At 41.0% G+C, this 271,740-nt stretch overlaps 2 protein-coding genes, 1 long non-coding RNA gene, 1 other non-coding gene and 1 pseudogene across 10 annotated transcripts; 1 reads left to right on the top strand and 4 right to left on the bottom strand.

Annotated features, from left to right (window-relative positions):
- The first annotated feature begins 5,519 nt into the window (after positions 1-5,519).
- On the top strand, positions 5,520-125,114 carry SERTAD2 (SERTA domain containing 2). Of its 5 annotated transcripts, none has more exons than XM_058428670.1 (2): positions 5,520-6,397; positions 119,846-125,114. In XM_058428670.1, the coding sequence occupies exon 2, from the start codon at positions 119,850-119,852 to the stop codon at positions 120,792-120,794; it is 945 nt and encodes a 314-aa protein (XP_058284653.1). In that variant the 5' UTR covers positions 5,520-6,397; positions 119,846-119,849; the 3' UTR covers positions 120,795-125,114. The 5 variants fall into 5 exon arrangements, with proteins under 5 accessions (XP_058284653.1, XP_058284655.1, XP_058284654.1 ...); XM_058428672.1 differs by lacking the exon at positions 5,520-6,397 and adding an exon at positions 20,837-20,855; XM_058428671.1 differs by lacking the exon at positions 5,520-6,397 and adding an exon at positions 89,670-89,783.
- LOC116483358 (small ribosomal subunit protein eS10-like) lies at positions 90,514-90,975 on the bottom strand (annotated as a pseudogene).
- A 15,126-nt stretch (positions 125,115-140,240) lies between the features above and the next one.
- Positions 140,241-149,433, bottom strand: LOC116483931 (uncharacterized). Its single transcript, XR_004252398.1, has 4 exons — positions 149,325-149,433; positions 143,613-143,931; positions 143,408-143,520; positions 140,241-141,459 (listed from the first exon to the last, which is right to left on the bottom strand). It is a non-coding gene; the product is annotated as an uncharacterized LOC116483931 (long non-coding RNA).
- Positions 149,434-163,733: 14,300 nt separating this feature from the next.
- AFTPH (aftiphilin) lies at positions 163,734-233,207 on the bottom strand. Of its 3 annotated transcripts, none has more exons than XM_032176761.2 (10): positions 233,016-233,207; positions 203,396-205,362; positions 188,775-188,926; positions 187,274-187,400; positions 186,813-186,869; positions 183,391-183,513; positions 177,084-177,144; positions 175,442-175,525; positions 171,466-171,589; positions 163,734-164,846 (listed from the first exon to the last, which is right to left on the bottom strand). In XM_032176761.2, exons 2-10 carry the CDS (start codon positions 205,328-205,330, stop codon positions 164,702-164,704), a joined length of 2,808 nt encoding a protein of 935 aa, XP_032032652.1. In that variant the 5' UTR covers positions 205,331-205,362; positions 233,016-233,207; the 3' UTR covers positions 163,734-164,701. The 3 variants fall into 3 exon arrangements, with proteins under 3 accessions (XP_032032652.1, XP_032032654.1, XP_032032653.1); XM_032176763.2 differs by having other exon boundaries at positions 175,442-175,615; XM_032176762.2 differs by lacking the exon at positions 175,442-175,525.
- LOC116484349 (U6 spliceosomal RNA) lies at positions 177,650-177,754 on the bottom strand. Its single transcript, XR_004252526.1, has one exon. It is a non-coding gene; the product is annotated as a U6 spliceosomal RNA (small nuclear RNA).
- Positions 233,208-271,740: the final 38,533 nt, after the last annotated feature.

A 271,740-nucleotide genomic window follows, 5' to 3' on the forward strand; every position in this document is an offset into this window, starting at 1 on the left:
CTGACCTCAGATGATCCACCTGCCTTAGCCTCCCAAAGTGTTGCCACCATGCAGGGCCATGAATTGATTTTCTATTTGGGAATCTTGCTATATCAGTTGGGATTAGATTTGGCTATAAGTAATGCAAACACACAAACACAAACTAAAATAAAAGTGTCGTGATGAGACAGAAGTTTATTCAAGAAATTCAAGAAGATTGGTGAGTAGATACCTCAGGGCTGGTACTGCTATAGCAGGTGTCTTCTGTCTTGTTGCTCTGCCATGTGTGGCTTCCCTATCCAAGGTCAGCTTATGATCTAAGATGACTGCTAACACTGCAGCCATTATGTCTGCATTCCAGATGACAGGAAAGAGGATGAAGGCACACTTTCTCCCTTTAAGGATGTATGCACTACTTCTGCTTACAACCCGTTGCCTGGGACATGACAATACTTAGCTGCAAGGGAGGCTGGCAAATGTTTTTATTCTGGTTGGCCCTGTGCCCTGCTAAAAAACCTAGTATTATGGAAGAAGGGGAGAACAACATCTCTGTCACCTTGCTGAACGCTTATTATTTCTAATAGCTTGCTGTTTCTATTGGATGTTTTATGTGGTTGATCATATTACTGCAAACAATCCAAATTTTGTTTCCTTCCTTCTAATTCTTCTATTTAATTTCCTCCTCCTTTAAAAAATATCATTCTGTTAGCCAGAACTTTCAGCGTCATATTAAATAGTAGAGGCAACATTATCTTGATCTCAAACTTATGTGGAATGTGTTTAAAGTTAATCCATTAAGTAATGTACTTGCTGTACATTTTGGTCCTTTGTAAGATTAAGTAAATTTCCTTCTATTCCTAATCTTATAAAAGTTTTTATCATTAATAGTGATATACTCTCTCAAATGCTTTTTCTTAGTCTTTTGAGATGGATTATATTGATAGACTTTCTGATGTTAAATCATACTTGAATTTCTGGAGTAAATTCTACCTAATTTATTATGTTTTCATGATAGAGGACTAGATAGGTGGCTAGTCGGATAAGTGCATTCTAAAGACAGGGAAATACATTTTAAGGTTTCTTCTAGCTCACTGTAATAAGCATGTTGGATTTAGTTTGCTAGTATTTTACCTATAATTTTTGCGTCTATATTCATAAGTGAAATGGGCCTATTCTTTTCTTGATCTGTTCTTTTTTCAGATTGAGAATCTAATTTGGCTGTGTAGGTTTTAAAAAATTTTTTTCCCTCTACTTTCTCTTGCTCACAATGGCCTTTTTCTTCATTTGTTTTGTAATTTGGCTTGTGAGCTCATGTTTGCCTAGGCTTTACATGTAGAAATTCTATGAGGTCTGGGTGGAATCCTTTATCCTTGATGGAGGATTTGCTTTTGCTTCCTGATCTATGTGGGTAGTATATGTTCAAACCTGTTTAAAAGGAGCTTGGCTCACGCCTGTAATCCCAGCGCTTTGGGAGGCCAAGGCGGGTGGATCACGAGGTCAGAAGATCAAGACCATCCTGGCTAACACAGTGAAACCCCGTCTGTACTAAAAATACAAAAAAAATTAGCCAGGCCTGGTGGCAGGCACCTGTAGTCCCAGCTACTCGGGGGGCTGAGGCAGGAGAATGGCCTGAACCCGGGAGATGGAACTTGCAGTGAGCCGAGATCTCATCACTGCACTCCTGCCTGAGCGACAGAGCAAGACTGATCAGCTACAATCATAAATATATAAATAACAATAAAAAGGAAATCTTTTATTATGACATACTGTTTGTTTTTCAGATTTTAAAAAAGACATCCAACTCATAATCACAACAGATTAGAAAGTAGAGATAAGCAAGAGGAAAACGAGATAGAAATGAACCAAATTCTGCTTATCGCTGACAAACACACTTAAAGCCTCCCTACACGTTTCCTCAGGTTCCTGTTTTAATGTTGCCTGTGTGTACTTTTGAGCCTCTCAAATAGATTGTAAGCCATTTGAGACACCAGAAATCTCATATAATACTTTATCTTTTAAATAACTATCACAGCCTTAGCACATCACTATTACACTACTAGTACATCACTACTACATCACTAGTATACTACCAGCACATCACTAGTACATCTCGCTGTTTGGAAGAAAAATGACAATAACACTATAGTTGTTGAAATTAATACATTGAAATTTGCATTTTGAAATGTTCCTACATAGAAAAAATTCTGTATCTGTGTATTTTGAGATCATAAACTAGTAAGCTTCTCACATATTACAATTCATATACAACATCAATTACAGTGATTTTTTTTCAGGCATATATGATTTTTATTTGACTTGCCCATACTTCTTAGTGCTGTAGTTATGAGGTATGCTCATGTCATTTATAGAAGACTATTGGCCAGCTTCATCCTCTTTTTTAGGGATCACTCCTTCCCTGCAAAGCCTGTGTGCAAGCAGTGTAGAAGGGGAAGTGAGCACAAAAATGAGAGGTAGAAAATATAGGCCAGGCGCTGTGGCTTATGCCTGTAATCCCAGCACTTTGGGAGGCCGAGGCGGGCGGATCACAAGGTCAGCAGTTCGAGACCAGCCTGACCAACATGGTGAGACTCCATCTCTACTAAAAATACAAAAATTAGCTGGGCGTGGTGGCACGTGCCTGTAATCCCAGCTACTCAGGAGACTGAGGCAGGAGAACCACTTGAACCTGGGAGGCAGAGGTTGCAGTGAGCCGAGATCGTGCCACTGCACTACAGCCTGGGTGACAGAGCGAGACTCCGTCTCAAAAAAAAAAAAAAAAAAAAGGAGAAAGGAAATAGAAATAGATACATATAAGAAAGGAAGAGGAGGAAAGGAAGAAATAAACAGGGGTTCTCAAATTTTCAAAACGAAGGAATAAACAAGGGTTCTCAAATCAAATATTTATTTTAGTATTTTAATATTTTAAAATGTTAATATTTATTCAAGTCACCTGGGATATTTGTTTAAAGAGCAGATGTCCAGGTAGAGCCTACAGAGATGATAATAGGTTTCAGCAGATCCAGGAATTTGGGTATGTCTTCCCTTTAAGAAACACTGGAATAAGGAGTGCACAAAATTAGACGGCACATGGTAGGGCCTGGAGGCATGCCAGTAACAACTGACACAGGGGCAGCTTCTGCCACAAGATGCTAACCCTAGGTATTTACAGATCCTCTGAAAGATACTAGTGAATGTCTACTCAACTACATACTACGTACTACATTCTAGTGTACAAAGAAGATTCAAAATCTTCAGGGTTATTCATATGTAAAATAATACTCTGATCAATTATAGTCACCTGAGTCATGAAATGACCTCACAGTGGAGGAAATAAGAAAGGGGCTTCCAAAATGTATCATTAGCACATTCTTTTTTTTTTTTTGAGATGGAGTCTCCCTCTGTTGCCCAGGCTTGAGTGCGGTGGCACGATCTTGGCTCACTGCAACCTCCGCCTCCTGGGTTCAAGCGATTCTCCTACCTCAGCCTCCCGGAGTAGCTGGGACTACAGGTGTGCGCCACCAGGCCCAGCTAATTTTTTTTCTTTTTGTATTTTTAGTAGAGACGAGGGTTCACCATGTTGGCCAGGCTGGTCTCGAACCCTTGATCTCAGGTGATCTGCCCGCCTCGGCCTCCCAAAGTGTTGGGATTACAGCCATGAGCCACTGGACCCAGCCAGCACATTCTTAAATGTAGTTCAATAACCCACTTTGGAAAAGAAGTGAATTTTTCCCACACAAGGGATCTAATTTGCTTCACTTACCACAGGGTGACCTGGCTAAGGGAACACTGTCCACTTTTTGCAAATCATGTCTTGGGATGAGGACACTGGCCTTCCTGCACTGTGGAATTCCAAAGGAGTTTCAACATACTGAGAGGCAACACATACACAAGCTGTGTGCTACAAGAAGTTTGTGGCACAGCTCATTTTTGTAAGTGGACTCAGGACTACTGAAAGAAATCATGGAGTAGGGCTAAAATCAGAAAGGGAAGAGAAAAGAAGTGTCAGGCTGTATGTCTTAACAGGCCCAGGGGAAGGATCTGTATCCTAAAATGACAATAATCAAGGAAGGTCCCAATATGACCAAAGTAAACCTTTGTGTTCACTTAGTATCTCTCTTCTGAATTCCAGAACACTGTAGGTTTCAATTTCATATATATATTTGAAATATATACATATATATATATATATATATACACACACACACGCACGTAAAGATTTCACTCACTTCAAGACTCCAAAGCTAAATTATTCCTAGGTCTCTCCAGATGACTCCTTTGTGGAAAGGGGATGTCGGGTATTCTAAGTGAATTTGAATAGAGATACAATGTCTAATTTGCCTTTCCTTAGTTTCTTCACAGAAGCAATTGTCTTTTAAGTCTCAAACAACGTGCAGAAATGCACCTGTGGGGAAGAAGGTGGGTTCTTGCCAGTATATTTGCTTTAGTGAACATCTCCATTCAGGTTTATTGGTGGTTACAGTTACAGTACTTTCAAGTACAAGGGTGTGGAAAGGGTTAAGGTCTGTAAAATGATTGCTGGACAGTAGCCAAGAAACAGAAAAGCCATAGCTCCTGGGAATCAGCAGGGAGGAGAAGATCTAGTAGTGGGTGCTGCGGAGCACGGCCGTCAGGGTTCAAGGTGAGCCAGTGGGAGGAAGAGCGGTGCGGGAGGGAGGGTTGGAGGAAGCTGAGGTATCGACACGCATTTACAGCTTCGCTCATACCAGGTTAAGAAGTGCCTTTTCCAGAAACTCAGTAAAGAAACAGGACTATTCAGGAGCTGTTTCGACCTGCCCACGCCCTACCCTGACTTTCCCAGAAAACAGGCAAGTAAGCAAGGGGCAAATGTCACGGCCAAGCCTCCCGCTTACGGCTTCCAGCCTCCTCAGATCCCAGCACACAGCCCCGCCAGACTTCCCCCAGAGCGGTATCCAAGAGTGGGCACTGTGTGATCTGATTCACTCCAAATCTGGCTGTCCCCCGGGAGTGGGGTTTGGCCGCAGGGGCTCCCCGGCAGCGCCAGGCAGAGGCTGAGCAGCAGCAGCCGCCTGCACGCAGAGTAAGGAGCCAGCCTCTGCCGCCGCCTCCTCCTGCCGGATCAGAGTAGGCGGCACAGCCAGTCCCTATCACTGTCACGCAGCCAGCAGCGGGCCCCCGCCCCCCCGCGCGGCCCCGGCCCTCACACTGTTATTTGCGTGACTGACCCGAGCCGCGCGGGAGGGGAGGGCGGGCCCGGAGAGGCGCTGGTGGAGAGGGGGAGGCCGGGCCCGCCCGCTCCTTCCCTTCTGGCCGGCTGCGGAAGCCCTCTCCTTCCCATTGGCCACACGCTCACGTCCATCACTCCCGCGAGGCGCTCGGATTGGCAGAAGGCGCACTTCTGGAGCGAGGAGTGCCGAGTGCCTCCGCGGGTCTCCGGCGCCTCCTCCTTCCCTCCACCCCACACTTGAACGTCCACCCACCTCTCCCCACCCCCCACTCCACTGCCCCCGCCCCGCTCGCGGCAGTGTCCTTAGAAGACTCATTGGGCCAGGGGTGCAGCCAGCCGCTTAATGAGCCGCGCCGCCATAGGCCGAGGCCCACGCCCGTCGCAACGACGGGCCTCGCCATTGGGTAGCTCCGCTCCGCCCCCTCAGCTCCTCACCCTCCCGTCGCCGCCTCCCAGCCCAGCTCTCCGTCGGCCCCCTTACCCCGCCCTTCCCCGCCGCATCTCCCCTGTCCAGCTGGGCGGGGATTGCTGTACGACTCTGTAAAGTCTGTGAGTCACTGCACAACCCATCAATCCAATTAAATGTCTTGAGCGAGCCGAGCAGGCGGTGCTGCCGCCCGCCGCCGCTCGCCCCGCCGCGGCCGCCCCTGCTCCTGCTTGCAGCGCCTCTCTGATCCATGGCTGGCTGTCTGTACTTGTTACGGTGTAACATCCTCCTCCTCCTTCTCCTCCTCCTCCTCCTCCTCCTCGGGAGCCGCTGCAACTTCCCCTCAGCCAGCCTTCTCCTCTGCCTGGGGACTGCAAAGGCATGGGATAGACCCAGAACCGCTTCCCTCTGTCTCCCCTCCAGCCCTCGCTCAATTTTCCCCCCTTTAAATTAAAGTCTGTTCCTCGCTCCTCGTCGTTTTAGAGATTTATTGGTCGGTCTATTATTTCCCCGATTTTATTTTCCCTCTCTGGGGCAGAGATCGTAGGGCCGGTGGGTTTATTTTAGGGAGGGGGCGCTCCATCACCCCACCCCTCCGTTTCTCCTTCTCCCTTTTCGGCCGTGACTTGATTTCCCCGCTCCTCTGCGCTCCCACCCCTCGAACTCACCGTCCTGTACTCGAGTGACGCACAGACACCCCCCGCCCACAGCCCAGACGTCCCCTCCCTCGCTGCCACCCCGACCCGTCTCGGAGCTGGACCGGGTGCCGACTTCTTCGCAGAAGGGTGAGTGCTGTGCTGGGTTGGGTGGGGAGGATCTGAAAAGATGTGGTGGCCGGTCCACTGTTGGGGAGGGCAGGGATCAGGTTGTGGGCTGCAGGTTCCCGGTCCGGCGTGGATTTAAGGTGGCGACTCCCTCCTTTCCTCCCTCCCTTGCTCCCGCTTCCCCCGCCCCTCAGCTCCTTATTCACCAGCCTTGCTGTATATCTAGGTATTGCCAGACTTCCACCATCGGGGCATTATAACGCTTATAAAACATTTGGTAATGGCATGCTTTCTGTCTTTAGGATGCTTAGAGGGCAGTAATAGCCACCAATCTGATCTAATAGATTCTATCACCTGCAAAAAGTGTAAAAGGGACGATGGGTACGTTTTCTTCCAATTCAAAGTTAAACTTTTATTCAATAAAGGCAAGGCAGAAAGGTATTTTTAATTTGAATGCGTGACGATAGAGCGGCGATAAAGCAGAGAAAGACAGATTGTCTAGTGGCATTGCTTAGTGTTTTTATTTGAAAATAGTTTTATGGGTTCCCTACTGAAAAAATATCAAGTCCGTATCAAAGGTTATGAAGTCTTTGAACCTGTTGGAGGAAAGCAAGGTAAGGTGGAAATCCAGCTTGACACTTCATCTTTAGTTCATCTCTGTTCCAGGGAGGCATTACAACACAGAGTTTTAAATTTCTCAGTCACTGGACACAATGGAGCATGTTAAGGATATGAGATAAATATGGATTATTTCTCTTTTGATATCCGTCTTTTGTGTACTTGATTGCTTGTGCAGCGATGTCATACTACAGAATTTTGTAAAATTTTAATTTGGTTTCTTGGTTGTCCATAGCTCAGAAGTACAAATACCTGTCCACATATGCTTTATGAGGATGTTGCCATATGCATCTTTCATATTTTGTTTGAAGTAAAAGTAAAAATTATGAGAAATAGTTGCTCAGAGTTGGCTTCTGAGGTTGCTTTTTAGAATTCAGCTGTTTTAAAATGGTATCACTCTTTTTGAGTCAAGTTCTGGGCTAGTTGTCCACAAGATTCAAATGAGGCCAAACCAAACATGTTTTGAAATATTAAAGTACAGGAAAGGCCTCTTAATAGTTCATTCTCTCCTTCTCTTTCAGAGTAACCAGAATAAGTTGTTACTAAATTTAATTTTAAAGAATAGACTGTTCCTGTACTGAAATCTGCCAAGTTGCTACAGAAAGATTTCTTTTTAAAGAGCAGAAATGTGTTTATGATCAGCCCAAAGTAGTAAAGATGAAAAGTGACTTAAATGTAAATGCTGTCTTAAAGAAATGCTTGTCATAAGCCCCAAAACCTTCCAGAGTGTTTCAGGAAGACTTCTACAAAGGCTTTTTGAGTTGTTTAGTAAATTTTATCATGTGACCTTTTTTATGAGTGTAAGACTGAATTATTGAAAGACTTCATATAGCACAAGGGAGCCATGCTGCCAGAGTTTGAATCTTATCACCATCCCTCACTGGCTGTGTGACCTTGGGGACGTTTCTAACCTGGCTTTTGTGGTTTTGTCCTGTAGATGGAAAGAATGACTTCTCAAGGGGTTGTTGTAAGGTTGCATGAGAGTACATGTCACAGAGCACTCCAGGTTAGCTACCCCATCATCACCAGCAGTCTTAGAGAGGTGTCTAGTGTAGTGGTTAAGAGTAAGACCTCACGCTGGTTCATGCCTGTAATCCCAGCACTTTGGGAGGCTGAGGTGGGAGGATGGCTTGAGCTCAGGAATTTGAGACCAACCTGGTCAAGATGGTGAGATCCGGTCTCTACAAAATAATTAAAAAAAAAAAGAGTGGGGCTTCCAGAACCAGATTCCGTAAGTTTAAACCCCAGCTTTTCCTCATTATTTTTGTGATTTTGACCAAGTTAGCCTCAGTTTCCTTATCTGTAAAATGGAAATAATAGCACCTACTTCATAGGGTTATTGTGATTGCACAGAATGAGTTAATATGCGAAGATCTTGAGTAGTCTTTGGTGCATTTTTGCAAGTTTAACTCTTATGTGCTTTGCATATCTTGAAATATGAATATGTTTTTTAGACAATTTTTTGTAAAGATAAAATTATTATCAATAAAATAATCAAAATTTTTATCAATATGCCTGTTTTATGGGATTTATACTTTTAATCTAGAGTTTGTATGACCCTTTAAGAAATAGAACTACTGGACCAGCCACAGTGGCTCATGCCTGTAATCCTAGCACTTAGGGAGGCTGAGGTGGACTTTGAGCCCAGGACTTTGAGACCAGCCTGGGCAACACAGCAAAACCCCATCTCTACAAAAAATACAAAAATCAGCTGAATGTGGTGGCACATGATTGTAGTCCCAGCTACTGAGCCCTGGAGGTGGAGGCTGCAGTGAGCCGTGATTACGCCACTGCATGCGCTCCAGCTTGGGCGACAGAGACCCTTTTTTTCTTTCTTTTTCTTTCTTTCTTTTTTTTTTTTTTTTTTGTTTGAGACAGAGTCTCACTCTGTCACCCAGGCTGGAGTGCAGTGGCGCAATCTTGGCTCACTGCAACCTCTGCCTCCTGGATTCAAGCAATTCTGCCTCAGCCTCCCGCGTAGCTGGGATTACAGGTGCACGGCACCATGCCCAGCTAATTTTTGTATTTTTAGTAGAGACACAGTTTCACCATGTTGGCCAGGCTGGTCTCGAACTCCTGACCTCAAGTGATCCACCCCTCTTGGCCTCCCAAAGTGCTGGGATTACAGGCATGAGCCACTGTGCTTGGTAAGACCCTGTTTCAAAAAAACAAAAGAAAAAGAAAAAAAGAAATTTAGCTATTGAATGAATTGAGTTGATCCCCTTTCATTTAAACTTGCATAATAGAATGTACATACCTCTATTGTAAGTGTAATACGTATCACATATTTGCTGTTATCTGTGGTTTTCCCTCCTGTTAAACAGAAAGCTCTTTGAGGGTAAGAATAGTATTTCATTTATAATTTAATCTCCAGTGCCCAGTACCTTGTATTTAAAGAAACTTAATTAATGCATGTGAAATTAATTAAATAATGCTACTCTCATGTTTATAGTAGTTGAGTGACATTATAAGTGATATTGGAGAGAATGCTATTATTTGTATTATTGAATTGAATTTTCACTTTCTCAATTATTTTTGCAAATAGAGAATAAATGAGAGGAATTACAGTATAATTTACTTTTCATTATGGAACTATTTTTTATTTTCAAGGTTAAACAGAAAATAGTGTGAAAAGTATGCCTGTCATATCCTCCTTTGATACCTGACATGTCCAGTTTTTAATCATAAAATCTTCTGACTCCCACACTTTCTGTCATTAAGTTGGATGTTGTTTATAATTAATATGAATTATATGAATTAGATTTGGAATGTCCCAAAAATGATGATATGATGTTATTATCTGTTACAGATTAATAATAATAATGTATCAGCCTAATCCTGTGAAATTTAAAATGGCATCATTTCCTTAGGGACCACATCCTTATTCTCTTTCCATTCAAGAGTGAAACTTTCTCTTGAGCGGTCTTAATAAATAATTAGCTATTGAAATAGCTGCACTAAATAGTGTGGCAGGAATCATAAAGGAAGCATATGTAATTAGTAAATAAAACACACTTTAAACTTTACCATATGCTTAATATGGTTACTCAATTGGGGAATATATTTTTCAAAATAAGCAAAGTTGATGGGGCCTACCACCTGCCTCATTTATAGAATCATTCTATTTTACTTGTCAATAAAATCCAGTCTAATTACTGAGCCCTCTGAAGTTATAAAAAGCCAGAATTATCTTTCATTAGAGATCCTTGGTAATAAAATCTGAATACTAATCTACTCAGAATTGTTACAGTGTTCCATCACATTGTTAAAACTTTTCAAACACATATGTGAAATATCTATTACAATGTGGGCAATTTTGTGTATATAAATCTTCGTTTAACCAAATCATCAGTTACCCAGTTTAGTTGGATATATTACATTTTCATTGGCTGAAACAATTAATTTAGAAAACTTGCCCTTTTTGTTTTGATACATTTAAAACAGCTAATCTACAGTGAAACTTTAAAAAATAATTTATAAGCACTTAGAAACTATGCTTGTTTGGTATGCAAGATCGAAAGTCTATTTTTCACTTGACACATTTTAGCGTGCCATTTATTCTGTAGGTCACACCTCTTTCTTTCTTTCAGCTTTTTTTTTGTGAGGACATTTGGGTATTTATTAGTATTTTACAGACATATACAATTTCCGCAGGTTTTTTTTTTAAAACAGTGTTTGTTGTGTACAATTATTTGGAAAGAGCAAGGAAGGATAGAAATAACCTTTGAGGCTTGCGATTTCTATCCTTGTCTTCTAACATTAGGAACATGGATAACTATCTATACACTTTGTCCGTAATCAAAAGGAGAAGAAAATAACGTATGCATTATCTTATGGCATAAACTCAAAATTAAGGCCCATGAAGTTCTATACTGAGTGATGCTACTGATTGGCATGTGACCTTGAGCATTACACTTAACCTTTACCACTCTCCATGATTGAAGGCAGTTACCCTCTGCTCACTCACAGAGGAAGTTGTAGGGGTCAGTTGTAAGTGCTTTTTAAAAGCATTTGAGAAGGACACAATGCAAGCAAATACAAAGTAAACATTAGCATTTATAAATGAATATTTGTTCATCATTATTTAAAAATTGTGACCTTTCAGATTTTTTACCTAATGGGCATTTTTCCTTTTAATTTTATATGTGAAGAGACTTTTTACTAGTATGTTCACACACACACACACAAAAAATATATATATATATGGTACCTTTTAAAGAAGCAATGAACTTTGGTTTAGCTGAATGGGGTTTTAAATGTTAACACTGAGATTTTGGTACATCCTGGGTTATAACAGATGTTGATATTTTTGAGAACAAACTTCAGGTATCTGAGAGTTAATACATTTTATTAAGTTAAAGTTTATAAAACTTATATTTGCATTGCAGGAAAACATGTTCAGACTTAGATTCCATTAGCAGTGTATTCAAATAGAAAAATTAATCATATTATTTACTTTTAAATTTCAAAAGGATTGCTTGGCTGTAGGACCCATCTTGTTTTATTATTTATTTATTTATTTATTTTTTGAGAAGAATGGAATCCCTGGAAAGGACCCTTCTTTATACTAAGTTTTTTTTTTACCTTGAATGCAGTGAAATATGCATTATTTCAAAATACAGTGGCTTGGAAGATTTAATTTATTTCAGCTAATTTTGTATTTAGGAAAGCTAGGGAAGGCTCATGTGGAAAGGCTGCATTTTAAGAAACTGTCCCTAACAATGAGTTAGGAATTATTAAAATTTAAAAGTCAATGTATATAATTAGCATTATATACATTCCTTTGAATTTCAGTTTTATGTCTCTGTGATTATTAGCAGAATTGTCACAACCTCATGATGTTACTCACTTTTTTTAAGCGAAAATGAAATTCTAGTGTACTCAGAATAACAACTATTAAAACAAATAAGGCATGTAAAGAAATATTTCTTTTAACTGACTTTAAAAGAGTGAATAGTGATCCTCAAATGTGAGGTTTCTAAGCAGAAAGCAACTTTAAAAAACATATTGTCCTTACTGTTCAGTAGCCAACTCATTGAAACTTAGCATGATCAGTTTTCTTTTTGAATTTAAAGTTCACATTGGTGTTTATAATGTGTTGTGTGTTGGTATGTATAACTCTTTGGTATTGAATATTTACCTTTAACATATTAAATAAAATGGTCAAACTAGTCTACCTTTTATTTAAATTTCATCTGTTTTTCACGCCCTTCTTTTTGTTCTTACATTGTATTTCAGTTTTCTTAATATTTCCACGTTTGTCTTTTCTTTTTATGCAGCATCTTCATTTTACTCTATCCTGTCTGCCTCCCAAGAATCATAGGAATTCTTTTTCCTTGATCATAGCAGGTTTTTTTCTGTTAGCTCCCTTTGCATTTGCCTCTATATAAGGTATGGAGTAGGAGTTTTTATTTATTTCAGTCTGCTTTATGAGACTGATGGAAAGACCTTCTCTATAGAACATTTGTTTTGCCTTGTTTCGGAAGATGAGCTCTCTAATCATCTTATCTACACAAACTTAAGGGACCATGTCATAAACCTAAGACCAAGTTTTAGCTTGTGTGAGGTGGTAACAAGGGAAAACTGTAACATGTTTATTATTTACTGATTTTCTATTAATCTATTTTATGTGGAGGAGCCCACAGATTTTTTTCTTTTCACATTATCTTGAACTGTTTCATCCAGGCTTTTTTTTTCATTGCACGTCTGGTGCCCTGGTGAGCTTTGGAGATGGTTTCTGCCATGATCATCGCCACCTGACCACGAGGAGGGTGGCTTGCCTGAGAACATCACATCAGCTGGGATGAGCAGCTCCTTTTGTTTTGTTTTGTTTAGTTTGTTTTGTTTTGTTGTTGGCTCCTTAAAGCCAGGCAGAACATCAGACCACGTCCGCTGTGACATTTTCCAAGGTTCACCATTGTGGAATGATTAATGGTCCCTGGTGAAGTAACAATCAGCTTCATTGTCTTCTGTGGCTTCAACTTAAATGAAATGTATCCCTTTGAGTTAACTTTAGTTTTGATTTTAAGGGCTCTTTTTATCCAGAAAATCAGAGTATAAAAAAATGTATTTTTAAACATAAAAGATTTACATAAAAATCCTGTAAGTAAGAGTTTTCGTAAGGACCAAACTTCATTGATCTGGAGAAAATATTTAATAGTTTCTCAAAATATCTGACATTATTTCGACATCAGTAGTAGAAAAGCTTTAAATTTGATTAAACAAAAATAAATCCTCCTTTTGATTTAAAAAGCAAAGTCTATTTTTACTTTTTAAACAATTTGAATACAAAATTAGATAAACTGAGTTTTGGAGTTGATTAAATAAGACATTTCCCAGAAATGGTACTTTATAAAATCTATGCCTCATGGAAGAAGTTTGATCTTTTTTATACATATACGTCCCATTTTGGGCTTCTATTCATTTACTGATTCAGTTAATTCAACAGATATTTATTGGGCACTTACTATGGGTCAGCTACTCTTATTAAACATGTATGATATAGCGGGGAAGAAGAGGGATGAATATGCCTGCCTTCATGGAAATTCCAAACTATTTTGGGGGTATTTACAGCTTGTTATCTACTATTTGGAGTAGTTATAATGAAATATTGTACAATAATGACCTGAAAAAAATAAGGATTCTTTTCATGGATTTTATGCCTGCTGACTTGGTATAAAAGGAATCCTAAATCTTAAAACAAAATTTCACTTAAATGGACAATTTTTATTTGAATTTGAGTTGAAATATTAAAAACAATAATGTCAGTAGTTTCCAACAGAAATCATGAATCATCCTCATTTCTGAACCCTGGAAAACCTTACAGTGGACAGAGTCTGAAATTTCTCCTAGGTTTTCTTTATACTTTTAAGTTGTTTTATCCTATTGCTTTGTTTTCTTTGTAATAGAGCCTGAGAAAAAGGGTAACACTGAAAATTGCACAATGGAAATGGAGTCATCTCTGCTATATTGCACAATTAGCAAGAAAATCTTAAGTTTTCTTTGTCTAGTATACATTAAGAACTAATTTTTTGTTTCTATGATTGTACTATGTAATTTCCTAAACAAACAAACAAATAAAACCCTTAGGGTTCATTTCCACCTCAGATATTAAAGTAGATATACCTAAGTATCTATGCAGTACAAGTAGCATTAATACAGTATACTATAACATAATGATTTTCATTAATTGTTTCATTTTTATTAATATTTAATACATGTCCCAAGTGCTTGGGGCTGTCAGAGACTAATAATAAGACATGGCATCTGCCTATAATGGTATTCACAGTCCAGTTAGAGACAAAAGAGCTCCATATGAAAATTAAATCATTTATATTAGGCAATATGTAATTTAGCTTAATGGGGAGTCTAGGGTGGACCACTACAGTAAGCCTAGTCTTGCATCAAGTGAACTTACCTTCTAGAAGAAGTTCTAAGTGGCCTTCCTGGGAATCCATCCTTCCTTTTAAGTTTGGGCAAAAATGGTTAGCAGGCTTTCTTTTTGTCCATGGACACCTAAGGGTAGAATAGTCTCTATGCTAGCTGTTGCAGTGGCTCAGCAAGAGAGGAGAGGAAAAGGGAATGGAGCACACATTCTACCCATTTATTACATTTACTAGCTATCACCTTGGGAAGCAAAAAGTGCGCCTCAGAATAGAATATATGGACACAGTATGGATATATTTTAGTTTCTTGAAAATAAAAATTATTCAAGACTGGGCACAGTAGCTCACACTTGTAATCCTAGTGCTTTGCTAGGCTGAGTTGAGAAGATTGCTTGAGGCCTGGGGTACGAGACCAGTCTGGCAACATAGCGAGACCCCTGTGTCTGCACAAAAAAGATTAGCTATAGGTGGTGGTGCACACCCGTTTTCCCAGCTATCTTCTTGGGGGGCTGAGGCAGAAGGATGGCTTGAGCCCAAGAGGTCAAGGCTGCAGTGAGCTATGATTGAGCCACTGCACTCAAGCCTGGGTGACAGAGTGAGACACTGTGTAAAAAAAAATTATTTCATAGCTTTGAGAAGCCTGATACATCAATATGGGCCCCATGGACAAGGGAAGTTCCTAAAAAAAAAAATGGAAGAATCACTGGAAGGGGAATAAAACGTGGGATGGAGGCTTTTGACAGTTACTGAAGACACTCTTCCTCGGTTTTCCCTAGAGTAGACCTGCCTACAAGATGGGTGTCCTCCAGACTTAACATAACAAATTTAGGAAGTTTGCACATATTGCTATGATTTATAGATATAATCTCTCTAAATTGTTTTGCTTTGGAATTAGCTGAAGTTCCTGATGTGTGTGTGTGTGTTTAAATTCTCAAATGAAATGTTATGTGACTGTGACTTTTGTTTTCATTTTCTTGGATATTTGAAAATAGTAAGAATCTCTGTTTTTATAGTACAGGTGTTTGTTCATTTGGAGCTAAATCTAAGATAGGATAGTACAATGTATGCTTGTCTCTTATATTTAAATTAGGGGAAAAAGGCTGGGTGCGGTGGCTTATGCCTGTAATCCCAGCACTTTGGGAGGCCGAGGCGTGTGGATCACCTGAGGTCAGGAGTTCGGGACCAGTCTGGCCAACATGGTGAAACCGCATCTCTACCAAAAATACAAAAATTAGCTGGGCGTGATGGTGCGTGCCTGTAATACCAGCTACTCAGGAGGCTGAGGCAGGAGAATTGCTTGAACCTGGGAGGCAGAGGTTGCAGTGAGCCAAGATCGTGCCACTAGACTCCAGCCTGGGAGACAGAGTGAAACGCCGTCTCAAAAAAATAAATAAATAAATAAATAAGCAGAAAAACAACCCAAAGTCTCAATGTTTATCTGTTAATAACAGTATTGGGATACTTATGTGGATGCTTCTTTTTTAAAAAAAAAAAAAAAGGATAATCTGTATGAAAAGTTTCTTTTCCTGTAAACTATTTCTCCTAGAACCATCACTCAATCTATATGATTCAAAAAGCCACCAAAGGTGTTAATTTTGTTAATTATCTAGAAAGTTGTGTTGGTTTTGAGGGTGTATACATATGTCACAGCTTATTAAATTGTATACTTTAAATATATGCACTTATTATATATCAATAAAACTTTTTAAAAAGCCAACCAGATTGTAAGGTATATTTTCAGGATAAAATACTTACTATCTTTGGGAGGCCGAGGCAGGCAGATCACCTGAGGTCAGGAATTCAAGACCAGGCTGGCCAACATGGTGAAACCCCGTCTCTACTAAAAATACAAAAAATTAGCCGGGCATGGTGGTGGGCATCCCACCTACTTGGGAGGTAGGTGGGTAATCCCAGCTACTTGGGAGGCTGAGGCAGGAGAATTGCTTGAACCCAGGAGGTGGAGGTTGCTTTACAGCCTGGGCCACTGTGAAATCTCTCAGAAAAAAATATATATATATATATATATTTTTTTTATATTATATATTATATAATATACAGTTATATATAATATATATTTTATATATTATATATACATTATATATTATATATATATGCACACATTTCTTATAATAGGTATTTTCTTTTTTTTGAAATGAAGTTTCGATCTTGTTGCCCAGACTGGAGTGCAGTGGCATGATCTTGGCTCACTGCAACCTCCACCTCCTGGGTTCAAGTGATTCTCCTGCCTCAGCCTCCCGAGTAGCTGGGTTTACAGACACCCGCCACCACTCCCGGCTAATTTTTTGTATTTTTAGTAGAGACGGGGTTTCACCATGTTGGCCAGGTGAGTCTCGAACTCCTGGCCTCAGCCTCCCAAAGTGCTGGGATTACAGGCGTGAGCCACCGTGCCCCACCAAGAATTATATTTTTAAAGTTTGTTATTTATGTTTTATTTCTTTATTTCATCCACCCTTTATTCACCTATATCTCATACCCCAGAAACATATTTCAAGTAAGAAAGACAAATAGAATTAAGGAGGCCTTTGTGCCTGTTGAAATTTAGATATAGGACCTTAGAGAGCTTTTTACCATATGTAAGACTCACTGGAGTATCTTTAAGTAATTTGCCCAAATTTGAATTTGGAGAATTGGAATCATGTATTCTTCAAGGAATCCTTTTCTTACAGTTTAACAGATTGTGACTTATCTTTGGCAAGGAGTAAAGAGCATGATTTTAGTGAGTCTTTTTCTTCCTCTTTTCTTTCTTTCTTTTTTTTTTTTTTTTGGAAGAGGTTAAATGGCTTAATGCTTTTTAAATATTCCTTTGTCTCCCCTGCATGTTATACATTAAATTTTGGCATGTTGGGCCATAGACTCTATGAATAGATTTGTTTAGGGAAGAACCAGGTTTGTTCCATTATTCTTGCCTCTATGGTCTTCAGCACAGTACAGATACCTTAATATAAGTTTGTTAACTGGTGGTTTAATGTTAATCAAACATTCCTTATGTTGCCCAGTATATATATCAGGTAAATTTCTGTATGTATAATATCAGGAATTTTTTTTTTTTTTTTTTGAGATAAGGTCTTGCTCTGTTGCCCAGTCTGGAATGCAGTGGTGTAGTCACTGCCTACTGCAGACTCAACCTCCCAGGCTCAAGCAATCCTCCCACCTCAGCCTCTCGAGTAGCTGGGACTACAAGATGTGCACCGTCACTCTTGGATAATTTTTATTTTATTTTATTTTATTTTTTGAGACGAAATTTCATTCTTGTTGCCGAGGCTGGAGTGTAATGGCACAACCTCAGCTCACTGCAACCTCCACCTCCCAGGTTCAAGCGATTCTCCTGCCTCAGCCTCCTGAGTAGCTGGGATTACAGGCACCCACCACCACACCCGGCTAATTTTTTTGTAATTTTAGTAGAGATAGGGTTTCACTGTGTTGGCCAGGCTGGTCTCGAACTCCTGACCTTCAGGTGATCCACCTGCCTCGGCCTCCCAAAGTGCTGGGATTACAGGCGTGAGCCACCACACCCAACCAATTTTTAATTTTTTCTTGTAGAGATGGAGTCTCACCAGGTTGTTTAAGCTTTTCTTGAACTCCTGGCCTCAAGCAATCCCCTTGCCTCAGCCTCCTAGAGTGCTGGGATTACAGGTGTGAGCCACAGTGCCGGGCTGAAGCTTCTTTATTGTTGGAATTAATGCTTATGTTAGATTTAGAACATTGGCAAATTTTCATGAATTAAAAAAATAGTCTAGAAAAATGATCAGAGTTGTGTTTCTGGGGTTGGGGCTATCGGGGCATTAATGAGTGATTTGAAAGCTCTAGCTCTTTTTACAACACTAGCAGGACACGTTGGAATCACCTATGTCCAGGCCACAGCCCAGAGGTGAGGCCCTGGGTTATTGTAATGTATAGCCACACCGTGCTGTGTAATGCTGTCTCTCATACCATATTCCTCCATACCCAAGCTTTCTATCGTAGAACTTTTCAGACACGTAGGAAACCTAACAGAATAATTTAACAAACACCCGTATTCTCTCTACCCAGATTCAGTAGTTATTAACCTTTTGCCGTATTGGCTTTATGAGTCTGTCCCTCTTTCTCTGTATGAGTACTTTTTTCCTGTACCATGTGAAAGTAAGTTTCAGACATCATGAGTCCTTACCATTAAATACTTCAGAATATATTTTCTGAGAATAAGGACATTTTCTACATAACCACAATGCCATTATCACCCCTAGGAAAATTGGTAATAACTTGGAATGCTTTTCAAAAATTCAGTTCATTAAAGACACATGAATTTATATCCTACTAAAAATTAAATGCATATAAAATGAGAAGTTTCACAGAATATGGAATTCTGGAAATTTTCTGGTAAAGATACGCATTTCTTCTCTGTGTTTGCAAGTGAGGCCACTACTTCAAACATTTTTACGAGGTAAACACATTTTCTATGTTTAGTGAGGTAAAATCTTTTCTAGCTCTCCCAACTCATGATCATAGCAATGAGAAGAAAGAAACATTTCTCACAGTTCATGCCACAATGTGGTTTAGTGGAAAAAGTTCAGTCTTGAGTCAGCAGGAACAGTGTTGGTTCAAATAGTTGCTCTGCCCCTTCACTGGAGGTGACCTTGCAGAAGTGAAGTTCTTTTATCATCTAAGATGCTTTTAGAAACTGCCCTCAAGCTCACTGGAATCGTCAGGAAATGTATTCTTTCACACAAAAAAATTCAGAGGCACAGCAGGCTTCAGGGTTGGTCAGTTCTGGAGCTCAGGTTCTGAGTGTCTTTCTGCCTTGCCAGGCTCCTTGTTGGCTCTGACTTTGTTTCACCTCCTTCCTCCAGCTGGTTTATAGCCATACATCACCATATTCAGAAGTCAGAAACCTCTCCACAGGGATGGACTGTCAGTTTTCTTGTCTGATTGGGCATCTCTGCCCACTTCTGGATCAGTAACTGTCTTCAGAGAGCATTCTGCCATGGATGGCTTGGACTAACCTATAACCCTACCCCTAAAGCCAGGATGGCATTCACTTAGGGAGAGGAAGGGAGGAATGGATATTGGGTATGTCTCTAAGACTTCATTTTCTTTGCTGTAAAATGGGAACAATGATATCTACCTCTATGCTTGTTACCAACATAAAATAAGTAAAGCAACAAACACAAAGCTGATATTTAATACATGTTCATTCCTATTCTTTCTTCTCTCCTTTCAATCTTATATAAAATCCTATCTTCCATTGATGCTGCCACCCTCCATACTGGTAAGCATTTGTAAGTGACCCTCCCTTGGCTGGTCTCCTACCTGACCTCTCACCTCACTATCTAGGGTATAGCATTTTATGTGAGCTTTGCAAATTGGTCAGACCTTCCATTAACCTATCTTGCCCATCTTAGTTTTTTCTTATATATTTCTTTTAAATTTTTTTCTATAATATATCCCTGGAAACATCTTACATAATTTCAACTTCACTTGATATTTTTCCAAAACCAAGGAAGGGAAATTGTTAACAATGTGTACAAGGCCAGGCATGCCAGCATGCACCTGTAGTCCCAGCTACTCTAGAGGCCGAGGCAGGAGGATCACTTGAACCCAGGAGTGTGACATCAACCTGGGCAACATAGCAAGACCCCGTATTTTAAAAATAACACTTAAAAAAACAGTGTGTTGTACATATTTATCAAATGTGAAAAATATCTCTTCAGCTTTACTGTCCATAAACACAGAGTTGAAATAGATTTCCCCCTTTATGAAAAGAAAACCATGATGACCCATGAAAAGGTAAGCAAAATAAAATGCTATTTGAAATATAGTAACTTGTTTGTCCAGGATAGACCAGGTCTTTGATATTTTAGGAAAATCTAGACTCACCACAGTAGTGTAGCTGCTCCAGTTTCACAGAATTTCCTTTAGAAAAAAAATCGTGTCTAATTCCAGCCTGTCCAAGATGGTAAAACCTCGTCTTTACTAAAAATACAAAAATTAGCCAGGCATGGCGGCGGGTGCCTGTAATCTCAGCTACTCGGGAGGCTGAGGCGGGAGAATCGCTTGAACCCGGGAGGCGGAGGTTGTGGTGAGCCGAGATCGCACCACTGCACACTTGCCTGGGTGATAGAGCGAGACTCTGTCTCAAAAAAAAAAAAAAAAAAAATTTGTGTCTAATTTACCAATAAATCTTTTTTGGATTCTTTGGTCTTGAACCCTCTCATAGAGTCATCTTCCAAAGACATGTTTTCCAATACTCTATGTGGGAACAATGGGGGGTCTTTGTTCAGGCATGCCCTTTTCAAAATAGAGACAGAAGGACTGTCATATTTTTCCCCCTATGGTATTTCTAAAGCACTTCTGAAACACCTGTGACTTCCTGCAAAATTGCCACAACCCAATTACATGGGATGGTCTTCTCTTTTGAATTTTCTTCCAAAATGACAGGATCACTCTTGAAGGAAAGTTATTGATCCCTGTTGATCCCTGTAAGTAGAACATTTAACTCTGCCGTCCTCCATGGCAAGAGAATGGAAGAAGGGTGAAAAGTCTGGTCTCTCTCTTGACTTGGAAGATGCTGAACCCTGGCCTGTTCCTTTCTGTTACTTTTTTTCAATGTCTTTAATTTTTAGATTTAGTGTTGAGGTAGCTATTGATCTGTTAGGCTCTGTGAATACTGAAAATACTCAGATTTTGGATGGTTCAATCCATAATTCAGAGCTTCTGCTGGCATGAATCTTTTCAGCCAGAGAGATGTTTTTTAAAGGAACTCTTTAAGTGTGTGTTGATGATTCTAACACATCTCAAATTAGGTTCTATAATTGTAATGCTGCACAATGATGGCAAAACTCTGAGATAAATTATAATTTTATTAAAGAAGCCAGAGAATGGGACATTGTGGCTGTAATTTTGGTTAAAAGTGCTGAGTTTTGAGAATATAAAACTTTGAAATTCATATTGCATTCCTTGAAGTGCTATTGGTTATTTTTAAGAAGGATGAAATATGATTATAACTTATGAAGCTTGGTTTCATTTGAGCACATTTTAAATGTTAGTGCCTTGCAGAAAAGTTTTGTGGACAAGACTCCCTTTGCTGTGTAACAAATGCTTTTACTGTTTAGCCAAGGTTTGTTACTAATGGCTCAGAGGCTGAAACGAAAAGTGAAATGTCTGTTGTTTCCCATCTAATAGCTTGATTTTATTTTTATTTCCACTACCCAGTGTTAAAAAAAAGAAAGCCAAGATCAAGATCCGAAAGCTCAAACAAGCTAACATTTAGTTTCCCAACTAGAATAAGACTGGCCTTGCCATGTTGTGAAAGTCTTGTATGGGAAACGTTTATTCATGGCTGTGCAGTTGACCATACTCATTGCTGGATCAGGGTGTATTCTTGTCTTCAGACAACCAAGCAGGTAAAAACCAATCGAGACTAAGCAGTTGGACTGACTCAATTTCTCTTTTTCCTCTCTGTTGAGAAATGTTTTAACTGTGTTTCTTGCCCCTACTTCTTGGTCTACCTGAGAGAATGGAACAAAAGTCTAATTCAGTGGATTGGAAAGCAACAAAGAGTCCAGAGTATATTATCTGCCACTTATTACTGAAGGCTTATACTCCAATGATAGAGCAATCACTAGCGCTTTGTCTTTGTGTTTGCTGCTTTCCTGATCCTGTCATTCCTGTGTACTCTCTTGGAGCTTCTCATGGGCAAGATCTACAACTTCAAGTTGTGCGTGATGGATTTTAAGAGCAAACTGCCATAGTTCCAGGTCATTTATTGTTTTCATTTTTCTCGAGGAATTCTTATTCTGACTGAAAACTGCAGGATGACCAGTGAAAAATTGTTGACCAGCTAAGGAAAATGTATTTACAATAATTTTTAAAAACTATTTGGAAAAGAAATTGTACTTGGAGAAAATTGTCTGTACTTTGGCTAAGTCCCTAGACATAAGCTTTATTGTGTACCAGGTCATGGATCCATCTTTCCTACCTTAGCATGAAATCCATGTGGTACAAAGACACTCTTGTCTTCTCAGCACTGTTGTGTTCCATTGCCACTAATTTCACGTTATCACTGGTGTAGTGATTACTGAATGGTAACTACACTAGATTGACATGGTTCATGAAGATTTGGTTTTATTTTTTGTAGTGCTTGTGTATCTTAAGAACAATATGATAAAAATGGAAACTTTTTCCATGCGAGCTAATTTAGGGTTATTAATGGAGTTATACGGGCATTTGACCACTCGTTTTTCTGTTTTGATCTTACATGATGATTGGACAGGGAGATGGACAAAGAAGCATTGCATTAAAGAGATCACTTTCATGTTGGAGGAGAGGTGCTTGTTACCACTACCTTTTGTTTGTCTGTGCAATCTACAAATCAGTTCATATGGCCTCTGACAACTGTTCTGGTGACCTAGGTTCACGTATTTTGGAGAAACTGTGACTTTTATTATTGAATAATGATGTGAATGAGGAGTTTTTTTTAAATGGATTTCCCATTTCCTAAAATAGAGGCCTTTTCTTTAAGATTCTTTTGCTTCACTTTATGTTAGTTATTTGTACACTTACTGACATTGTTGGTGTGAGAATTACTCTTTTAAATTGTTCTTCAGTTCAAGTTGTTGACATTCCAGCTAGCAGTATCCCTACCTCTCACCCTAGGAATACAAAATGAGATGCACTATGGAATACTTAAATCTTAACTTTTGAATGCTAGATGCAGGTATCAGTTTAAACTCATTACACCATTATATGATGAGGGAAAAAATAGGCATTTTTAATGACTAGGAAAAAGTTCTTGGCAAAGAAAAGTTCTGTTTTGTTTATTCAGTTACTGAAATGGAACTGAGTCTTTTTTTTTTTTTTTTTTTGAGATGGAGTTTCACTCTTGTTGCCCAGGCTGGAGTGCAATGGCACTATCTTGGATCACTGCAACCTCCATATCCTGGGCAGCCTCCCAAGTAGCTGGGATTACAGGCATGTACCACCACGCCTGGCTAATTTTATATTTTTAGTAGAGACGGGTTTTCTCCATGTTGGTCAGGCTGGTCTCAAACTCCCGACCTCAGGTGATCCGCCCGCTTTTTTTTAGGTGTGTCTTTGAAGCTAAAGTGATTCAGTGCTTACAGTCACCTATGAGCGTTCATGTAGTGAGTTCTTGGACCCCTTTGTGCTCCTGGAGAGGCAGTTTATGTAGCAAATGTGTAGTAAGCAAGTGTATTTTGACTTTTCTAACTATCACACCATTGAGCACATGATGCTTTGATGTACTGGAGTGCAGCATGCAGTTTTGCCATAGGGTGTCAAGTGGAAACGGGGGCCCTTGGTCAACCCAGTTATAAATGTCTATTCTTCACATGTCCTCATATTTTCTTTGTGTGCATTTATAATTGTTTTTAGTGATCCTGTCAATTTGACAAACAGAAAAGGTTACAAAAGTAAAGTCCAAATAGCCAGTTTTAAAATTTTAAGTAAAAGTTGGATAGGGGCAAATATTAAGAATAAGGTTCCCGTCAATTCAGTTTTTCTTACTATTTCTCTTACTGATTGCTTTGACTGACAAGTTGACTGCTTTACTTTATGTGAGGTTTTATTCTTTTAAAGATAGAATTCATGAACTTTGTACTGGCTCCAAATGTGTGAAGCTCTGCTCTAATCATTGCTTTGTTCAGTCGATAAAATTCCTGCTCATTTAAAGCATTCCTGAGACTATTAATGCTCCTGCCTGCCACCTTTTTGCTATCATTGTTTCACATCATCATTGATTCGTGTATTCAGGTGTCTTTCACCACTTAAAGGGGAATGAAGCTGATGACAGCCATTTTCAAGTATAATCCGAAACTACTTCTACATTTTTCTACAAAGGTGTTTGGCATCTGGGTTAGCACTTATGTTGGGGAGGAACCCTGGGATAGATAGCCCTTTAGGTTTCTTGACGTGTTTAGGATATGTGGCCAATATTACTTGCTGGCACCAACCCTGAAAAAGTTGAACTGGTGTCATACTTTTTATGCTCCTGTTAGGTCTAACTATAAAATGAAGGAAGTGCTCATGGCACTTCCCCCTTATTTAGTGAGTTCTCCTCCGCAGCTCTCGGAGGAGTTGGCCAGGGTCCGGCTGGATGCACAGTCCATGTTTCTGTTCTTTTCTAGTTCCTGTAATGTAATGTTGCATAAAACTTTCACTCGTTATCTTCTTCTTTTTTTCTTATGTCCTCCTAAAAATTGAAAAGTAGTATTTGCTATTATCATCACCATTTCTCAGACACTGAGAATAAGGCCCATCTTGGCTAAGTGTTTGACCTAGGATTATACGTAATGAACTGCAGAGCCAAAAACAGAACTTGGGATTCTTTCTGGGCTTCATTTTATTCCTGAGCCATAGTTTCTCCTTTTTTCAGCTATGCTTAAAACAGGACCAAAAAAACTAATTTCCAGGGACCAAGAATATTTCCCACATCTCTTCTTCAGTGTTCCAGTGTTAGGATTTACACGAGATTTATTGTCTGAGGTAAAGTTTCATTGCCAGTTATAAACACAATCCGCTCCCATATTATTCCTGATTTGACTGCTATCCCAGAAGGTGATGGATAGTTGAAGAAAGATTATAATGAATGCAGCCCCTATTTTCTTTTTTGCCCTTCTAAATTTGATTTAACAGGCTGCTTTCTGCCAGGAAATTTCATGAATGGGCAAATGTTAATAAGCCAGATTTTTTTCCCGTTTATACTAATAAACGTAACAAAATATCTCCCCAAAGTGGATTCAGTTAGACTATGTTAGTACTTGAGTGAGTACTTCCTGAACTTACAGGAGGAAGCAACTGCAACCACTCTGAAAATGAAATGGTTCCTATTAAACTTGGTTACTGCAGTCTGAATGTATTTCATGCTTTGAAATATTTTGTCCATAGTTCTTTTTGTTAGTGAATGTAGAGCTTGAGGAGAGTTCTGTAAAAACTAGAATCAACTGTTTTGCTTTCAAAATGCTTTTTAAAAATCAAACTGAGGATAAAGTTGCGGAATGACAGGTTTTCCCCACTTTCAGAGTAACAAAAGTGAAAGTTGCATTTTGATCAATTTTGCTTAGTCTTCTTAGTGAAATCATAAGATCCAAAGTACATGCTGTTGTGCACACACCAAGCAGTTAAGCAGTTTTGTTGTTTTAGTGCCGCTGAACGTGAACTGGTGCATGTCCACACATGCCACACATAAAGAGTCCATTCTTGCTCACGTGCAGCCCGAGAAGCCTGGCCATAGAGGTCTTGGGCTCAGTGGAAATTGGCAGCCTCTCTTCTCCTGTAAACAACAGCCTGACGTCACCCCATGCAGTGGTGATAGCAGACCCACTTCAGAGATTCCCAATTGACAGAACTGTGGAAGGGCTGGCTTTGATCATCTTCAGTCACGCTTGAGTGAACGCAATGCAGAGAAATTTGTTAATGTCAGAAATACTGGAGTAGCCCTTTAAAACTGTTTTTAAAGTACTTATCTGTGAATTTTCACATGTAATCCCAACAACAAATCAATGTGATCAGCAAGAGAATTGTGGCTGTTCCTATGTTAGAAATGTGCCAATTCAAGTCCAGAGAATAAAAAAGTTTGTAAGTGGTGGTGGAGTGACTGAAATTCAGGCCTTCTAAACCCTGCCTTGTCTCTCTTTCCACTATATTAAATAATTTCTGTAGAGTAGGAATTGTTAATTGTTCCATTCTGCTACTTCCTCTCCCATCTAAAATGTGTGGGGTGATGATTTATGAGTTTTCTTTTTTTTCCCCTGTCAAGACATCTGTGCATTAACATCAGATACACTCTTTCTGCATTTGGGAACTCCTAGACAATAGGGTAACCCACTCCTCTGCTTCTGAGAGAGCCTTTGAAAAATCTAACATAAGCCTACACTCACAGCTTAATTGGAAAGATTTATTAACAAGATGATCCTTTTGCTCATTTGGCTTCTGAAAGCTACATAAAATTGAGAGGATGAATGGTCGTAATTCTTTTGTGTTGTTAACTGGAAGAGACAAAACCAACATGAAAGGACTGCTGTATTAGTTAGAAATCAGAATTTTATTGGGGGAGGAGGAGAAAGTTGAATAGCTACTGGTGAAAATATAACTTACTTGTTATATAAAATAGTTGTCTTTTCTCATGTGCCCACTTCTGGTTTATTTTCAGGCAGTTACAAAAAGTAGAAAAAGAACTATTACCTTCCATGATTTATATAGTTGCGTATATGATTTGGGAATACTTCAGGTTGTAGGTAGCTCTTGGTTTTCTGTTTGTGACTGAGTTAGTTTTTCAGGGTGACATTAAGAATAGGCAGGAAGAGTGCTTAGATATGTGTGGATTATCCATAGTGAAGTATGTGGACCTTCTCTGCTGAATGCCCGGAACTTGGAGCAGCTCACTTGGGAGATGTATGTTTAGGGAATACAAATTTATGTTGATTTTAGTTTACCCTTGACTGAAAATGTATTAGCATCCTATACATTAAAGCAAATGTAGTTTTAAAAAATAAACGGCTTATTAAAATGTACTTTGGCAGATAGCAGGCACTCAAAAAAATGAGTTTTAAATAAAACTGTGATAATCAGAAGTTAATTATTTAGCAACCTCAGTAAGCTAGCATCTGTACAATAGTTGACTAAAATATACCCAAGAGAAAAAGTGCATTTGGGCTGGGCGTGGTGGCTCACGCCTGTAATCCTAGCACTTTGGGAGGCCGAAGTGGGAGGATCACCTGAGGTCAGGAGTTCGACACCAGCCTGGCCAACGTGGTGAAACCCCGCTTCTATTAAAAATACAAAAATTAGCTGGGCGTGATGGTGTGTGTCTGTAGTCCCAGCTACTCAGGAGGCTGAGGCAGGAGAATCACTTGAACCTGGGAGGCGGAGGTTGCAGTGAGCCAAGATTGCACCACTGCACTCCAGCCTAGGCGACTGAGCAAGATTTCATCTCAAAAAAAAATTTTTTTTGAGTGAAAGAAATGTATCTTACTGAATAAAGTAAAACAATCTAAAAGGGCTATTTATTTTGCATTTTATTGCATTAAATGGAAAAAATGTTTTGCCTTTAAAAGATGATACTAAAATTACAGCAGGCTGAAGGAACAAAGTATATAGAACATTCTTAAAGCCTCCATTTATGAAGAAACAAAGAAAACAAGTCATTGCCTTCTTACCATCTTTCTCTTTTTTCTGTGAGTGACAAAGAATAAGGAGCAACTAACAGCTGCCAGCCAAAGCCTCTCACTTCTGTTCTGCAGTTAAAGTCTCAAAGTCTGGGGCTGCTGTGAGCGTGGAGTGATGCGTGCAGGGAGCGGCCCATGCAATGCATTGTGCTGGCCTTGCTGGAGCTGCCCACGCAAGGAGCAGCCGTGCCATAAGCTACTCATGCAGGGAGTAGCCATGCAGGAGCTCAAGCAGAGGGCAGCCCGTACAGTGCTGTGGGCACCTTGTGGAATGCAGTGCAGAAATCAGCCAGTGCAGCATGCATGCCAGTCCGGGTCTTCCCCAACACTGCCCTTGGGGAAACCCACACCTATTCTTACAGGAATGGCAGTAGGGGGTCTGCCCAAACCAGCTTTAAGTTAAAAACAAAACAAAGCAAAACAATTCCTGAAGTGCCCCAGCTTATCATCTAACAGGCAGTGGAGTTTCTCAGCACTGCCTGAGGTTGTTTGTAATTGTAAACTAATAGTAGTAAGGGCAGAGGCCAGATGTTAGATAACCGAAGTCAGAGGTAGATCAGCTGGAGAGCCACGTTGGGCTTAGATTTTAACTCTTAAGTTGTCTTGCTGTCCACTCCACACATAGATATAATATGAGCAGAAAACAAAGAATTTCAATTTTAATTCTTCAGGAAAACATTAGCTTTTTATTTTAATACTTCAGAGTTTGTTGAAAAAACCATTTTGGCAGGTTGGTACAAGGAATAATACCATCTGTATTTGTATGGTGCCTTGCCGTTTGTAAGTGCTCTCATGAGCATTATCCTACGTAACACCCACAGCCACAACCACCTTGTGAGGTATTGTCTCCCATTTTACAAATGAGGAAACAGACTTCCGAGAGTTTACAGCTTGTCCAAGGGCATACAGCTAGTAGTCATTAGAGCCATCCTGCTCCAGTATTCCTTCCACCATGCAACCAGCACTTTGATAGCATCTAGCTTCCTGGTCTTCCCTATCTGTCACTCTCATATTTACACAGAAAATCACCATCTAAAAGTCTTCCTTAGTGGCCATTCCATGTTACTTACAATAAGAACATATATACCGTCAAAGGGTAGCTTCTTGATTGACTTTGAAGTCAATAATTGAATAAAAGAGGAGCCTTGTTATTTCTTACTTAGAACCATGCTGAATGAACCTTAGGGACCATTTGGTTCAAATATGTATATATATCTAAATCTAGAATAAAGCCCTTCGTAAGGAAAGTGAAACTCCAGTTAATTGCAAAGACTAGGGCCCACTTCCTCAAACTCAGACCATTGTGTTCTTTCTTTTAAAGTACACCTCCTTCAACAGAGGTACAGTTCTTGTCTCAAGAGCTAATTTGACTTGAGATTCTGGCAGATATTCCTGAGTATCTACTCTGTGAAAAGCCCTGTGTGGAACCAGTTCTGGAGGAGTTTTGGATCTAGTGGGAGAGACTTAATCCAGGAGAAAATGCACCTAGTGCTAAGTCTTCAGCCATTTAAAAGACTAAGAATGTCATAGATAATCCAAATTTGGTCTTGGTTGTCTGGAAACATTTATGAAGAAGCCCTTTCTTATATGTTCTTATATTACCTCCTATTTGTAGAAAAATAGCAACTGTGGCCACTTTGGAACTTTTGGAATAATGTCACCCATCCCTGAGAAGCTGAAGTATAAGATTAAAAGCAAATCAAACTGTGATTGTTAGCACCAAGTTTCTCTTTAGGTCTTGTCCCTAAAAGTTTTAACTTAGAAAATCACATATTACTCATATCTTATTATAAAAGCTCTGCTAATAACTTTGAACTCCTTAAAATACATTTTCAAAGAGCTGATGGTGAGCAAGCCACATGTTTCACGGCCTTCCCTGAGCACTGATCAGTCGAGAACCTGGAGAGCCTTTCTGAATGCACCCCTGATAATTTGGGCTGTCTCCAAGTCAAGCTGAATTGATAGGGAATGCAAAATTGATCAGAATAATTACAAGTGCCATTATATGAAAGAGATCACTTTGCCAATGAACACTCACAGAATGCCTTTATAGACCTAATTTGCACCAGAATTAAGTTTGTCTTTCTCAATAGTTGCTTCCCAAACTGAACAAACTGTGTAAGTGGGTCAGTTTTCACAGTACTCTGCTTGAAATATTCGGATATACACAAAGGCAGTTGGATTGTAAATTTCAAGGGCAAACTAGTCTCCAATAAAGCAGGTATGGGAGGAAGCTGTGTTACATTCTTAGAGGAATGAGTTTCTCTTTAACTTAAAAAAACGCATTCAGTATCCTGCTTGCTTTGCGTGGATCATACTCAGCTTCCATTTTTTGCCTTTTAGCCAACCTCTTTTCATTTACTCATGTTTATTCCTCTCAGTCAGCAGTATTTGGCTATAATCAGGTGATTTTGCCCTCAGTTAGTTCTCCAGGGCCTAAGAACTCAAAAGTATCGAATGGTTTTGGGTTAGGTTTTTTTTTTTTTTTTTTTGAGACGGAGTTTCACTCTTGTTGCCCAGGCTGGTGTGCAATGGTGTGATCTCGGCTCACTGCAACCTCCGCCTCCCGGGATCAAGCGATTCTCCTGCCTCAGCCTCCCGAGACACTGGGATTACAGGTACCCACCACCGTGCCCAGCTAATTTTTGTATTTTTAGTAGAGACGGAGTTTCACCGTGTTGGCCAGGCTGGTCTCGAACTCCTGACATCAGGTGATCTGCCCGCATTGGCCTCCCAAAGTGCTAGGATTACAGGTGTGAACCACGCGCCTGGCCAATTTTGGGTTAGTTTTTAAAAAATAAAGACACTCTATTGACAAAGCATTGTGCTGTACCTAACTACCATAATGTGTCTCACTGGCTTTAAATCAGGCCAGAGACAGAAGTAAAATATTATAAATAGTGCATACATGAACTTTGCCAAAGGAGGTTTGAGGATTCCACCTCCACTTACCATGTTTACCCCAAAATGTTCTTTATTTCATTATAGTAGTGAAGATGACAGTTGAATTTCAGCAATAATTTTTTTTTTTTTTTTTTTTTGACAGAGTCTTGCTCTGTCGTCAGGCTGGAGTGCAGTGGCACGATCTTGGCTCACTGCAACCTCCGCCTCCCAGTTTCAAGTGATTCTCCTGCCTCAGCCTCCTGAGTGTCTGGGACTACAGGCACGTGCCACCACGCCCAGCTAATTTTTATATTTTTAGTAGAGACGGAGTTTCACCATGTTGGCCAGGATGGTCTAGATCTCTTGATCTCGTGATCCGCCCACCTTGGCCTCCCAAAGTGCTAGGATTACAGGCGTGAGCCACTGCGCCTGGCCAGCAATAATCTTTTTATATTTGTAGCTTTTAATGAATTGTTCCAGTTTTCCCTTTTCCATGATAAATGGAGTGTGGTGAGGACAGGGAGGTTCATGAATTTTAGGACAATAATGTGTTCATTATTTATTGGGATTGAAATTTTCAGTTCATCACTTCAGCCCCCAAGTCTTTAGGACAAAAACAGGCGTTGCATATATATTTGATTGAAAGTGTCAGAAACCTATGAAAGTAACTTAGCGGAAAATGGGGACTTACTGGCTTACAGGATCTAAGAAAGAATTGGACCACCAAACTGTGGGAAGAGCAGTAGTGCAACTGGCCTCAGTAGGGCCAGAACTCTCTCCATCTTTCATCTCTGCCTCTTTCTGCATGTTTATTCCATTCCTTCTCAGAGCAGACATTTCTCCGTATGGCTGGAAACATGGCCACCAGCAATTTATCCTATAGCTTCTGTTACTGAAAAGTTCTGTGACTGCCAAGTTAAAAAATTGTAAGCGAGTAACTCATGAGGTGAGGGTCACATAGAAATATGGTGACATGTGTGTTTGCCTGTGTGACTATAAGTGGCCGGGTGGCTATTTCCCTGGATAACAGATAGTTGCTGGGCAGAAAATTACCCAGCATGTATGCTCAGTACAGTGTGCCCAACTAGTGCCTTTCAAATGTTTGGACAGAAACCTACAGTAAGAAATGTATTTTACATTGAGACACACATATAGACACAGGTTTGATTGAGGAAAGTTTTCTTGAAACAATACTCATCCTCACTGTGTACAAGGCATTCTGCTATTTTCTATATATTCAAAGGTAGTTCATTTTTAAAAAATTCTGACTGTAACTCATCTAAATGATCTCATGACTCAGTGGATAATGATCTGTAGTTTGAAAAATACTGCGCTAGACATTAAAAGTATCAAGTAAGTTCATGTGTCAGTAGATATTTGGGTATAGATATTTGTTGAGTCTTGAAGGAATAACTTACATTCTAGAAAGATACTAGGGACTCAAGTGTGACAAATATGTGACGTGAATGTCCTTTCCAGTTCCCATGGTGGAGATGGCAGCAGCTTTCCTACTGAGGAATATTCTGGAGTCTCTCCTCAGCCCTTTTTAAAGTCAAGCAAGTTAAAACAAGTGCCCTGTGCTATCAGCTTCCCTCCTCTTTGTTTTGGATTTACCTTTTGCTGAGAAATACTGAAATTCCGTGGACCTAGAAAAGGTCCCAAAGTGCTTTCAGTTCTCTCTTAAAACAAAACATCAACGCAGCTTTCTTGAAAGCTTTATTGTGGCAGCAGGAAGGGCAGCTTTCCTGATCATTGTGATACTATAAAAGGATGGATGATATCTTTACCTATCCAGGAATCAGTTGAAAAACTCTGGCGAGGCGCAGTGGCTCACACGTGTAATCCCAGCACTTTGGGAGGCCGAGGTGGGGAGATCACGAGGTCAGGAGATCGAGATCATCCCGGCTAACATGGTGAAACCCCATCTCTACTAAAAAATACAAAAAATTAGCCGGGCGTGGTGGCGGGCGCCTGTAGTCCCAGGTACTCGGAAGGCTGAGGCAGGAGAATGGCGTGAACCTGGGAGATGGAGCTTGCAGTGAGCTGAGATCGCGCCACTGCACTCCAGCCTGGGCGACAGAGCGAGACTCTGTCTCAAAAAAAAAAAAAATTGGGGGAGAACTCTGAGGTCTCCAGTTTTTAATTTTCTGTTGAAACATTTGAACCTATAACCTTCTATCTCTTAAAGATTCAGATGGAAACTTAGTAACAGTAGTACAGAATGACTTCTGAATGTGACATGAAAATGCAGAGAAGAGTGGCGGAGTTCCTTGCCATAGTTGGAAGCCCAAAGAGATCCTTAATAACTAACAAGTAAGTAGTAGCAGGGAGCTAACTATGAAATGCAAAGCAATACATTTCCTTGAAGTGATGCTCATCCTCACCATGTGCAAAGCATTCTGCTATTTTCTGTTGTATTCAAAGGTAGCTTTTATTTAAAAATGCTGATTGTAGCCCACCTAAATGATTCCATGACTCATTCTTCTAAAATAAAACTTTTAGAAAAATGTATTAGGAATATAGAGTTAGGGATAGAGAAAGATTTCATAAACAAGACACAAAAAATACTGACCATTAAGGAAAAGACTGATAAGTTTGACTTCTGTTGATGAGCTTCTATTCACTCAAAGATAGATTGGGAAAAGTATGTAGAACACAAGAGACAAACAACCCATATTCAGAATATATAAATAACTACTGGTGGGAGTATAGACTGGTACAACCGTGTTTACCAGTGTCTCATACAGCTGGAGATAAGATACCCTGTGATCCAGCAGTTTCACTCCTAGGTTTATACCCTACAGCAGCAGCAGTTCCTCATACCTTTGATCTCACTTGACACTTGATCTCCTCTACACTTTTAAAAATTATTGAGGACCTCAAAGAACTTTTGTTTATATGGATGATATCTGTTGATATCTACCATAGTACAAAATGGAGACATTTAAAAATATTATTCATTTAAAAACCTGCTGTGTGTTAATATAAATAATGATTTTTGAAAGAAAAATACCATTTTACCAAAACATAAAAAAATTAGTAGAAAGAGTGGCGTTGTTTTACAGTTTTGTAAATCAGTTTACTGTCTGGCTTAATAAAAGACAGCTGGATTCTCACATCTGCTTTTACATTCAAACAGTTGTGATGTGTTCTTTTGTTTGAAGCATATAAAGAAAATGTGGCCTCACACAGCTATGTAGTTTGGAAAAAGGAGGAGTATTTTCATAACCTTTTAAATAATTATAGATATTCCTTTTCAATACTTAATTAAAACTTTGACAAATGGTAGTTTGAAAGGTTGGTGGCAGTGTGAAATCTGAATCCATATCAGTGAACTTTTAATATTTATTACATTAAAATACTTGGTTTACCTTGCATGCTGAGTAGGTTTTTACTTATGTATGATTTTGTAATATCCTACATTGATTATTTAGAAACATTAGTTTACTGAGTTATGTAGATCTTTCCATTGTTGACACATTTCATTATACAATGTTAAAATATCACATTCTGTAACTTTACCACTGATCTCATTAGGAAAGTGTTTAGTAAAGCTATACTTTCAGGGATCATTTCTATAGTTTTTTACTAGAAAAGTGTTTAAGTATTAGGAAACTGTCAAGCTTGTAGTGGCAGACATGTTTTCCAAAATTAATTTTCACTTGAAAGCCTGAATTTTGTCACTGGCACCAACTGTCAATTGGTTTCCAGCTTTATTTTTTTATTTAACTTTTTAACTTTTTAGATACAGGGACTTGCTCTGTCACCCAGGCTGGAGTGCAGTGGTGTGATCGTAGCTCACTGTAAATCTCAAACTCCTGGGCTCAGCCATCCTTCTGTCTCAGCCTCCTGAGTAGCTGGGACTACAGGCACACGCCATCACATTGAGCTAATTAAAAAAAATTTTTTTTTGTAGAAACAGGGTCTCACTGTGTTGCCAGGCTGGTCTTGTGCTTCTGACCTCAAGCGATCCTTCTGTGTCAGCCTCCCAAAACGCTGGGATTACAAGTGTGAGACACCACATCCAGCCTGTCGGTTATTTTTCTTCAAGTGATAGGTTCACTTGTCTGCCAGATACTCACATTGGAATAACCATAGTTTGTCTGACTGTCATTCCTTCAGGTAGAAATGGTGTTCTGTGATAAAAGCAACTATGTCAGCTCAAAAGCAAACAACCGCCCCACTGCTTTTTTCCTCCAGGCAACCTTCCTACCTCGGTGTGCGGCGGAAGGGCTTTGTGTGTGCTCTCCCATTTTGTCACACGGAATATTAAAAAGACATATATTCACGGGTAGACATTTAATAAAAGTAATATTTCTTCTGCCTCACCAAGGACATTTTAAAGTGAAACTGGCATATTTTCTTTAGTATGTAGAGGAGAGGAATACAATGACTGCTAGTACTGCCTTTGTTCATGCCAAGGCACCAGCAGTTCTTCCAGCCCAGATGTCAACAGCGACAGAGGCAAAGAATATCTTAGAACTAGAATGAAAACAGTTTTAACTTTGTGGACTCTCTGAAAGGGTCTGGAGATTCCCAGGGGTCCTGCTCCCCTCCCCACAAGACCACACTTTGGAAGCCCTAGGGCATGCCCAGCTCTTGTACACTGGGAGTATATGCACTCCAACGGGATGGGAAGCAGGGGCCCTGGTCAAGGAGGGTGCGTGGCTGGGAGGGAGGGAGTTTTGCAGTACTGACCTGGGTAGGGGCATTTGTTCTAGACGATGTCAATCAGTCATTTATATTTGTATACTTTTCTAAAAGTCTGTTATACTTTTAAGGTTTTTTAAAAATTGATTTTCTCTCACAGCCTTGACTCTTAAGTTTTATAAACTGCATTGTTAGCCTCTGGTTTTGTGATACAGATGGTGTTGAGATGGAAAGAACCATTTCTGATACTTCCCTCTTTATGCTGTATGCAGGATTTATTTGTTGAACCTTTTCTGCTTTTTGGGCTGTGTTTCATTTGGTTATATTATAAGTGAGGTAGGAATTTAAGTACTCTCATGTGCAGTTTCCCCCTCATAGTTACTGACATGATTAAGGCAGTGAAAATTATGTAGAGTACTTTTTTTTTTTTTTTAAGACAGAGTCTTGCTCTGTTTGCCCAGGCTGGAGTGCAGCAGTACAATCTTGACTCACTGCAACCCCCACCTCCTGGGTTCAAGCAGTTCTCCTGCCTCAGCCTCCCTAGTAGCTGAGATTGCAGGTGCCCACCACCACTCCCAGCTAATTTTTGTATTTTAGTAGGGATGGGGTTTCACCATGTTTGCCAAACTCCTGACCTCAAGCAATCCACCTGCCTCGGCCTCTCAAAGTGTTGGGATTACAGGCGTGAGCCACCGCACCCGACTGGAGTACATTTTTAAAAAATCCACAGCTTTGTATTGTGCTTAGTTACTTGAGATTTAGCAACCTTACCATAGAAGCGATTCCCACTATCGTTATTTTCTGGAAGGGGAACAAAATGAAGAGTGACGAGTAAGAACGCAAAGTGTAGAATAAAACCATTTCTAACTTCCTTAATAACTTTGCTGTTACTAAATCATAACACTATGGTGGCTTTGTAAGTGAAATAAAATATAATAAGATTTTGGCCCTGCTGTATTAAATGGCTTATGGTCATGCCTTTAGAATTTTAGGAACACATTCGCTTCAGTTGTCTCATTTTCTCTCTTTAACACTGTGAATTAGGCATAATAGGTACTAATACTTCCATTTTATCGATAAGAAGATTGAGGCATAGAAAATATCAGTGACTTACATATAACGAATTCAGTAGCAAAGCCAGAACTAGTCTAGTTCATGACTCTTAGAATTTGCTTTTCCCACAAAGCTGGTTTAATTGTGAGCAATTCAGGATAGCCATCAAAATCAAGACCTTTTTGTCCCTGCCTCATGGCAGCAAGCCAAGCTCTCCTGCCTTCGGTCTGCCCTATATATGTGTTGGCATCATCTGCTGTGCTTCTTTACATTCTGAGACTTGAAATGAGAACATTTAGGAGACCACAAAGACTAAATTAAATTTCAGTTTTGTCTGTTAGAAATGGAGTCCGTCGAGGTGTGCATTCTCTGCTACTAATCATAGTTGTCAGCATGAACCCCGGTGCTATAAGAGAGAGGCGTGTTAATTCTCCATTTATCAGCTGTCAAGATGACTGGAAAGCGGTGTAGTTGGGCTGTGGATAAAAGCGATTAACTTTGAGATGTACCTGATCTCCCAACAGGAATATCTTCCTGTTCCTTGGCATTGGTTCACCCACTCAGAGTCTGTGTGGTATGCCAGAGTGTATGCAGTAAGAGGAAAGAATTATTCTAGCTTGGTTGCAACAGATTAGCAAAGATTGACCGGGCTCTGTTGTGTATGTGGGATGGCGTCCTCACAGAACTCACTCTGATTTAAATGGACATGTAAAATCCTCGCAAAAGCAGCTAAGAATATCTGGCAAAAGAGTGAGGTAATTAGAAAATAAATCGAGGCTCTTTATATAGTTTGTCCAGGCTAATCTTTTTTAAAAAATAAGATTTACTTTTGTTGATGTTGGTGTCTCTGAATAAATAAAAACGTTTTTGAACATTATAGGCCCTGTATTTCACAGTACAGGATCCAGATTCAGTAAATACTTTTCTCACTAAATCCTGGCAGGATATTATTTGTAAGGCATAAGGTCTTAATCCAAGTGTTTCACAAGTGAAATATAACAGAAATCTAATAAGTGAATCTGCTAATTGCATTTTTCCTGATGCATTTCAAATAGGGCAGTCTCTAATTATAAGCATCCCCTACATACAAATGGCTGCTGCTCTTGCCCCAGTTTTCCCCATCTAACCAGGCCCAGATGCTGCTGCCACAGAAGGCATTGTCAGTGCTTGTAGAGAATGAGAGAGTCAGAGCAGAGGAAGGAGGAAAAGTTATAGAAACAGTAACCAGGGGAGCAGACCCCAGGAACAGAGCCCATCTGGACCTATTCTGGTGCTTTCCTGCCCTCTTGTTTGCTGTTGGAGTTTTTCTTATTTATCCTTGTCAAGTGCCACTGAACACAGGAACAAGTTTAGGGTAACAAGCGTCTTCTTTAACATATGTCAAAAAGGTTAAGAGCATGAGCTTTGGAGTCTGACACTTCAGACTTGAAATTGGGCGTTACTACCTCCCAGTGGTGTGACCTTTGGGCAGGTTGGTTCACCTCACCTGTCAAGTCTATTTTGTCTTCTGTGAATGGGGATAATTGTACCTACCTCCCAGGGTTACTCTAAGGATTAAATGAAGATCTGTATACATACAATGTACATGACCCCATACTAAGCTCTTACTAGACAGTAGCTCTTAATGTATATGCAAACAACTGAAAGTTTTTAAATGATCTATATATCATAAATTATTTTTATGATTTATGTGCTTTATTTCAAATATCAACTTGAACTTTACTCCCTGGAGGCAGTGACACTTTGAGAGGAGTGGGACAGTTGGGAACTTTTGGCATGGAGATGTTAAGGAAAAAGGCAGGTCAGGATGGGGAAAGCAGGAGATTTAGAACATCATATGGACCTGGGAAATGGGGAGGAGAATTCTAAAAAGTGGGAGTGGGTGTATTCTTCCTGCAGTTGAACCACTTACTCATTGTTAGAACCCTAAATTCAGGCCTAGACTATTAATACTGTATCTTCCCTCTCTGTGCATTCAGTCACCTGAAGAGCTTAAAACAAATATTCATGCTTGGGCCCTGCCCTAGTCCCTCAACCTCAAATGTGAATCTCTAAGGGGTGAGACTCAGAAGCACCTCAGGTAACTGATACACAGACAGGGTGAGAAGCACTTGAACTATGTTTGAGTTAAGTATACTTGTGAAGGCTAGCCTGGAAACCTGCCCATTCTGTCTTCTTTTTTTTTTTTGAGGCAGAGTCTCGCTCTGTCACCCAGGCTGGAGTGCAGTGGCGTGATCTCGGTTCACTGCATGCTCTGTCTCCCAGGTTCACGCCATTCTCCTGCCTCAGCCTCCCGAGTAGCTGGGAATACAGGTGCCCGCCACCACTCCTGGCTAATTTTTTTGTATTTTTAGTAGGGACGGGGTTTCACCGTGTTAGCCAGGATGATCTCGATCTCCTGACCTCATGATCCACCCGCCTCAGCCCTCCAAAGTGCTGGGATTACAGGCATGAGCCACCGCGCCCGGCCCCATTCTATCTTCTAAACAAGTGGGAACTATACACAGATACACACAGACACACAGACACCCACACACACACACACACACAAATGTGCATATGCAGTTTTAACTTCACCAGAACAGACTTTCTTTGATTCAACAATCATAAGGAGTGCAGAATAAATGCTATTGTCAATGGAGGGGTAAAATTTATTCACAATTAAGTATAAAATTTCCGAGATATTATGAATGCCAAATAGAGGTGCAAATTAGGATGACAGTTCAGAGGAAGGACAAAGCATTTCAGTGCTCGCAGGGAAGGCTTTTTGAAGGAAATACCATTTGAACTGGATCCTAAAGGACAGCTAGGGTTTTGGACCGTAGGGGTGAAGCAGGGGAGAGATATTTCAGAGAGAGGGAATTGCAGGGAAAGACTTGGAAATGGCAAAGCCCAAGCCATATATACAGGAAGTAGTTCCTTGTACTGGGTGATTGAAGCAGAGAGAATGTTAAGGAAAGAAATTCTAACTAAAAGCGGGGACAATAGATGGACCAGATGGGAGAGACGTGAAGTTCATGCTAAGGAATATGGCAAGTTAACGTAGGTCTTGAGGAGGGTGTTGTGGACAGAGCTGTCTTTTAGGAAGCTGAATGACAGTAAACTGAGGGGAGAGGACTGGAAGCGGATATGTTCTCATGGACATATGTCTTTTCTGAAGAAAAGGGGCTGTGTGAAGGAGTGAGGGAACAGTGTGTGTTAAACAATGAACAATGGCGGTTGGGCTGACATGATGAGAATGGGAAACAGGAGGGGAGGCGGCTGGATCCGAGGGGGAGCTCATTCTTTTACTCCACCCGCTGTTGCATACTGTCTACATTTTATTCCACAAGATCTATGTTGGCCCATTTCAAACCACTGTTTGGGTTATTTCTAGAGATGCAAAGGCACAGAAAAAAAACCTAGAATATTTTTTGAAAACTACCTTTTTTTTTGGCTGAGAATTTTTTTCTGGAACTGAGTCTAGAATATTGGAAAAATTGTTTAAGAGAAGATGTTTCAATTGCAACCTTCTCATAACTGCTGATTCCTCCCAGATTACTTCTAAAAACCCAGCAACAGGAAAGACTTCCCTGGAAAACCATCCACAGCTCTTATTTCCCCGAATCTCATTCTCCCTTTGTCAGGCATTCTTTATCTATTTTATTTAACTGATACACAGCCAGGGTGAGAAGCACTTGAACTATGTTTGAGTTAAGTATACTTGTGAAGGCTGGCCTGGAAACCTGTCCATTCTGTCTTCTTTTTTTTTTTTTTTTTTTTGAGGCAGAGTCTCGCTCTGTCACCCAGGCTGGAGTGCAGTGGTGCGATCTCGGCTCACTGCATGCTCTGTCTCCCAGGTTCACGCCATTCTCCTGCCTCAGCCTCCTGAGTAGCTGTGAATACAGGTGCCCGCCACCACGCCTGGCTAATTTTTTTGTATTTTTAGTAGAGACGGGGTCTCACCGTGTTAGCCAGGATGGTCTTGATCTCCTGACCTCGTGAGGAGGTCTAGGATCTAATGGCCTAGATAAAATGAACTCTTCAGGAGAATATAGGTGCTTTTCCACTAATAAGCACAGAGAAATACTCTATTTAGAAATAGGAAGAGATTGATCGGAAGCCAATCCATGTGGCTGCAGGACTCTTATATCCAGAAAGTAAGGAAGGCATGCAGGTGTAGAAGCACCCTGGCTTAGCCCTGGACAGACTCAGAGTCTTGGAAAGGGACAGCGATTTGTGTTATTTCCAGTTAATATAAATGTTAAAAGTGAGAAGAATGGCTACTGTTAGTGCTGCCTTAGAAATGAGACTAATAAGGCAAAACTGTGCATGATAGAAGTCATAATCAGTGAGATTAGAGGGTAGGAAGGTGGCTTTCCCTTAAGAAGTTTCCTCTGCTTTAATGAAGGTGAAAAATTAATATAGATATGAAGACAATAGAAAAACATTAGACATTTTTAATTTGATAAAGGATAACCAATCACAGCCATTGAACTATTTTTATATTTGTCATTTGCCTTTTCCATGTATGTATGTTTTTATGCAGTTGTAAATAATATACATACAATGCTGTATCCCAGAATAAGCACTTAAAATATAACAGTGATACTTTTGTATGTCGATCTCATTTTTAGAATAAAAATTTAATATTATAAATATTTTATTGTATGTATTCATAATTTATCAAGCAGTTCTCTAATACTTGATTATTATTTCTTATTTTTAGGTACTAGAGAAACAATGCATTGTTTATCTTCTACATACGCCTTTTTGCTTTCCTTCCATTATTTCCCTAGAATAGATTGCTAGGAGCATATTTATTGAGTCAAGGTTATAATATCTTTATGGTGCTTGTCCCAGTTCCTTTCTGAAAATGAGTACTTTATCTGCTCAACACTCTAATGATAATAAACCTAGAAACTATGGAGGTTTCTTATTTTACCACAGTTTTGATTATAGTTTTTAAATCCCAAATTGATAAAAACTATTATTCCCTTAAATTTAGCATCACATAAATACATTTACATCATTTAAAAATAAATTCACTTCATGAATGTATAATTATCTAAATAAGCTGTATCTTTTATTTTTTTATAAAATAAAATATAATTATAAAAGCTATATCTTTTATATCTAAATAAGTTATATCTTAAATTTTATTTTATATATTTATTTTATTTTATATTTATTATATATATATATATATATTTGAAACAAGATCTCCTCCATCACTCAGGTTGGAGTACAGTGTTGTGATCATGGCTCACTGTAGTCTCCACCTCCCCAGCCCAAGCGATCCTCCCACCTCAGCTCCCCAAGTAGCTGGGACCACATTGTGCGTGCCACCATGCCAGGCTAATTTTGTTTATTTTTTGTAGAGATGTGGTCTCACTGTGTTGCCCAGGCTGGTCTTAAACTCCTGAGCTCAAGTGATCCTCCTGCCATGGCCTCCCATTTTATTATGTATTTTAAAACTCCACATATTATCTTAGATTCATTATTTCCAGAAAGCTTATATCACTAGTTTGTGAAACCTATAAATCGCTATACAATTCTAATTTTCTTTTCTTTATAATATTTTAGGTCAGTCAACCATATTTACATATCTAGTATGTCTCAGAATTTACTTTATAAAATTTAATGTTTGTACACACATGTATGTTTCTTTTGTTATTTTATTTTATTTTTTTTTAAGACAGAGTCTTACTCTGTCACCCAGGCTGGAGTACAGTGGCCCGATCTCGGCTCACTGCAACCTCTGCCTCCCAGGTTCAAGCGATTCTCATACCTCAGCCTCCCAAGTAGCTGGGATTACAAGTGTGTGCCACCACGCCTAGCTAATTTTTGTATTTTTACTAGAGACAGGGTTTAGACACATTGGCCAGGCTGGCCTTGAACTCCTGGCCTCAAGTTATCCACCTGCCTTGGCCTCCCAAAGTGCTGGGATTATAGGCGTGAGCCACTGTGCCCGGCTCTTTTGTTAATTTTTGAAAAGGAACAACCTGATTTTTACTTCAGCCAGTATATGTAGATCTGGAATACTGAAGTACATTTTTCTCCAAGCTGCAAATCTTTCTGTGTTTAGATGGGTCTTTCCCAAGGATTCATTTTTCTGTGTGTCTAATACATGGGTTTATTAAGGCTAAAAGAAACTTTGTGGCCTAGAATAGCTTTCTAACCAGTCGGTCTTTGCCACACTTTTCTTTCCCCTCTAGTCCATCCTATTCATTACTCCTAGATTAATTTTTCTAAAACACTGGTTATTGAAAAACCTCACTGAAAAACCTAATTGACTCCCCATTTCTAGATGAATTGAGCAGAAGCTTTTCACCTTGGCATTTAATACCTACAACACGACATATTTTTGCAGTCTCATGAGAACCACTGGCGAGGAGATAAAGTTGGTGGCCAAGGCCCCTGGCCCAGAGCCACCTGCTCAGAAACCTCTAGGTGTAGGACCCTCTGGAATCTCTTGTTTTTTAAAGCTCCACAGCTGAAGCACCACTAGCCAGGGGTGGCGAGCTCTGGCACTGGGAACGGGCAGATGTAGACTCCTATCTTGCCTTTACCACTTACTTACAACTCAGTGATTTCCAGCGTGGGTGCAGGCCTCTCGAAGCATAGGCTGCTGCTTTCTGTAAAATGGGGTCAAATGATATCTTGTGAGAAAAATTGCAATTATATGTACAATAATAATTGGTATAGAGTAAGCACTAGACAAATGTTAGGTGCTATTGTTTCACAGTAATAGTAGTAATAAAAGTCACAAGCTTTGTGTTCAGGCAGATGGGGGCTCAAATCACAACTCTGTTCCCCCTCTCTCTAGATCTTACCCAAAATTGCCTAATTCTCTGATTCTTAGTTTCCTCATCTATAAACAGGACGAATAATGCCTACCTTATCTGATATAAGATAGAAAACATTGGCTGGGCGTGGTGGCTGACGCCTGTAATCCCTGCACTTTGGGAGGCCAAGGCAGCAGATCGCTTGAGCTCAGGAGTTCAAGACTGGCCTGGGCAATATGGCAAAACCTTGTTTCTCTACAAAAAAAATACAAAAATTAGCCAGGCATGGTGGCACACGCCTGTGGTCCCAGCTACTTAGGAAGCTGAGGTGGGGGAATCACTTGAGCCCGGGAGGCAGGGATTGCAGTGAGCCGAGATCGCATCACTGCACTCCAGCAGACCCTGCCTCAAAAAAACAAAAAAGAAAGAAAGAAAATATTAGCACATCACTACATAGTAGGCACAAAATCATAGCAAGTGTAGTTTTGTTTGTTTGTTTGTTTGTTTTTTGAGACAGAGTTTTCACTCTTGTTGCCCAGGCTGGAGGGTAATGGCACAATCTTGGCTCACTGCAACCTCTGCCTCCCGGGTACAAGCAATTCTCCTGTATCAGCCTTCCAAGTAGCTCAGATTACAGGCATGTGCCACCATGCCCAGCTAATTTTTTTGTATTTAGTAGAGATGGGGGTTTCACCATGTTAGTCAGGCTGGTCTCGAACTCCTGACCTCAGGTGATCCACCCTCCTCGGCCTCACAAAGTGCTGGGATTACAGGCGTGAGCCACTGAGCCCAGCCGGCAAGTGTTTTAATATATGCCAGGGACTGTCCTAAGCTCTTCATGTTTTCACCAACCCTTCCCTTCAACCCTATGAGGTAATATTGCCATTATTTTACAGGTGAAGAATCTAAGACAGAGAAGTTAAGTGACTTGCTCGAGGTCACACAGCTGAAAAGCTTCAGACTCTAGAGCCCACTCTTACCTGCCATGCTGTGCTACTTCTCATTATTATAATGCATTATTATTGACTTACTTTCTTTCCCTACTTCCACCCCTATCAATACTAGCTCCCATAAGGCTGTGAGTAATTCTTTATATCCCCTATAGCACCTAGCAAGCACTTCATATGGAGAAGACACTGTTAACTCTGTAGACCTTATCATTTGAGAGAGATGCTGGATTCATTTCCCAAAAAGTATGCTCTTTTTAGGAGGTCGTTTCTGAGCTACTTGTCTTCTCTGACCTCTTCTTTATTCTCTCTGCATCATGAAAGTGTCAGTTACCTTCCCTTTTCATGCTGTTACACTTACTTTTGTGGATTTCACACTTAGTCCTTTAAAGACCGTTTTATTCTGGCTTTCTCCAAAGGAGAAATTTAGGTGTACATCTTCCTGTATTTTATTACTCATATTCTGAAAATTTGGAGATTTAATCAGAATTCCTATCTTCCTGAGTTGTCTGAAATTCTGCATTACAGTTGTGATTATTTTCCTTTGATATTACAATTTTGATTTATGTTTTTTATAACACTTGTATTTTTCCTTATTACCACATCAATATATATTCATTGTGGAAAACTATGTAAAAATGCAGAAAAGAATACATTAAAAAATAAAAACTGCTGCATTTTACTCCTTACTGATACCACTTTTAACATTTTGATAAATGTCCTTCTTGTTTTTTCAATGAACACACACACACCTTTCGTAAAATTAGGATCTAACTGTACATACTATATCTTAATTTTTTTATTGTGTGATTTACAAGTATTGTTCTTTGATTTATTTAACAAATAATGGAAATGAATGAAAAGGAGATTTTGTATACATTGCTGGCTACCAACAATAGGCATTTATTAGTAATGCGTTTCTTAGGACCTAGACAGCTTTTTGTCTGGGATCCATTAAAAAGCCTGTCTTAGCAGTAAGAGTGACTAAAAGAAAATTAGCTCAACAGGGAATTTTGAGGAGGTTCCTACTGTCGACGGCAGGCGCTGGCCTTCACTCTGCCATTTGAGTCCTGCTACTGAAAACAAAGCTGGCTTTGGGCTGTGCACTACTGTATGTGGTATTTGATTCTATATGCCTTGGTTTTCCACATACCTTGCCAAATTGGTTTCCTGACCATGACCTTGTAGTTCAGCATTTCCTCTTCCCTCCACCCGTTTCCTGCCTTTACGTTTGATCGTCAGAATCTTTTTTTTCACATGAATCCCATGGTAGTAATGTAGTAGTCATATCTAAAGTCAGGAGACCCCACCCTTGGTCTCCTGAAATTCTTCTGGAAAAGTATACTTTACATGTCTGTACTCCATAACTGTAATATGAAACCACCACAGAGTATAAAAATGTATTTTCTGTCTTTTTTTAAATTTTAATTTTTGAGACAGAGTACTGCTCTGTCTCCCAGGCCAGAGTGCAGTGGCGTGATGTTGGCCCACTGCAACCTCCATCTACCGGGTTCAAGCGAGTCTCCTGCCTCAGCCTCCTGGGTAGCTGGGATTACAGGCTCCCGCCACCATGCCTGGCTAAGTTTTATATTTTTACTATAGAAGCGGTTTTACCATGTTGGCCAGGCTGGTCTCGAACTCCTAACCTTAGGTGATCCTCCTGCCTCAACTTCCCAAAGTGCTGGGATTACAGGTGTGAGCCACTGTGCCCGGCCTCTATTTTTAATAGAAGATTTTAGAATAGAGAAACATTGTTTCTTCATTAATCCTGGCATGACATTGCCTTAAGGAGTATTTTCACCTGTTACCTGTATGCGTGTGACTCCTACATCTTGTCCAGCCCACACCTCTCGCCTCTGCTTCATTTCTCTATTTCTATATACTTTCATGACATCTTCAGCTAAATATAATATTGTCACTTTAAACCCAGTCTTTCTTAAATGGACTTCATTATTTTGCCTACAAACCTGCTTCAACTGTTGTCTTCTTCTTTCCTGTGGAACCCAATACTCTTTCAGTCTCCTGGAGTACTAATAAAACAGTAAGGTGGCCAGATACAAAGTAAGTATACAGAAGTCAACACCTCTCCGGTACATCACCAGTGATCAATTTAAAGAAATAAAACTCCAATCACCATAGCAATTAAAATTATAAAATACCCAAGAAAAAAATTAATAATTCTGTAAGCCACATATTGCAAAAAATATTTATTGAAGAATTAAATTCATGGAGAAACATATTCCTAGAAGAGAAAATGTTAGTTTTCCCTGAAGGGATCTGTAGATTCAGTGTAATTCCAACCAAAAGTCCCAGTGGAATTTTAATTTGATAAACTTAGTCTGAGGTTCCTCACAATTTGAATGAAGAAGATTGAGAGGAATAGTCCTACGAGGTATAAAAGTATATCTTAAATTTAAACATTATGGCATTAGCACAAGAAGAGACAAACAGATCATTGAAACGGAATAGAATCCAGGAAAAAAAAAAAGGACTTAGAACCAATTTTTTTTCTTCTTTTTTCTCTTTTTCTTCTTATAAACCCTGCTCTAGAAAGAACCAAATTTAACATATGATAAATACAGCATTTAAAATCAGAGGGAGGCCGGGCGCCGTGGCTCACGCTTATAATCCCAGCACTTTGGGAGGCCGAGGCAGGTGGGTTACCTGAGGTCAGGAGTTCGAGGCCAGCCTGACCAACATGGTGAAAACCCATCTCTACTAAAAATACAAAATTAGCTGGGTGTGGTGGCACATGCCTTAATCCCAGCTACTCAGGAGGTTGAGGCAGGAGAATTGCTTGAACCTGGGAGGTGGAGGTTGCAGCGAGCTGAGATCGTGCCATTGCAATCCAGCCTGGCAACAAGAGCAAAACTCTGTCTCAAAAAAAATAAAATAAAATAAAGTAAAATAAAACAAAACAAAATAATAAAATAAAATCAGAGCGAACAGGAGGGACAGTTGAGTAAATTGGAGAGGACAAAAAGAATATTGCAAAGGCCTTCAGGTGAGAGAGCATATGTGGTGCATCTCTTGGACCAAGAAATTCCTGGGACCTGAGAGCAGGAGTAGGGGCAGTGGAGAGAGAGGATGTTAAAGAGCAGGCAAGGCTAACACTGTATGTGTCCTTCTGAAGAGTTTGGACTTTTATTAAGTGTCTTATTCATCCCCAGCAGCTGAGCGACATGATCAGATTCACATTTGCAGAGGGATTGCGCTGGCTAGCTGGAGTTCTGTTCCAGTGGAATTCAAGCAAGAGAGCATCTCAGCCTGAACTGAACTGAAGCAGTTGGGGTGGAATGGGCAGACCTTGGTGCTTGCAATGTGGTGGGCTTGGAAAGAGGAGGAGAGAAGGATTGTGCCCCGGTTTCTGAGTTGGGAGACTGGATGGATGTTGATGATGCCTTTCGGTGAGAGAGAGAAATTGGACCAGGTTTCAGGAGAGGCATAGAGAAGAGAATGAGTTCTGTTTTGGACATGTTGAATTTAAAATACCCATAAGACATCTCCGAAGAGAAGTAGAGTTAGGCATTTGACATTGTAAATCTGAATGTCATCAAAGATCTGGCTGGAGATAAACTTATGAGGCATCAGGACATAGCTCACAGTTGACATCATGTGAGCAGATGAGAGTGTACAGGAAGAGCATATAAGCGAACAAGTGAGGACAGCATCGTGAGCAATACCTGAGGGAGAGGGGCCTCCAAAAGAGACTGAGAAGGGGAAAAAGTGGATGGAGACAGCTTGTTAGGAATGTTGACTGCAAAGAAAAGAAAGATGGTGGTACTTAGGAGAATATGTGGAGTTGAACAGTTTTCTGAGTTTCTTTTTTGAAAACGGGGAAGGACATCGACATGTTTAGATATTGATGGGAAGGATCCAGAAGAGAGAAGGGAAATAATTGATAGGTCCTGGTCTCCAGTGAGGGTGAAAACAAAAGCCCCAGATGGGTTGGGTGCAGAGAAAGTGCATGTGTAGGTGACTGCATTGGGTTAGGATCAAGTTAAGAGAGGCTAATGGCTTCTATTTTCTCTGTGAAGTAGGAGCAGAGTTTTCTGCTGCAAACAAAGCAGCAGAATGAGGAGAATGAGGAGTCTGAGGAAAATGCAGAAAGTTTGAAATAGCTACTGTGGAGAAGGGAGAGAGAGGCAATTAACACAGTACGATAATTTTGGACATATGGAATTTGAATTCCAGAGAAATAACATCTATGTGAGGTGAGGGTTTGGAGCTGAGGCTTGAGTTTAAGATTAGATATGGAGATTTGGGATTGTTAGAAAATTTAAATTAATGGTTGAATAGAAAATGAACAATTGGCAGGGCAAAGGGAATCAGAGAAAGAAACTTCAGATAAGGAGGAACAGTAGGAGAAAGCTGAAGGGGAACAGCAGGAGAAATAGAAATACCTGGCAAGTATGATATCATGGCAACCAAGATAAGGTCATTATCCTTGGCAAACTAACACAGGAACAGAAAACCAAATACTGCATGTTCTCACTTATAAGTGGCTGCTAAATAATGAGAAGATATGAACAGAAAGAGGAGAACAAGAGACACTGGGGCCTACTTAGGGGAGGATGTTGGGAGGAGAGAAAGGTTCAAGTAGAAGGGGTGAGTTAATGAGTGGGGCCACTTTTGTAGAGTAGTGATTCTTGACCTTGGCTCACATTGGAATCACTTGGGGATCTTTAAGCAAATACCCATGCCTCTGCCAATCCAAGACCAATTAAATTGGAATCTGTGGGTGGGGCCCTGGCATCACTATTTTTCTTTGTACTGCAAACTTCTTTTTAAAAAATATTTTAACTTTTATTTTAGGTTCAGGGGTACATGTGCAGGTTTGTAATATAGGTAAACTTGCGACTTGGGGGCTTAGTATACATGTTATTTCATCACTCCAGTACTAAGCATAGTACCCAATAGGTTTTTATTTTTTTCTGAACCTCTTTCTCCTCCAAACCTGCTCCCTCAAGTAGGCCCCAGTGTCTCTTGTTCTCCTATTTCTGTCCATGTCTTCTCATTATTTAGTTCCCACTTTTAAGTGAGAACATGCAGTATTTGGTTTTCTGTTCCTGTGTTCGTTTGCTAAGGATAATGACCTCCATGGAACTGGAGGCCATTTTTTTAATGACTGCATAGTATTTCTTTTTTATGGCTGCATTGTATTCTATCATGTATATATAGCACATTTTCTTTATCCAGTCTACTGTGCATGGGCATTTAGTTTGATTCCATTTCTTTGATATTGTGAATAGTGCTGCAATGAGCATATGCATGCATGAGTCTTTATGGTGAAATGATTTATATTCCTTTGGGTATATACCCACTAGTGGGATTGCTGGGTCAAATGATAGTTCTGTTTTTAGTTCTTTGAGGAATCACCACACTGCTTTCCACAATGACTGAACTAATTTACACTCCCACCAGCAGGGTATAAGCATTCCCCTTTCTCTGTAACCTCACCAACATCTGGTTTTTTGTTTGTTTTTACTTTTTTATAATAGCCATTCTGACTGGTGTGAGATGATATCTCATTGTGGTTTTGATTTGCATTTCTCTAATGACTAGTGATATTGAGCATTTTTTCATATGCTTGTTGGAACATGTATGTCTTTTGAAAAGTGTCTGTTCATGTTATTTGCCCACTTTTTAATGGGGTTTTTTTTTTTTTTGCTTGTACGTTTCCCTGAGTTCCTTGTAGATTCTGGGTATCAGACCTTTGTCAGATGTATCGTTTGCAAATATTATCTCCCATTCTGTAGGTTGCTTCTACTCTGTTGATAGTTTATTTTGCTATGCAGGAGTTCTTTAGTTTAATTAGTCCCATTTATTGACTTTTGCTTTCATTGCAATTGCTTTTGGCATTTTCATCATGAATTCTTTGCCAGTTCCTATGTCCAAAATGGTATTTCCCAGGTTATCTTGTAGGGCTTTTATAGTTTTAGGTTTTACAGATAGGTCTTTAATCCATCTTGAGTTGATTTTTTTGTACTACAAACTTGTAATTCATAGCCAGGGTTGAGAATCCCTGCCAGAAAGAGAGAGAGAGAGAGAGAGAGAGAGAGTCTGATGAAGACTAAGAAGTGATTGGATCTGGCAAGCAGGACATCAGTGGCTTTTGAGGGAGCAGTTTCAGTAAAGTGATGAGACTAGATTCCAATTTATAGCAGGAAGGGCTGGATAAGGATATAGGGTTTTGTGGTCAAAGTAAAGTACATGGAGAGAATTTATGCTGCATGGCCCCGATCTTATGAGGTATTATTGTTAACTGCTATGAGCTGGATCTTTTCGAGCTGTGGATCTTTCTGAGACTCATGGAGAGTGGGGAAGCACTGAAGAGATGCTATTAGGGATATAAGAAGAGTCTGCAAGGCCACAGTGATGGCCTGGAAGAGTATGAATTGCATTCTGTAATTATGTGGCCCCTATTACCGACTGTTAATGATGTAACACATACAGTGCCGATGCATGTAGTGGAGTTGCTTCTAAGGCCTGAGATAGATTTTGAAGTTAGCATGTAAGGCAAAAATGGCATTGGTCAAAATTGTTCTTATAAATCTCTTAGGAAGGTGCACAGTGGGGACTGCCTTTCCATCTCCACAGAAAGCCAGCTCTCCCTGGAAGCAGCAGAATATTCTTCACTTGAGCACCAGATGAAATAGTTGACTTGTACACAGCTAATGTTACATGAAAAAATGTGACTGTTTACACCAAAGCCATGCTCAGTTTAATTAAATACTCATTAAGAAGAAGTACTTGGGTCATTAATGAGGGATATTTAAGTGCGGAAATTAACTGAGGGTACAAAAGAATTAGTTCTCCGTCTCTCTGCTTGTGGGTATGTGATGAATAAAATGAGGAACTGTGTACACTAAGTTGTAATTTTCAGTTTTCTTTTTCTTTTTAAATATCCTATGATCAGTTGACAATCAGTTTTCATTTTTAATTGAGCACATATAATTGAATTTGAGTAAATTAATGCATGATGATGCAGCTCGCATCACTGCATTTTTTATTTCTCACTTGCCCAAAATTGAGAGAGTATAACACAGTCGTTAAGAGGATGGGCCCTGGCTCAGACCACCTGGGTTTAAATCATGTCAACATCACTCACAATATGTGTAACTTTGGTTATGTTACTTAATCTCGCTTTTCCTCCAATTTTTCATCTATCAAATCAGCATGAAAATAGTATCTACCTCTGTTTGTTGTGAGGACCAAGTAAGTTAATAAAGGTAAAACAATACTGTCAGAAATTATTATTGTTATAGTAATGGTGTATGCTGATGCGTAAGTGTGATTTGATGTTAGGCTACAACTTATATCACAAGGTCAGGCTTTTACTGGAGCTTAGGCTGTGGCCCAGTATATTATCTTGCCTTTCAAATCAAGGGCCAGATGAAAGAGCTGCTGACAAAGCTCAGATGTTTTACTGCAAAAAGTTGGGGGCGGGGAGGCTTATTTATGACTTTAAAAGAATTGAGCCTGCCAAAGGGGGTCTCTTTCAAAACTCAGAAACAAATACACCAATCAAGACACAAAATCATGGTCTTTGGACTAAGATAAATGGTAAATACATTGGGATGTAGTAGATTCTTAGTTAATTAAAGCTTTTTAGATTGTTTCTACCAAAACCTGTGGTGTTGTGTGTGTTAAACGCAGGCTCTTTTGGTGATGTGATATGATAAATTCATCAGATTTTAGGTCTCATGATTTTTTGCAAAGCGAGAGAGAGAGAGACATTTATTTCAAAAGAGCATCCCTATTGAAAAGGGACAATGAAATGAAGTCTAATGATGTGTTAATCATCATTAAAGTTAAAGGATGGTGGCCAGGTGCGGTGGCTCATGCCTATAATCCCAGCACTTTGGGAGGCCGAGGCGGGTGGATCACTTGAGGTCAGCAGTTCCAGACCAGCCTGGCCAACATGGTAAAACCCTGTCTCTACTAAAAATACAAAAATTAGCCAGGTGTGGTGGTGTGCACCTGTAGTCCCCACTGCTTGGGAGGCTGAGGCAGGAGAATCGTTTGAACCTGGGAGACGGAGGTTGCAGTGAGCTGAGATCACACGACCGCATTCCAGCCTGGGCAACAGAGTGGGATGTAGTCTAAAAAAAAAAAAAAAAAAAGGCTAAAAATGTAATGGTGAAGTGGGGGGAAAAAAAAGAAGCTTCATTTTGATAGTGTGTGGGGAAAGACAATACATCTAAGATTAGGTCAGTTTTGATACGAAGCTTTTCATGTTTGGATTTTGCAATAGTCCCATTCAAATTTCTAGTAATAACTGGCATAAACTTCCCATTACCACTTCTTTGAAGTATACCTGTCATGTTTGTAAAGATTTCTTTTTTTTTTCTTTTTTGAGACGGAATCTCGCTCTGTCACCCAGGCTGGAGTGCAGTGGCGTAATCTCGGCTCACTGCAAGCTCCGCCTCCCGGGTTCACGCCATTCTCCTGCCTCAGCCTCCCGAGTAGCTGGGACTACAGGCGCCCGCCACCACGCCCGGCTAATTTTTTGTATTTTTAGTAGAGACGGGGTTTCACCGTGGTCTGGATCTCCTGACCTCGTGATCCGCCCTCCTCGGCCTCCCAAAGTGCTGGGATTACAAGCGTGAGCCACCACTCCCGGCCTGTAAAGATTTCTTTTTCAGAATAAAGCTGGCAGCCACGATAAACATGTTCACATTTAGAAATTGTCTATTTGAAAAAAAAATTACCACAGTTTTGGTTCAGAAAATAATTAAATTAAGCTTCTTAGTGCTTTGAAACTATGGTACTGTGTAAACTTATGAATAACATTTAGTTACCACTGAGCTTAATAGTGCCTTGAAGAATTAAAGTTCATTATTCACTACTTTTTTAAAAAGTCAGAACCATAATGAAGACATTGAATAATAAATGTCTTCAAAGTTAAATTTAGTTTGGTTAGTTCTATGGCTATCCCGTAGCATTGGAGTACTAGAATAATTTATGCCTCATAATCATACAGTAGCTAATATTTACTGAGCTTTTTTTTTTTTTTTGCCAGAAACGATTCTAAGGGTTTTACATATATTAACTTATTTAATCATTACACCTCTGTGAAGCGGTCTTGTTGTTACCCCTTTTTTATAGATGAAGAAACTGAGGCATAGAGAGGTTAAGTCACTTGCCAAAGACTTCATAGCAAGTATACGGCAGCGCCAAGATTTGTATTCACATCAGCCACTGCCAGGGCCTTAACCACCAGGCTAGACTGCCTCTACTTGAATACATAAATTCTGAGTTAAAGTTTAACATCCTTGAATTCTCATATATCTTAATTTTTAAAGAAGTAGGGCAAATTTACAAAATTAACTTGGGTTTATTGTACTAGTTATGGTACCCTGTAGAGAGGTTTCTGTTTCAAAGGTAGAATTCTTGAGAATTTAAATACTTCAGAATATTATGGGCCATTGAAACAAGACTTTGAGATGTGCTGGTTGTACTATTCAGTGTAGTAGACTGACAGGTTGTGTTACATTACCTCTTCTTGTTATCAATCTTGCCTTTGATAATACATGCCAAGTATTTTACTTACTGCTTTTCAAATTGATTCTATATCTGAGGATTTGGGGAGAAGCAGTGGGTATGTTTGAGTTTGTAGCAAAGAAGAGATACTGGGTGATTTTGGACAAAATAATTCCCTTGCGTTTTGGATGTTTTTCAAGTAGTTTTTCTGACTGGTCAAAATTGACACAACAACCATCTGAACAAGTCTTTATGGCCTTCATTTGTTCCCTCATAGTTCCTCATATACCTTCGCTTTTTGTGCAAATTCAGAAGAGCATTAATTACAAGATACCATTATTTGAGCGGTAGCAAGTTCAGGGATGGGGAAGGTTCCGAAGAGCATCGTTCATTTATTCAGAAGATAAAACAAATTATTTCCTCAGGATGCTTCAGTTGGTTGCTGGTCTAGCCTAGGCCTTTCCCTTAGGTCTTATATCTCTAGAATGAAAAGAGAGGGGAGTTATTCCTATTAGGTCAATTTTATAAATTTTTAGGTTTACATTGCCATATGAAAAGATTAAAATTCTCTTATGTCTTAACTGACTCCAGAGTAAATTTAATTCCTTTGGAAATTATACTGATTTTATGTATGTGCATGTGTGTGGTTTGCATTATGATTTTGTGTGATTATAAAGATATGTTTGTGCAAGAGATTCAAACCATAAAGGCATAACCCCCCACCCAGAATCAACTGGCATCATTTTAATGAATGAGCTTCTAGACCCCAACCTCCCCAGGGTATATATATATATATGTAGAGATAGATAACTTTATATAAATAAAATCATACTATAGATGCTGTTTTGCTTTCTGTTACTTTCAGTCATGGGGATCTTTCCATGTCAATATAGACTGTCTTTTTAAATGGCAGCATAGTATTCCAATGTGAATGTATAATAATTTACTCAACAAACCAGTATTTCCAGGCATCTGTCTTGTTTTTCATTGTACTCTTGTAGGCATCGTGCTGCTGGGAACACCATTTAAACCTAACATCTTCTCACATTTTTTTCGTTTTTCTCCATAGGGTACATTTGTAGGCATGGGTTTGCTGAGTCTAGCAGAACGTACATTGCAATATTTTATGATGTTGCCAGTTTGTCCCCCAATGTCTCATTGTTATGTCGTCAGATGTATCTTTCTAGGCAGGCCTTCTGCACCCTAAAATTATAAAAGTGTTCGCTCATTGAGGGTTCTTGGTTGTAAAATCAGAAACTGATTGTGGTCTATTTAAAAGAACAAAAATGGTATCTGGTGCTCCTAGCATTGGCAGGAAGACTAGAAATAAGGTGTTAAGGGAGCTGGGTGCCCTGCATCACAGTAAGGCCACATAGCAGGGATGGGCTGGTAAGACCAACCTTCCCCATCCCTGAACTTGCTGCTGCTCAAATAATATCAGGAGTATGTTGTTTTCCCACTTTTCTTCATTGGTTTCCCCTGTAGTGTCTTCATTCTTACATGCATTGTTCCCATGTGGTGGTAAAGACAGCAAGAATCCATAGTCTTACCATTTTAGCATCCCAGAAAGAAAGAAGGCACTTCCCAATATTTTGTGTGGAAATCTTGGTGTGGAATCTCATTGGCCTGTCTTGGGATATGTATGCATCTGTGAACTAACCACTGTGGCAAAGGGGATGAAATGCACTGACTGGCCAGGCCTAGGCCATGTGCTCATCCCTGGTGCTGAGAATTAAATCATCCAGACTGAGAAAAAAGGGAGAGGTGGTTCTCAAGGAAAAGAAGGGTGCGGTTGTGAAAGAAGGGGAATAGATGCAACAAGAGAAATAAATATCCCCTGTGATTATGGTATATATTTTTAATATTTGACTGTATTCTTTTAGGAGAACAATTTACAATTTATCGTTTCAGAAAATTAAACTATCTTTTTATAAAATCTGTTCTTCATTGTACATGGGATTATTAAAATACCAGTAAGGATTTATTAAAATACCAATAAGGAAAGTAAGCTTCATTCTTTATTTTTCAATCAATTATCTTGAATTAAAGAAGGCTGTGGGACCGGGCCAGGTGACTCAAGCCTGTAATCCCAGCACTTTGGGAGGCCGAGGTGGGAGAATCACCTGAGATCAGGAGTTTGAGACTAGCCTGGCTAACATAGTGAAACCCCCTCTTTACTAAAAAAAATACAAAAATTAGCTGGGCATGGTGGCAGGTGCCTGTAATCCCAGCTACTCGAGAGGCTGAGGCAGGAGAATCACTTGAACCCGGGAAGCAGAGGTTGCAGTGGGCTGAGATCACGCCATTGCACTCCAGCCTGGGGGACGAGAGAGACTTCGTCAAAAAGAAAGAAGAAAGAGAGAAAGAGAGAGAGGGAGAGAGAGAAAGAGAAAGAAAGAAAAGAGAAAGAAAGAAGGAAAGAAAGAAAGGAAGGAAGGAAGGAGAAAAAGAAAGAAAGCTGTAAAGATGAGTAAAGATTTTCTTATTTTTCATTGTATACGTGGAATATGGATTCTTAAATATGCAGGATTCACACATGGTGAGGGTATACATTTTAGTAAAGGACTGTATATTAGTGAAATTTGATATAATATTCTAGACATGTCTAGAGGGATACATAACAGGCATACACTAGGAAAGCCAAAACTAAAACTAAAAAAAAAAAAAGAACCTCAATCACATGGCATAAAAAGTCATTGCTGTGTTTTACAAGACAGTCCTGTAGTCATTCAAAACTGTTTCCCCATTTGAGTCACTACTTGCTCAATATATTTTCTCCCATGAATGTCTGTAATATGTATTTTAGCAAACAGAAAAGTATCAAGAAACAATGTAGTGTAGTGAAGCAAACATGGGTTTTGAAGTTAGACAAACTTGGGTTTCAATCTGATGTTTGTTTGTTTGTTTTTTTGATATGAGATGAGATCTGTATTAGTCCATTCTCAATGCTGCTAATAAAGACATACCTGAGACTGGGTAATTTATAAAGGAAAGAGGCTTAATTGACTCACAGTTCAGCATGGCTGAGGAGGCCTCAGGAAACTTACAATTATGGTGGAAGGGGATGCAAACTCGTCCTTCTTCACATGGTGACAGCAAGGAGAAGTGCGAACAAAGTGGGAAAAACCCCTTATAAAACCATCAGATCTCGTGAGAACTCACTCGCTATCATGAGAACAGCATGGGGGGACTGCCCCCATCATCTAGTCACCTCCTACGAGGTCCCTCCCCCAGTGCATGGGGATTACAATTAGGATTACAATTCAAGATGAGATTTGTGTGGGGACCCAGAGTGAGACCTTATCTTACTGTGTTGCCTCTCTGGGCTCAAGCAATCCTGGTACCTCAGCCTCCTGAGTAGTTGGAATTTCAGGGGCACACCACTGTGCCTGGCTTCCAGTCTGATCTTAAAGGATATGAGCTTGCATATGTCTCCCCATCTGAAACCCACCTCATGAGTTTAGGGATCAAATGATGTTTTTACATAACAGTAATAACTATTATCATTATTATAATAATTTGGAGTTATTACTTGAGGGAAAAGTAACATTTTTAAAGAAAATCAGTTGTTCCAATCAGAGACAGTTGTATGTGTAAGAGAATTATGATACATTTCCAAATGTGTACTGGGATTTTTTTTTTAATATCTGCAGTTTTGGTATAGCTGTGGTAAGTAAGCTTTTGGGGTGAAAAGGTTGATTTACTAGAGATAGGCTGTGATGTGCCAGCTAGTATTACTCTACAGTGTTCAAGGATCTGTGAGAAGCAGTACTTCTGTACATTTTCAGGAGTAGAAAGGAGCAGTGGTGGCCCAAAGTGCCTGGCCGCTGCACAGTGGTCATGCCCCCTAAAAATTGAATGAGTCTGTAGAGTGAGCTCAATCTAGCCCAGGAGTGTTTGAACTCTGGGTCACACTTTAATTTGATTAACACTTTCACTTATTGATGGTCTTGATTTGTCTTGGCACTTTGCAATTGAATGATCTATACAAAGGCTTTCTCCTTTGGATGCAGCATATATTTGTCGTCTAACTACAGAGTTTAGCATCAAATAATTTTATGACAGACCACATTTGGCATGCCTAGTTATTCAGGGAATTTTCAAAGAACCATAGAGGGACTTTTTAGTCACACATCCTCTCTGTTCTTAGTCATCTATTCCTTTTATGGTAGTCATTAGCCAGTATCTCTCAACCTCTTCTACAATGTTTAACAGTTAGTGTACACTCTCTGTAGCGTTGGCTTTTTTTGAGCTCTGTGTACTTAATAATGAGAGAGTCAGCATATACTTGTGAAAACATAAAAAAAAGTTGGTATATTCTCCACATGCTTTCTTTTTATAGAACCACAGTTGTTAATACACACATTAACTACTTCAAAATCACTAACTAAAACATTTTCTCATCTGTATTTTGGGAGTATTATCTTTTCTCTCCTCCAGTTGTACCACTTAAGTATCATTGGTTACATTCAGAATTAAGGGACAAGAGAAATGAAAGACAGTGTGATTTAGAAGTTTTGCTTTAATGCTTAGGAAAACAGACGTTTTCATATTCTAGGTAATCAGAAGTACCTTCTACATTTAACTATTTGACCCTAATGGCCTGGTCAAATTCCAGTGTTGCACAATTGCATTCTACCTTCCCTAATACCTAGTGAATTTAATTGTTTGGCTACAAACTATTCGCCTTAACTTTTTAGAACCGTTTTGTAGGCTGTGCTCTTATAAAGATATATCAAAAGCCGCACTTGTCACCTTTTCTAAAAATGCAAGTCATTTTCACTCCCTCTCCTTCTAATCCTTCTGCTTTCTCCCCATATTTATAGACACATTTCCCAAAAAATATTCAATCTTCTTTTTCATGGATCTAAAAGACATTGGACATATGGCTTGAACACAACACTAGGGTAATAATTAATTAAGGTAAGAAAGCAAGGATTTTGGAAAGTGTGGGTTGATGAGTCAGATAATGGTAGGATTTTTCTCCTGATCTCTGATAAGGTATTACAAAGCCTCTCCTAATTTTCTTGCAGGCTCCTGACAGCATATCCTGAATTAAACTTGTTCTGTTTCCCCAGCTTACCCTCCTAAATTCTCTATCTCCTGTCACGGCATCTCTCTCCATCCCTTAATCATCTAAACTGGAATCCCAGCTCTCTATTTCACATCCCATATCCAATCCCCTCAGCCCTTAGGGGAGAGCGGGCAATAGATCCTGGCTGTGCCAGTCACCTGTGGGCTCCAGCAGCAAACAGGGGGATTCGTTTCCTGCAGTATGCTGTACAAATGTTTTATTTTTGTATGCCCTGATGTGAAAAAGTTTGGGAAGTATTCAGGATAGAATTTACACTCCTATGAAGGCTGTGTCAGAAATGACCCCAACTGACTTCTGGCTTCATCCTCTCCCTCTCTCAAGTACATTTTATGTTATAACCTCATCAAAAAAAAAGTCTCAGTATCCTAAATACACACACTTTGCCATTTTATTTCCCCATCCTTAATTACGTCATTTTGTGGTTGCTTCTCCCTGTTTCTGCATGGTGAAATTTTATTCCTCCTTTAAGCAGAACCCAAATGTTATCTCTTCCTTGGCCTTAGTAGGGAGAATTAATCGTGTTTTCTTTTGTGATTCCAGGGCTTATGCTTTTAACCATTATGCCATGGTGAGCCAGTAAATCTCTATTCCTCTGGAATTAGACTACCTGGGTTTAGATCCCAGCTATATAGCAGCTGAATGACTTTGGGTAATTGTGTAAACCTTCAAGTACTCAGTTTTGTTATTTGTAACCTGGATATAACAGTAGTCTCTAACTGTGTCACTAGGATTAAGTGACAGAGAAAGTTATTTAGTGCACAGTAAATGTTTTCTTACAATGATTGTCTGAATATTTATCAAATATTTGGAAAAAAAAAAACTTCTTGCTGTGTGCCCTGTACTGGGTTGTAAACTCCTTGAGGGAAGGGGCTGTATCTTATTCATTTTTGTCCAACATTTATGATAGTGCTTGGCACTATTATTAGTATTAGTATTAAGCATTCCATAGATCTTCCTCTCCACCAGGAAGTATCTCCTTCAAATACCCTTGCAACAACTCTATGAGGGAGATATTGTTTCGCCCATTTAACTAAGGCATAGAAAGGTTAAGTACCTTGTCTAAGGCCACAAGCTAGTAAGAATTTGGACCCCAGGCAGCCTGGAACAAATTCCAAGCTATTAATCACCACACTAGGCTACCTCCTAGTAGGTGCTTAGTAAATCTCCATTGGAACAAAAAGATGAATGAGATTCAGATAAACAGGCATGTGGGATGGAGTGCTAGGAAATGGTCCTATTGAAAAAGATGCGGGTAAGAAGTAAAGAAAAAATTATCAAGAGCTAGACTAAGTGAGTAAGAGGAAACACTGATAATAGTACTATAGTAACACCAGGGGGTAATCAGTATTAGTGTCCTTTGCAGGACAATAAAACTGTATTTTCTGAGTTGGAAAGCTTCTGGATTGCAAAAAGTAGCTTTATGCCTCAAATGAGCTCAGTTTATACCCCAATTAAAATATATTACAATGAGAATTTATTTTTCCACCATGATAGAGTTACTGGTACTGGTCCTCCCTCCTATTTCAAGTAACAAGAAAACTGGACACAATGTATGAAAGAACTGTTTCCAACACTGGACAACAGGCAGTGCAGACAGGGATCTCTGAGAGAGGGGAACAGAGTCAGTCTTGGCATCACCACAGGTTTCTGAGTGCAGGCACTGTGCATCCACCATGTAGCAGAGCTGAGGGAGGAGAGAGATTGGAGGTCAGTGAAGCTGAAAAGACTGGGACTTGTGAGGCAAAGTGCCAGAGAGGAGGGAGCTATGCAGAAAAAGAACTTCACACATCTGCATAGGATCCCTTGAGTTTGTTGCCAGATACTCAGCTATGCATGCCTACAGTTAAACTCCCCATGGCCAGATGTGTTGGTGGTTCCCAGATCACCCTCTGTTTGATGACTTTCTAGGAGGACCTACAGGGCTCAGGATGTACTCCTGGCTAAGATTTGCTACAGTGAAAGGCTACAAAGCAAAAAAACAACAAAGGGAAAAGATGCATGAGATGAAGTTTGGAGGAAGCCAGGCACAACAAGCTTCGAAGAGTCCTGTTCTGGTGGAGCCACACAGGATGCACCTAATTTCCTTAGCAATGAGTTGTGACAACACACGTGAAATGTTGTCTACCAGGGAAACTCATTAGAGACTCAGTGCCAGGATTTTTATTAGGAGTAGTCACATTCTGCCTGCCACATACCAAAATTCCAGACTTTCACAAAGAAATCAGGCGTTCAGCACAATCATATTGTTTACACGAATAATTTAGGCACTGTGAGCCACTCTTAACAGGGTGTTCAGAATGATCCTAAAATCCAAGTTCCTAGGTGTTAGCTAGGGGCCAACCTTGTAAGCAGGGCTTTCAAAAGGCTACATTTCCATCTGCTATGTTAACTTTGTAATACACTTTGGGCAGAGAACTGTAAGAGATCCCAGAGGACATTTGACAATTTCTGGAGACATTTGTGTTGTCATAACTGGGAGGTCCACGGACATACATTGGATAGAAGCCAGGAATGCTGCTAAACGCTATGCAATCCACAGAGCAGCCCCCACCCCCTCAACCAAAAATTACATGGCCCAAAATGTCAGTAGCGTCAAGGTGGAGAAACTCTGGTCTAGACCTACCCTAACAGAATTTAACAACAAGCCTGGAAGAGCTGAAGTTGATTTGCAAGTAACTTAAATGCTAGTCAAACAAAATCAGCGGTCGGGCATGGTGGCTCACATCTGTAATCCCATTACTTTGGGAGGCCAAGGTGGGTGGATCACCTGAGCTCAGGAGTTCAAGACCAGCTTGGCCAACATGGCGAAACCTCATCTCTACTAAAAAATACAAAAAATTAGCCAGGCGTGGTGGTGGGCGCTGTAATCCCAGCAACTTGGGAGGCTGAGCCAGGAGAATTGCTTGAACCCGGGAGGCAGAGGTTGAAGTGAGCCAAGATCACGCCACTGCACTCCAGCCTAGGCAATAGAGCAAGACTCTGTCTCAAAATAATAAATAAATAAATTAAATAAATAAATTATATACCAGGTGAAAATACCCTTCAAAAATGAAGACAAAGCAAAGACATTTTCAAATCAAAAGCTAGGAGAATACATGGCCAGCAGACCTGCACACCAAGAAATGTAATGGGAAAATGTTCAGGCTGAAGAAAAAGAGATCTCAGATGGAAATTTAGAAATACACAAAACAATAAAGAGCACTGGAGGTGGCAAATATATGGGTAAATACAGAAGACTTGTTTCCCCATTAAAATTTTATAAAAAATCCTTTTAAACAACAATTGACTGTTTAAAGCAAACATGAGAATGTTGTATTGTGGGCCTTATAACCTATGTAGAAGTAAATGTATGACACCAATATAGTACCAAGAATGGCTTTTACAACATATATTAAGTGATCTAATATTATTTGAAAGTACAGGTTGAAGATCCCTTATCCAAATTGCTTGGGACCAGAAATGTTTTAGATTTTGGATTTTGGAATGTTTGCAGTATACTTACTGATTGAGCATCCCTAATCTGAAATCCCAAATGCTCCAATGAACATTTTTTTTTTTTGAGCAACATGTCAGGGCTAAAAACTTTTCCAATTACAGAGTATTTTGGATTTCAGATTTTTGGGTTAGGGATGCTAATTCTGTTAAATTAAAAATGCATAGTGTAATGCCAGGCACAGTGGCTCACGCCTGTAATCCTAGCACTTTGGGAGGCTGAGGCGGGTGGATCACAAGGTCAGGAGTTCAAGGCCAACCTGGCCAACGTGGTGAAACCCTGTTTCTACTAAAAATACAAAAATTAGCTGAGCATGGTGGCTTTCACCTGTATTCCCAGCTACTCGAGAGGCTGAGGCAGGAGAATCGCTTGAACCCGGGAGGCGGAGTTTGCAGTGAGCCGAGATTGCTACCCTGTAGGCGAGCCTGGCAACAGAGCAAGACTTAGTTTCAATTTAAAAAAAAAAAAAGCATAGTGTAAATACTAATAAATAAATAAAGAGAAATAGCTAATGTGTAAATGGAAAAGATAAAATGAAATAGTAAAATACTCAAAAAAAGGGAGGAAAATGTAGTCAAGAACAGATGGTGGAGATAAGGAGTAGAATGAAGGTTACCAGAGGCAGGGAAAGGTATGAGGGTGTGTGTGGTGGGGGGAGTTGGGGATGGTTAATGGGTACAAAAATATAGTTAGGTAGAATGAATAAGATCTAGTATTTGATAGGACAACAGGTAACAATATATTATACATTTTAAAATAACTAAAAGAATATAATTGAAATGTTCATGACACAAAGAAATGATAAATGCTTGAGGTGATAGATACTCCATTTACCCTGATGTGATTATTACACATTGTATGCCTATATCAAAATATCTCATGTACTGCATATATATATATCCACCTACTATGTACCCATAAAAATTAAAAGTTAAAACAAAGAACAGATGGGACAAATAGAAGACAAGTACCAAGATGCTAGACTTGAGCAAATCCATATCAATAATTACATTAAGTATAAATGGTTTAAACAATCCATGTAAGAGACTCAGAGTGGGGAAAAAATTATTCAACTATATATGCTATCTATAAGCAGGGCCTAACTATATGCCATCTATAATTATATGTTATCTGCACTTAAAATATAAAGACACAGATAGGTTAAAAGTAAAAGGATAAGGAAAAATAAACCATGCAAACACTAATCAGAAGGAAGCTGTAGTAGCTATATCGATATCAAAGTAGATTCAGAACAAGAAATATTGGCTGGGCGTGGTGACTCACTCCTGTAATCCCAGCACTTTGGGAGGCCGAGGCGGGTGGATCACCTGAGGTCAGGAGTTTGAGACCAGCCTGGCCAACATGGTGAAACCCCATCTCTACTAAAAATACAAAAATTAGCCAGGTGTGGTGGCGGGTGCCTGTAATCCTAGTTACTCAGGAGGCTGAGGCACGAAAATCGCTTGAACCTGGGAGGCGGAGGTTGCAGTAAGCCGAGCTCGCACCACTGCACTCCAGCCTGGGTGACAGAATGAGACTTTGTCTTAAAACAAAACAAAACAAAACAAAACAAAAACCCAGAAATATTACCAGGGATAAAGAAGACATTTTATAATGATTATAGTGATTTTAAAATATTTCTTCCTATTGTTAGATATACTTTAAGAGGTAGAGCCTAATTCTTCTCCTCTTGAATGTTGATTGGACTTTGTGACTCATGAATAGAATATGGTAGAAGAGATAAAAGATATTGTGGCTTCCAACTTAGTTGCTCTCTACTTAGTCATTTGCTCTGAGAGAGGTCAGCTGCTATGGATGAAGAGAGGTTCACATAGTGAGCAACTAAGACCCCAACATAGTGAGCAACTAAGACCTCTAACCAAGAGCCATGTGTGTGAGCCATCTTGGGAGCATATCCAACAACCCCAGTCAAGCCTTCAGATAACTGCAGCCCCAGCCAACCTGTTAACGGCTACCTCATGGGAGACCCCACACCAGAACCACCCAACTAAGCTACCCCTGAATTTCTGAATTTCTGACCGGCAGAACCAGTGTTTGTTATTTTAATAAATGTTTATTATTTTAAGCTGCAAAGTTTTAGAATAATTTGTTACCCAGCTTTAGATATCCAATAGAATGATAAAAGGATTGACTCATCAAGAAGGTATTCAAATCATGAATCTGTATGCAGTTGATACCTTCAAAATATACTATATAAAACCTGAGAAAACTAAAACCAGAAATAGATCATTCTGTAATTAAGTTGGAAATTTCATCACTCCCAGCCCAGTAATTGATAGTACAAAAATAGACAAAAAATTGGAAAGGAATGGGAAGACTTGAAAAACACTATCAACCAACCTGATTGAATTGATTTTTACAGAATACACTACCCAGTAGTAGCAGAATATGTATTCTTTTCAAGTGCATATGGAGTGTTCACCAAAATAGACCATATTCTGGCCTATAGAAAAAGTCTCAGTAAATTTTAAAAGACAGAAATCATGGAGAGTATTTTCTGATCACAAGAGTCAAACTAGAAATCAGTAACAGAAATGTACCTGAGAAATTCTCCAAGTACGTAGAAATTAAACTTTGTGGTTTAAATATAACACATGGATGGTTTGAAGAAATCACAAAGGAAAATAGAAAATATTTTTAACTGAACGAAATCACAGCATGTCAAAAGTTGTGGGATGCAGTTAAAGCAGTACTTGAGGGAAATTTATAATTTTAAATGCTTATACTAGAAAAGAAAGAAGAGCCAAAATCAATTATTTAAGTTTTTACCTGGAGGAACTAGAAAAATAAGGGCAAATTAAATCCAAAGTGAGTAGAAGAAAGAAACTAATAAAGAGAAATCTATAAAATAGAAAAAGGGCAGCTAATACTCCCTCAAAAATCTATGAAACAAAAAAATTGGTTCTTTACAAGGAATAATAAAATTGATTAAATGAGCCTGATTCATTTTTGCATCCTTAAAATACAATACACTGTTGACATGACTTTTTGAAAGCCAAAATGCTGAATTCCTAATTGTTCTTTATTTGAGATACGTGGCCTTGTTCTGAGTATTCAGCCAAAATAAAACTTACTTAAGCAAGTGTCAGTTACAAGTTTAGTTATGATAAATTGTATTTATTTTTGTCCAAACATTTCAGAAAGTTTCCTCTGAAAGTTAGTTATGGAGAAATAGTATTTGGGAAAAAACCTTACAATCTATGTGTTCTCTATTTTGTCTTTAATTTTGAACAAAAATGGTATGTAAAGCAGGTGATGAAAAGTTTGATTTCAAGACCAAAAATATGTGTTCCAGAAAAATCCCGTTAAAGATGTTGAAAGACACATATTGGACATTCGTAGATTCCATTCACCAAGAAGTGTATTTTCATAATATACAACATTTATGGCAAGGTGTTATTCAGATACTATAGATTATTTTTAAAAATTTTCCAAAAGAAAGAAAACTGTACAAAGACCAAACTATCAACATGTCAATGATCATGTGCAATTTTAACAGTTTATCCCTTCAGTTACTAAACCCATTGATAAGTAATCTGTGCCACTATTTGTAGTTATTCACAGTGACAGAACCTTGTAATAAAGATGAAGTAAATACGTACGTATAAGGAGTAATTTTGTTCTTAATGAAAATGATTTCAACTATTTGGTTTTCTTCAATTTGTAAGATAATAAAACTACTTGATTGTTCAGCAAATACTGAGTACAAGCCCAAGGAAAATGTAAAATTAATTAAAATTCTCATAACCACTAGGATATTTAGTAAATTTATATTCTTTCTTGATGATTCACTATCTGATTATTTAGTTCATAGAGTATATGGATTTTGTTTGCTTATAAAATCTTAGAATCAAATAATATAGTCCAGCCCCTCATTCAGTTTCCTTTTACTTTTCATCTTTTGAACACTTCACTGATCACAAGCCTCCCAGATACGGGAAGAAATACTTAAAATTGACCCAGTCAGTTCTGCTATATTCTAATGGTGCTTTTTAAGAGATTTCTTCATGTTGTAGTGGATGAGAAGTGGGGTGGAGGATGGATATACAATGATAAAACAACTAAGTAACTAATCCTCAATTTTAGGATTATTGGTAGAATTGAATTTCAAATTCTAATTTTTAGCTTCATTTAACATCTTAGTTTGTAATATGCTTGTCCACCTGCTTCTCAAGAATAGTTTGTTTCTGTTTTTGATTATCTTCCTTCTAAAGTATGAATTTTCACCCCAGGCAAAAGATGACAGTTAATAGACTAATAGGGCAGACAAAAGGGAAAACTTTATAAAGATTCATTTTTTCTAAGGGAATTTTGATGGTTTGATTAGATAGGGAACAATGCTAGAAACAAAAGGAGACTTTTGACTGGCCCAGAGGAGAACCAGTCTTAAGGATAGAGGACTACCATTCTTTCTGCCTATTGTACAGTTTTCAGCTACCAGGAATTCTTGAAGTGCTGTGAATCCCAGGGATTAAGTAAAGACAGAGTAATCATTACACCCATTATTGTTGGGAATTGTTTGCACTCTTGTTTCTTTTATGCATGTCTTCCTTCCACATTTTTGGAGTTTGCTCTATTTGACAGCTGTGCTATTTGACAGTAGTATTTTTATAGTTCAACATAAGTGAGTGTAATATAGATGTAACTCTATTTTCTGTAATTTTCTCTTTTTTATTTATTTATTTTGTTTTTATTTATTTGGGGCTGTGTTTATGAAGTAAGAGGAAATAAAACACCAGACAAATTTGAATTCTAAGATTTATTGTTGCAGAGGGTAAGATCTAATGCCATCATAAATAGATATAAAATGAATTGTGACCATCTGCACTCACTCTGCCTTTCTTTTTGATTTGTTTTAACGAGTGTTTCCCTTTTCTGAATTCAACTTCTCAACTTATTCTTTCCCTCTTTCTTCTTATTCCTAGATGTCTCTTCCTGGGCTAAAGCAGTTCTTAATTATTTCTTCTCAGAACTAGATCTTCCCTATGTTTCGTTTTAAAAAAATATATGACCTGTCTAGAACCTCACTTTTCTTACACGGTTTATTTGGCAGATAACATTTTTTAAAATGAATATTGTGAAATCTGTAAATTTTCTAGTAAAATAATAACTTTCCATCATAGTGGGCACTAAATAAATATATGTTGACTTAATTAAAATGAGTTCTTGTACTTAGATTTAATGCAGAATTGAGAAATACCCAGATTATCAGAGTCCCCAGAAAGGGATCAATTAATCCCAGCAGACTAAAGCCAAAGGTCACCATGTTCCCAATGGTTTTGTAATTCTGTAGAGACTGGCAAAAGTGAACCCTTGGTTACTAGGTCACATTGCGTAAGAGGAGTGTGAACTCTATTCATTCAACAAAAATGTATCTAATACCTGGAATAATCTAGGCATTGTGTGGTGTTGGGATATGGTGGTAAATAAGGTAGAAGTTGTTCTGCCTTCATGAGGTTTGCATTCCAGGTTCCCTGAGAAATCTGTTCCTTAGCTAGAGGCAGCCATTTCTCATCTGCTGCCTGATTTCTCTTCTCTTTGTTTCTCAAACCAGGTCCAGGGGTTTTCTTTGTTAACATTCTGTTATACCATTACCTGGGTACTCCTATCACAATGTCTTATACTTACTTAGATGTCTGTTTTTCCAGATTGTAAGGGACTGTCTTTTTATTTATATTGCCCCAATACCTAACAGAATAATTGAACATGGTTGGTTTCAAGATATGTTTGTTTACCAAGTTAGTCAAACTAGAACAGTGCTTCACAGCTTTTTCTGTGTTATGACACATAAAAAATATTGAAGAGAGTGAGCCCTCCTGAGGCACTGGCTTGAGGGTTTCCATTGCTCTGGGCCCTCAGTGGCTGCCTTGCAGATGGAAAGATCAGCATCTCAGTGTACCTGCCCCCCATTCATGGTACTTTGCACACCATGCAGAAGCTCAGCACTGGAGAGTACCATGTGCTATTGGAGGTCTGTGGATCTGGAGGTTATAATTGGAGGAAATGGAGAAAGAGCAGTGGCCAAGAGCAGGTGTATGGCAATGGGGCTGGAGGGCAGAGTCATTTAAGAATAAAGGCTGAAAAGTAATCTAGGGACTTTAGCCAGTCGTGGAGGAGAATACGTTTTTTTTTTTTTTTCCCCCTTTTTTTTTGTTCTTTTTTTCTTTTTTTTCTGAGACAGAGTCTCGCTTGGTTGCCCAGGCTGGAGTGCAGTGGTGTGTTCTTGGCTCACTGCAGCCTCCCAGGCTCAAGCAACCCTCCCACCTCAACCTTCTTTTATTTTTTGTAGAAATGAGGTTTTGCCATCTTGCCCAGTTTGCTCTAGAAGTCCTGAGCTCAAAAGATCTGCCTGCCTCAGCCTCCCAAAGTACTGGGATTACAGATGTGAGCCACTGGACCCAGCTGAGAATAAGCTTTGAAAAAATTCCTGCAGGTTAGCTTTGGAAGATAGGCCTTAGTCTTTGAAAAGAGTGGTAATTTATGGAAAATTTCCTCCCTTCTACTTTCTTAATCATCCTGCCCTCTCAAAACACCATGTACAAAATGCAGCTGGTTTTACAACTCTGTGTATATACTAGAAGCCATTGAATTGTACACTTTAAATGGATGAGTTGTATGGTATGTGAATTCTAACTCACTAGATCTGTTATATTTTCCTCCACTGTATTTGAGTTTATAAAAAAATAAATCTGAAAGGAAACGAAAGAAAAAATGGTTTCTCTATGCAAGAGAGAGTCTACTTAGAGGGTTGAAATGACCAAGATGTGAATATTTAAATTATCAATACTTAAACATTTCCAAATCTGAATATTTAGAAATTTGCTTGTTTTTATTGATATCTCATGAGTTTTATAACATTTTATAAATCTCACAGATAGAATTTCATCCTGAGTTATAATCAAGATTCTATTTTATCTTGGTGGAAAAGAGTAAGAGATCTTTATGGCTATAATATAGATTATTACTTTGATATGAAATCATTAGCCTTAAAATATTTAAACAAATTAATTATTTGAGTACTTTCAAAGGCTGTTTTGCTAGTGTTCAAATTGTAGCTACAAACAGTTACTTTAATACTCCGAATGATGTATTCCCTTTATTTTCATATAAAGACTACCTACAAGATTGTAGTATGTGTAAAAGCAGCAAAATCATGAAATGAAATGCATGTATGCCTTTTAAAAATTACCTTTTTTTTGAGACAGAGTTTTGCTCTTGTTGCCCAGGCTGGAGTGCAATGGTGCGATCTCGGCTCACCGCAACCTCTGCCTCCCGAGTTCAAGCAATTCTCCTGCCTCAGCCTCCCAAGTAGCTGGGATTACAGGCATGCACCATCAAACCCGGCTAATTTTGTATTTTTAGTAGAGACAGGGTTTCTCCATGTTGGTCAGGCTGGTCTCGAACTCCTGACCTCAGGTGATCTGCCCACCTCAGCCTCCCAAAGTGCTGAGATTACAGGCGTGAGCCACTGCGCCCAGCCCTCAAAAATTACCTCTTATCATTGATATTTCTATTTCGTACATCTGTATCAGTTATCTATTTATTGCTACATAACAAATTACCTCAAATTTAGCAGCTTACAACAACAAGCATTTATTATCTCAGTTTTTCCATGAGTCAAAAATCCAGCTGCAGCGTAGTTGGGTGCCTCTGCCTCACAGTGTCTCAGTGTCAGGCAGGGTCACAGTCGCATATGAAGGCTCAAATAAGGAAAGATCTACTTCCAGGCTCACTCACATGGTTGGGGGAAGGATTCAGTTCCTTACAGGCTGTTGGAATGAGGACCTCAGTCCCTCATGGGCTGCTGGATGGTGTCCTTACACGGATTTCTGTCTAGAGTAGCTCACAGCATGGCAGCTGGCTTTCACCAGAGCGAGCAAGCAAGCAAGAGAGCAAGAAAGGATAAGGAAGATGGAAGCCACAGTCCTTTTGTAAACCTAATCTTGATAGTGACATCCCATGACCTTTACTGCCTCTGTTTGTTAGAAGTGAGTCGCTAGGCCAGCCTACTCTCAAGGAAAAGGGAATTTCCCAAGGGCGTGAATACCTGGAGGCAGGAATCACTGGAGGCCATCTTAGAGGCTGCCTACCACAACGTGTCTCTCAGAAGGTTCTATATAATATATATTTTAACTTAGAATTTATTTTTTACTAAGAATTTTGTGGTATCTCCTGAAAATATTAGTGATATTCAAAGATATAAAGAAAGATTAGGGAACAATGCACTAGCACTATGATCTTACAACTTTCTATCTTCACTTGCTTCACCATCCCTGGAGCATTGCCTTTGTCCAAGATGGCTGAACACCCATTAAATCAGCCATTGGAAAGGGAGGGGGGATGGGCACAACCCAAAAGTGACAGCTGTCACTTTAGCTCACTTCAGCTCAAATCTGTTTGCCAGAACTTAATCACGTGGCCACACCCAGCTACAAAAGAGGCTAGGAAATTTAGTCTTTGGTTGGGCAGTCATGGACTCAACTAAAAATTAATTATTGTGGAGGAAAGGGGAGAATATATATAGAAAGCTAGAAGTCTCTGCCCAAGGGTGTCAACAACATTAAAATGGATATCACACAGCCATGCATTAATACATTTTACCCAGAGGTGACTAAAATCATGTCCCCAACTCAGAGCCTCTTAGTCTTATTTAGATAGAATTCTTATTAGTTTGGTTATAGGGCTTCCTAAATCGTTACAGATTAAAAGGAAGTGTAGTGAGTGGCAGGCATCTTGACAGCTGCAAAAATTGAGAGCAGAATGCCCCAAAACAAATAAGGATGTACAAAAGGCTGAGGCAAAAGCTAAACTGGCAATTCAGAGGAATCTGATACGGGGGCAAATAGTCCTATGAACTTTAGTGGCCCCGAGGCATTGCCCATTTAACAACATTGCCACATAGTAAAATACTTAGGTTAAGTAATCAAGATCCAGAGTCTTCCACTGTGGTTAAAAGAAAAAACATTTTGACACTCTAAAAGAAGGTAAGCTTCATCAGTTTTCTGGAATTTTCATTTATGTATAATGTTCTATGAAAGTGATTCTGTCAAATAAAGGAGAGGCCCCTCTGCCTGCCATTCTTTTCACCTTCATCTAATTAACACCACATTGTTTGTGTAGGAAAATGCCTTCTGAATTCCATTTTTGGAGTCTAGGATTATATATGATCTCAGAGGGTTTGGCACTAGTATTTTTCCTTGTTTTTGAAGAAAGTACTTATTATATTCACCAATCCCCAAATATTTCAAATTGTAGACACAGAGCAGTTACTCTCCGTCCCCACCTCCCTATCCTATAGAGTATAGGACTTTCTGGCTGCACAGAAAGTATTATTGTAGGTATAGGATTGTCAAAAATTTCCCATGTTCTCATGTTTTTTAAGCCAACTGGCATACTAGGTAGTATTGCAATCCTGATACGTTATCCTTGAATGTTCTTTCCCATTTCTCTATCTGGCAAACCTTTATTTGCTTAAGACCAAGTCCCATTATAAAATAAGTTGTATTATACATGTAAAGCACTATCAATAAAAGGAAAAATTGACAAATTGGACAATCAAAGTTTAAAAGTTTGCTCTAGGAAAGACCATGTTAAGAGGATGAAAAGACAAACTACAGACTTGGGGAAAAAATATTTGCAAACCATGTATCTGACAACTAAGATATATAAAGAACACTGGAAAGTCAACTGTAAAAAAATCATAGAATCAAATTTAAAAATGGGTAAAAGGCATGAAGAAACATTTCACCAAAGAGGATATACAAGTGCAAAAAGATGTTCAACATTATTAGGGAAATGCATTTTAAAACCACAAGATATAAACACACCTCAGAATGGCTAAAATAAAAAATATTGAAAACACCAAGTACTGATGAGGATATGGAGAATCTAGTTCACAGGCACATTTGCTGGTGGGAATGTAAAATATTGCAGGCACTCTGGAAAACAGCTCGGCAGTTTCTTTAAAAACTATGCATGCCACTACCACACGACCCAGCAATTGCACACTTGGGCATTTATTCCAGAGAAATGAAAACTTAAATTCATACAAAAATCTATATACACAAGTGTTGGTAGCAACTTTATTTATAATAGCCCCAAACTGTAAACAACCCAGATGTCCTTCAGTGAGTAGGTGGTTAAACAAACTATGGTACTTTCAGCACTACTCAGCAACGAAAAGGAACGGGCTAATGATTCATTCTACAACCTGGACAAATTATGCTGAGTGAAAAAAAGCCAATCCCAAAAGTTTCAGACTGTATAATTCCATGTATGTAACATTTTTGAAATGACAAAAATCATAGAAATGGTGAACAGATTAGTGGTTTCCAGGAGGTAAGGAAGGTGGGGAGTGGGGAGTGCAAGGGAGGGAAGTGGATATGGCTATAAAAAGGCAACACAAGGGACTTGTGTGATGGCAGTGTTCTGTATCTTGTCTCTGTCAATGGCAACATCTTGTGCCATACTTTTGCAAGATAGCACCCTTGGGGGAAACTGGATAAAGGGGACATAGTATCTCTCAGGATTGTGTCTTCCAACTGCATATGAAAATACAGTTATCTCAAAAACAAAGTTTACTTAAAAAATTATGAGCTCCTTAAAACTCCATTGGACTGTGAACTCCTTGAGGGAAAGTATTTTATTTACCCAGCAACTGATACAGTGCTGACTTGTAGAAGATGTTTGAAAAGTGTCTGTGGGTTACCTTAGGTGAGAGAGGCTAACCATTTGAATGTAGCCATATTAAGCACCCATAACTGACAGTACATCTCCAAATGAAGGGCAACTCTCTGCTGACCCATTCATTTAAAAACTGTCTACTGAGCATCTGCTTTATGGTAGGCATTGTTCTGAGTGCTGGTGTCTTAATTTAGGCTGCTATAACAAATTAGCACAGACTGGATGGCTTAAACAGCAAATATTTCTTACGGTTCTGGAGGCTGGAAGTCTGGGATCAGGGTGCCAACATGGTTGGGCTCTTGGTGAAGGCCCCCTTCATGATTATATCTTTATGTGGCCTTTCCTTGGTTTGAGCACATACACAGAGAGGGAGAGATCCCCTGTCTCTTTCTTTTTCTCCAAGGGCACTAACCTCTATCATGGGGACCCCACTCTATGACCTCATCTAAACCTAATTACCTGCCAAAGGCCCCACCTCCAAATACCAGCACACTGGGGATTAAGGTTTCAACGATGAATTTGAGAAGGGGACGTAAACATTGAGACCATAGCAGCTAGAAATATAGTAGTGAACAAAATCAGGGGGGAATGCCCTGGCTTTCAGGGACCTTACAGTTTAACTGAGCAGAAGACAATGAATATAATACATAAATTATGCAATATGTTAGGAAGTAATAAGTGCTATGGAAAAAAATTTTAAAGCAGTGTTTACGGGTTAAGGATATAGAAAGGCATGCAAGAGTGGGTGGTTGCAATTTTAAACAGTTTGAAGAATATCATTTGAACAAAGGCTTGAAGAAAGTGAGAGAGAAAACCATATGGATATATGGGGGAAGAAAGTTCCAGGCAGAAGGAACAGCCATTGTAAAGGCTTTGAGGTAGAAATGTGTCTACCATGTTCAAAGACTAGTGAGCAGGTAAAGCCAGTGTTGGTGAAACAAGATGTATGAGGGAGAATAGTTTGGTGAGAGGTTAGAGGGACAGTGAGAATATAGAACATTGAGAGCCTTTTGGCTTCTCCTGTAAGTGGAATGATGGGGGCCATTGGAGGATTGGAGGAGTGGAGAGGTGGCATGATCTGACTTCCATTTGGAAAAGAATCACTCTATAGCTGGGCGTGGTCGTGGGCACCTGTAATCCCAGCTAATTGGGAGGCTGAGACAGGAGAATTGCTTGAATCTGGAAGGTGGAGGTTGCAGTGAGCCAAGATCACGCCATTGCACTCCAGCCGGGGCAAAAAGAATGAAACTCCCATCTCAAAAAAAAAAAAAAGAAAGAAAACAATCACTCTGACTGCTGTGTTGAGAACAGACAGTAGGGGAACAAAGGTGGAAGTAAGGAAGTGTACTTCAGAAACTATTTCAGTATTCAAGGTCCAAGAGGTGATGGTGATTAGGACTGGGGTAGTAGCACTAAAGTTGTGAGAATTTCCTGACAGATTAGATGTAAGAAATCAATGATGGGTCCAAGGCTTTGCAGCTGAGGACTTGGACAAATAGTGTTGCTATTAACTGAGTTGGAAAAAAAATGCAGGGGGATGGCTTTGGGGGGAATTTGAGGAGTGCATATTGATGAGACATCTATATGGAGATGTTGAATAGGCAGTTGGAGATTTGAGACTGGACTTCAGAGGAGAGGAATACAGGCAGGAGATACAAATTTGGAAGTTGACAATATTTATATGATATGTAAAGCCATAAAACTAGATGAGATCTCCAAGGGAAAAGCATATTGAAGATGCCCAAGGATTGAGCCCCAGGTACCCTTTAGAGTTTTAAAGGCCAAGGAGAGGGAGAAGAACTTACTAAGAGAGACTGAGAGGCGTGGCCAGTGAAAGAGGAAGAAAAATCAGGAGTGTAGGCTCCTGGAAGCCAAGTGAGCAGAGTGTTTCCTGGAGGAGGGAGTGGTCACCTGATCAACTGTGTAGGTCAGGTCAGGTAAGGTGTGAGAACTGATCATTGAATTTAGCAATGTAGAGACAACTGGGACCTCCACACATCAAGAGGGAAAGAATTTTAGCCATTAAATGAATGTATGGCTCATTACAAGAACATAATTATGTTTTAAAAGATTGGTTTTAAAAAGCTACTTTTCACTTCCTCAAAAAGATAAGCATAGAATTACAATATGATCCAGCAATTCCACTTCTAGGTATATACCCCAAAGAATTGAAAGCAGAAACTCAGATAATCATATACCAGTGTTCACAGCAGCATTATTCACAATAGCCAAAAGGTGGAAACAACCTAAATGTCCATCAACAGCGACTGGATAAACAACATGTGGTATGTACATACAATAGAATATTAGCCTTAAAAAAGAATGAAATTCTGATACTGGGTACACCATGTGTGAACCTGGAAAATAAGTGAAATAAATCATGCACAAAATAACAGAATTCTACTCACGTCAGGTACTAAAATAGTCAAATTCATGAAGACAACACAGAATAGCTGAGGAATAGAATAGCCTCCTTACCAGAGGCTGAGGGTAGGAGAGAATAGAGAATCATCGTTTAATAGGTATACCATTTCTTCTTGGGGCAATGAAAAAGTTCTGGAAATGGATAATGGTGATGGTTGTGCAATATTGTGAAGGAACTTAATTGTACACTTTAAAAAGGTTAGAATGGTAAATGTAAGTGCCACAATTAATTTTTGTTTTGTTTTGTTTTGTTTGTTTTTTGGAGACGGAGTCTCGCTCTGTCACCCAGGCTGGAGTGCAGCGGCGTGATCTCGGCTCACTGCAACTTCTGCCTTCTGGGTTCAGGCGACTCTCCTGCCTCAGCCTCCTGAGTAGCTGGGATTACAGGCGCACACCGCCACGCCCTGCTAATTTTTTTGTATTGTAGTAGAGACGGGGTTTCACAGTGCTGCCCAGGCTGGTCTCGAACTCCTGAGCTCAGGCAATCTGCCCGCCTCGCCCTCCCAAAGCATAGGACGCAGGTAAAACACTGTCTCAAGGGAAATTTATAACATGTACTAGAATTAAAATCAACAAGCAAGCAAAAGAAAAGCTATCTTTTACGTATTGCTGACCTGAAAACTAAGTTTGCTTTAGGCATCATCTATGACTTGGCTTTCCTTATAGATCCTTTTGTACATGTTTGTTATACTCATTTCTTAAAGGCTCAAGCTTTAGCCATCACAGTTAAAGAAAACGGTATCCCCTTATACAGGTCATCATCAGAAGGGCAGGAGAAAAGTCAGCTACTGCAGAGTGATACAACTACTTACAATTTTAATAAGAGTGTATCTTTTAAATAACATATTTTATTTATCTGTATACTCTCATTCAGGAAAACTGTTCTCTCTCTCATATAATGGTTTTGGAAAAGAATGTTCCCTGAATGCACATGTAAATAATTTCTTTGCTAAAACCAGCATTTCTGATAATTCCACAGAACCGATAGTGAGAAAACCTTGAATACTGGAAGGTTTTGTGGTATAGCATATTTAATAACCGTGACAACTCAAGAATTTTAAGCAGACTCGCCTCCTTGTCTGGGATCTGTCGGCAGCATTGTGTCTCTACTGGCAAGCCCCTCAATGTACTGTTTCAGCCAAAACTGTGCTAATGATGGTCTACGAAATTTTTACTTGGTATTTTAAAGTCTCAATATTCTCAGGATTTAGAAAATACTTTTCCCCATCCTTTCAAAAGCTGCCACTCTGAAATACATAGCAATTTTTTTTTAAAAAGTCTAAAATTGCTTTACAGCCTTGATAAAACAAAGACTGGTGTGTTGATGTGGCTGCTTTTGTATGATTTCCGAGGTGAATTTAGATGACTGGAAGATAGATGGGTGCCAGATGCAGTTTGACATAGATTCAGGCAGCTGCTCCTGGGCTAGGTTTCATTAGCTGGTAAGTGCTCCAGCAGAAGCAGCAGAGCGAGGCCCCAAATGCCAAAATGACAGTGAGAACAGTGGAACAATACAATATTCACCAAGTGATTTTAATCTCGAAGATTAAATGTCACCCAATCAGTTTCCAGGTCTTAAAAAACCAACTTGTATGAAACCATTAGAGGGCCCAAGTCTTTGTTCACCAGAAGAAACAAGTTTTACTGTTTTTGAAGGAGGAGGGTGGTTAGTTTTAAAACACCAAAAAAAAAAAAAAAGTTTTAAACCCATGTTGGTAATATACAATTAAAAATCTTGTCAACCCCCCAACACCCGTACCGCAGTAAAAGAACTTCATTCACTGTTGCAACTGGGCAGATAGGAAGATTCCTCAATAAAAGGAACCAATGTTTGTTTGTTTATCTATCTTTCTTAAAATGAAAGTCTTGGATGGGCTTCACAAGCCTCTTCTAGCTTAAACGCCCTCCCTCCCCCACCACGACCACACCCATTCTCCAAAGAAAGACAGAAGTCTTAACACAGAGAGAGCATACTTCTTTGTTTTTGAGACCTTATGGTCTGCATAGCTATTGGGGTGGGTAAATAAGTACCCAACCACATAATTGTGAACTTAAAAAAAAAAGTTCCTATAAAGGATTTTTGCTCTCACTACTTTTGGTGTCATAAGTAATTATGAAACTGATTCCAGAATTCTCCATACTTAATTTCAACTCACGTGTTTTCTCAACTGAGAAAGGGGACCTTTATTTAGTGTATTATTTACACTTACTAAACTTATCTTTGCTTTTCTGAAAAGAGTGTAATGATCTAACCCGTCAGTGATGCAACCATTTCATGGGAGGTAATTTTTTTTCACTAAAATTAACCCAAAATAAATAATTGATTGGACATGTACCTATTTGAAAACTGTAAATCTAACCAGTCTCTGCTTTTCTTCTTTAGTTTTAGGAAGCTAGTGCATCACAGTAGCTCTGAAGCATTACAGAGTATTTTTTCCCTCTAAATGTGTGTGTGCTCAGCTCTCTTAATAACAATGGGAGTTGTATATGTACTCAAAGAATAGTTTCCATTGCATTTTAGTATTTTTAGTCTTTTGCTTAGTAATAATGTCATAACGCTACCTTTTTTTTTGTCTACAGAATGATTAAAAATTTGGAAATAAGCTCTGGTGGAATAAGAAACACTCTATGTTCAAAAGCAAATTATAATGTTAACTAATGGCTATGTGATACCCTACCAAGTTTGAATATATTCTGGGCTTGAAGATATTGCATACATGCTCTCTGAAAGTTGAATTTCCTTGGGGCAGAGCTACCCATCTCTGAATTTACATTTGAATTACAGGGAATAACATCTTAGGTGCCATGGTTTGACTTCATCTAAATCTTTGAGAAATGTTCATACTAATCAAAGCTTCTCCTTCTCTTCTTTTTTCCCTCCCTTCCTTTATGGGTCTAGTACTGACAACTTGACCACGTTGACCTAAATATTAAGACCTTTTTTTTGTTTCACTGTACCCACTACTCACAAGGGCTATGCTAGCAAACCTCGTTGAGAGGTGAGTATTGCGTTAATGAAGAGTCATTAGGTTCACCACACTCAGTTTGGGTGAACCTAATTAGACTCAGATTGTATTTCTCTTGAAAAGCTTTTAAAAGCCTTTTTTCTTTTTTTGAGACAGAGTCTCGCTCTGTTGCCCAGGCTGGAGTACAGTGGCACATTTTCGGCTCACTGCAACCCCCGTCTCCCAGGTTCAAGTGATTCTCCTGTCTCAGCCTCCCGAGTAGCTGGGATTATAGGCGCCCGCCACCACACTCGGCTAAATTTTGTATTTTTAGTAGAAATGAGGTTTCACCATGTTGGCCAGGCCGGTCTCGAACTCCTGTCCTCAAGTGGTCCGTCCACCTCGGCCTCCCAAAGTGCTGGAATTACAGACGTGAGCCACCATGCCCAGCCCCTTTCTAGCCTTTCTTTATCCCTGAATTTACATAATTCCTCTGCTCCATTTTACTTCATTTCTACCAGGTATCTGGTCCTTCTTTATCTTCAAGAGATGTTGTGAGAAGACAGTGAAAAGGGAAAAGGTGGTGAAAAGAGCATTGGGTTCCAAGTCCAAAGTCCAGAAAGTTGCCTCCCTGCAGTGAGAGCCGGAGCCCTGTCTTCCTCACAGAGTGGCTGGGAGGGGTAAAGGAGCACATGGAGATCCTTGGAGAAAAGCGCTATATGCAGAAGTCCAAGATGCCATTGTGGTTATTACTATTAATTACCAACCAAATCCAAAGCCATTTCAATTGCTAATCATTTGATATTTTAATTCATTTTTTTCTACCTTAAAATTATAAATTTAAGCCACAGTCTCTTACCACTTATGGACTACTTACCACTCTATTAACTGTCAGTGTTGTATCTCTTCCCCCAGTTCTCCCATCCTGTTCTATTTTTTGTTGTTGTTGTTTTGTTTGTTTGTTTGTTCGTTTTTTGAGATGAGATCTTGCTATGCTGCCCAGGCTGCTCTCAAACTCTTGGGATCAAGTGATCCTCCCTCCTCAGCCTCCCAAATAGCTGGGATTACAGATGTGCACCACTGCACCCAGCTCATTACTGGCATTTTTTAATTTAGAAAAAAGAAGTGCTGTAACCCAGTTATAGCAGTGGAAGTAGGAAGAAGCATGCTGATTACTCCTGTTACTTGAGTTATAAAGCCATTGAAGAAAGTAGCTGGTCTTTCCTAGACTTTATTATGTTTTCCCATCAGAATATAACTAAAGCAAAGGGACAAGAGGAGGGAATCTCAGAAAATTAACAATCCAGAGCTTTGACACTCTTAGTAATTTGTGAGAGAGTCTTTTCTTAAGCTTAGCCTAAAGCCTGGCACAGTGGACATTCGGTAAATGTTAGATGAAGAAAAAACAGGGGTATTGGTTTTATATTAAATTGCAGTGACAAAGGTACATTTTGAATGCTAGTCAGATGATGAGGTTCATTCAATAAAAATATATTTCTCCTGTACTCCAGTCTGACCTAACGCCTTAAATGATTGGAGCTTCATCTGATCTCTCGTGTACAGTGTGCACCACAAAGCCTCTGAAAGATTTGTCCCAGTTGGCAGCAGTGACGAGGCCTGCTGGGGACAAACCAGGGAGCTCTCCATCTAGCACCAGTGACCACCAGCACAATATTGAATTTGATGAGCATTATGTGATTAAATAATTATTAACAAAAATAGCTACTGTTGTTTATCATTTCCAGAGGCTGCACTAACCTTTCTACATACATTATCTCATTTAATTCTCACAGGAATACCACACTGCAGGTTCTGGGTCTACCCCTTTTTACACATGAGGAAATTGAGGCTTCAGCAAGTTGCTGAAAGTCAACCAACCAACACATGGTCAAGCTAGAAGTTGAAATCCTGTCTATCCCAGGACTGTTTGACTCCACAGTCAGTGTTTGCAGGCATGTCAGAAAATGTTGCCCATAGTTTGCTAAGTTACATGTTAAGTAGTCTCAAAATACTCTTCAATGTTTTGCTTCTCTGGTTTCTCTGCAAAAGAACTAACAGGTTCTAATGGTATAAAATGGTATAAAAGTGGCCAAACTCATAATGAAGGCTTTTTTCTTTTTTTCTTTTTTTTTTTTTTTTTTTACCGTTAATGTAGAAAAGATGATTTCTGATGAAGGGTGCCTTTACTTCAATCTCATAGCACAGGCTCTCCCTCAGGTGGGAGGGTGAGTCAGAGGTGGATGACTATGCTTTGCTGGAGTTATTTGCGTGTGACAGGGACAGAAAGTGTGAATGCATGCAGCCTCACATCTGACGGGTACATCCTTAAGCTGCACAACTGTGGCAGCCTCAGATGAATCATGGCATTTTAGGATCCGCATGTGTCGTCAACATGCGTGGGTTGAATTAGCATGGAAGCATAGTAGTACTCTAGAAACACAAATAAAAGTAAAACACACTATTGAAATACCTGCAGTTTTTCACATAGAAACCAAATGCTTGTGAAATCAGTACATTTTGAGCTTTTTGTTTTTAGAGCTAATGCTTTTGTTTACTAGGTAAGACCATCTTAGCATTTTCTATTTAAGTGTTTAAAATTCAGTCATAAAATTTCACTCTAAGCTAAAGCTGTTTATAGTAACTTAGGCTGTATGTGGGTGTATTAAGAAGGAAAAATAGGATATATTTCTAAAAAGATATATTAAAGTTTTTCTGGTTCATGCTGCTTGATTGATGATAGATAGATGATTGATTGCTAGATAGATAGATAGATCACCATAAGTTTGTTTCCATCTGAGTTTGTTTTTAGAAATGTGCCTTGGCAAAGAATCTTCTTTAGACAGTTAAGTGATATTTACAGTAATATAAATTAGAAAATGAAAACCAGATCTTGAAGTAGAAGATATAGATTCCAGTCTGGGCTTTGCTGCTTGGTGGTTGTGGCATCTTGAGAAAGTTTTCTCTGAGCCTCGCTCAGTTCCTCAGTTGTAAAACAGAATAGTAGCTGGTGCTTGGGGTCTTGGGGATGGGGAACAAATAAGATGATGATGTCAACGTGCTTTATAATCTGTAAATGCTATACAGTTTTTTAAAGTACTGTAATTATCCAAGTTTAAAATTATCCACAGCCAGCAGATGGACTGATCTATCACCATTCTTCATCCATGAAGGTGATAATGTTTATTTTGGTTTCCCAAACACAGGTTTTTTTGTTGTTGTTGTTTTTTTACACATTTATTGAGCTTTTGTGATTTGTGAGGATTTCCTTCACATCAGCAGAATTTATATGTAGATTTATAATGCCTTTGTTTACACAGACTTGTTATTTATATTAGCATACCAACTCTCTGTACATGTGAATTTTATAGACACCTGAAGTTTATCTCTTTAAGTACCTAAACTTCTTTAACATAAGCTTGTTCAATAAAAATCTTCCTTTATATCATTTTTGTTGTTGATGTTATTATTATATTTTTTCCATAGACAGCATTGAGCAATGCTACATTTTCATCATGATTCAGGATCATTTAGATTGCTCAAATATTCTGTGAAATAGATTCCTTTAGGGTGGAGCTAGTAAGGGACATGGTGCTATTTACCCTTACTTTAAATGGTCCTAGATCAGTAAATTTTTTGAGTTACTGAATCAGTTTTGGTTTTTGTTTTTAATTAAAAGAGATGGGGTCTTGCTATGTTGCCCAGGGATGGTCTCGAACCCCTGGGCTCAAGCAGTCCACCCACCTGTGCCTCCGAAAGTGCTGGGATTACAGGCGTGAGCCACCATGCCCAGCCAAATCAATGTTTTTATAATCCCTCCCTTCTATTCTAGTTGTTAGCTGTCTTTTTCTTTTTTCTACTATCATGCACTTCCCTCTTTTAATTCTTTTTCCCTTCTAAGTTTCTAAATTTTCATTTACAATCTGTGGTTTGGGAAAAAGGCCAGATATATTTTAATCTTTAAGATTAAATAGGCACTTAGGTAATACATGTTAATGTATGAGGTTTGGTATATGTGCTTTGTTATGTCTTATTTTTGTTGAAGGATTTATTTTTGCTTATTTTATAAATTCCAAGTAACGAGTTCTCTCTGGATGAATTGTTTTACACACCAACATTTACAGCCTGCATCAATTTCACCAGTTATACTTTTTTTTTTTTTTTGAGACAGAGTCTCGCCCTGTCACCCAGGCTGGAGTGCAGTGGCATGATCTCAGCTCACTGCAACCTCCACCTCCCACATTCAAGTGATTCTCCTGCCTCAGCCTCCCAAGTAGCTGGGACTACAGGTGCATGCCACCACGCCCGACTAATTATTTGTATTTTTAGTAGAGATGGGGTTTCACCATGTTGGCCAGGCTGGCCTCGAACTCCTGACCTCAAGTGATCCACCGCCTTGGCCTCCTAAAGTGCTGGATTACAAGCATGAGCCACCACGCCTGGCCAATCACCAGTTATACTTATATAGCTCTTTATTAATTTCAAAGTACTTATGTATACTTTGCCTACCTTGATCTCCACAAAATCATGAGAGACGGGCAAGACATATTTCAATGTTTTACAGATAAGAAAGCTAAGGCATAGTTGGAGGTTATTCAGTAGATCTTAACTAGGGATTGCAGCTGAATCTCCCAGGGAAGTTTGTTCACGTGTTCATACCAGGGTATCCCAATTCCGTGGGTCTAGGGCAGAACTCAGGTATGTATATTTTGGAAAAAGATCCCAAATGATTCTAATGTGCATAGCTTTCTCAGACCTTTTTCTCTGTCCCCTCATCCCCCACCTCTGCTCCCACTGAGAACTGCTAGGTTAAAGTTTTTATCACCAGTAAGTGGTTTATTAAGATGCTTTCACCTGCAGGTTACAGAAAAGCCAACAAACAGTGGCTTAAATCTGATTTTCGGTGGTTCCACAATCAGCTGGTGTGGTGGTCAGAGTAATGCTCCCTGTATGTTACTTTATGTGGTAAAAGAGACTTTGCAAATGTAATTAAGTTTCTTGAAATGGGGAGATCATCATTATCTGGCTGAGCTCCGTGTAATTACAGGGGTCCTTATAAGAGTGGGGCAGGAGCATCAAATGCAGAAAAAGAAGGTGGGATGACAGAAGCAAGGGTTGGAATTACGTGCTCTGAAGATGCAGGAAGGGGTTATGAGCCAAGGAATGAATGCAAGGCAGCCCCTAGAAGCTGGAAAAGACAATGAAGGAGAGCCTCCCCTGAAGCCTCTGGAAGAACGCAGCCCTCTCAAAACCTTGATTTTTAGACCTCCAGAACTATATGAGAATAAATTCGTGTTATTTTCACCCACTAAGGTTATAATCTGTTACAGCAACAATAGGAAACCAGTACAACTGGGAGGTATAAAATGCAGATTCCTAAGCCCCTCCCACAGAGATAAAGTTTGAGTAGAGCCAGTGAGGTTTAGGGAGCTGTGTTTAAACTAGTCCTTAGGTGATTTAGTGGCCTGTGGTTTTTGGCCCGTTGGCCCGCATCTACAGAGTTACAAAATAACCACAAGGCCATTTACTGTTTCCCTCAGATGTCTAGAGCTGGGTGGTCCCAGCATGGCAGGGGTGGGGGTGGGGGTGTCATCAAGGACCCAGGCCCCACCTGGACCTCTGCTCTACTCCCCTCAATGTGTTGGGCTTTTACCCTATCCCTTTTTTTTGTTTTGGGTTTTCTGTTTCTTTTTTTTTTTTTTTTTTTTTTGAGACAAGTTCTCACTCTGTCACCTACTGTGTCCCCTTTTTTTGTTTGTTTTTGGGTTTTTTTTTTTTTTTTTTTGAGACAAGGTCTCACTCTGTCACCCAGGTTGGAGGGCAGTGGTGTGATGATAGCTTACTGCAGCCCCAACCGTCTGGGCTTCCCACCTCAACCTCCCGAGTAGCTGGGACTACAGGTGCACACCATCACATCTGGCTAATTTTTAAAAGTTATTTTTAGTAGAGATGAGGTCTCGCTATATTGCCCAGGCTGGTCTTGAACTCCTGGGCTCAAGTGATCCTCCTGCCCTTGGCCTCCCAAAGTGCTGGGATTATGGGCGTGAGCCACCGCACCCGGCCTTACCCTTATTCTTGTTATATCATGGTCACAGATGGCTACCAGAAAGAAGATACCTTCTCAGAACTTCCAGCAGACTTCCCCTTATACCTGACTAGCCAGAACTGCAGCACCTGTTCATCTCCAGCTGCACAGGAGGCTGGACAGCAAGAAACCTCACATAGTATCTCAAAACATTATGGCCGGGCGCGGTGGCTCACGCTTGTAATCCCAGCGCTTTGGGAGGCCGAGGCGGGCGGATCACGAGGTCAGGAGATCGAGACCACGGTGAACCCGGGAGGCGGAGCTTGCAGTGAGCCGAGATTGCGCCACTGCACTCCAGCCTGGGTGACAGAGCGAGACTCTGTCTCAAAAAAAAACAAAAAACAAAAAACAAACAAAAAAAAACCATTATTCTGTCTCCCTTCTCCTCCTGGGAAACACATGCACCCCTCCAACATCACTTACCTTTCATCTGGCTGTTGTCTCCCTCCTCCAACGTGGCTGTTTAGTGTCAGGTCCTTGTACCTTTTAAAATTATCTCAGGCTAGTGGCTCACTCCTGTAATCCCAGCACTTTGGGAGTCCCAAGGCAGGAAGATCGCTTACAACCAGGAGTTTGAGACCAGTCTGGGTAACAAAGCAAGATCCCTGTCTCTATAAAAAATTAAAATAATAAAATGGCTCCTGTCATTTTGGAAAGAAAGCACTTTATTTAATCTTTACAACTCCATGGGATGATTAATTTCCTTTTTTTTTTTTTTATTGATATAGATTCTCACTCTGTTGCCCAGGCTGGAGTGCTACCATCTCTGCCTCCCGGGTTCAAGTGATTCTCGTGCCTTAGCCTCCCAAGTAGCTGGGATTACAGGCACGTGCCCCCACGCCCGGCTAATTTTTTGTATTTTTAGTAGAGACGAGGTTTCACTGTGTTAGCTAGGATGGTCTCAATCTCCTGACCTCATGATCCGCCTGCCTTAGCTTCCCAAAGTGCTGGGATTACAGGTGTGAGCCACTGCACCCGGCCTCAAATGTCATTTTCTTATCAAGGTACATTCAACCACCTCTTTAAAATTGCAGCCCTGCCCCACACGTACACACTCAAGCACACATTACCCATCCTTTTTTTCCAGCTTTATTTTTCCCATAGCACTTAATCTCTAACATACCATATAATTTACGAATTTATTCCACTTTCTCCCACCATCCTGAATGTAAGATCCGGGAAAACAGGGATTTTGTGTTTTGTTTGCAGCCATATTCCAGCTCCTAAAACTAGCATATAGTTAGGCCGGGTGCAGTGGCTCATGGCTGTAATCCTAGCACTTTAGAAGACTGAGGAGGGCAGATCACCTGAGGTCAGGAGTTCGAGACTAGCTTGGCCAACATGGTGAAACTCCGTGCCTACTAAAAATACAAAAATTTGCCTGGCACGATGGTGCACGCCTATAATCCCAGCTACTCGGAAGGTTGAGGCAGGAGGATCGCTTGAACCCGGGAGGCAGAGGCTACAGTGAGCCAAGATCATGCCATTGCACTCCAGCCTGAATGACAAGAGTGAAACTCCGTCTCAAAAAAAAAAACAAAACAAAACACTAGGACATAGTAAGCATTCAATAAATTTTTGTTGGGCTGGATGTGATGGCTCACACCTGTAATCCTGACACTTTGGGAGGCCAAAGCAAGCAGATCGCTTGAGCCCAGGAGGTTGAGGCTTCAGTGAGCTTGATCATGCCACTGCACTCCAGCCTGAGAGTTAGAATAAGACCCTGTCTCAAATAAATAATAGATAGATAGATAGATAGATAGATAGATAGATAGATAGATAGATAGATAATTGTCGAATGAACACATTCTTTATGCATGATTCTGATTAGGTCTATGGGACAAATTTCTAGAAATGAAATGACCACATTACAGGATATAGAAATTTTAAAAGGTTCTTGATACACATCTCCAAAACCCTGTCTTTCCCAAGGTTAAATCAATTTATACTCACATCAGTAACTGTGAGACAACCTGTCCACTGTACCCTTACATTGTTATCAGCTTTAAAATAACTTTAGCTAGCTTAGTATGTAAAAATTACAGTTCTTTTAAATTTGTATTGCTTTTTCATGCATTGCTTCCCTTGATAATGATGAGTTTGGGTCCTTTGCTCATTTATAAAATTTTGTTTTAGTGTTTTCTAATTTAGTATTGATGGTTTTTTAATTGATTCATAAGACCTCTTTAGGTTGTAAAGTTACTAAGTCTTTGTTACCTGTGTTGCAGTTGTTTTTCCTAGTTTGTCATTTAAAGAAAATTTTTGCTTATGGTGCTTTTTGTTATATAGTTTTTGTTAATGTAGTCAGTTTTATCTTCATGGCTCTTTTGCTTTATGTTTGGAAAGGTCTTATCTACCTCTAAGATAAATTAGTCATCTGTAATTTCTTTTAGTTCTCTTGTATTTCTTAACGTTATTCTTTAATCCCTGTTGTTTTATCATATTGTATGAGGCAAGGACCTAATGTTAGTTTTTCCTCCCTAAATAATAAACCATTCATTGCACATGCCTCCCTTACCTCACTTATAAGAATGTGTCTTTAGTGTATACTAAATCTTTTTACTAAAGTCTGTTTCAAGTGTTTCAATTCAGATTCATTTATATTTTTCTTTTGCCAGAATCCAACTCTTAATTATTGTTTTTAAATATATTTTAATATCCTTTTTAAATTTTTATTTCATTTTTTCCTCATTTGTTGGTTTAAGTAAATGTTAGAATCATTCAGTAAAGTTCAAGAATAAATGGGGATCTAACTTCCTAAAGTGAAAATCACATCATACCATTCTCCCATGGAAGATCTCTTAATGACTTCAGAACATAAAGGCCACACTCAGTGTTGCCTCCAAGACCTTCCTAGACCTGCCCCAGCCAAACTCTCTAGTGTTATGTATTGCTATTCCCTGCCTGAAATTTACACTTCAGATCTGTACCCACATCACATGCTATTTCTCACCTCCCTATCTTTGCTCATCCTGTTCCATCTGCCTTTAATGACCTTGACTAATGACCTTGACTAATTCCTCTTTACCCTAAAATCCACTTACTGGCCTCATTCCACACTGGCCAGGCTCTGTGGCCACTCCTGCATGTCACTTACACCCACCACGTAACCCATTGCATCACAATGATGAGTTAATCTTCCACCTGAACTGGGTGGGAGCATCTCTTGTTCATTTTGTATTTCTAGGACCTACTATACTACCTGTCATACAGTAAGTCATGTGGATGGATTAGAGGAGAATATTCGAGACTGGAAATTGGGAGACAGATTGTTGCCATAATCAAAGTGAAAGATAACTAGAGTATTGACTAGGGCAGTGGTGGGAGAAATGGGACATATATGGAAAATAAGAGAGAAGATTGACAGGACTTTGTGTCTGGATGAAAGTGAGGGTAAGAGAGATGGAAGACGCTTTGAATCTGAGATTTCCAATGGAGACTCCAGGTGGATGTTGTACCTTAACCATATTTAGGCATTTGGGAAGTAGGGGGCAATTTAAGGAGAATATGATTAGGACAACTTTAGATGTGCTGTGAGTTGGAGATGCCTTTACTATATCCAGTGGAGATGTCTGATAGGCAACGGGACATGAATAGGTTAATTATATGCTTTTATCATTCAAACCAGGACCTTTTTGAAATTGACACAGGGTGCTATTAATAATTATGCCAGGATAACAAGCATAACAGGAATGACCCTTATAAACTGGGTTGCATAGTCTTCCTATATAAAAAGGTCACATCTGGAGCTCAGAGAGAAAGGTCTGGAATGTAGTTAATGATTTGTGAGTCATTAGCATGTAGGTGCTCTGAGAATGGGTGAGATTGCCTAGGGAGAGTTTCTAGGATAAGAAGAGAAAAGGGGCAAGACAAAACCATAGGGAATACTAATATTTACATAGTTAATTAGGTAACTGGGATTATTAACTGGGAAATTGTTTTTCAAAACACTTACATTCCTAAATTTTTCTGAGGATTCTAATCTCCTAATCAACCATTCCCATGTCTGCTCCCAACCCGGCCATGAACCATGGCCATCTCCATCCCGACCCCACCACAGTACTTTACCCCTCTCTGGCCCTCTCTGCAGCCAGAAGTTGTTATTGTTGTTTTTTAAGTTTAAAACTACAGGTTTATAGGGAGGGCAAAGGAAGAGGGACCAACAAAGGAAACTACAAGTGGCCAAGGAGACAAGAACCAGGAGACTACAGTTCAACTTGAAGGAAACCTTTCGAGGTGGCCAGTAATGTCAGATGCTACAGAAAGGCTAAGTAGTATGAGGAGCTGAGAAGTGTCCATTGGCCATGGCATTTAGGGGTCACTGTTGCCCGTTTGTGGGATGGTCAGTAGAATTGTCCTGCAGTAGTCAGAGGAAGCAGGAAGAAAAGCTGTAGATAGACAGAAGTAGCTACCAGCAGCATTCCTGCAGCATTAAACATGGGGAGATTGATTCCTGTTTTAAAAGTGAAGATAGAATACAGTGAATCTGTAATTTATTGATTGCAACAAGGAGCCAGTAGCAAGGGCAAGGCTGAATGTACAAGAGAGGGAAGAAATACCAATCTTCAGTCATGTTGAAGTCATGTTTTGCTCAGTCTCATTCCCTTGTCAGGAGCACCTGTGCTGTGTTATAGTTGAATGCCACCAGTCTGTTCTAATAGGTGTCACTTTGACTTTAAAGACTACCATCTAAATGTCTTTCTGTTTGGTTGGCATGGGATCTAGATTGTTCTTCCTCTTTTTCTAAAGACTCAAGATGGGAACCTTTGAAGAGAATATGAATTTGTCTTCTAGTTGCATTGATTTGCTGACCACTGGTAAAGTGCTAATAACCCATCAATCTAGATATATGGGTTAATGTGATGTATCCTTGTTGATAGATTTAGAAACATATACTGCACGTGAACCTACTCCTTTAGTACATATATATGTGTCTCTCCATGGTGTCATGTGTATTAGGTGGAAAAGTGAGTTTTTACACCAAAACTTTTTATCTTGAGAAGTTCCATTAAGAAGAAGATGTTAAAATACAAACTGTTGTTTTCTGATTTGCTATCTCATAGTAAGCAGTTAGTTGTAAGATTAACTTCCTCAGAGGAAAGAAGGCAAGGACACCAGCAAAAGGAAAAGAAATGTTTAATTGCTCTGCGAAGGCCCCAACATGCTCTGAAAAGTAAAGATTTCAGGCTTAATGTGCATGGAACAAAAGGCCGTTGTGAGCTGTGTACAAGAGTTGGTGAGAGTTTGTATTCTGCCCCTTTTTTCTGTGGGAGTTATTTCCTGTTGTTGACTAGAGTTCTTTATTTAGAACCACCTAGCTTCAGAATGCCTGCTAGCTTGCAGAAAAGTGTGTACTTAAAACATAGGCTTATTTCAAGACAATCTCTTTGAAAAAAAGTCACACTACACATGCACTGAAACATCATGTTCCCAAAGGTCAAGATCCCCAGTAAGAAGAGACATAAGAAGGAGCTGCAATGCGTTTGGTGTAGCACTTGGTGTTCACCTGAACACCCAGTGAAAGATATTTTATGGAGAAACTGTGTTTCTATTTTTTGCTTTAAAAAAAACAAAAAAACAAGATTTCACTTTTTAGTGCTGAGTTCTTTGTCATTTTAAGGAAGTAACAAGAAGCCTTCCATATTTTGTGAGGAAGATTTATCCTTGTTAGCATGATAGAAGTTCGCCTGGCAGGTAAGAAATACACCCAAAACAGGCTTTAAACCACTTATTCTCTTATACTTGAGCGATGAGCTGGGCTTCCTATTGAAGAACTTTAGGTTGATTTAGCATTATCATTGGATTTTACAGTCTAATATTGAGAGCGAGAAGGATAATATATCAGAACGAATGAGAAGAATAAATTGTTTATTACTGAAATAATGGGGAATAAATGAATGCTTGCAATACAAATATTGTCCAATATTAACAAGTGCTAGAAGTTGTAGGAAAAAAAATCTTACACGGTTCTACATCATGGGAACCATAAGGAAGAAAGAAGAGAAAATGTATTTCTTTAACTTACTATATTCTGAAACAATGAAATAATTAGAATACATTTATTTGCTTTTGATACTTTGATGCTTTTTAAAAAGACATCTCCTGTGTGTCTCTCCCTGATTCTATTACCCTCCTCCTGTTACCAGAGGTAACTACTTTCTTGAATTTTTAAATCTATTTTCTGTAATTGTATACATATATGTAAACTATATATACAGTGTTTTGCATGTTTAAAAATATGTTATATAAATGGTGTTGTATATATTTTATAACTTGCTTTATTTTAGTCAATATTTGTTTTTGAGATAAAGTTTTATATTTTGAGATCAACACACAATACATGGTACCTTTAGTTCTTTTTTTTTTTAAATTTTAAGTTTTTTTGGCTGTAAGTTTATTCAATGCAAAATAATCCTCTCCAATTTTACTGAGGTGGCTGACCATGTCCACGACCAAACCCGCCTCTAAACTGGAATTCGGTTGCTGACCCAGCCCCAGCCTCGGCTTTCTTGTTGGCATCAGGGGGCACAGCACTCCGCCTGTAGGTATCTCTGTCTGCTTCCCCTCTTGTGAGTCTTGCAGGTTGCTCACGCCCCAGACCTTTAGGCCGAGGCCTGCCAGCCTCTGGATGGCTGTGGCATAGGGTAGCAGGCACAATCTCTGGGGGCAGATGAAGGTACCAGTAGAAATGTCTCCAGGCAAACTGTTCCTTCATGCAGCCTCAGGACTTGAGAGACTGCATGGCCTTCATGACATGAAGGTTGGGCACATTCTTGTCTGCCAGCTCTGGGTGATTAGGCATGTGGACATCCTTCTTTGCCACCATGACTCTCTTCTTAAAAAGGAGTTCATAAACGGCAATCTGGTTCTTCTTAGGCATCAACATCTCCGTGGCTGTAGGGTCTGGGGCCAGGGCTAGAAAGACCTTTAGTTCTTTTTAACCACTGTAGTTTTCAAGGGTATCGTCTTGATCTTTCAGGTTACTTACGATATTTTGCTATTACAAGCAATACTGCCACGAAGATTCTTCTCCTATGTCTCCATGGGGGTAAAAACAAGAGTCTGTCTAGATTCTAGACTTAGCCCTTCTCATCCAGAATTCCTTGAGGGAATTAAGCCCCAATCTCTTAAGGTATCTTTGTAGGGTAATGAATTAACTTATGTAAGTCTGGAATCATTCAGATGTTGAGCTGGAGCTGGAGATTGATAGCCACTCCTAAGAATGAATGTGCTAATCTCTTCCTAATTCTTGAGTTCAGTTGGGAGGCTTGAAATCAGCCATGGTGTGGGTATTTATACCACAGAAATCAGCAAATGCTACAAATAAAAGCTTCCTTCCCTATCCCCCTAGCTGGTTGTTAAACATTTGCTAGCACATCACAGATTTTAACTTTATACCATCCTTGGGAGAACTGAGGAAACAGTCACTTGAATCCTTTTCTGTAGAGCTTATTTTTCTATATGAGAAAGACTGTATGTGGCAGGGTGTGTGCATCTCCAACTTTACTAGACAGTGCCTAATTAGGCTGGGCATGGTGGCTCAGGCTTATAATCCCAGCACTTTGGGAGGCTGAGGCAGAACGATTACTTGAGCCTAGGAGTTCAGGACCAGCCTGGGCAACATAGTGAGACCCCATCTCTACAAAAACCCATAAAAATTAGCTGGGCACGATGATGTGCACCTGTGGTCCCAGCTATTTGAGAGTCTCAGAGGATCGCTTGAGCCCGGGAGGACAAGACTGCAGTGACCCGTGCTGGCACCATTGCACTCCAGCCTGGGCAACAGAGCAAGACTGTCACAGAAACAACAAACAAACAAAGAAAATGCCTAATTATCTCCAAAGTGGTCATACCAAATTATATACCCACAAGTTTTATGAGAGTTCCTTTTTATCTGCCTTTTCGTCAGTATTTGATATTGGTATACATATAAAACTTTGATTTTTATCAATTTGATAGCTATGAAATATCTCTTTATAATTTGCATTTTTCTTTTTTTGTAGAAATGAGGATCTAGCTGTGTTGCCCAGGCTGGTCTTGAACTCCTGGCCTCAAGTGTCCTACCACCTCAGCCTCCCAAAGTGCTGGGATTAGCGGCATGTCCACTGACACAACCTGATTTGCATTTTTCTTTTTACTGATGAAGTTGACTGCCTATTCCTGTGTTCATTGGACATTTTAGTTTCCTCACCCATTTTTCTATTGGGTTTATATGTCTTTTAAAAGATTGATTCAGAGGAGTTCTTTGTTAATTCTGAATACTAATCTTTTGTTGATTCTATTTCTATGAATCACGTATATCATTTGACAATCTTTAGCTTGCCTTTAACTTGTTTGTAGTGTATTTTATGTAAGAAATGTTTAATTTTAGTGTAATCAAAGCTATTGATATTTTTCTTTATGGTTTGTTCATTGGGTGTTTTATTTCTTAAATAGAGTCCCTGCAGGAAACAGAATTCCACTGAAATGATTCAACTAAAGAGTCACTAGTGAAGGGACATTTTACAGAGATGTGACAAAAGTTGAGGCACAGAAGACAAATAACTGTAGGAAGCTGTTACTATCTTTAAGCCTAAAGGGGAAAGGGGAGGAAATGGTGTTGCTAGAACCTAGTGGGAGTTGGCATCCTTGGAGAAGGGGCCACCTGGCAGAAGCTGTAGTTGTGGAGGGATGTGTATTCACAGATGAGGGCCCAAAGCAGGAAGGAGGAGGGAAGAAGTACCCCAGCTTCTCTACCTTCTGACCCATTGATCTCCTTCTGGTACCTTCTTTGTCTGAATCCAGTTGGAAGCTAGTGAGCAAAGGAACTTGGGTGAGGTTGTCCCTAGATGTCAACATTTCAAGGCATGGAGCCAAGCAGAGGCAAGTGGAGAATGAATCTCAGATGAACTATAATCAGCACACTTTCCTTATCCTAAAGCCATAAACATATTTTCATATATTATATTCTCCCCCAAAAGTTAAAAATTTTGTTTTACCTATTTAGATTTTAGTCTACCTGAAATATATTTTTTTGTAAATATTAGGCACCTAATTTATTTTTCATACAGGTAATCAGGTGGCCCTGAGCTATTTATTTATAATTTTTTTGAGACAGTCTCGCTCTGTCACCCAGGCTGGAGTGCAGTGGTACCAACATAGCTCACTGCAGCCTTGACCTCCTGGACTCAAGCGATCCTCCTACCTCAGCCCCCTGAGAAGCTGGGACCACTATGCTCAGCTAAATGTTGGTTTTTTGTTTTGTTTTGTTTGTTTTGTTTCTTTTTGAGATGGAGTCTCGCTCTGTTGCCCGGGCTGGAGTGCAGTGGTGCAATCTTGGCACACTGCAACCTCTGGCTCCCAGGTTCAAGTGATTCTCCTGCCTCAGCCTCTTGTAATCCCAAATAGTTGGGATTACAGGAGCCCGCCAGCACGCCTGGCTAATTTTTTTTTGTATATTTAGTAGAGATTGGGTTTTGCTATGTTGGCCAGGCTGGTCTCGAACTCCTGACCCCATGATCTGCCCGCCTCGGCCTCCCAGAGTGCTGGGATTACAGGCTTGAGCCACCGTGCCCGGCCTGCTCAGCTAATTTTTAAAATTTTTGTAGAGACAGGGTCTCTTCATGTTGCCCAGGCAGGGTTCAAGCAATCCTTCTGCCTCAGCCTCCTGAAGTGCTGCGATTATAGGCGTGAGCCATCATGCCCAGCCCTGAGCTACTTATTGAATTCTTTCCTTACAGATCTGTAACTTCACTTCAGTCATGTATTACACTTCCATATATATGTGGTTCTGAACTCTCAATGGTTCTGTTCCATTGATCTATTTATCTGTACCTATGTCAACTCTACTCTGTTGTAATTACTAGAGCTTTATAATAAGCTCTGATAGGACATGTCCCCCATCTTGTTCCTTAAGCTTATTACAACTGTGTTTGGCTCTTTTCTATTTCAGACGAATTTTAGGATTCGTTTGCCAAGTTCCACTGAAGGAAAATATGGGATTTAAATTGCATGTAATTTGTTGATAAGTTTGGGGGAGAATCTGCATGTATATAGCATTAAGTATTCTTTTCCATTAAATGGTATGGCTCCCCATTAATTTTTATCTTTTCATCTGATGAACTTTTGGAAAGGTGTTTGTTTTCTCACTTTTCATTTTTGGCTGTAATGAGAAAATAGTAATCCTGGAATCTTTATTCTCATTGCTGTTAATTGTTATTAAAACTAAAAGCATGATGTCTCACAGTTTTAAAGGGGCAACAAATCAGAATGGATTGAAAATCAGTATCGGATTAATTAAAAATTTTTTCTACCTTTTTGTAATTTGGGCTTTAGTTTCTTAAAGGAAGCTAAACAGAAATTATGTTGAAATTATCAATATTAGTCCCACAAAAACGATTTTTCTGTAGCCCAGTACTGGATTGTGCTGTACTCTGTGTAAAGAGGCCAAATGAATAGCTCTGCACTCATAGTGAGGGAATCTGGCACTTTTTAAGTGAGATTTTTGACTTGTTGTGACTCTTTCAGATGTATGTTTTCTTTTAAATGAATCATCTTTAAATATATGCATTGTCTGAGCAAGTTCAGGATTGTAAAGTGTACATTTAATTGTAACAGAACAGAACAGCAGTGGGCGTCTGTGCTACAGATGATATTCTTAGGGTATTTGCTGCCATCCACTCTCCTTTCTAAATTTGGTGTTACAGATTCAACTTCTGTTTTTAAAAAGGGAAGTTGCAGATAGATCATTCACACTATTATTTTCTCCTTAAAGCCAGCTTCTCTGCCCATGTAAGGAGTTTCCTATAACCTAAACAAGACTTCTCCAAGAAAACCGCTTTGAAACAAATATTACTTAGCAAGATTAAATCTTTTGTTCAATATTTAAAGTATATTTTTGAAAAAACAATTGACTACTTACACAAGTGTACCTAATGTGGTGTTGGTGTCTGAGCTGCTTGCTTTATTTTCTTCCTACTTGACTTTACTCTGCATTTCTGAAATTTTAGATATGAAAACTTAAAAACTAAAAACAAAAACAAAAAGAAAGAAAACAAAAATTATACATTTTATTTTATTTTCATTCATTCTTTAATTTGTTTTGATTCAGCTCTGTTGCCTAGGCTGGAGTGCAGTGGTGCGATCTCAGCTCACTGCAACCTCTGCCTCCTGGACTCAAGCAATTCTCATGCCTCAGCTTCCCGAGTAGCTGGGAATACAGGCATGTGCCACCATGCCCAGCTAATTTTTTTGTATTTTTAGTAGAGACGGGGTTTTGCCATGTTTGCCAGGCTGGTCTCAAACTTCTGGCCTCAAGTGACCTGCCCACCTCAGCCTCCCAAGGTGCTGGGGTTACAGGCATGAACCACCATGCCTGGCTATAAGTTTTAAACTGTGTGTGTGTGTGTGTGTGTGTGTGTGTGTGTGTGTGTGTGTGTGTGTGTGTGTGTGTGTATACACACACACACACATATATTCCAATTTAAAGCAAAAGACTAGTATTAGACAGGTTGGATAATTTTGAAAACGTCTTGTTTATTCTGGCAACAGGTCTTTAAAAGACAATTCTACATTAGCGACTAAAAGGTAAAGCCTACACAGTCTTGGCAAGTGTTACCTCTCCCCTAGAAAACGAATAAAAATTCATGTGGCAAAGGGCTGATTCATTTTTAGTTGTATATTGTGTTTACACTTAAACTGTATCCTCTGTTCACGTTTATTTCCTAATGATGCCTCATAGCCTAAACTTGGAGGCACTTCCTGGGCACCTATTCACATTAAAGTCTTGATTTTTTTTTTAACTTCTCTAAGTAGAATTTTTATAGCTGAGACTTCAAAAAATGGTTTAAATATATTATTTACATTACAAAAATCACCATACTTCAAAGTCCTCTTTACTTATAAGGCTTAAAGTTACTCAATCCTGGATAGTTTCTACAATAGATATAAGAATATGTAAACCAAAAGATAGAATTTAGTCTAGCCAATCATATAAATTTGCTTGATTTTAAAACATAACATTTAGCATTAGAGTAATACTTTGGAAAAAAAAATTTTTCCTGTCATCACTTTGCCATTTTTTCCTCAGAATTAACAGATAAAATTCTTAACTACTGTCATATTTTTGTATTCCATGAACAAAAGGGTGTGAAGGTGACAGTGTTAATTGCTCATTTGAACCATTCAGGTAGCCATTGGAAAATTTGGATAGATAAGTCTTTTTTTTTTTTTTTTTTGAGACAGAGTTTAACTCTTGTTGCCCAGGCTGGAGTGCAGTGGCGCCATCTCAGCTCACTGCAACCTCTGCCTCCCGGGTTCCAGAGATTCTCCTGTCTCAGCCTCCTGAGTAGCAGGGATTACAGGCACCCGCCACTACACCTGGCTAATTGTTGCTATTTTTAGTAGACACGGTTTTGTTTTTTTTTTTAATTTATCTTCAAGTTGATGGCCTAAGCATATATTTTGGTTTTCTTCAACCCGTATCTGTCTTTTTTATTTAACCTAAAAATCAAATGCTGCTGTTTTAAAATGTTATTTGACTGATACTTTTCATTCTTAAAGTAAGTACGCAGAGAAGAATCATTAAAAAGTACAGAATGGTGAGATTCTGGCAATAATTTGGTGTTTATCTGCAAGGCTGTTCCCCATGTAATGATCCTGTTAAAATTAACTCTTAACAGTACATACTTCATGAGAGAAATTTTAGCAGGAAAGATTAACCTTTTGAGTTTAGGAAGCTGGTGTAAGTGCTTCAGCATTCCTCATTGGTCCACTTATTGAGTGATCCTTATTGAATGCCTACTATGTCAGGCAGTGCTGTAGAGGCTAGAGACAGGGTGGTAAACAAGAATGACTGTGTTATAAACCTTACTGGAAATGAGTGAGGGGCTAGAGGATATGATGAGTTTTATTTCTTTTTTGTTGTGGTAGTTGTGGATTGTTAATTATGTGGGATAAAATATGGTGCTAACAAGGCTAAGGATAGGCAGGGTTGGAGTTTTTTGTATAAAAAATAGAATTGTTATTCCATGACCTGTGTAGAGAGATGGAGCTAAGCAGCATCCAGTTCCTGGCCCAGCACTACCCTCCTGTTAGTCTCCGCATGTTGACTCTGTATTTCCTGGTTCTGCACCATTTGCTGTTTCTGAGGAGTGTATGCTCTTCTCAAGACACTCAGCACTCCTGGCTTCCACAGAATGCTTCAGTGAATGTTAGATCCTTTCTTTGACCCTGGAGTCAGCTTGATAAAGAGTTCCATTGGTAGGTCCTTCTCAGATCCTCTGTTTAGTCCTTTATGAGATGTGGGTAGTAGTACCTGCCCTGCCTATGGCACAGGGAAGGTATTATGAAGAGCAAACAAGTGGATCCATATGAAAGCAACTTGTGGCTGGGCACGGTGGTTCATGCCTGTAATCCCAGCACTTTGGGAGGCTGAGACGGGCGGATCACCTGAAGTCGGGAGTTCGAGACCAGCCTGACCAACATGGAGCAACCCCGACCCCGTCTCTACTAAAAATACAAAATTAACCAGGTGTGGTGGTGTATGCCTTTAATCCCAGCTACTTGGGAGGCTGAGGCAGGAGAATCACTTGAATCCGGGAGGCAGAGGTTGCAGTGAGCCGAGATTGTGCCATTGCACTCCAGCCTGGGCAACAAGAGCAAGACTCCGTCTCAAAAAAAAAAAAAAGAAAGCCCCTTGTAAATTGCCCTGCTGCTATACAAACTTAGGGGGCAGGGGTATTCCCAGTCTCACAGCTGGGTGACTTGAACCCCAAGGGGTAACAAATCTAGAAGAATATGGATAGAACTGCTCAAGTCCATCTTCTGGACTTAAAATAATTCAAAGAACATATTGAAGAGACCACATTATCATTATTTGTATTTCTAGTCCTTTCATTTAGAAATATGTGGACATGAACTCGGTTTTATATTCTTCCAGACAAGCTGAGCAGCTTCCAAAGCATTTTATCTCATTTTAGCCCTAAAACTCCTCCATGAGGATATTCACAGTGTAATCACTGTTTCATAGACTCTTAGCTCTAGGGAGGGGCTCTTGAAATCTTTGAGTCCAAGTTCCTTTTTTTGCCAGGTGTCGAAGCAGGCCCACTGCAGAGGGTCTGATTCGGCCTCCCTGCTCACTGTGGCTGACGAGCTAGCCCTGAAATCACCTGACTCAACAACCCTATGCTCTTTTGACCAGAACTGGTGCTGATCCTAAATCTGTGACCAGTCAATTAAGAAACTTAAAAGTCATAGATTTATCAAGGTTAAGAATTAATGTGTACAAGATCTTCAAACTCCTAGTCCAGGACTTTTCCTCTCACCAAGCTGGTTCCTAGGGGCAAGAAAGGTCTGTGCAATTTCTAACATTCATCGAAAGTTTCTGTGGAAGCTAGAAGTGCTCAGTGCCTTGAGAAGAGTGGGAACTTCTCAAGAATGATGGATGGCTTATAAACAGGAAGAAATACAGTCGATGCATAGAGGTGATGTGTGTTGTGTAGGGAGCTGGGGACGGGAGATGTTTCTGAGAAGTGACCACCAGTCTTAGTGGAGTAGTGTCCCTGCAGGAGGGAACCCTGGAGTTGTCAGAGTCACCAAGAAAGTTCTTTGCATTTTGATAGACTGCACAAGGCTTTTGAAGATTCAGTGGAAAATGGAATAGGAAGGAAGCTGATGCCTAACAGAAGCCATTTTCTCCAGTAGTAGAAGGGACTGATCCCAAGTGCTAGAAAAAAAGGAAATGGTTTTAAAAGCATTTTCTTTAAATATTGCCATGAAGATTGTGTTTCAGGTTCAGATTTACATATTGTCAGATTTTTAAAAGAGAAAAAGGTGTGTCTTTAACAGACAAGTGAAACCTCCCTCAGAAGGTAAGAAGCAGTCGTTGCAAAGCAGTTCAACGTAACAACATGGAAAGCTTTGCAAAGGGGCCTTCACTGGAGCTGTAGTTCTGCTTTTATGAATTGTGACTTCGGGGAGGAGCAGAAAAAAACCATGACAAAAGCAGGTGGAAGAAGAGATGGAGAAAAGTTTGCAGAAGTAGAGGAGTTCACTTGCTGCTTCGATAGAATTGTTTTAAATTGTTAGCGGCTGAAAAGGACTGAATCTGCCTGTGCCATCTTTGTGAGAGTATTTACTTTTCCAAATCATCGTATCCTCTATTGACTCCTTGATAATCAGTTAGGTGATGTGACTTCCAGAACTTTATTTTGAAGATTTATTCCAATATTCAGTTATCCGAATGATGAGTCCACAGTTAGGATGTCCGTATTTTCCATGAAAAGCTTATTTAGCCTAGCTGGCTGTATACAATTCATTTAATAACTGAAACATTTATCTTTTTTGCCATAAAACCAAGACCAATATTTGCAAAGTATATAGATGGATGATCATTACTGGTATTTCAGGTGGAACCTGAAAGATAAAAATTTAATAAAAGCAAAGGAAAAATGAAATTAAGTTCAAAACCTGTTGTAAAGTCTTTGTTTCTCAGTTTATATATCCAGTTTGCCCCTTGTGTTTTTGTGTGCTAATTTGTGCTAATTAAGTGCCAAAAGTGGCCTTCAGTTAGTGCACTAGTGTACTGGTCTGTAAGATGTGAGGGCACAGAAACGTTCAAAAGAGAAGCAGTGAAGTGTAAACTAGTACCCAGAACTACAAAATGATGCCGAGAAGTACTTCTCTGAAATTAAACTCAGGAGCATTTTTAAAATTTACCATCACAGTTCTATACTTATAAAAGGAATGTTTCTTTTCTCCCTAAACAGATATGTTCCTGGTAGTTAAATGTGGATGACTAGCCTAATTTCTTATAACTGTTCTAAAGTTATGTTATATGAAAGTGAGAGGCAGATCTTCTAAATTCTGGATGAGGCCCTCAGAGTAGGATTATTTTAAATGGGATTTTGTTTTGAGACAAGATCTTACCTACATTGGAATGCAGTGGTATGCTCATTGCTCACTGCAACCTTGAACTCCTGGGCTCAAACAATCCTCCCACCTCAGCCTCCTTAGTAGCTAGGACTATAGGCATGCATCACCATGCAGGGCTAATTTTTTCATTTTTTGTGGCGATGGGGGTGTGGCTATGTTGGCCAGAATGGTCTCAAACTCCTGGCCTCAAGTGATCCTTCTGTCTAGGCCTCCCAAATTGCTGGGATTACAGGTGTGAGCCACTGCACCCAGCCCTTAAATGGGCTTTTAAATCTCCCAAAGAGTGAGAACAAAATTCACATCTTCGCTAAGCACTTCTTATCCAACGACATGATTTGAAATAAATAATATTTCATTGAATAAATAATATTTCAAATCATGTCATTGCATACTGAAGGGAGCTGACTTCAAAAGTGCGGGAAGTGCCTTTCCTTATCCTCATAGACTTGAATTTCTAGGGCTGGGTAGAGATTGCTGTCCTGGCCTGTGTGTGACTCAGCCTTGGGGTAGGGGGTTGCATAAGGGGAGGGAGAGGGTTAACCAGCTGGTGTTAACCACATTGGCAGCTGTTGAAGCTGCCAGCTCACTTGAACTTCTTGGTCAAAGATGCCAGATTCTAAAAGTGGGGGAAGTGGGAGCTATTTGTAATGTGCGCATTGATGTTACAGCCTTCAGAGGTATAAAGAAATGGAAACCATTTCACTCCAAAAAACGCAGGTTGCTGGTCTCGTAAGAGCGCAAACCTTTGTTTGAGCAGGTACAGAATACAGACCTTATAGACTTCAGCAGAATCCTGTCTACCCTAGTGACACAAAATTGTCACTTTGACTTAAATCCTGTTATTTTATACAGAAACACTGCATTTGGTGTAATCTATTTGCTAGAAAATATCCAAGCGTCACAAAAGTTCTGCAAGTGTTAACTTCCTGCTTACTTTAATTCATGAATAACAGTTTAAATTCACGAATAGCAGTTTAAATTCACTTTAAATTCAACAGAGCTAATGCCTGTAGCCTCCTCTACAAAGATATCACAGGAAGAGATTATTGCAGCTTCTATTTCAATGGCTTTTCCTTAAAGTGAGCACTGAAAGTATAAGTGAGTGGGTGGTTAGGAAACTGTTAGTAGTTAATGTCCTCTCTAAACTGCAGAATTCTGGAAATGAAAATATCTTGGCTTCACAGCAAAATGTTTGAATGTTATGCCACTCAGGCGCAAACTGAGCAAGACCTGCAGAGGGCCGGTGAGCACAGCTTCCATAATATCTCATTTTGAACGCCATTATAATGAGACTTTGCAAAGATATCCACAAATGATTAGCTTTTGGCTTAGGTTATACTGTATAAGACTTCAATTATAATGAGGGTCCAGTAAAAACCTTTTCCATCGTCCTTAAATATAAAACAAGAAGCGTTGTCTCCTCTATCAGCATTTTAGCACAAGTTTAATTTCGATGAGATCATCAATTTGATTGATAACAAATCATTACAGAACAGTTTAAACAAGTCTAAATTTCTCTTGATGTTAACGACTTACAATCACCTTTATGTTAGGTCTTAAAGCTTTATTATCCTTAAATACAACTAGTATAGTGGACCATTAAACTCCAAAGTGATCTGAAATGATATTGATTGGGGTGGCAGCCAAAATTTTAAGGTGCCTGCCTGCATTGCTTTTTACATCTTGACACTGAATGCACGTGTAATTTTTAAAATAATCATTAATTTTCCAGTGGAACCATCTATCTGGCCTCTTTTCCCTAGTGCTCTGAAATTCTCACCATTTGGGCATACACACATTCTCTTCCAACTAGTATAAATTTCCCTGGTAAATTTAAGTAGTTCGAAGCATAAGCTTACTCCACGGGAGGGAAAGGCTATCAACGTGAAACTTGTGGGCAGAGGACTGCGCCTCCGACCTGGCTGCGTCTCCTAGCCTGGCTTCCCTCCTGCCGGGTCGCACCGCGGCCCGGCCGGCCCCGAAGGATGCAACTCGTTCGGTCCGGCTCCCAAAGTGCCGTGGACTTGGTGACCCACTTCTCGCGTCGGGCTGAGGCCACGCAGGCAAGGGACTTTTTCTGTCCCCGGCTCACGGCTGGAGCCCCCATCCTGCCGTTCGGGCCAGTGCGGGCCTCAGAGGAGTGTCCCGCAGCGGACCCCCGCCCAGGAACCCCCGCCCAGGAACCCCGCAGGCAGCGAGACGAGCGCCCGGGCCAGCTCTCTGCCCCTCGCCCCCCGCGGGGACCCTGCCCGCCCCGCTGACCGGCCCCACGTTGCCAAATAGCTCAAATGCTTGTCATATTTGCGGTCGCGCGACTCCGCGGGCTGTGCACGCGCTGCACTCGCCACCGCCTTTGTCACCAGCCGCTTCGTCATTCGCCTGAGCACTTCTAGAGTGTGTGGGGGGCGTTACTAGTGGCAGTGGTGGTCCTCGGGCCGGAGTGTCTCCTTCTGTCTCCCCTTTTCTTTCAGCTCGTCCTTAGGAGAAAATCAGGGGCGCGCCGGCCCGGGAGGGAGCTGGGGGCGGCGCTGCCACCCGGCGCTCACTGCGCTCCGCCGCCCCTTCCTGCTCCTCCGGCGGCCGCGGCCGGCCTCGGCCTTTATCGCGCCTCCCGGGACCGCCGGGGAGAGGCGGGCCGGGGCGGGGCCGGCGGGGGCGGGGTCGGGCGGCGAGGGGCGGGGCCTGCGGCGCCGGGGCCCGGAGCTCGCGGGAGGCTCGCGGGCCGCACGTCACTCCTGCACGGCGAGTGCTGGAGCACGAGCTGCTGCTCGCTCGGTCAGGGCGCCCCCTCCGCCCGGCTCCTGCTTCCTCCTCCGCTGCCTGCCGCCGCCGCCTCCACCATTGTATAATGCTCGGGGCGCGCAGGCAGAGGACGGCGGAGTCTTAGCCTCAGCCTCGCCTGCTGCCCGCTCCCCGGCGCCACCCTCGGGCCCCTGGAGCGGGGCACTCCGCATGGAGCGGGAGTAGCTGAGGAGTGGGCGGAAACCCCTCCTGATGCGTTAGTTCCCAGGTGGAGCTGCATGTGGTAAGTTCTCCTGGCGCCGGGCTGGAGGGGATCCGCGGGCGCGGGGGCTCCGGGTGGATGGGGGGCGGTGTTGGGACTCGGCCAGGGCTGGGAGAGCCCGGAGGGCGGAGGAGGGGCCGGGCGCCGCCGCGGGAGGGAGCCGGGGACGGAGCAGGTACGGGAGGAGCGCTCCCTCCCGCGGCCCCGGACCCGGCCCCGGCCCCGGCCCCGGCCCCGCGCTCTCGGACCCCCGGCGCCTGCGGGCTGAGCCGCTGGGGGCAGGGCCGGGGTCAGGAGGGGGTCGGGAGCTCGGAGAGCCGAGCGGCGGGCGGGGGCGCCTGGAGCTGTCGCCTCTAGAGCTGGGATGTGTGTGTGCGTTGTGGCGGTTGTGTTGTTGTGAACGTGCGAGACTTCTTTTAAGGCTCGGATTGCTGGCGCGAAGGCTGCTTCACTTTTGAGTTCTGTGGCCGGGTTTGCATCCAACTTGCTGTAGTGCGTTTTTGTGAATTTCCCGGTGTTTTTTTTAATGTTAAAAACGTCCCTCTCCACCCTCTTTTCGTCCATGCCCAAATGAATTGATTTGGGATCTGTATGTGTATTAAACTTAACGTCTCGTTGGTTTTTAAGTTAGAAATCTACAAGTCATCTTCGTGGTAACCGCCTATGACTGAAAGGGAGGGGGCTGAGGGGAGCCAGCTGTCCCAAGCCCTAGACTTTGTACCAGTAAGACAGGGGGTGTCGTCACAGGGCCACTGCATGGAGAGAAAATCGTGTTTTGTTTTGTTGTCTTGGCTGTAAGTTATCTTACCTTTAGCAGAAGTGGTAGTAATAGATTGAGATGGGAGTCGAGTTTTAGGTTTAGTTTCTAAGTTTCACGAAAAGATCAGGTATAGTTTGCATTGGAATAACTTTCTGCTTACAAGCTGAGTCGTTTCAGGAGGTAGAAAGTAAGTTTTCACAGAGACTGAATGGAGAGGACAGTCAGCAGAGTGAGACAGCCAGCCTCAGACCACAGCAGTTTTTATTTGAATCGAATTGGGCAGCCCCAATTGGTCTTAGGGGAGAGAGTACATGTTTTCAAGCTTTGTTCATGAAATACGCTTTTTGATTTCCCAATATATGTTAAGAAATATCTATAATGTGGGTAAAGAGCCTGGAAGTTGTAGTCACCAGTAGGATTCCTGAGGCCCTAAGTGTTCACAGTAGCTTTTTGTAATTGAAGACTAGTCCCTGACAAGAGTGAAGTGGGCTTTTGGCTTCGCTGCGCCCCTGAAGGACCGTCCACCTGAGAGCGTCTGGGCTGCTTGGCCGATGGGGGTTGGGGGTAGTTGCTCAGCTCAGCAGAAGGCATGTCTCACCCTGGCAGCTACCATCCCTCCCCCTTTTTATAGCAGTCTATTCTGATATGAGTGTGCTAGGGTGTGCTGTGAAGATGAAAATATCCATCCTAAGATCCCAACTTCTGGAGTGAACAAGAATAGTTTGTGGATCTCTGCTTTTCTGTTTATTTTTTCAGGTTTTTTTTTCTTTTTATTTAAAAGAGACAAATGTTTAAAAGTTTTCCTTTAGCTTCATTGACTTCTTAGAGGTGTATTGTATGTTAATATAAAATTGTTTATGTCGTTCATTAAGTTTGGAATTCTTTAACAATTTTTTTTTTTACTTATTTCACCCCCTAATTAAAATGTACATAGCCATGTTGTTCTCAGATGAGAAATCTTATTTTGGATTTGACATCCCCCAACCCCCTTTTTCCTTAACACCCGGCTCTTTTCCTTACTTCATTCAGACAGGTAGGGGAGAGGACTCACATTTTATAATGCCAACCAAGTGTATGTATGACAGGAGGTGTCCTAGGGAACGGTTTTATTGTCAGGCGAATGTCACAGCGTCTTAGGTAACAGCTGCTCAAGCTTGTTTCCCTTGAAGAACTAAGAGAAGGATATTAATTCAGATTTAGAAAATCTTTACGCTTCTATTTGCTGAATTGTCCCTCTTTAAAGCTTTTCTATTTAATTGAGAAGCTAAAATATGAATTTTGTCCAGTTGCTACACACTGAATTATTACTGATAACGAGCCTAGTAAAATAGCACATATTTTGATATTTTAAAACTCATTCAAATTTGTGTGGCGACTGATAGCTTATGGCATCTCCTATTTTAAACAGGGTTCCAATGGCAGAATAAGTTACAACACTACTTTAGAAAGGCATACACATGCATCACACACAAAAAACATTACAAAACGTATGAAGGCAGTTTGAAGATGTTCGAATGCAAATACATAAAAATTTCTATCAATAAAAGTAGCATGCTGCAAGTTATCAGTGTCCAATTATACTACAAGTTTACCCTCAGACAAAATATTTTACATTTTAGTAACTAAGAAAGGTGAAAACTGGAACAGAAACTTTGAGAGGTTTCTTTTGCTGTGGTTTCTTGTTAAAAAGCACAGAAAAAAGTATGAAGCTTTATTTTATATTTCACATATATCAACAGAATCAAGACCATTTTGTGAATATTACCTATGGAAAAAGCTATGTATAGATAGGAGTATTTGAGACCATGAACTTTAATTCACTCATAGAATTTTTAAAGCTTTTTGGCAACAGAAATTTTGTATTCACTGTCCTGGCATATCCTATAGAAGATAGCTCTAGTTGCAATAGTTACTTGGTGCGTGAGAGAGAGAGCAAGCGCAGGCGCTATCTCTGATTACTGAGTCCAAAGATCAGGTGTGTACTGAAGGCACCAGAAGGCAAGCTCCAGTCGACATGAAAATGGCCTCACAATAAGGGTGACACCAGCTCTCGTAGGTCTTTCTGTTAATTAATACTGACTAGCAAAACATGAAAATCTAAAAGTGCCATGACCACTTTATATGTATAACTCATATATTTTGTACCTATTGTTAATAATTATTCATTAAGCAATTGGTAGAAACCCACAAGCCAGGACTCCTGTTTAAGAAATATGCGGCTATTTCATTTAGTTTTAGTATGTTTGAAGGAAATGGCTACTAATCTAGAAAAAATGATTGTCTCAAATGGCCGGTGCAGTTGATATTAAAGGCAAACTTATGCCCTGGGTGCAGATGCTGGGAAACCCTCATGAACAGAACTGTCCCCTGGAGCGTCCGTCACTCATTGTGTGGAGCAGTGTCTTTCTCCATTAGCACTGTGTGGCAGTTCATTCTTCGCATGAATCTGTGAATGGCATATGTCAGCCCAATAAGACGACATTCCTATTCTGAGTAATAAATAGACTCCTTGTTTGTTTTTTTTTTCTCGGAGATCACGAGACAAACAAAACATGATTGGCTGTCTAAAAATTTTCTTTGAAATACAAATGAAAATGTCAAAGTAAAATCATCACAATATATTTTATAATATATGATTTCTAATAGGACAGAACAGATACTCCAGTTTCAACAAGCACTACATACAGACAGCGCAAACTCTCTTTTGAAAATTCTGCCCTCTTTGTGGTCTGAGGGATCCCAAAGCTGGAAAGACCCATTTGTCTTTTCTCAGAATCCTCTGTCCCTCTTCTGAACTTAATGCTAGGATTCTCTGAAGTAAACCCACAATTTGATTGATCTATTTTGGAAACCCAAGATCACCTAAGCTGTATTCTGCACCCATTGCGTTTTCAGCTCAGAATGGTGTTGTCATCTGTGCTCCTGGCCGGCCTCTTCTTACACTTGCACACTGTCTGGCCAGAGCTGGCCCTGCCTCCCCACAGGGACAGCAGATCAAGGGGTGAGTGTGTCCGGCCCACCTCCACCCTGAGTAGAGAGTGGACTGAGCTATGCGGAGGCGTGGGGTGGGGGCTGGAGGGAGAAGAGCAGAGGACAGATCTGGAGCTGACTGTGCAACTGCTATAGCAGGTCTGACTAGTTTGAGGTGCCCAAAGGCAGCTTTGTTTCTCTAGTAACTCCAGGTAGCAGCAAACTTCAGTTCTTAAAACTCATTCATGTCTGCCTTACTATCTTTTTTGTCACTTTACAAAAACCTGTAGCTTTGCAGAGTTACTAATTAATTCTAAGCTTTTTTCCTTTAAAAACCTTCCTAGGCAGTTAACTGAAAAGAAGCTAAGCATTTTCTAAGGATTTTCCCATAGAATAGTAAAGGGGAAGGGATTCTGGTTCTTACAGACATGATCTATGTCTATATATTCTGTATATCCATGTGCACACACACTGATGTTTAACAGTGGGCTGAGTGAACCTGTTGAAGAAAAGTAAAATGTACACTTGAATAGACCATGGTCAAAAACACTAAATGATTAAAAGTCCCTTGCTCCAGATCAGCCTTTGGCGCTTTGCTTGCCTCTGCTCCGGCCGGCTGCTTATCATTCCACGCCACGCACTGCAGCTCCTGGGGTTTGGAGCAGGCCTGCTGGTGTACCCCACCCTTGTGTTTAGAAGTATTGCCCAAGTTAAACTCAGAGAATCTGAAAGTCCCAAGGTCATCTCTACACCAGAACAGGTTTGCATAAAATCCTAGTCACGCTAATGAGATATCGAGCTAGCAGCTGCTTTAAACTGATCTTCCCTGTGTGGTTATCCCATTTTATAATAGGTGATACAGATTTGCTTTTCAGATTTCTTTCCTTCTTTGAGGGGACATCTCCCTGTCCATCTGTACTTCTCCTGTGTCTTCCATGCTATCAGAGAAAACCAATCTGCCTGAGGAATTTGGGTGCTGTGATCCAGAGTGGAAGAATTTTTGCTCTGCCTCTCTGCTTGTCAGGAACTTGGTGGTCTTTTCTGAACTTTTTAAGGCAAACTAATTTTTTAAAATAGTTTTACCATGTCCAGAAATATAAAATAAAATACATTTCACTGGCAGTGTTTCATAGCTCTCTGACAAGTAGTTGGTTTACACATTAAAAATTCGATTCTTCAGGTGGTTTCTGCCTCCTTCTAAAGCTCCAGAAGACAGGTAGGATGAATAGAGTGGCAGGCTGGGGCTGGCAGGCTGGGGAGGTTGAGGAAGGCTTTCCATGAAGACCACTGAAGGTAATTGAAGAATTATGAAGTATTTTCCTTAGAAAATAAATAGTTATTACATTTAGTGTGGAACTCTGGTTATTTTTATTGTATTTAAGTGACATAGCTTAAAGTTGAATGAGCCATTCATTATCAATGCACAGAAGTCCTTGGGAAGATAAACATTTTATCTCAAAATAGTCCCAAAGTAGTTATTCTTTAATGGCTGCCATATTTACAAAGTATCATTTACTCCCCTCAAGTTTAGCTTGTATCCTCATTGCCTTTTTCTTTCTAAAATTATTTTCTATGTGTGAATTATTCAAGTATATGATACAAAGTTTAAATTGTCTTTGTAAAACCTTATTAGCCTACCTAGTTCGTAGAGGCAACTAAATTAAACATTCGGAACACGTAGGTTACTTACATGGGACAGGCATTTACATAGAATAGTTATTTCCTGCCATTTGTATGTCTCAAGTATATTTCTATTATCCTGCACCTCAAATTTTTGTACTCATGTCATGTTGTAGAAATGTGATACTGTTCTCTAGGGAATCCAGGTTTAGGCCGTACAATACAATGTTCAGTTTTACACAGTAAGTAAAAGAAATAACACTTCTCTGGTTTTCCTCTTTGGACTGCACGGATAAGTTATAAGATGAAATATGTTCTGTATTTAAAAGGAATATTTTAAGTGATTCTTTCATAGTAAAGAAGCATCCAAATTTGAAGGCATGACTAGTTTTTAATTTTTAACTTTTAAGAAAAGCTTCCATTGAAGCATTTCTTGAAGTAGCATACTTTATTTTTATTCCTTAGTTTTATTCAGTGGCAAATAGTTGTCTAATAAAACCTAGAAGGCCACCTTTGGTTTTACTAAGATGCAATTTTATCTTTCACAGAATTGTTCTAAAAGCTTATATTTCCCTGTTTTAGTAAGACATATATATATATCTTGAGTCTTTTTTTTTTTTAACACAAAAACTGTCACATACTTTTGGCAAAGCCTTTCCTTTCTACTCTAAGTCCCCCACCCCCTTGACATTGTTTATTAAGGGTCTCTAGTGTGAGAGAGAAAAACAGTGTATCTTTAGGGAAAAGATGCTACAGGAGGATTGAAACAGAATCCCATCCAAGCAATTATAAATACAGGAGAAAAAAATATTTTCATTATGCCCGAGAATGGGGGGTTGGGCAATGCTGGCTAGCCTTTACTAGTAAAGCACATAATCTTATGGGAAAAATTGTCAAATCTGAGAATTCCTTACCCTAATGTTAATGAGGCCTTAGATTCAAAATGCTAAAAACATATTCTGACACCAAATTATTATGAAGTAGTATCACAATTCAAATGATTATAATATATAGATATGTTTATAGTTTCCAGTTTTCAAATGCGGAGACTCATTATACCATTTCATCTATTATGAGCATTATTATTGAACATACAATATCATATAACCTGAACTTATAATTTAAATAGAAAGAATTCCAGCAAGTAGTTACACATAATGATCTCGCTTCATTATCTCCCTAAGGTTAACTGTGTTACATTTTATAATTAAATGGCCCCTCCCCAATGTCCTTTATGAAGGGTTTTCCCAAATAACTGCCTGAAGCGGTATCTGTTCAGTATGGAGATAATTTATAGTTACTAAGAAGTAGTAGGCTTAGTAAAGGTGTCTATCTATACTGGTAAGTCTTAGTGCCGAATTTATTGAGACTCATTGTTTTATTAAGGGAGTCCATGTTGGAAGCCCCACTGGAAATTCTGAACTGTTGGTTTCTCCATGTTCACATCTCATGACTTGGGTATGTGTTTGTTGTTGTGTGTTTGTTCTCATTTCAGGAATCCTCCAGGGATTTTAACCACGGTTTTTGAAATATCAGTGTTAACTTTTATATACAGGGAAACAACCTTTCCTATACACAGTACTTCCAGAGTTTGAACCGTACCATAATTTAATTTATTTTGGCCTTGGCAAAGCTCCCAGCTTGCTTAGCATTGTCCTGTGGATACCTGAATTTGGAAACAGTCTTGAAAATGTGTATACTTTGAGAGAGCTGCAGGTAGAAATTGCAGTGAAGAATGAGACTTCTGCGCTCCTTGCTGCTCGGCTGCGCCCCCTCGTGGCTGGATGTGATGTGCTGTTTTCCAGAGTTTAAAGAGTTCCAACTTGAATTGGGCGTGCTTGTTTACATGGAGCACTAATAGCTTTCTTCTGTGTGGAAAAAAAAAAACCAAAACCCTATCAAATTAATATAATAGTTTTCACTGGGGGTGTGAGTAATTTATTGTGATTATTTTATATGTTTTAATTTAGAAATCTGTATTGGCGTGTTGTGGTTTTTAACTTTTTGTTATGGAAAATTCCAAACACATTCAAAGTAAAAGGAAGAGTACAATGCACCGCCTTGTACTTATCAGCCAGCCTCAGCAGGTATCAACATTTTGTCAAATCTTGTTTCATCTACATGGCCAGGTTTTGGGTTTTTTGTTTGTTTGTTTGTTTTGGAGTATTTTAAAGCAAATTCCGGGCCATCAGAGCATATTATGTTTTTGTTAACTTAAGGTTAGAAACTGTATAATTCTACTCAACCTTTTACTTGAATTAAGTGTGCCATTCCCAAGTAATCCTTTTCCTTTATAAATTAAAAAAAAAATCCTTAAACCTGAGAAAACAAAGCTTTTTTCTTTCTAATTTTTTTTTAAATCAAATGTACCATACTTTTAGCCAGAATCCTCAGGTAAAATAAAACAATTGGCAGCATTCTCATTGTCCTTGGAAGAAGGTGATTGGTGTCCATAACTTCATACGAGTTGGGATTAAAACTTAAAATTCCCAGCTGGCGGAGGAACCAGTAAGACAGGATATAAGAAACATTTTATACCACTTGACATTTATATTCTAAAAAGCCTATTTTCTTTCCAGATGTGTACTAACAAGGCCATAATTTATTCTAAAGAAATATTTACTTGAAACATTCCCTCCCAGAATTTGACTATATTTTGCTTACTAAATGCAGCTGTCAACATTTTAAAAAATTATTTTACTAGGAGAAAAGATTATATTTGACAAACCTCCAGTATTGGAAATTGCCTTCAATTTAATAGACGCATGTAAAAATCTGAGAGGAGAAACTAGAATTTTAAAAATTTGGACTTTAGAAAACAACCCCAAACAGTAAAAGTTGTTTCTTAAATTTAATTAGGGCTTGACTTCCTGTTCGAATTTCAGTGTATCGTCAGGCTGTTTTTTTCTTCTTCTTCTTCTTCTTCTTAACTGTCAAGAAAGCCAGGAGGATTGCTCCTGCAGGTCTTCGTCAAATGCAGGGTCTCATCTTGCACAAACAGCCTAGGCTGCGTTGCCCTGCGGGCCCCCACCCGGCCGGTGAGCAGCGGGAGAGCCCGGAGGAGGCGCCGGCAGCAAACAGTGGTATCGGGTTACAGGTTCAGAATATCGCTGGAGCACTGGAGACTGGCTTGATCTAGTGACTGGCTTTATAATTACATTGCTGATTTGTTAGGGGAGGCTTTGTCTTACTTACCAATTAGCATGGATGTTACTGCAGGGACCTCAGACATTCTGGATGAGCTTTGGTGTTTTTTTGTTTTGTTTTGTTTTTTAAGCATCCCCATCCACAGAGCTTCATGGGTTCTGTTACTAATACTCCCTCTTGTCTTTGGGCATCCTTACCCTGTCTGTAAATAAGCCAGAGATGGTGTCTCCGTGTTGGAATTTTTGCCCACTCCCCTGGGCCAGACGCAGTTGTTTTGGGGTCTCAGGTTTACTTTTGCTGTTTGGATACCCCAGCACCTTTCCGCACCGTGCTGGAGGGGACAGCCCACATCCCGTGCCTGCTGCAGTGTCAGGACACGCGAGGCCCGGCTGAGGACGCGCCTGTTTCTCTTAGCTTCCTTTCTGATTCTGCCAGTATCATCCACCACTGCAGCCTTTTCAGGGCAGCCTCTTTGTTTTCGCTGGTGTGTTTTATTGTTCCTTGGGGGAGGAGGGTGTTAAAAGCCTGGACATGATCAGATTTCTTAGTCCAATGTGTTGTTTAAGGTGTAATATTTTAAGCTGTAGAAAGTTATCTAAACAAGCAGCTTCCCCCAATTAGGATCGGGCTTCTCCTTCCTGCTCGGAAGTTGCTGTGTCACACTACGACAACAGCCTGGAGGCAGGGCTCTGGGGTCCTCAGCCTCCCGCCCTCAGGCTGGTGGGAGGTTCCCTTTTGTCATGAACAGAGGCTCTCCCACTTGGATGCCTCAAAAGCAGGGTCCTAAACGCATTGGGAGGCCAGCCTGTGGAGTGAGGAGAAGAGAAATAGCGTATTCTGTGTTTCAGAAGTTGTCTCAAAACAATCCTGGCCCTACTTTGAGCCTCTTTTCGGCTCAGAAGTCTGCCACATGCCCAGCTAATTTTACCAGGGGCACCCCTTTCTTCTACCACCACCACCAAAAGACACCGGGAGAATGAATGTGTTTCCACTTAGGGCTGTGGGCTTTGGTGGCACAGTGGGTCAGGGGAAGGGAAGGACCACTGCCAGCCTTCTCATAAGACAATCGCCACACGTCTTCTGTCGGCTTCTTTTTTCTTTCAAAGAGGTGGGTGCGTGAGGGCAGATCACTACTTTGAGCATTGGCGTTGGGTTAAAGGCCTCATCTTTCTGGTTTTAGCGTTAGCGTTGGCACCTCTGGACTCGTCAGCAACCAGTGGTCACACCAGCAGCCATATGGGACAGTGTGTCTGATGAGGTTAGGGATACAGCTTGGTGGTTTGGTTTTGTTTTTTTGCTGACGGAGTTTTACTCTTATCGCCCAGGCTGGAGTGCAGTGGCGCGATCTCGGCTCACTGCAAACTCCGCCTCCCGGGTTCACGCCATTCTCCTGCCTCAGCCTCCTGAGTAGCTGAGACTACAGGTGCCCGCCACTGCCTGGCTAATTTTTTGTATTTTTAGTAGAGACGGGGTTTCACCGTGTTAGCCAGAGTGGTCTCGATCTCCTGACCTCGTGATCCGCCCGCCTCGGCCTTCCAAAGTGCTGGGATTACAGGCGTGAGCCACCGCGCCTGGCCAAGGGATACAGCTTGTTAAAGCTCCCGTTTGAATTAGGAGCCTTTTTCCTGAGAGCTGTTAGCTAGCGTTTTGAAAACGTTCCTGTTGAAGTATAGCGTGCATGTGGAGCCGTGCAGGATCCCGCGTGTGCAGGCTGGTGACTCATCATGAGGCAGGCCCCAGCTGTGCTCTCCACCCAGGTGAGCGGCAGAGCATGGCCAGCTCACCCCACTAGCCGCCCGTACACCACGGCAGACACTGTAGTTCAGTGTTGCCTTGTTACCTGGCTTTTAAACAACGTATCACTTAATTGTGAAGCCTGCTGCACTCCTGAGAAGGGAGCATACAGAATGTGTAGTTGTTGCTGTTTCCCAAAAGGAAATTGGAAAAAGCTCTTGAAAACGTACACAAGGTACAAACCAGTTGGGCTTCTAAGGCGATGCTTTCCTGAGTTCCCCGTCTGTGTCTACACCAGGTCAGGGTGGTGCCGAGCTGCACAAGCCCCAGGGATGCAGGACCAGGTGTCTCCACTCAATCTTTGATTCCTTTTTGGTCACAAGATCAGTCACACCTTCCCCAATTATTTCCTCTCTTAAGAATTTAGAACTAAGCTGTCAATTTGACCCCCTTTTAAAGTCCTTTTGTGACATGAATTCTCTTTCTCCGGACACTGAGTAGAAAAGTCTATCAGTGAGAGTTTTCCTTCCGCCCGGGCTAATGACAATCATTTGGGATGAATCAAGTTAAAACATAATGCAGAGTTTTACATCTGTGAAGACTTTTGCATCTGTTTTTGACTGGCACAGGGAAACCCAGCAAGCCAGCCTTGGTGGGCTGAGGAGGGCTCCCTGTGCAGGCCTCCTACAGCCCCCGCACTGCCCCCGCCCCCCCCAACCCAGGGTCTGTCGAGGGAGCCACCAGGATGCTGTGATGCTGCAGAGGCTGGGGTGAGCCTGCAGATTAAAGCAGTGGTTTTTGTTGGTGGTGGTAGGATGACAGAAGTGGTAATTTGGAAAAGTCGATTTAATACTCTCACTTTAAAAAATCATAACATTTATTTTGACAGTTCAAATAACATTAAAGGACAGTAATTTTTTAAAAAAAGATTTTAAAGAGATGTAGCTTTTAAATAGTTGGAAAACACTGAGCTAAAGATAACCTTTTCTGATTCATCTTTAAAAAAATAGTTTGCATTTTTTTTTCCAAAATGCAAAATGTAGTAGTAGGAGATGTTACTTATTACTTACTCTTTTAAACGTAAGTACTGTTTCAGTTCCTTTCTGGGCTTTGGATAAGATCCCACTGCCATCACTGTAAGACCCCAGCAAGGAGAATCTGGGCCCCACTGGGTGAGTAGGATCTGACACATCAGTTTGAGACCCTGAGTTTTGTCATTAAAATTGAGTATAAGACATCTTAACTCTGCATGCAGTATTTTGTTTTCTAATGTCAGTTGTCAGTTGCTATCACAAAAATGCTGTTCATTCCTTTTTGCCCTGCTAAATTAGACACAAATAAGGAAGGCCTTGGGAATCAAGATTAACTGAATAAAGATATCCTCTGGCCTAAACTTGAAATGGCCTGATGAGGCAAAGAAGAAATGGTAGTTCTCAAAGTGAGGTTCCCAGACCAGCATCACCTGAAAGTTTGTTGGAAATGCTCATTCGAGGTCCTTTCCCCAGACATGCTGAAAGAGAAATATGGGAGGTGGGGCCCAACGGCCTGTGCTTATCAGGCCTCCAGGTGAGCCTAAGGCTTGCCCGCGGTTGAAAAGTGAAGGATGGGAGAGCCGCTCACAGAAGAGCTTCTCAGCTGGAGCTTTCCTGCCTACTCTATGTCTCAGCTGCTGGTGCATTGCGCGACCCTGATCCTGCCCTGTAAGACCGTTCAACTCAGGTCTGTGCAACCCTCCCGTTCCTCAGACCCTCCCTCCCAGATACAGTTCACACTCAGGGACACACACACACACACACACCTGGCTCTGTTTTTACAGTGCTGCCCTGGCTGCCCCTTGGTGTCTTTCCTTATTATTTCCACTTACTGTTCGTGTATTCAGTGACTATCTATGGAGCATCTTGTGTTGGAGACTGCCTTATGCTGAGAGTACAGAAATGAACAAAACACACAAGTCTGTGCCCTGGGGGGCTCACTATCTTGAGATGGGAAACAGATATGAAGAGACAATCCCACCTTAAAGGTAACTTTCAAATAGGCTACAAATCTATTTCCAGCAGTCTCCCGGCTGCCCCCAGCCCACAGTAATCTCTCAGATTGCTTACTGTGGGAGTCACTCAGATTCTGGAATTGCAAAGCCCCAAAAAGTCAAGTCATTCAGGCTCCTGGTCCTCTGGTCCTTTGACTTCTGAGGACACTTCTAGTGACATTTGTTACTTTTGAGCATCTACCCAGATTGTAGCTTTTGAGGGCAAGTTCCTTCCTAATAAAAAGTTGCACAGTTGAAAACTAGTTTTCGTGTACAGAGTTGTGTTCAGTATGAAATTTCCTGGAAAACTCCAGAAGTTTTCATTTATGTCGCTACCGATGAGTTTTGTTCTTTATGTTTGCAACTTAGTTTGCTGCAGTTAATAGTTGCTAAAATTAATGTTTAGAAAACCAGAATGCTTAGGCGTTTGTTTCTAAAAAGATTATTGGGGAGGGAGGTCGTTTAATCTCAAACCTCATGTTAACAGCCAATGACTATTCAGTAGAAGAGTGGCTGGAATTAGTTTTAGGCCCCTTAGGGTGGGCAGAAGAAGGAGGAGCACCCACGTGATTCCTCCACGTGGGCGTCTCCAACCCCGCGCTGGAGCTCAGGGGGGTCTTTGTCTGGAAAAATTGGGTAGAAGGCATGGGTTTTTTAGGCTTTGGTTTTCACCAGCCAAGGGAGGAGATAAAGTGGAGTGTCAAAGCCCAGGGGTGACCTAGGAAGCCAGTGGGTCACAGCCCCCCCTTTCGTGAACTCCAGGCCCACCCTCCGCAGGAACCACAGCACCCCCTCCCTAGAGTTACCTACACGTCCTTAGCCAGCTCCTGCTACTGCTTCATCTTCAAGTTGCAGCCCAGTGAGGCCTTTTTGAAAGGTCCCTTGCCTCTCCAAAGGGTGGTTAAGGAGCTATTGTTATTTTCTTGGAGTGCCTGAGGAAGGAGAGGCTTCTGAGGAGCTAGGAGCCGGGCCGACCCAGACCTTGGCCAGCCTGAGCCAGGCCCAGAGAGGCCCGGAGGAGCTGATGCGCCTGGCTTCTTGCCCTCTGATTCTTGAGGGCATGTCGTGTCTTTTCTCCTTTAAATTGGGCCCTGCTTGAGGAGGTGGTTGTTACACAAAGCCCTGAGAGTGAGAGTTCCCGCTGCCCTCCCCCTCTAGGAGTTGGAGGCCTCTTCTGAATATGCTCATTGTAATGTTACTGCAGTGTGTCAGGCAAACTTAAGGAAAATGACTTCACTTTTTATTATGTTGCATTGTATTCCTTTCTGTAACAGCTTAGATAGAATTAGGATTAAAAATCAAGATTATATGCATTTTACAATCTTACTGGGTGTGTGGAGTCAGTTTTGCCTTATAATACAAAATAGGGAAATGGTGGCAAAACTGCCTTGAGGTACACTCCATCAGGGGTCCGTATTCACACCTCTGAAGCGCATCCAAGATTTGGTGTGTGTGTGTGTGTGTGTGTGTGTGTGTGTGTGTGTGTGTGTGTGTGTGTGTGTGTGTCTGTCTGTTCCTGCTCACAGGTTTTGCTTATCGAGCCCTCTGCCCTCCCCTTCCAGGCAGCATTACAGATGTCTTATCAGGCTTTCTGTAAATCATTAGGATTAGCACACAGCTCTGGCCAGCTGGATCATTCTAATTGGAAATTAGGTGCTTCTCACATTGAAATCCTTCTGAAAATATCTCCAAAGATCTCTTTCAGCTATGGGAATTCTACTAAATGCCTATAGTATTTTGTGTGGCCTGTATACTTTTTAAATAGGTGAATTCTGTAGATTGAGTGATTATTTCTAGAAAAATGCATTATTAAAAAAAGCCCTGTTGTTTGTTCTAGTAACAAGTCTTAAAAAGACAATTCTGCATTGATGACTATAAGAAGAGTCTACACCATCTTCCCTAAATGTTCCTCTCCTCCAGAAAACTGATAAAAATCCACAGTGGCGATAAGCTAGTTTGTTTTTGGTTGTATTTTGTTTTACACTTACGGACAGTGCTTCTCAAGCTTTCTGTGACGAGGGGCTCTGTTGGTTCCCTGGCCCCCCAATCTTTCATAGACTTTAGTAAGGCACAATAAAAATAATTACCATAGAATGAAATAAAAATACAAAGTTATGGAAAATAGAAGCCCCATTAAAAAAATTCCATGTACAGACATAACAGTTACTGTGTAAATTTGCTGTAGAAGTTTCTAAATAATAAAATGTCTCTCTCTACATACCTCACCATGGACCAGTAACAGTTCGCAGACAGGCACCACCTGTGGCCACACTTCGAGAAACACTGTTTTAGAGTGTGTATGTATCTGTGTACTCACACATTTAAGTGTGTTGCCATGATCATATTATAACATAACATAGATCTTAGAACTTTATATGAGATTAAATGCACTTAGCTCTTTAGCAAAAGTGAAATTTTTCTATAAGTATTTAAATGCTTAAATTATAAGCAAATACCAATAGTATAATTATGAATACAGTTACATGTTTCAAAACCCAGTTGTCCAGTAGTACCTCTGATGCATGAAGTAGAAAATGTTTTGCAATGTGAGATGAAACCACCTCCACTCTGATTCACCTTCAAGTTTAAACAAGTACTTTAGATAGGAAATGTTCTTTGCAAAGTAAATACACAAATGAGACTTTTAGCACTAAACAGTAGGAAATATGTCTATCACGTGAAGTATTAGACAAACCAGCTGTTACTATCATAACCTTTCTTGCCCTGGAGAACAGTTAATTACTGGACTGGTCATTGTGATTGACAGCCATTTTTTAAATGTTAACAAAATGAGGGGAAATGTTTCACGCAAGTAACTCCACATTCTTCGTAAGCATTAACAAATCTCAAGCCGATTCTGATGTTGATAGGTTGCAGCTTGTTCATCTGTCTCTTCTGGAGACCTCACGAGACATGAGGTAAGACAGTTACCCCAAGTGGCAGGCTTCATGTCCACCTGTATACTGGCCTTGAGGGCAGCATGGCCTGCTTTCTGACAAAGTATGAGAAAGAAGTTCTGTGAAGTTTATATTCCGTTTAGCCTTATTTCTTTAGGTCGAGACTTGAAATTCAAAATGGTGATCAGATGTAGGAGGGGATATTTAGCCTCTTGAAGGCCAGGGTATTCCCGTGGGACTCCCCACTGGGCCTGGCCAAGTGCCTACGACAGTGCAGATGTGGATAAGTTAATAAAGGATTGAATGAGGTGTGATCAATCAGCTGAAGCAGTTCATTAAAAGGTAAATGGCCTTTAGAAGAGAAATTGGATAACTATAAAGCAGTTGCCTATAAATGAAGACATGAGAGTGAGTCACACTGAGGACAGGATTAGCAGGAGTCCCTGAGAGTGCTGTAGCTGGAGGCGGGGACGGTGAGGGAGCAAGCGTGGGCCTGGCTTCATTCGAACCACGATCCTGGTCTGAACACCAAAAGGCAGGTTTCTTGTTAAATGGTTAGAAAGTGAGATCTTTGAGGCAAAGGCTAAGGGACTTGAGATTGTTCTGTTTAGACAGTAGAAGTTCTGAAATTAGGTGGTGACGATGTCACATGATCTTGGAGAGCTGGAAGGACCACTCCCCAGAAGGTGACAACCAGATGATAAAATGTATTCACTAAGGCCAGAGCAAGAGAGGACACAGCCTGGCCTGTGAGCAGCAGGCAAGATGGGGCAGGAGTTCCTCGCTGCAGTTTTAAAATTCAACCCGTTACCAGATTCTCAGGGTCTGAGATACGAGGTCATGGTTTCCTCAAAATACGCCTGTATCTCTGGAATCACAGGAGGTAGTTTGTTAGGAAATGTCTCAAGTACCCAAACAGCAATGCTTATAATCAGAGCTAATTACTTTAAAATTAATCCAGTTGTCTTCAAACATAACTGCGTGGATGAAATTGAGCCAAGGAAAAACTTAGGCTGGGAAATACGCATTCCTCCACTTGATTCTAGAATGAAAAGTGGTGGCGGCTCAGTCACTGTGGTCATTTAACACAGGCGCAGTGCTTTACCACATGTCACCAACCAGGCAGAAAGACTCTATGCTTAATGAGGAAGGAAAAGCGTTTTGAAAGCACACACAGTTCTACCCAAATTATACATGTTCCCTTTCTTTATCTTGGTTCTTTTAATCCTTTAAGAAGTGCTCAAGCTGTAATCTATGACACCTATATCTGTTTAGGTCATAGTAAGTGTTTTCTTGGGCTTTAAAAATAAATCTACTTGGGGGAGGGAAATTGAACCTACATGATAATCTTAGGCGAACACAAGCACATGAGCTGAGAAAGTCAAAATCATGGTTTCCATGGTGACTCTTAACTTGTCTGTGTCGTACACATTTCTCAAGAAATACACTCACCAGACTACCTAGTGATAAAAATTGCTCCACAGGCATACAAAGGTGGATTTTCTAACTCTCTCTTATTGTAAAAGGTCTTCCTTCTTCCCACCCCTAATTAATCCACGTGTACTTGTAAATAACCCTGGGCAGGAAACTGAGGTCCAAGTCCTGCCCTCTAAATCAATCTCTTTTTTTATGGTAGAAATCAGCTTTCATGTGATTAATGCCATTTCCTCTCTCTGCCCGCTGCAGATACATGTTGGGTAAAGGAGGAAAACGGAAGTTTGATGAGCATGAAGATGGGCTGGAAGGCAAAATCGTGTCTCCCTGTGACGGTCCATCCAAGGTGTCTTACACCTTACAGCGCCAGACTATCTTCAACATTTCCCTTATGAAACTCTATAACCACAGGCCCCTGACAGAGCCCAGCTTGCAAAAGACCGTTTTAATTAACAACATGTTGAGGCGGATCCAGGAGGAACTCAAACAGGAAGGCAGCCTGAGGCCCATGTTCACCCCCTCCTCCCAGCCCACCGCCGAGCCCAGCGACAGCTACCGAGAGGCCCCGCCGGTCTTCAGCCACCTGGCGTCCCCGTCCTCCCACCCCTGCGACCTCGGAAGCACTACGCCCCTGGAGGCCTGCCTCACCCCGGCCTCGCTGCTCGAGGACGACGATGACACGTTTTGCACCTCCCAGGCCATACAGCCCACGGCTCCCACCAAACTGTCACCTCCAGTCCTCTTGCCAGAAAAGGACAGTTTCTCCTCCGCCTTGGACGAGATCGAGGAGCTCTGTCCCACATCTACCTCCACAGAGGCGGCCGCGGCTGCGACTGACAGTGTAAAAGGGACCTCCAGCGAGGGTAGCACCCAGAAACCCGACGGTCCTCAAGAGAGCCGTGCAGATGACTCAAAACTGATGGACTCTCTGCCTGGGAATTTTGAAATAACGACGTCCACGGGTTTCCTGACAGACTTGACCCTGGATGACATCCTGTTTGCTGACATTGATACGTCCATGTATGATTTTGACCCCTGCACTTCCTCATCAGGGACAGCCTCAAAAATGGCCCCTGTGTCTGCCGACGACCTCCTCAAAACTCTGGCTCCTTACAGCAGTCAGCCTGTTGCCCCAAGTCAGCCTTTCAAAATGGACCTCACAGAGCTGGACCACATCATGGAGGTGCTTGTTGGGTCCTAAGACCCAGGGACCCAGCGACTGTGCCCACCCAGACCCCAGAGCGTTCCCATAACCCTGACAGTTCTCCACACTGTGCATGCACCCTTGCTTGCCTTTTTCAGAGAAAAAGAAAATTTTACAACAGGCTCACACTAATTTTTGCTTTGAGCAGAGTTGGAGTGCCTTCATCCAAGTATGACCACTTTTAATACACTTTTTTGAGTGGTTCCTCAGAGACCTACTACCCTGGTATAGGAAAGAATCCATTCAAAGACAATGTTGCAGTGTTGAATGACAAAAATAAACAGTTCAAGTGAAGCACAAGGATTAAGTTGGAAAAGCTGTAAATTGCATGTGCATATTTGTCTATTTTTTCTATAAGTTTTATTGCAAGAGGTAAAGAAGAAAACCATATATATATATATATATCTAATAAGATATATATATATCTTATTTAGATAATCTCAGTACCTTTTCTGGCATTTTCGCCCTGTATAGGTTGACTTGGCAATTCGGCCTTTTTAGAGGCATTAACTACTCCTCGTAAGTGTTGCATTTACATGGCTGTTTAGAAAACTGCTGCCCAAATTTATTTTATATTTTTGTACAGATTCTGCAGTTTATGATATTGTTTTTCTAAAAACAAATGCTGTTTATACATATGAGATAGCTATTTTGATAGGATTTGCTCACATAGTTCCTGCAAACTTTAGATGTACAAGTTGCACTTGTACTTTTATAGAGTTGTAATGTTTTATATGTGTATGGTGCAAGAGAAAATTGGATCAAATCAATCTGCAGTTAATGTCCCCAAATGCAAACACAGGCACACACATGCACACACACATAAACACACACACACAGTGCTTTAAGAAAGGGCCAGGTGATATCACACCCAAATTTCACAAGCACTGACCCCCTGGCACCAACACCCGCCAGTACTGTGACTTCCAAAGCCAGAGCCACATGTGCTCATCAAACTTGCATTAAGCAGTTGGCGGGAGATGGCTGTGGAGCTGGGGGTTTAAGTGATGGTTCTCTTTTGAGGGTAAAGCTACCGTCTTTCTTAAGAGTGTATTTATGCCAAGTTTGCGCTTTTAATTGTTTTTATTTTGTTTTTTAATGAAAACCCAGATCTTTCCTTTTTGGCATAATTTTTATGATGACCTGAAATTTTACATCCGAACAAAATTTTATGAAAAGCAACCAACTTCTTCATGGAACTCAGCCCTGTTGCAATGCTTAGGGCCCTTAAAGAAGAAAATGTCCCCAGAAGGCATCCATCATGTTGCTAAATTGTCTTCTGCAGCTTCCTTTCCCTAGAGCTTTCCCTGTGTTGCTGAGAGCTGAAAATGGCATCTTCGTGATCACCACAGTGAGCTTGGCTCACCTCGGCCGGCCCGGGATGCACTCTTAGAACATGTGTAACTCTTGAACCTGGAGTTCATCACATTACGTCACAGCTTCCCATCTGGTTGCTTTCCTAAATCAGCTACTTTACACTTGTCAAGGCTGTTTTACCCCAAAACTCAGACAGGACTTTGCATGTTTTCCCTCCTCCCCCCAATTTCTTTCCCCCATCACCTTATCTCCCAGGACACACTTGAGAAGTAGCTTTTTATTCCTAGTGGTGTACATTTAATTTTAAAAAGTTTGCAATGTATCCTGCTTGTTGCCGAAACTGTTTATGGCCTTCTTGTTTCAGTTTTTTCTTTTCTTCCAATGGTACTTTAGCTGTTGAGTGCAGGTTACAACCTATATTGTTATGCAGATGGCTTCTTTAGGAATAACTTTTATATTTATTTAAAAATTTTTAAATTATGGGATTTTGTTTTGTTTTTGTTGTTGTCTTTGTTGTTGGTCATTTGTCAATATTCAGTCACCAATTCTGCTCACTTCTTGCCATGGATAAAATTGGGTCTTTCTGGCTAATTAAAAAAGACAACTTTATAAAATGGCACTTTAAGCAAGCCATAGATAGTTTTATTTTTGTAATGCACATGGCAAAGCAAAGATGTTTGTGATGAAGGAACTGCTCATCTAAGCAAAAGATTTGAGTATGATATGATAAAGTCTTTCTACATTCTAATTTACTTTTTCCCCCACTTGAATGTGTTTTAAAGGCTAATTATCAACTCAGTAGACCAGTGCAAAACTGATCAAATTGCACTTGTTCTCCTACAAGCAACCTCCACACAGACACCTCGTACTGCTACAGGTGTGTCATTTCCTTTAATAGGACCAGGGACCATGTAACTGAGGTGAGGGTTGTAGTAGATGCTTCCAGTGTCAGTGTGCCTGTTAATTTTAAGAGCTTCCCTTTCTTACAGAGAACAAGTCTGCCCAGATTCAATGCTTTCTATAACTGGAGGACCTGGCAAACCTGCTGCATGCTGCACACATCTACCTACATACACATGTACAATAGTATTGATGATTCTGAACAATAACAGGGTAAAACAATGGGTTTGCCATTGTTAAAAACTGATTTACAGTAACTTACAACAACTGTACTTTTGTTGGATTAGCAAATCATGTGTTTAAACAAATCCCATATGTTGGGCAACAGTTCAAATAAGCACGGAGAAGTGTTGCCCAAACTTGGTTCTCTGACTCTCATGTATTTGTAAGGCTGGGCTTCAAATTCAAAACAAAAACCCCAACAACAGCAGGCAAATGCTTTTTAACTCTGACACCGTTGCCATAAATCCCTGATACTCAAAGTCTAACAAGAAAGACATGGAAAATTAGCAGCCCATTTTCAGAAAGATCAAAACGATCTAGGGTTCTAATTGCTTTTGCATCCTATTCTTACAAAGTGATGTCCCAACAGGGAACAGTAGGAGCTGGAGTGGGATCTCCAAGTCCCAGTTTGAGTGTGGGATGTGCTTCTAGCAGTGCCTTCCCCTTTATGAAAGACACCACACGGCATCCAGGGCCAGGCAGGCAGCTTGAGGTGCCTTCACGAGAAAGCCGAGCTGGGGCTGGGAGAGGACAGTTATTGACAGTGATGTGCAATGAAGTGACAAGATGGGAGCAGAATCGTAAGAGCTTTGAATTTGAAGTGAGTTTTTTTTTCCCATAAGTTATTTATTCCTTTTTTCTGTGTAAATATATTTATTTTACTGTGGAGCGCTAACATCTGGATCGTAACATGTGCAGAATGTATGGTAGGAATGTATTCTCTTGTAGGAATGTAAATCTGTATTAAAAGGGGGTCCAAGCCAGGCCCCCGGGTCTTCTCATTGTATGCACAGTCCGCATTCATTTTTACTCTTCTCTAATATGGGTCTATTTGAAATATGCAAAAGGTATGAGGAATGTTTTAATACCTCCAAATTTTTAAGAAAAGCATCAAAGGGTTGATATTTTTTAAAGTTTTTTTAGTAGCACTTTCTCTGGATGACAGAAGGGGCAACCACATGGGCACCCTTCTTCATACCAAAGGGTGAGCAGTGGCCAGAGCCTCCTCTGCACCTCTCGAGTGTCTTTACCAATTGAGCTTTTTATCGCCATAGCCCCTTGGAGTGCCCCAGCTGCCCTGAGGTCAATCAAGGAAAATTTCTTAATGAAATAAGCTCCAAAGAGCCAAAGTATCAACTTACAGATCGTTTTTAAAGCTTAAATTTATTAACCACCTTTGCGGTAAACAATGAATTATGAATACCGCAGGGCAGCCTTCTTAAATGACAGATGTAAAAAAAGAAAAAAGAGACTCTACTTTGTGCAGCGATTACTACTCTACTCTATGTGAATTGTCTTAATTTGAAAACCTTGCTGTTACAAATTGGACCTTTATACGTTTTCTGAAAACAATGAAAAGAGCATATTTAACCTTTTCTGGCTGTAAATGGTTACCTTCCTGTAACTGCCCCGCACCTGGAGGCATGGAGTTGTGTGCATCCTGCTTATGTACAATTGTTTCCAGTGTTTTTAAGAATGAGTCTGAATGGTTCTTGAAAATTAGCCAGGATCAAATGCTATTGCAGACAAAGCCAATAAAAAGTTGGACTTCTTTTGGGGATAACAAGTTTTGGAAGAGAAATGCAGGCCATATGTGTGCATGACCGAGATTTTGAAAAAAGATGTACATAGTGACATGTTTGGTGCATGTTTTTTGAGGAGGGCTTTTGTCAAAAAGGAGGTATAACCTTTCCCCCACAGACCTGAGAGCTGTGCCTTTTCTATGCAATATTACAGACGTTACATCGGAACCCAGATGACTGTATTCACATGTAGGTTTGGGCTGTAATCTAAACAATTGGACAGATTAAATGTACATGGAAATGAGCAGTCTTACTTTTGTAGTTTTATATTATACAATAAACAGTTAAAAGATGAGAGAGGCATGCTTGAAGTTTTCTTTTGATGGGAGCTCCACCAGCTTATTTGTGACAATTTGCTCACATTAAGCAAAGTCCAGCAAGAAAGAGCAGCAGGAGGGCCATGCAGGAGCGGGTGCTGTTGGTCTTCCTGAACCCTCCTGGTCTCAGGAACCACCCTTCTCTCTTGGTTCTCCTCCCACTTCTTGGACCCTTCTGGACCTCCTTTTTCTCACATCTGTGCCCCAGCTCTCTCTAAAACATTGTCTTTTCCAGGATTTGGCCCATGACTGCACTTCACTGAGCCTCCATTCCTGCTGCCGCTTGCTTTCCCAAGGCGATCTAATCCACTCAGGACCCTCAAAACTGGTCTCCAGCCCCTGCCTCTCTCCTGAGCTCCAGACTTCAGTATCTACCAAGCTTTGCTCCCGCACACTCATTGCGCCTAAAGAGCTCTCTTTTCCCCTGGGGGCTGATTCTTCTGTGGGCTCGTTGTCTTAAGCACTCTGCTCCACGCTTGGCTCATTTGCCCACCCTTGCAGCCTGTTCTGCGGTCCCAGCCATGTCATTCCCTCTGCCACCACCTCTCCATCCTCACCATAGCATACCCAGCTCAGACCCTTCCTCCCTCCGTGCCTCTGACCGCTGTACCTGCTTCCTGACCAGTCTTCCTGCCGTGATCGTCTCTCTACCATCCCTGATGCTGGAGTTGACATTCTAAAATGCCAGTGGGTCACGTGGTTGTTGCACGTCCTCCAGGTGTACCCACTGATGATACCATCTGGACCCTGCCCCTGCTGTCTTCCAGCAGGGAGTGGGGGAGACCCTGTGCAACCTCCTTGGCCACTGGGCCATCTTGGATGGAGTCATGGGATCTGGCCTCACCTGGCCCGGGCAGTTTTTTATTTTGGTGTGGTTGGGCCACCACACCACTGGCGAGGGAAAAGGGCTGGATGTGTGAGACCTGGGAAGTGAAGGTTCAGCTCAATCAGCAGTGGAATGTGGGGTGGGGTGTGAAGTGCCGGGGAGGTGTTAGGGGCTGAATTGTTTCCCCCAAAAAGATAGGTTTCAGTACCTCAGAATGTGACTTTAATTTGGAAGTAGGGTCTTTATAGAGGTAATTAGGTTAAAATGAGGTTATTAGTGTGGGCTCTAATTCAATGGCTAATGTCCTTATAAAAAGATACTTGAATACATACACGCACACAGGGAGAAGGCCATGTGACAGTGAAGGCAGAGACTGGGGCGGTGGATCTACAAACCAAGGAGTGCCAAAGATACCAGTGAACCACCAGAAGGCAGGAGACAGGCGTAGGACAGACACTTTCTTACGGCCCTCAAAGCAACCAAGCCTGCTAGCACCTCAATCCTGGACTTCCAGCTCTAGAAAAATACATTTCTGTTGTCCCAGCCACCCAGTTTCAGACACTTTGTTTCAGCAGCCCCAGCACACTGATGCAGGGGCAGAAGAACAGGGCGAGCACTTTCCAGACACCCCGCGGAGATAAGCACCAGGCAACTAGGACGGAGGGTCCGTTGTTCAGTAGAGTGGTTTGTATCTGGAATTAGGATCATCTGCTATTAATTAATGATAAAACTTTGGCAAATCATTCAATCTGTATTTATGAGGATGAGATAAAGCCGTGGCTCCCAGAGCTCTTTGAAAATGTTGACAGTACAATGAAAATGCAAATTATGAATGTCATATCTGTCCTCATGCCTAGAGCTGTGCCCAGCATATGGTAGGCACTCAAAACGTTTGTTGAATGAAAAGAAGAAAAAACAATCTTGTAGTTCACCTTTCTTTATAGAATGAGAGAAGCCCAGCACTCAACATCTTTCTTGTCTGGGTCCTAGGTTCACACCACCCTTGCCCTCAGGATGTGCTGCTTTGCCAGCACGCACCAGCAGCCTGCCTCCATGTGTCCTTGCTTGCACCTGCCCCTTCTGCTTGTGGAAATTCTGCCCGGCATTCCAAGGCCAAACTCAAATGCCTGTCCATGAAACCTTCTCTGCATGCCCGGAGTCAAAACCAGCCTTGTCCTTTTCTGGGCTTTCCTAGGGCTCCATGCCTCTGCAAATGCACTTAGCAAGTCCTGCTGCGTCTTCGGATTAGCTGTGCAGTTTGTTGTCTCTGTACTCCCTGTATCCTTAAGAGTAGCAACCCTGTGTTGTTTATCTTTGACAGAGGTTGGCAAACTGTGGCTTACAGGCCAGATCCTGTCCACTGCCTGCTTTTGTAAGAAAAGCGTTGCTGGAACCTGGCCACGCTCATGTATCTGTGTGTTGCCCTGTCTGCTGTCGTACTGCGATGGCAGAGTTGAGTAGTTGCAAAAAGACCACATGGCCCTCGAAGTCTGAACTATTTGCTATTTGGCCCTTTACAGAAAAAGTTTGGCAAATCCTGATCTTCGCAACTCTCCCAATACTTAGAACAGCGTCTGACCATAGATGGGATAGGCTCAGGGCTACCTAGACTGGGGACACACACCTCTGGAAAGATGAATATGGTATAGGCATCAGGGGAGTCCTAAGGGCGCAGAATGCTGGAGGTGGGGTTTCGAGGGCCAGACGGGGCAGAGTAGTCTGGAAAGTTACACAAGAGTGGACATATTCAGAGAGCTTAAGACTTGGGAGTGACCATAGAGCTAGATCTTCCCACCAAAGGGGCCTTTTTGACAGATGTGCAAACTGAGGCCCGGAGAGGGAAGGGGATTATTGTCTGGGGCAAAATAGTTTATAACATCAGAGTTCAGTTTGGCTCTGCAACCAGATCTCCCAAGCTTGAATGCTGGCACCTATAACCTTGGGCAAGTTCCTGAGCCTCTCTGTGCCTCAGCTTTCTTACCTATAAAACGGGGGAAATAATTGAGCTTGTCTGAGGGCATGGTGGGGATCAAATGAGTCGATGTGAAGCACGCTCGGGCATTTCTAGGGCACTGGGAAGTCCACAAATGTTAGTACAGCTAACGTGACAGCAGACAAGGCTAAAATCCAACTCTCCACTCTCAGCGTGGTGTTTTAGGTTAAGCCTCAAAGCACAACTGGGGTATCTTAATGCTGGAGGCATGTTTGCTGGGCAGAACCATGATTTCCTAATACCATGCGTGTTGTGGTGGTCGGCCACTTACAGAGAGCACTGTGCTCCGTGCTTGCATGGCAATATGTGGTCCCAGAGTCCCTATTGCCTCTTCCGCCTTTGTTTTAATGCCCTTTCGTTCCCCTTGGAGAGGAATAATTGACTGAATTAGGAGTAATAGTTTCAAGGGTTACTACTTACTGAGCACTCACATGTGCCAGACACTGCTATATACTGGTGTGTGTGATCTCGTGAACTCTTTCCAGCGCTTTGAGCTTTATCTTACTACCCCCACTTTACAGAGGTGGCAGCCGGCTCAGAGAGGTTAAGCAACTTGCCAAAGGTCACACAGCTGGCAAGTGGTAGAGCTGGGATTGGGTCTCTCTGACTCTTAGAACACCTTCGAGCACATGTCTTGTCTTCAGCCTCGAAGCTGAGCAGGGTGTTGGAATCCGATCGTTACCTCTATAACTTCCCTGACCTTGGACCTCTCTTCTTCATGGGGTGTGGATTTCTCCCGGCATGTGCATAGCATTGCCCTGAGGAACAAGAGGAGGAAGATCTCCTGCTGGGGCCAGCAGTAGACCAGGAGTTAGGATAGCTCTCCAGGGCTGAATGCCCCCTCGGTTCTCTTGTCCTGGCTCTGTGTGACCTCGAGCCAGTCACTTCCCCTCTCTTGGACTCAGGAGCAAAAGACAGAAGCAGGACATACATGCCTTCTGCAAGCTCTGGACTATGCTTCTCCCTACAGCACACTGGAAGCATGGAGGTCTCCGCCAGCATCCCTGAGCATGCCATTCAGGCCTCGAGGATTTTACAAAAGCTCTCGGGTGGGAGGCGAGCGCTGTTCTATGGTGCCAGCCTTCGAGGCTTCTGGATAGTGCGGCCGTGTACATGATCCTGGAGACACACATGCCCGCATTGTCCTTGGAACTGGAACTGGGAACCCCCACCACAGCAGGCTGGCTGCCCCAGCACCAAAGCCCGCCAGGCGGCCTCCCTCCCTCCCTCCCCTCTCAGGCAGGGCAGCCAAGCTGCCAGCTGCTAGCAAGGCCTATTGTTCAGCAGTGACAAGAAATGGCTGCAGAGCACAGCACCCTCCTGGAGAGAGGCTGGAGGCGGAAGGGGGAGGGTGGGGTGAGCTGGGGAAATGTCCCCGACACGACACCGACACCGGCTTCCCTGGGGCGCTGGCCTGCGTGCCCAGGAGGAGTCAGGGACAAACACCGCTTGTGCGGGGTCTGTCTCCTCCTTCCTTCGGGCCTCACAGACTTCTTTTTCATTTGTCTTTTCGGGACGTGATGATGGGTGGAAGTGTGTGGCCGTGTTTTCGTGGGTCAATGTAGGGAGTCAGGCCTCCTCTGGAAAAAGATTTATGGTCACTTACTTCCCAGTTGATGGCCTGCAAGTAGTGCCAGGTGGCCAAGTGCGTTTGAAAGAGGCTGCTCCTGTCAGTCTAGCCCATGCTCTGAGTGGAATGCACTCCCTGGGCCTGGAGAGGCTCCCGTGGAGCTGAGGATCCTGACGTTTGTGGGTAGCTTCGTGGCGTCCGAGCGCCTCACACACATTCGCTTTCTTTTTTTTTTGTTTTGAAACGAAGTCTCACTCTGTAACCCAGGCTGGAGTGCAGTGGTGTGATCTCGGCTCACTGCAACCTCCGCCTCCCGGGTCCTGGTTCAAGCAATTCTCCTGCCTCAGCCTCCCGAGCAGCTGGGATTATAGGCGTGCACCACCATGCCCAGCTAATTTTTGTATTTTTAGTAGAGATGGGGTTTTACCATGTTGGCCAGGCTGGTCTTGAACTCTTGACCTCGTGATCTGCCCACCTCAGCCTCCCAAAGTGCTAGGATTACAGGCTTGAGCCACTGTGCCCGGTGCATTTGCTTTCTTTGATTCTCATGGCAGTTCTGGAGGAGATGGCAGGGGAGGGAGGCTCTGCAGACATGGGGACACTGAGGAGCAGAGGGCATGGGCCACTGAGTACAGAAGTGGCACAGACAGAAGAGCAGGTCCCAGACCCAGGCCCCTCCCTTTATCACCCTCAAGTGGCAGCTTTTGGGCTTAGAAAAAACGGCCAGAAATTTATGAAAAAATCAAGGTGTATAAGTGAGCCATGGAGCCAGAAGTCACATATTCTCTTGAGGCTTTGTAACAGGGGCAGGGTGGGAACTGAAACCATTCTGAGCTTTGATGCTGTCCTTTCTGTCCCTGGGACCCCCTCTCCTCCCGCTGCCCCAAACACACACACACTCAGCCACAGTGGAGGGGGCAGAAGTGATGCAGCTACAGGTGGCCACTGCCTTCCTCAAACATTCCACCTACGACAGAGTTAGCCACTTTCTGTGTTTCTTCTGATTTTTTTTTTTTTTTTTTTTGAGACAGGGTCTCATTCTGTCACCTAATGGCACGATCATAGCTCACTATAGCCTCTAACTCCTGACCTCAGCCATCCTCCCACCTCAGCCTCCCAAAGTGCTAGGACTACAGGCATGAACCACAGCACCCAGCCAGCACTTGTGTTAATCCAGCTTTGAGACAAACCCTGGGTCCCCTTCCAACCAGACTCTGCCTCTAAGCCTCGCCAATGCAGAAATTCTACAGCCCCCATGCTCACTGGCATACATGCTGTCTCCCCACAACCGCCCCATCCTCTCTCACCTTCCTCTCTCCCTGTCTCCCAGTCTCTTTCCCGCTCCTGCCCTCCATCTCTGACTCTGTGTCTCTGGTTCTTACTCCCATCCTCTCCCTTGCAGTGTCTGTCTCTGTCTCTCTTCTGCATTATTACTCAAAAGCAAGCTTTGCTGTCGCAGAGCAGCTGAGTCTGACCTTGGGACCTGGATGACACGGCCGGCCCCCTGCCCTCTTGAGGTCTGGGTTTTCTGGGTCTGACGTGCTGGGCTCCAACTTCTGGGCTTTGAGGCAGGTCTGGTGGGGCTGGGTGGCTCCAGGGCTCAGGTTCATTGAGGTCTGGGGTCCTCAGAGTCACCACAAGAGGGCCCCAGGACCCTTTGGGATGGAGGGGGGTGTCCAGGGCCTCAGTACTGCCCCGAGTACCTGGCTTCCCCATCTGGGGCTGCCTAGCTTGCAGGCTATGAGGTCATTGAGGTTAGAAGTTTTCTATCTCTGTTTTCTGAGTTGCCCAAGAAGCTCTGATTGGACCGTGTCCTGCAGGCATGGAAGGAGATTCTAGGCAGAGAGGCTGCCTGGGCTGGCTGAACCAGTGGGGTGCTGGGCCCTGGGGAAGGTGGGCTCTGAGGAGGCATCCACTGCCTGGGAGGAGGATGGAAGCCGGTTGTACCAGCAGGGGTGGACGACAGAGTCCGTTTTTTGTTTTTTTTTTTTAAAGAGATGGGGTCTCACTGCATTGCCCAGTCTGATCTTGACCTGCTGAACTCAAGCATTCCTCCTGCCTCAGCCTCCTGAGTCGCTGGGATTATAGGCACCCTCCACTGCACCTCCACTGTCCCCTCTGCCCAGCTGGAAGGCAGCAGAGTCTTCAGTCATTTGTTCTAAGTGGTCTGTAAACAGACTGTGTGGCATGAGCAGGGGCTGCTTGGGGCCCCAAGTGAAGGCTGGGAGCCTGTGCTCAGGGAGATGGGGCTGGGGAGACCACCTGTGGAAAGCACTTTGCCTTTACAGAAAGTGTGGGCGCTGGGCTGGGTCTTCTCTGATCTCCCTTTCACAGATCCAAAAAGGGAAACCAAGGCCCTGAAAGGTGAGGCAAATTGTGCAAGGCAGCTGGAACCTGGGAGCAGGGGTCTGAGTGTGCCTGTGGGACTCTGCTCTGCCCTGCTGGACACACTTCCCCGCTGTCTGGGGCACCCGGGCCTCACTGTGGGTTATCGTGGAGATGCCACCATGCAGAAGGCTTAGACATGAGCCCTGGCTTTCTCAAGGCTGGCCCAGAGGGGAATCAGGAACCAGGAATACTTTCTGGTCCCCAAACCCTAGTAGTCTGCTATTGTGGCCTGCCAGGCCCCTCAGCTTGGCTACAGGGAAGACAAGATGGTTAAGAGAGGATCTTTGGAAAAGAAAAGGGCTCACTCACACCCGCTGAGGCCTAATCCCATGGGTCAAAACAGGCCAGAGGATAGAAAGAACTTGTCTGACGGCCGGTAGGTGCAGGAAGACTGGCTGGGGAAGCTGTGGGTCAGGAGCCCCCGTGGCCCATTAGCTCATTTGCCGCTGCGCCCATCACAGCAGATGCACCACCACTTACCTAACTCATGATACCCTTGGAGCCATTCTTGCCTTTCCCCTTTCCCACCCACACACACCCCATCAGCAAACCTGGTTTATTCTGCCTTCTGAATAGATGCAGGATCCACTGGCATCTCACCATCCCCACTGCCGGTCACCTCTCATCAGGATGATCACCACAGCCACCGCTCTGGCCTCCCTGCTCCCATCCTCGTTTGGATGTCTGTTCTCAAGACAGCACCCAGAGTGATCCTTTAGAAAATGAGTTAGCCGGCCAGGCGCGGTGGCTCACTCCTGTAATCCCATCACTTTGGGAGGCTGAGGTGGGCAGATCACTTGAGGTCAGGAGTTCGAGACCAGCCTGGCCAACATGGTGAAACCCTGTCTCTACTAAAGATACAAAAATTAGCCAGGCATGGTGGAGAGCGCCTTTAATCCCAGCTACTCGGGAGGCTGAGGCAGAATAGCTTGAACTCGGGAGGCAGAGGTTGTAGTAAGCCGAGATCATGCCACTGCACTCCAGCCTGGGCCACAGAGTGAGACGCCACCTCAAGAAAAAAAAGAAAAAGAGAATGAGTTAGCCATGTGCTTCCAAATAGGAGCACCTGGGGATTTGTGAGGATGCAGAGTCTAATCCGCAGGTCTGGGAAGGGACAAACAGCCTGTGTGTTTAACACGCTCTGCGTGTCTGGCGGTGCTGGCCCAGCATCAGGTTATGCTCCTTCTGTGCCCCAAGCACTCCATGGGCTTTTTTGGAGTAAAATCCGAAGTTCTTCTCCTGGCCTCTGCGGCCTCAGCTGCTTGTCCAATCCCACCACTCCCCTCTCCCCTACTCTTTGTTCCAGCCCCACCAATCTTCTTGCTGTTCCTCAAGCACACCTAGCACGTTCTTGCCTCTTGGCCTTTGCACACACTGTTCCCTCTGCCTGGCACCCTCTCCCTTCTCCCAGGCCACCTCCCAGGTCGCCTCCCAGGCCTTTCCTGACTGCCCTGCCTAAGGTAGCAGCAGCCTGTCACTCGGTAGCCCTTTCCTCGCCTTCTTTTTCTTCACAGCATGCATCACTTCCTCGCAGCACACCTCTCCGTGTTTATTTGATGATCGTGTCTCCCTCACTGAATTGCAGAGTTTGGGAGGGCTGGAATGTGTGTGTATGTGTGTGGCTCTTTCCCCAGCCTGGCACAGGGCAGACCCTCAGTACTGCCTGCTGAGGAAGTGCAAGATCCCGTTACATGCTGGGGCTCCAGGACCGACACAGCAGATCCGGTGCCTGGCCTCTGCGTCATCTACGGCCTTGTTCCCCAGCAGGAGGACAGGCGTGGGGCTGAGGAGCGGGAATAGTCATCGTGGATACTTCCTGAGTGCTTCCTGTGTCTGCCCTATGCTGAGGGTTTTCCGTGAATTAGCTCATTTAATCTTCATTACGGCCCAGCTAGGTAGGCACTGCCATCATCCCTACCCCCCACTGGAGGGTGGCCTCCTGCTTGCTGTCCCACAGCTCTTCAGGGCTCCCCTGTCTGCCCTGGGATCAGTGGCCTGACCTCCTTACCCTATCCTGCCCTGAGCCAAGGCGCAGGCAACCTGCAGGGAGGAGAAGCATCTAGCGCTTCCCCCTCCACTCCCCTGAGGCTGGGGCATCATAGCTGTCCCTGGGCACTGCACTAATCTGGCACCCCACCCAGGGACACTGGAGAGGGTTGGGAGGGCGGGAAGGGGATGTGGAGTATGGATGGCACCCCTGCAGGGAGAGGATCTGGTGACATCATCCCAGGCCAGGACACGGATTGAGATGATTTGTGTGCTAGTGTTGGGAGAGATTTTTCCCTTTCCCAGCTGAAGAAATGTGCTCTCGCCTGGCCCCAAGTGGTGCTTTGGGCTCCCTCATGAGCACTCCAGGCCTTTGGCTGGGGAGAAGGGAGAGTTTGCTGGCAGCTGGTGCTGAGGGAGAGGGGCTGTCTCGCTTTGCCCTGAAGGAGATGGAACTAGGCAGCAGTTTTTTTTTTTTTAAAGTTATTTTTTAAATGTTTATTAACAGGCTTTTAAGAAAGAGCATCTTTAGGTTTACAGAAATTTTTTTTTAAGTACAGAATTCTCATATACCCCTTCCCCCAACCCCTCAAGTTTCCTCTATTATGATTATTTTCGTTTGTTTGTTTGTTTTGAGATGGAGTCTTGCTCTGTCACCCAGGCTGGAGTGCAATGGCACTGTCTCTGTTCACCGCAACCTCTGCCTCCTGGGTTCTAGTGATTCTCCTGCCTCAGCCTCCCAAGTAGCTGGGATTACAGACGTGCACTACCATGCCTGGCTAATTTTTTGTATTTTTAGTAGAGACGGGGTTTCACCAAGTTGGCCAGGTTGGTCTCAAACTCCTGACCTTGTGATCTGCCTGCCTGGATCGGCCTCCCAAAGTGCTGGGATTACAGACGTGAGCCACCCCGCCCGGCCCCTAGTTTCGTCTATTATTAACATTTGGTATTCATGTGTTACATTTGTTACAAGTGATGAGCTAATACTGATACATTATTATTATTGTTGTTGTTATTATTTTGAGACAAGGTCTTACTCTGTTGCCCAGGCTGGAGTGCAGTGGCATGATCACGGCTCACGGCAGCCTCTGTCCCCAGGTTCAAGTGATCCTCCAGCATCTTGAGTAGCTGGGACTACAGGTGCTCACAACCACGCCTGGCTAATTTTTCTTATTTTTTGTAAAGCTGAAGGCTTGCTCTGTTGCCCACGCTGGTCTTGAACTCCTGGGCTCAAACTAGCCTCCTGGCTCGGCCTCCCAAACTGCTTCATGTATTATTATTAGCTGAAGTTTATAGTTTATATTAGAGTTCACTTTTAGTGTTGTGAGTGCTATGGGTTTTGACAAATGTATAATGGCTACCATTATTATTGTGTCATCCAGAGTAGTTTCACTGCCCTAAATATCCTGTGTTCCCACAATTCATCCCTTGCTCCTCCCCAGGAACCCGGGTAACCTCTGATCTTTTCGCTGTCTGCACAAGTTTACCTTTTCCAGAATGTCATATACTGGAATCATATAGTATATAGCCTTTTCAGACTGGCTTCTTTCACTTAGCATTACACATTTAAGGTTCCTTCATGACTTGATAGGTTGATCGTTTTTTAACCGTGAATAATATTTCATTGTCTGGGTGAACCACTATTTATTTAACCTTTACCTGCTGAAGGATACCTTGGTTCAAGTTTTTGCAATTTTTTGAATAAAGGTGCTATAAACATTTATGTGCAGGGGGGGACATAAGTTTTCAGTTCATTTGGGTAAATTCCTGAGGATGATCGCTGGATTATATGTAAGAGTATGTATAGTTTTACAAGAAACTCCCAAACTGCCTTCCAATGTGTCTATATCATTTTGCATTCCCACCAGCAATGAATGAGAATTCTATTGCTCTTCAGCCACTTCAGCGTTGGTGTTGCCAGTGTTTGGGACTTTAGCCATTATAATAGGTGTGCAGTGGTATCTCATTGTTATTCTAATTTGCAATTCCCTAATGACATATTATGTTGAGCATCTTTTCATATGTTTATTTGCCATCTGTATGCCTTCGGTGAGATGTCTGTTCCGATCTTTGCTCATTTTTAATTGAATTGTTTTCTTATTGTCGAAGGGTTCTTCGTGTACTTTGGATAGCAGTCCTTTATCAGATACGTGTTCTGCTAATATTTTCTCCTAGTCTGTGGCTTGTCTTTTCATTCTCTCAACAATGTCTTTTGCAGAGAAGTTTTTAATTTTAATGAAACTCAATTTGTCATTTTTTTCTTTTATGTATCATACTTTTGGTGTTATATTTAAGCTGACATCACCAAATCCAATGTCACCTAGATTTTCTTCTGTGTTATCTTCTAGAATTTTTATAATTTTGCTTTTATATTTAGATCTATAATCTATTTTGAATTTTTTTTAAGGGATGGAGTCTCACTCTGTGGCCCAGGCTACAGTGCAGTGGTGCAATCATAACTCACTGCAACCTTGACCTTCTGGGCACAAGCAATCCTCTCACCAAGTAACTGGGACTGCAGGTGATCACAATAGCTTTTATAGTACGTCTTGAAATGGGGTAGTGTCAGCCTTCTGACTTTGTTTTCTCCTTCAATATTGTGTTAACTGTTCTAGTCTTTTGCCTCTCTACATAAACTTAAGAATCGCTTTGCCAGTTCCACAAAATAGACTACTGGGAGTTGATTATGATTGTACTGAATCTATAGATCAAGTTGGAAAGAACCAATATCTGAACAATATTGAGTCTCATCGTCAACGAACACGGAATATCTCTCTATTTATTTAGATCTTTGATTTATTTTACCAGCATTTTATTGTTTTACTCATATAGATTTTATACATGTTTTGTTAGATTTATACTAGAGTATTTCTTATTTTGAGGTGCTAATGTAAATGGTATTGTCTTTAATTTCAAATTGTAAAACATTCAACATTTTGACATTCCAAACATGAATCAGTTCACAATCTGACCCTCGAAATTTATTTTTCCCACTGAACTTAGACTCTCAACTCCTTCTCTAGCCAGGCCTGCCCTCCGAGCTCACTTTTTCCTGTGTCCCTCACACAGTGCCCTGTCATCGCACCAGCTTTTCTGAGCTGAGACTGCCACTCCAATCTCAGTCCTGCTTCCATTCCTTTGCATTAAATATACTCAGCACCTCTATCTCTGTATTATGTTGAGCTCTCTGAAGTTACTGTTTTTAGACCAAAAAGGGTTAGATATCTAGACTAGATGAGATTCTACTATGTCTCACTCCTTCTCATCCTCCAGTTCTCAGCTGAAATGCTGTCTCCTCAGAGTAGCCTTCTCTGACCACTCATCCCAGCCATACATATCAGTCTGTTCTTCTCCAGCATTTGTCACTGTCTAAAGCAAGGGTGTCTAATCTTTTGGCTTCCCTGGGCCACATGGGAAGAAGGAGAATTGTCTTGGGCCACACATAAAATACACTAATGATAACTGATGAGCTAAAAAAAAAAAAAAGAAAAAAGAAAAAAAATTGCCAAAAAATCTCATAATGTTTGGCCAGGCATGGTGCCTCATGCTTATAATTGCAGCAATTTGGGAGGCCAAGGTGGGTGGATCGCCTGAGGTCAGGAGTTCGAGACCAGCCTGGCCAACATGGTGAAACCCCGTCTCTACTAAAAATACAAAAAATTAGCTGGGTGTGGTGGCACATGCCTGTAATCCCAACTATTCAGGAGGCTGAGGCAGGACAATAACTTGAACCTGGGAGGCAGAGGCTGCAGTGAGCCGAGATTGTGCCACTCCACTCCAGCCTGGGTGACAGAGCAAGACTCCATCTCAGGAAAAAAAAAAAAAAATCTCATAATGTTTTAAGAAAGTTTACAGATTTGTGCTGGGCTGCATTCAAAGCTGTCCTGGGCTGCACGTGGCCTGCAGGCCACAGGTTGGACAAACTTGATCTAAAGCCATCTCATTTATTCATTTGCTTCCTTGTTTCTTACTGTTTTCCCTCCTCTAGCACATAAACCTCCTGATACCAGGGGCCTTGTCTTGATCAACAAGCCCCTCAGAGACCAGCTGGGCTGGAGACCCCAGATACTTGTCCCACCCTAGGGAAGGGGAAGCACCCCTTCACCCCGAATTTGACTGATGTCATATTTCCAATGAGCTCTGTGTTTGGGAATAAAGCCTAATTTACCTGACATAGAACAATAGGGAAACATGATATTTCTGTCCCTAAATATTGAGGACGAAATTTGTAACTCCGTGATTGTGTGGTTGAATAGTAGCATGGATTGTTCAAATAAGGGATTCTGTTGGATGCAGAGGGACTGAGTGAGAATGAGCTCTGGCCCAGCGACACCCATTTGTTTCCTTGGCTACCACCTCCTCCATCCTGTTCTATGCCCAACAACAGAGCAGGCTTCCTTACACCCATGGTGCTTCTCCAGCTCTGACTCTGATCTACAACTTCAGTGGCTCCCTATTGCCACAGGAAATATTCATTCCCCTTCCCATACCTTCAAGGCCCTGCTCTCTCCTGTCCCACTGACCCCTCCTGGAGTCCCTGCAAAGAAGTCCCCTTCTTTCCCCTCTGTCCATCCTTTGGAGCTCAGATTAAGCCCCACCTCCTCCAAGAATATTCCCCATCCTCCTGCAGTATGGGCTCCCGTGTGCCTCCTGTCAGTGTCCCAGTTAGTCTGCTCAGCTCTCAGGGTTTCTTTGAGAATTTCTGGGGCCTGCTTTAGAGCTCAGGCTTTGGAAGCACAGGAACTGAGTCCAGAGACTGAGCACCAGCTTGTGAGTGTGACTTTTTGAAGTGAAAGGAAGAGAGGCTGAAAGGCCTCCCAGCCAGAGAAGAACTTTGTAGAGGAAGTCTCTCCTTTGTGGGGACCAGACCCCCAAGAACACACCAGCTCAGAGAAGTCGGGTGTGGTGCCCTCGAGGGGGAATCCACGCAGCAGTTCCTCCCCAGCTTCCTCCCCTCCCCACCCTCAAGTGTGGAGCCAGAGCCCAACTGACTCAAGTGGCAAGAAAAAAATGCCCCCCTCCCCCCCCGCCAAGCTGCTGCACATCTGTGGCCAGACAAAGCCAGCTATTAATCCTTGCCTTTGTGTGAGTGTTTGGGTGTTGAATTCCACTTGGATCTGCTGGCTTTTGGAAGGGGAGATTGGAGGGGATTTAGTGAAGACAAAAGGAACCCACTGTGGGGAATGGTGGGGGGCAGGGAAGCTAAGAAACCCAAGTGCATTCACTCTTAGCCTGGTGAGGGTCCTGGGAGCCCAACTTTAGCTAGAGCTGAGTGGGGCACCCAAATTCCCAGGGTCTGAGTCCCGAAAAGGGGACACTCCCCGGAATAAAAATACCTGTTTCTCAGGGCCTGACAGCAGCCTGCCTTTCACTCCAGATGCTGCCCAGCCTAACAGGGCCTGACTCTTTCAGACTGGAGCAGCCCATTGCCCAGGTGAGTCCAAGGGGGAGAGACAGGAGGAAATAGGGACTAGGAAGGAGTCCGGAGCCTCAGAGACTGAGTCCAGATGGAGAGAGAATCTCAAAGCCACCAGAAATCCCCAGCTGAGTCAACAACACAGCAATAAAGCCAGAGGGCCTGTGGCAATGTGGCTGCTCAAGGGTTGGGCTCTCAGGAAGAGTTCTTGAGTACCTGGTCCCAGGCAAAAGTTAAGTATTCAGGGAAAACAGTCCACACAAATTCTATCTTTGGCTCAAGCATCAAACACATAGAATAGCCCAGAACAGGATGACAGTGCGTGTGTGTGTGCGTGTGTGTGTGTGTGTGTGTGTGTGTGTGTGTACAGGGTCATAGAATGGTGGGCATGTCTGTGGGCAGCACCCCCCCAGCAGGTGTCGTTTGATTAACTTACCTAGCAGAAGCTCTGGTCTAGTTACCAGACTCCTAGGAGAGCAGGCTGGGGTATGAACTGAAACACCCTGATCTGCCCCTCCTACTTTGTTAATTTCATTTAGAAAATGAGATTTCCCCATCTGTGGGTGCTTGATTCTAAAGCTCACTGAGCTGTCAAGTTACACGAAGTACAAGTGACTTCAACTCTATGTGGGTGCGGAGACACACCCCCCAAAGCTTCCTCCCCCTTTTCCCCCTTATCTGAAATGTGTGGTCATGTCATGTCATTCATTCATTAAATAGTTGGCCAAACTACTGCACTGCAGGGCCCAGTTCTGGTTTAGCTGCTGGGCAGCAAATTCAAAATGTGGTTGCCTATTGACACTTGTGTTCAACTAAGCTTCTGGGCTTGTTTAACTGTGTTCTAAATGGTGTTTGTACATCCACAGCTATTTTATTCTTTCTCTACCTTAACTCTAAAAATAAAAGAGTAAAGTAGAGGCATTCATTCATTCGTGCATCCATTCATTCAGGAGAGGAGAAGGCAAGGCTGGCTCCACTGTTCTCCAAACTCTTTCTTGGTCTTTGGGGAAGGGAACTTGGGACTCACAGGTGCTCCATCTGCTGTTGTAAAGGCGCCCTCCTCCCATCACAGTTTTTGAGGACCTGGTCCCAGGCAACCCCACTCTGGAGGGCAGGGGAAGAATAGGAGGGGCCAGTTCCTGCCCCAGGGACTGTGGCCTCCTCTGAGTTAGGGAATGAGCCCAGCTTCTCCAGCTTCCAGATGGGGATTTTTAGAAGCTCATACAGCCACTTCTGTTCCCGATGTTGTCTGAGGGCCTCTGACTGTTGCTGAGCTGCCTCTGTGTGTCTGGGTGGCAGGCCCACTGCTGCGCTGACCAGGGAGCTCTGCACCTGGTGTAGATCCCGCTCTGCACTAAGGAGCCAGAGACCTTTCGGGCAGCTTCCCCTCTGGGCTGACGCAGAGAGTCTTGGAGGCATGGAGATGGTCAGGGGATTGAGAGAATTGGTGAGTGTGGTGGTTTAGAATCCCCAGGTCCCACATTCTTGTTAACAGGCACAGAGGGCGACCGACAGTGGCAAGAGGAGTTCAGTGCCTTGGGCTTCTCTGCCCTGACACCACAAGTGATAAATGGAATTGGGGTGGGAGGAAGGGTCAAGAGGGGGGCAACAGGACATTTTTGGGATGGTGTGACAGGGCAAATGGGGAAGAAGCTGGGGTCAGAAACCCTAATCAAGTAACAGGTCCAGGCATGGAGTCCAGGCCAGGCATTCTGGAGTCCGTGGCTCTGGGGCTTGTCTTCACTCTCCACCTACCCTCTGAGGACGGCTGCAGGTGGGCTTGCGACCATCACAGCCCTTGGGTAGGTAAGGGTCTAGCTTCCCAAATTAAATGCAGTCAGGGTGGCATTTACTGAGTGTTAGGCAACGTGCTAAGCCCTTGACATTGTACCATCTCAGTAAGGCCTCATAACCACCCACAAGGTCAATACTGTTATTACTCCCATTTGATAGCTGTGCACACAGAAGCTTAGAGAAGTCAAGGGCCTGAACTAAAGTCACAGGGCTACACAGAGCTGGGGCCAGGACTTCGGAACCCGGGCTGCTGTCTACTCAGTTGAGGCTGTCTCAGACCTCTAGATCTTCATCTTCTTCCCCAGCTCCACCTCCTTCAGCCTTTCCCAGCCCAGCAGTGTGGAGAAGGCCTGGAAGAGGAGGGAAAAGAAGTCCAGTTTCAGGCTATATTTTGGCTCCTTGGTCAAAGGTGGGGTGCGGAAATGAGGGTGGAGAGTCTGGGGATTTTCTGGAGATTTCGCTGCATGAAGATGTTGACCGTCTCCTCCCAGAGGAAAACAAATTTTTGATTTTCATTAATTTTTTTAATTAAAAATAATTTTTTTTCCTTTTGACAAACACAAACACAATATATCCTTTGCAAGGGAAAGCTAGAAAATACAGAGAAGCAAAAATAAAAATATAAAATACCTTTGTAGTACACAAAGGTGATGACTACTAAAACCTTGCTTTTTTTTTTTTTTTTTTTGACAGGGTCTTACTCTGCCACCCATGCTGGAGTTCAGTGGTACAATCATGGCTCACTGTGACCTTGAACCCCTGGGCTTAAGGATCTTCCTGCCTCAGCCTCCCAAGTAGCTGAGACTACAGGTGCGTGCTATCATGCCTGGCTAATTTACAAAAAAGAAAAGAAAAGAAAAGAAAAGAAAAAAATAATTTTAGAGACAGGGTCTGCCTATCTTGCCCAGGCTGGTCTTGAAGTCCTGGCCCCAAGCAATCTTCCCTCCTCAGCCTCCCGAGTCTTTCCAGGATTACAAGTATGAGCCACCACATCTGGCCTGCATGTATTTTTGCAAGCTCTTTCCTAAGTACCGACACATACACGCATATACTTTTCATATTCTTCTAATTTTTTTACTCCTATTTCATGGAAGGACATTATTTTTTAAAAAGCAAAAATGGTATTATTATTTGGAAACTGCTTCTTTTTTCACTCAATAGTTTATCTGAACATCTTCCCGAATCAGGACGTAGTCATCGACTCTATTACATTCAGTGACTGTGTGGCATCCTGTTTTATGGCAGCACCGTAATTCATTGAACTCGTCTCCTAATGGTAGATATTTAGGAATTTCCAATTTTCTGTTCCTGCTAAGATTAACAGCTCTAGCTAAATCTCAGTGCATCCTTATAGAATCTTAATGTGAAACTGATGGGTGTAAAGGTGCGCATGTTGCCCAACTGCCCTCAAGAGAGACTGTAGCTATTTATTCTCACAGTGTTTGAGACTTGCCACAGCCCCACCCCCAACACACACACAAACACATTGTTGTTATTCCTGGGAATATTCTTTCATTAGAAAAAAAAGGGTTGACAACTCGATACATGAAATACTATCTCATTATTGTTTTATTTAGCATTTCTTTAATTATTAATTGGGGTCAACAGGTTTTCATGTGCCCATTAGCCATTTTTATTTTGTCTTTGTGAATTGCCCATTCATGTCTTTTGTTCATTTCTCTATTGGATATTCTTTCTAACACAGTTGTCTTATTTTAAGTGAGTAATTCTTAGCTCTGGCATATTAGAATCACCTGGAAGACTTTTTAAAACACACACATCACACACACACGCACACATACACACACCCCACACACAAGGAAGGCAGGCAAGAAAGCATCCCATCTCAAGATAAATATTTGGTGGGGCCTGGGTATGAGTATTTTTTGAAGTGTTCTTGTGCTTCTAATTTGCAGCCGTGGTTGAAAACCACTGTTATAAATTAGATTTCTCCCACTGTCTGGCTCCAAATGCTTTCATTGCAAAATCTATTCTCATTTCGTTGACACCCAGTTTTCTCTTGTGAAAAATGGGCAGCAGAACTGCAAAGCAACACAGCACCCCCTCCCAAATTCTGCAAATCCCATGGGGGAGACCGAAGTTTCGGGAAGGAGGGTGAGACAGACGCTGTGGTCAGGCTCTTTGCCAGGTGGATTGGAAAAAATTAAAAGAGCTTTCTCAAGCAATGAGACTTGCCCTGTAGGCAGTGTGAGCTCTCAGTGGAGGAGGAGAGAGCAGGGGTCTTACGGGACATTTGCTTTTCTGTTACACCCATCTTCAGATACATAGCAATCTTACCCTTCCGAAGACTTCGAGGCTGAAGATTAGCACTTTATCTGAGGCAGTTCATCTCCTTTCATGAGAGACTGGAGAAGTTTGGGCCCAAGGAACTGAGTCTTTCAGGAGAGAAGCTGTCAAGGCATCAGAGGGATCACTTGGGGGTACAGGGGCTCCTCCACCACTTCTAGCCCTCTTGAGGGATTTATGACATTCTCAAACTTACTTGAATTCATTTCTATTAAAATGCACAGGAGCCGCTCCCCTTCCTCCTCACCTCTGTTCCACCTCAGGGCATGGGGTCCCACCTGGGGGACAGGACGGAATGAAAGGGTCTTTCCAGTGTTCAGTCAGGAAGATCCCTGGAAACCCCCAGGCTGGCTCAGTGCCCTTCCATGTTGGAGACTGCTGAGGCCTCGTAGAGGATGACAGCAAATTTGGGTCCTCCAGGTGCTGTTGCTCCTGAAGTTGAAAGAATATGGTCAATGGCCTGAATCCTAGTCCACTTGGTGTCAGTGTGTGGTCCTGGGCCTCAGTTTCTGCATCTGTAAAATGGAGATAGTAATGTTGATATTCAAGGTTACTAACAGGACTAAAAACACAGCACATACAACACTGTAGATGCTTGATTAATGCTAGGGGTGCTCTGTGGAGGTCCCTTCATGCCCTCACCCTCTCCAGTCAGGGCTAAGGGCTTTGAGTTTAGCTCCAGACTCTCCGTCCTTTCTTTTTTCTTCTGAGATGGAGTTTCACTCTTGTTGCCCAGGCTAGAGTGCAATGGCGTGATCTCGGCTCACTGCAACCTCCTCCGCCTCCCGGGTTCAAGCAGTTCTCCTGCCTCAGCCTCCCAAGTAGCTGGGATACAGGCATGCTCACCATGCCCGGCTAATTTTGTTAGAGGTGGGGTTTCACCGTATTGGTCAGGCTGGTCTCAAACTCCCGACCTCAGGTGATCCACCCGCCTTGGTTTCCCAAAGTGCTGGGATTACAGGCGTGAACCACTGTGCCCGTTGACTCTCCATCCTTTCATCCCCAAGTCATCCTCCACTTATTCTGTTGCTCAAGGGCACAGGAGGCAACCCCCACCCAACTGGTCCCCCAGCCTCGAGCACCGTGCAGCACCTATGCCAGAAGCTATGCCCCTTGGCTGGCATCCTCTATCCTGTCTCCCACCCTTTACCTGTGAACCCCAAGCAACCTCAACCAGTTCCTCGCTACCGTTGCGCTTTCCTGCCCAGACCTGACTTGAGAAATTCTATTGTAAATGTAATTTTTATTGAGCACTTACTCTGTGCCAGGGACCATGTTTTGTATTCATTACCTTATTAATTGCTCACAAAAACCTTTCACTATCCCATTTTACAGATGGGAAAGCCAGACTAGTTAGTGAAACCTGGCCAAAGCTACAGGGCATCAGGGAGCAGAGCTGGGACTCTGACCCCACCCTGCTCTACTGACCTCCTAGGTGCCAGCTCCCAGGGAGCTTAGATTTCAGGGGATGTCTTCTGTCCCTCCTCTGAGCTCCCACTGTGTCCTGCCCCTCTCTCTCTCTCTTCTGTACTTGTCCCACCCTGCCCCACACTGCGATTTTCTGGCTACCTCTTATCTCCATTGACCATGATGAGTTCCTCCAAGGCAGAAAATATGTCTTTGTAGCTTATTCATCTTTGAGTCTGGCACAATGCTTAGAACATTGCAGGTTCTTAAATTATTTTTCTAATTCAAAAGTAACACGTGCTCATTATGGAAAACAGAAAAAATAAAGCAGAAACCAAATATCACCTATGAACCCATCACCCAAAGAAAATCATTGTTAATATCTTGACAAACTTTCTTCCAGTCTTTTTTAAAAATATATTTTTCCTTAGGCAAATAATATGTATTTTGCATAAAGTAGGTATCATACAATACCATTTTCTATGCTGCTTTTCACCTCATATCATGAGCAATTCTCCATGTCATTAGAACTGTTTTGAAAATGGGATTTTTTGATGGCTGCAGATTGTTCTCTCATGTGACTGAGCACTCTTCTTTAAACCCCTCCCACATTGTTAGGTTTTTCTGCTTGTTTGTTTGTTTGTTTGTTTGTTTTGAGATGGAGTCTTGCTCCATCGCCCAGGCTGGAGTGCAGTGGCTAGATCTTGGCCCACTGCAACCTCCGCCTCCTGGGTTCAAGCGATTCTCCTGCCTCAGCCTCACAAGTAGCTGGGATTACAGGTGCCATGCTGGGCTAATTTTTTGTATTTTGGGTAGAGACAGGGTTTTGCCATGTTGGCCAAGCTGGTCTCAAACTCCTGACCTCAGGTGATCCACCCATCTCCTTCCAAAGTGCTGGGATTACAATTGTGAGCCACTGTGCCTGGCCTATTGTTGGTCATTTAAGGCCTGATTATTCCCATGGAAGAAATTCCTGAAGTAGAATTGTTGGGATAAAGAGGAGTATGTCCAGGCTCTTGACAGCACAATTGGCCCTGAACAAACCCTTGCTCTATCAAACCCTCTCCCATCCTCCCCAAGCAGACCAGCCAGAAAGCCCCATCTTCTGGGGCCCTCCTCTCATCCCTAAGCCCCAGCCCCCAACCTCCTACAACCCATTCAAAGGCTTAGAAGCAGGTGAGAGTGTCACCTGGAAGATGGGACTTGAGAGACCTGGCCGGCCTATCCCAAATCTCCCCTCACTCTGATCCGTACTCCACCATCAGAATCATCCCCTTGAGTCAAGGGCAGGGTGATTCAAAGGTTGTTGGCTGCAAAATGGACTTCTGGTGGGAGACATTGTACAGTAAGCCAACATTCCTTAACACATCATGGCCTTAACCCTCCCTGTCACTAGGTTAACAGCAGACGCTTGGGTCTCAGGGGATGGGACACATTACAGGGTTATGAATGTGTTAAATTTCATTGTAAACATTATGTAAACATATTTTAAAATATTCTGGAAAAAAGACAAAAAGTTATGGTCACATCTTTTGAATTATTCCACATTTTTCTAGGTGGAATAAGAAAGGAAGTAGTTCCTTCCTATGAAATGGGAATAATCTTTAGTGAAGGTTGGAAGTATCTTCAAATGTATCCCAAACCTTCTGGGATAGATTTTCACTCAGCCTATAAATGACATCCATGAAGCAAGCGTCCACGTTCCTGGCAGAAGGCTGGATATGTGAGCCACGCCAGGTGCTGTGAGCCCCTCAGAGACCATTGACAATAGAGAGTCAGAGTGCTTTTCCAGCTCCATTGTCAACAACTTGGGATGTAATCTAAACAGATGCTAAGTGGATCAATCCTTTGAGGAAATTTGTGTCAATTTCCAAGTCACTTCTGGTCATCATCCAGGAAAGATCATTTTTATTAAAGAACCCCAGGGCTGCCTGCAGGAACCATTTTCCCTGTCTCACCGGTCAGTAATCAGCAGGACTCCCTGCTATCTGAGGGAACAAAGACAGGGTCGCTGTCCCCGAGGGGCTCAGTCCATCCTCCCGCTCTGTCCACTCTCCGGCGGGGTCTGGGCTCCAGAGCGGAGGTTCTCAAGCTTCCGCAGCGTGAAAACCGCTTGGAGGTCCACGACACCCAGTCTGCTGGTGCAGGGCTTCTGATCCAGAAGATCTCGGGTGGCTACAGGAGCCGCATATTTTTCTACCAAGGTCCCCGGGGATGCGGCTCTTCGCCCCAGGACTGGGCCCAGGAGGTCAGAGGGAGTGACCGCCAGGCGCGGCGCCGCGGGGAGACGGCCCGGGCTCAGATCCCAGGGTGGCGGCGGGGGCGAGCGCCCGGCAGAGAGGGCGGGGGACGCCGAGGGGGCCTGGCGCAGCCGCCGGGCCTGGGGAGCGCGACGCGGAAGCCGCCGGAGGCCGGAAGCTGGGGCGCCCCCGAGCGGGCGGGCTGCGGCGCTGCGGCTCCGGGCGGTTCGGCAGCCCGCAGGCTCCCAGGCTCGGGTCCAGCCGCCCCGACCAGCTCGCGTGGCTCCGGGGGAGCGGCCAAGAGTGAAGCGCAGAGCGGGCGCCTCGGAGGCTGCCGGGGCGGCGGCGCGGGTGTCCTCTGCAGAGGGAGCGGAGCTTCCCCCTGCCCCCGAGAGCACCTGCAGCCCCGGCCCCCCGCATCCTGGCGCCCCGGCCCCCCGCATCCTGGCATCCCGGGCCCAGCGGCCAGAGCCGGCCCGGCGCCCCCTCGGCTTTCCGGTCCACGTGCGTCCGCCGGGGCAGAGGCGCGAGGAGGGACGGCCGGCTGAGGCCTCTCACGCCTTCGCTCCCGAGTGTCCAGGGGGACGGGGTCCCTGCCTCTCCAACCCCTCCTCTCCCTTGGCTTTCCCCAGGGCACAGAGCGCTCCTCCTTGTCCACAGGAGACACAAGGCTTCAAACGCACACCCCCACACCCCAACCCTCTCCAAACACACTCAGGGCGCTGGCCACTGGTTCTCCTTCCTCCTTCCTTCCTTCCTTCTTCTTTTTGTCCTTTTTTTTTTTTTTTTTTTTTTTTTTACAGAGGCTTGCTCTGTCGCCCAGGCTGGAGTGCAGTGGCACGATCTCGGCTCACTGCAACCTCCGCCTCCTGGGCTCAAGCGATTCTCTTGCCTCAGTCTCCCGAGGAGCTGGGATTACAGGCATGCGCCACCACGCCCGGCTAATATTTTTGTATTTTTAGTAGAGACGGAGTTTCACCATGTTGGCCAGGATGGTCTCAAACTCCTGACCTCAAGTGATGCGCCCGCCTCGGCCTCCCAAAGTGCTGAGATTACAGGCCTGAGCCACCTCGCCTGGCCCTTTTCTTCCTTTTTTTAAGAGAGGAAGATCTCGCCCCTTGCCCAGGCTGAATTCGAACTCTGGGGCTTAAGCGATCCTTCGGCCTCAGCCTCTCCAGCAGCCAGGACTGCAGGTGCACGCCACCACGCCTGGCGTAGCCACCCGCGTTCTATCCCCAGCGCAGCTCCCTAGAGCTGGTGACCTTTAACGGCTCACTTCACCTCCCTGTCCTCAGTTTCTCTTTCTGGAAAGGAACTGGATTGGATGGGGACGGTTTCTGAGGCTCCTTCCAGCTCAGCTGTCCACCTTAAAGGTGTAAGTGGCAGAGGGTGGAGCGGGTCTGGTTCAGGGAGGAGAGCTGGGAGTAAAGGCAGGCCAGGGGCTGCGAGGTGGATGGAGGAAAGGAAGACAGGAGGGAGGAGAGCGGGGCATGCAGGATAGCTTTGCCAGCCTAGCCCACCAGTCCTGGACTCTTAAGAGCAGGCTGGCAGAGCCCCAAGAGCCTATACCACGGAAGGCCCCCATGGGAATCCCCTCACTCTCTGGGTGCCTGAGTTTGCAGAAATCTGTTTGCTAAAGGATGAGGGAAGGAACAGGAAGGAACGTGCCGGCAGGACTGGAAAATCCAGCTGGGCAGGAGATAGCTGTGGCTGCACCTCACAGTGGAGGCTGAAGCTTTGCTTGGCTCTGCCCCTGTGTCATGTGTCAGGTGAGGCTGCTGGACCCCTGGAAGCCCCGCCAAGGGAAGTGACTACCACCAGGCCGCAAGCTCCTGTGCAGAATGTCTAGCAGCCTTTAGCTTTGGGGCCATACACATGTGCTTCCAAGGCTGTAGGCAGATGACGTTCAATTTAAATCCACTTTCCTATACATTTACTCAATGAGTTCAAAGATGCTTTTCATTTACAAGCTTGGCGGCAGCTTCCAACACATTAACCCAAAGGCCTTCATGTTCTCCCCAGCCTACCCCTTTGTCCCTCTGCAGAAAGGGAACCTCCTGTAAAATGTCCAGATGGTTCAGAGAAGTATATATGACAGGCTGGTTGCAAGTGGCAGGAACGCCCCTCTAAGTAGTTTAAAGACATATGTATGGATGTGTGTGTGTGCGTGTGTGTGTGTGTGCACGCGTGAGCATGTGTATAATTTATTTTTTGCTCAAATACTTTTGGTAAAGATAATTAACTAAAGGTAAATAACTAACCTTTACCAAGAGCAGGGATGTGGCTGGGCCCAGAATGCAAGACTCTCTGATAGCAGCTCCCAAGCTTAACAAGTTAAAGACGCACTGCAGCTTTTCTCCAAAATTCTAGTTAAAGGCTGAGGCCGTCGCCAAGCAATTGTTGCCAAGAACTCAGGATGTTGTGGTTGGAGGGGCCTGCGCCAGAGGTCCACTTCTGAACCAATCAGCAGGGCCCGGGGGCTGGGCCATGTTCTGCTTACCTCACAGCTTCCACAGCCACAGGGTTTTGGGAACTGGAGGCAGGCGGACAGCCCCCGGAGTCATAATGAGAAGAAATGCTACCTCGGTACAGTGGACGAACGTGCAAACCACACAGAAAGTTTGAAAAAGGTCTACTGGAGGCTCTGCTTTCTGGTAATGGCTCCAAGATACAAAGGGCCTCACACTCCGGCACTGATGAAGTCCATACGGTTCTTAGGCTGACACCCACCAGCCAGTCAGTGGGAGAGCTAGGACCAGAGGGCTGACTTCACCTGCTCAGCAGGAGTGTCCAAGGCCTTTGTGGGCGGCGGTGCAGATTGTGCGTGTGAATAATGAAGGCAATTCATTATTACTCAGAACACAACACCTTGGCGATCTTTAGAAACATTAGAAACAAAGCTTCCAAGGTACCTGCTCACACGCCACCTCTCTGGAGGTAATCGCTGTGCCGAGGCTCTTAATGAGCCACTCTCCACATGGCCTGAGGCCTGGCACCTTGGGGATTCCCTCTGTCCCTGAGTCATAGGCCTCTGCTACTGAACTGTAAATAGGGACCGGGTCAATGACAGCGGGACAGCTGGCCCAGGGAGCAGGGTTGGGGTGGGGGCTGCTGGGAGGCTGCCCTGTTAATCTCTCTCTACCATAGAAGGCACTCCTTGGGTGACCCCTGTGACTTTGATGCAGAACAGGGAATGAGAGTGGGTGTTAACCTTGAGCCTAAGGCTCCTTCTCCACCTGTGGGACTGTAAGCCACCTCTCCTGGGCTGAGGGCTCTGGAAGGAGGTTTGGCTGCTCCTCAGCACTCGAGGAATGGTTTTTTCAGGCACACGCACTTGAGCTCCATGACCTTCCAGATTCCCACCGCCCCTGCTTGACTCTTCCCCTGTCTCCCCTTCCTGGAATGACCCCCTCTGAATTCGTTTGACTGTTCTCTGTTGTCAGTCTCACAGCGAGAGGTGTGTAAAGCATGAGGTGACCTTGGGCAAGTTGTTCAACCTCAGTGTTATCACCTGTAGAATGGAGAAAACAAGACTACTTACTTTGGAGGTCATTGTAGGTTCCAATGAAATAACAGAGCTTGAGAGGTCCTATAGGCACAAGGACCTGGAGCCAGACCCTCTGGGTTCAGATCTGTCCTGCCATGCATTTTGGGGCAAGTTCCTTTTCTGTGCCTTAGTTTTATCATCTGTAAAGTGAGATGAGAATAATGGTACCTATTTCTTAGGACTCTTGGGAGATTCAATGAGCAAATGCACAGAAAACACCTTGAACAGGGCCTGGCGTTAAGTGCTGGGTTGAGAGCTAGCTATTATTGTTGTTGTCGTAGAGCTTAATATTGTGCTGTGCATACAGGAAGCCCTCAAGAAATGATAACTCAACAAAAGAAAATAAAACAAAACCCGAACCTGCCTCCTTCAATCGGGCCTTGTCTCCTAAATGAGCCTGAGCTCCTGGGTGAGGTGCGGGCACAGCAGGAGTTTCGCACAATTTTGATCCTGTATGTGAAAAGCTGCCGGACGCTGTGTTTTTCTTACCTTTCTTTTTGGGGGTGGAGTGAGGACGTCACAAACTCCCTTGGGAAACTGGTGAAAGCTACAAACCCTCTCCCCAGAAAGGTGCTTGGAAGCAAATATTCACAATATGTTGCACACAGTTTCAGGGGGTTCCTGGGCTCCCTGGAAGCTGGGGTGAGAAGCTCCATTTTAGATGGTGCACTGTGCCATGTCTTATTTGTTGGTTTGGTCCCAACAAAACACAAGCTAGCCCTGCTCCTTTGCTCATCGGTGGGTTGTACCCCAGCTTCCACCCTGGCTCCGGGGACTCTCCTTGATTCCTCTGCCTGGGCCCTCCGGCTCAGTGCCAGCTCTAAGCTACAAAACTTGGCTGGGAGTTGAATGCAGAACCTGTTCAACATTTGAAGGCTAAGAAAGAAAAAGGAGGAAAAAAGTAGACTTGACTTAGAAAAAAATCAGACAAAAGAAATCATCCTCCAAGCCAAGTGCTATAATTCATACAGCTCATATTTGCTGAGTGAGACTAAATGGTATTTATGGCCAAGCGGCCCTGTATTCACCCTGGGTTGAGTGATCCAGGAGTTGCCCAAAGTCTGGTGGAGAGGGCGGGGTGGGCCTGAGGGCTGGAAGACCAGACAACTTGCACTGGGAGACTTTGTTGCTGTTCACAGATGATGTGGTTTTCCCCCTGCTAAATGTTAAGTGTAGTTTCAGAATTTTGTATGTGTTTCTGGGAAGATAATAACCTCAAACAATATGACTTGGGGTAGATGGTGTACTTAGAATTGGATTATTAGCCGTAGGGCCCATTCATTCATACATTCATTCATTCAAGGTTTATGAGGTGTCTTCTCTGTATGAGAAGCTGTTCTAGGCACTGGGGATACAGTAGTGATTGTGGCAATAACGGTCCCTGTCCTAATTAAGTTTACAGTGTTGGCAGCAGAGACAGAGAACACAAAATAAACAGTAAATATATCTTGGATGATATGGTGTGCTAAGAAGAAAAATACAGTAGGCTGGGATCTAGGGAAGGTTGGGGGGCACACTTTCAGTGAATGGTCAGGAAAGGCTTCTTCCAGCAGAGGCTGAAGCAGTGAGGGAGGGAGTTCAGCACAGGTCTGAGAAAGGCCCCTGTGAGGAAGGAGGACCAGGCACCAGATGACCAATCCTGATGGGGCTGTGATAGCCCAGTAGGAGTGATGACCCACAGGGTCAGTTCCCACTGCTGGGGGTTTCTGGATGATGAGGTTGTTGAGCAGCTGCATGCTTATGGATACCATGAGAGGAAGCATAGGGGATAGAGGGACAAGCTAAATGACACTAGGAGGAGACAATTAGATAAATCCAGAATGTGGGACATTCTACAAGACAACTAGCCTGATCTCTTCAAAAAATCCACATAATGAAAAATAAAAGTGCAGCTATAAAAAAGAATGAAATCATGTCCTTTGCAGCAACCTAGGAGCAGCTGGAAGCCATAATCCTAAGCAAATTAATGTGAGACAGAAAACCAAATACTACATGTTCTCACATAAGTGGGAGCTAAACATTGGGTTCTCATGGACATACATAAAGATGGCAACAATAGATACCAGCGACTACTAGAGAGGAGAGGGAGGGAGAAGGGGAAGGGTTGAAAAACTAACTATTGCATGCTGTGCTCACTAGCTGTGTGGCAAGATCATTTATATCCCAAACCTCAGCATTACACACTATGCCCAGGTAACAAGTCTGTACATGTACCCCCTGAATCTAAAATAAAAGTTGAAATTATAAAGAAAAAGAAAAAGATGGGAGAACTGTTCTAGATGAAAAGAAACATACAACCAAATGAGATGTATTTTCCTTGAGCAGCCCCTGGTTTGAACAGGCAAACTATAAAAGACATTTTAGGGACATATGGGGGAATTCAAATATAGACTTCATTTCAAATGGGAGTCAGAAATTATGTTTAACTGTCTTAGGTGTGATAATAGTGGTGAGGTTAGATATGGAAAATCATCCCTTTATTTTGGATATGGTGTTGGTGTGTGTGGGTGACATGGAAGAATGTCCATAATTTATTCTAAAAATTTTCAGCAAAATAAACAATAAATAAAATCTAAGATATTTGAAGTTAGGGATGGCTGGAGGGAGGAAGATGCGATACCCTAAAGGATACCACTCACCTTCCTGGGCTTGGCCAGGTACCAGATGCTTGACAAACCCAAGGGTGAACACTCTATGTGTGTTTGGAATGGAACACACAAGCACCTGGTACATAGTAGGTGCTTAATAGAAGTTGAGTGAATGGATGGATGGATAGTCTTTGTTGGGATTTACTTCCCAGGATGGGCCCTGGCTGATCACTCCCTCTGCACATGTTCACATCCCACCCACCTTGCAGGCCACCACAAGACAATTAAAAGCATGGGCCCATCATAAGACAATTAAAAATGTGGACAGGTTGCCAAGGGTCACCTTTTATGGACATGCCTATGAGATCCCTCTGAGGTCTGTTTGGGTGATTCTGGGCCACATGGCCGTCTACCCAAACTGAGCCCCTTCCCAGCCTCCTGACAGGACTTACTTCTGTAGCCTCATCATTAAGTCAAGAGTAGGTTGCTCATAATCATTTGATCGTGAACAGCTGACCTGGTGGTCCCTAATTATTTCATTGAATCAGGTGCTGCATCTTAAATACCCTAACGCCCTAAAAAGCTTCCAACCCAGGCAGTATACATCATAGATACTCACTAAGATCTTGGTGCCCTAAAAAATAACACCTAACATTTATTGAGCACTTACTATTTCCAAGTGTTATGCTAAGCGGTTGTTGGTGTTGCTGTTATACCCTATGGAGATTCATGTGCTGAGGGTTTAGTGCTCTGGTCTGAATGTTTGTGTCTCCCTCAAAATTTATATGTTAAAACTAAATCCCCAATGTGGTGATGTTAAGAGTTGGGGCACCTGGGAGGTGTTAGGCCACGAGGGCAGAGCCCTTGTGAGTGGGATTAGTGCTCCTATAAAAGGGGCCTGGGCGCTTGCTCGTCCTTTCCTCCAGGTGAGGGCGCTGTAGGAAGGTGTCTGCAAAGCGGAGAGTGCACCTTTACCAGACGCGGAGTCTGCTGGCGTCTTGATCTCGGACTTTGCAGCTTCCAGAACCGTAAGCAACACGTTTCTGTTGTTTATAAATCATCCAGTCTAATGTATTTTGTTATAGCTGCCCAAACAGATGAAGACAATGAGTTATCTGTAACTTCCCTAAGTAGGCTGTTTTGGTATTTTTTACTTTAATTCCTAGCCACACTTTACATACTGGTCCATGGTCTCACAACAGAAGTGGCAGTGCCCTCATTCGAACTCTTGCTGCCACTTTTCTGCCTCTTTTCCAGGAGCGATGCACAGGTCACCTCTTCTGTGACCTCAAGGGCTCAGGATTCCTCATGTCCTGAGGCTGGTGCATGTTTGAGGACAGTGGCCTAGGCAAGCCGTGAGCTGGCAGGGCCCCAGAGCTGCCTCATGCATAAAACACAGTTCCAGTTATGAGTTTTGTTTTCTACCAAGCCCCATGTGGAAATGATTATCTAAAATCGCGCATGCCCTTTCTTTCATGATCCTTCAGAAGCACACCACAAGACCATGAAAACTCAGGCAGATTGACAGGTGTCTAGTTTTATGGATGTGCCTGGAAGGACCCTCTCCCCAGAGGTCAGCCCCACGGAGGTGTATACTGTGGTGGCAGCCACTCCTCTTCAGCAGGGAAAACCATCATGTCTTCAAGCACCTTTGGGTTTCTTGTCAGTTGGGAAAGGGATTCCCAGCAGGTCGCCAGGAGCATTTGCAGCTCGGACCCATCACCTTTTCTTCTCTTTGCTCTTCTGTTAGTGCTGGGTTGCCCTCCATTTCCCTGTCAGTGGAGGCTGATATTAGATAAATACCAGCTGTCACCAGTGGGCTCTGCCCAGATTTTCTACCCCTGATTATATCCTTTCAACAGGTGTCTGGTGACACAGAGCCCATGTGGTCTTGTCTGCCTCACAGATGTTAGGTTCCAGCCAAAAAAAAAAAAAAAAAAAAAAAACACACAACCCTGGGGTGGAAAAGAAGTGTCCATATTTTACTGAAAATGAGGCTTTCTAGGGCTGCTGACTAAGGCGTTTTCTTTCCAAACATCTGAAACAGCAAACAGATTGTAAATTAAGAGGGAGTTACAAGATAGTAGTTGAAGGGAAGCAACACCTGCCTGTCTTCTGGGTCGAAGCTGTTGCTGCATGGCCAGGACAGCAGTGGCCAGGAAAGGTGATTAAATACGGTGGGGGAGAAGGGATCACCGTGGAATAGGGGTGCCGAGACAGATATTAGGTTAATGGGAAGGGAGTTCAGGCCTCTTCTTTGAGCCAAGGGAGAACATTTTATCTGACAAGAACTTGAACTGGCCCATGCCATTCTCTGATTCCCACCCAGATTAAAGTTCAGACTCCCAAGGCAACTCAGCAGAAATAAAGCGAAATAAATTGCAACTCCACTCCCCTGATTCCTAGGACTAAAGTGTTCTGTGAGAAGTTGGACAGTCCTTAGGCAAGACTTCTCTCCTCTCACTGAATAAAAATACTGATTTTGGTAAAATATCTCCATTCAGCTGAGGGTCTCTTTTAAGCTGTGGCTTAAATTTATTTATTTTTAAAAATTCTTGGCTGAGCGCAGTGGCTCATGCCTATAATCCCAGCACTCTGGGAGGCTGAGGTGGGCGGATAACCTGAGGTCAGGAGGTCAAGGCCAACCTGGCCAACATGGTGAAACTCCATCTCTACTAAAAAATATAAAAATTAGCTGGATGTGATGGTGCACACCTGTAGTCCCAGCTACTTGGGAGGCTGAGGCAGGAGAGTCGTTTGAACCTGGGAGGTGGATGTTGCAGTAAGCCAAGATCGCACCACCGCACTCTGGCCTGGGCAACAGAGCAAGACTCCATCTAAAAAAAATTATTTTTGTAGAGACAGGGTCTCACTATGTTGCCCAGGCTGGTCTTGAGCTCCTGGCCTTCAGCCATCTTCCTGCATCAGCCTCCCAAAGCACTGGGATTACAGGTGTGAGCCACCGTGCCCAGGCTATGTGACTTGAATTTATAACAGGAGAGCCTCCAGTGTGGCTTGCTTTGGCAGTAATCCTGCTAGGTTTGGGGGTCCTTGGGCCATGTTGGGAAGCCTGGTCCCAGAGCTACGAAGTCAGGAGCACCTCCACCTACCCTTCCTGCACCACCTCTAGCCCAAACGTGGAAGTCTTGCTTTGGATAACAGAGAAAAATAGAAGGTTGGGGGTGGGGTGCGGTGAGGCTGACAGTGGATGGGGCAGGTTTCCTTAGGGAGCATGCCTTCAGGTGCTCCTGTGGTATCATACTCCGCAACTGAGAGGCATCTTTACTGATTTCCTCCAACCATCCACTCAGGGCACCCTAGGAGGAATGGTCAGGATGGGTCCTAGGTTCAGGGGTCTCTCCTACAGAGCTGTGTACATACTTTTCAACTAGGGGCTTCCTGGTGCTGTGGGCTATAGAGCTGTATCCCAGGAGTAGGATCACCCCATATCCAGTTCTTACCTGCTGGTTACACAAGGCAGGGATTGAGGCAAAAGCCAACAGAAACAAATAGTATTTGGCAGAATGAAAACCCAAAGGGTTTGGGGGCTTTCTTCAGAGCTTGCAGAACTGAGTCAGTGATTGATAGAATATGATATTTTGGGGGAAAATTTGGACAGCCCTTGAGGTGAGGGTCACAATGTTTGCAGGCAGAGGCAAAGCACAGATTCAGGAAGGGTCCCCGTACATTCCCCTGAGGGGCTCATGCATAAACTGGTTTAGGAAGCAAACAAAATGAAAGTCAGCCCATGTGTCAGGCACTGTGCCAGAGGACAGGGGACAAACATGAGCCAGATCCAGTCTCTGCTCTCAAGGAGCTCATGGCCTGAGGGAGAGAGACAAGTAAATCCGTCATCAGGAAGCAAGGTGAGAGGTGACATAACAACCCTCATCCCACTGAGGCTGGTGCTCTGTGGCTAAGTGTTCAGGCTCTGTGATCCTTCAGATCTGGGCTCAAGACTTTTCTGCTTCCTGGCTCTATGACCTTGGGGGAAGTGACATCATGTCCTGTTTTGGTTTCCTTATCAGGAGATGAGTTCAGGTACCTTTTAGGGTTACTGTGAGCATTAAGAGAGAATGTGTGTGAGGCCCAGTACTTGGCACTCGGCAGAGCTCTTAATAAATGTGAAGTAGTTTTATGATGAGCATTACATGATCAGAGAGATTTGCCAAGCAATCGCAGAGGCTAGAGAGCCAGCTGTGTCTGTGGGGGTGGCCCAGAAAGGCTCCCTGAGGAAATGAGGCTGGCTGGCTGGTGAGAAAGTTTTCCTAAGAGACGATGAGCATGGGCCGGCCCTCAGTGGGCATTTCATAACTAGCAAGGAGCTGGTAGGCCAGGCGGGAGCCTCCATGCAGAGAGGACGATCCCAGTGCTGTGGAACCCGCCAAGGAGCTGACTGTCCAGAGGGTAAGGGGGTGCCATGAAGGATGCTCAGCAGGAAAAGAGCATTCCATTGGCATAGTGGAAAGTTAAATTGGAGGTGGGATGGGCAGAGGAAGGTCAGTGTGAGGCTGTTACAATAATCATGTGAAGACGATGAAGGCTTGAAGAGAGAGGCAATGGGTACTTCGGAGGTGTCATTGACAGGACTTCAGGCCAATAAGGTTAGGGGTAAGGAAGGGGAGCAGGCTGAGAGTGAACCTGAAGTGTGGCAAATGGAGCAAGGGCGATCCTAAGGCCAGGGGCATGGTGGGATCGGGTGGAGGCCTGGAAGGCTGTGAGCACAAGCTTTTGTGGTACACATGTTTAATTGCAGGAGTGTCTTGGGGATATCTAGGTGGGGATGGCCATAGGGCTGTCAGAATAGTGGTGCAGGGCTGGGTGCAGTGGCTCAAGCCTGTAATCCCAGCACTTTGGGAGGCCAAGGCGGGCGGATCACTTGAGGCCAGGAGTTTGATACCATCCTGGTCAACATGGTGAAATCCCATCTCTACCAAAAGTACAAAAATTAGCTGGGCTTGGTAGCACACAGCTGTAGTCCCAGCTACTTGGGAGGCTGAGGCAGGATAATTGCTTGAACCTGGGGGGGGAGGTTGCAGTAGTGAGTTGAGATTGTGCCACTGAACTCCAGCCTGGGTGACAGAGTGACAGACTGTCTCCAAAAAAAAAAAAAAAAGGGGGGGGGGGGGTCGCGCAGAGCTCAGGGGAGAGGCAAAGATGAGGATCTCCACTGAGATCATCATTAGCTGTTTTGATCAAGGATTCTGTAGCGGAAACACTGGGTAGGAGATGACAGCAGCCCCTCTTCTAAGGTAGACACAGCGCAGATCACAAAAGATCTCCTTATTTTCCCTCCTTGACCCTTTTGGTCTTCGTGACCCTCCCTAGTCCCTGACCTTCATGGGAGGGATGGTGAGGCAGGAGAGGAGCATGAGCTCTGGTCAAAAGGAGAGCTGGGAGTGAGCAAGCGAAAGGCTTTGAAGTCACAGTTGACAACAACAGTGACCAGTGTTTTGTTCCCTAAATCCAGGTTTTTGAAAACTGAAGGAAGGGAGCAGTTTTTGAAAGAGGTAAATTTAAAATAATAACATTATGTAAAGTGATATGCAGTATCCTCACAGATGGTCCAGGCTGAAAAGATAACTGAAATGATAGATAATTGAAACAAAGCAGATCCCTTAAGGGCAACTTTCAGAAGACAACCATATCCTCCTCCTGTCAGCCTCCTGTCTGCATCGTCAATGACAGAAGACTCATCTGGATGAATGAAGATAAAAAGTTGTTTATTGAGGGCTTTCTGTATGCCAGTGATAATATGGATCATCCTCATTTAATCTCCCATCCTGAGTAGATGTCATTTTATCTTCTACTTGTTTTATCATCCTTATGCTTCTTTTGGAGAACTAGTCAGATTTTTTTTTTTTTTTAAAGAAGGAATCTCGGGCAGACGCGGTGGCTCACACCTGTAATCCCAGCACTTAGGGAGGCCGAGGCAGGTGGATCATGAGGTCAGGAGTTCGAGACCAGCCTGACCACCATGGTGAAACCCTGTCGCTACTAAAAATACAAAAATTAGCCGGGGGTGGTGGCACACGCCTGTAATCCCAGCTACTCTGGAGGCTTTGGCAGGAGAATCACTTGAACCCAGGAGGTGGAGGTTGCAGTGAGCTAAGATCTTTCCACTGCACTCCAGCCTGGGCAACAGAGACTTTTTTTTTTTTTTTTTTTTTTTGAGACAGAGTCTCACTATGTTGCTCAGGCTGCTCTCGAACTCCTGGGCTCAAGTGATCCTCCTGCCTCGGCCTTCTGAGTAACCAGGACTACAGGTGTGCGCCACCATGCTGGACACTCACAGAAATGTTCAAGCTGCATGAGGTTTTGGGGAGCATCTGTAGAAATGCTCAGGATGGCCCACGAGATGCCACAGGTGTAACGTGATTGGATTTGACAAGGCTTCACCTGTTTTTATGACTGGTGGGCAAGATGAAGAAATGTGGGCATCACTGGGTTAAGAAGCTGCACCCAGGGTCTTCCTGGCACACTGGATGTTTTACTGGTCAACATTTTATGTCAGTGATTTGGATTATGAAGGGTGTTTATCAATCTGTGGATAACAGAGCAGAGGAAGGAGGGCAAGTCTGTGTGTTGATGGTACAATGAAGATTTGTTGAGATGAACAGGCTGAAACAATAGTCTAAAGCTGACAAAAAATGCTGAAAAGGGATCAATATAAAACCCTGCTTTTAGGCTCAAAAAACTCAGTGACACCAGGAGATGAGAGATGAGAGAAAAAAAATCTGGTTTGACGGCAATTAGGGGTAAAAGGCTGTTCACACAGTGAGCTAAAGAGTCAATATTGTTGCCATAAACAGTAATGCAATTTTAGGCTACATTCAAAGTAGTGTCTGAAATAAACCTGAGCCCCATGCCAGTGAAGAGATGACCTCTGGCTCTGTCAGGGGAGCACATTTTAAGAGGAACTTTGGCAAACTGGACAATGTCCAGGAAAGAATAGTGTGTGTAAGAAAGGCCTAGAAACCATGTCATCACGGGAGGTTTGGTAGGAGGAGGAGCATGACAGTGATCTTCAGATATTCATGGAAAAGAGTCTAGGTTCATCCCTTCAGCTTGAGAAACGGTAACTTGAGCCAATGAGCAACTGGTTATGGGAAACCAGGTTTCTGCTCAAGGTCCTAACAATCTGTGCTGCCAACCAAGCGTGTGTGTGTGTGTGTGTGTGTGTGTGTGTGTGTGTGTGTGTGTGTACGTGTGCATTGCAGGTGGGCAAGGAGACTTCCTGGTGAAGTCCTGAGCCCATGCAGTGTCCCTGCAAATGTTCAGGCAAAAGCTGGCCAGCCAGCTATGCAGACGGGGGTGGGGGTTGGTGGGGATGCAGGAGGGTATAAACAAAAAAGCCAAGAGTCAGGGAAACTGGGTTCAGGTCCTGCCCCTGTTTATAGATATGTAATGATGTGCCAGTCAGTTTTCTTATTTAGGCTTCAATTTCTTCAGATATGAGTATTGAGTCATTTTTGGTTTTCAACTTTTGGTAGCAATGGAACACTTTTATTACATGAAGTCTTTTGCAATCACCTTTCCCCTCCCTAAATATATAAGCCCAGTGTGTTATTATTGGACACACCCTGACTGCAGGTGCCAAGGCCTCCTGGCACTGCTTCGGGGCTCCTGGGAGTAGTTGGAAAGCACTGGACCAGCTCATCTACCAGCCCTAAAATTGTATTCTTTAAGGTTTTCTCCTACCTTAGTTTTTGATTCTACAGACTCCAATCCCTCATTTTATGAAGTACCTGGTGCTTAAAAAAGGGATTTATCGAAGATCTTACAGCTGGTTAGTGGCAGGGCTGTATTTAAGACACAACTCCCACTCCAATTCACCGTTCCTTTCATCTCATCGGGCTGCCCCTACTTCCACCCGGGACTTGTCTTAGCAATTGTTCCTCCATGGTCCCAGGAAATCCTGTACTGCCCTCTATAGATCTTTTCCCTTTTGGAAAAGCATCAGGAAGGCAATAAATCTAGCCTGAGGCATTGCAGCCTGAGAAAATGATCTTGGAATTCATTTCTCTATGCATTACTTTATCTCAAGGAAGTATGTTTATGAGCTGAGAAATAAAAAATAGGTGTGGCTCAGACTACTGGTTGCCTTACATGATCTCTTCTGTCCTTCCTTACAACTAGATGTCCCTTCTTTTAGATGGCCACCCAGAATAGAGGTATTTCCTAGCCTCTGTTGCAGCTAGATAGGAACCTGCAATGAAGTTCTGGCCAATAGATTATAACTGAAAATACTGTATATGCCTTATGGAAAGTGTCCTTAATGGGAAGGAGAATCCCTTCTTCACTCTTTCTACCCTGATGGCTGGAATACAGGCATGAAGGCCATAACCATAACAGCCACCTTGGACCAGAGGGCAGAAACCATGTGTTGAGAATGGTAGAATAACAAGCTAGTAAGGACTTCAGGTGATCATACGAAGCCCCGTAACCAGCCCTGGACTGTTTTCTTCCAGCATTTTATAGGAGGGAAATAAAATTCCACTGTTTAAGCCACCATTACCATTTTCATCTACTCTGTCATTGGTTATAAGGTAGCATTACTTAATACGTCGCTAAGAAAAAGAAACCACTGCCAACTAAAGACAACCCATCCAATTGTATGACACATTCCAATTTCAGAGAAGTTAAAATGTGACAAAAGGATGAGTCTTATTACATGAAATGCAGTATTTTGGGTTTTTGTTACTCACAGCCAAACCTAATCCTAATTGATTTAATAAACATGAAGGAATGAAAAGATGGCAAATTCTATGTAAAGAATACAATCATGAAGAGGGAAGAACAAGCTTCTCTATTTAAAAAAAAAAAAAAAAAGACTCATAAAAATAGTACTGATGTGACTCAACTTAGGAAAGTTTTTTCCCATGCTTCCCAGTCTGGCTTGGATTAACCTGGGGAATTACGTATGGCTCTCGGGACTTGGGCATCCAGTGGGATGAAGCTGTGGGATGAATGAGCTGGTTTTAAGACAGAGGGCCCAAAGCTGTTTGCTGAACCCCAGTGTAGGCTTTGGCCTTTTGGGGCTCCTACTCCTTAGTTTCTTCCCCTCTTAACTCTGCAGGATCTTCCTGGTTGACTTTAAGACAGATGTACAGCTGCTGATGACCAAGACAAGCTTGTAAGCGACAGGCTGCCCCTTAGCTGAGATCCCAAGGTGCTCAAAGCTCTTCCTCCCAGCCACTGCTATTGTATAGTTTAAAGCTGGTCTGGCACAAAGCTGACCATTTTTTGGTCTTCAGTACTGAAGCATTAAGTTATGATGATCCAATATTAATGTACCTGTTACGAAATCATCAAAGACCAATACAACAACAAAAGGAAAGTCTGGCTTATCTAAAAGTGGTTATAAGATGAAATATCTGAGTCATTAAAATAAGCCACTTTCATAACGAAGGCCCACTTAACAATTTTAAAATGCCAAGTTACTCTATTATTATTTAGTGACCCTTTCTCCTGTGTCTGCTTCTTGAACCTACTGGGACTCCAGGAGCTTTCACAGAGTTCCCTGATGCTATGCTCTGGCTACTGCTCATTGACTGTTTACTCATGTGACAAATGTCTTATTAAATATATCCATTATTTAATACATCAACCTCATGAGATAGGATCATTCCCATTTTTATGGATAATTCAGGCTCAGAGATGTTGATTAATTTTCTCTTGGTAACACAGTTAACATGTGGGCTGTGAACTTAGGTTGGTGAAACTTGCCATTATAATTTAGTTGTAATGTACTATAGAAGTAGCCCTTTATGCTTCAATTACTGAAACATAAAAAATTCTGATAAGGAATTTTCTGAGTCATCTTTTTCCATCCAAAAGGTTTGCTGGACACTAAAAACTTGGGATTATTTTGAAGGAAAGTTTCTCTGAAAAAGACCAAACTTTTTTTTTTTTTTTTTTTAAATAGTTAGGGAAATGGTGGGATATGGACTGGATAGGCATCTTGTCACTCCAGGCCATACTTACATTACACTCAGGCAAGCGTTCCAATGGCCAGCGTAATCCCCTGGCAACACAGGAATCTGCAAACGACAGAGGTGCAGGAGTTCCACTGGCATATTCCCAGAGTGGATGAGGCCGACTGTCAGCTGACTGCCTGTTCCTGATGCAATGTCATGTGACTTTTTGCTGAAGCAATATCTAATAATATTCTAAAATTTTTAGACTTTTTCTGCCTACCTTCATTTCACGCTTATATATTCTTGGAAAGAAAAAAAAATCCCTACAAATCCCTATTTAACCTTGCCAATACTCTGATGAAGACACATTATAATGAATCATGGGAATTTCTTTACTGATCTCATGTTCTATATAAAAACAAACAGCTCAGCTACTAAAAGTGCTGATCCAATTCTTATAGGCCAGATTCTAATTCCTCCTGGCTTCAACAAAGTAGAAGCCCTACCAAAGATTTCCTCTGGATTGAAATATGTTAATATTCAATAAAACTTCTCATTCAAACTCATTACATTTTTCCTCACATACCAAAGTACAGACACCAGGCTAAATTTCTTTTAAATTATTTTATTTTTGTATAAGCTAAAAGGAAATTTACACACTGAAATTTCAAAAGACCTTGGGCATGCACATTAACCTTGTTAGAGGTTCTTCTACATGTCTCTCTTTTTTCCATAGGAATTTCCCCAAACATTTAAAACCCATAGTTTTCACTGTATATACAGCCTAAACCATAGCAATCTATGATTATGTCATTTTACACTGTGCAAAATCCTCAAAAAATAGTGGTACAATAGAACAAAAAAATCAGTAACAAGTAAATTCCATTGTAAGACATTCATATAATTTGGTCCTTCTCTGAATCAAACTGATTTTAAACAGATACAATCTCTTTAAACCCCTCCAATCAAGTTCTGACAAGGATCCATACCCTATAACAAAAGAGCAATTGATTAAGTACCTTGCAAAAGGTCAAACAGCAATACGCCAGATTGAAAAGATTAAAAAAGCCCCAAAATGTTAACAAAAGCCAGATCTGAAACCCATCATACACAAAATTAAAAAAAAAAAAATTAAATGGGGGACTTTGGAGCTTATTTATGATAGCAAAAGTAATTTGACATGTAATATGAAAAATCAAGAGGACAGTCAATGCAATCTGAAAAGACTGAAGGGGATTTCACAGACAGTGAAGATTTGAGTTTTTTTTTTTTATTTCAAAAGTTTTGTAAGAAGGACACCACCAGTGTATTTCACAAAGACATAAATGTATACACCCCAGCAACACAAAAAGAATAAATCTTCAAAAATGTTTACCCCCAATTATTTACATTTTTCTAATATAAATTTAGGACTTCAGTATGTAAATAAATATACATTACTATGTATACCTTTCTAGTGCGGCTTACCAACAAATCAGCTGAACTTGAATTTTTTTTTTTTAATTAGAGCAGGTATGCTTTTGATGGTAGGGAAGGGATGGAAAAAAGGAAAAGCAATAGAAACTGTCCAATTCACATAGCTATCAGTCTGCTTTTTCTTGAGAGCTTGTGGAAGGTGTTAACGTGGCTGGGAACATCAACACCTTGGCATGCATGAATGTTAAGTCAGGAAGGCCAGCGATCACCTTGATAGCTTCTTCACTTAGGTGCTCTTCTCTTTTCGGTTTCCTATTGACAAATGAAAAAAAGACAAGTGTGTTAATGTGACTTTGCTGTAGGTAAAATGGGAGACAATCCACTCTCAACGTAGACAGTTAGCAATCTGTCGGGACTTGAGTATTTTTTTTCCTCTGCTAGTTCCTGAATCTTGTAATACTTTTGTGTAGTGTGCTTCCTGTGCCAAATGCCAAATCTCATGAAGAGTGACACGTGGCCTGTTTATGTTCATTAAAGCTAGGCATGCACACACAGATAATCACATGCATACCTAGACAGCTTGTGTACTTTCTAGCCTTTACATTAGGCTAGAAGCATCTACCCAGGCATAATTTTAAAATGTTACTAAGCAGACATATAATGCCAAAGCCTTAGTAACACTTCACCTAACTGGATTTTTCCCTGCCCCTCCACCCCCTAAAACTACCTCAGCCTGAAACAAAGTATGTCCAGGGAAAGACTAAGTCATTTTAACCTCAGGCTTTCTTTATCCCCAATGGGGAATTCAAGGAGAGAAAGCTCTCAGCTCAGAAGACCCAATCTCAGCCTGTTGGGATGTAGACAGCAGGTCCAAAAGCAGCAGCACTAGGGCTGTTTGCTGGTGTTGTGCAGGTACACAGGCAGGACGGAACTCTGGGAGAGGGAAATCTCAAGTCCTATCGGTCCTGTAGATGAAGTAGATTTTGCTGCACTGGCCCCCGATATGGGAAATAAGCAGTTTGGTGCCTAGCACAGACATGAAAATGCCTGGTAACCCAGGTCTACTCAGCAGGTGAGCCACAGAAAATGCCAAATGAGCCTCGAACTGAGCACATGATTGCAATTCAAACTTTATTTTTTCTGGGATATTAAATATACTAAAGGAATAGTTATACAAATTATTCACTTTAGACCAAGAATCATTTCAAGTTGTTCATTATAAAAAGCCTAATTCTCTTTTATGGTAAAGGATAGCTGATATTCTTAGATGTGACACAAGTTATTTCTTTGACCTAAATGTTTCCTTTTCCTTGGATGGGGTGCAGGAAGCCAGGAGGTAAAGCAAGAAAGGAAGGATAGCTAGCTACAGGCTTTTTTATTCCTAGGACTCTTCTGTTACCGCTTTGAATCCAGACTGAAATAAAAAGATTTTATAGAATGAATGAAACATCCAACGACTTTTAGGACTAAAGTTCTTCAAAAGGGAAAAAGCATCAGGCACATAGCAGATGAACCAAATACTGCATTCAGTACTCGGTTCTTAGAAGAATGGAATAGCAATCCAATATTTTTTTCTGATGAAAATCTACATTTTTAATTGCACTTAAATAGTGGCAAAACTATTATGTGGATGTTTGATGGGGAACTGGATATCTGCATCATTCCAAAGTAAAATCAGATACATGACAAGTGAAAACCTGAAACTGTATAATGGAAAAGGTCAGTTTCTCACCAATCGTCAATATCAGCACCACTAACAATGGAGTCAACCAGATGTATGGATCTTCTGATGTGATATAACACCTAGGATGCATTCTAGCCAAAATATTTACCCTGAATTCAGCAAGCCTTTAGATATAATTTCCAATTTACAGGAAAATAGGGAGATAGAGAACACAGCAAATAGTACTTGAAGGAAGCACACAGACAAATCCAGAGCTTTTAGGACATTCTGCAGGATACCTATACTAATCTTTATACAAGCTACTGTTAATAAGAAAACAGAGGAATGAGGAGATATGCTAGGTTGAAAGGGACTTAAGAGCCCCAACAACCAGGTGCAATAGTCTTCAATTGAATACTCATTTGTACAAAGCCAAGAAAGGATAGTTGGAGAAATCTGAATATAGCCTAAGTAGACGAAATGAAAACTCACTGAAATTGACAGAGATCACTGACTAAGACTAGGTGCAATTCACTATGAACTCTAAAATCTCATTTTTGGTGGAACCCCCCCCATATATGTATTTGCATAGAAAAAGATCTGAAAGAATTACACTAAGGAATTATAGTGATCCTGAATGGTAAGAATGTGATACTTTCATTTTTAATTTTTTTTTTGGTCTGGATTTCCTAACTTTCTAAAAATATACTTTACTACTTCTATAATGATAAATGGTTATTTAAAACAACAGTGAATAAATGTGCACCTAAATGGACTTTCCCATTTGTGGAGTGCAGTTTGGGTATAGGAACAGACAGCAAAAAGTAAGTTTTTACCTAAGAAACAGTTGGTAAAGATTATTCTAGGGTTTTAAACAATTGCCTTATTTCAGAGGCAATATGAAATTATATTTTAAAATAAAAACAAGTTTACACAGTTCATAGTTTGTGCATTTATCTGTGGTCATTGTGCATGGGTGTGAGCTAGTCTTCTTAGAATATGGGAAGAAGTAAACACTTAAGGAGAATTTGAAAATAAAAAGTTATATCATGATTATTTTTCAAAGGCAGTGACCTAATTTTGATCTATTTCTCTCTAGTGAAGATTTATCCTTTTTGTCAATGGAATATAATTGAGAGTCCAGGAAAAAAACATGATCAATTGTTTTTTAATTTTTGTTTTTGACAAATGTGCCAAGACCTTTCAGTGGGGGAAATCGTTTCAACAGTTTTCAGACAACTAGATATCCACCTGCACAAGAATGAATGTGGACTCCTACCTCATACAATATACATAAATTAATTCAAAATGGATTAAAGACCTAAATGTAAGAGTTGAAACTATAAAACTCTTAGGAGAAAATCTAGGTATAAATCTTTGTGACCATGAATTGGGCAATGATTTCTTGGATATGACACCTAAATCACAAGAAAAATTAGATCTTATCAAAATTAAAAGCTTTTGTGCATCAAATACTATCAAGATAATGGAAAGACAAGCTGCAGAATTGGAGAAGATATCTTCAAATCATTTCTCTGCTAAAGGCTTAGTATCCAGAATATACTTAAAAATCTTACAACCTAACAAAAGACAAATTATCCAATTAAAATATAGGCAAATGGCTGGGCACAGTGGCTCATGCCTGTAATCTCAATACTTTGGGAGGCTGAGGAGGGAGATCGCTTGAGCTCAAGAGTTCAAGACCAGCCTGGAGCAACATACTGAGACCTTGTCTCTACTAAAACAAAACAAAACCAAAAAAGGCAAAGGATCTGAACAGATATTTCTCCACAGAAGATATACAAATAGTCGATAAACACATGAAAAGATGCTCAACATCATTAGCTATCAGGGAAATGCAAACAAAAATGTCATACCACTTTAAACCCACTGGGATGGCTATAACCAAAAAGACCAATAACAAGTGTTGGTAAGAATGTGGAGAACTTGGAATGTATATTATTGGTGGGAATGTAAAATGGTGCCATCACTTTGGAAAAGTTTGGCAGTTCCCCAAAAAAGTTAGAGTTCCTATATGACACAGCCATTCCACTCCTAAGAGAGTTAGAAACATTTGTGCACACAAAAATGTATACACAAGTGTTCATAGCAGCAACATTACTCATAATAGTCAAAAAGTGAAAACAACCCAATTATCAACTGATTAATGGAAAAGCAAAATGTGCTATTTCCCATGAAATATTATGCAGCCAAAAAACAAATACGGATACATACTACAATATGAATGAACTTGAGAACAGAATGCTAAGCAAAACCCAGACACAAAAGGCTGCAGACTGTAGAATTCCATCTATATGAAATAACCAGAAAAGACAAATCCATAGAGACAGAAAGCAGATTAGTAGTTGCCAGGGCCTGGGGAAAGAGAGGGATAAGGAGTGACTGCTAATGGGTACTGGGCTCCTTTTTGGGGTGATAAAAATGTTTTGGAATTAGACAGTGATGATGGTTGCACAACCTTGTGAATATACTAAAAACCAGTGAATTGAACACCTGAGTGAATTATAAATTTTTATCTCAATAAAAAGGCCTAAAAAAGAATAAAGATCTGTATTTCGGTACTATTTCTTTGACCTGCATAAACTTCAGTTACAGGTCTATGGCTACTAACTAGCTGTCACTAATTAGCAGTGATTTAGAATAGGAAGTAATTTTCCTCCATATTAGGAAAGGTAGGCAAGAAGATGGAACTATTTTAAAACGAAGAACTTGCATTTCTTTAAAAAACTCAAAGTGAGAAGTCACTTTCACAACCTGTGTTCCAAAAGAGAAGAGCACATATAAATTCCCTGAGACATTCAAAGGCACTTAGTAAAGAGTACTGGATATTGTTTGGTCCATGTCAAATTTCCTCTACCTTGATCACTGTTTAACTCCTTCTTACCCCATAGTCTATCACAATGCCTTTTCACTTTATCTTCTGCTTATTGTCAATAGCCAAGAAGATTTTGCTGAGCTTTATTTTTTGCAGTTTACTTTATTCAAGAGAAAAATGAAAGAAAACCTAAAAATAAGATATTAAAAATGCTTTCTGAAATTATGCCACCAGCCTGTCTCTGCTCTGTACAATTGAGAATCACTCGTTGGGACATTTTACTGTATTTTAAGACTTGTGGGCCTTTGTATTTTTTATCATTTTCAAATGACATTTCTCAAAACAGAAAATACGAAGCTGGCAACTTGTTCTTTCCAATTTATTTTGTTTTAAATATGATGCTGGACAGGTCCTAGCGAGTAACTCAATACAGAATTAGCAGACATTAACTCCAGGATACATTATTAGTTCATTCTCTATTACTATAGAACAAGAGAAAAAATGAAAATAGCTTCTTAAAGTGATAGGGCTTGGAAGAGTTCTCTAGATTCAGCATGTTTCAAGGATGAGTTGATGAATTAGGAGAGCAAGTTAACGTGGTTTAGAGCTCCTCCTAATGGCACAAAATGAATTCTCATCATTGGGATTTTCAAAACTTCTATAGTTCTTTGGTCAGTGAGACTGCAGGGGAAACAAAGAAAGAGTAGAGCTGTCCCAGAAAGGGTTGTCCTAAAAATAGCAGGGGGAAACCCAAACAATAAAAGCATCCTTTTTGGTTTTTAAGTCAAATGTGTGTTAGCTTTTAGTTAACATATACAAATTTCCCATCCATTTTTTTCTATGAGAGGAGTTTGACTTTGAAGAAGTGATTTATTTGGAAAGAGAAAAAATTAGAAAAAATCCACATAGCCACATTTACAAGTAGGTTCATTGAAGAGGCGGCGGCTTTGGCAATGCCAGGTGGCATACTGCAAAGACATGGGGCAATGAGAACAATGGAGAGAACTGGCAAACAAGGATTTACATGCTACAAAGCCATTCTAGGGAAAAGTTAAGGGTAGTTTAATGTATAATAATGTATTTCATAATTATAAATATTAAAGGCAATAAGAAAAATCTGGGGGAATAAAAGCAAACAGGCCGGGCGCGGTGGCTCACGCTTGTAATCCCAGCACTTTGGGAGGCCGAGGCGGGCGGATCACGAGGTCAGGAGATCGAGACCACGGTGAAACCCTGTCTCTACTAAAAATACAAAAAATTAGCCGGGCGTGGTGGCGGGCGCCTGTAGTCCCAGCTACTCTGGAGGCTGAGGCAGGAGAATGGCGTGAACCCGGGAAGGGGAGCTTGCAGTGAGCCGAGATTGCGCCACTGCACTCCAGCCTGGGCGACAGAGCAAGACTCCGTCTCATTAAAAAAAAAAAAAAAAAAAAAAAAAGCAAACAAAGTTTAAAAGACAGTATGATAATTCAAGCTAAAGTTGAGAGATAAACATTTATTCACAATAAAAAAGCTTTTTTTAAATGGATGTCTTTCTATTGAAGAATCTATTTAAAATATAAACCTGAATTTAACATGTGATTGGCGTGTATTTATTCAGGAGAAAGAGCTATCACACTTCTTTCAAAGTAGGCAACTAATAGGTAAATAGTTCCACTTTAAAATGCTGATGAATCACGGATTTGAGACAGCAGAGCTGGTGTGTCAATCAACCAGTATTTGCTTTTGCACTAGTGATTTCCTGGTTCAGAATAATATCTTCCTGTTAGAAACTGGCTTAGTCTTATGGTTAACAATAACTCAAAGCAATGGATTGTACCAGCCTAATCATATGAAACTAAAGATTTTCTGAATCGCAAACACATGGCCTGAGTGACATTCCGTGCCTTTAGTTCCAACACAGGGAGATGGTAATTGCTCTTCTATAGGCCATGCCTCTGAAGGGGCTTCTAGAAAGCTTGGTAAAGTAAAGCTTTACCTCCCAAATCAGAGGTGCATGTCAATGAAAATTCCAAGAACCATCTTAGCCTGCAAGTAAAAAGATCAGCCTAGGTGACTCCAGGATTACAAAACTGGGTTCTCAAAGATGATCTTCTCAGTAATTATGAAGAGAAAGGGAGAGTGTTTCTATAATGGCTTTATGATCACAATACTTAATCAGAATTAGTCTCTACAAAGTGGGGAGGCGGGAGCAGGGGGTGGGGGAAGAAAACCACATCTGTCAGCCTTGGCCAATCTCTTATGAAATAATCCTGTTCTAATAAAGTTCATAATTAAACATAATTTGATAATATTTTCTGGACTTGGGCATCGACTGACTTATCAAGCAAGTTGTAATACAATATACTGAAATGCTGTCAACTTACGTGCTTTTTCCTTTGGGCCGTTTTATCTCAGAATTCAAAATGTGGGTATAATTGACACTAACTATTTACCTGGTAGATGTGCTTGTCTTCTCTACTGTAGACATGAGTCTTGCAAATGCATCAGTCACTTTGAGGCTTGAGGTGGAGATTTCCAGCTTAGAAGTTGTTAACTCATACAACTCCGGATCCACACCTTATAGTATAAAATGATAGTCAGTGATGGCAGGCTGCAATAGGTTACCCAGTTAGCCACAATCCAAGATGCAAAAGGCAATATTCTGTAAACATCTGAGTCTTTTACAAATAGAACATATCTTTAGAACACTGCAATACTGCATTTAAATTATAAACTCTACTTTTTGGAGTTTTTATAAAACAGGAAAATACTTTTCAAATTCCATTTTGGAATGAATATATCCTTAAGCTAGCATTTATGTGGCAGATGCTACCCAAATACTTCTAAAATTTCTATCTGCTATAGAAAACTCCCCCAAATTGGATTAGGATGTGATATAAAATTATCAATGTTTTATAAATAGAATGCACATGATGTGACACCCCATTTTTCAATTAACTAATCTCATTTTAAAAATTTTCCTGTTTCCTCACTTCCTTATTTTTTCTCCATTTTCTTCCACAGAAAAAGATTTAGAAGCTAATATAAAGTCTCAAACATGGTAAATGATCTGGTTAGTTTAAATATATCATGACTAAGGACTAATCATAAACATATAACACATAGCTCTTTCTTCAGGTTAGAGGTGGGGAGGGTAAAAGATTTTTAGAAAAGGTGAGTAAAAGTACTACTTTTGAACAAAATGAAAATTCTTGTCTACAGGGTTAATTATATTTCTGTAGTCTCATATCTGAATCTGGTAGTCATTAGTTCAAATATCTTGTTAGAGTAATTCAAAAGGAAGCTCAGAGGGTTAGATTTATTGCAAAAATTGATTTAAAATATCTCCCCCATCTGACTTCATTAAAATACATATAACTTTGTATATTTCTCATGTAATACAGATTTATAGCAATGATGACAACAATAACATTAAAAAGAACAGTTTAAATATTTTAAACTTAAGTTACACTTTGGATAATAAAGATATTCAGAGTAAAAAAAAAGTTTTTAATCCTACACTGTCCTGGTACCAGCAAATAACTTGAGAAAAAAAGTTCATGAGTTGCAGGGCGTAACAGCAAAGCAAAATTCTAAGGAAGAATGTTTTACAGCTTCTGCAATTTTTACTTACTATTTCTTTAAAAAAATGCCCTGTAAGATCAGCAGATCAAGTTATATATAAATAACTTAAATATAAATGCATTTATTTAGATTAACAAGTTTTTTCCTTTTAAGATACTTAACATATTAAATTAAAAAATTAAATCAGAAACTGACTTCTATTAACCAACTTTACAGAAGTAAACACAGATCTCAGATGTTTACAGAAATCAGACAAGCAAAAGCGACTTCCACAGTTATGAAGTCTAACAAGGGAGGAAGGCTATAGAAAATGTATATTGACTCTCCCAAGTTCTCAATATTTCATTAAGGTACGCTTTCAAAATATACTTTAAAAGGACTTTCCTTTGTGTTCCTGTAATAAGAATATGAGTTGCAATTAAAATGTAAAAAATTGTATATGTCTGTAAAGGGACTAAATGAGCCCAAAGTACTTCCCTCTCTAAAGGCTAGATTCCAGCAACCACAAAATTTAAGTTGCTGTCTAGTGTATAAGGCAGAATAAATGACTGCATTCTGACTGGCAATAGGAAAGTGCTAGTAAAAACTTAGTTGGGTTTATAAAATACTGGCCACTTGACTGTCAAACAGTAAAGTGGCAGATTAAAAAAAAAAAAAAACAAAATCACACCCCCAAATAACTACCACCACACCAAAAACTCCCCAAAACTATGATTAGGTTTTTCAAAAACAAGACATCTATTTACTACAATAATTGGAGAGTAATTTTTTTAATGGAAGTTTTTTTTTTTAACAGAGCCTTAATGAGACATGGTTTAGTTACATAACTAAAGCTAGCCAACCAAGTTCTATGCCAACCTCCTAAGTCTCACACACAAAATAATTAAATAACCGCAAGCTAAGACGAAATGACTTTCCCAGAAACAAGTCAGAAAAAATGCAAGCAAGTGGTGAAATGGAATACTAAGGAAGGTGTTGATACCTGTAGCTTGATGGTAACTTTTAACAAAACCCAATAGCAATAAAAAGAAGCCAAAGCAAATATATAGTAATCAAATTTATATAGCAGCTAGAGCATATTAATGAAAATATTGAACAAAAATATTTAAAAGGCTCCAAAGTAATGAAAACTACATTTGACCATGCTGATTTCACTTCCATTACAGCTCTAAGCTTCTGAAACAGCTTGCTCTTCTCGCAGCTGTGTACACTGAGCCTGATTATCAGGTCATTTCTGTACTTCTTTATATAGCCACGTTATTTGTATTCCTATGAATGGTTTTTAAATGAGTTTGAAATGTAACCAAAAATTAAATTTAAACCAGGTTTTTAGGGATCCAAAAGAAAAACAGTGACCTCATTCAAATTATAATACAGTTTATGACAAAACAAAGCTGAGAGCAAATTTAAAATGGGAGCTTAATAATTCTTGGGAATACAGTAACAAAAAGATATACATATTTTCGGTTGTCCCTCCTACCCCCCAGTAAGTATTCTAAAATGTCAGACAATTAGCTCACCCAGGTCATTGCACAGATCAAATGTAAATTTAGAAGTAATTTAAGTAAATAGTACAATATCATTTTGAAGTCAAAACCAGACAGATTGTTTTTTTATATGCTTGCAAAATCTTGAAAACAGTAAGAGTAACCAGGGGCTTGGATTTGAGGACTCCAGTCATTCTATACCAAATGACCTTGGAACTTCCCTGCAGCAGAATCAGATTTCCATAACCAGATCTAAAGAAGGGCATCCTGGTTCCCAGGTTCACTCTGAGCTGACTGTTAGTCTCCCCCATCCATAGCCCATCATGGCTGCTCAACTGTTGGAAGTGGGTGGTAGCACTGTCTAGTGGAATAGCACAAAACCAGTGAATTCTCAGGAACCAGGCTAGTTGTGAAACTGGCCACTAGTGGGGACAGAAAGGGACTCTCACTATGCATTCTGGGCATGGGCATCTCTATGGCACCTCAACAGCTGTCTGGTGACCAATGGACATGATTACCAGATCACATGTTGGGATAACAGTTATTAAAATAATATTGAATAAAATGTAAACATAAAAATGCCATTATAATTTTAATCTTTTATTCAGTTAGAAAATGACAAAGTACATTAGTCCTTTGGTCAATGAACTGAACTTTTGCAGGGCTGAACATTAACAGGCACTCCAGTAAGTTTTAATTTCTAGCTTTTAGTATCTCATAGCAATTATTTTCTACTATTAACTTTTGTAACATTTTTTTCCCATGGAAAACTAACAGTATACTTTCTATTTAGGAGCTACATAAAAACAGAAATAGTTCTATGTGGGACTATATACTTAGTGCTAGACTCCAACATTTTGGAACCCAATGATATATTTAGCAGCACTAATAACTAATTGAATGCTGGAATTTGTAAAGGTTATATTATTACAGGCACTACAATGTAAAGTCATCTTTGTATACGAAAATATTCTATCTCTAAACTTGTATTTTTTTCAAATGGCTTTATAGAATATGCTTGTAAAAATAAGCATATAAAATATCACATTTTCCACTTGGAAGAAAAAAAAACCAACAGCCCTGCTTTTAACTCTCTAAGGACATTAGGGATGTTTTATTCCTAGAAACTACTTTCAGCTTTGAATATTACACTCTGAGAAAGTTTTCCTTGAAATACATTTCACATAAGTCATTTTTTTGTAATCAGATACTATAAAATAACAACAGATGAAAGAAAAGTATTAAAAAGACATTATAGAGAATACAATCTACTTGTTTCCTTGTTTATAGGAAAGTCAAGTGATGTGGTCATGCTTTTAGTAAATAACTGGAATTGTGGTTTTAACACTCTGCTGACCTGGGATTGTGGTGCTGCTGCTAGAGCTACTGTCATCCACGGGCCCAAAGAAATCAAGGTTCAGAAGAGTGGAACCTCCACTAGCTTGAAATTCAGTGACCGTGTTGGTAGGCAGCCACACAGAAGGTAAGCCAAGGGAGGAGGGGTTATGTGTAAAAAGGGGTAAGACACACACTTGAACATGCAGGTTATAATTAGTAATCATTACACATTTTAAAAATCAACATTAAAACAATGTGTACAGTATTAGTTTTTCATTACTAAGGACATTTCTAAAGTAACAATTCAATGTACATTTTCTCATGTACAATGTAAAGAATGTAACACTTAGTAAGGTTTTAGGAGTTCAGTTGCTTCAATCAAAACTGGAAGCCATACCAGAAAGACCGAAAGGAATGCGTACCCGTTAAAGGGAAACAATACTTTAATCTCAACCCAACATTAAAAATCACTGTACATGCCCAAATCAATCTTTCATGTTAGTAATATTGGTTTCTAATTAATGCTTTTTAAAAAGTGACAAAGTTGTCAGTTTCAGGACATGCACCAATGTGTTAACTTAGTTTAAAATAAAATAACATAATAAAGAATGTCGTAACTACCCTACCCTGATGTGCAACCTCAAGCTGTACTGTTCCCCTTTAACTCTGAAACAGTAATCAGAAATAGTATACATTTTTAAAGAAGTTTTTTGTTAATAAAAAGCATGATGATTTGACTGAAGACACCAGACAACAGCAAAAAGTGCATCCAGGCTTTCCTTCAGCACTATATTAATTCAATTGGATGCTTTCCAGATATCCTAGGACCCCACTATAAGGCCAAGCTGATAGTGATTTTTTACAATGGCAAAATAATTGCCATTTAGACAATGACAGGTGTTTAGACAATGGCTCGAACAACTTAAGCACAAGGAGTAAGAGCAATTACATCTTGGGATCCACTTAACACTTGTGGTGTCAACACTAGAAACTAGCATTGGTGTGTTACTTATTTTAACTGAAATAAGTTACTGAAATAAGTTATTCCTTTTTGAGGATTTTCTTTTAAAGCCATAAGTGAAACCAATTATTTTTAGAACTGCCTACTAACATTTGGAGACACGCTTTATAAAAGGATCGTGAAATTTATTTTCTATTTGCATGTAGGTGCTCTATAAAATACTAAATCTAAAAACTATAAATCTAAAAACTACTTTGAGTCAATAAACATGGATCTATGCACATTGTTTTTGGTTAAATAATTGTGCTTTGAAGCAGCCTTTAGCCACAAGACTTTGCATCCAAGAAAATTCCATAAATTAAAACTTACAGAAAAAAATCCAAGGTAAATTGGTCCTAGCTAAAATATCTTTTAAACTACCTAGATATTTGTAAAAAATAAAGAAGCTTACTTTTGACTTAAGATAAAGAAACTAAAATTTTACCTAACTACTATTACCTATATTTGGACATTAATACTGTTGATAATAGTAACGGCTGGTTTCTTGAGCAATTACTATTCAGAAAGAAAGCCTGAATTTCCAAAGATAAGAATAAGTTATGTTCAAACAAAAAAGGAAATCAGCAGAGAGAAGTTTGTCTGAACTTTGTAGCTTTCTTAACTCTAGCTCTGGTGCTAGAGGCTCTACGGAGAGACGTACCATCTAAAGGGTTAGTAAGGCCACTGCTACTCCAGTCAAACTGGACGGGTGGTAGAGACTCCTAGAGTTGAAAACCAAAAAATCAAAATTAATCAGTACAGGTTGTAGCAACGTAAATAATCCTTAAAAAAAAAAAAAATTATAGCAAGACCATTAGGCAACAAAGTACCTAAGACAAAATTGGGATAATTTAATTTACAATTTCAGAAGGTTACCTGCAAATATCAGCACAAACTGAAATTGCAAAATTTACAAACAGTACAGGTTATTGACATTTAAAAAGTTGTATCTGGGAAATGAAATTATCTTTACATTTTTAAACAAATTTATGAACTGATTCTATGTCAAGATTTCAGTCTATTCTCAAATCATGATTTAAACTATTGGTGTGATTACAATAAAAATATTAAAATATTAAAACATGGTATAAAACAAGAAGATTCAAAGTCTAAGGTCCGCCTGGTTCCTTACAATTTTCCAAATTTTGAAAATTACAGGCTAGTAAGACATTTTTAAAGTGTTGATTTAAAATATCTATTTTAGTCAACTTCTCTGATTTAGAAATTACTTATTAGATACCAGAATTTAATTTTGGGTGTCATCCTTGTACTGGGGCAATGCTAATCTCCTCTTACCTTGCCAAATTTTATAATGTGCTGCTGAAGTGAGCATAGAATTTTAAAAACAATACACTCAAGGGATGCTCAGGCAGGGTGCAGTGCCTCACACCTGTAATCCCAGCACTTTGGGATCCAAGGCGAGCAGATCACGAGGTCAGGAGATGGAGACCATCCTGGCTAACACAGTGAAACCCTTTCTCTACTAAAAATACAAAAAATTAGCCGGGCATGGTGGCACGCGCCTGTAATCCCAGCTACTTGGGAGGCTGAGGCAGGAGAACTGCTTGAACCCGGGAGGTGGAGGTTGCAGTGAGCCAAGATCGTGCCACTATTGCACTCCAGCCTGGGCAACAGAGCAAGACTCTGTTAAAAAAAAAAAAAAAAAAATCACTATTCCAGGGGTTTAAATTTCATAACTGTCAAACATATAAAATAAGCAAATGGTAAATTTAAGATGGAAGGCAGTACAAACACATTTTTAAAATGAGCATTCACACTTCATTTTAAGAATATTCTTACATGAAAAAATGTTGGTTGCTTTTTTCTTTTCTTTTGGGGGTGGTGGTAAAATAACCTGTATGTTATTAGACTTTTTATATCAAAATGTTATCGTCTTTTTTTGGACATCGCTTACCACTACATTTTATTGTAAGGCAGGCACTGTTAAAACTTTATATTAATTTTTTTCTGGGTAGGTAAGGTCACCTGCTGTTTTTTATAGAAAAGGAGCATGAATCAGTTATTTTTGAAAAGTCTAATCCCATGATATTATAATACGACTGTCTGGATAACTGAGATACCAATGACAGGCAAATTAATTTAAGTATTTAGTCTCCAAAAATCAGGTCCAGCCTGGAGCAAGGTATAAACCAAGTAAAATACTAACAGTGGGTGTAAGGGATGGGATAGGGATGGTTGTGGGGCAGTGACTATTAAGGGTGTTCTTAATAGTGGTGGTGGTAGAAGAGTTTTATATCTTGACTGGTGGTGGTGGTTACAGGAATCTACCTATGTGATATAATGATATAGAACTATATACACATATTGTACCAATGTCATGTTCCTGGCTTTTACATTATAGTATATTATGTAAGATGTAACCATGGAGGAAACTGGTGAAGGGTACAAAGGACTTCTCTGTACTATATTTGCAACTTCCTATGAATCTATAATTATTTCAGATAAAAGTTAAACTGCTGAAAACCTAGTTTATAACCTACCTGCACAGCTAATAAATATTTAGAAAATATCTTCTTTAGCTGATCATAAAAGGAAACAAACATCTCTAGGCATTCTAGCAGACTCAACTTACTCCACTTCTAGATCAGTGACACCTTTGGTCATATTCAACACTGAATGAATGGACAAAATCTAGGACAATTTCTGAATAAATGGAGCAAGTTCTTCCATTAACACATTCTGTCTGAATGATGTCAAGTACCTGGGTGCTTAGAAATATTTCAATGATTTGCTGAAATCTGAGCTGCTCAAATAGGGGTATGGTATTTTGAAGACAGCCAAAATCATAATGAGGTGATAAACATGAATCAACATTTAATGGAAATGAAAAAGGTGAAAAACAGGATACCGAAGCAAAAAAAGACTAAAACTAATGTTCACAAGTATGGAAACTCAGAGAAAGCTTGAGAATGAAGCATTTTAAAACCACTTGAAGCAATGAGGTATGAATTATTACTGCAGAGATAAAAGCACTAGGCAAATAAGGTCATAATAAAAAGAACAAAAACATGGAGACAGGAGGCTTGGATTCCAGTCCTAGCAGTACCACTAATACATGGTTTTGGGTAAATCACTTAGCCTTTCCAATGCTGTAAAAAGTGAGCATGGTGGCCAGGCGCGGTGGCTCACACCTGTAATCCCAACACTTTGGGAGGCCGAGGTGGGTGGATCACTTGAGGTCAGGAGTTCGAGACCAGCCTGGCCAACATGGTGAAACCCGGTCTCTACTAAAAATATAAAAATTAGCCAGGTGTGGTGGCAGGTGCCTGCAATCCCAGCTTCTTGGGAGGCTGAGGTAGGAGAATCGCTTGAACCCAGGAGACAACTGTGCCATTGCACTCTAGCCTGGGCAACAGAGCAAAACTCTGTTTCACAAAAAAAAAAAAAAAAAAAAGTGAGCATGGAACTACATAATCATTTTTTCTTTTCTAGCTCTAAAATTGATTCACAAATACATCAGGCAGTCTAAGAGAAGTTGCTACTGGTAACTAGATGGATAACTGCTAGTCAGAGTGTTGACCCTACTCAGCAATGGATAAAGTGTAAAGTATTGACCTTACTAAGAGGGAAATCAGTAGTGACACAATGGTGTGACCTTGAAATTCGGCAGATAAAAATAAGAAAACACACACACAATCCCAAAAAAGGTAAAATTACTGTTTCACCCTTAAACTAAGTTAATAAATTTCTAAACAAGAGATGCAATAGTTATAAGATGAATATAAGCCAATTTGGAAGATAAAAACAAACTCAATGGGTATCAAAATTGGGATAGAATAGACAGACCCAAAAGCATGCAGTCATAATGGGAATTATACAATTGTGCTTGTGCTAAGTTTGAAAGCCACTGTTGCTTCTAGCACTAAAGGCTAGGGCATAGGAAGATGTAACTTCCTGCATGGCCAAAAAGTAAAATTACATATATATATATATACACACACACACACACACATACACATACACGTGTGTATTTCATTTGTATGACATACACATACGTGTGTGTGTGTATGTAGCATGCCAAAGAAGAGTGGTAAGAAATATTTTCTAGGCCGGGTGCGATGTCTCACGCCTGTAATCCCAGCACTTTGGGAGGTTGAGGCGGGCAGATCACTTGAGGTCAGGAGTTTGAGACCATCTGGCCAACATGGTGAAACCCCATCTCTAATAAAAATATGAAAATTAGTCTGGTGGTGTGGCGTGTGCCTGAAGTCCCAGCTACTTGGGAGGCTGAGGCCAGGAGAATCGCTTGAACCCAGGAGGTGGAGGTTGCAGTGAGCTGAAATCATGCCACTGCACTCCAGCCTGGGTGACAGAGCAAGACTCTACCTCAAAAAAAAAAAAAAAAAAAGTGTACACACACACACACACACATATATAATTTTCTGTAAAGAGACTCTTTAGAAAATGTACTTCAGATGTTTGTTAAATTTTTTTTTTCGAGGCAGGGTTTCACTCTGTTGCCCAGGCTGGAGTGCACTGGTGTGAACATGGCTCACGGCAGCCTCAAGCTTCTGAGCTCAAGCGATTCTCCCACCTCAGCCTCCTTAGAGGCTGGGACTATAGGCTCATGCCATCATGCAGGGTTTTGCCATGTTGGTTAGGCTGGTGTTGAACTCCTGGGCTCAAGCAATCCACCTGCCTTGGCCTCCCAAAATGCTGAGATTACAGGCATGAGCCACCACGCGTGCTCTCTTAAATATTTTAACCTGAGTCAGAGGTATGTAGTCAAGCAAGGACCATACAATTCTGTGATGGAGGTCAGGCATCTTAGCACAAAATTCTAAACATGTTTTTCATTAGGTCATCTGGACTACTTTTTTGTCAAGTTCATAGTGAAATTATATGAGAAACATGATAAGCTATGACTGAAATGAAATACACAGATCAAATCAGCTAGGGGAAAAAATGACAGGCAACAGCTAACTGATACAATAAGCAATAGTTTATGGGGTTGTAAGGTGGAAGTGGTTAGATGGAGGAGGAAGCAAGCAAAACTAGCAATAAATGGTCTCAGTAAGTACAGCTCCATTTTCAGTGAATGTACCAAGTAGTTACTCAAAATACTTTCCTAATACCTAACACTGTAGGAATAAGAATGCAGATGGAGGCAGAAATAAAAATGTGCCGTGGGAAAGGTAATTCTGAAATATGCACAGACAGGGCAGACCTGGGAGAGCAGTTTGTAGCCAGAGGGCGTATCAGGGCAACAAAATTTAAGTAACTAAGAACAGATTCTACCTACGGAGACATTCTGCCCAAGCCACCTTGTCTGCTGCCCAACCATCAAGGCCAGGCATTGTAAACATCAAAGTCCTCTGGCCCACTAATTCAGTGCTAGTAATAAGCTGGCTTCAAAGTAACATTTAAGCTATGCCCAAGTATAAAACATAGTGGTACACAGCAGTAATATCAGATGTTTCTTGAAACACACCTAAAATGGCAGGACCTATGCTTTACACATTTTCTGAAGTATGTTCCTCAAAACACTAGTTCTGCAGGTGTTACCACTCCCCTCTCCTCTGATCTCTGCAAAAAAAGGTCCTGTGGCCAAGTAAATTTGAGAAATGAATTAAAATTAAGGCCATGCATTGCAGGACTCTTCAATGTCCTTAATGTGTGTTGTGATCTCTAAGGGTGGTTATGGGGGTATGATACGAAGTATTTCCCAAACTTACTTTACCCTGGAACCCTTTAGTGGACCATCTCTGGGGATTAATGTTCAATGGGAACACATTTTGGGAAAGGCTAAGCATACACTTTTTGTGTTAGATACAATTAAAGATGACATCTAAGGTTAAGAAATGACAAAACATGGCAAGAATATGTTTTAGAAATGGTAATGTTCACTTAAAAATACTAATCTTCTAAAAATACAATATTTAACCAGCACTGAGTCAGTTTGTAACTTGATATGGAAAGAGTAAGCAAGCCCAAATGGCCCATTTTGCCCGGACAAAAAGTGAGAGAAGACTTTATATTAACATATTAGTCTGAAAAAATATTTGTGCTTAAGTGTGCCAAGGAGGTAAAGGATAAGAAAGGCAAGACAGTTTTCTGGCTGGGTGTGATGGCTCACACCTGTAATCCCAGCACTTTGGGAAGCCAAGGTGGGTGGATCAGCTGTCATAAGTTGGATACCAGCCTGGCCAACATGGTGAAACCCCATCTCTACTAAAAACACAAAAATTAGCTGGGCATGTTGGCACACACCTGTAGTCCCAGCTACTCGGGAGGCTGAGGCAGGAGAATTGCTTGAACCCAGGAGGCAGAGGTTATAGTGAACCGAGATCGTACCACTGCACTCCAGCCTGGGAGACAGAGCAAGACTCCATCTCAAAAAAAAAAAAAAAGTTTTCTATTTTCCTAATCCATAGATTGTTTTGTTAAAGGTCAAATCATTTTCGAGTTAAATAACCATTTTGCTTAAACTCTAAAAACAAGTTTAAGGCAATGGACATATCTAACCTTTACTGCTTTATAAAATTTCACAGGATTCCAGAAAAAATACACATACAATTGCAGACTTATAGAGTTGGTATAAATACAGTGTTTCCTTTTTTCTTTTTTTTGAAAATCCAGCACTTACCAGATTTGTGTCAGTAATTATGATCACACAATATTCAAACTGTAGGGACTTTAGAGATACCTGTTTTAAACCCTTCAATTTATAGATAAAGAGACTAAGGCCTGGATAGGTTTAAGAACTTACCCATAACTGTGCTTTTCTCAAAGCACAATTCTCAAATTGTGCTTTTCTGTTTTTGAAAATTAAAGACAATTTGTTCATTGTATTCCAAGGGATGTTGACCAAAATCATGTCCATCATTAAATCAAGCTTTACAAATATTTTTAAAACTTAAGTCATAAATGAAGGAAAAAGGCAGTATGTGTGGATATATGTGTATATACATGCATAAACATATTTATACACATACAGATATTTTTACCTGGAACTGATCAGATGTACATGTGTTCATATCTGGTGACATGGTGGCTGTCTGACCGATGGAAGCTATTTTTTCTGCAGCAGAAAGAGGTTTCAATGGTTCCTTGGTGGGCTCTAACATACCCTGAAAAAGGAATATTAGCCTTTAATGGGGATGGGGGGCACAGACCATAAACTTAAGTTAATCTATCAGAAAGAAGAAAGTAAAAAACAGGTCACTTGGAAAGTACTGAAGACAAAAAGGAACTAGTTTTTTTTTTTTTTTTTTTTAAAAGAGACATTTTTAAGAGACAAGGTCTCATGATGTTGCCCAGGCTGCCCTCAAACTCCCTGGGTTAAGGGATCCCCTTGCCTCAAAGCTCATGCCACCACACCCAGCTATTCTTAAATTTTATTTACTGAAAATCCTATAGCACTATAATGAGAACCATTTCACAGTAATACCTTTAAAATCAAAAGTTTTTAAAGCAAGACTTTATATTTTAAATCAGATGTTTTAAAGTACAGAGTTATTACTGTCACATGAAAGCATAAGCAACCAACTTGGGATGGGTGGGGGGAGACAACAATATGTCACATCTAACCTCTAAAAATCCAACACTAATGACACTAAAATTTTAAGAAAGGGCACCCTTTGTACACATTACCCCATGGTGAGAAGTGAGAGCTGATACTAAAACACACCATATAATGTGACATCTGTATCCTTCAGTGTAAACTTAATGTTTGATCCTTATCTCTATGACAGCACTGGAGACTTAGTACTTAGTTCCTTGGACAAGCAAAGCAGATATACAGCCTTTTTAGAGAGGAAAAACATCTTACAGGTTCCACAGGGTTTGTTACAAATCTAATACACCTTTTTTTTTTTTTTTTTTGGAGACGGAGTTTTGCTCTTGTTGCCCAGGATGGAGTGCAATGGTGTGATCTCAGCTCACTGCAACCTCTACCCCCCAGGTTCAAGCGATTCTCCTGCCTCAGCCTCCCAAGTAGCTAAGATTACAGGTGTCCACCACCATGCCTGGCTAATTTTTTGTATTTTTTTAGTAGAGATGGGGTTTCTCCACGTTGGCCAGGCTGGTCTCGAACTCCTGACCTCAGGTGATCCACCCATCTTGGCCTCCCAAAGTGCTAGGATTACAGGCGTGAGCCACCGCGCCCAGCTTAATATGCTTTTTGAGTAAGAAAGACAGATGTTCAGTATGGCTATAGAAATAAAGAGGAAAAAAATCAGTATTTTTCAACACTCTACCAAACTCAAAATGGGCCATAATCTAGGCCTGAAAAAAGTCAAACTGTTACATGTTTTAAAACAATATCTGAAAAGCTTTTGAATGTTTTTCAAAGGTTATATCCTAGACAAAATCATCCTTAACTGGGCCAAAACAAAAACACAAAAAAAACAAAAACAAACAAACAAACAAAAAAAACCTCAAAGCTGCTAAGTCTTTAATGTTAGAATCTGTAAATTTCTAAAATTTTCAGGAGAATCCATGCCTCCTCCCTTCCCCAGTAAAATAGGTGTAAACTAACAAAAACAGTTTGCAGAATCAATTCTTAACAGTAGCACATCTGAAAGCCTTTAACCAAGCAGCTAGAAAAATGACATAAGTTCATGGTCTAACTCAATACCATATGTATTACACAGGCCCTCTAGTGTGCCCTTATGCAGAGACGATACATTTGGCAAACAATTACTAGTCTCAGCCAAGTTTTTTAATTTGAAAGATCACTTTAAGCAGTGGTTCTCAAATTGTGATCCCCAATCAGCAGCTTCTGTGTCACCTTGGAACTTGTCAGATGTGCAAATTCTCGAGCCTACCTCAGAAATACTGAAAAAGAAACAGGGGGGTGGGGGGGTGCTCAGCAATTTGTGTTTTAACAAGTCTTCCAAGTGATTCTGATATACATTAAAGTTTGAGAACCAGTGGCTTAAATGATCACTTCAGGTACTATTTCTCCAGGTGAGATCAAAAGATTATTGAATATCTCATATGTGTAAGGCACCATGGGTAAATTTAGCTATAATTAAAACTTGATATTAAAAAAAGTTTCTAAATGAAAGATATCACAAAGATGGAGGAGGGGAGATACATTTATATTCATTAAATAATCTTTGGAATTAAAGCTTATAGAAATAGTAGCCATAGGTATGAGCTGACAGATGTGAAAATAAACTGGGAAAAAAAGTGGGTGGGGAGGAAAGAAGTGGGAAAAAAAGTCCATAGAAATAGTAAAAATACTACTAATAAAGGTTGAAAAATAAAGCATGAGCTTTAGCCTCTAACTTCTCAGAAACCTCACAGAACTGGCTAATGGGCTGAGGCTATGCATAAGCATTAAGTAGGTCACTGCCCCTAATATGCTGAATGAAAGTGCCTACAAATTAAATTCCTAGTTCCATAACATCAACAACCTCTGGATTGCTACTCCTTGAGAAAAAGAGAAATCCAAATAACCAAAAAGTTAAAGAAATGTCCAGCATTATATTTACCTACAACAGAAAACAATGTGGGGATCATCAAAAGGTTTTTAAAGTACATGATAACCATTTACAAAGGAGTAAACATATTAAAAAAAAAAACAAAACTCTAGAAAATTCCACAAAACAAATCAAAATGTTCCAATTCAAAATCAATAATTAGTGCTTATTCATGGAGAAAGTTTGTAGATTTAAAGGTCAAGTTCCACAGCAAATTAACTGTCACATGCACATAATGGGTTGTATAAATTCTATACCAAAGATTCCTCCATTTTTTTTCCTTATTTCCAATTTAACAGTTAATGTTTTTAGTTTGATGGGGCATTTTTATTCATTGATAAAAATACACAACAAAAAACACAAACATCAAACTCTAAAATGTGACTGAGTCTTGAGAAGGAACAGAATGAAAATGTCTGTTTTCTGGGACTACCTGGCATATCTGAAAAAAACAAAATTCAACACATTTAAAACATTAACGGAAAAACTAAGAACCCATTGTGAGTCCTGGCTCATTTTCATTTCATTATAATTTGGTGTTTCTAAGCTTTTATGTACATCTATAGCCTCAATATTGCATTTAAAATTAATAACTGGATTAAAACAAATGATATTTTTAGGCCTTCTGATACTTCAGCTTCTTTTTCTTTAAAGCAAGTTTAGAAAAGAATCCTCCAAAGGTGCATTTTACAGTTATATATGCTAATATTACTAAGATAAAAATTTTCAATCTAAAAACAGTATCTGTAATTAATGAAATACTTTAAAAGTCCTGAGATCAATAATTGATGGGATTTATGTGATCAAAAAAGATCTATTTATACCCTTCAGATTCTAACACTAAATGTCTTATATAGCATGACATAGAAGTGTATTTTAAGATGATTTTACAGAATAAATGCAGTAATGATAAATACATGCAGAGAGATTTTTGTACTTACCAATCCTGCTGCATACATGGGCACTATAACAGGCTGCTTCTTATTGCCCGTGAAGAGCTACACACACGTTAGACAGAAAGAACATATATTTAGAGAATAATCTATCATACAATGAAATAGTTTCCAAATATGCTTGAGATGTTTTATTACATATATTGGGAATGATAAATTGATGAAACTTAAAAATTGCCCATATGGGTTAATTTATCTCCCAGTCCAATTCCTTCATTTTATATTTAAGAAAAACTACTAAAACAATTTTTTCTAAAAATAAGTATTGATTAGAGAAAAATTTAGGTAGATTGATGTTTAAAAGTCAGCACATTCAATATAAAGGAACATTTAAACCAAATATTTATTTTCTGAGGAACTAGCTTACCACAGCTTAAACAAAAGTATAACAGAATTTTAAAACATCCACAGGTTGATTAAAAGATTTTTCAAGGTACTAACAAACTCACAATGTTTCGGGTGTCTATTCCCAAGGAGCACAAAAGCTTCTTGTTGCTATGGGAGCCGCCCCACTGGTATCTCAAGCCATGTGCATCATGGATATCCTGTAGCTCAGTCCACACATCTAGCAATTCCCTGCAAAGGCCATGATGAAGCCATCAACAATAGGTTACTCAGTAACTTTCACCATGAGTTCTACTTATAATATGGCTGTGACATAATACACATTCCAATTACTCTTGGGTCCGACGTTAAGTGTATAACTGTTTGAATGAAATCAAGAGCCAATACTTACAGTCACTAGAAAAATAACTAAGGCCGGGTGCGGTGGCTCACGCCTATAATCCCAGCAATTTGGGAGGCCGAGGCAGGTGGATTACCTGAGGTAAGGAGTTCTAGACCAGCCTGGCCAACATGGTGAAACCCCATCTCTACTAAAAAATACAAAAAATTAGCCAGGCATGGTGGTGGGTGCCTGTAATCCCAGCTACTCGGGAGGCTGAGGCAGGAGAACTGCTTGAACCCAGGAGGCAGAGGCTGCAGTGAGCTGAGATCACTCCAGCCTGGGCAACAGAGCGAGACTGTCTCAAAGAAAAAAAGGTATTTCACTGTGAAATTTCAGAACATCAGCAACAAAGAGATCTTAAACTATAAATTTAATGTGAGAGTAGAATAAAAATTTACCTACCATCTATCTTTTTTCTCAGAAGGCTATTGGAGGATGTGCTCCACCAAAATGGGATCTAAGTGAAGGGAAGTCCCAAGACAACGTATGTGTAAGCCCAGACTGAAACCATTCTAGATGGGAGCAGAATGATAAGGTGTTGGATCACAAGTGTATGAACAAGCTCTTAAAGGGTAGGGAAACATTAATGAAAAAGAGAAGTCCAGGAAGAAGTTGTACTATAAAGAAAACAGTGGCTTAAGAGTCAACAATACATACGTGATTATAATAATGAAAATGCCAAATAAGAAATTAACCAAAAACTGATGTATGGGGAAGATGAGGGGAAGAGAATAGCAGAGGTAAGATCTAAATTTTCAGTTTTCATTCTAAGAAGTCAAAAAATAATATATAACATCAACTGATTATTGATTTAGAAATATAAAAAGAAATAGCTCAAAAGTAAAGACGCAGGGAGTTTAGGTTTTGACACAATGTTTTTGAGCCTTAATTTTTTTTTTTTTTTTTTGAGATAGAGTCTTGCTCTGTCACTGAGGCTGGAGTGCAGTGATCTTGGCTCACTGCAACCTCCGTCTTCTGGGTTCAAGCGATTCTTGTGCCTCAACCTCAATCCCAAGTAGCTGGGATTACAGGCATGCTCCACCACACCCTACTAATTTTTTGTATTTTTAGTAGAGACAGGGTTTCACCATGTTGGTCAAACTCCTGACCTCAGGTGATCCACTGCGCCCGGCCTGAACCTTAATGTTTTAAGATAAACTTATAAATTAGAACTGCTAAAAATAACAAAAACACATGCTATCTAAAAACAGTCTCCTACTTACCCACTTTCAGGTAAGGCCTCTCTCGTTTTCATTGGCAAAGTGCTTGTTTCCAGCAAGTGCTTCAGGGAAGTAACTTCCTCTTCAGCATCAGGGACAAGTATGGAAGGAAAACATGCTTCGAAAATTCGCTCCAGGCGGTTTAATAAAGCTGTCTGCATCAAAACACCCCCAAAAGTTTATTTTCATTTAATTTTGATAATATCATAGTTATAGCATTAAAATGCAAACACACGCACACCCTGTCCACTACTGTAACACAGGAAGAGAACCATCAGAAAACACTGAGTGAAAAGAACACAACTACTCATGAAACAATCACTCTAAATGATTAATTTAAATGATGATGAGCTACGTAGCTGGCAAGTAAAAGCAACGTGCCAAGCAATATACCTGCTACTTTACATGCGTTATGTTAATCTATTACAAAATTCTACAAAAAAAGAAATTACCCAATTGTACAGTGAGAAAGCAATCTCAATGTTTGAATAATCTACCCAAAGCAAAACCAAAAAAACCCAGAGAGCATTTATATTCTTTCCACCACACTGGAATGTCTCTTACTACCACTCATCTACTCTAGATTTAGGAACAATAAGATTGGATGCTTGTGAGAAGTACTATGCTATTACAGCTAAACAATCTTTTTTTTGGACATAAACATGAATTTTGATAGCCTTTTGGAAATATCTTTGCTGCTAATAGTACAAACCAAAGTAGGAAAGAATGTCTCAGTTTTTACTGATAAAAAATTCAAAAGCTCATTCATCATTTTGGTGATGTGTATTATCTTTTAGAAATTCCATTTCTCTTTAAATAGGATACTACCTTTCTCCCAAGTAAAGCCTGCATATTCCCCAGAGTATTTCCACCAAGAACAAACAGATACATTTCTTGGCTTTTTTTTTTTTAAAGTATTTTTATTAACTAAAACTTGCTGGATTTACATCAACTGAGTTTTGGTACCACTAGGTTTACTATACATGTGCAACCTACAATAACATTCATTCCTATTTTCCTAACTATTTCAGATACATGTAATATATTTACCAACTTAGCCCAATTTACCATTTAAACATCAACTAGGAATACAAATTGTTATTAAGTTAAAGCCTGTTGTAAGATTAAGTTTACTATTGAATTGACACAGACAGTACAAGCAAAATGCCACGTCATGGTGGTACTTCCTGCCAAGTAACAAAAACAAGTTGATGCTTGATTTCTGTTTTGTAGTGTAGTGAGCACCCAGGAAAAATTAAAAAAAAATTTCATAACATTTTCTGAACCCAAATCTCTTTTGGAAGCAGTATCAGAGCAAAAACTTAACACTGCATAATTAGTCTCAGGGTACTCTTTTGTAATTCTACAAAAGTTACTCTCACATAATTATATTCATGTGTGTGATATTGGAAAACGTTCTCACTATCAATTATGAACCCTAAGTAAAGGGCAGCCTCAAGATCCCAAGGCTTGTGAAACTTGAGTGCGTCAAGAGGCCCTTGCTCTCACTTGCCTCAACAGAGGGAACGGACAGACATTATTTTCAAAGGGATCAGATAACCACCTAATTGGATACATGATTGGCTCCTCCTGGGCAGGGAAGGTAAACAAAAAACTAACATATGGCCAAATTTTATTTCTCTGTAAATTAAATCTTTCTTGTATCCTCTTTGTTATCTTTTTAATGGGATAGGAAAAAAATGTTTACCACAGGAAGAAAGAAATGACCCTAAAACACATCCAACCACTTGGGCAATGTTACACATAACTGCCAGGTGTCAAGACACCAGTAAAATTCTCAAATGAGTGGAATGAAGCTGAGGCAAAAAAGGATATAAGTTGAATGGAAATTTCTAAAGAAAGTTTCATGTATGTTTAGGATCAGATATTACATTAGATTGCTTCAAATCTTACATTGAATAAGATAGAGTAGGAGATTAGCAATCTTTTCTATAGAGAGCCAGACAGTAAATATGTTAGGCCTTGTAGGCCATATGTAAAGGAATAAGCATGGGTATGTTCCAATGAAACTTATTTACAAAAACAGGCAGCAGGACAGATTTATCCTGTGGGTCATGGTTTGCCCCTTGAGGTAGAGCAGTAAATAATAACCAGAATCCACTAACAGCATTGCTCAACACAAGGAGGGAAACTCCTCAACAATTCAGCAACTAACAGAATGAACAAAGGCTTTTTTTTTTTTTTTTGAGATGGAGTCTCGCTCTGTTACCCAGGTTGGAGTGCAGTGGTGCAATCTCGGCCCACTGCAAGCTCCGCCTCCCAGGTTCACGCCATTCTCCTGCCTCAGCTTCCCGAGTAGCTGGGACTACAGGTGCCCACCACCACGCCCAGCTAATTTTTTGTATTTTTAGTAGATGGTGTTTCACCATGTTAGCCAGGATGGTCTCCATCTCCTGACCTCGTGATCCACCCACCTCGGTCTCCAAAGTGCTGGGATTACAGGTGTGAGCCACCATGCCCAGCCCAAAGATTTTTATTAAATTTACTCTGACATTTTATTTTTAAAAGTGTATCAATTTCCAGCCAGATGCAGTGTCTCACGCCTGTAATCCCAGCACTTTGGGAAGCCGAGGCGGGTGGACTGCTTGAGCTCAGGAGTTTGAAACCAGCCTGGCCAACATGGTGAAACCCCGTCTCTACTAAAAATACAAAAATTAGCAGGGCATGGTGGCGCACGCCTGTAGTCCCAGCTACTCAGCAGGTTGAGGCATGAGAATCGCTTGAACCAGGGTAGGTGGAGGTGGCAGTGAGCTGAGATCATGCCACTGTAGTCCAGCCTGGGTGACAGAGCAAGACTTGGTCTCAAAAAAAAAAAAAAAGTATATCAATTTCCGTAAGACCAGTTTGATGGTAAGGGCATCCTGTAATGAGTTTCTTACCATTATCTTGCTTTGGGTAATAAATAAGGCCAAATTTAACTTACTACTAGTTAATTCCAGTAAGTAAATGACTGGTATAATAACACTTCAATAGAGGGCTATAGATCCAGGGGCTAAGACTCCAGTTTCTGCATTTATTTTTTTTACTTTTATTTTTTAGTTTTTTGAGACAGTCTTACTCTGTCACCGAGGCTGGAGTGCAGTGGTGAGATCTCGGCTCACTGCAACCTTGGCCTCCCAGCCAAGCGATTCTGCTACCTTAGCCTCCCAAGTAACTGGGATTATAGGCGTCTGCCACTGTTTCTACCCAGTTTCTGCATTTATAATCTGGACATATCAGGGTCTATCTACCTCACGAGGTGGATGATAATTTAGAGGATTACATACTTGGCACCCAGGGTGTCAGAGGTGGCGGCTTTTATCATTACTACTGTTATTATACAAATGACACATATAGACACAGGTGGCTTGCCAGGGAATGAAATAAATGAGTGTCAAAACTAGAATCAAAGCTCACTAAGAATGTTTCTCTACCATGATTTAGCATTCTAAATCACTATGAAAATACTTATCTTGATTTATCAATTTCTACCATATTATGATATAACAAGAAATTAAATAATCTATGCATTTTGCATCCTTCCCAAGGTCATCCTATTGAGTTGAGGAAAAAAAAAGTACCTAGTTTTTAAGTATCTATTTTTAAGAGTCTCTTATATAAATGAAACCTGCTATAGTTACTCTTTGTAGAGTTTAAATTTTGGATATTGGTGGTTGGCTTACTGGCATTATGACTTAAATCTTTTTTTTTTTTTTTTTGGAGACAGAGTCTTGCTCTGTCACCCAGGCTGGAGTGCAGTGGCACGATCTCGGCTCACTGCAAGCTCCGCCTCCCGGGTTCACGCCATTCTCCTGCCTCAGCCTCTCCGAGTAGCTGGGACTACAGGCGCCCGCCACCACGCCCGGCTAATTTTTTGTATTTTTAGTAGAGACGGGGTTTCACCGTGGTCTCGATCTCCTGACCTCGTGATCCGCCCGCCTCGGCCTCCCAAAGTGCTGGGATTACAAGTGTGAGCCACCGCGCCCGGCTGACTTAAATCTTGATTGCATTATGAAACACAAAATGTATAAACCACACATTAGGCATTAAGAATGCTTTGCTTCTCAGCTGGGTGCGGTGGCTCATGCCTGTAATCCCAGCACTTTGGGAGGCCAAGGCAGGCAGATCACAAGGTCAGGAGTTCGAGACCAGCCTGACCAACATTGTTGAAACCCTGTCTCTACTAAAAGTACAAAAAAATTAGCTGGGCATGGTGGCGGGTGCCTGTAATCCCAGCTACTTGGGAGGCCCAGGCAAGGAGAATCACTTGACCCTGGGAGGCGGAGGTGCAAGACTCCATCTCAAAAAGAGTCCTTTGCTTTCCAAGAAGCACAATAAAGTTAAACATTCAAAAATGTGATGTAACATAGTCCAAATAACTTGGTAAGTAAAACAGTTACAAGAATATAACTAATATAATACTCAGAAGAAGAGAAGTTAAAATAACCTACCACAAGAAGTTTCTCTTATGACCAGACAGGTTTTTTTCAGGAAATAGATATTCCCAAACAGATTGTGATCAGACACTAATTTTTTAAAGAAATCATTGCTATTTTGAACACAAAATTTGAGCACTGGGATAAAAGGTGTATCAAAACTGTGAGAGTGGCAAAGGTTTCAAGTTCGTTTTTCAAAAATTTTTTGGGGGTACATACATTAAGTATTTTAGTCTGTTTTAAAAGACAATCATCCTCTCAACATCAGCCAAGGATAGTTTAACATATGCAAATAAATCAGTAGTAAAATTCAGTATCACATCAAAACTCAAGTTAAAGTAAAATATTAACCTTGGATTTCTTCTTATGAGTAAAAAGGAACTTTGCTTATATTACTCTGCTTATGTGAACTCCTATTTCAATACAGAGTATATGTAGCCATAATGGGAAATCAACTGGTTTTGATTAGGTGGGGGCACAACACAAATCTTCAAACTCCTTGTAGCAGATTAATGCAGAAAAAGGCTGCATCAAACAGTGACATTTATTAACATATTACAGTACATGTGGACTTGAATTAGATGTAAAATTCCAAAAAATAGATACTTTATTATTTAGAATTGGTGAAATGACACTGGCTGAGCTCTAGTTTCCTTAGGCATATAAGGCAGTATAAGTAAAGCAAACAGTATCATTTTAACCCAGTTCAGGAAAGTGGGAGACTAAATTCAGCAAAAGATCAAAAGATGTACTCTGAAACCTACTCAGAAGCTGCAAAAGCTTGGTATCGTGTATCATAATTTTCATTTAATGCTCACATAGTGCCTACCATGTGGCAGACATTATTCTAAATGCTTTACAAATTTTAGCTCATTTAAGTTTCAATAGAACCATATGAGGGAGGTAATAGTATTATCTCCATTTCCTGGATGAGAAAAGCAGAGCAGAAAGAGGTTAACTTCCCTGTGGTCACATGAATATTAAGTGAAGAGGCTGAGTTCCTACCCAGGAAGTATAGTTTCAGTGTAGGTGCTCTTAACCACTATATTATGTTGTCATCAAAGCAGTTCTAAGTCCAATTTCTAAAAATTACAAGAGCTTTGAGGGCAGGGACTATGTCTTTTTCTTGAATTTCTAGTACCTGGGTTCCTGCACATAGTTGGTATTAATGTGCACTAGATTAAAAAAAAAAAAAGCACTTTGCCTTCATTTAGGACTGCAGGGGGCATAATTGTTCCACTTATAAAAGTATATCTTATTGTAAGCCATCTAAATCATTTTTATACACAGGTTGGGCATATTTAAATAATTATAAGACATATAATAGCCAAATTTTGTCTTCCATATACCATATTATGCTTGATGCTCTACATGTATTACTCCATGAATCTTCTAAAAGAAACTCCAGAAGTATTACTGTCTTCATATTACAGATGAAGAAACTATAGTTCAGGAAGATTCAGGTAAGTACCATAGCCTTACTGGTGGTATAGTACACAGCAGATATTTGATCCAAAGTCTGACTCTAAAGCCTACATTCTTTTCACTAAATCATGTTTTTCCCCACTTTTTGTGGTCTTTCAAACATTTCTAGCCATTATCAGATAAGGGATTTACCTGTTAAATGGTGCGGTGATAACTATGCTTAAAGCAAATGATTTCATCTAACACTACAATTCATAGTTTTCAACAAAGTTAGTTGTTAATTCTTACTAAAGAGTCAGTGCTGCATTCTGAATATGAAGGTAACAAATAAATGCACACATACTTAGCATACTAAATATTTGGCTGACGTTACAATACTAACTAAACGTCAAATTAAAATGATATTTACAGCAATTACTTGATTATTTTTTTTCTTTTTTAAGAGATGGTCTCACTCGCTCATTCAGGCTTCAGTGCAGTGGTGCCATCACAGCTCACTGCAGCCTTGAACTTCTGGGCTCGAGCGATCCTGTCACCACAACCTCCTGAGTAGCTAGGACCACAGGTGAACACCACCACGCCCGGCTAATTTTTATTTTTTATTTTTTGTAGAGATGGGATCTCACTATGTTGCCAAGGCTGGTCTTGAACTCCTCCTTCCAAGCAATCCTCCTGCCTTGGCCTCCCAAAGCACTAGGATTTCACATGTGGGCCACCACACCCAGCCCCCATTACTTGAATTTTAAATGCCATCATCTTCAAAGTATAAAGAGGAAAAACAGTCCTTGGTTTTCCCTTGAATATGGAATAAACTCATGACTGGCTAGCTGAATACCAGTTTATGTGACTCAGTCACACCTTTTCATTCATACCGGTACCAACTTCTAAGTCTGGCAAACAGTAGCACATCTGGCTACTAAACATTTTAAAAACTGGGGCTCTGATAAATGTAGGGTTAAAAATCAAATGCTATTCAAGGCAGGTACCATACCCTCCTTTTTCATTTTCTCTATTAATATCCAATGCTATGAAGCCAAGTAGAGGAGCTATGCTACTTACACAGAAGTATACTTGTGCTTAGACGAGTTCATACCTATCAAAAACCGTTCTGAATGGAAACTAGCCCAAAGCAGGAGCTTTCACTCTCAAAATAGCCTGATAGGTGAGTATACTGACTAGAGCCAGAACTAGGGGGTACTCCCACACAAATTCTGATTTGCCTCCCTATTACTTTCTTTTTTTCCTCCCCCAAGATGGAGTCTCGCTCTGTCACTCAGGATGGAGTGCAGTGGCATGATCTTGGGTCACTGCAACCCCCGTCTCCCGGGTTCAAGTGATTCTCCTGCCTCAGCCTCCCGAATAGCTCAAATTACAGCCGCACACCACCATGCCTGGCTAACTTTTGTAGTTTTAGTAGAGATGGGGTTTCACCATGTTGGCCAGGCTGGTCTTGAACTCCTGACCTCAAGTGATCCATCCGTCTTGGCTTCCCAAAGTGCTGGGATTACAGGCATGAGCCACCATGCCCCACCCCTCCCTATTACTTCCTACTGTTAACCAAAAAACACATTTTATGGAGAAAGGGCTCAGGAAAGTCGTAATGCATCCTTGGCTATACTACATCTTCAAAGGTACACTTGCTTTTATAGCTTTTCCCTCTTTCCCAATTTTCTCATTTCTTATATATTCATTTTCCTACCAGGGTCCTTCATTACCTTGAATGTCTTTATAATTATTTTTATTTTTTTAAAATCAGATTTGGTTTCTAGGAAAGCAAAAAATGATTACCCAATGGTTTAATTCACCAGTGGGGCAAAGCTTCATGTATGAATTGACAACTTTTACTCATTCCTAGTTCTGTCATGTCTTTATGTCTGGGGGTAGCGGAAGAAAGTCCAGGGGTATATAAGCAGCCATTTCACTTTATCCATTGGTGCAAGTAAACCATTGTATCTAATGCAGAGCTTCTCAACTGGCACGTTTTAGTCACAAACAGGTTCCAGTCTTCCATAAATCCTGAAAGCTATATATGGACGTAAGGTGTTCCCTCTTTTGATGATTAAATTTATGTGTCAACTTGACTGGGCCATGGGGTGCCCAGACATTTGGTCAAACATTATTCTGGGGCGGAGCACGGTGGCTCATGCCTATAATCCCAGCACTCTAGGAGGCAGAGGCAGGCAGATTGCTTGAGCCCAGGAGTTGGAGACCATCTGGGCAATATGGCAAAATCCCATTTCTATAAAAAATACAAAAATTAGCCAGGTGTGGTAGCACACACCTGTAGTCTCAGCTACTAGAGAGGCTGAGGTGGGAGGACTGCTTGAAACCAAGAGGTGGAGGCTGCAGTGAGCAGAGACCATGCCACTATACTCTAGCCTGGGCAATGGAATGGGACCCTGTCTCAAAAACAAACCAACCAAAAAACGCGAAAACATGTTATTCTGGGAGTACCTGTGTGGGTGTTTCTAGATGAGATTAACATTTTAATTGGTAATCTGACTAAAGCAGATTGCCCTCCCTAATGTGGGTAGGTCTCATCCAATCAGCTTAAGACCTGAATAGAACAAAAAGGCTAAGGAACTTCTGCCTGATTTTGAGTTGGTACTTCAGTTGGACTTGAACTAAAAAATCAGCTCTTCTTAGATCTTAAGCCTGCTGAATATGAAGGTTCCAGCTTCTGGGCTGGAATTTACACCACTGCTCTCCTGGTTCTTAGGCCTTTGGACTCAGACTGGAACTACACCATTAGCTCTTGGGTCTCCAGCTTATGCACTGTGGCTTTTGGAACTTCTCAATTTCCAATAATAATTCTCTCTCTCTCTACTACCTCCACTCCTACCTCCCCTCCCCATCCTTCCCTCCCTAACCTCCACACATACCCTATTGGTTCTGTTTATCTGGAGAACTCTAACTAATACACCTCTATTTTATAAATGACTACATCTGGGCATAAAGAGATTAAGTGTATTGCAAGTCTCATTCAGCTTTCCAGAGAGGTGTACACAGGACCCCAGACTCTGGTTCTTATGCCATCCAAATGCCTATCTCCTTTAAAGGACAGCAGTCCTCGAATAATGTCATTTTGTTGTAATGTTGATGAGAAAAACAACTGATTCCTGGCTGCAGTCACTACCTGTGTGGAGTCTGCATATTTTCCCCATGTCCACATGGGTTTTTTTTTCTGGGTATGCCAGTTTACTTATAGATCCTAAAGACGTGTACATTAGATTGTCTAAATTGTTCCAGTCTGAGCGAGTGCTGGTACGTGTGTGTGAGTGCGCCCTGCAATGGAATGGCATCCAGGCCAGGAATAGTTTCAGCCTTGTACCCTGAGCTGGAGGGATAGGCTTTGGCCACTGGTGACCCTGAGCTGGAATAAGTAGATTGCAAAAAGAATAAATTATAAAATAAACATTCATGAAGTCTACAATAATCATACAAATGCACAGCAATAAATTATGCAGTATGAAAGTGCCCAGTGAGCCTGCCAGATTTGTGATTGTTTTTGAATTGTATGGTGGTAGGAGGTGCTCCTTAGATCATTTTTGCTTTGCAAACATTTATCGCTTGATTTTACCCAGCACCATTACGAGTGGTGTCACTCACTGATTCACCAAAAACTGGGTAAGTAATTATGTTTCTTGTTCTTTGTAATCTTTCTTAAATGTAAGTATAGCTCACATTTATTTCAATGTTTAATATTAGAAGTGCTTTGTGTCTTTATTTAGAGGTTCAGTGATGTTTCTGTGACCAGAAAGATGCCATAGAAACTTAACTCTTGTTTATATCAGTTAGCCTATGGTAAAATTGGTTTTGTTATATGTCCTTTCACTTACAGTTGCAGTTTCCAAGACCCTATCAAGGATATTAACAACTTAAGTATTTTATATTTAAGGTAACTCTTGATATTCCTTCAACTTATTTCCAGTTAGTTTTCCTTTCTTGCTTAGGGACAGAAGTTGATTAATATCAATAGTTTTAATATTGATAGCATTAGGTTTCACATTCAAGCAGAAGTTTAGAAGAAACATTAAAATCCACTGGGTAATTTAATCTTCCATTTAAGAGGATATCTTATGCTGCAGCACATTAATTATTAAGTAAGCAATCAAGTACAAGCTTTGTACTTGATACAAAGCTATCAAGTACAATTGTAAGTCTACAACTGTATACTTACCAATCCCCAATTTCAAGCTGTATAAAGAGTGACCAGCTGTAATATTCACCATGATCTAAACATGATTTTTCCCTTCTGTACAGTTTCTGAATAAATCTAATAAAGCACTTCTATTTTGAAATTAAACACCAGATAGTCAAATTTACTGAGGAAAAAATAGCAAAAGGAAATTCTATCCAAACAGTTAAGTAAGCAAAGATCTATAAGGAAGGCTAAAGTCTTACATCTTAATTCTCTTATTTTGTTGCTTACTTCTGTTTTCAGTTGTATGTTCCAATGTTCACAGGAGGGAAAACCTGCATAAATATTAGCTAGATGACTAAATAAGTGAAGATGAAAAGGTAGGACTGGTTATATTCAGTTTAAGAACGCTGAGTTTTTATGCCTATAATCACAGCTACTTGGGAGGCTGAGGCACGAGACTTGCTTCAACTCAGGAGGCATAGGCTGCAGTGAGCCGAGGACTGCACCGCTGCACTCCAGCCTGGGCGACAGAGCAAGATTCCATCTCAAAAACAAAACAAACCAGTAACTTAATCTTGAACTAACACAAGCCAAGGTATTAGTAATTCTCTTCTTTTTGGTGGCACTTGACTTTCAAAGCTCTCAAAACAAATCTTCAGCTAATAGCATTTTCCCTGTAGCATTATCAATTGGATGTCTAATAAAAAATAACTCATAGCCTCCTTTTCTATACCCAATTAATATAAACAGATTACTTACCAATTACCTAAATTTCTAAATGATATCCAGAACAATATTTTAAAATTTTACAAAAGCTCAGGGTTAAATGCAGTGCTTATGACATTCATTACCTCTTTTATCATATATCTATGAAACAGGCATCTTGGCTATTTCAATCAAGATTTCTTTCTGAAACAAAAAAGTTAAAAAAAAATTTCCTGGCTTCCCAGGATAGAAAAAAAATTGTTAAAATAACACTCATAAAAAAGGACTGCTTTGAAATGTAAGGAAGGTTTTGTTGTTGTTGTTGTTGGCATTTTGTTGTTTTAAATCATTAGCCAAAAAGTGAAGACCTCGTTCTCATTTGTATAATGGAGATAGCACTACTTACCTTCTCTACAATTTATACGAATGTTAACAAAAGAATGAAATATACTAAACTTCAGGTTCTCAGAAAAAATTATTCACCGAAGGGACAAGATATCTATTTCTCAATAATGTTCATGTATGGCTTTTACATCAAAGCTTGAACCCTCTGAGACTGGCTGGACCCACAGCTGAGAATTAGACTAAGAACATTTTTTTTAATTTTGAAAGAATTCTTGCTTGACTTTTCCCTATCTAAGTAACAAATCATTGCACTAACCCCAACGAAGACATATTTATTAACGTTTTAAGATATCTTTTTGGTGGGCTAAAAATAGGAAAGTGCTAAGAAATGGGGACCTGGACAATGTCACACACCAAATAGTGAAAAGTGGAAGAAATCTGAAATGACCAACTATACCATTTGTCTGACTTCACAAAACAAAGATTTGTTTTCCATGCTTGTTTAATCAAACAAATTAAATCAAATTGCCATGTTTGTTTAATTAAGCTCTGAATTCTAAAACACATTCTGTCAAAGCAAAATTCAGACAAAACCACTTGATGGCATTTTGTTCAGGACACTTGTGGCATCCAGGTAAGATTGAACAGGAATAAATCATTTCAACTTTTACCACTAAAAAACTTAATGCTTACTGTTATTAATATGTGAGGAGGCCAGGCACGGTGGCTCAGGCCTGTAATCCCAGCACTTTGGGAGGCCGAGCCGGGTGGATCACCTGAGGTCAGGAGTTCAAGACCAGCCTGGCCAATATGGTGACACCCCATCTCCAATAAAAGGACAAAAATTAGCCGGGCATGGTGGCGTGGGCCTGTAGTCCCAGCCACTAGGGAGGCTGAGGCAGGAGAACTGCTTGAACCCGGGAGGTGGAGGTGGAGGCTGCAGTGAGCTGAGATTGTGCCACTGCACTCCAGCCTGGGTAACAGAGCAAGATTCAGTCTCCAAAAAAAAAAAAAAGTGAGGAATTCTGTGCTGTTCTGAACATTGTCCAGAGCAACTAGGGAAAACATTTTAAGAAAAATACTAATAAATCTAATACTCTCCAAAAGGGCTAAATTAATGCACTCTTCCAGCAGAATCTGAAGCCCAAGAAAGAAAGTGCCAGCCGCAACTCTCCTTCACAACAGCAGGGTAAGAACGAGAGTCTTTGTTCAATCTTTCTCCACTTCTGACTCAGTCACTTACTCAGCAGGGTTTATCCATTTCACTACTTCAACTTTCTTCCCAAACTTCTTCTGGCCTCCTCCAGCAGTTTCTCTTTCCCAACATCCACATTCTGTTCATTTTCCATAACCCATTAGCAAAAACAGAAGCACGAGGCCTGAGCCAAACAAATCTAAGAAAGTCGTGTGTGTGTGTGTGTGTGACAGTCTCTCTCTGTAGCCTAGGCTGAAATGCAGTGGTGTGATCTCAGCTCATTGCAACCTCCACCTGCTGGGTTCAAGTTATTCTCCTGTCTCAGCCTCCTGAGTAGCTGGGATTATAGATGCACGTCACCACGCCCGGCTAATTTTTGTACTTTTAGTAGAGACAGGGTCTCACCATGTTGGCCAGGCAGGACTAGAACTCCTGACCTCAAGTGATCCATCCACTTCAGCCTCCCAAAGTGCTGTGATTACAGGCATGAGCCACTGCGCCTGGCCTCAGAAACTCTTAATGCATCTTGCCACATCTATACAGTTTGTTTTATTTTTATAAAAAAATCATACTATAAAATTCTTATTTTCTATCAGATTGATTTTTTCACTCGTTTTAAAATTTCCTTTTATATTCACAAAAGTTATTTGAAGTAGATATTATCTTTTTTGTATATACAGCTGAGTTCAGAAGTAACCTATCCAAAATCATAAGACTTTTTAAGAGGCTGGGTCAAAATTCAAACTCAGATCTGTCAGATTCCATGAAGCCCATATGCTTTATTATCTCCTATATCCAGTTATCAAATTATACATAAATAACTTCAATCAACTTGTATGATGCAAGAAATTCCTACTTGAGTGGTCACACTTTTAAAAATTCATTATCTGATGATGTTAAAAGTTCTAAGGCTACAACTTAAAGATCACCCAATACCAGTGTCACCCTATCCTCTAGTGAGATGAAACTAAATAGGGAAAGGGTTAGGTCAAAAGCAACAGTCCTCATTTAGTATCATAGTTAGTTCACTTCTTGTTTAAAATGGCAAGGTTCTGCCTAAATAATGAATTGCTCGATAGGAATAATACACATTAGCCAAACTATGTAATAACTGAATTAGCAAATTAAACTACTTAGACACAAAAGCCAACTAAAAAGCGATTAGCTATGCACACCAACTGGTAATACCATAATTTCTCTAATATCTTACTGTCTCGAAGTTATCAAGGCAATGAAATATAACTATTTCAATTACAAAGACTTTGGAAAGATTTCCAATTGAAAATGGTTTTCTTAGCAAAAGATAACTGGAGAAATAAAGTTTGTAGATTCTGAGTTTATTAACGGTATATTTAAAATAAGCTTGTGGATCAGGTGTTAGTTACATACATCAATTGTCAGTATAAGGCAGTGAGGTTCAAGGGTGTGCCCTCTTCTACACCCCTGGAGTTGAAAAAAGGTAAAATTTAGCACAGGGTACAACTCTGGACTGGGGAACAACCTAGATATCAAGCTATACCTCTAGGGGCTACTTTAGGTCAAAGTGAATCTTAATGAATCTTTTCTGAAAGAGTCTGAATCAAAAAAGGATAATGTATAGGAGGTAAGGGGTAAAAATATTCTCCCTGACACACCTACTCTCTAGGAAGAGCTAACAAGTATATTTGTAAGAAAGTATAGGCAAATAAATACAACTACAATAAGTGAACCTATAGTTGTTTCTTATTTTAGGACTAAACCTTAATTCATCTCATATCCTCACCCCAAGTCTTTTAGTAGCTGCTAAATTATGAGGAAAAAGAAAAATTTGCTTTTTTCTAGTTGTTTTTCTGTTCTTCAATTCACTATAGCCTTTGGCACAGAATGAGGTTTCAAATTCTGCTTGTTCTCTCCTGGAATCAAAACCGTACTTGAATTTCCTAGGTCTTTGATGGACAAAATTAACATTTTATTCTTAAGCTTAAAAAAAAAGGATCCAAATCTCAGTTTAACCTTCTTTTAAAATCACTGTAAAGGGTAATACTGAAGGATTTACTGGAAACGTTAATTAGCTAATAAGTGTGGGTTTTTTTTTTTTTTTAAACATATATGGTATTTATAGTCACCAAAAAATCCAAGTTGATGAATATCTGTAAATATTAACGAAACTCATTGAGATAAAGAAAAATCTTACTGCGCTTTACTATAGGACTATTTGTAGTTTCCCAAAGGGTTGTGAAAAATGTAACCAACCCACAAATCAGACAGGCATTATACATCATAATGAGACTCCCTTAACAGGTACTCAGTTGAAAAAATATTTTTTGAAAAGCTGAAATTAGTAGCCTCCACAACAATTAATACATCATACAAAATAGAGAAAATTAGTAAATACCTGAACTGAAGTGGCTGATTCCTGTAAATGGCCACTAGCAACTGCTCCTTTGGAAGTTGCTGAAGGTACACTGTGCATTTTGGGGGTTCCTGGAGTATCAATATTTTCATCTGTCCTATGTGACTGCCAGGCTTCCTTTCGATGATGAGATTCAGTAGCCTGCTGGTCTCCAAAAGCAGCCCAAGAACAACTATCTTTTTGTTCATCCTCAAAAGCATTCCAATCTACAACTTGGCTAGGACCAGCTGAACTGAAGTCTGCAAAATCATCAGAGTCTTGAAAACCATTGCAGTCATCCTGAATATTTGGCACAGAATCAAAATGTCCAAACTCACCTTGTTGCCCATTTTTAAGTTTTGAAACAGGTTCAGTGCCTGTTCCACTAGATTTTCTTGCCAATTGACATTCTTCTGATAAATCATCAGAAGTCTGTTTTAGGTCTGACTTTGTTAATATTGTCTCCTCTTGGCAAGAAACAGCATTTATATCCCCAAATTCTCCAAAGTCATCACCTGGTTCACTAAAATGTGGAAAGTGCTCTGAAGACTCTTCAAAAGTGGCATCACTCATTGAATCTTGAGTACCAGTAACAAAAGGTGGAGTTGAGCCACTGGCAGTGCCAAAGTCACCAAAATCACCAAAATCATCTTCATTGATATCATTGCAAGTCACAAAGTCATTACTACTATCACCATTTTTTACACTTAAAGAATCATCCAAATCATTTTCTTCTGTGGGGTCAATGTTTGGGCTTTGGAAATTAGTAAACTTTCTACTTTCTTCTTTGGAAGAACCAACTTCATCATCAGAAGTTTTAACAGAATCCATGCATAGGTGAGCACATTTAGAAGTAAGTAAGTCAAGTTTTTCTTCAGTTTTACATTGTTCTCTCCTAATGGCTTCTGAATTATCAGCTGAGTCTACCAAACTCCAAGCCTTTGACTGAACACCTGACTGTAAAAATTCATCCTGTTGCAGTGTTGGAAGGCCTTGTTTTTCAACACTGAAACCTCTGTTAGTCACTATGCTTATTTCTGAAACACGAACCTGATCCTCTCCATCAGTGTCTCCTTTGTTATCCAAGCTTCTACCCAAAGACACTTCTTTTACAGAATTCAGTTCATTGACTCTATTAATTTTATTGTTTTCCCGAATGGTTAGTGCTTCTCTATCATTTAAAACTGCACATTCTATTTCTTCTAATTGTATCCTTTCCTTTTTGGAAAATGTGGCAAAATCTGCAAATTCCTCAGCAGGACTAGGTACAGAGTCTAAATTATACTCAGTGCTATGAGTGCTAAGAGGCTTCCATCCCTTTGAATCAGCTACATTGTCCAGATCATCTGTTCCCTGAGGATTTACAGTTTCCAACACTGCAAACCCATTTGTTAGAATCTCCAGACAAGGAGGCTTTTCACCATTGCAGCTCTCTAACTGCTTGTTTTGATGAACAACATTCATATTAGTTCTAAAATCTCCTGGAGAGAAACTTTCAAGTGTTCCAACATTCTGTCTCTGCTCCACTACTTTATTTAAATTTCCTGGTCTTTCCATGCCATCAACGGAAGTATCTAACGTTTCAGATGAAATTATTTCTTTGCTGGTGGTAGAAAGTAAAACATCAGACTGTCCTTTCACAGGAGCAGAAAGTTCAGCAGTGATCTCCTTATCATTACCATTTTTAATGGACTTAAAGCTTGTAAGGCTATCTACATTTTCTGAGAATTCATGAATTGGCATAAAATGGTTTGAAGGTACAAACTCTTCCTTGGGACGAGTATAATCTGGTGTATCGAAATCAACAAACCCTACACCAGAAGGGCTAACTTCTGAAAACCCACCAAATTCCCCAAATTCATCATCATCATCCTCCTCTGCTCCATTGTCTAATGGTGGTGGGGATGAAGAGTACATTCGAATGATGTCTGGCTCCATTGTTCAGTTGCTTTCAAATAATTAATTTACACCTGTAAAAAAAAAAAAGAATTTTTGGAGGGGACAGATTACATAGAACAAGATCTTTTAAAATTCTCTCAAAACTACTTTAAAACAATGAAAATTTACAATGCTCTATTTTGTCTCCTTTTTTCCTTGACTATTTCCTGCATGATGTTTTGTATCTTTTAATCTGTTTTTCTCTTAGGTGCAATTACTTTACATAGCTATAGTATATTGGCAAAAAAAAAAAGTTCTCTTAGACTACATGTTACCAAGAGCACTGGTAGTACATTAATGAAACGTGGGGATTCCAGATAATTCTGAATATATACTTACAAAAGTACACCTACAAAATTCTCTCCTGGGGTAAGTGCTTATTCTGTTAAGTTCTCCTTCAATTCATTAAGGATTCAGTGCTTGCCTTATGGATTTGTATGAGTTCTTTATATTAATAAAGTCATCAAAATTTTATCTCTAATAATTGTTACAAATATTTTCTTCACTTGGCTTTTCAATGTTTATTTCTAACCCAAGTTAATTTTTAAATAACTTAATAATTTGAAATAGTTTAAGACTCAAGAAAAGTTGGAAATACAAGAGTTCTTGTGTATATTCCACTTAGCTTCTCCCAGTGGTAATATAGTAATAAGGTAATAACCATAACACACGGTCAAACCAGGAAACTGACATCAGTACAATACTATTAATTCAGGTACAGACCTTGTTTGGATTTCACCAGTTGTGTGTGTGTGTGTGTGTGTGTGTGTGTGTGTGTGTGTGTGTGTGTACAGTTCTAAAAATTTTATGTGTGTGGATTAGAGTGACCATCACTACAATCAGGATAAGAACTGTTCTATCAACACAAAAAAACTCCCTCATGTTACCTCTTAATAGTCACACACTTCCCTAAACCCTAATTCTTGATCTATTCTACATCATTATAATTTGTTATATCAAGAATGTTATATAAATAGAATCACACAATACATAACCCTTTGAAGCTGGCTTTTTCCCTCAGCCTAATAATGCCCTTGAGAGCTATCCATGTTGCTGCGTTTGTCAACAGTTCATCCCTTTTCTTTTTCTTTTTCAGAGACAGGGTCTCACTATGTTGCCCAGGCTGGTTTCTTGGGCTGAGCAATCCTCCTGCCTCAGCCTCCTGGGTAGCTGAGACTACAGGTGCACATCACCACTCCTGGGTCTGACTCTTTTTCATTGCTAACTAGCATTCCATTGTATAGACGTACCACAGGTTGTCTACCCATTCACTCCATATAGGATATGTGGGTTGTTTCCAGTATTTTCCTATTACAAATAAAACTGCTATGAACATTCATGTACAGATTACTATGTGAACCCACGTTTTCATTTCTTTAAAATATATGAACCCAGGAGTGTGAATGCTGGGTCATGTAGCATGCTCAACTTTATAAGAAACTGCCAAGCTGTTTTCCCAAGTTAATTTTAGGAAGTCAAATCAATTGATTTTTTTCACGAAGATGAAGAAAGTTTTATGCAACTTTCTTCATTATTTTGCTATCATATAAAAGTTAATACTCACTTTTATTTTCTTCTACTTTTAGGGAATAAAAAAACATTTAATTTTAACACATCTAGAACTTATTTTGGTGTATGATGTAAAGCAAAAATGTAAGGTGAATTTTTTTTTTCTCAACAGCCAAGCAATGGTCTTAATTCCTTTTGTTGAATAATCCTTCCCATACTAATTAATTTATAATAGCTTCTTTTTAATATATTTAATTCTTAAATGAAACCTGAGTTATTCTATTCCTGTGCTAAGGAGTCAAAAGTTCCACAAGTCAGATTTAACATTAAAAGCAAAGGGACCACCTATAATCCCAGCACTTTGGGAGGCTGAGGTGGGCAGATTGTTTGAGGTCAGGAGTTCGAGACCAGCCTGGCCAACACAGTGAAACCCTGCCTCTACTTAAAATAAAAAAAATTAGCTGGGCGTGGTGGTGCACATCTGTAATATCAGCTACTCAGGAGGCTGAGGCAGGAGAATCACTTGAACCCGGGAGGTGGAGGTTGCAATGAGGCGAGATCGTGCCACAGCACTTCAGCCTGAGTGACAGAGTGAGACTCGGTTTCAAACAAACAAAAAAAAAAAGCAAAGGGAGGACTAACAGCCGAAGTCCTAGAATAAAACCAGCACATAAATAATAAACAGATACTTCTTACAACTCACAGCTGTCCAGTTAGATACATGAGGAAAATGTTTACTACAAAATTCAACCAGTTTTGCAGGCTAGACTTCTAACTCTCAGAATAAAATTTCCTAAGATCTTCCAGTTTTAGAGTGAAGGTACTGTAGAAATCACAGTTTAATTTAGAGGTGAGGAAAATGAAGCCAACTAGTGAGTAACTTTCCCAAAGTTCATTCAGACAGCTGCTTAGTGGAGAATGGCTTCAGAATTTTGAAAAGGATCTTTGAGGTTAACGAATGGTCAGTCACTCAGAGTTACCAGGAAGAAATGAGCAAGTCACAAGAAAAGGAAAAGGCTCCATTGTAATATATCTACTTCAAATTATCTTCCTTACGAAATTAGCACCATAAAGAAGGAAGTAACTGCTTTGTTCTGCCATACTCTTCTTTCCTGCTGCTGATTTAAATAGAAAAAAAAAGTACAAGATACACATAAATCCTATTTTGTTCCCTTGCCTAGTGTCCTGATAACCCCTTCTAATTAGTGTACAAGGTAATTTGACCTCTAACTATGTCCCTCTAATTATGAAGTTCCTATTTAAAATCACTTTGCGATTGTTAATGAGAATGTGGGGAAAGGAACCCTTGCACATATGCACAATGCTTGTGAGTGTAAATTGTTACAAGCCTTCCAGAAGGCAATATGGTTGTACTATGCAAACTCTTTCTAAGGAAATCTAAAACAAAATGCTGCAAAGGGATTATTTAGGCAAGTTATACTATATCCCTACAACAGCATATTATACAGCCATTAACTACAGGATTCCTTTTTCTAAAGTTTAAAAGCAGCCAGGCGCAGTGGCTCACACCTGTAATCCCAGCACTTTGGGAGGCTGAGGCGGGTGAATTACTTGAGCCCAGGAGTTCGATCAAGACCAGCCTTGGGCAACATGATGTAACCCTGTCTCTACAAAAAATACAAAATATTAGTCAGGCACAGTGGCATGCACCTGTAGTCCAGCTACTTGGGAGGCTAAGGCGGGAGGATTGCTTGGGTCCAGGAAGTCAAGGCTGCAGTGAGCTGTGATCACACCACTGTACTACTCCAGCCTGGGTGACAGAGTGAGACCCTGTCTCAAAAAAATTAAATAAAAATAAAATTTAAAAGCATTAATAAAGACAGTGACATGTCAAAGGGATACAATACAAAAGCTACCTCGAAGGGGCTGCTACTACCTAAATCAGGAACAATTTGAGCACTGAAATAAAGATAATGGATTATAACCCAATAAATAAAATAATAAACTGAGTCCTCACAGATATAAACATGTAAGTAAATAAACTGCAAGTTAGATGAGGAACTGGATATTTGCATAGTTTCAAAGTACTTCCCCACAATATACTTAATTACAAAGGGAAAAAGTATAAGTTTACAGTGTGAAGCCTGACACTACCTTAATCAGGTGATCAACATGAACATTATCAGTAATGGGAACACTGAAATCATGCACCACCTGATGAGATGCAATGAAAATACAGGATCACTTCTGGGATATCCTGTCAAAAATACAACACCTGACTTCAGGAGGAAATTTCAGGGAAATTCAAACTAAGAGAGAGCCTACAAAATTACTGGCCTGTAATCTTCAAAAGTATCAAGCTCATGAAAGTCAAGGGAAGACTGAAAACCTGTTTCAGATTGAAGAAGAAGAATAAAGAGACATGAGAAGTAAACGCAGCACTTGGTCTCCTTTCTATAAAGGTTGTTTCTGGGATGATTGTGAATCATCTAACAGAGTCCAAAAGATTCACTATAGCAGCAACGTATCAAGGTTAATTTCTTGATTGTGATGGTAGTATGTATGTATGTATTTTTTGGAGACGGAGTCTAGCTCTGCCGCCCAGGCTGGAGTGCAGTGGCACGATCTCGGCTCACTGCAAGCTCCGCCTCCCAGGTTCATGCCATTCTCCTGCCTCAACCTCCTGAGCAGCTGGGACTACAGGGGCCTGCCACCACACCTGGCTTTTTTTTTTTTTTTTGATTTTTTTTTTTTAGTAGAGACGGGGTTTCACTGTGTTAGCCAGGATGGTCTCGATCTCCTGACCTCGTGATCCGCCCGCCTCAGCCTCCCAAAGTGCTGGGATTACAGGCGTGAGCCACCGCGCGTGGCCTTGTGATGGTAGTATTGTAGTCATGCATGAGAATGTCCTTGGTTGTAGGCGATACACACTAAACTATCTGGTAGTGATGGGGCATCAGGCTGGCAGTCTTAAATTGTTCCAGAAAAAAAAGTTATTTGTATTGACATTGCAACTTTTTATGTTTGTGATTGTTTCAAAATGGAAAAAAAAAGCATTCAGAGATTTATATGCCTGCATTTAAATATGTATATTTTAGAATAAATGTGTTACTTATACAATAACACCTTTTAAAAAACTGTGGTAAAATATACATAATATAAAATTTACCATGACAATGTTGGTACATTACTGTTAACATTATTTTTCAGACTGTTAAATTTTTACCACTAAAAAAAAAAAAAAAAAGGGCTGGGTGCGGTGGCTCACGCCTGTAATCCAGCGCTTTGGGAGGCCGAGGCGGGAGGATCACTTGAGGTCAGGAGTTTGAGACCAGCCTGGCCAACATGGTGAAACCCTGTCTCTACTAAAAATACAAAAATTAGCCAGGCGTGGTGGCGGGTGCCTGTAATCCCAGCTACTTGGGAGGATGAGGCAGGAGAATTGCTTGAACCTGGGAGGCGGAGGTTGCAGTGAGCCAAGATCGTGCCACTGCACTCCAGCCTGGGTGACAGAGTGAGACTCCACCTCATTAAAAAAAAAAACCAAAAAAAAAACAAACTTGCGTTTGTGTTTGTGTATAGTTCTGTTCAATTTTATCCTCTATTCGGATTTGTGTAACTACCACCACTATCAAGACACAGAACTGCCCCCACTCCACCTCCATCCCTGTCCCCTTGCAACCACTAATCTGTTCTCCATCACCACAATTTTGTCATTTCAAGAGTATTATGTAAATAGAGTCATAAGGTATGCAACCCTTTGAGGTTGAATTTTTTTCATTCAGTGTAATGTCCTTGAGGTCCATTCTGGTTGCTGCCTGTAACAATAGGTCAGTCTTTTTTTTTTTTTTTTTTTTTTTACTGCTGGTGGCATTCCATTGTACGGATATACCAGTTTAACTGTTCACCTGCTGAAGGACATTTTGGTTGTTTCCAGTATTTTACTATTATAAACTGCATATGTATACTGTGTGTGTACATACATATACACTAACAGTATAAACAGTATATACATAATAATAGTATATATAAATAGTATGTATAATACGGATGCTAGGAACATCCATGTACACGTTTTTGTGGGCATGTAAGTTTTCATTATCTGGGATAAATGTTCAAGAGTGTGACTGCTGAGTATCATGGTAAGTACACGTTCAGTTACGTAAAAAACTGCCAAACCCTTTTCCAGAGTAGCTGTACCATTTTACATGCTCATAATACCTTACTTTCAAAGAACTATGTGTGATGGCTTTTTTTTCCTAGCCTAATCTGCGATTAACCTATTGCTTTTTTCCAAAACTTTTTAAAAACGAAATAATTTATTGGTTCACAACCTATTCCAAACTCAGACATTAATGCAAATACAAAGATCTGAATCAGAAACTTTGTAATCAAAGCAACAACTCTGCAAGTTTTTCTTCCTGTCATACCTTTGCAAGGTACTCTATTTTCCATTATAGGTGAGACAGGCTTTATTGGCCTTCTAGAGTAAAAACATTTTCATATTTCTCAAAAGGGGGTCACCAATTGATGGTGAGAACTTGGGCTGCTGCATGTTCCCCTGCAGCAGGTATTGGCTCTGACCCAACTTACCCTTTAGAAACCTAAGAGAGTGCCACTGCTTCTAAGTGTCCTTGAACCAATCAGTGTAGGGGAGGTTCAAAACTTTCCAGAAAATTCCTCTGTGTCTAGGCCAACTCTACTTAAAAGAAGCTTCATGTTAATTGAAGTATTACTTGTATAATGAATTTACAAATAAAGTTTCATTTATATAATCCACTTTAACACATAAAATATGGGCTTTAAATAGCTGTTCCTACTTAACAGGAAAAAAAAGTATAGATAAGCTACTTTAGTACTGTGTCTGGCACACAACAAACTGAATAAACGTCTCTTCATCCTTAATGGACTACTTTCTCCATCCACACCACAAGAAGTCCCAATCAGTCGTCTAATTTCTTTATAACCTGTACAAACAAGCAAGCATGCATGTGTGTGCATGCATGTAACTTGCCATTTTTATGTCTACGTATTCTAAGACCTGTTAGAGGGGAGCAAATAAATAATGCAGTTATTGTCTTGCAAGCCACTGTATACAAAAACAGTTGACAGGAGGGTCTCATAATTGGGTAGCAAACAGGATATCCTAGTAGTCAGAGCATAGAGATAGAGAATTTGGGTGGGCTTCCTGTACTCTGGAGATTTGTCTATGAGAAATCACATCCTTATCAGGAGATTAGGGGACAATATAGGTGAATAAAAATAATAAAAGTGCAAACTGAAGCCGACTTTCAGGGCTACAAACCAGGAAAATCAGAGGGTTTTGGGTTTGGGAATTCTGGCATAGAAGGTCCAATATAAAGGGGTCAGGGAAACAGTCTAGAAGCCCAATAGCAATCAGCAGTGGAACCTAAGCCCCGAGCCAGATTAGTAGCCAGGATGGCAGGGCATACAACAGGTGAAGGTGATTCTGTATTAATCTTCCACCAAAAGAGAAGCTGCACTTGCTTATGGAATTCTAACTTCTAGTCTGAAATGGTCATAGAAAAGAAGAGATGATGAGTCTGTAAGTTGTAAGCTCTGGGGTCAAAAGGCAAGATGGGCTTGATAAGGCAGAAGGAAGGAAGGAATGGGGCCAACAACTGTCTGAGACTATTTGACCATTTAAAAATAGTTTCTCAATAAACATACGTGTGCATGTGTCTTTATAGCAGCATGATTTATACTCCTTTGGGTATATACCCAGTAATGGGATGGCTGGGTCAAATGGTATTTCTAGTTCTAGATCCCTGAGGAATCGCCACACTGACTTCCACAATGGTTGAACTAGTTTACAGTCCCACCAACAGTGTAAAAGTGTTCCTATTTCTCCACATCCTCTCCAGCACCTGTTGTTTCCTGATTTTTTAATGATGGCCATTCTAACTGGTGTGAGATGGTATCTCACTGTGGTTTTGATTTGCATTTCTCTGATGGCCAGTGATGATGAGCATTTCTTCATGTGTTTTCTGGCTGCATAAATGTCTTCTTTTGAGAAGTGTCTGTTCATGTCCTTTGCCCACTTTTTGATGGGGTTGTTTGTTTTTTTCTTGTAAATTTGTTTGAGTTCATTGTAGATTCTGGATATTAGCCCTTTGTCAGATGAGTAGGTTGCAAAAATTTTCTCCCATTCTGTAGGTTGCCTGTTCACTCTGATGGTAGTTTCTTTTGCTGTGCAGAAGCTCTTTAGTTTAATGAGATCCCATTTGTCAATTTTGGCTTTTGTTGCCATTGCTTTTGGTGTTTTAGACATGAAGTCCTTGCCCACGCCTATGGCCTGAATGGTATTGCCTAGGTTTTCTTGTAGGATTTTAATGGTTTTAGGTCTAACATTTAAGTCTTTAATCCATCTTGAATTAATTTTTGTATAAGGTGTAAGGAAGGGATCCAGTTTCAGCTTTCTACATATGGCTAGCCAGTTTTCCCAGCACCATTTATTAAATAGGGAATCCTTTCCCCATTTCTTGTTTTTGTCAGGTTTGTCAAAGATCAAATCACAATAGCAAAGACTTGGAACCAACCCAAATGTCCAACAACAATAGACTGGATTAAGAAAATGTGGCACATATACACCATGGAATACTATGCAGCAATAAAAAATGATGAGTTCGTGTCCTTTGTAGGGACATGGATGAAACTGGAAAACATCATTCTCAGTAAACTATCGCAAGGACAAAAAACCAAACACCGCATGTTCTCACTCATAGGTGGGAATTGAACAATGAGAACTCATGGACACAGGAAGGGGAACATCACATTCCGGGTACTGTTGTGGGGTGGGGGGTGGGGGGGGCGGGGACAGCATTAGGAGATATACCTAATGCTAAATGACGAGCTAATGGGTGCAGGAAATCAACATGGCACATGGATACATATGTAACAAACCTGCACATTGTGCACATGTACCCTAAAACCTAAAGTATAAAAAAAAAAAAAAAAAAAGATTTCATCTTTTTGCATTTGAATCTGGAATAAAATTTGTTTTTTTCCATCAAAAAAAAAAAAAAAAGTTTCTCAAGAAAAACAAAGTTGGAGGACTTAAACTACCTGATATTAAGACTTGGTTTAAAGTCACATGGTCTTGTGATAAAGATGCCACTGCAGTGTGGTGGGGAAAGGATAGACTTTTCAACAAATGATGCTAGATTAACTGGATATCCACACAGGCAGGAAAAAAATATCTGATTCTAACATCTTATACAGAAATAAGCTCCAGATAGACAGATCATGGGCCTACATGTGAAAGGTAAAGCAATCAGCCTTCCAGAAGATAACAGAAGAGATTATTTGTATGACCTTAGGAAAGGCATAAATGTTTTAAACAAGAAACAGAAACACTGATTACAGAAAAGATTGATATATTTGACTGCATTAAAATTTAAAACTTCTGTTCATCAAAAGAATACCATAAAGAGAGTGAAAAACCAAGAAAGCCATTGCCTGGGAGAAGATATGTGCAAAACATGTAACTGTCAAAGAACTCATGTCCAGAATATGTAAAGAATTCCTACAAGTCAATGTGAAACAATCCAACAGAAAAATGGCCAAAATATTTGAACGGGTATTTCACAAGACAGGATATCCAAATAGCCAACAGCATATAAAAAGTCATCAGGGAAAAATGTACATTAAAACAACAATAAAATACCACTATACGTCTACCAGAATGACTAAAATTAAAATTATTCTCTCCATAGCCACTTTTTGGTAAGGATGTGGAGAAACTGTGATTCCCACACTTTACTGGTAGAAGTATAAACTGGTACAGATATTCAGAAAACTGTTTGATAATATGTACTAAAACTATACCAGACCTTCAGTACCTGGCACATTCTGTGCACTAGGTAAATGATCAACTACCATTATATTTTAACTTTCACCAACTCTGTGGCTAAAATAATAACCTATCTGTAAGAAAATGTAAGTCAATGTTTGCTTAGTTGGCACAAACATTCATATGACTCTATATTTTAAAAGGTCACCGAAAGAATAAGTCACTTACGAAAAATATGCATAACCACACTAAAGATACATGAAGTTGACTTTATTGCCAATTTTTATAACCAATCCCTAGAAAATATAAAACTTGACTTAAATAACTATATAATTTCATAGGCTTGGGGGCATGGGGGGTGCTGATAAACTAAATCTGAAGCCCAAGGTTGAAGGACTGAGATCATAACCTCTAAACAAGCTCAAGGGTCCAGTGACCAGTCTGTTAAAAGATGGAAGTTTTGAAGTGAAATAGAAAAATGTAACCCAGAAGTTCTCACTGGTATCTTGAAGTAAACTGCCTGTAGCTCCTATTTGGTTAGATGAACAACCACAAGAATTTATAAAATGCTTGGTTGGGATGGAAAAGATTCATCACATGTGGGAAATATATAGGGTATACCCTACATATTCCTCTAAGGAATAGTTAATCCCTGGTACCCTCCTACCCCCATCATCCACACACAGTATCATGCACCCTAAAGATCCACAGGCTCACATTTGAGGGGGGTGGGGTGTCTCTAAGTAAGAGGCCCTCTAGCAATCTTTCCAGAATCAAACATCGAGAGTTCCTTCCAGACAAGTTAAAACCATACAGCACACACTGCTCAACTGGGAGAAACTCCCATCCTCTACCGGGTACCAGCCCAGCTGTATCAATGTGTACATCATCTTTCAAGGACAGATACACTGACCTAGATTATACAATCCAGCTTCACTCTAAACTTATTTTTATAGGGACTAGGCTGGAGGGTGAAGGAAAAAACAATGTAGAAAGAAGGATGGTGATAAGAAAAGGGAGAAGAAAAACAACTGTATCTGAAATATGCTAATGACTTCAATAATATCAATGACATTAGCAAAGTATATTTAATGGATGGCAAAAAATAATCACCATCTTTTTACCACAATATGTCCAAGGTTTATAATTAGTCATTTGGGTGAGTGAAGGAAAAAAACAAAAAAGAAAAACTGTATTTTCTTTAGAAAAATGAATGAAAATGTTACGTAAGCTTTAACAACATCAATTTACATTACAAGTGTTGCCTGGTGTACAGCAGTTCAAATTCTTCCAAATCTTTATTATAATATCCTTATGGAAATTTTAAGGTCATATCAAAATGTACTGTCAATGAATTTGCCCAGCCTACATTTCTGCTTGAGAGTCATAAAGAAGTAGAAAAGAGCCCTTCTTCTGAACCACATGAAGATTTGGGTTTTAGTTAACTTTTTGGTTTTCAATATATTTAGAGTGCTATGATATCACAGTTGTTTTCATGGATCTAAATTTTAAAATCTACAAAAATAATTGTTTTTTCTTTTTGGGTGTTTTTTCTTTTGTTCTTAGCATATTAGCACAACAGAAATTAACAAATACAGGCAGAGCCTCTAATTAACTTGCCAGCCTAAAAACAAAAACTCAAGATATCAGACACCAACTGTATGTCACTAAGTCACCAAGTGCATAATATACATTATTTAAGATGACATTTGTTAAATAAATAGTATCTTCCACGTGTTTTCACTCCATGTTTACACCAATGTCATTATTAATACTTATTGAGTGCTTACTATGGGCCAATATTATGCGAAGAGAATTCGTGAGTTATCTCAATTATCTCCTCATACTATCATATGAGGTAGAAACGCTTCATTTTAGGGATGAAGAAATAAAAGCTCAAAGAGGTTAAGTAATCCTACAAGGTAGCATAACTAGTAAGTGGTGAATTAATCACAAGTTAACCAAACATTTTATAAGCGTCTTAAACGATTAGACGTGATTGACGGCAAATATTACCATTATAAAAATCCTTACAAAAAGGTTTGAGTGGTTCAGAAAAAGGTTTCTGAAACCTCTAAGTAATTTGGAAGGGGAAAGATTTTTACAAGACGAGAAAGTACAGTACCAACAAAAGTACCAACAAAAATGCCAAGCAGCAAATACCTTGTTTCAGGGGAAAGATTTTTACAAGACGAGAAAGTACAGTACCAACCAAAGTACCAACAAAAATGCCAAGCAGCAAATATCTTGTTTCAGTATTAGTGTACATAGTACAAAATATGAGCAAACAATGAAAATGAGCAGCAAAATATCTTTATACTGAAGTTGATCACCCTAAAAAAGCCACACTGTCAATAGTGACAACAAAAAATTTTGTCTTTCTAGTTTTGATGTCAATACAACTGACCCATGAAAGTAAAAAAATATATATAATGTCAGTTACATGAGCAGCAACACACTTTCACTTTTCAAGTGCTACTTACCTTGTTAAACAGCAATGAGTTATTTGAGAGAAGTTGGTTTTCAAAAATTCCCATGAAAAATTTTTTCTTCTACTGAACATTCTAACCTTCTACACAAATTCATAATAACACATTTTATTTGCATTTGGATAGTTTCATGTAAAAATTAAACAAGATAAAAATATTAGAGATTGTTGTACCTTTAACTCGTCATATCAGCTGACCATATTTGAGAGTTTACTAGCTATTTTTCCCAAAAGGTACTTCAACATAAAATTGAATACATAACATTGGATAACTATTGATAACAAGGGCAACAAAATGGAAGCATCCATGAGGATAGATGGATTAGCCCCTGGAAAACATTTTTTTTGCCCTAGAACTCTCAGCTTCTATTACATAGATGCAGAATAAATTAGTCACTCTAATTCTCTACTCTCATATCCCTGAAACTCTGCAATAAAAATATAATCTGAAAGGCAGAAAACTGCCTTGATTTCATGTCCCTTGACTAAAATCTTGCTTACATCCACAATCTTGTCTACAGATAATCCCAGGACCTTCTGTTTTTGTTCTCAACTGCTTGCTCAGGGGCTTTCAAAAATTTTCCATCACTATTGATCCTTTCCTATAAATGTTCAGCCTCTTCCATACTCAAAACAAACCAGAACAAAACAAAACAAAACAGAATCCTCTCTTCTGTGCACCCTAGCTCTTCTCCTCCTCACCACCAAGCTTCTTGAAAGAGATGTGCCTATTCACTCTCTCGACTTCCTAACTTCCCACTCCCTCCTCAACTCAACACAATCTGGCTTCCATGTTACCACTCTACTGAAACTGCTCTTTCAAGGGTTACTTTATTTGAGCTCAAATGACTGTAAATGTTGTGTAGGAATAGGCCTCTGTTGTTTACCACTGCATCCTCAAAGCCTGGCTCACAGCAGGAACTAAATATATTATCATCATTCTTGCTGGGGCATTTATTCCACTAACCACTGTTGAATTGTGCTCCAACTCACCCACACTCCAGTTAGATTTCTATAACCACACCTCTGGTCTCTTGGTGCTTCACCAAATAAGTTATGAAATATCCAAATGTAATCAAGGTAAATAAGTGGGATTTGAAATGTGGCCTGAAATGTGATGAATGTGGAAAAAAACCACCCAATTATTTGTGCTGCAACGTGTCTAAAGAGAAAGTATGTTAAGAGGGGCAGTACATTGTATGCAAGCTGCAAAAAACCCTAGCTAAATGACAAAAATTTGTAGTGAGTTTTTAGACCTGCTATCATGAATATTTGCTTTGATTTGAGACAATTCCTCAGCATAAGCAGAGGTGTCAGTGAGTGTCGCCAGAGCATAATGCTACACTCTGGATAGTCCAACTAATTTCTTTTTCTTGTTCTCTGCTCCCCAGGACTTTAATACATCATGAAAATTTTCCCACAGAAGATTTTGCAATCAGCTGACATGAACAGCTGATATGCTTTAAAGTAAGTTTCTTGCTGTAGAGTTTTAAATTAGCATTCTGGTCAAGACTAAGTTAATCCTCAAGTGACTAGTGTGTTCTGAGAAAAAAATCCCCAGAAAAACAAAATAACAAACTACTGTGTGGACTTTCAAAACGAAAAAAATACCACTCTAGTCTGTAACCTAAAAACGTAACTGTGGCAGCTGCCATTCCTCTGACAGTGCTGCTTTCTATATCACAAACACCCACCATGAGAGCAACTCACCTCTTAGAGAAAGAAGCATTTACTAAAGGTTATAAAACTGCAACCAAGTGCAGTTAGATTTCAATTATCTGAGCCACTAAGAAAGTAAGCAACGATGTCCTACATAATCTTCAACTCACAAATTTGGCCTTAAAATATGACCTACGTAACAGCAGATTTACCTCACAAATTAAGTCTTTGCAAGGTGCTATTAATTTTACTTTAATTTGTTTTCTTACCACTCATCAATTAAGAGAAAAAGATGACCTGGAGGCAATGAAGTGACAGAAGGAAACAAAACAATTAACCAAACTTAAAGACAGTCATAAATGATCCACAATAATAGCACACATGATATTCTTCAAGGGATTATTATAAAACAAACTTCATATATCTGAAAAATCAAATATAAACACATTCCAAAATAGTGCTCAGGAGTGTATGCGTGTGGAGTGTACACAGGTAATGCCACAAATGGTTCGACTGATACTAATAACCGCACAAAAACTATGGAAGGAATTCCATGGAGAACAACTTCCTAGCTGGTTGACCTTTTTTAATGGTGTTTTTGCTTGGTTTAAAGTTTTACTTTTTCCTGAGAGGTAGAAAGGCTAAAGGATAAAAGAAAAAAATATATAACATTTATTTGCAATGTACCAAATACATCTGGTTAGAAACAACTTGAGAATTGGCCCGTCATATAAAGCAAAATTTTTCACACATTTTTCCCCTATGACTCACAGAAGAAATACATCTTACATGATGACCCAACATACATAAAAAAAAAAAAAGTTTCGCCAAACAGTATTTACTCTTACTCTCCATGTACTCTGATTTTTAGTTCTATTTCATTTTTTCTTAAAAGCTGGTCATGACCCTCTAAACTGATTTTACAAACCAGAAATAGGTTTTAATACAAAATATAAAAAAGTATTCTTTCCTTCTCATCCAATACCTCCAAGTCCAATTATTGCTTCCAGCATACAAGAGGAGGGAACAGGGCTTCTTTTAAAACAAAGAATTCCTCCCTGATCTGGTGCTTACAAAGACAAAATGCATTCTTAAATTACATTATTTCAACGAACCAAGTATTTGATAAAATGAAAGTGTTCTTTTTCTCTTTACAGAATTTTGTATAGAATAAATGAAAATTACTATTTATTTTTCAAATTCATACTACCTTCAATCTAGGAAGCATGCCACTTTAAGGATAACATTTTAAAAAAACACACAAACATAACATAAAACTGGAACACTCTGGCAAATTTTAACAATTTTCACTTTCAGAAAGCATTTAGCAATTGTTCAAGTTTGCAAACATTAACTTTTCTGGTGCAGTATCTACAATGTAAAAGTTCTCTAAAAGATACTATTGGTAGGAGTATATATTGGCTCACACACTATTGCAGTTTAGTAGCATATGAAACATTTTAATGAATTCTTTTTAAATTTTTTAATTTTTTTAACTTTTAGGTTCGGGGTAATGTGCAGGTTTGTTACATAGGTAAATTGCATGTCATGGGGGTTTGGTGTACAAATTATTTCATCACCAGGTAATAAGCATAGTACCCGACAGGTAGTTTTTCCATTCTCACCCTCTTCCCTCCTTCCACCTTCAAGTAGGCTCTGGTGTTTGTTGTTTCCATTCTTTTGACTAAGCAATTTCATCTGCAAGGATGTATTCTACAGAGGCACTCATGCAAATATACAAAGATATTTACACAAAGTATTAATTCCAGTATTGTTTGTTCAATTTTTTTAAAAAGCAGCTGAAAACAACTTAATCTATTAATGAGGAAGTGGGTAAATAAAAAGTGCAGCCATTAAAAAAGAGAAAGCTATATTACTAACAGGAAAGTGTCTAAAATATATTTTTAAGTGAAAAAGCATTTCTGAAAAGCATTTTCCTTTTCGTTCTTTTTTTTTTTGAGACAAAGTCTCCTTCTTTTGCCCAGGCTGCAGTGCAGTGGTGCAATCATGGCTCACTGCTGCCTCTGCCTCCTGGACTCAAGCAATCCTCCCACTTCAGCCACCCAAATAACTGGGACTACAGGCGTACACCACCATGCCCAGCTAATTTTTAAATTTTTTGTAGAGACAGTGTTTCGCCATGTTGCTCAGGCTGGTCTCAACCTCCTGAGCTCAAGCAATTGACTTACCTTGGGCTCTCAAAGTGCTGGGATTACAGGTTTGAGCCACCACACCCTGCTGGCAATTCTCTTTTGATTCTCCTACTTATATTCTATCCCTTCTCCTTCAGTGAATCTGATTGCCCTGGCTTCTCAATATATATTCTTTTTTTTTTTTTTTTAAGACGGAGTCTCGCTCTGCTCTGTCTCCCAGGCTGGAGTGCAGTGGCGCGATCACTGCAACCTCCACCTCCCGGGTTCAGGCGATTCTCCCACCTCAACCTCCCGAGCAGTAGCTGGGATTACAGGCGTGTGCTACCACGCTCATCTAATTTTTTATTTTTAGTAGAGATGGGGTTTCACCATGTTGGGCAAGCTGGTCTCAAACTTCCTGACCTCAGGTGATCCGCCCACTTTGGCCTCCCGAAGTGCTGGGATTACAGGCGTGAGCAACCACGCCCAGCCGCTTCCCTATATTTTTATCACTGAGAAATCTCATCCCTCTTTTGTTTTTGTCTGTTCATAATGCTCAAACCTTGTCTATATGTCTGACCTCCTGATCTGCCTACCCAAATGCCTTTTTAAAATCTCTCTACCTGGATGTCTCAGAGGTATCTCCTATTCTCCAATTCCAAGACTGAATTTAACCTCTACTCAAAAGGTAAACAGAAACCACTTGTTCCTACACTATATTCTAAATTCTAAGTCTAGAAATCTGAGTGTTACCCCAGCTGCCCCCCCCCACCACAAATTAAATGAATCAAGTTTCTACCTCCTTAACATCTCTTACTGTATTTGTTTTAACATCCCACAACCTACACCTTGTCAGGGCCTCATTATTTTTGGCCAGGATTACCGCATTCTACTTAAAACTCCTTATTTTAGCCAACATGGCTAAGATACTCCCTCTTTGTTCCAGCTAGACAAAATTACCTCTGGATTCTCCACTGGCACGGTTACCTCTAAGTTGTCACACATGTCATTTCTTTTAATGTATTGTTCTTATATGTCCAGAGAACCCACTGACTAAGCCTTCAAAATTCTATTCAGGCATGAAGTTTTCTATGAAGGCTGGAGAACTGAGATCACCTATATTTACTAAGTTACTATGTGATAGGTACTGTGTAAGGTACTTATTCATACACCAGTTTATTCATACATTCAGTTTAATCACAAAAACCCATTTTACAGGGGAAGAAACAAGTCACATAATCTGTTCATGGTCCCACGAAGAATAAGTAAGGAAAGTGGGACTCAAAGCCAGTGTTCTTTTCGTTGTATCAGGTTTCCTGTCTGAATTAATCCTCCTTTATATCTATTTCCTATTATATTTAACAAAGCAAATCACATTTGTTTCCATGTTTTTTTCCCCTAATAGGTTCTCAACCTTAGCTTTGTATTAACTTTTTTCTCTAATAGAATGGGTAGACCCAAACATCTTTTTTAAAGGTTTCGAAGGTGATACTAAATGGGTTAGCTAAGGTTGAGAACCTTTGTGTTAAGTTCCCAGAGTACAGGAATGCCAATGGACTTTATAACTCCAGAGATGACATAAATGTTTCTAAACTGAACTGCTAAACTCATTGATATAGGTAAATCACTGCAATAGTACTTTTTCCTACAAAAATGTTTTCTCTTATGATTTGGTTGTATAAATATTTTAAAGTTGTGTTGTACACATTTATCTGAGACTAGCACTAAGAAACTTAACATTCTTAAGATTTCAAAAACAAGGAGTTTACAATATTAAATCGTCAATACTCTTCTTAAAAATGCAACTTGAAAAATTTACTTAAAAGGATCAAAGTTTAAACACTGTGACAATTTTTGAAACAACACATAAGTACTTGAGACAGCTCTCGATTTGGGAAATTCCATTTTGGAAATATTACTACTTTCTACTTAACCAGAAAGTTTATGAAATCATTTGTTTATTCCTTTTTGAAGCTTCACTTATAATTAGTATATAATTTAAATGTTATGGAATTCTCAGAAAAAAAAAAAAAAAAAACCAAGCTTAAAGAATTAACCACAGTTTCACTTGCAGATGAACATAAAGAAATGCTTATGTGAACAGCAACATCAACAACAAAAAACTTCCCTACTTCCAGAAACCAGGGTCACTGCTAATCTGATTAAAATCTGAACTTTTTATTTACGTGTAACACTTGCCCTGTGCTTTGTGTAAACTTATGAAACCTAATGAGACAGAAAACTATCATCTGCTGGCACAGAATCTGAAATATGGAAAAGAAGAGGAAGTGGTAACTTAACTATAAGTAAGAAGTGATGAATACTCAAATATCCTGTTTGGGCTTCAGGCAAGAGAAAATACGAATTTTTGATACCTGAAACTCTTAGTAATTTTTTTTTTTTGGAATGAAGATATTATCAAAAAATAGTAAAAAGTATAAAAATAGTTCAGTGTAAAAAGAGTTAAATGATCTCTTAATAAGTTCATTGCTTTTTATAAATAGCCACTAAAAACAAAAGCCTTAAGAAAATAAATCAATGCTTCAGATTTTGAGTGTCATTGTAGCAGAAGCATTTTAGCTGCAAATACTCCAGGTCAACATTTTTGCATCCACACAATAAACAAGATGAGAGACGATAAACCACAGCAAAACTGAAAATACTACGAAACTTAAGCAATCACCAAGAAGAAAACACCAAAAACCTCACTTGGGAGGGTGTCTAAGGCAGAAACGCTATTCACTTCGACCATTTAAAAACTGTGGCCTCACTAAAATGTATGCAAATATTAAAAAATCCTACTCCTAGGAGTTTTGCTTTGAAAAGTATCACGTCACTTAGAATGATTTAAATAACAAGTGGTAAATAATTCATTAATCACTTAGGAAGGATCATTTTTATTACCTATAGAATTAATTTTATATAACATAAAAATTGAATCTGTTTAGCAATATAGAATTTTCATATTTATTAAGTTTATTGTTAGGTATTTTACCTTTTTCTGCTCATGTAAATCGTAGTCTTCACTTCCACCCTATCTAACTGGCAAGCATTATTTACATAAACAAAAGCTCTTGGTGTTTATATAGTATACCATCACATCACTAGCAAATTGGGGTAGACTGACCTTTTCCTTTCCAAGTCTCATAACAATGGTGATAGGTAAGAATCTAATATTCACCCTTAATTAAGATATTGATTTCTGAGTTGAGGTGTATGTTTTTATTGTCTTATAGAATTATTCAGTAATTCTTATTTTAAGTTGCTTTGTTAAAAAATCACAAATGGGTTTTTAAATGCCCTTTCAATATTTATGAAGATAATTATGTAAGTTTTCCTCAGATTTTTTTTTGGAGACAGGGTCTCACTCACTCTGTTGCCCAGGCTGGAGTGCAGTGGTGTGATCTCAGCTCACTGAAGCCTCGACCTCCTGAGCTCAAGTGATCCTTTCATTTCAGCTTCCCGAGTAGCTGGGACTACAGGTGCATGCCACCATATCTGGCTAATTTTTTATATTTTTTATAGAGATGGGGTTTTGTCATGTTGCCTGGGCTGGTCTCAAACTCTGGAGCTCAAACAATCCACCCACCTTGGCCTCTCAAAGTGCTGGGATTACAGGCATGAGCCACCACACCTGGCCTAGATCTATTAATACAGCAAAAACATCAATACCTATTCATAATTGTCTTCAGCTTGTTTGATAGTTAGGATCCCAGTTTATTTCCTGCAGGAAAAAGGTAAATGTTTCCAAAGAATCAAATAAGCATTATGTAAGATTATCTACTTAATTACACATATGTCAAACAGTATGTATTTAAACTTATTTGATCTTACTCCTTGCCTTCATTTTTACACAAAGTGGGCTACAAAATAAATTTTCCCATAGGCATTAAACACACTCAAATTAGTAATATAAGTTTATCTAGGTTTAATCCTTACTCAATTTTCCCAAAACAATTTCATCTACCTAAGGCTTTTATTAATAATTACCATATTCTTGGACTCTCAGATTCATCTTTACAGCCTAGTCAAGCCAGCTCCCTGCTCAGACCTCTCCACTTGATTCCACAAAGATCTCAAACTGAGCTTAACAAGAACAGAGCTCAAGCTCTTTTTCCTTAAAGCTGGTCATGTTCCAGGGCTCTCTAACCCAGTTACCATACCAGAAACTTAAGATCCCCTTTAACAAAGCTCCTTATCCTTTAACATCTGTAACAAATGATTTCACCTCACAAATCCCTCAATTCTGGAATATCTACCTCTTTTCACCTCTGACTCCACTCTGGTCCAGAATGCCCTTACCATCTAAACTAATCTCCCTAAGTAGTATTTGATCATGCCCAACCCAAGTAATCTTTTTAAAAGTCAAATTTGATCATGCCAATCCTCTTCTTGTGATAAAGATTTAAAAAAATATATTTAACAAAGACTTTAAACCATTCCTGTCTCTCTAGCCTTACTCCTCTTTTCCCCCATTGTTTTCAATGCTCTAGGCTAGGCCTTCTTCCAGTTTCTGAAAGGTAGATAATTAACATTCCCTTGTGCCACAGGGTCTTTGCACTTACAGTCCCAGTGCCTAAGACATTCCCACACATCCTTCAATTTTTAGGTGAGAGATCAATTCCTCAGGTAAGTTTCCTAACACCCTCCCTCAAGTCCTCCTACACATATTTCTTTCAGAGCATAAGAACCATAGTTAAGTTATAGTTTGTGATCAAACACTTGTAACTTGAAAAATTACCATGCAACCCATGTATACTATGAAAAATATATTGAGAGGTTTAAATGTAATATGTAATTTTAAAAAATCTATGTATTCCTTTCTATGAGTGAAGTTAATCTTATATTTTTTCTCTAAATAAAAAGTGTCATTTCTAGAGCAGCGCTGTCCAACTGACAACAATAAAGCCATATATGCAATTAAAAATCTTCTAGTAGCCACATTTAAAAAGAAACAGATGAAATTTTATTTAACCCAAAGTATCCACAATATTATTTTAACATGTGACCAATGTAAAATATTACTGATATATTTCACATTAGTTTTTAAAATCTGCTGTGTATTTTACACTGATATCACATCTTAATTTGGACTAGTTTCATTTCAAGTGACACATCTGGCTAGTGGCTACTGTATTAGACAAGATAGTTCTAGAAGATAGTACTGTGTTTTTTAATACTTAAATAGCTTGCTAACGGAATAGGTTAACTTAAAAAGAGCATGGCATTAAGCAAGATTAACCTTACATCAAATAAAGGCATATCTCAGGTTTAAATCATTCAAAAATTTTAAATTATGCAAACATTCCACACTGCTGAAAAGCCTAAATTCAAAATAAAAATTCCAGTAATTTAAAAACTGCATATTACTGATCATCTGAGGAAATGAGGGAGATGGGGACCCAACCACTGCTGGTAGGAGTGATTTTATTATAACCTCTTAGAAAGTAACAGGCTTTCCCTCTGACTTAATAACTCTACTTCTAAGATTTGATCCTATGAAAATAATCAACAATAAGGTCAAAGAATTATGTACAAACTTTTTCACCAAGATGCTCTTCTATGATGGTAAAATCTGGAAAACCCACAATAGTGAGAAATAGCAGAGATAACTTGAAAATGGCATTCTACACAGTTATTATAAAGCATGGTTTTTTTTCATTTTGTGTTTTTTTTTTTTTTTTTTGAGACGAAGTCTCACTCTGTCACCCAGACTGGAGTGCAGTGGTGTGATCTAGGCTCACTGCAATCTCCACCTCCTGGGTTTAAGCAATTCTCCTGCCTCAGCCTCCCGAGTAGCTGGGATTACAAGTGCCTGCCACCATGCCTGGCTAATTTTTGTATTTTTAGTAGAGACGGGGTTTCACCATGTTGGCCAGGCTGGTCTCAAACTCCTGACCTCAGGTGATCCTCCCACCTCAGCCTCCCAAAGTGCTGGGATTACAAGCGTGAGCCACCGCACCAGCCAAAAAGCATGTTTTAAGGAAAATTTAGTAACATGGAGAAATGCTCACAATTTAATAAGTAAAAGAAAGATCAATGCAATACGATTCATATGTATATGTATGACACGCTCACATATCCACAGTAAAAATAAAACAGGAAGAAAACCAAAATATTAAGTTTTCTTTTTGTAGTATGATGACTAGTGATATTTTTCTTCTATTATCCCTCTTAACATGTATTTATTGAGTATTACTTTGTGCCAGGCATTAAAACAGAAGGGTTCCTGCCATTATGGGCACACTGATTTTCTTTCTACTTTTTTTCCACATTTTCCCAAATTTTCTATAATAAGCACATTATTTTTTCATAATTTTAATAACTGGAAAAACATAATATGAAGTAGATAATGATTTGGGTAAATCAGTTGCCAAGGGATGTTTTTTGGTGAACTGGGGAAGAATCTGAATATGGCCTTGAATATTAGTTTAGATGACTAAACTGATTTAAAACAAAAAAAAAATCTACAAAATACTATGTACAACAAGTCTTCATTTTGGTAAAAAGTACACATATATAAATATATTAAAATGTGTAGGAAAATATGCATTATATAAACTGTAACAGTGAGGGATTTGCTTTTTTTTTTTTTTTGAAACGGAGCCTCACTCTGTTGCCCAGGCTGGGGTGCAATGGCATGATCTTGGCTCACTGCAACCTCCACCTCTCAGGTTCAAGTGATTCTCCTGTCTCAGCCTCCTGAGTAGCCGGGATTACAGGCGCCCGCCACCATGCCCAGCTAATTTTTCTATATTTTTAGTAGAGATGGGGTTTCACCATGTTGGCCAGGCTGGTCTCCAACTCCAAACCTCAAGTGATATGCCCGCCTTGGCCTCCCAAGGTGCTGGGATTACAGGCGTGAGCCACCGCACCTGGCTGAGGGGTTTTTTAAAAGTAATTTTTCCAGCCTGGGCAACATAGCAAGGCCCTGTCTCTACAAATAATAAAAAACAATTAGCCAGCTGTGGTGGTGTGCACCCATGGTCCCAGCTATTTAGGAGACTGAGGCAGGAGGATTGCCTGAGCCCAGGAGGTCTGGGCTGCAGTGAGCCATGATCACTCCACTGTACTCCAGCCTGGGTGACACAGTGAGACTCTGTCTCAAAAAAAAAAAAAAAAAAAGTGATTTGTTTTTTTGCTTGTCTATTTTCTATGATGCTCCTGTATGCTTCTGCAATAAGACTATTTAAAAAAATTTAAATATGTATACACCCACTATTTACTGAGCATCTATTACATACAAAACTGGTAGAACTGAGTAAAAGGAGTCACAACCTTAAAGAAACAACTAATTAAGGAGAATAATACAAGAGAACAGCAAAAATAATGCAAGATAGAATATAAACATCACTGAAGTAAAATGTGGCTACCAAGAGTCTAAGAAAAAGATCATACTTGATTGGGAAGAGGAGGAATGGTGAAAAAAAAAAAAAAAAAACTGCAAAAAGGAGAAAATTTGAAATAGGAAGGATTTAATTGACCGAGGAAATGGTAGTCATTAAAGATAAAGCATGGGGCCCCTGTCAAGGAACAGTAAGACACATAATAAAATATGGTTAGAACACAGGATATATGAAGGGTACAGGCAGTAAGCTGGAAACATAGGTTGCAAGGGCCTTGAATTTTCAGAAGGGAGTGCCTCTGTAGCTTTCTCAGTTTAAAAATGAGGGAATTATTGCAGGTTCCAATTCAAGAAACTGTCCTACCACTTCTCACCTCTACTGGTTCATGCCACTACCATCTCTTCTTAACTCTACCAGCACAATTCTCTCCTGACTCTGCTTCTATTCTTACATTCCACTCCTATAGTCTATTTTCTATATAGCAGCTAGACAGATACTTTTACAACATAAATTATCTTACACCTTTACTCAAAAATCCTGCACTGATTTACCATCTCCCATAGTAAAAAGCCTAAGTCATTAGAATTTCTGTAAGGACCCTAAAACACTGCCCCTCTCACCCTCTAACTCTGATCACAATTCGTACTACTCTTCTACTTGTTCACCCTATTCTATCCACCCCGGACTTCTCTGCCACAATTCCTTGACTATTCCAGGCATACTTCTGTTTCTACCACTCTTCTTATTTGCTTCCCCTTCTTCAGGTTTAAGCCTTCTCTGACTCCACTCTATATAAAACAGCAAGCCCCACCAACCTTCCTTACTACTGGCTCAAAGCAAAAAATTCACCACTCCCTATCCCCCAAAACCGATTCCATTTTTCTGATGATACTTAACATCATCTGCCATTATTGCTATTGCTTATTTTATTGCTACTTGCTTATTTGTCCCAAATACATACACAAATGTGTGTGTATATATATATACACACAAAGAAACTGAAGCTGTAGGAGGGCAGATATTTTTTCTTGTTTGTTCATTTCAGTATCCCCAGCACCTAGAACAGGGCCGGACAAATAGCAGGTGCTCAATAGATGAATGAAAGGAAGAAGGTAACATGCATGGTGTCAGTAGATATTTAATTGAAATGGTTTATGGTATACTGTAAATATTTACATAAATAGAACCTACAGTAAATTCTCATTTACTGTGTAATTTTTCTATGGGAATTATTCACAAATACAGTGCTTGTAAATTAACCTTTAATTAATTAGCAATCTATCTTTGCAAGGCCTATCTTCAAGTTAGCTATTTGGAACAAGGGTGACAGTGACTGACAACCACGGGATGGAGTCTTAAATCATTATTTCCCTCTTCTTCTCAATTATCCCAAATCAATAAGCAGTGATTCCCCACCTCCCTTCTTCCTCCCCACTTAGTTCTGACCTTTTCCCTTTTCTTGGGAATAGGTCTAATCCACAGACCTATGAGCCCCTACCCTAGGAGGGTAAGGCCAGAAATAGAAACTAGGAGTGTGATAAAGGGCTGTTAAATGGTTGTTAGCAATAGGGAAGAGCCCAGGCAAGGGAAGTTAATGCAGAGGAATCTGGAAAGGCAAACAATTCTTAATCAAAAAAAAAAATTTTTTAACTCAGAATCTCCTTGTATTTTAAAAGAAAGTCAACACAAAATAAAATAATACTAACTCCTTTCCTGTCCTTTTTTTAAATATACAATGCTGAAAGAAGAGTGATACTTTATATATGTTTTAAAGTTAAATACCTAAACTTTTAATTTTTTTTTTTTTTTGAGACGATGTTTCGCTCTTTTTGCCCAGGCTGGAGTGCACTGGCATGATCTCAGCTCACTGCAACCTCCGCCTCCCGGGTTCAAGCGATTCTCCTGCCTCAGTCTCCCGAATAGCTGGGATTATAGGCATGTGCCACCACACCCGGCTAATTTTGTATTTTTAGTAGAGACAGGGTTTCTCCATGTTGGTCAGGCTGGTTTTGAACTCCCGACCTCAGGTGATCTGCCCACCTCCGCCTCCCAAAGTGCTAGGATTACAGGTGTGAGCCACCGCGCCCGGCCTTTAACTTTTAATTTCATTGTAAAGAATTTCATGCAAACCTTAGGGAGAAAAAAGCCATAAGGAATGATCAAGTAACCATCACCCAGGTGTGTTAAATCTTAATCTCTTAACAAGTCAACTTCAGATTTTTTTGAGGATATAAAGATATGTTTGTAAACCCATGGGCCCCTCCTAGATCCTTCATCCCTCTCAAGTTCTCCAAAGGTCACTTTTATTCTGACTTGGTGTTTATCATTCCCATGCACGTTGTTATACTTTTGCTACATATTGCACAAATCACAGACAATACATAGTATAGTTTTGCATGAGACTGTATAAATGGTCTAGCAAATGGCTCTGTCACTTACCAGCTGTTTGACCTAAGGCAAGTTACTTAGTATCTGTGTGCCTCAGTTTCCTCTCTGAAAAATGAGGGATACTACTACTTACTACCTTACAGGTTGTTGTGTGGATTGAGTTAGTACACTGTATATAAAGCATTTAGAAAACTATCTTGCTCATAGGAAGCAATATATATGAGCAACATATATACTGCTCATATATGTTAGCAATTATCATATAAAGCTGCAAAAGGACTTGTGACTATATCTGATATATACACAAACTGATAGAGAAAATGATTAGCAAAATGAGATATGTAAAATCCATACAATGCCAGATTTTCAAAATAGTGTAAAAACTAAAAATACTTACAAAGTTCCGGCTAGAAAGTTCACTATTCTACTTAAAAAGGAATTGAAAGTGCTAAGAATAGAGGGAAAAACCTTTATTTTTTAATCTACAAAGTGTAGGTAACATTAAATTAGAATATAAACATTTTATTTAAATAATTTATGATGATTTAAAAATATCTAAATACCTAGCGGCCTTTTATGAGATTTGGGGGAAGGGTTGGGAGAGAAGGGGCAATCCCTTAATGAGAAGCTATTCAAAGACTTTGCCTGCTGAGGAAAGCACTTTAGATTTCACACAAAGTAAAACATTATTTGGTACTCAAATGTCATTACATTTCTGAACTAGTTTTTCACTAAATGTAAGCAGAACAAATGAAAATGTAAAATGATGTTTTATAATAGGATTCACCCAGATTATACAATTTTCATAATGAAAACTGGATTCTGCAAGATTTATCAAGGCTATTATGGACATATTATCCTTGTTGTGATATAGGATTATTTTTTAACAGTCTCTAGGTCAAAAGATCAGCCAACATTAAAACTTAAATGCCCTACATATTATGTGAATTGTAGTGGATTTTTTTCCAGAGGTTTTTGAAGATTTAAAAATATATATGTACTTTGAAGATCAACTGATATATCTAATTTAATCCACGGAGGAACAACTAGATCTAATGAATATCTGCTGGGTGCCATTTACTGGGCTAGATGTTTTACACAAGATGTCTTTTAATCCATGTGAAATATCTTTATGAACAAAATTTAGGAGGCTACCACAGATATTTTGTTTAAACAAATACACCTCTGCGAAGTGTTAAAAATGACTAATAAAAAAGCCAACATTTAAACTGGTAAAGCATATAAAATGTACGTGACTGTGCTAATTAACATAATAATGTTGAAACATTTGTTGTCCGTAGAGTTTAGCACATATTTTAATGTCTAAGAGGTTAACTGAAAGCAATAATTAAGTGTAGCATCAAAGATAAACTCTGTGTCTCCCCTCCACCAAAGAAAATCCTTGGAATAGGAGGTGGAAGGAAGACTTACACTGTAGGAAAAGTTGAAAACCAAAGTTCTACTTTACTTCTCCTAAAGTGAGAACTCTGAAACGGAACCATTACTTCTGTTTCATCCCCCTGCCCAGTAAAAAATTTACATGTATGAGTCAGTTCTTCCCTCGGCCCCAACAGAAAAGACTCAGTATAACCAAGCTATAACTTGCACAAAGCAACAAGGAAAAAAAACCTTTCTATCCCCGCTACTTTCCTAATAGAGCAAGGACCCTACCACCCCTCACTCCATACTCTGCCTCTGCCCCAAGTAAGACGCAGCACCTGCCAAACCAGGCACTTAAAGAATAATGGTGCAACTTTTCAAACGCAATCTGGAGAGGAGACGCAGATAATTTCTTGAAGAGTGCAAGAAGACAGCAGAAAAGGTACTCTCAGGAAGGGATGCGTGAGCTTTGGGGCTTGTCCCCTCTGCCTGTTGGAGGATTCCAAATTCGCTTGCTTCAGAGACCCTTGGAAGCAGCACACTGAGGTCGCAGCCAGCCTCGGGCCTCGGTGAAGGAGGCAGTGTTTACACCTGTCACGAGGGAGGGGGAAGGAGAGCGAAGAAGCCCGAGCAAAGCCCTAAACTTCTGAACAGCTCCCGGGAGAACGCAGCCAGCGCGGAGCTTTGGGAGGTAGAAGCAAAGGGGCAGGGAGAGCCGGCGGCGGCCGGGGAGTGAAGGACTCCCACTTACCCGGCCGGTGCCCGGGATGGCGAGGAGGGGGCCGTGCGCTTCGGGCGCCACCAGCGGCGTTCCCGCACTCGCCGCAGAAGAGAGCAGAGCCCAAGCCCGGAGCCCGCAGGCCCGCAGAGCCAGCTCCGTCCTCGCAGCCCCCGGCTCCGCGGCGGGCAGATGTTCCCGGCCCGGGTGAGGGTCCGGCTGCTGGGCCGGGCCCGGTCCCCGCACCCTCTTTCCCCGGCGCAGCTAGGGGAGCGGAGCGGCGGCGCTTACCTGGCTCCTTCGGGGCGGCCGCGATGGGCATGGCTCAGGGGCCCGGGGAGGAACTGAGTCCCCGGGGAAGGACCGTCTATTCCGACGCGGAACTGGTGAGAGCGGAAGGCCGGCTGCTCACAGCCCTGTCAGCGCAGCAGCACCATGGACGCCCACCGGGAGTTTCACCGCTGCCGCGGGACCCCCATCCCACTACCCTCCGCCCTCTTCCGCCGCCGCCGCCTCCACCTCCTCCGCGGAGACCCCCCGCCCACTCCACACACTCTCCCATCATGCAGCGGGGGAGCCGCTGCCGCCGACACGTCACTTCCGGGCGCAGGTGGCTAGGTCGGGACCGGGCGCTGGTGGGTGCTGTGGGGTGGGGGAGGACACTCTAGGGGAATTGGTGTCACAGAACGCTTATCCCTGCGCAGGCGCTCTCGTGCAGAGCGCCGGCCGCCATTTTGGGTGCGGGCAAGCTGCCCTTTCCTTTTACTTCCTTGCGAGTCATAAAGCTGTAGGGGGATAGACGTCTTCCCGCACTCAGGCGCCGGCTGAGGCTGCGCTCCCGGCGAGGGACAGGTGCTCCTCTCAGCCGGTTAACGTTCAGCTCAGGACCAGGTTAAGTTTCTTGCTCTCCAAATAAAATTGTAAAGGTTTGGAAATATAGAACCACATTTTTACCAAAAACCTACTAGAGAGCATTCGTCAGCTTGCCCTTTTCGCCCCGAAAAACGACTTTTTCACTCACAGCCCGTCTCTTCCTCTTTTTAAATTTATGCCGACAGAGGAAGAAGCTGATATTTAACAAATAACAAGAGATTGCGATAAATAGAATTTAAGGTGGGAAAGCAGCCGCCAAACTGACAAATTGTCTTCGACGAGAAAATAGTAGTCCGGAATTTGGCTAATGGATGGAGAAGGTGGTCGTTTTTCATAGATCCTTACGGAGAATATCCAGTGAAGCTAAAGAGACCACCATAAACTTCTGCATTCAAACGCATTTCTGGAACAGAAGTCGTAACCGATTTTGTTTCCATCATCACTCCTGAACAGTTGATTATTTTCAAATAATCAACTGTTATTTATATAAAGGTAATAAAAATATTACCTTTCCTCCTCCTTTACAATGAATATCTGTTAGAACACCAGCCAGTGTAACAATCAGAGTACAAGGCTACGGGAGTATGATTACTGTCTCGGATGATGAGCCCGGGGTCCTACAAATCATGACCCCCGCCGGCTCCTCATTCTGCCCATGTTTGCCAAACGTCTGCATCAGTAATTTGAATAATTTAAAATAGTCCCCAAACAGCAAAGCTCAGCAGTTATGCAAAGAAACAAGAATGGAAAACACCCCCTCAGCCACAGAGAAGTGTCCACCCCTTTGGGTGGAGGAATTATACAAATCAGGAGAAAGATAAGGACAATAGCAGTTCATCACGATTTATCCCGCCTCTGCAATGTTCTAGACAAATTAACTCGGAGCGCTCCAATGGACCCGCATTTGTCTCTTTACTACTCAATCGCTGTAAGATATACGGAGACTGCATCACTTTAAATGGGAGTATCATTTGCTTTGTGGTGATGCTGGAGTTTGTGTTATTGCTCAGTCACTAAAGTAAGAAAAATCTATACGGCTTGTCAAATTTATGCCTATTGTATTTCGCCCCCTGCTGGTTTAGCTCGTGTGCAAGCTTGAATTTGTGTGTGTGTAGAAACTAGAAATTGATTTTAAACGAATACATGCTTGTTTTCATTTTACAGCTGTACTAAACAGAAATATCAAAATAAGAACATATGACTAGACCTTAAAGCAGACTGTACACTAAGAACATGTTTAAACTAAATGAATTTAAACTGCACTCCAGCCTGGGTGACAGAGTGAAACCCTGTCTAAAAAAATAATTAAATTGCACACCCCCTATCAGCTTACAATTTTATAATAGGGAAATCGAGTACCTATTTGGCCAACTAACTTGTAATTGGTAATCTTACACGTAATTCTGAAGACAGTGACCTAATGCTTATGAAATTTTATTACAAAAGGAAAGTATTTGAGTGTTTGTAAGATGATAAATCTGTGGGAAATATAAAGTCCATTTCATTTGGAGTCAATGATAGTATTGTTTTTACTTACCTTTTAAAAATTATGGCCATAACTGCATTATCTAAGATTTGGCATCAAGAAAAGAGGAAGAAAAAAAATTACCAGTTAACATTTGTTGTATTTACTTCTAGTTTTTTTTCCTGTCCTTACTTTTTACAAACTTGTAATCATAATTTAGATTTTGTGTCCCTTTTGTCACCTAATTTTGTGTTGTAAGCATTTCCTCCCATCGTTTAATATAAAACCTTAATTTTAATTGGCTGCTTAGTAATCAATGAAATGACCACTATATGGATAATTTTCACTATTATAAAATAATACTTAGATGAACATTTTTTGTGTGTGGCTTTGTTCAATTTTAGGATTTTTTTTCTCAGTATAAAAGTTACTAAGTGAAAAGGCTATGAATGTTTTATTGGTAATTTATCATCTCATATTATTTTCCAAGAGACTGCTAATTTAGAATGCCACCAGCAATATACGAGTGCACTAATTTTACCACCTCCTTACCAACCAGCAGTGAATGATAATTAAGAGGGGAAAAAAAGATGGAATAGACTAAAAAGTGAAAACAATTTAATTCATTTTATATTGTATGAGAAATTAACAGACAAGCAAGAACAAAACCTCAGCAATGTGGTGGTGTTCTGGAAAGGCAATATGTGTAGAACCTGGGTCTATGACCAGGTTCTGTTGTCACTATGATTTTGTATAAGTTACTTAACCTCTCTTGACCTCAATCTCCTTATATAACAAATGAGAGAATACAGTCAGATCACAGGTTCTCAACCCTCTTAGGACAAACAATGTTTTGGCACATGTATCTCTTTAAGAATATGGTAAAAGCTTTGGCTCTTTCTGTAGAAAAATGCTTATATCCACAGACACTCAAATTTCTCATCCTAAAGCTCATTCACGGAAGAGGGTCTTTGAACCACAGCTTAAGAAATATGCACCAGATAATCCCCAAGATCCTTTCTGTATCTAAACATTTACCTAAGATTGTATTTATTTATTTATTTATTTTTATTTTTATTTTTTTGAGACGGGTTCTCCCTCCATTGCGCAGGCTAGAGTGCAGTGGTGCCATCACAGCCCACTGCAGACTGAACCTCCTGGGCTCAAGGGATCCTCCTACCTCAGCCTCTGAAGTAGCTGGGACTACGGGTTCATGTCATCACGCTCAGCTAATTTTTTTATTTTTTGTAGAGATGGGGGTCTCACTATGTTGCCCAGGTTGGTCTCAAACTCTTGGGCTCAAGCAATTCACCCACCCTGGCTTCCCAAAATGCTGGGATTACAGGTATTATGTCACCACTACCTCTTGAAATATGTCCTTCATACAGTTTTATAAAAATAAGGTATTAGGCTGGGCGTGGTGGGTGACGCCTGTAATCCCAGCACTTTGGGAGGCCGAGGTGGGCAGATCATTTGAGCCCAGGAGTTCAAGACCAGCCTGGGTAACATGGTGAACCTCCATCTTTACAAAAAATTAGCCAGGTGAGGTGGCATGCTCCTGTAGTCCCAGCTACTCGGGAGGATGAGGTGGGAGGATCACCTGAGCCCATGAGGTCAAGGATGCAGTGAGTTGTGATTGCGCCACTGCACTCCACCCTGGCTGACAGAGCAAGACCCCTTCTCAATAATAATAATAATAATAATAATAATAATAATAATGAGCGACTTTCCCAAAGTGTGATGAGCAACAGAGATTTTGTTTCTTAATCATTCCCACTGATCTTTCTTGGATTTGCTTATCAAATTTATTACATAAATAATAAAAATTACAATTAGGTGTTATAGTACTTCCTGGAGTACTGGATATCTAGAACTTTCTGGACATATTCAATGTATCAGGGAAAATATTGAATATTTCAATATTTAATATGTCTTAACCTGTTAAGACAGCAATAATTTTTATCTGTAAAATTGGAGAGGTAGGGAAGAAACTGCTGTTTGACTACATTATTTCTAAAGGTACTGAAACTTTTTCAGCAAATTGTTTAAAGGGTCAAATTCTGTATATAAAGTTCTAACAAATTTTATAGAACTTTCCAAGGAAAAAATTTTGAAGGATGGGCTTCTGGTAGTGGTAATTGACATGAATACATAACATTTAAATCAAAGACCCCAAAGTCATTTCCTAGATTTATTTAGACATATTCTTTTGCCACATGAGGACCAGTGTTCCACTGCCTTTGGAGGATTTGGCAACAAGGTGCCATCTTGGAAGCAGAGAACATCACGCACCGAACAACCAAATCTCTTGGCACCTTGATCTTGCACTTCACAGCCCCCAGAACTGAACCTGTACCCACTCATGGGCTTACCACATATGGAGCAATATAGAAGGAGTGTTCTCCTGAAGGGAGCTGCAGCCCAACCTTCTTCTTTATTCTAGTCTTCAAGCCTCCCTTTTGGCTCTGAGCAAAGCTTTGAAGGGCTCATTATGTGCTATACTGATTGCAGAAATGGTTCCACTATCAACCTGCTATGTTGTGAAATTCAGCCTGATCACCTGGAGAAAACATGACCTTTCTGAGCAACTTGTCTCTCAGGAGAAAAGTCTCCTTTATTTTGAAGGAGATTGGCCTCAGGGCACTGTGGAACAGTCAAGTGATAACTCTATTTCTACTTTTGTCCCTTATTTCAAGGTGAAGAGAAGTGGAAACCTTGCTGTGGGTCATGACAAAAATATATAAAGTAAAACACTAAAATTAATTTCACCTGTTTCTTTTTACTTTTTAAAACTGTAGCTACACAATGTGGCTCACATTATATTTCTATTGTACAATTCTGAACCTTTGTTTAAAACCTACATCTGTCTTTAAATTTGTGTAGTCATAGGATCCAGGGAAATACAATAGAAGTAGTTTTCATGCAATTTTAACAGTTGCATGAAGGCAGAGACTTCTGTCTGCTTTATTCATTTCTATATTCCCAACTTCAAGAACATGGCCTGGTACATGGTTGATGGCAATACATATTTATTCAATAAATGGCATTCCCTTGAATGAGTGGCATGGGTAGTTCTAGGAAAAAAAATTTAATGTATCTTTTTTTTTTTTTTTTTTTTTTTTGAGATGGAGTCCCGCTCTTGTTGCCCAGGCTGGAGTGCAGTGGCGCAATCTTGGCTGACTGCAACCTCCACTTCCTGGGTTCAAGCGATTCTCCTGTCTCAACGTCCCTAGTAGCTGGAATTATGGGTGTGTGCCACCACAGCCAGCTAATTTTTGTATTTTTAGTACAGACGAGGTTTCACCATGTTGGCCAGTCTGGTCTTGAACTCTGGACCTCAGGTGATCCGCTTGCCTTGGCCTCCCAAAGTGCTGGGATTACAGGCATAAACCACCATGCCCAACTGAAAAATTTAATGTATTTTTAATAGCTTTCTTGAGGCTTTGCTATTTATCATGTCTTTCAATGGTTTTATAGTTATATAGGTGTAATATCAATTTATGATCCTATCCTTGATTATTATTTTTGTAATTTTTCTTTTTAAATTAATTAACAATTTACTGAACACCTTTATGCACTCAGCTTCCTCTATTTCAGTGCTGAGGGACTGTAAAGAAACAGGCCTTGGTTTCTGCCCAGAAACAGGAGTTAACAGTCTAGTTGGGGAGACAAGACTGATATACCTGAAACAATTGTCACCTTGAAACTTCTGATTCTATCAAATGGAGAATAATTAAGTGCTGAAGCTGCATAGGATTGACAATAAAAGTAACAAGTTCAAAGAAGAGGAAGATCTGCTGGAATAGTTTGATAAATGCTTCATTTCAGATATGTGTTTGCCCCAGTGTATCCAATTGGTTCTGCTGAGGAGTACTTCTCCAGGCTCCTTGAGGCCCCATGCATTAGGCCCTCCCCTTCCCAAGAACCAGCCCTTCCTCTCTGTGGGGGTCCCAGAGGGAGCTTCTCTCAACCCTATGCTGTTCCAGTGAGGTATGGGTTGTCCAGGCACTGTTCTCATGCTGCAAGTCTTGAATGATCTCAGATGTCTTTGGAGCCTAGGATCTTGTATATAAAGAATTTAGGGATAATCCTCTCATTGTTATTTCTCAGGAGCCCACCACTTTCACTTCAAAGTCTTTAACATGTTCCATGTCCCCCTAGCTCCAAAGCTACTCTCCTGGCTATCTCTTCTTCAAGTCTTCATTCAGGTGGCCCCATGAAGAGCACCAGTGGAACTTCCCATTGCCCATTGGGAACTCTAACCAGCTCAATGCCGTGAACCCAGAAGCTGCTCCTGTTCCTGAGATGATACTCCTTCAAGACTGTCCCAAGCCTGGGCAACACAGGGAGACCCCATCTCTACAAATAATAAAAAAAATTAGCTGGGTGTATTGGCACACACCTGTGGTCCCAGCTACTTGGGAGGCTGAAGTAAGAGGATCACTTGAGCCTGAGAGGTTGAGGCTGCAGTGAGAAGTGACCGAGCCACTGCACTCTAGCCTGGGGGACACAGTGAGACCCTGTCTCAGAAAAAGACTGTCCCCCACATTTCTCTGTTGCAGCCAGGCCTGGGATGCTGACATTGTGCTGTCAGAAAGAGACAGCTTGGTATATGAACAGGATCAGCTTCAAAGTGGGATCGGCCCAGATATGAACGTTAGCAACATCATAGAACCTTGCAGAGAACTTTCCTCAGCTGCAAAAATCAAGAAAATGTTCCCACCCCACAGAGTTGCTATCCAGCTGAAATGAACTAATGTATGTAAAAGATTCCTACATTGAGCCCAGTATTGGTCTCTTAATGGAAAACCCTACTGTCACCAAATTGATCTTTCCCCCAGACCAAAGATTCTCAAATGGGGCAATGTTGACACAAGCCCCTCCCCACCAACCTGGTGACATTTACCTATGTCTGGAGACACCATTAGTTGTCACAACTGGGGTGGGGCTACAACCGGCATCTAGTAGGTAGAGGCTAGGAATATCCCTAAACATCCCACAATACAGATGAAAGCCCCCCAAAATGCAGAATTATCCAACCCAAAATATCAGTCATGCCAAGTTTGAGAACAAACATTTCAGAACACCCTAAAGCTGCCAATTGCCACTGATAACTGCCTCAGAGAATTCTGTCTACTGGGGCTGCTAATTCTGAGTCCCTCAAGTGTCTGCTGCTGCTCCCCTGAACACACCTCACAGTGGCTTTCCAGAGATTGTCAATGCCGAACTCCCTGATGACATTTTGGACCTCTGATGTGCTAGAGCTGACAGAGACGATAATTCTGGTGCTCTAGTCTGTGCCCGTACTGAGTGCACCAGACTCTAAGTTCTTATAGCTCTGTAGGGCCCATTAAATAAGTGTTGCTGTATTGTGTTGTTTTTCTTATTAGGAAATCCGAGCAGTCCTCACCCGGAACTGAGCAGGAGAGACCTGTGCAGAGGCTGTGCTGGGAGCTTGCCGTGGGGTAGAGGAGGTTGTTGGATCCCAGTCAGAATCAGAGTGGGTGGGCACTTTGCTTCCCTTCATAAATACCATCAAGAGGAGCATCTGTCCTCTCAGGTGAGGGATTCAGCCCAAAGCCAAGGGCTCAGAGGCAGGCAACATCTTAGGGGGCTGCTTAACACATCTCTCTACTACACCTTTGGTTCCACTGTGACCCTGTCTTAGACTATTTTGCCTCATCCAGCCTGGTAGGTATTATTTTTGCTTTGCTGCCTCCCTCCCCAACCCCCACCAAAAGACAAAGACAATTGAACATAGCCTCCTGATGTGATGCAATGTAAAGTACACAGATACGGAACTACACAGTATTCTTGCCAAACATATTTATCCTGGAATCTAAATAAGCCTTTAAATTCAGCTTCTAGTTTACAGGAAATACTGGAGGAACCAGTTAAATGTCACTATAAGGAAACAGGCATGCAAATCTAGTATATGGATTATTTTACAAGACAGATAACTTGGTCTCTTCAAAAGTAATATTCTAGATTAAAAGAGACCGTAGAGGATTAACGATCAAGTGAAATGCATGGTTCTTGACTGAATTATTATTTGGATAAACTAAGCCATTTCTAAAAGGTATTTTGGAGATAGTTGAGGAAGTCTGAATATGGCCTGGCATTAAATATTCAGGGAATTATTGTCAATTTTTAAAGATAGAATAATGAAATTATAGAGATATAAGAGAATGTCCTTACTTTATGCAGATGGCCAAAATGTCATGATGTCTGTAACTGAATAGAAAAGTGCATAAAGCACATGCAAAACCCTTACCTGTACCTGATATTAGGCTACAAGCTCCTGGAGGACAGGGAATACCTTTTTCATCTTTATGCCCCCACAGCACCTGGGATAAGTCTTGACCTACTTGTTAATGCTTGTTAAGTGGTTAAATAATAAGCTAATAGCCAAAAGAAAATAAATGCCCCCTTGAAACCCTGTTTCAGAACACCCTAAAGCTGCCAGCTGCCACTGATATTGCCTCAGGTAATTCTGTCTGCTGGGGTTGCTAATTGTGGGTCCCTCCAGTGTCTGCTGCTGCTCTCCAAAACTTAAAATCACTTGGGGAGCCACACTGTCACACTAGCTTTCCAGAGATTGTCAATGCTGAACTCCCTGCTAACATTTTGGACCTCTGGTGTGCTAGAGCTGAAAGAGACAATAATTTTGGTGCTCTGGCCTCTGAGCCCATATTAAACATTCAGGGAATTATTGTCAATTTTTTTAAGATAGAATAATGAAATTATGGATATGTAAGAGAATGCCCTTACTTTTTGCAGATGTCATGATGTCTGTAACTTATTTTAAGATAGTTCAGGAAAAATACTCCATGTACATAAAGAAAGCATGGCAAAATGCCAGCAATTATTAAATCAAATCTGGGTTGTGAAAATATTGGTGTTTATTGTACCATTCTTTCTACTTTTTTCCACTTTGAATATATTCATAATGAAAAAGAAAAATTTAAAATACCTTAGTGTGCAGATGAGATCTGGATTTATTTATTTCCAAATTACTGCATTCCCTAGGCTATCATTGTCAAATACACATTTCTGATCCTGGAACAGATCTTGTTAACAATGATCTTGAAAAGGATTTTAAAGATGTAGAAAGGAGAAAACCAGCAAGTACTGCAACTTCTGAATCAATTGTAATTAGTTTAAACCCTCTAATGTGCACAAATACAGTAGAATTACAACTCTGCTCAACAAGGAGCAGTTCTAATGCAGTGTTAGCAAGAGAATGGCAGGAATTATAGCATCATGAGTAGTGCGCTATTTAAGTGGCAGTATCAGCTGAAGTCCTCTCTATGACTTTCCAATACTGTTCCCTCTGCTTTGAACATTCTTCTTCCTTCTAACAGGGGACAATTGTCTATTTGTTGTTGTCATTAATGGCTCAGCATCTAAACTCATTCCCTATATTTCAGTAAATCTCCAACTTACGAGTCTAGGTAGGAGGGAAAGACTTCATCTGAGTATAAAAGCTGAAAATGCCAGTGTAGGGAATTAAAGATGGCTGCATTTTATTTTTTTGCCATTCCTTGCATTGTGAAATGGAGCTTGTCTTTCTTCTTGAGTGTGTCCTAGCCTGTGACTTGGTTTGACCACTAGAATGGGTAGAAGTGATGCTCTGTAACTTCCCAGGCTAAGCATTAAGAGATCTGAAGCTTCTGATCTTATTGTTTGGGATGCTTCCTCTTGGAAGGAAGATATTTTGTAAAATGTACAACTATCTTCAGGGCACCATGCTGTGGAAACCCAATCTATATGAAGAGGCCCCATGGGAGAACTGACCTGCTCTGAGAGCTCGCAGATGACAGCCAGCTATGTGAGCAAAATATCTTGAATATCCCAGGCAGAAAAGCCTTCAGATGATTGTTGACTCAGCAGATACCACTTGGAGCAGAAGAACTGTCCAGTTGAGCCAAGTCAACCTACAGAATATTGGGGTATAATTATGGTTATTGATGTTTTAAACCACTAAGGTGGTTTGTTGTGCAGTAATTGATATTGAAACCAGGGATACCTATTGTCCTAGCTTTCTTTGCAGCTGGGTGCAGGCCTGTGACCTAGGCTGGCCTGATCAGATGTCTCTGTCCCAGACTTTGTTTTGGGAGCTAGTGGCACTTAGAAGCAAGAACTACAGATAATTTTTCTCTGATGGTGATGTTAGCAGCTGCAGCAAGACTAAACTTCTGGGGCACCAGGTGCTGGTTGCTGCTTAATGTCTACGGGTAGTGGTACTGGCAGTGTCAGCTTCAGCAGTATCCTCACTAGACCAGATCTCTGGCATGATTTTGAGAGATATTTCTGGCTATGTGGACTCTGAGTCCGGTTCTTGAGTAATCCAGGAAATTCTGTGAGCTACCTAACAACATTTTAATAAGTTTCTTTTCTGCTTAATCAGCCAATGCTGATTTCTGTTGCTGGTGACTAAGAACTCTGATGGATACAGCTGACTCCTGTTTTTTCCTTAAGATAAAATTCAAAGCTCAAGAGTTACTCCTCCTGGAAGCCTTCACTGACATCTCCATTCTCCATCCCCAAATTTGTTGCTCCTCTTCTAGCCTCTGCAGTGCCTTGTGTGTGTCCATAATACTGTGTTTATCATATCCGTTGGAACTTCTAATTTCCTAAACTGCCTGCTCCACTAAATTGATGACTTTAAAGGAAGGAACTGTATTTTAATTTCTATTTCTAGTGCCTAGGGTAGTGCTCATCTAACATTTATTAGGTGAATGCATAATTGAATAAATGAAATTGATGGTATGAAATTTAGTATGTTCCTAACAGCAACATAAATATACATCATTTCAAAGTTTCTTTACAATTTAAATTCTTATCATAATAGAACATTGATAAGGTTCTACTAACAATAAAAATAGAGCAAATTTCAGAATATTACATTTGTAAAATACCACTCTAAATTCTCTGGATATTACTGATATCCATAATCTTAATGAATTTCTTCTCAACCTAGTAATGGTTCCCCTTTAATGCACTGCCAGAACATTTTTCATTGTAATTCCAATGAATACTTTTACCCTTTCTGATGTAAAAATGTTGAAAGAGTGGGTTTTAAAAATCCATTTAAATGATATTCCCCAGAGTACTTTAACTATTTGGAAGGAAGACTTGTGTAAGAAAAATCACTTTAGAAGTAAAGACATGATAGATACACATCATCATGCTTTTAGCCCTGTGATTTAGTGAGGTCATTTCATTTAGTGAAGTCATGCTCTCATTTGAGAAGAGCATGGAGTTAAAGGTGAATGAAAATATTTGTCTAATCAAAAATCCAGCTACTAAATCAGGCTCCATTCACTGCATCAGGTCTCCAGGCATGGGGTATTGGCAGTTATGACATTTAGAGTTCCACGGGTGATGGTGACATGTACCAAAAGTTGAAAACTATTAAGACAAGGGGGCATTTATTTTTTTTTGGCTATTAACGTATTATTTAACCACTTAATAAGCATTAATGAGTAGGTTAAGGCTTGATCCCAGATGCTGTGGGGGCATAAAGATGAAAAGATATTCTCTGTCCTCCATGAGTTTGCAGCCTAGTATCAGATACAGGCAAAAATTTTGCATGTGCTTTATGCACTTTTCTGTATGTCCTATACTTCATTAAAACAATTATTGAAAAATAATTGTCTCTACCTTATGGATTAATATGAGGTCTAGGTGAGATGATGTAAATAAAGTAATGAACACAAGGCTTGAGACATAATAAATACCAGCTAATGTTAGCTTTTGCTGCTGTGGTGGTGGTAACTGCATGTGCTGTATCTCTACTGGGTAAGAGGCCCATTCTCCTTTGGCTACATCAGCTGCATGGAGTTTGAGATAGATAAGTCATGCCAAGAGATGATGGCACACCTCTGAATACTGTGTCCCTCTCGTAACTCCTGAGCACAGGTTCAAGTGAATCAGTGTTTCAGGTGTTGCAAGGCCCCTCCTCCCTGCGGTTCACAAAGCAGTTCCTGAGTGGGATGAGGCAGAGTTGAATCTTGGGTTGTACTTAGGTGCAAAAGGGAACCTGTTAAAATCCATATATTAAGGAACTGGGGTTGATGGTTCTTAAGCTTTTATGACCTTACTATAATACTTTTATCCTTCCATCAGCATTATACACATATGATGCTCAAATGTTTGTTGAATGAGCACATATGTCTCAAAAACATCAGTAGTTTTAAGTCTGTGTTGCCTTAAAGTCTATGTGTACATCCTGAACAATTTGAGTGCTGATCTTACCAATGCGCCTGCTGAGAGAATTCATGTTATCCATTTTTTGTAACATTCAACCTAGAGAAGTGCTCCTGCAGCTCACTCTTGCCAGCTCCATCACAGATCAGCAATCTAGATTAGCCACACAGATTCCAAATCTTTCAGCCATATAGGGCAGCCCCTCTCTGGTGGTGTGTCTCAAGTCTCCCTTGGTTGAACTTGTTCTGTGGATCACTTCCAGACATGCTGGCCACCTTGCCATCTGTTAGGTTTGTTCATTTTTGCCAGTGCATCCTCCCCCAAATTCAACCTCAAAACAGCTTCCAGAGTGACCTATCTATATTACAAATCTAATTTTGCCATTTATTACCAGAAATACTTCACTAGTTTTGCCCAGCCTGCCTACATAGTAAAAACAGAACTCTTTCACTTAGTAAACAAGATCTTTCATAATTTGCCATCAGTTTCCTGTTGTGCTGCTTCTTCATATGCACTCAATTACTTGAAGCTCCCTAAACATTTCTCAAGCATGCATGCATTTCCCACTTGATTCCCTCTGTCTAGAACACCCTTCTACCTAGTTAATGACTACAAGTCCTAGAAGACTTGCTCAGACGTCACCTTTGGGAAGATGTTTTGACTTGCTGGCCTGAGAATGCCCTTTTTCTTTTTTTTCTTTTTTCTTTTTTTTTGAGACAGAGTCTCACTCTGTCGCCCAGGCTGGAGTGCAGTGGTGTGATCTCCGCTCACTGCTAGCTCCGCCTCCTGGGTTCACGTCATTCTCCTGCCTCAGCCTCCTGAGTAGCTGGGACTACAGGTGCCCACCACCACGCCTGGCTAATTTTTTGTGTTTTTAGTAGAGATGGGTTTTCACCGTGTTAGCCAGGATGGTCTCGATCTCCTGACCTGGTGATCTAAGAATGCCCTTTTTCTTACTCCAGAGCATACTGGAGCAGGAAACACTCATCATATGGCACCATATCAGTTAAGGTCCTTGAGAGTAAATAAAGGTGGGATCCAGGAATATGGGATATTGATGTTAACCTGATCAAAATTAAACACATATGTTGGTAACCAGGTCCTGGGAGCAATGAGTTTACAACAGTGCTGCTCAGACTTTAATGTCACTTGGGGATCTTGTTAAAATGCAGAGCCTAATTCAGTTGGTCTCGGGTGGGACCTAAGATTCTGCATTTCTAACAAGCACCCAGGCATTGGCAATGGTGCTGGTTTGAAGGCACACCCTTAGGAGCAAGAGGTTACATCAAGTAAAGGGCACTCTCCTACGTGCTGAGAATTCTAAGAAGTCTAACACATAATCATTCCTGACAAGAAGCTCCGGATCTAGCTGGGGAGCTAGGACACACACATAAAAAGACAAACAAGGGTCAGATAGTATCATAACATCCTACTTCTCTTTTTAAGGTGTAAGGATCATTACTGCTGACTTTGCCATCTCTTTCATCTTAGTATAAGGTGTTAACATACACTAAGGGATCTAACCACACAAATCCAGAGACATTTAAGATTACATATGTGGGCCAGGTGTGGTGGCTCATGCCTGTAATTCCAGCGCTTTGGGAGGCTGAGGCGGGTGGATTACTTAAAGCCAGGAGTTCAGGACCAGCCTGGCCAATATGGCAAGACCTCATCTTTACAAAAATTAGTTGGGCATGGTGGTGCACACTTGTAATTCCACTACTCAGGAGGCTCAAGCAGGAGATCACTTGAATCTGGGAGGCGGAGGTTGCAGTGAGCCGAGATTGCACCACTGCACTCCAGCCTGGGTGACAGACTGAGACCCTGCCTTAAAAACAAACAAACAAACAATAACAAAAAAAAAAAAGAAAAAATTACATATATACATAGAACAATGGAGCCATTCATTTACATTTTTCAGAGTTCATTATGCGTTATAAGGAAGTTCTGAAAATATCTATGACAATAACCTCCATAAACAATTCCAGCACCTGTGCACATGGAGCAAATACAAGAATATTCATTATAGCCCTGTTTTTAACAGCAACGTAGTGGAAATAATCCAGCTGTTCACCTGTAGGGAGATAGGTAAATAAAATGTGGTAACTCACACTTAACATAAATGAAATAGATCTGCATGAATAGACATGGATAAGTTTCAAAAATGTTGATTGAAAAAGAAAGCAAGTTCCTAAAAGATACACATAACATCAAAGTCTTCATTTAAATTTAAACATAAAACACTATGTATGCTATTTTACAGCATAAAAGCATGCATGGGAAATATCACATACTAAACTTCAGGATAAGAGATCTCTGGCAAGGGACTTACGGGTTGGGAGACTGGTCTTATCTCTGGGAAGAGAGATAAAAGGAAGGGTTGAAGTTGATTAATGGATGAGAATCGGGCTCCATGCCCTCCATCCTGCTGAGTATGGGTGGAAGAGAGATCTGTGATCCCACCCAACTCTGTCCTCTAGATTGGGTGTTTGCCAAAGATGGATAACCTCTATTTTCCCAGCAGGTGCTTTGTTTGGATCAGTGTTCCAGGTGACACAAGGCCCTTCCTCCCCTGTAGCTCCCAAAGGAGTTCCTGGAGTGGGCTGAGGCAAGGCTGAATTTTGAGTTGTACTAAGGTATAAAAGAGAACCGATTAAATCCATGCACTAAGGAACTCGAGGTGGCGGTTCTCAGCTCCTGGCTGGTGAGACTTCTCCTTACTTTTTATCAATGAGGTTCGTATAAATAGCAAAGGCATGTTTTAAAATTCTGAATCTGACATATTTTTATCCCCACAAAATCTATTTGTATTTTTTAGTTTTATATTACATAATTAAAAATAGAAATTAAATTATAAAAATGCAAAGAGCCAAGAAATATATTTTCTCAGATAATAGATTATAATATAAAACAATACAAAAAAGGGAAAAATGTCTCCTACCCCAAATACACAATTCCACCTTCTCAGCCATTACAAATGTTAGCATCTTGATAATATAAAAATTCCTGTGGTGTATTTTTTTAAGGTATGAAATGCGTGTCTCCCTATGCTGTCTAGGCTAGAGTGTAGTGGCCAATCCCAGGTCACTGCAGCCTCAAACTCCTGGGCTTAAGGGTTACTCCTACTTAGCCTCCCAAGTAGCTGGGATTACAGGTGCACGCTACTGAGCCCAGCTACTTTGTGTGTGTGTGCGCGCGTGTGTATTTATAGACTTTTTTTGCCTATATAAACACATATAAACATTTTTAACATTAAAAGTAAGTAATACTATAAATATTACTTCATGACTTGCTTTTTTTCTATTGGAAAGATGTTAGGTATCTTTTTCCATGTAAGTACGATAAATAAAAACTGATTCAAGCCTCTTTAGTGGCTGTATTGTATTTAATTGAATGGAAATACCTAATTAATGTAACTAGTCTCCTATTCAAGCATATTTACATGTCAATTTTAGATATAATAAATAGCACTGCAACATTTATACCCGTGCACATTTGAGGATGTGTGCCACCACTACCTAAAATGGAAATTGCAAGATCAAAAGATGTGAACATTTTGGATGATCTACACTTCAAGTTCTTAAAACTAGGTGGAATAAATTGCCTTATGACTGTCAGACTATGAAGTCAGTATACTATGGATTAAAGCAGAAATTCAAGAAGCCATCCTCAAAAGAGTTGGAATAGATCTTAACATGATTAAAGATACAGACGTATCACACTGAGTGATATGTCACTCAGAAAAGGGTTCGTCAGCAATGGAAGCATGAAAAACAGAGAGTAAGAGAAGCAAACACAGAATGACCTTGTCCAAGGAAGAGAAAAATGTGACTCTCAACCATGTGATTAAACTGGTCTTTATTATTATTATTATTATTATTTTACAGCAGAGAAGGAAGCATCAAACTTTTATAGCTTGATGACACATCATTGACTCCTCCTACACACTAAGCTACCTTCTGAAGATTATTCCTCTTACTCTGTTTTCCATGCTTCCATTGCTGATCAACCCTTTTCTGAGTGATATATCGCTCAGTTTGGTATGTTTGTATGTTTAATCATGTTAAGACCTATTCTGACTGTTTTGAGGATGGCTTCATGCATTTCTGCTTTAACCCATAGTGTACTGATTTTATAGTCTGACACTCATAAGGCAATTCATTCCACCTAGTGTTAAGTACAGTTCTATGGTAAGGAACAGTTAGAAGTGAACTATGTAGGGCTCCATGTATACACAAGTATATAGCTCCTAAATGTAATGTTGAGTGGAAAAGTTGCTAAAGGGTACACACACTATGATACTGTATATATAATGCCTGAAAACCTGCAATATCATTGATCACTCAGGGATATTTACATATTTTATAAAAGCATGAAGACATACCTGAAAATGATAAACAAACAATTCAGGATGATGGTTTTCATTGGCAGTGGATCAAAGAGGGGAGTGTAATCACAGAAAGGTTACACAGGAGGCTTTATATTTATATGTTTAGACTTGATGGTAGATACATGGATGCTCATCGTATTACTCTCTGGGCCTTTTTGCTCTTTTGAATGTTTTCATAAAGAAAGAATAAACGATAAGAAGATTTAGTCTGGCAGGAGCATAGGATGTGAGGCGGCTATTGGAAGAGGTATGGTAGAGTGGGACAGGGTCAGCTCAGGAGGACCGTGCAGTAGCTTTGCGCCTGAAGATCCCCAGAGGCCCCTGAGGAGGTTTAACGGCGGTGTGGAGACTGTCATGGAGGCGGGGTGACGAGTCAGATGGATGCTGCACGACTCAAGTGGGAGACAACAGTGAGTGGGCCACACTCGGAATACAGAAGAAAGGACAGAGTGAAACTGTCAGCTCATGTTGCCTCAATGCTTCCTCCTTTCTTTCTCAGGCTCCTTTCCCAAATGGCTTCTGGAGAGCTTCCGCTAATGGGAGGCACTGTGAGAGGATGGAGCAGGGAATGAAAAAGCCTGGATATTTCTTCCTCTCCCTATTTCTCTGCTTCAAGTGGCCTCTCCAACAGGGACTGTGCCTCCTCCACATCCACCTCCCGTGAGACAGCTCCTCTGCCGGTACAGCCAGTTCTCACCAGGCAGCCCTGGCTTCTGGGCACGGGTAATAAGTTTGTCCCCTCAGCCTAGAGCGGATGACAACTTCCGATTGTTGCTGATGCCTGGGTCACATCATCGACCCCTGCTCTGCATTTCAGCTCTTTGAACACCCTAGTAACTGGTTTTCTGTGTTAAATCTCCCGTTGATCCCTGACTGGACCCTGACTGAGACACATACTTTTTGGATGCTTTATATTTTGTCTTCTGTGGGAAACAGAGGCATGGTGGCTAAATGAGCAGGGCTGTGGCCTCACAAGTACTAAGGCAGCTAGAGGCCACTAGAGGCACCTGAAGCTCTGACTGAGGTACTTTCCTCACAAATGGTGGAAACTCCTGAGAAGACATGGCTTCTTCCAGGGATATCAATGACTGCCAATAGGCCAGCCAGGCAGACTCAGTCATCAACTGGGCCCACCATTAAAATCAGCTTTCTTGTTTGAGGAGACGCTAATTCTTCTTTGGAAGGACACAGCAGTGGGGAATCAGGGTGTGGACTAAAGCTTTTACAAAGCAGTTTCTTTTTGTGATTGGTCTCTATCATTTATTTATTTTTGAGACAGAGTCTTACTCTGTCACTCACTGCAACCTCTGCCTCCTGGGTTCATACAATTCTCCTGCCTCCTGAGTAGCTGGGATTACAGACGTGCCCGGCTAATTTCTGTATTTTTAGTAGAGATGGGGTTTTACCATGTTGGCCAGGCTGGTCTGGAACTCCTGACTTCAAGTGATCCGCCTGCCTTGGCCTCTGAAAGTGCTGGGATCACAGGCGTGAGCCACCACACCTGGCCTGGTCTTTATTATTTTTAAAAATTATTTTTGTGGTTACAAATTAAAACACATTTATTATACACCTTTTGGAAAATATAGAAAATATATTTAAATTAGAAACAACAACAAAACTCTCAAAAGTTTATCTTCCCTTATGAAGGGAATCAGTTTACATTAAATGAAGTCTGTGAAACAAGGATCTAAAATATTTTGCTTATTCCATCTATATTATAAGTCGTCTGTTTTTCTTATAAGGAAGCTGAAGTGAGAACCTAATAAACTAAACAAAAAGCTTTTATCAGCTGACTATTGGAATGGGGTGAAGGTCTCGAATGAGGATAAACATATGTGGATAAACATATCCATCAAGATACAGATTTCTCTGTTGTCATTAATTATGAAGGGATAAGGACACCATTGTTGTCAAATTGTTTTTCTGCAGGGCTTTATCCGTGTGAAATGTAAACCTGTTACATCTGCATGGATTTAAAGGCTTGTGATAAAGGCTTAGCCAGTCATGAAAGGTAATAAGACAAATGCGGCAGATGGTAATGGCTCAAAAATTACCTCTTATTAGTCACATGAAGATATATACATATTAAGTCCAAAGCATTTTTCTTCTTTTTTCCCTCCTTTCCCTGAATTTCTCTTCTTTAAGACCATACTGTGTGACCTCTGGTGTTTTAGGCAGCAAACACCAGCTCAATTATTTTCCTTTTGCAGTGGCTTTAAAATAAAGTTCTTCTGACAGTTTATAAACCTAATATTCAATGAGAAGTTTCGTTTCTTCCACAGCGTGCTAAAAAAAATATTCTGAGCTGAAAAACTGGCTTTAGAAAGTGGTGATCACACCATAATACTCCCATGATTTTCAGGTTAGTTGGTATGACGTCCCCAAAGTGGTTCCTCTCCCCACAGCACCTGCTCTCTCTGTCTCTCTTACCCTTTCTTTTCCCTTCCTCATTCTTTCTTCCAAGCCTGCCTTCTCCCAGCCTCCCTGCACCTGAACTGGCTCTGGTTCTCCTCCTCCTCCGTCTCCACCTTTGGACCCACTCAGTGTGTATACTCAGTCCAACCCAGCAAGGCAAGAAGCTCGGACCTTAGCCAAGTCAGACTACCTGTTTTTCTGCAGGCATACCCTTGGTGGGGGTGGGTCTCAGGACATCTATATAGTTTTCATTTTGCTTTATTTTATAAAAAATGGAATCATCTCTCTCCAGACATAGTGTTGGGCAAATTACTTGGGAAAAAAGAATGCTCATGGACATTTCCCCATTAATTCATGCAGTGCATTCCTCTTCTTTTTTAAGGCTGCATAGTATTCCCTAATGGGGTCAACCACAGGTGTTTTTGTTTTTTTTTTTTTTTTTTGAGGTGGAGTCTCGCTTTGTCACCCAGGCTGGAGTGCAGTGGCGAGATCTTGGCTCACTGCAAGCTCCGCCTCCTGGGTTCACGCCATTCTCCTGCCTCGGCCTCCTGAGTAGCTGGGACTACAGGCACCCACCACCATGCCCAGCTAATTTTTTGTATTTTTAGTAGAGATGGGGTTTCACCATATTAGCCAGGATGATCTCGATCTCCTGACTCATGATCTGCCTGCTTTGGCCTCCCAAAGTGTTGGGATTACAGGAGTGAGCCATCGTGCCCAGCCCACATTTTTTTTTTTTTAACCAATCTCCATGTTGATTAACAGTAAGGCTTCTCTACTGTGTTTTGCTATGACAGTTATGCCAGGATTTCTCTGTGTATTTGTCGGGAGAGTGGGGTAGAAAGTGAAAGGAAAGGTGGGTAGTAAGTTTGAAGCATGTCAAAGGGTGGGCAAGTGTGGTTTTGGCTGCGATGATGACTTTGGCTAGTCAGAGGGCACCTGCAGAGCATAGCTAGATTCCTTGAAGATGGGGTGGGGTGAAGGAGGAAGGAAGTAGAAAGGGCAGCTGAGGGGATAGGACAATGCCTGGATGGGATGAGCAGGCTTTGTACTTGCCACCTTCCCACTCCTTATTAGGCAAACCAGTGCTATCTCTCAACTACCAATGTGGGGTTAGAGAGGCCCAAAGTTAACTCATCTCTTCCCAATCTAATACTTTAACTGCTGGCTCTTCTATGTCTTAGTTTGGGAAGGCAGACTGAGATCAGCTTGTGGAGGGTCTTTAGTTCCCTACCAAGGGCTCTACAGCAATAGGGAAGACAGTGGACTGTGCTTGAGTTGAGACTTCAGTCAGTTCTCAGCTCAAAAGTTTGTTTTGCAGCCAGGAGTGGTGGCTCACACCTGTAATCCCAGCACTTTGGGAGGCTGAGGAGGGTGTATCACCTGAGGTCAGGAGTTCGAGACCAGCCTGCCCAGCATGGCAAACCCCGTCTGTACTAAAAATACAAAAAATTAGCTGGGAGTGGTGGTGGGTGCCTGTAATCCCAGCCATTCAGGAGCTGGGGCAGGAGAATTGCTTAAACCCGGGAGGCAGAGGTTGCAGTGAGCCGATATCGCGCCACTGCACTCCAGCCTACGCGACAAGAGCAAAACTCTGTCTCAAAAAAAAAAAAAAACAGAAAGTTTGCTTGCAACAACTCAAGTGTTCTTAGGAGAGAAACAGCACAATTAAAGAAAAGCCAGCCTTGAGAAAGAACATAATATATCACCTGTCTGGTTGTGCTTCAACCTAACTGTGTACCTTTACCTCCCAGGGTAGCTCCATTCTATTCAATGAACTCTGTCGATATTCCTTATGCTCTTTAACTATCTATGACTATGTCCCCATAGCACCCCCATCCTCATAGCCCTGCTGGCTCCTTTGCCTTCCGTTTACTGTGCACGTTCATAATGCACACTGGTAGCATCCAGCATGGCTTCTAAACACAAATATAACTTGTCCTCCAAGCTTGACTTCCTCTAAAGCATTTAAAACCTATGGTTACTTTTTCTTTTCTTCTTCATAGAATCTTTCAGTCATCATTTACTTGGAAATGCTTGTTTCCTACAAGTCTCATTTTGCAAACAGCAAAGCAACTCCAAAAATTGTAGCAATATGTAATCTGATATAATGTGTATGTATTAAACTACATGTTTATCTGCAGTCTAACACCAGCCCGCAAATAACAAAATGCTTCAAATTTAAAAATTTTGCAGAGTACCTTTTAGTCTCAAATTTATGAATTCTATTTTCTTTGCAGGGATGACCAAAGAGGAAGGCTTTTATTCCCCTTCCTTCTATTGTTGCTCACCCTTCAGTCAAAGCATGGGTCTGTGTCCCAAACTTCCTCCTTCCTTCTCCGTTCCTGGGTTTCCCTTGGAGCAACCTGCCACAGGGCCTCTGTTCGGCCTGGGCCTTCCTAGGATGCATTACTTAATCTTGGTTCTCAGGATCAGGTGATGGCAACTCTCCTCTATGCTTAGCAGCCTGCCCAGCTGCTGCCATTTGCAGAAAGCTTGAACCCAAGGAGAAGCCCTTTATGATCTGGAAGAAGGTGTCATCAACATTGGTACCTTTGCTTCTGGCATCAGCACCTGACATGTCTCCTCCTGAAACTTTTTTCCTGCTTGTCTCTAGAGAACCGTCTCCTTTTTTGCCAGGGCTTTCAGCCTTCATTTCTCCAGGAGTGATTTTCTCAATCTCTCCACAAAAGCCCAGGAGGAAAGAAACTGGCATTTCATCCATAATTGGCCATGGTGTGGTATCAAAAGGCAGTGGGAATATGAATAAACTTTTTACATGGTTGACACAAATATGTCTTCCAACAAAAACCAGCTCCTGCCAACACTGGAGTAGGTAGTGATATAGTTTGGATAGGTATTCCCTCTAAATCTCCGTTGAAATGTGATCCCCAGTGTTGGAGGTGGGGCCTGGAGGGAGGTGTTTGGATCATAGAGGCAGATCCTTTACGAAGGGCTTGGTGACCCCCCACCTTGCTCCACCCACTCCCCCTCCCCCGCCTCCCCCACTTCCCCAGTAATGGGTAATGAGTGAGTTCTTGCTCTATTAGTTCACGCGAGAGCTGATTGTTGATAAAAACCAGGCATCTCTCTTGTTCCCTCCCTTGCTCCCTCTCTCACCATGTAACATGCTGCTCTCGCTTTGCCTTCCCACTGAAAGATTCCTGAGGTCTCTCCAGAAGCCGAGCAGGTGCTGGTGCCATGCTTGTACAGCCAAATAAACCTCCTTTCTTTATAACTACCCAGTCTCAGGTATTCCTTTATAGCAATGCAAAACAGACTAATAGAGGAAGAAAGCTTACTTTGTTTTGAATAATCAGTGATGGGATTACACAGAAAGTCCATGTGTCAAGGAATGACTTAGAGTTATCTTCCTGGAAATGACTTAGAGTATCTTCCTGGAAATGAAGATCAATATACTTTATTCATGGTGTGTATGGATGGGCACTTGTGTACGTGTGAGTTCCTTCCTTTATAAAGGAGCTAGTTTCTGAAATTGAGAGGGCCAGGTTCCCAGGGGATAATTAGGATTTTAACAGCTTGCTGTGAATGGAAAATTTCACTTCTCTATGTATTGAAAAGTAAGTGCATGCTAATGGTTATCCATGCCATTAGTTAGTCTGCCAAAAATTTCTATCAGAATTACACATTCAGATAGATGTTCCAACAAGCACAATCAGCAGAGACCTGTAAAGACTTCTGGAGCAGATTAGTCTGTACCTGATGCATTATCTAAGCATGTTTGCTTTTCAGAATCATAAGTTTTTGTTATTTTTGTCAGAGTAGCATTTTATTTCTCTTGACTTTCCATTGAATTCTTCAAGGTGGCTGTTCCAAACCCTTTTTATCTGTAAACTAAAAATAAAATTCTAAGGCCCCCAACCATCTGAATGCACTCCTTCCTTTCAGCTAGAGCACTCCAAAGTTAACCTGAAAGACTGATACAGGCCATGATGGGAAAGTGGGGGTCGGACGTGCTTCATGATGCCCTCCTCCCTTTTGGAATTCAGGAAAAGCCAACCAGCATTTAACATCAACACAGACCTTAAGTCTGATGAGGAACATTTACAGTCCATTCTCTCTGAAGCCCGTTACCTGGAGGTTTCATCTGCAGGACAAAACCTTGGTCTCCACAACCCCTTCTCTTAACCCAGACATTCCTTTCTACTGATAATAACTCTTTCAACCAATTGCCAACCAGAATATGTTTAAATCTACCTACGACCTGGAAGCCCCCTCTTCGAGTTGTCCTGCCCCTTCAGATTGAACCAATGTAAATCTTACATGTATTGATTGATGTATTATGTCTCCCTAAATTGTATAAAAGCAAGCTATATCCCGATCACCTTGGGCACATGTCATCAAAGCATCCTGAGGCTGTGTCACAGATGCGTCCTCAGCCTTGGCAAAATAAACTTTCTAAACTAATTGAGACCTGTCTCAGACACTTTTGGGTTCACACATCCTTCCCAAAGAAGTTCTAACCCACTCCATCCTTCATAGATGACTTCTGCACCTAATTTACTGAAAAGATCAAGGGCTCAGCTCTCCTCTCCACTGTCTCAATTTTGCTTGGATCATCATATATCACTTGCTTTTTCCTTGATTCTTCCTCCCTATTTCCAGAGAAGTCACATGCTATCTTTGTTCTCAAAGCTAACCTTATCTGGGTTTCTTGATTTTACCAGTACTTCTTTGCCTCCACCTCCATCTACCAGTATTTCCCTCCTTCTGGCATGTTCAGGTTGCCATTCTCTAGCTCCTTGAAAATATACCCTAACTTCCTGACTGCAAAAGCCTGAACCATGCATGATGCTGCTTCCCTATCAGATTGCTAACTTGTCTTTTTCTTTCCCTTTACAAACATATTTCTGGCAAGTGAAGGCTATCATGAGCTTCTCCACTTTCTTTATATGCTTTATACTTGTCAAATCCTGGCAATCTGGAAGCATGACACTTTTTAAAAATTAAAACTGGCCTCTTAAGCCAAGCACAGTGGCACACACCCATAGTCCCAGCTGCTTGGGTGGCTAAGGTAGTAGGACTGCTTGAGCCCAGGAGTTTGAGGTTGTCATGAGCTATGATCACATCTGCGAATAGCCACTGCACTCCAGCCCAGGCAACGTAGCAAACCTCATCTGAAAAAAAAGAAAAGGCTGGGTGCAGTGGCTCACGCCTGTAATCACAGCACTTTGGGAGGCCAAGGTGGGCGGATCATGAGGTCAAGAGATCGAGACCATCCTGTCCAACATGGTGAAACTCCGTCTCTACTAAAAATACAAAAATTAGCTGAGCATGGTGGTGTGCGCCTGTATTTGGGAGGCTGAGGCAGGAGAATCGCTTGAACCTGGGAGGCGGAGGTTGCAGTGAGTCAAGATCACGCCATTGCACTCCAGCCTGGGCAACAGAGTGAGACTCCGTCTCAAGAAAACAAACAAACAAACAAAAAAACAACCTGGCCTCTCAAAAGGTATCAGTGAATTCAGTGAACTAATGAACTGTTCAAACCCCAGATCCAAAGACCTCCTCCTGCTGCTCTCTGTAACACTCAACAATTCTAACTGGGCCATGCTTGGAAAAGAGGGACAGTGAGTGAGATTAGGGAATAAGAGCAGGTAAGTGAATTAAATGGATTCCAGAAGGGAAGGGAAGTTTTTGCAAGCAGCCATTGAAAAGGTTAAGCTGAGTCAAACACTCCAGGGTCTTGGGCTTTGTTCTTTTTTTGTGGAGGAGGATGGGACAGAGTTGCCTCCTAGGTCCTACTGTCAGAACCAGGGCAGTGGGTCCTGTGTATTCTGGTGGGTTTGGGCGCAGCACTGCCTGAGCAGATAATGGCCACGTGGTTTTTGTTTTGGGGAAAGGACTTAGACAGATACTCAGAGCCCACAGAGAGGTTTCTCTTTACTTTATGGACTTAGGCATATTGATAATGCTCACCCCAAGTTTTTCTAAAGAACTCAAGTTATTCCAGATCCAAGACTATACCCGGGGGAAGATAACATCGGATGACCTCTCTTTCTTCAGATTCTTACCATGGTTTTCATAACAACATACTGTTCCTCCCACTCTGGCCTTTGTCTCTCACTGGCTCATCTGTTGTTGCATGAGCTGCAAAAGCAGAAACATCCCAAGGTTCCCCTCCAGCGGATTCCTCTTCTCTCAGTGCATCTACCTTTGATTTATCATCCATTCTCATGCTTTCTAAAAGCTTGGTGAAGCTGCCTCTTCTATAGTGTAACCAAAAGTACACTAGGTTCTAGAAGGCACACTTTATTTTGGATAATTTTGAAAGCTGTGCAAACCTGCATCAAACTGCCCCACACTAACTCACTAATTTGGAAGGGTGGCCACGTTCATACATATTAGAAATTACATGATCAGTTCCTACAGAAACAGTAGTGCCCATTCCATAGGTCCCCTGCTGTTGCTATGTTCTTTTGTTGTTCAACCTACCTCCATGACCTTTAACTTAAGGGCAAGTTTCCTAGTCCCATACCAGAGGGCCTATTCCTTTGAGAGGAGCAAGATGCATTAATATGTAATGATAGCTGATGAGGCCATGTTGAAGGAATGATGGCATACAAAAATTCCATTTGGCTACCACCATAGTAATAACTGCTTAAGGGAAGAATCATCAATAAAAGCTAAAAGAACAATGAGAAACAGGATATTTATGCCATCTCAAAGTATCTCCCAATAAGATACTTATTTAAAAAGTAAAAACAGTAATTTTCAGTGGAGAAATCTGGCAGATACCACCTCAACCAAGTGATCAAAGGGAACATTAGCATTAACGGGACAAATAGGCATCATGTGCCTCTTGACATGAAGCACCGAGAAGACCACAGCATGGCTTCTGGAATATTCCTGAACAAAAATGCATACCTTGAATCGAATCACAAGAAAACATCAGACAAATCCAAACTGAGCAACATTCTACAAAACAATTAGCTTGTACTGTTATAAACATGTCAAGATCATGAAAGACAAAGAAAGAATTGTTTCAAATTAAGGGAGATTAAAGAAACATGACAACTAAATGTGACATATGATTCTGAATTGGATCCAGGACCACAAAAAGGACGCTAGTGGGCAATTGGCAAAATCTGAATAAAGTTAGTAGATTACACTATTGTTTCAGTATCAACTTCTGGATTTGGCAGTTGTACTATGGTTATGTAAGAGAATGTTCCTGTTTTTAAAAAAATACGCACTGAAATATTTAGAGAAAAAGGGACCACATATCTGTAATGTATTTGCAAATATTTCAGAAAAAAATGTGTATTTGTAGAGAGAGAGAATGATAAAGTATTAACTTTCAGGGAATTTGAAAAGAGTATATGAGAAAGAGTTTTCTCATATAACACTAACTAATATTTCCTTCCAGAGGGAATGCAGTATGGCAGCATTATCTTTGAAACAAATCAAGAAGATTGTAACAAATAACAGACAAATACTTCTACACATATATTTTCCATGGGCAATAAATAGATAAGTATATAATTACGAAAAATACTCCTCAAGGATGCTTTTTACAAATTAGCTGGGCGTGGTGGCGGGCGCCTGTAGTCCCAGCTACTCGGGAGGCTGAGGCAGGAGAATGGCGTGAACCCAGGAGGCAGAGCTTGCAGTGAGCCGAGGTCGTGCCACTGCACTCCAGCCTGGGTGAAGGAGCAAGACTCCGTCTCAAAAAAAAAAAAAAAAATTTCTCACGGTTTACTGGTTAGTTTCTCTTATTAAAATATACTACATTATCACTACTATCTCCTGGGAAAAACAAACCCTGAGGTTTGAGTTTCCTCCTCTAGCCAATTGAGTGATATGGAGAGAAAACTTGGATTGAGGTCAACCTGTTTGAGTCAACAGCGAGTTCTGTAGTCTATCTGTTTATTTTGCTAATTTATACATATTCTAGGTCATAATCAAGATACTCATCAAATATTTTCTATCAAAGTTTTATATCCCAAACAGGTTCTTTGATGATTTATCAGGCTACCATAGGAAATTTGAAGAAATAACAAATTGTGTAACAGAAATACACATGCAATATAGAGGACATAAAAGATACAGCTAGATTTTCCCCTTAGAATAATTCCTTCCATAAATAAGATTTTATTTTTACATATAGATTTGTCCTATAACAGGTCTTGGATCATAAAGTTAATGACATAGTTGAAAAAATCCAGACCACACATTTTTGTGGTCTTTTGTCACCCTAGGCCACACACAAAAAAACATTCTCCAAGTGAATGCTCAGGACAGATTATGAGGCTCTTAAATAAAGAAATTGACTGAAGCTTAGAATGTAAAGCACACAACTATTTGCAGCAGCAATAGTCTTTCAAAAATGACTAAAACAAACTTTTAAATATAAGGTATATAAAACGGACTATTAAGGATAGTTTTCCAAACTATATCTAGAAATACAGGAAAGTATGTGTTGCCTCATAATAAAGTTAAATAAATATTATTTCTGAGTTCTATAAACACTATAGGAGGTTATAGTTTTATTTGGTTCCCTTAAGTTAAAAACTCTGCTTTTACATAAATTCCTCCAAATTCTTAGCTACTCTCAGATTTTTTTTTTTTTTTTTTTTTTTTTTTAGACAGAGTCTCACTCTGTTACCTAGGATGGAGTGCAGTGGCATGATCTCAGCTTACTGCAACCTCCGCCTCCTGGGTTCAAGCGATTCTCCTGCCTCAGCCTCCCGAGTAGCTGGGATTACAGGCACACGCCACCAGGCCCAGCTAAGTTTTGCATTTTTAGTAGAGACAGGGTCTCACCATGTTGGCCAGGCTGGTCTTGAACTCCTGGCCTCAGATGATCAGAACATTAATATTTATTGAAGACAATGGATACTTACCAAGGATTCACTAAGTGGTCTTCAAAGCATTTTATATGTATAAACTCTTTTAATCTTCACATTAAGATTATGTGGTGGGTACTCTTATTAAAGATGAGGAAACAAGTTTAGAGAAGTTAAAAATATTGGTTGAAGTCCTACTGTTAGCAACGGTAGAGTCGCAATTTAGATAGTGGCTGTCTGATTCTAGAGCTCACACACTTAACGTCTGTGCCATGTATGTAATTACTGTAGATTGCTTAGATAATCAGCCACCTGTCTGGGAAGCTCAGCTCTCCGAAAATTTCTCAATGATATCACATTATATGCATATAACCAGGTGGCTCTGGCTGAGAATAGATGTAGAGTTTGTAAACACAGTTTTAAACAAGGGTAGAGAAGAGATTAATACATGGTACCTACATCCTATTCTTTGTCCTTCCCTGGATACCTGGGAAGCCTACACTTCCTAGCTCTCTTGCAGTTAGGCAAGGCCACATGGCTAGTTGTAGCCCATAAAATAAAATGTGAGCAGAAATGACTTGCATCACTTCCCACGTGAAACATGTAAGGGTCAGTGTGGCCCCTCCATGTTCTCTCTTTCTCTTTAAGGTGACCATGAAGTCCACAAGTTGAAATGTCAGAGCCACAGTTTAGAAATAACCCAGACCTGGAGTTGCTGACTGCATGAAGGACAGATGCCTGGAACAATCACCCCATCCCTGTTGGATTTTGTGTGAACGAGAAACAAGTCTGTTAAATTAAACCACTAAACTGTTGGGGTTTACTTATGACCATAGCCTAGCCTGCCCTATGTAGGCTACAGTGGCTTAAATGCCTGCAGGGGTCTGACGAGTAGTTGAAATGAAATGAATGAAGTAGCTGGGCATGAGTGTAAGAGAAAATACCCAGGCTGGAAGGGGGACTATGTTACATGGGAGATGCATGTCCCATTATGGGAGAAGAGTTGCTACTCAGAGCTAGTTCATGATTTTACGAAATGATTTGGAGCCAGCATTGCAAAATCTTAACTGGAGATTTTTTTTTTTTTCAAGAAAATCTGGATATACAGATTTTGATGTGAAATTCCCAATTTTTAACTGTTGGTAGCTAATATAGATTAACAAAACAAAACAAAAAGAAAAGAAAAAACAGACATCCTTGCTATTTTCCAAACATCATAGACATTGTTTCTGCCTCTTGCTGTGCCTCCTGCCTGTAATACTCTTCCCCTCTATGCCCGCAAGCCTTACTTCTTCTTCTGCTCCGGTGTTTTCCCAAATGTCACCTTCTCAGAGAGGCCTTTCCTAATCACTCTTTTAAAAATTGCAATGCCTCCTTCTTTCCACCTTGTACTCTCTCTCCTTCCCTGCTTTTCAATTTTTCTCCATACTATTTATCATCTTGTAGAATAATAGAATTTTAAAAATTATTGGCTGACTGCCCATATCCTCCCATTATACTCAAAGTATATGAGGGCGAGGATTTTTCCCTGTTTTGTTCACTGTTTTTGCCAAGTGCCTACAGACGGACCTGGCACATAGTAAGTGCTCAACAAGTATTTGTTAAGTAAATGAATTTTTAAAACATCCCACCCTGGGGGTCAGACAAAGCGCATCTGGAGTGTTGATTCAGTGTGTGGACCTTTACTTCACAACTTGAGTTTCAGACCCTTACTGAGCAGCCCTTGGAAATAAGTGCCATTTAGAGTGGCAAGCAGTTTCCTGCCTCCCATGAAGCTGATGTTTGATTAATTTTGTTCTGGGAAACGGATCACAGTGGGCTTTAAGAAAACTCTTGTAAATTCTAGGGGGCCTCACGCCTGCCTGTGAGCTCACAGAATACAGTGACAGCAGTCTACTATTGATTTTGTCTCTACTGTACATCCTAGATTTGTTCATACCCAAATTTTTGTCTCAGTCCTGCCCTGTGAACCAGTCCTGGTCTTTACAACATGAGCCAAAATGCATTCCCCTTTGCTCATTAAGTTGGTTTGAATTGAGTTTCTGTCACTGTGAATGGAGTTCTGACCAGTAGAACGTGACTCCCGACTAGCTGTTTTCTGTTTCTGAGTCTTAGTTTCCTCACACAGAAAAAGGAGGGTGTAAGATTAAATAAGCATGAAAGTCTTTTCCAGGATTTTAACATTTTGGGATTCCAACACATTTAAGCTCCCCAACCCCATCCCTACCCCTTCAATGGAGGCTAAACATTTTTGACTTTAGATAAATTTGGTTCCGTGGAGCCCCGTGGTACTCTCTGGCCTTGGTATCACCAACCCCTCTGACTTACGATGTCTACTGCTCCTACCTCCTTCGGGGGTTGATTGTTCTTGTTATATGTTCAGGCCCTGCTCTTATTGCCAGAGCTGCTTGTATTTTACTTGTAGCACTTCAAATATAGCCTCCAATACATTTTTCTTCTCTCTGACCTCGACTCCTTTTTGCCTCTCATTTGTCTCCCCGCACCCCTGCCCTTGGTCCCTGCCTTGCTAAAGTCATATCAATTTGCAGCATCAAGACATTTTTAGGTCTTTCAGTCTAGGACCCTATCATGTCTTCCCTTCTCAGACTCCTTCCATTTTTCTTGGGCATGAGTAAGAATCTTACTTTATCAGCTCAAGTCAGAAAGCAACATTACCTTATTTTCTTTAAATCACAATAGAATCTGACTTGAGTCTCCTGTTGGTAGGCCTGGAGGGAAACGTAATTTCAGTCACTGTTAGGGATTCCTCCCCTTACCCCTGAGTCAAACAAAGGTCCTGGGGACTTTATCTAAAACCAATCATTTGGAGGGGTCCCTCCAGCTCAGGGCATGCTGATTACTGTGGACGTGCTCATTTTTCTAGCCCACATGGTAGCTGCTGGGCCATACTTGGCCATGAAAATAACAAAAATGATTAACGTTTGTGGAATGTTACTAAGGTGCCAGGGACTTGGTAGTGCTTTACATAAATAGTTTTATATGAGGCAACTACTCTTTGATCTAGAACATTCTTTCCCCAGATAACTCATGGTTCTCCCTCATCTTCCTCAAGGCTTTGCCTAGGTATTACCTTCTCAGTGAGCATATCCTGACCACCTGTATTTGTGCCCGCTCCCCTTCTAATTCTGCTTTTCCCAGCTCTACTTTGTTCCCATAACCCTTATCATCCACCGGCATACCATGCTGTGTGATTTACCTACTAATAGAGTCTTTCGTCTGCCCCTCCCCCCCACTAGAATGTAAGTTCTGTAAGGGTAGGACCTTTATTTTTTTAATTCTTTCTTTCAACCCCTAGAATACTACCCAGTATATAGTTCAATAATTTTTTTTTTTTTTTTTGAGACAGAGTCATCCTATTACCCAGGCTAGAGTGCAGTGGCGCAGTCTCGGCTCACTGCAACCTCTACCCCCTGGGTTCAAGCGATTCTCCTGCCTCAGCCTCCCGAGTAGCTGGGATTACAGGCGTGCACCACCACGCCTGGCTAATTTTTTGTATCTTTAGTAGAGACGGGGTTTCACTATGTTGGCCAGGCTGGTCTCGATCTCCTGACCTCATGATCTGCCTGCCTCTGCCTCCCAAAGTGCTGGGATTACAGGCATGAGCCACTGCGCCCAGCCCTAAATATTTGTAGAATAATAGTCCTCGTTTTACAGATGAAGAAACAGGCAATAAAGGGAAGTAACTACCCCATGTCACACAGCCAGCAAGTGGCAGAGTTTGGGTTCAAACCCAGCCCATCTGATTTCTTTTTAGGACTGCATTCTTTCTGTGAACTGGGTATCCTCACACTCGGACCTGGCTGCCCCGGGCACATCCTATGGCCACTCCTCTCAGAGGCCCTGCCGTATCCCTGGGGCACTGGGAGGACACAGAGCATAGGTCCCAATACTCAGTGAACCCACGAATCTTCCCCCTCTTTCGGCTCAACCCCCATTCTTTCCCCAAATACCCCCTACTTCCAGAATATCTAATATTATATCCTCAATTAGATTAAACTCTTATTTATACCAGGAAAAGAGTTTATCTTTCAAGCAACCCCTCCTGAGACCAAGAAATAGAAGAGCTACTTAGAATGAGGAGGTGGGATATCTGGAAAACAAAGCAGAAGTAGCTGGGAGTGTCTGTGTGTGTGTGTGTGTGTGTGTGTGTGTGTGAGAGAGAGAGAGAGTGTGTGTGTGAGCATGTGTGTGAGTGTGTGTGTGTATGTCAGTGAGTGTGTGTGTGAGAGTGTGTGTGTGTGACGAGCACTCCAGGCTCCCTTTCCCAAACCAGCTGAAAGATCCCCTTTTTCTCTTCTTTAAAACAGTTCTGAAATCTAGCCATGCCACCAATACCTGCAGAAACATTCTGGATGGAACAGGCTTGCCCAGATCCTCCTCTCCAGAAGGCAGGTATGGAAAGGCCGTCCTCCTGTATGGCCTGTTCCCTGCACTGCTTCCTCAATACGTCCGGCATAGCATTTGATTAAAGCCTCCTGGGAAAACGACTCCTTCACATTTGGTGAGAAAATAGTTTTTCCTTTGTGCTCCCCAACCCCTGTTCACTGCATCAGGGATGAAAGAGTGTGTGCAGTGATCTTTTCAAACGCGGGAGCATTGAGCTTTTTGCAAAGACCATAATAATAATAAGTGGAGAGGTGCAGAAAGTTCTTCTCTGCCTGAGTCAGCACCTCACCCGTCGTGCACGGCTGCATGGACAGTGCTCACACTGTGAGCCCATCATTTTTCTGCTGTTTGAGAGAAAGCTGTGTTTTCAAAGTGCAGTCTCCCCTTTGGGACCCAATCCCTCTGATGATGTGCACGAAAATAATAATATTAATAAAGATGCTACTCTTTTCTCCTTTTTCCCTCCCCACAACTTCCCTTCTAGAAAATCAACGCTTGTAAATATTGTGGGGAGGGGAGGCAGAGCATTGCCTTAATTCTAGCCAGCTGACAAGACCTTGGCACTTATCTGAAAGGGCATCTGTACCATATGGCCAGGCTAGAGGGGATGCATTTCCATCCTCAAACATTTCCTGTCTTTCTAGTGACTTCCTATCTCTGTGATTGACAAGTATTTTTAGATGCTGGGGATTGATTTTAAAAACCAAACCCCACTGTGATCCTTTCACAGCTGGGCCCTTTATGTTCCATCTCTGAGTGAGTGGCAGCAAGGACCAGTGCGATCAAAAAGGAGAAAGTGGAATGCGACATCACCCCCAAGGAGAGGAAGACCATGGGCCCAGAGCTTCAGGGTGACCCAGTCACAGGCCCGGGAGAGACAGAGCTACACTAGATGCTGTGCAGAGCCCTGACATCCAGAGCAGGCAGGTCTGAGGAACCCGGGAAGGGACCCTTCTACTGGTCTCCCTTTTCTGTTGGTGTAAATTGGAAGGCCTGGTGGGGAAATCCCCTGACAGATTTGCCTGGGCGAACCATGTATTCTTGCATCTTGGTGTTCTCATTTGTAAAAGGAAGGGGTATCCAATAGGTACCTCTGAAATGCTATGGCTTTGTGGCTGCTGTGAGGCAGAAGAAGCCATGTCTCATGAAGCCAAGCTGTCATATAGGGCTCCCAGAGGTGGCCACACCGCTGTCTCTGGACGTCCTTAACTGTCAGAGTTACCTAGAGGGCTTGCTAAAGCACAGGCTGCTGGGCCTCACACCCAGCGGCCTTTCAAACCTGAGAATGTGTTACCTGTTCCTAGATGCTGCTGCTGCTATGAGTCTGGGGATCAGGTGTTCAGAACCGCTGCTCGAGTCGTCCACTGCCCAGTGGGAGGAAGCGCTCTGAGGTGTAGATCACCCAGGTGGAGCACAGCCAGCCAGGCTTGCAGCCTTCAGGATGCGTCGCTCTCCCTCCCACCTGCCGGGTCAGCCTAGGGGAGGGGCCAGGATAACTCAAAGTTAACTCGTGATAAAATACCCCCTATTCCTGAATGGACCTGGCTCTGGGGCCCTGGCTAGGGAGCTCCTTTCATTTTGAGTGTCCCCGTCCTGGGCTGACAAGGGCTTTCCTGTCTGAAAGAGGGCAGCTTCACTTACGCTGGCCTCCAACGTCAGGGAGGGTGTCTTATTGACCTTGGTGTTCCCAGTGTTAGCAAAGTGCTTGCCTCAGGGTCAGGGCCCAGTCAATGTCTCACCAACTAAGAGCCTCAATATTTGTGCAAGAGCTAGTGCGAGATAATGGCAGAAAGTGATGGAATGAGCTTTAAGCATGTTCAGTCCAACAGTCACACTGACCATTGTTTCTGAAAGCAAGCGAACCGCCTGAAGCTGAGCGACACTGATTTTCTCCCCTGAGAAACTACAAGACTTCATAAAGGCGAAAGCGTCAGACGCCCGAGGGCTGCAGGAGCAAGAGCCAGCCAGCAGGGGGAGCTCTACCTTTGCACCTTGGCTCTTAGCCCCAAGGAGGGCATCCCCAGTCCCTCTAACAAAAAATAAAATAAAATAAAATAAAATAAAAGCAAACAACTCCTGTTATACTGCAAGATGCAGCGAACCTTTTAAGAAACAAGATGAGATAATAGGTAAAGAATACACAAAAAATTCCCAAGCTGAACGAAATCCTTCTATTTGTGCAGCAGTCATTGACACAGCCTAGCGATTCCACAGCTGACTGCTCCGGCAGATTAACGGCTGTCCCATCCAGGAAGTATCCCAGCTCAGAGACTCACCCAGTGTAGAAAAGGAAGGCATTCCAGGGACATAGAAAGAGCAGCAGAGGCTCCGAGATAGACAGAAGGTGTCTGGGGGGAAAGAGAGAGAATAGGATGATTGGAAAGGAGGATTCTTCTCCCCGATCCATTCCTCAAGGTATGAAGCCAGACTGGGAGACAGTACTCAAGGCAGCGCATGAGGGCAGTCACCCTAGTTGTGAGGTCATCTACCCTCGCATACTCAGTATTCCACTGGCAATAGATTTCTGCCCACCCTTCAAATATTAAGAAGAAACAAAAGTGGCACTCCTCCAGTCCCACCATCCCATCGGTAGGAGAGGCCTTCTGGCTGGGTCTCTAAGGATGTCTCTGGGCTTGTACTGTTCCATTTCCACACCCTCTCAAAGTTCCTCTAGTGAGCCTAGCAGTCACCATCGGGCATGATGAGGATGTAGGACAACTTCAAAGGGTGCAGCTGGCGATCAGCCCACAAGGAGCAACAGTAGACCTTCATTAGCAACATGTTCTGTCACCTGCACTGGCAACTTGACACAGAATTGAAATCTTAGCATCATTATATGGCGCCTTTCTCTAAAGCACTTCCTTGAGCTTTCTACTACCCATACTCCAAAACTGGCCCACTTCCTGTATTGTCAATCTGCTTGAGTAGTGTCATCATTCACAAAGTCATGGAAAAAAGTCACTTCCTAGTTATTTTTTCACTGTTTTGCTACTGTCCACAGTCACCCAGTCAAGAAATCCTGATCATTCTGCCTCTTAAATAATGTGTCTTCTCTCCTTCATGGTATCTAGTCAGGGCTCATCTGGATGACTACCAACCTCTGTCTTCTCTAGTTCCATCCTCAACACTGATTCCAGATCATCTAAAATTCATGTCTGATCATGTAGTTTCCCTGCTCAAAAGCCATTGTCAGTTCCCCAGTGCCTGCAGAGCATAAGGCTACATTGCGTTCAGGAATGGCATAGGGTACAAATAAGTAAATGAGCAAATAAATAAAATGAGTGAATTAATACAAACATACAGACAGAGAAGAGGAATTGAGAATGAGAGTTTTTTTTTTTTAAAATTCCAGTCATTTGGGAGATCACCATTGTGATCCTGTAAGCCTTACCATGCCCTCGAGTTGAATTCCAATCAACACAAGGGAATAAAAATTGTATTCATACATTTTATTCCACTATTTACTTAGAAAACTTCATGCCACCCCAGACAGTTATCCGTCTCATTTCCCTTATAGGTTCAAAAGCACTTTGTACTGCTTCCCTAAGATTTGCACTAATGAGAAATGAGGTGCCACATGGTCAGCCTCATGTGGCATACCAGACTGTCCCCAGAGGTTCTTTCTGTAGTTAGCTGGGTGAACACGTTTAACACATTTTCTTTTAGCCAGAAGTGGGGAAATGTTTCCTCTCCGTATGCATGACCTTGCCATGTACTCACCTTAAAAAAATATCTTTTTCTGAATGCACAAACTGGCTTCTTATAAAACCGCAGGTCCTGCAATTTCATCCTTAATATCTGCAGCTTGAAGGTGGTAGGTCCTTGCCGTTGCACTTGACAGGAGCTGACAAGTAGACACTTGTGGAGTCCCTGATGCTGTGACTGGCCTGTTTCGGGGATGAGGCGAGGAGGAGATCGTTTTGTATTTATGCACCCAGGCAACCTTTGTTTACTGTCTCTTTGGTCAGCTTCCAAACCAGCAGCACCGCACCCGTTAACACAGGCTCCACGGCCAGTTGCAGATGGGCTGGCCTGCCAGCTGTGAGGAATTGTTACTTTTAGCTTGAGCAATTGGTGGTTTCATGCGAGGAGCAGCTTTACAATCACACATCAGAGTTTCGCCTGACAAAAATCCTTAATGCTCACTGAGGTGGTGAAACCAAAAGGTGTGGCACGTACTACTGATCATACTGTCTGCTTTGTTCTTGAGAGGCAGCTGAATATTATTTACTCAATCCATTTAAATTTGTTGAGATCCTGTGTGTTTGTCATTGACCAACGCTTCAGGAACCCAAAGATAAGGTATGGTAAGCCACACAGGTGATAGATTTGTGAGCAGGTGAATGAAATACAGAGCTAGAAATCCTGATTATTCTACCTCTTAAATAATGTGTGCAGAAAGAAAGCTAGCAGGCAGGAGCAAAGTGCTTGGGGAGACAGAGGAGGTGGAGTACAATTGGGGAAGTTTAGCGGATATTTGATATTTGAGCTGTGTGTAAAAGGCAAGGAGGAACATTTTAGGAACAGCCCCTGCCAGATACTGTTCTTGATGCTTTACCTGCATTGACTCATTCAACCCTCACAACATCCCTGTGAGAAGTAAACTATTATTACACCCATTTTACAGATGAGGAAGCAGAGGCTTGTGGCAGTTAAGTCACTTCCCTAAGGTTACACAGCTAGTAAGTGAAGAGGCTGGGTCTTGAGATAGTTCCAGGTATGTCATAAACGCTCAGTAAATGCTATGATGAAAATGATAATCATTGAATCCAGGGGCAGCAGCCTCTAAAGCCCATGCCCTCAACTACTGTGTCGTCATGGCTCCAATAGCATGTCAGAGAAACCTATGTGTGGGCCTTAACTGGGATCACTAGAGTCATGAGTCCTTTTGCAGGGTACTCTTAGAGTTCTGACTTAAAATCAGGAGCCTTATCTAAATCCTGCAGCAGGCAGAGTTGGTCTTTGGCTCTCACTGGTCCGAGGAGTGACCCTGTCTCCCTCTTCTGCATTCCTTTTCTTTCAGGCTGCTTCTCCTGCTCTTTCCTCACTTTTGAAAAAATCTATTTCTTAGTAAAAAATCAGACATTTTAAGTCAGAATCTTAGAACTTGAAATATGAAAAAAACATGGAAATCATTTAGTTCAGCTCCTTGATTTTGTAGATGCAAAAACTGTAGCTAAATTGATCAAGATGCTTTTTCTTGCAAGTGACAGAACCCAATTTAAATTATCTCAAGTGAAAAAGGGAGATACATCAGCTTTGGGGGGTGAAAGCAGCATCCAGGATTCAGGAAAATGTCACTAGTTTATTTGCACTTTCTCTTTAATCTCAAATCTTTTATCTCTGCTTCAGAATATGATGGCCTCAATTGTTCCTGGTGTACTTGAAATTAATTTCTTTCTTTCTTTTTCTCTCTTTTTTTTTTATGACACAGGGTCTTTCGCTGTCACCCAGGCTGGAGTGCAGTGGTGTGATCTCGGCTCACTGCAAACTCTGCCTCGCGGATTCCAGTGATTCTCCCACCTCAGCCTCCTGAGTAGCTGGAACTGCTGGTCTGCACCACTACCCCTGGCTGATTTTTGTATTTTTAGTAGAGATGAGGTTTCACCATGTTGGCCAGGCTGTTCTTGAACTCCTAATCTCAAGTGATCCACTTGCTCCAGCCTCCCAAAGTGCTGGGATTACAGGTGTGAGCCACCTCGCCCGGCCAGTTTCTTTATATGGTTCCTGAAAGATAGGGCCATGGGAAACCCCAAGCTTACTTCTGAGGTTAGTTATTTCAGATGAAAGAGAAAACGTCTTGCTCCCTGTTGCTGTATATATCCCAGGGAAAGGCTCTGATTGGCCAAGCTTCAGTCACATGGCTCCATCTTGGACCAATCACTGTGGCTACAAGATGTGCTATGATAATCTACCAGACCTGGGTCTCAGGCCATTTCAGTGTGGGAATGGGGTGGGAGTGGCAGGTGTTACAGACAGCAGCCCCACAAGAATCATATGTGGTTTTACAGAAGAAGGAGGGTTGCTCTTATCAGAAAGGCAATGAGATAGCCTTCTAAGGTGGTCTCCAGTGATCACCACCTGTTATCAAGCCTTCATGTAATCTCCCTGTGAGTGTGGAATGGTCCTAAGTAAGTCACTTTTAATGAGTAGAATATGAGGAAAGTGGGGGGATATCACTTCTGAGATTATTTTACAAAAGTTTGTGATCTCTCTGTCTCTCTCCCTCCCCTTTGCTCACTCTGATGAAGCCAGCTCCCATATTGTGAGCTGTCTTATGGAAAGGCCCATATGGCAAGGAACTGAGGGTTGCCTCTGGCCAAAGCCAGCAAGAAACTGAGACCCTCAATCCAATAGTCCACAAGGAACTGAATCTTGCCAATAACCACTGAGCGAGCTTGGAAATGGATCCTTCCCTATCCGAACCTGGAGACGAAGGCAGCTCTG

Source organism: Hylobates moloch, unplaced genomic scaffold (genome assembly GCF_009828535.3).
Source record: "Hylobates moloch isolate HMO894 unplaced genomic scaffold, HMol_V3 SCAFFOLD_15, whole genome shotgun sequence".
Classification (NCBI taxonomy): Eukaryota; Metazoa; Chordata; class Mammalia; order Primates; family Hylobatidae; genus Hylobates; species Hylobates moloch.

Excerpts from the sequence above, each read along its gene's own strand:
- AFTPH (XM_032176763.2), bottom strand. The coding sequence starts at position 205,330 with ATGGAGCCAGACATCATTCGAATGTACTCTTCATCCCCACCACCATTA. Across the intron at positions 188,927-203,395 it reads AATCAGCCACTTCAGTTCAG|ACAGCTTTATTAAACCGCCT; the intron begins GTATTTACTAAT and ends GTTTTGATGCAG. Across the intron at positions 187,401-188,774 it reads GAGGCCTTACCTGAAAGTGG|GGAATTGCTAGATGTGTGGA; the intron begins GTAAGTAGGAGA and ends TGGCCTTTGCAG.
- SERTAD2 (XM_058428670.1), top strand. The coding sequence starts at position 119,850 with ATGTTGGGTAAAGGAGGAAAACGGAAGTTTGATGAGCATGAAGATGGG.